The sequence below is a fragment of the Micropterus salmoides genome, unplaced genomic scaffold, assembly GCF_014851395.1.
Source record: "Micropterus salmoides isolate LMB-PRFRI ecotype aquatic unplaced genomic scaffold, ASM1485139v1 Ms_hic_scaffold_15, whole genome shotgun sequence".
NCBI lineage: Eukaryota > Metazoa > Chordata > Actinopteri > Centrarchiformes > Centrarchidae > Micropterus > Micropterus salmoides.
Window position 1 is genome coordinate 18,533,460 of NW_024040596.1, and position 288,358 is coordinate 18,821,817.

The 288,358-nt window shown below is 39.8% G+C and overlaps 11 protein-coding genes and 2 long non-coding RNA genes across 20 annotated transcripts; 6 read left to right on the forward strand and 7 right to left on the reverse strand.

The window, feature by feature from the left end:
- The first annotated feature begins 3,671 nt into the window (after nt 1-3,671).
- jam2b (junctional adhesion molecule 2b) lies at nt 3,672-11,935 on the forward strand. The gene is made up of 10 exons (XM_038720815.1): nt 3,672-3,824; nt 6,836-6,901; nt 7,536-7,646; nt 7,789-7,938; nt 8,794-8,975; nt 9,139-9,247; nt 9,341-9,448; nt 10,490-10,508; nt 10,596-10,638; nt 10,774-11,935. The coding sequence occupies exons 1-10, from the start codon at nt 3,779-3,781 to the stop codon at nt 10,810-10,812; spliced, it is 873 nt and encodes a 290-aa protein (XP_038576743.1). The 5' UTR covers nt 3,672-3,778; the 3' UTR covers nt 10,813-11,935.
- A 41,465-nt stretch (nt 11,936-53,400) lies between these two features.
- LOC119904276 (beta-galactoside alpha-2,6-sialyltransferase 2-like) lies at nt 53,401-99,516 on the forward strand. Of its 6 annotated transcripts, none has more exons than XM_038720817.1 (7): nt 53,401-53,594; nt 72,837-72,893; nt 72,982-74,062; nt 84,255-84,352; nt 85,453-85,554; nt 88,877-89,051; nt 95,556-99,516. In XM_038720817.1, exons 3-7 carry the CDS (start codon nt 73,072-73,074, stop codon nt 95,801-95,803), a joined length of 1,614 nt encoding a protein of 537 aa, XP_038576745.1. In that variant the 5' UTR covers nt 53,401-53,594; nt 72,837-72,893; nt 72,982-73,071; the 3' UTR covers nt 95,804-99,516. The 6 variants fall into 6 exon arrangements, with proteins under 6 accessions (XP_038576745.1, XP_038576747.1, XP_038576750.1 ...); XM_038720819.1 differs by lacking the exon at nt 53,401-53,594 and adding an exon at nt 55,926-57,737; XM_038720822.1 differs by lacking the exon at nt 53,401-53,594 and adding an exon at nt 55,929-57,737 and having other exon boundaries at nt 73,216-74,062.
- tmtops2b (teleost multiple tissue opsin 2b) lies at nt 90,520-130,074 on the reverse strand. Its single transcript, XM_038720823.1, has 4 exons — nt 129,708-130,074; nt 113,893-114,218; nt 99,566-99,799; nt 90,520-91,899 (listed from the first exon to the last, which is right to left on the reverse strand). The coding sequence occupies exons 1-4, from the start codon at nt 130,072-130,074 to the stop codon at nt 91,678-91,680; spliced, it is 1,149 nt and encodes a 382-aa protein (XP_038576751.1). The 3' UTR covers nt 90,520-91,677.
- Nucleotides 118,361-118,942, forward strand: LOC119904278. The gene is made up of 2 exons (XR_005444678.1): nt 118,361-118,421; nt 118,721-118,942. It is a non-coding gene; the product is annotated as an uncharacterized LOC119904278 (long non-coding RNA).
- Nucleotides 130,075-142,701: 12,627 nt separating the features above from the next.
- On the forward strand, nt 142,702-180,709 carry uxs1 (UDP-glucuronate decarboxylase 1). The gene is made up of 15 exons (XM_038720825.1): nt 142,702-143,528; nt 144,306-144,333; nt 147,828-147,876; nt 156,921-156,964; nt 160,479-160,539; nt 161,592-161,772; nt 168,009-168,113; nt 168,788-168,847; nt 170,238-170,359; nt 174,485-174,604; nt 175,169-175,212; nt 178,125-178,185; nt 178,317-178,374; nt 179,056-179,159; nt 179,967-180,709. The coding sequence occupies exons 1-15, from the start codon at nt 143,438-143,440 to the stop codon at nt 180,096-180,098; spliced, it is 1,260 nt and encodes a 419-aa protein (XP_038576753.1). The 5' UTR covers nt 142,702-143,437; the 3' UTR covers nt 180,099-180,709.
- A 167-nt stretch (nt 180,710-180,876) lies between these two features.
- ecrg4a (ECRG4 augurin precursor a) lies at nt 180,877-185,126 on the reverse strand. Its single transcript, XM_038720826.1, has 4 exons — nt 184,933-185,126; nt 183,059-183,106; nt 182,790-182,953; nt 180,877-181,332 (listed from the first exon to the last, which is right to left on the reverse strand). The coding sequence occupies exons 1-4, from the start codon at nt 185,000-185,002 to the stop codon at nt 181,183-181,185; spliced, it is 432 nt and encodes a 143-aa protein (XP_038576754.1). The 5' UTR covers nt 185,003-185,126; the 3' UTR covers nt 180,877-181,182.
- A 3,445-nt stretch (nt 185,127-188,571) lies between these two features.
- On the forward strand, nt 188,572-191,366 carry LOC119903601. Its single transcript, XR_005444547.1, has 2 exons — nt 188,572-188,676; nt 190,402-191,366. It is a non-coding gene; the product is annotated as an uncharacterized LOC119903601 (long non-coding RNA).
- On the reverse strand, nt 190,239-191,127 carry otos2 (otospiralin 2). The gene is made up of 3 exons (XM_038719843.1): nt 191,063-191,127; nt 190,734-190,808; nt 190,239-190,617 (listed from the first exon to the last, which is right to left on the reverse strand). Exons 2-3 carry the CDS (start codon nt 190,804-190,806, stop codon nt 190,391-190,393), a joined length of 300 nt encoding a protein of 99 aa, XP_038575771.1. The 5' UTR covers nt 190,807-190,808; nt 191,063-191,127; the 3' UTR covers nt 190,239-190,390.
- A 4,347-nt stretch (nt 191,367-195,713) lies between the features above and the next one.
- LOC119904281 (cytoplasmic protein NCK2-like) lies at nt 195,714-242,812 on the reverse strand. 2 transcript variants are annotated; one of them, XM_038720828.1, is made up of 4 exons: nt 242,569-242,812; nt 207,877-208,118; nt 199,120-199,898; nt 195,714-197,898 (listed from the first exon to the last, which is right to left on the reverse strand). In XM_038720828.1, the coding sequence occupies exons 2-4, from the start codon at nt 208,100-208,102 to the stop codon at nt 197,731-197,733; spliced, it is 1,173 nt and encodes a 390-aa protein (XP_038576756.1). In that variant the 5' UTR covers nt 208,103-208,118; nt 242,569-242,812; the 3' UTR covers nt 195,714-197,730. The 2 variants fall into 2 exon arrangements, with proteins under 2 accessions (XP_038576756.1, XP_038576755.1); XM_038720827.1 differs by having other exon boundaries at nt 195,717-197,925; nt 242,569-242,810.
- A 12,472-nt stretch (nt 242,813-255,284) lies between these two features.
- Nucleotides 255,285-260,409, forward strand: LOC119904282 (four and a half LIM domains protein 2). The gene is made up of 6 exons (XM_038720829.1): nt 255,285-255,376; nt 257,933-258,108; nt 258,365-258,539; nt 259,200-259,369; nt 259,500-259,686; nt 259,792-260,409. Exons 2-6 carry the CDS (start codon nt 257,953-257,955, stop codon nt 259,941-259,943), a joined length of 840 nt encoding a protein of 279 aa, XP_038576757.1. The 5' UTR covers nt 255,285-255,376; nt 257,933-257,952; the 3' UTR covers nt 259,944-260,409.
- Nucleotides 260,410-260,728: 319 nt separating this feature from the next.
- Nucleotides 260,729-263,398, reverse strand: cunh2orf49 (chromosome unknown C2orf49 homolog). Its single transcript, XM_038720830.1, has 4 exons — nt 263,245-263,398; nt 262,875-263,035; nt 262,423-262,687; nt 260,729-261,926 (listed from the first exon to the last, which is right to left on the reverse strand). Exons 1-4 carry the CDS (start codon nt 263,353-263,355, stop codon nt 261,873-261,875), a joined length of 591 nt encoding a protein of 196 aa, XP_038576758.1. The 5' UTR covers nt 263,356-263,398; the 3' UTR covers nt 260,729-261,872.
- Nucleotides 263,399-269,285: 5,887 nt separating this feature from the next.
- On the reverse strand, nt 269,286-274,604 carry gpr45 (G protein-coupled receptor 45). 2 transcript variants are annotated; one of them, XM_038719524.1, is made up of 4 exons: nt 274,430-274,604; nt 273,849-273,982; nt 272,727-272,948; nt 269,286-272,165 (listed from the first exon to the last, which is right to left on the reverse strand). In XM_038719524.1, exon 4 carries the CDS (start codon nt 272,056-272,058, stop codon nt 270,898-270,900), a length of 1,161 nt encoding a protein of 386 aa, XP_038575452.1. In that variant the 5' UTR covers nt 272,059-272,165; nt 272,727-272,948; nt 273,849-273,982; nt 274,430-274,604; the 3' UTR covers nt 269,286-270,897. The 2 variants fall into 2 exon arrangements, with proteins under 2 accessions (XP_038575452.1, XP_038575451.1); XM_038719523.1 differs by lacking the exon at nt 273,849-273,982.
- A 4,821-nt stretch (nt 274,605-279,425) lies between these two features.
- On the reverse strand, nt 279,426-281,906 carry pou3f3a (POU class 3 homeobox 3a). The gene has a single exon (XM_038719839.1). The coding sequence runs from the start codon at nt 281,438-281,440 to the stop codon at nt 280,172-280,174; it is 1,269 nt and encodes a 422-aa protein (XP_038575767.1). The 5' UTR covers nt 281,441-281,906; the 3' UTR covers nt 279,426-280,171.
- Between the last annotated feature and the right edge of the window lie 6,452 nt (nt 281,907-288,358).

Here is a 288,358-nt window from a genome sequence, read left to right on the forward strand (position 1 = left end):
TACAACTATTGCAGATTGTTAGTATAGATATAAATTAGAGAAAGTTAATCTGTAATTTCACGTTCATCTGTGTGCAAAATACCGAAAGTTTAGGAGATGCTTATTGATTGGTTTTTGAATGGAAATTGGGTAAATATTGGCACCAAAACAAAAAAAAATACACCATGTAGACATTTTAGCTAATAAACTAGCCACAAAGTTGACTTCCAAAAGAAGTAAAAGACATATGCATAATAGAAAAACAATAGAAAACAACCTTCCACTTACTCAGATATTCTAGATCTGGACTCTGACCTGTTAGATTACAGAGAATAATTAACCAAATTTCAGCAGTATTGTTTGTAATCAATTTAATCTTTGACATGACTGGTGAACTCCCAAAACTGTATTTTTTAATTTTCTGTCTCTCTTGGGATGCCCCAAAATGCTGCTGTAAATAAAATGTGGAAAGGGCAGACCATGGCCAAGGAGGAAATGCACCTGCTCAGTAAAACTCTCAAATCATGAGCATAAATATTAATGGGTTTATTGTGTTTGTCAAAAGATTTCCTCACACCAGAATGTCCCAATACAAACCAGTTTTCACTGAATCAGGATTGTTTCCTCAATTTAGTAATCCAGTTTCCTTTTGATCTTGCTGGATACCCACTGGCAAATTCCTTTTTGAGATGCCTGAGAAAATCCCTGATGTGTTCTGAGCTGTGATTTGATGCCAAATCTCTAAACTCTCTTGTGGAAGAGGATTGCTGCCCACTGATGGTGGGTTACGCCAATAAAAATGTATGGTAACCAGAAATGGCTACATCTGATTTAAATGTGCTGCCTATGCAAAACTTGCTCAAGCTCGGTTTATGGAGAGGTGGTGCTGAATAGCTAATAGGGAATTGCTAGGTTGTGCATATGAAGGTATGTATACTGTAAATAAATGTGGCTGCTTGATCACTGAGATTTTGTTAGTCATCATTTGATATATACCTTTTTCACAGCCGACATTTTGAAAGAAAAATCGCAGTCTTCGCAGATTAATTATAGTCACATTCCATTTAGTTTAGCCAGTTCCAGAGCTCTTGCATGGTGCCTCAAAGGCAGAGCCATTGTGTGTTTTGTTGCTATGATAAGTCAAAATGTCTGCTGTGAAGAAGGGCTATTGCAGTGGAGAGGCAGACAGGAAATATGACACCCCTGGCCCATGGTAGTTTGTGTGGGTCACAAGTTTGTTACTACATGGATGTTTTGGTTTGGGGGACATCAACAAAACAAAATTGACATCAACTATTTACATTTAAAATTGGGTGTTACACAAATTTAATTAAACCTGTGTTTTGTAAAACTTTGAATTAAATCAATGCCATTTCATAGTACCATTGCTGATGCATGCTGAAGCAGCTACGTCTAAATAAAGACATCCATACTAGGGTCACAATAGCACTGCTAGAGAGGAAGATAGCTTATGTCCTTTCATTAAACCTTAAGAAGTTATATGAAAATTTAAAAGTTTTTGAGTTCTATCCTTATTTTGTTTTAGAAGGCACTTGTTCATTATACAAAATCTCACCAGTTTTAAGGATAGGGTTAGTTCAAAGTGAATTTAAAGGGAACTCCACCAATTTTACACATTAAACTTTTGAAGTGTCAAAGCTAAGCTTTAAAATTAGATCCTGTTTAGTCTAGTTGGCACAGACCTGCTACAGAATGTTGTTGAGCTGTGTGCAGTGAAGTGCAAAGAGGACAGCGGTGTAAATGATGTCACCGCATCATGTTTGTGTGGCTCATATAAGAATCACTATGTGGGAGAAATTGTTGATGTAAAACATGTTTGTGTAACATGAGCAGTGGTCACTGAGCTGTGTTGTTGTGGATGTGTGTGTGTGGTGTGTAACATGACATCAGTGTGTCCTGATCACAGCGGAGCAGCTGGGGTTGTTGATTGTGAACAGGTGCTGCGGGAGAAATTCTGTGACTTCGATTTCTTTCTTTCTCTCTCTGTGTGTTCATGCGCACGTGTCTGCATGTATGGCTTCTGTGTGTTGATCTTTGTGTGCGCATATGGCCACAAATGTAAGCATGTGTGCACATTAACCAGAACGAACGACAATGTGCTGTTGTGCGAGCGCTGGTGGTGAGAAACCTAATAGCCAAGGACGCCGTAGCTCAGCCAGCAGCTGTCCTATCTCTGCACCTCCTATGACACTTGTCTCTGTAGACATGTGGAAAACTCACAACTACCATGATGGTTTTCATCTTTTAAAATTTGATGGAGGTTGCTGAAATTATGTCAGAAATTCTAAATGCAAAAGGTAGTTAAGATTAAAGTGGGACAGTATTCATTTGTTCCTAAAAGGCCGACTAATTTTCTTTGTAGATTTCTGAACAAGGAGAAAAATGTGTCATATAATATTTTGATGATGTTTTTTGGGTAAAATATTTATCTGCAAAGTAGCTGTCAGATTAGTGATCTGACAGTGGTGGAGTAGAAGTATGAAGACACTTAAAATGGAACTACTCAAGTAAAGTACAAGTACCTCAAAATTGTACTTAAACCTGCAATAACTGATCTTTTGGCCACTCGTTGTGAACACAACATTTATCTACATATCATCACCTTTTAAGTTGATATAGCAAACAAATTACACATCCAGCAGTTACAGAGCAACATTATCACTAATTTGCAGTCTGGTTTGCGTCCACCTGATGAATGTAAGTCGAATATTCCAGCCTGGTCTCATTCTAGGGTGTCAAATATTGACGCTTTGGGAAAGCCTGACAAAGCATCAGTATTTGACACACAAGGTACCCTTATGAGACGCGCTGGGCTTTCAAGTAATTCCAATGTAACCCATTGAAATAATTTAATGTACTTATTTCAACCAAATTTGTTTGTCCCAAACCTATCAAGTAGTTTTAGTGCCTTAACCTAACCAACCTGCATATTCAAATATTAAAAAGGCGTGGAAGAGTACCTTGTGTGTCAAATACCAACGTTTTTTCAAAGGGTCAGTATTTGATACCTTTGGATGAGAGATGTGTTGAATAAGTTTTTTTTGTTGTTGCTGAAAACAGCTGCCATCTGCGCAGAAAAGTGAGGAGAGCGGTGAGAGTAAATCAAAACAGTTAAAAACTCAAAAATATATTTTTCTTCTTCTTCCTACAGTTCTAATGTTTAAGCTTCACTGTGCAGAATGAGGTGCAGTGTTTGACACTAAGAAGGCTGTCTACTTATGCATCTAGTGAAAGTGGAAACTTTCTCTGTGCTCATTGATAATCTTATTTTAAGGGGTGGGCCTACGAGCATGATTTGTAAAGTCACAAATAATTTGGATGCCAACGTGGCCCAATTTGATGTGGATGTAGAAACTTGAAGATGCAAGTGGGAATATAATTAAGTTAAGTTAATTTCCACCCCTGGTTTAATGCTATCAAAATCCACGTTACAAAGTGCTCCACAAAGGCAGAAAAATAAAACACACAGTAGTAAACCCATTAAGTTTAAAAAGAAAACATACAAACCAAGGCATTAAAATACAACAAAGAACAGACTCATGTTTTTCCCTGCATAGCCTACTCTGCCTGCTGAGGGGGTAGTGATCTCCCTGAAGTTCAGCCTCAAGACAACTGTAGCTCTCCCGCCTGCGCGCGCTCCCCGTCAGTTGTCCAGGATGCATGAGGGCGCGCGCGTGCTGCCGCTGAAACTTGTAGAGGCTGCAGAAAGTTTGGTGTAGCTTAAAACTAATCTCATCCAGACACCCACAGTACGGATCTGAACCCAACGTGACTAAACATGAACACCGCGAGGATGTTGTCTCTTCTCATCACTTTACTGCACAGTGAGTTTTTTCTGGTTTAGAAACTTTATTAAACAATTTGCTAAAGTTAGTATTGACGAAAGAGGATGCTATGATAGGGTTAAACACGCCATAATATTATTGTTAAGAGGAAGAAGTGCGGGGGTAACTTCGAGCCAATATTTCCACAGTCTAGTGTGTTTTTAATAGGATATTCGTATAATGTTCCCCAAGGAATTCTATTGTCTCCGATATTTTATTTCACTTAAAATGCTGATTTATTTCAGTAAAACTTTTAATTTAAGAAAAAATGGGAAAGTTTCTAAAACTGTGCATCCAAGAAACAGAAAAAAGGTCAATACTATATACCAAAGGAGATAGAGACTGTATTAAAACCTTATGTTTCAGTTAAAAAAAAGCAAGACTGTCCACACCTCAGGTCACCATTAATAAAGATAAATAATTTACGCTGGTGTACAACAACAATAATAATATGTTAATAGAATATACATTTTCATTGATTTTAACATTTAAATATGCAAGGGAAAATTTCAATAAAATATAAATCTGGGATGAGAAAAAAATAAACATTTAAGATTATATGATTCAAGTTAAGACTAAAGCTAAATTTTCTTTTTTTCCCCCTAACAAAAAGAAATAAGAAAGAACCCTACCCCTTTTTTGACCCCTTTTTCCTCATCATTTCTGGACAGTCTCTCAGAAATGCAGGATAGTGATATGATTTTTGACTTGATGCATGTTTTTAAGTGGCTGCTTGGTGCACCAGATTAGGTGAGATTTATAACTCATGTGAACCTTATGCTTTTAACATGAAGCAGACTGATTAGTTCATTATAATGTTTCATTGATCATTAGTTTATGGGATTGAGTTGCTGCATGTTAAGCCCACACTTAGGAGAGGAGGTGTGACATGTTCAGGGAATGCAGGGGCTGAGATTGTGCAGGGAGTGGTTGTGGCTGGGCTTCATGTTTACACTGAATCCACTCTGATGCCGTTTGAACCAGAGATCCACAGGCTGATGAGACACAGGACTCTGAGATCCCTCCATTTCAGTTTGAAGATAGCCTCCAACTGACCCTGTTGCTAACTGGACAGAGATGAAAACTTGCACTTACTATCTAGAACGAGTTATTTGAAGTTGCCGTGGGATTTTTACAGCGCAGAGGCTGCTTTCAAATCAATGTGCTTTATGTTGATAATTGCATCTCTGACGTGTGTGTGTGTGTGTGTGTTTTGATCTTTACTGTATTTACTCATGAGGACCAAATGTCCTCACAGAGATTAAACACATTTATCTACCAGCCTTGTCCTAACTGATCCTCAGTTTGGACAAGGCTGGTAGATAAATGTGTTTGGAATATTTTGGGAAAAATACATTTTTCATTAGTGTCCAGTGGTAAGCAACATGGTAATACCATGACATGATTGGTCATATTGAATTTGAGCACTTTGTGATACTTTAAAACACTAAAACTATGCATTTTAATTGATTTGCTATAATGAAAATATGATCAAAATAATAATGGCATTTCAGATCCATTCTGTTTATAACACCAATTATTATGGACACATCATGCTGTAAGTTTATAACATGAACTAGACATCTATTGTTTTCATTTTAAAATACACTGCATGTATGTTCACAAATGTTTCCTGTTTACATACAGCAGATGCAGAGGGTTATGGTTAAAGATTTCAGTCAGTGTAGAGCCTTACAAGAGTGTAATACAGATATGTGTACGTGTTTATGTGTGTGTGTGTGTGTGTTGTGCCAGCTGAGACGCATAGGGTTACTGTCACAAAGATCTGCTTTGTCTGCTTAAGAAAAGCTTTCCATGCATGTGTGCGCCACACACACACACACACACACACACACACACACACACACACACACACACACACGCACACACACACACACACACACACACACACACACACACACACACACACACACACACACACACACACACACACACACACACTCTCTCCCGAATGTTCCCTTAATAATATAATACCAAACAAGATGCAGACATTAATATTTCTCACATAAAAGCTCCTTAAGAGATTCTGCAGTGAGAATTTATGTTGTTACTTATCATTTGCTCCTTATTGTCTTGTTAATAGTTGAAGGTAGTTTACCTTCATATGGAATAACAGCTGAGAACAGCTTGAATGAAGGTTAGTTACAATGGATTTATGGGAAATTTAAGATTTCACAACACAAAAAGCTGTATAACATCAATAGAAATGTTACAATATCTGCAGTAGTCTGCAAGGAAGGCTGCTTTGCCCCACTATCACCCTCCTTGAAGCTTTTTAACTGCTGTGAGAAGGTGTCATTGAAATCCATCACGTCAAGGTTCTTTGTGAAGGAAGGTATAGACATTTTACAGCCAGCATTAAACCTATTTTGATACTCAAAAAGAGTTTGGGCTGGTTATCACTTTCAAAATGTTTTACATTTGTACGTACAGTGTTTGAATACTTTTGTGCATTTTTGTGTGGGAAAGTAGGCTGTTCTGAGTTTGTGTGTGTGTGTGTGTGTGTGTGTGTGTGTGTGTGTGTGTGTGTGTGTGTGTGCTTGCTGAAGGGACAGATAAGTAAAAGAGGTTATCAGGCGGGATTAAGGCAGCTTGTCAGAGAGTCATCCATCACCTGCATTCCTCCACACCACCGCTCCTGGCACCACCAAGATGTTATACACACTCTGTATGTGTGTGTGTGTGCGCGCGCGCAGATGTGGGAAATTAATTAATTTGGATGAATGAATTAATTAGGATCGTGAGAGGTATCTGTAGGCTTTGACTCATTCTCATCAGCTTTTTATCCTGTTTGGGCTTCTGGTCGCTCTGATTGCACTGGAGGCTAGAAAAGCCCCAACATGCCCTCGTTCTAATACCACAGATATACGGTATTTAGCATTTTACATCTAACGAGATGTGACTTGTTCTTGTCAATAATGTGAGCAATTAGAAGTTAGAGTTTTGTAAATTGTGACCTGACTGTCCTCCCACCCCTCTCACCCCCGCAGGTCCTGTCAGTCTGTCAGTGACAGTAAGCAGCAGTAAACCCAAAGTGGAGGTCCACGAGCACACAGGTAAGACTGCACTGCTGCTTTTTTGAATAGAATTTATTAGTCTTTAAGTCGTTTTAGACATTTGTCTTATCTTTAAAGTTTTGTTGATTCGCTTTGATTAAACAACAACTTTACACCACCTCTTAGTTCAAACACGCCCCCCCTTCCCAAATATAAACCATATGACACACACCACCATATAGTTAGCCATTCAATTCCAAATGAATGAAAAACCACTTCTGATGACTTATTTTTTAAATAACAAAAAAACATAGGTGCATCTGATCTGAATATCAGATGACACAGTTTTCAAAATACATACATAATTTCCATGATTCCACCTTAAATGTACAACTTGTATTTCAGAATAATTCATGGGAAATTAAGATAACGGGAAAACGGCAGATATCGCCTTTCATTTTAAAAACAAATTGGGAAATGAGCAAAAACAGCTGTCACTGAACGGTAGAACTGTCCTTTAAACCTTATCAACACACCCAGTGTCACCAGATTTCATAAGCACACAGTTGTGACAAAAAAGCAACACAGTAAGCAACAAGTAATGGGAAAATGACCTGCAATTTCAAACAAGGCCAAAGAAATATTTACTGTGGATTGATTCCTTATTTTGCTGGTCTGTTTTTTGTCCTTCCAGATGCTGTGCTCGCCTGTGAGTTCAGGACAGAGAAAGATCAGAGCCCTCGAATCGAGTGGAAGAAGAAAGGAAAGGGGGTGACATTTGTGTACTTCAATGGCAAATTTACTGGTGAGTGACGACAAACCTTCACTGTATCTGCTGCCTTTGACTTCTCCAAGTCTTTCTTTCCATCACCTTTTCATTATTACCTCTGATATATTTATTTTTTTAGCACTTAGTTGCCCATCCTTTCCATTACCTTCCTCTACAGGGTCTTACGCAGGACGTGCAAAGATAGAGGGAGCGACGCTGACAATACACTCTGTTACTCAGAAAGACTCGGGGGAATACCGCTGCGAGTTGACTGCCAGCGAGGACCACGTCAACCTCGGCGAGGCTACCGTAACCCTCAATGTCCTCGGTATGACGGGAAACCAGCATGTGTTTTTGTGAATATGTACATATGATCCTATGTGATCTTGGCAAAACCTTTTTTTCCCCAGATTTCTTAAGTCATAAACACAACGAGAGAACACTTCAGAAAATGGATCACAAGAATTGTTTTCTCTCTCACTTTACTCAAAGGGCTTCAATGTTATATGTGGGCAGGATTTAGTTATGAGATAAAAATGTCATAATACAAGAACTTAAGGACTCAAAGGCAGACTCGGAACAGTTCGAAGGGGTAACAAAGGGTTTTATTCCCAACGGAAGACTGGGTGGTAGGTTCCAACAGGGCAGAATGGAGAACACGGAGGTTCAGAGTTCCCAGAGGTAGCGCGATCCACATGTGGTTAACTGACAATCTGACAAAGAATGTGAGGAGGACTGGGTTGAAATACTGCAGGAGCTTGATTAGTGGAATGAGGACCAGGTGCGCCGCTGGAGCCAGAGAGTGTAGCCACGCCCAGACAAACACAGACAGGGAGGACAGACAGAAAACACAGGGAAGCAGGGAACAAAAGAACACAAGGTAGTGGGGAGATTCTGTAGTACCACAACAAAAAATCAATCAAATTGTAAATCCTGTAGAGAGATACACGGCGCTGTAAAGGACTGTTCACCTCCACACACACCTCCCTTACGAGGGTTGTTAGACCAAGAGGAGAAGGAATTAAATTAATAAATAACACCTCATCCACATTCTTTGGAAACACACCTGCTACTATGAATATTTCTCTGATAGCTTCCAGCTTCTCAAGTGCAGTTGGAAGGGGTTAACTTGTCACCCATATCACATTTAATTGAAGTCTCTCTAACCTCTCTGCCTCCTTAGTTCCCCCTCATGTGCCGTCCTGCGAGGTGCCGAGCTCTGTGTTTGTGGGCTCAGGCCTGGAGCTCCTCTGTAAGGACAAACTCAGTGTGCCTCCTGCCACCTACCGCTGGTACAAAGACAACAAGGCTCTAATGGCCACTGCAGATTCTCCATACAGCGTTGACACAAACAAGGGCACATTGGTGAGTACACACTAAAATATGCAAATACTCATGTACAACAGGCACACATGCTGAAATGCACCCAGGAGTGCATAAACACAGTCATGCACATACAGTATGCACCACCACATATCTGTTGCTGCTATCTTCAATTCAACTCTCCCCTTTTCTTTATCTGGAGCAGAAGTTTAAGAGTGTGTCCAAAACAGATGCAGGGATGTACCGCTGTGAGTCCTCCAACAGTGCGGGGGCGCCTAAGAGCTGTGTGGCCCAACATCTCAAAGTTATTGAATGTAAGTGGTTTTGGTTCAACTCCTCCTTGTAGTTTAGATGTCATGTTCCACTCACCAAAGACTGAGGAAACACTCTCTTTCCCCTCCTTCTAGATCCTTTGAATATGACGATTTTGATAGCAGGTGCTGCAGGTTTACTGGCGCTCGTCCTTTTCTGCTGCATCTGTGTGTGTGTCTGCCTACGCCGAGGCTGCTGCAAGAGTGAGTAGTGTAGTGAAGCTCTGTGTATGTGTGTGTGGCTGTTTGAATGTGTGCATGTGAGAAAGAGAGAGAGAGGGCCCAGTTTGTGCCTGTCATGCAGTTATTGATTTTACATCTGAGACGTTTGCATTAATGAAAACATTTGATTCAGAGAAATAAAGTTTAAAAATCAATTCATAGATCCTGACAAATAAGGCAACCAGATCAGATTACTACCTCTCCCATCTTTGTTTGGGTCAAGGAACGAAGTGGCATTTTGTGAAACAAAGTTAAAATTTAAACTCATTTTACACCAGAGGGAATATTTTTTAATCTGTGTGATATAATTGCCTTTGAGGATTACGGTCACGTCATTAGTAACCAGTAAACCTGCCCTTGACTTAAACCACCTTTGGATAACTATAACCTGGATGACTGAGAATCTTCACAGACAGTAAACTTGCTAGATTTTTCAACTAGCCTATATTTATTTCTCAGTGAAAGCAGTGGCTTATGTATTTGACTGAATTGTAATCTTCAGTGCAAAAGTCTAAAATATAAAACCGTGATTAAGTGAGCAAGTAAAGGTCTTAACATTAAAAATATTGCTGAAGTAAAAGTGTCATCTGCAAAATGTGCTGGCAATGTGTCTAAAGGTGTCTATTACTATCCTACCGTTTTGCTTCAGTCTAACTGCTTTTATCAGCTTTGTTTCCAACCGCAACAGGCAGTTTTGAAAAAGGTCTAAAAACCCACTGTACATTACCTTCCCAGCACCAAACAGCAGACAGATAAAGTTAGCGACTAGCTTGTGAACATAGTGGAGCATTTAGCAGCTACAGAGACAGATATTAAAGAGAGAGAATATTGGACTTACATTTGTCAGGTGGACAGAAACGTGACTCTTAATGCATAGCTGAGTAAATACTACTACTTTATGCTAATACTAAATACTGTCCACCATGGCCAACCCACAAATGTCCAGCTTCTTTGGCAAGTATGGTAATGATATTGAAATACATTTAATATTAACCTTTTCTTCTTTGTTGTTTCTTTGAACAGAGGATAAGAAAACAAAAAGGTGAGGGTTTCACTTTTCAGACTCGTGTAGCTGTGTGTTATTGACCAGTAATGAGCTCAGACTGAACTGCCACCCTTTGTCTTTCAGCACCAAGTCCTACAACCCTCCTCCTCCTCCTCCCATCCGCAATGTGAGTTATCAGAGGGATTGTTATCGTGTCAGGGCTTATTTTGCACACTGCCAATTCTGTTAAGAAGTTGCTGATAACACTGGTCCCTAGGTAATTGCAGGAAATGATTCATTTATGTCTCTCTGCTCTCTACAGCTCAAGCACTACAAACAAACTCAGTCCTTCATGATCTGAGGGTGAAACACTCTCACTTTGACTTCAAACCACCCAAACGTAGTGTAAACGTACTGCGCAACAGACTGGAAAGTTCCTCAACCGATGCCTTGCTTTTGGACAGCTGCTCAATGCCTTCTGGGACGGACACAGACAGACAGATCTTCAAAAACAAAGCGTTAATCAAGATTTTGCAAAAACCTTGTTGCTTTCTAAACAATTGAAAGTGTTGACAGTTTGCAAGATGGTTCCTATTATCAAATATTCTACAAAATTACATACTTGGCTGTAAATTCAAGGTTTAACTCGGCTCTTTCCAATGCCAAAATGTTGCGTTATCATATAATACTTGAGTGTGTCAAGATGTTAAAAAAATTTTTTTTTAACAACTTTTTTAAAAACTCCTCCCAGACTCAAGGGGTCAAGTCCACCGCTTCACTTTAGGTTTTAGCTCTCTTGTGCCACCTATAGACAATTAAGTGTTATTCATCCACACTGATTATGGCAAATATTGTATAAAGTGTATCCTTGTTATTGCCTTTCATTTATATTTAGATGCAGCTAGATATTCTTTTATATAGGTATTTTTTCTCTTTGTCATTTTTAAATATTTTTTAAAAACAAGTTTGTGCGTTGATCTTATAGTTGTTCTTCGCCTGTATAAATTCAAATAATGTGAACTGAGCGACAAAAGAACAGGTGTCTGCACACACTGAATGGTGCTCTGGAAGCTTTTAAAATCCTTGATTCTTGATCAGGTTGCCATTGTAAATGAGAAATTGTTCTCAATCGGCTTGCCTGGTTAAATAAAGGTTAAATAAAATTAAAAAAAATTTTGGTTGACAAGTCTGTCTCTTGATCAATAAAGAAAGAAGCTTTTTTTTTTTTAGCACATTGGAAATCAACCTGCAGGGTTTATTGGCTTATTGGAGGTATTGATCAATGTCGTGTGTAAATGCATCTATATGTATTTAAACAATCTTCCAAAAGATATATTTTACAATGGATCACAACATTTTGTAGCCAGGCTAGCAACATGGCTGAAATATGTTAACAACTATTTAATGGACTACTATGACATTTTGTATGGATGTCCATGTTTCCCTCAGGATGAACTGTAATAAACTTTTTAATGTGTCCAATATTTTGGTTTAGGACTAAATGCCTAGCTAGGTGCACCCCGTACATAAGCATCCACGGCTATTTGTTGTAATATCTTTGTGGGCCCTCCTTACATGAGGGCCCTGTATACTCAGTCCTACGCCCCTGTACCTAGCTACAAAACTAATGACATCCCCATTGGACTTAACTCTGCTTTGGGTTTTGGGTTCTGTGCTAATTAGCAAATGTTAGGATCCAAACAAACGTGAAACTACGATAATAAACACTGTAAACATCTGGATGTTAGCATTGTCAACATGAGCCATGGGTGTATTATGAGATAATACATTCATATATTAGTTATATCCTCATAGAACTGTTAGCATTGGCTGTACACTCTCAGAGTCTAACTCACTTATTTGTATTACATTTATTTAAAAAGTTCGTAATTTTTGTATAGTTGGTTTAACATTTTCACAATGTCGTCACTCTTTTCCCTCCAAAGGACAAACAATTGCTATGTGCCAAAAGATAGTTCCTATGTATTTATAGGAAACATGTTCTGTACAAAGTAATAAACTGGTGCCATCACCAGCGATGGAAGAAGTACTTAGAGATATTTCCTTAAGTATAAGTAGAAATACCACAGTGTAAAAATATAAGTCCTGCATAAATCTTTCTTAAGTAAAAATACATATATAGATAGCCTACTTAGAGTACTAAAAGTAAAAGCACTCATGCAGAATGGCCCATTTCCAAATAATATATAACTGAATTATACATTTTAGGCTATTGCGGGGTATCTTAATCCATAATAATATTTCATAATTTCTTATATGATTAATGTTTTATCTTAATAATCTAAATATGTAAAGTAACTAGTTAGCCTAGTTTAAATTGTCAAAAATATTGTGGAGTAAAAAGTACAATATTTCCTTCCAAAATGAGTAGAAGTATAGCTTCAAATTTGTACTTTGCACCACTACTTATTACTGGACATTGTGAACAAGCTACAGTGAAGTATTAATGTAGTACTGTAGTAGCAAGTGTACAGAATCAGTTACAGGTGGCCATGTTGGACAAGATAAACTTTATTAGATGATGATGATTTTGCCTTGGTTTCAATTTTACTATTTCTTTCTGTCAAGCAGATTCTTGGATGTACACACAGTCTACTTCCTTTGACCAGACAACAGTTTCATAGGCTGTGATCAACATTTTTCTTTTGATCACAAGATGGCACCACAGCACTGACTGTATCTTTTCACACCAGCACAGACTGCAGGCCTGGGCTACATGATGCCATCTTTTGTGTACCTGAACAGTAGCACTATTGTTCTACTCCTTTTGTACTGGCTGTTCTACTTCTTGTGCTGCCCATAAATTTAACGTTCTGTAAAGCACTGATTTCCTGAAGCTTCACTTTCATGTGATTTTAAAGACAATGCATCATGATTTAAATATTTGACTTATGTTCACGTTAATAACTACACATTTTGGATATCTTTATATCTGGTGTGTGCATGATCTGTAACTGCTACAATAGAGACAGTGTCAGGAACCAGTAACAGGGATCTATTCTTGTACATGGTCATAATAACCTTCGCAAATGATTACATTAAGTGGCTCATATTGATCCACTCATATGGCCGTTATGTAGCCGAAACCTTTCTGATCAACCACTCGGCCTGCAAAAAAAAAAAAAAGAACATTAGCCGAGCACTAAAATATGCAAATGTTGTTCCACAGTCTGTCACTTGTGTGTGAAAATTGTACCCTCAATGGGTACTGTATTTTTTGCATAATGGCAATGCTTTTTGAATTTATAGCATGTTTTTGGGAGTTATTCCCTCACTCACTATATAATATGTAGTTAGCAAAATGAAAAACAAACCTATGGGAAGATTATCGGGTCATGTCTTTCATGCATTGCGCAGAAAATTTTTTTTTCCCTCTGGTGCATTGCATGATAGTAGCTCTCACACAGTGACCCTCAGCTGTATACTACATTACTTCTTGTTCATTGTATAGGGTGTAAAGTAAATTGTAACTTGACACTTGGACAACACTAGAAAATAGCAAACACACCAGTGTCACTACCATGGGGAGGCACAGAGGGGGCAAGCCCACCAAAAGAGACAGTTTTGCCCCCTCCACAGTATTACTGTATTCACCTCTACTGTATTTTTGCATTCTGTTGGCTAATGTCCTGTTTGCTCTGGTGTTCTGTGTAAAGCAGAAGTGTATTAAACACTCTTATGTATACCTGTTGTAAACTAAACATATTGTTTAATTGTGCCGAAGTGCATACAGTACTCTTCTGCTTTACTTTTGTCAAAGTAACATTATCAAATATTCTACTTACTGTACACACGCCCATAAACAAGTACTTATGAAGTATCAAAAGTATGAAGAATGTTCAATCTATTACATTAATGAATTATTATTATTCATGTGATAAAAATAAAGTCTATTCTAAACAGTTAGTGTAGCTCAGAGACGCTGCACAGTGCACAGCCAGGATCCACCCCCACAGGTATTTTCTATTATTTTGCCTAAAACCTTTTCAGTAGTAGTAGCATCAAGTAAAGTATCACACATTGGAAATACTCAAGTAAAATACAACTACTTAAAAATTATACGCAAGTAAATTACCAGAGTAAGTGTTATTAGTGACTTTCCAGCGAAATCCTGATGATGATAGTGGACTGTACTGACAGTAAAGGAAATGGTTGGTTAAAATGACCAGTGTTGTTTAGGTTGGAGGACTAGTTGTAGACACAGTGTTGGATTTTCCCTCAGCCTATTTAGATTGCAAAATTTAAGAGGAAATAATGTATCACATGCTGATCAGCAAACTTGACTTCCTGATGGTATTTTGCAATGGTTGTGTCAGCATACAGAGACAAAGAGCTCCATGGAATAGATGACGTCTGATACTGGAAATAACCAAATGATGTAGCTCCAACCACACGCACACACGCATCCTGGTTAATCGCACTGCTCGACTGCCAGCTACAGTCATTTTTTTGTGGTTGCCTTTGACCATCTGAACACACCTTCTTTATGCATGCTCACCCTGGATTACAGCTCAAGAGGGCTGTTACATCACATTTTTCAGATAGCGACAGAGGAGAGAGAGTGTGAAAATAAGTGAGAGAGAGAGAGAGAGAGAGAGAGAGTGTGTGTGAGTAGGCGGTGGCTGTCAAATGAAATCTATGTCAGTACCACTGTTTTCTTAGATGTTAAATTAAACCTCAAACCAGGTTTCCACCAAGACATCTCCTTCCTCTGCATCCTGGTACAACATTCGCAGCACCGGAGCCTTTCCCATATGGCAACACTGAGATTAAGTTGTTTTTTTCCCCTTTTCTGGAAAAAAATATTTGCACGTTTGTACAGCATTAGCAGCTCCTGGGTTGTGCAAAGCTTACATCATACAGACATTGATGTATTTATGCTTTGGGGAAACTGTTGTGGCAAATGAGCAGGAAGAAGACCAATGACACAGGGATTACCACAGGAAACTCTCTCTTCCCACTGTAGCAGTAAGAAATAGCAACATTTAAACATTTAAACCCCACCAGATGACAACCCGGCAGTTTCATTAAATCTTTACACTGAGGTTCTCTTACAATGCTCAGAGTATTGCAGAGTGTGTGTATGTGTGCTTGTGCGTGAAGCCGAGACAGGCAGCAGAGAGAAGTTTGCTATTTGTGTTCTCTGTTTTCTGTCTATCTGTTATTTAGCATCGTTCCCTAACAAGACTGTTATGTGTAATTACAATAGTTGGAGGATGGAAATGGTCTTGCCACTACACACACACACACACACACACACACACACACACACACACACACACACACACACACACACACACACACACACACACACACACACACACACACACACACACACACACACACACACACACACACACACACACACACACACACACACACACACACACACACACACACACACACACACACACACACACACACACAGCATCCTGACCTCCTGCACAAGCAATCATTCAGGGCATAAACTCCCACAGCAGCTCTGTGCTTCTGGAGCTCAAATAGGAACAATGTAGGCAGAGTGTTGTACAGATGAAATGTTTGTCTGTGTGTGTGTGTGTGTGTGTGTGTGTGTGTGTGTGTGTGTAATTTCAAAGCATTATACGAGTCTATGTCCTGAATGCCAAGTAGCTAGTTGTATGAAAAAACATAGCGTAATTAACAAATTGCTTAAGAAATCTAAAAACGGATCAGACAACGGATCCGATTTTTATCAGAACCCCAAATCAAAAGATGTTTAAACTTACACAAGTCTCTGAGAGAAATTGAGGGCACTATTGACTAGAGGTGCAACTAATGATTATTTTCAATTGAGCAGTTGTTTTTTCTCAATTAATCTACAACCAACAGTCCAAACTCCAAAGAAATTCAGTTTAATATGATAAAGACTAATGAAACAATCAAATATTAACACGTCAGAGGCTGGAATCATGATCAGCTAATTGATCAACAAACCAACTAATCATTTCAGGTCTACCACTGATGCCAGGGAAATCATTCATGCACCATGTATAATTATGATGTGCATTTTGTCATTTACACATTGCTGATACTTTTCATTATTGATACATTGAAGTTAATGCAATCAAATTCACAAACCTGTTTAAAGCTGTAAGAAGCTGGTTTTAACCCCTAAGGAGCAGAAAGGTTGCAAAACAAACACATGAATACTGAGATCTGATATACATTTATCAGTCCAGTATCTAATTGTGTTACATGATTTTGCTGCACTAACCTGGCTCCAGGCCTCAGAATTGCCTCTTACAGTTGTTCTGTGATTTAACGATAATGAATGAAGTGAAATGAAATGGCAGTTCAGTGTAATAATCTAACTACTGATTTACATCCTATGTGACCTTTATGTTGCCAGGCAGAAGAATAAGTCAATTTATGTGCAACCAGAGAACCACTGCTAAAAGCTTTGCAGAGCTGCAGATTTCTGTAGGTTTAAGCTCTATGAGTCGCATTTTATCAGTACAGTCACTTAATTTAATGTTAACGTGAAAATATCTTAAAGCAGGTTTACATTTTAAAGAATTTGCTTGCAAAAATCTTCTCTATATTCTGCAGTGTTGCCTCAAATGCATAGTGGAGAATACATTTAATTATTATTATTATTTTGAATATCCTGACACCAAAAGTATAACCAAGTCAATCTTTGGTTGGATTTAAATGGAACATGTATTGCATAAAATATGCAGACTTGTCAGATGTCTGCTCTGCTTCTCACTGCCCATCAGTACCTAAGATCCTGTGCTGCAGCGTGCTATTTGATAAGACTGTTTAGCATTCAAGAGGAATCCTCAGCACTCAAGTACTCCCAGTATTATGCTTTTAACTCATTCCCCCCAGAGGAGCAGAGGGATAGAGAGAGAGAGAGAGAGAGAGAGAGAGAGAGAGAGAGAGAAGAAGGAGTGGAAAGGAAGGCAGAAACAGAAGGATCCTTATGGGAAGAGTGAAATTTCACAGGACAAAAGCCCGTTATTGAATTCCTGTCATGACTCTTTGGATAATAACCTCCACTATCCAGCCCCCAAGACACATTTAAAGGCTTTCACAATCCCACTCCCATCTGATTTCACAGACTGGAAGTGTGTTACTGCATACAAGCTGCTGCACTGTCCCACCACTTTCTGGATGCTACTTAACACTTCTGTATTAGATTAGACTTTCCATCCCTTGAGCAGACCTTAGAAAATATCACAAGGCATGACTTTACCCAGCTAATGGCTGGGTAAAGTCATGTCCTGTTAAAAAAGGAAGTGAGATGTACCTGAGTGTGAAGCCTGCACAGATCGTCTGGCCAAAGGAGCCATGATGAGGCCTGATTGCTGTGTGATTTGAGCATCCTCAGACCCACAGCTCATCATTATCCCTCACAACTCAGCTCTGTCACACACTGCACTGCAGCAGGACACAGGCATCAGAGAGATGAATATTTATCAATGCCATAAAAAGGAGCAGGAAACAATCTTGTCCTGACAGAAAACAGGCAGAGGCCAATATTCTCCTGGACACATTTTCAAAACAATCCTGTAATTCTAACACAGGACCTGCCAGGAAATTGTAACGACATGAAGTAATTTGTGCACTTCCTTGTAGGACACACATTTACCATATGCTGTAGCCAAATGGTGAATGAAAAGAGCATCAGGTTTAGTTGACTGTCCCCTGGATTAGAATAATTGTCTTAGCTAATAATTAAAATAGTCTGATTATGGGGTGAAGAGTGAGAGAGCAGAATGAGTTGGTGCCCTGCAGAATGTTCCCCAAAATGCAAACAAACATGAGGAAGACAGTCTGATTTTATCCTCCCTTAGTCCATCCTCACCCTGCCTTCAGACACAACTCATCTCCTCCCTCTTTTCTTGCTCAGCCCAGTGAACTGGCTGAAGACAGGATGGAGGAAAACACCCCCCTCAGCTTATTAAAACCCGCAGTCTACAGAAAGAATCTTTCATGCGGAAAAGATTTACGTAAGGAGGAGAATTTACTCAATTCTGTCCTCATTTCCGTATGCTGTACACACCAAATCCCCTTCTTTATACAGCATATTTGGGTCTGGCTTTCCACAGTATTGTTCTGGCATCAACCAACTTCTCTCTGTATTTCTTCGCTCTGATTAACTGAGAGGGCGTTTTTGCAACAGGCCATGTTTGATGTTCTGGCCCTGATTAGAACATGTTAAAAATACCACCACCGTGCATCCCTCTATTCTCAATCCTGCCTTCTGTCTCTGTTTTCTGTCCACCTCTCCCACTCTGTCTGTACTCTCTGTTTTTCTTTTAATTTCTCATCCATATACTTTCCCTTTGTCCCTTTCTCCCTGTATGATTAAAGGTTTTACTTCAGATGTATTTTTTTTATCAAATTCCTTACTATGTTTTTTTCTTTTCTTTTGTCACACTTTGTCTGTTTTCAGCCAGAGGTCTATGTTTGATTATAGCTTCACTCTCTCTGATTACAACCTCTTATCTCGGTGAGCGGTATTGTCTTCCTGGCACTCCGCCCTCCCATCAGCCAGAGTGACCTTGGCAGAATAACAGAGCCAGGGATAGTAACAAATTCGACAAAGTCTTATCTGGTTGCATTTGAAAACAGTAGAAGGCTCAAAAGTACTGGTAAAAACATTATATTTATTGTGATTTTTTGGTAACACTATAATAAGGGAACAAAACATATGCTAAGTACTAATGATGGTTTAATGCAGAATCTATCACAAATTGTTGCTCACAATTAGGAAATTATAAAGTCACAGAGTTTATGTCCCTCATTAGTCCCAAAACATATATACCGGTCTATCTCCACTAGACTTTCCAGCACTTATTCCCTGATTCCATATACAACTGGCCAACCTCGGCTTAATTTTCTCTACTTTGATTCTCTGTTTGATTCCCATGGACTCTGATTCTCTGCCTGATCCCTGCCGGTAGAGTTAGCCTGTTTTTGATTGATCTCCCAGTTCTGAACCTTGCTTGTTTTTTGGAATAAATATTGTATACTTGGATAGTTACCCTGATTGTTTCCGTGTCACACTTGTGGATTCTTAACCAGCTCGGAGTCAATGAGCTTAATAAGAACAATACCAGAAAAATACTTTTTTTTCAAACATTTGATTAAATTAATGCATGGACTAATTGTGAGTTAATAATCATTAAACGATGAGCCATTAAGTGTTAACTAACCATATAAACACATAGAATCTGAACATTTCTTCATGGTGAGCAAGAAGAACTTATGAAACAGCCTGCATTTATTCATGCATTAGCTCTTCAAGAATCATTAGCATTAATCAAGCTATGCATTACTTTATCAAGTGTTTTGTTTTTTCAAGTCAAAATACTACTTGACCTTACATATACAATATGAGACTTAAGATTTCTATATTCTTTTTGTGGGGCTCGTGCTCCCTGGTTTGTTCACTGCTTTTAATATTATTTTCAGCTTGTCATGCATGCTTGTAGACTTTAACCCCCCTCATAATATACGAGCATACGGGTAGAGAATAGATAGGTAGCCCTTGAGCAGAGCATTTGACACTATGTTCAGTAATATCAGTGAGATTTGGTGCCTTTCTTCCCCCATATCTCCTGCTGATTGAACTTCCAGGCTTATGATTCCTCTGTGCAGGCAGAAATCCATTGAAACAAGGACGATATTAGAACTGTGTGTTATAGCTACAAACCATGTTACAGGAGGGAAGGAGAGAGAGAAAATGTATGTTTGCCCAGAGGAATTACATTCTTTCCCTCTTGCTGTGCCTGCTATTCATCCGGAGAAGAAAAAAAATGAATATGACTCTGGGTGCATGATGTTATCTGCTGCATGGTGAAGTCTGCAAGCTGCTGATGAACGGCGACCACATTTCATTCAGAAACCTCCAGAACCACAATCACTGCATGAGTGAATATATTACAGAAATATAACAGGATATGATACTGAGAAAAAGAGGCAGTGAGAGTAGTATAGGGTGTACAGTGTGTCTTCAGGTTATAAAGGTTCCATTGTGTCTCAGTGAGCAGGTGCACTCTGCAGGTCAGAGCAAAGAAGGCTGAAAAAGATGGAGGTAAAGAAAATTTAGGGTTGGTTGCTGAAAAGCTATGTTTTTGAGTGAGTGGAAAGGAATGCAAACATTGATCATTGATTGGTTGTTTTCTTGATTATCCCTCAAACAACAACAACAGCCTTATGAGTGTAGACCTCACCATTTAGAACGAATGTACTATTTCTGATTATTAGACCCTTGCAAAGAATGTGGACATCACATTTTTACATACATTTATTATTGTTAGACTACCAAACTCTGAAGATTTGGAGACTCCATATTTGGTATGTTCTGTATACTCTGTAGTGCAATTTACCTTTATGGATTACTCTTACAACAGAATTCCTTTTGAGAATGACCACAAAGACAAAAGTCTAACCTATCAACACATATACAGTCTATTATCATATGACTTTAAATAACTACAAGTCTATCAAAGATCTACACAGGTGTACATTGGATATGGTTAAAGAACAATTTCATATTTTGTAAAATATGCTTATTCTTGCCGCTGCTTTCATACAGCAATCCTACAATAAGCGTGGACAGAATAGCCTGGCTTTGTGCACAGGTAATCAGAACTGTAGCACCTCTCAAACTCACTAATTAACAGGTTATATCTCATTTGTTTAATTCATACTGCATATCAATGGTACCAAAATGCCTATCGACATCTATAGGTCTGCCTAACATTGTCATAGGGGGTTGTCGTCTTGTGTGTGTCTGTTTTATTCACTTTAGTCAACCAACTCTATGAACAAGCTTGCTAGCTAGCTAGCTAACTAACTTAAGGACTATGGAAATAAAATTTTATAAAACCTCATCCACAATCCACAGAAAGTGGTTCAGCAGCAGCAGCAGCAGCAGCCGGGGAATTGTGTTTCAGGTGTGTGAATCAGCAGCTGTAGCACTTGTAGCAGTCACGGACTGTATAAAAGAAGTAGACGTTGTCACCGTGATGTCACCCAGTGGTTTCTGGACTGCCAAAGCTTTTCAAGTTTGGCAATATGGCCGCCGCCATGTTGATTTTTTGACTTCTTTTTGCAACCAGAGGAGTCGCCCCCTGCTGACTGTTAGACAGAATGTAGGTTTTAGTTACTTCCACATGGCTTAAATTTTCAGACTCGGAGGTTCCCACTTGGTAGCAGTGAGATGGTAAGGTGACTAGCCTAAGATGTATTACTGGCTAGCTAGCTAACATTAGCTGCAGTTCACTTGCTAGTAGAATTTGTATCAAATTAGGAATATCACGTGAAAGAGAAGAATAATAGAGATATGGCGATGTGCATTAAAAAGACATAATCATAAGTAAGAGGAAATTTCCTCCTGGTACCAAGTAATAATGTAATAATAATAAGTAATCTATTAATCACTCTCCAATCACTTTGCGACTCATATGGACCCATATGAAATGTCATAAATATCACCCATTAAGTTTAAAAACATAAGCCCGCAGTGACACTCAGACTAAACCAGGCCTACGCCAAAACAAAATGTGTAAGCAACAATACGTTATCAAGGCTTTTGCCCAATAATATCTGTATTTAATGCAGCATATCTGAACAAAAGTATACAGGTTAGAGCAGCCCAGATTATTATGGGATGGATTCAGATGTAGCAGATTTGTCAACACAAATTTATTCTGTGAATTTTATGCCAGCATAGTATACAAATAAGCTTCAAGATTAGCAATGCTGCTTATGACACATACTTGCCCTACATATGTTATGTAACTTATAAATAATAACATCAGACAATTGCCTCTTTTTAGGACTGCACTGTAAAAAACCCTGTTATTTTACAGTTTTATTCCTTTTTATTTCACGGATTTTTCCTATATTTTTGAAATACATGAAAATATTAAAAGAAATTACAGAAATAAACTGTGAATGTACATATCTAATGTAAAATAACATCAAAAACCTTTAGATGTGAATAACCATATAATTTCAGGAATTTACCATATTTTCACAAATATTATTTTTCTTATTTAAAAGAAAAAAATGTTAATTTATGTTTAATACTGTAAAAACATTTCTAAAACTTGGTACAACAGTTAACAGTAACAAACATATGTTTTGTACTTTGACATAGATTTGCTTATTAATTGACAAATATCTCCTTTAATTACGGATATTTGGAAAATAAAAACATTGAATAAATGTTATTTTAATCAGTGTATAATGACTATAAACATTAGTAAACTGTCAAAACACAGATTAGATCATTGAAAACAGCCATAATTACTGCAATTTCACAGATGTTGACTTTTATTATAATTCTTAGATTACAAGTTAGATAAATACATAAATTAACAAATGTGGTAAAATACAGAAATGACAGGTGTCAAAACCTTTTACTGGACCTTTTACTAAAGTTAATGCCATTTTTCAGATACTTCGATTGAAGAGTCTTAGCTATAGGTGTATAAGACCTTATGGTTGAGTATGATTGACATGTGATCAGTTTCAAAAGGGAATTCCTGCAGGCACTTGCTTCTCATTGACCACTGCCACCAGATCCACTGCACTTTCCATGCCTCCAACTTATCTTGAAAAGGGAGTACATATTCAGTTTGTGTTGATGTATTTTACAAAACTTTAAGCTATTGATAAAAAAGAAAACTTTGATCACGCATTTGCTCAAAAAAACAAAAACAAATTGAATCCAGTTGTCAGGAAGTTTCCCTAAATAATGGTATGGTGACTGAATTCTGGAAATGTGTTAGTCTATGGGCCTCTCCACAGAATTGGGGAAAAATTCAAGTCAGGTGGCTACCTGGCTGCTAAAATGACAGAGTAGATAACCACTACCCTTCCACATTTTTATTATTGTTATTATCATTTATTTCATTGTGTCGCAAATTCCACACTTCAAGGTGATATTTGTGAGGGGATGATTCTTTGCTTTCATTAATATCGATGGGCAGCTAATGATTTTCACTCCCACAATGCACAAGCATGGTAACACTCAAATCTTGCAAGCTTCCTCTCCTCATACTTAAAAGGACATGTACATGACAAGGGCTATTTTAAAAGCAGTGTAAGTTAGGTCTTTCAAGGAACAGTGCTAATTTGTGTGTAGCAAGAGAGCGAGTGGCAGAAAGTGAGAGAGTGGAGCAGAGGAAAGGATGGTTACCACAGAGGAGCTGAGGTTAGTAATGCAAACTAGTCCTGTTAGCTAATGAGGGGACATTTCTTTTCGATTTTAATGTGCAAATAAAATGCTTGGTAATTAATACAATGTGAGACACATTGGGTTTATGTGTAGGAATGCCGAATTACACATAATATGATCTTAAATTAACAGTTTAAGAACAGTATTTTGACATTTTCTAAAAGGAAAATATAGTATTTTGTGGGTGTTGTATCATTTTTTTTTACATTAAATATTGATTACATAAACAAGATTTTTATGTAAAATTATATAATAAAACTCAACTAATAGCAGCACTCTTCTGCAATTTTAAGCCTGATTAGTTGTATTAAAGCAGTGTTCGACCATATTTATAGGTATTTTATAGGTGTATATGTCCTTCAACAACATTAAAAGCCCCAAAATTACACAATATTTTAGCTAAAATCCAAGTTACAAACTGTATTGTTATTATATTACTGTATTTTTATGGCACCCCAGCTGCCGGAATATTACTGTTTTTTCACTTCTCTTTTTAACAGTGGCAGGAGTGAAAATGACGATTGTTGTGTTATGGCTTCACAATGACAAAGGAAATGGGAGAATAATTAGATACAAAAGAGGATGTAGGCTTTACAGGATGTTTTTTGGGGGGGGGGGGGGCAACGATCCTATTTTTGCCAGATAGGCTTTTTATTATCTCAAACTGCTTGAAAAGTAAATGCTGTGCTTGCCGCCGTAAATGGGAACAAAATCCCACTGGACCCCCTTAGGTTTGGGCAAAGCCCCAAATGTTTACAATGTCAGCCTCCGCCCCTGTTGGCAACCTCACTAAGATGACAAGACTCCAGGAAGTCCCTGCGCTTACCAAAGACATAGTAAACTTTCAACAAGAAAGCAAATAAGCATGTTTCCCAAAATGTGGAAGTACCTTTTTTCATTTACATCAGTCACCAGTCTTTTCTCACTGTTCACAAGCAACCTTAATGTAACGAGAAAATAACAGGAAAATAAAGACAGTGAAATGTTCACTGTGATTCTTTGAATATCTCAAGCTTCATGTCTCTGAAAGATGCCATTTTATACCATGCTCAAATTTATGAAAAACATTATGTAAGTCTGGATTGTACATGGTCTATTTTGGGAAAATGCTTGTCATGCAAAGTAAATCACATTTGTTCTTACTGGGTTAATGTAAAACTACTGTTGTGGTCCTATAACACATTGGAAAAAAGTCAAAGAGAGGCTGAAAAGGATTGATAGAAGGACGGATGGAGATCATGGGAGGACAGAAGATACAGTCATAGAGGTTCAGACGCACAGAGAAGCCATTCAGAAGGAAGTCTTGCTCCCACTGTAAATGGAAGTCATTTGTCATCCTTTCATTTCAGATGGGTCTAAGTTGGGTATGGGTATAAGTTACCAGACATTCTACATTTCTCCTCTCTCCATCTGTCATATCCTTCTCGCTGCATCTATCATCCACTGTCACTGCCTGCTTCGGACTCTACGTATCTGTTGTGCCACTTTTCCTCCACTTTTTAGCGCGAGCTCTTTCTATATTCTCTGTGTTGTTATTGGTACTCATCAGTGAATTCAGTGTTGTTTTCTTGTTCGTTAGAAAAACTTTGATGCGAAGACAGAATATTTATGGATAAATGTGGCCCTTGTCCCCACGCCCAGAATCCCTTGCAGTGATTATTGCCGTAGATTAATGTATTTTTTTTTAATTAATTGATAAACCATTTAGTCTATAAAATGTCAGAAAATAGTGACCAAGACTGTCTACATCCAGCGGCTATGTAAGGCTGTACTTGTGTATTTTGAAAAGTAGTTAGCCGCCAATTCTGATCAGCGGATGACCTGCTCTACTTCCTGACCAATAGTCCATAACTCAGAGTTATTTAATATAACATAAAAGCAGCAAATCATCACATTTGAGAGGCTGGAACCAACAAATATGTGGCATGTTGACAACAATGACAAGATTTGCCACTGACAGGCCTGAAGGATGTGTTTAATTGTAGGGTAAGTCTTTTTTTATTATCCCCTTGCAGACAACCTAACACCCTCGACCACACACACACACACACACACACTCCTAACTTTGTCACCTTACACCCCCCTCTCTCCCCTGTTCCACGTCTCCTTTTGACTGTTCCACCCCCACTTGTCTGACTCATCACTCAACTCAACATTCAGATCTTTCTCTGGCGACCTCTGGCACTTGGTTGTTTTACTTGACCATATATCACAACTTTCCTCTTTCTGTTTTCCCATCTGCTCAGCTTGTCACCCCCCGCCTTCATGGGTGGAAGTCAGGGCAGGTTTGTAACCCTTGTCATCAGTTCTCCAGACAGTCAGGAAGTAGCCTACATTTATAGAACATTTAAACATGAAACTGCAAAGTGATGTTTGAGTTGGCAGAGTTGCCACGAAGGGATCATCAGGGAAATATATTTATCATTATATCTTACAAGGTTGTATAACAAAATGAGCTCAAAAAAACTTCTCAGGTTCTTGTCATATTCAAGTCCTTTTCACATTATTATTACAACATATTACTGACACCAAATCTAAACACAATAATTACACATAGTGAAACAAAATGATAATACAAAGCGGCCATAATGCAACTCAACTCAAAGTCAAGTGGTTTGACTCTTATATAATTTTATGTTATATAATTTATAAATGCTGCCTCTGTAGGCAGATTGGGTCTTTTTTATCGTTTTTTATCGTTTTAACAATATATGAAAGTTTATTGTTATTAGATGTTACAAGAAAAGTTTCTTATTTCAACAAGATACGTTGTTTTTGTGTAATAACAGGAGAAGTTCTTGATATAAGAAGTTTATTGTTGTTCAAACATAACAATTGGTATGCAGTAACAAGATCAGAATCAGAATCAGAAGGAGCTTTATAACCAAGTAGTGTTTTACACATACAAGGAATTTGCTTTGGTGTTAAGGAACTACACGCAGACAGACATACAGCTGACATAGATAGATGTAGAAATATTTAAATATGTAATAAACATAAGCAAGTTCATCCATCCATTCATTGTCAACAGCTTATCCTGTATACAGGGTCGCGGGGGGCTGGAGCCAATCCCAGCTGACATCGGGCGAAAGGCGGGGTACACCCTGGACAGGTTGCCAGTCCATCGCAGGGCCAAATGCAAGTTATAAAAGAATAACAGAAGAATAGAGAAAAATAATACAACTGACAATATAAAAAAATAAAAATAATAATAAAAATAACAATGGAAAAACAACAATTTACAATTAACAACAAATATGTGCAATATGCCAGGTTGGTGCATGATATGACATGAAGTGATATTTACATGTGCAGAGACGATTATATTATTTGAAAGGGGGGGGAGTTTCAGTGGGGCTGTGTTGATGAGTCTAGCTGGAGACGAGTAATTCCACTGATGACGCGAGAAAAGTGGGAAATAAATCCGCTGGAGTTGTTCCCCTGATGATCATGAGCTCTTCTCTGGTGAAAGAGCTCTGGGAATCACAGCAAAAAACTGAGTTAACACACAAAAACAAAACAAAGCGGACCTGACTCCGAGGCAGCTATAGACAGCTATAACATGAGACGTATTTTATTGGGTCTTTTTAAAACAAGAAATAAAATTCTCTTGATAATGACAAATTGAGCAAATCGATTTTGTTCCTGATGGCACAAAAACATTGCTGTGATTTGTGGTTGATTTGAAAAGTTGAGGTCCATATTTCCTCAAAGCACACTCACCCAGAGCCACCTCCCACCCCCACACACACTACAGCAGCTTTTGATGAGCTATGCAGACTTTCAGTTGTTGTCCTATCTGAACAGGAAATTTCATATCTTTTGTTATGAGAAACCCTCTTCCACTCTCAGATTGAGAATGAGCTCCAGCAGGGGAAAATATACTTATGGTGAATTATCATGTAAAGTAACTGAAAAAGTACATGCATATATATGCAAAGGGGGAAAACTCATGTAGGGGGAGGGAGAATGACCAAAAGGAAATGTTTTAGAGTTAAAGCACACGCAGGCAGCAGTGCCCTGACTTGCGGTTTGGTGGGGTCACTGTTGCAGATGAGCTGGACCTTCAGGTCATGTTTTTTACCATGCTAAAATGCTTATTCAGCTTTCTCCCTGTGGTGAATCTGTAGGAGTATCAGAAACAGCAGCCAGGCCTTGAGGGAATGTTCATTTCATCCAGCTGCTCTTTCATGTGACTGAACTCATCTCAGCAGCTACACTCTCTGAATCCCCACAGAGCTCTACTGTTTTTATCAAGGTTAAAGACCACAAAAATAAGTGCAGCTGAGTATCCAGGTCTGGATTGTTTCAGTTATGTAGCATATTAGTCCAAGGAAACCCTGGGGAGCACTTGGTGTTCTGATCTACGCCATCGTGTGAGAGCATATATATCGCATCAAGTGAAATTTGGTACTGCTGTATCACAACTAGAAAAGAGTAGAATTATGCGTTTAGTTGCTTGTGTGGTCTGTAAGTTTTGTATCCAGACATCTCAGGAGAGAGAGTCTGAGAGAAAACTGAGCAGGAGTTTCTTGAAGTGAACAGCATATGTGGTTTTTCCAATTTACAACCTCACCAACACTTGTAGTCACATTTGCAAACTCATTCACAAACCACAAGCCTCTTGGATATTTTTGCAAACAAAAGTGAAGGGAAGTGAAAAAAGTGAAGTGATGCAGCAAAAGATTCTCCGAAGTAAGTGTGCTATAAAAACATTTCCCTTAGTTCTATGACTACTTTTTTGTTTCTCACAAGTCTGAAGTTTATGTAACACTGCTTTAAACAAGGACTCATCTGGTGCTTACAGCTCACAGGTGGTCACAGATGGTTCTACACAGTTTTGCTTTTTGCTTAAATGTAACACTGTCACTTAAATTAAACTCTTTTTAAGGTTTATTTCATCTCAAGTCACTTGAGTGCACTTCAATTCAGCCCTCCTTTATATGGATGCATGCTATCTTCCCTGAGAGAAACCCAACATTGACTAGTCTGCTGCCCATTTATCTTTGAACCCTTGTTTCTTTCTCTAAATGCTGTGTAAATGGGTGCATGAATTATTTATAATGTAGTTAATAACTGTAACGTTCTTATTTAATTTATTTTACCACATAACACACAGCTCCCCCTTTCTGCTTCCCTTTAAGAAACTACTGTGTGTGTGTGTGTGTGTGTGTGTGTGTATAATCGTCCATATGAACACATATTTCACCAAGATTCAACCAGATGTCTTTATTTTCTTTGGAATCTTTAGGATCTCCACAAGACTTTAAAAATAGGTTTGGTGGGTTTGAACAGTGTTTGGCAGCACAGCATGAATTTGTAATGACTGACCAACTGGCAGGCTGCTGCCTACCCTGATTAATATGAAGTGTGGTATTCACGTCAATTTGTCCCCATCAAAGTGTCTTAGAAAGTGTCCTGACAATTAGATACATCTGTGACTGGGTTTTTCTTCGGCCCAGAAACCTAATCTTGACAGTAAGGTCCTGAGTAATTGAAGACCAACATCAAACCTTTTATATTTAGCAGTCCATTAATGTTAATGGTTAATGTTATGGTTCATTGTAAAGCTGCCATGGTTTAAAGCACTTTTAATTCAACATGGTTCCCACATAGAGGACAGTTGTTTTTTTACACGACACCCAACTTTATATTTCTCTGTACAACCAATCAATGTTTAAGTATTAACCTTCTAAAGCTGAGACAGAAATACATTTGCCTGGCTTAGAGGCCATTCATTACCAACTAATCTTGGTTCTCCTGCTCCCCAGATCAAATAAAATTATAAATCTTGAGTGTTATCTTATGATTGAGGTTTCAGCCCACACATCGACAGAGTGACCAAAAAACCCTTTTTCAAACAGGAAAATATTGGTACAGACTTTCCTGTGATATCAGTAATTCATGTCTTCATGCCTCCTTATCTTACTCCCTTCTTCCTAAAAATGTAGACAATCCAATCAATCGTGTGCTGATAGACTCCTGACCAAAACCTAAACACTGAAAGGAGAGAGCACACGCCTGTTTTCTCCGTTGCTTGCAACAGCCACTATTCTGCCTTTAATGCGAGGTCTCCGGGTCGGATTCAGCCCTGTGCGCGCTCCCGAGCCTCTCTCAGACTACAGCGACAACACGGCAGCTCACGACATGCAGTCCACTAACACCATGAAACAACCGGCTCACAGCAAAACACAGGCTCCACGTAAGGATCCAAAACAACAATAAAGGTTTATGTGCTGAAGCCCATCAGACCAAACAGGTTCAGATGATGTCGAGTAAGAAAAAGTGAGCATTAGTAAAACTGGAGAAACACAGAGAAAGTCAAGTTAGCTCGCCGGCTAACGCCGAGAAGTTGAAATGTTATCCGGTGTAAAGTTGTATAACGTTAGCTTTCCACATTACTTCACCAACTAACGCGACCCATGTTACTATCATGTGTGCCACTGTTGATTTAACCTGCAGAGAGGATGTAACGGTAAAAAGCAAATGTGGAGCGATGTGTTTACTAAAGGTAGCTTATAGTGATGCACCCAGGAGCAGCCAGCTAACGCTACAGTAGCTCGGACCTGCCGCTGTTTTCTTCGTAACATTCAGTTTATGTTTATTGTGGTTTTACCGATACTCAGGTACATAGCTTCTCCACCTCTCAGTCGCTGTAACTTACGTGACCCACATAACATAAAACACTGTAACAAAACGGTCACAACAACCCAGAGGAAGGAAGAGCCATCCACTATCACTAGTTACAGTAAAGTTGCTTACTGCGGTCTAACTGTTATAAAGTGTGACACAGTGTCGTTATAATATTCCGTCCAGCTCACTAACCGTTTCATTATCAACCAATACATGTAGCTGTGCTGACATTGCTGAGCCTCCGGAGACAGATTCACAGATAGTAAAGATAGTTACTGAAGCAGCAGGCGAGCTAACGCTGTAGCACGTCGGCTAAATGCAGTAAATGTACTGTGATCATGTAACAAGCATGGATTAGTTCAACCTGCAGCTGATAAAACTATTACTGTAACATTGCAATAGGGGTTCTCCAGAATTTCCAGCATATTGTGTGAAGCTGTCTCCCTGCCTGTCTGTAGCTGCTATCACACTTTTTCCGGGAGTACTGTGCCGATATGCGACTTGCTGCGCTGAATGAAGTAACGTTACGGAGCCGGTGTCGATCCGCCTCTGAGATGGGAACGTTTAAATAACTGAGCCTGAACATGTCTGAGTGAAAAGCCACAGCCTGCTGGTGTTTCTGCGTTTATTGCAGGATTTCTGTATGACAGTGGTTGTGTTTTGGATTATGCTCGCTCATGACTTCAAGCGAGTACGCGTACGAGCACACGCCTGGTTGCAGTCTTAGAACCGCACCGCTAGTGGCCGCTGGAATCTACATAATGCCCCTTTAAGAAGTTGTTATGGTGAACAGTTGCCTATTTACACACCAAGTACATACAGAGCAACACTGACAATCATTCGGAGTTGTTATTCTGGCCACCTGGTTTTAAACACCATATTAACTGACTCCTGATGGAAATATCTGGCTAATCAGCTGCTAAACGTTACACTATGTCCACATAGTGTAACGTTTTAATTGGAAACTTAATGTTGTGGCCGGATGGGTTGATGAGAGCAGTGAGAGTGAACCAAAAGAGTAAAGCTGTGGGCCATAAAACCAAAACAACGGGTTGAAAGACGTTAAAACGCAGAGAGAGAGCTGAGGGGGACAATTCTCTGTATGCTTCTCCCCACGAGTGTAAATATAAAAATACTGATTAGAGCAGATTTAACTGTTCACTTGCTCCTGTGTGTCTTGTTTCCTCATTGTAAAGAACTTTTGGACTACATTCTTTCCATTAAGAGCGCCATGAGAAAAACAACAATCATAATAATTATTATCATCATCATCAATATGTGACTGCCTACACTGTATTTGTTTGTTTTTATAATCCTTATCCCTTTGTTTGAATTCACGATGGACTGATCTCAACACAAGGGGTGAAATATTGGATTAAAAGGTAAATCTCTAATTAGGCCTAATCTTAGCCAAACACCTCATTTATCTCTGAAGTAATCTGGCCAAACACACAGTCTCCAAAGCAAACACTTTAGCAGTGAAATAAACAACACCCCACAGTGAGAATGACTCAACATCTGATTTAAACAGTGACAGTGGTTCTGTCTGTCATTACACTCTGCTTTACTTGTACTTACCCTGGAGCCTCTCCCAACCTAACCCCTGTTTTGTTGCTGCCTTCTTTTTGCATCCAAAGTACTCCAGCCAAGCATGAGGTGGTTGTATAAATGTTATCTCATGTACTGGTGACCTTTTAGAGGCATCATGCCAGGCAAACACTCCAGCTGAAAGCCCTGAATGGATCTGTGATGATCCATGTGTCCCCCCCACCCCAACCAGCTGTCACACTTGGATGAGTGTGCAGAAAGACCTTCTCATCCCAGGCTCTGAATTAATGGCTGCCTCTGGGCAGCCCAAACAGCAGGAGGTCCCAGAGATGCTGGAGAAGAAATAGGTAAAAGCAAGCCATAGCTTTACTGTAGCTGTGATTTTGGGAATATATTTCCACATTGTCAGTTTTCCACACTGCACAGTGTGTGTGACTGCAAAGCCTGAAATCAGTCCTGAGAGAAAATGAGAATTCCAGGTAGCCACAGAAAACTCCTACATGGGTAAAAAATATAATGGTATACATAGGTAACATGATTTGGGGAAGGAATGTCAGTAAGCTATGATAGAGTTGAATTATAAAACAGAAATAGTTGAGTTAAATGAGTTAAAATAGATGTACAGCATTTTTAGTATTAGTAGAAAGTTGCAGAGGAAAATTCTTTTCTTATTTTTTCACAGCCATTTCAATTAAAAAAAGAATAAAAACGTTAAAGGAAACTATACACAGGACAGAAATAAACATGGTTTGGTAAAATACCTAAATACCTTAAAGAGTAAGGCTGCTGCATTTAATATTTTTTGCCATAAAAAAACAATAATGAAATGATCCCACTTATAAGGTCATGTGCATGTTCATGCAGATATGTTCATGAAGACACCAATGTCGTCTGTCATAATGTTTCTCCTGCTGGTTAACCCTGCTACACAATGCATTTCTGGCTGCTGCTTCACCAACTCAGCCTCCTCCTGTTCTGGTTTCTTATTGCAATAGTTCTCTATGGCTTTCCTTCTGTTGTACATTTCATGCATCCCATTTTAGTGACAAGAGTCTGTTGGGTACTATTCTGTATAGCTGTGGGAGACTCATCACGCTCCCAGTTGAATCCACTTCTGCTGTTGGAATATCTTGTGGAGCAGTACCAATTTTACTATAATAAAATGTATGCAAGAAGTGATGCAGTGTATATATATATATATATATATATATGTTACCATTGAATTGTGCCATCAGCAGGTCAACATTTTCAATTATCCAATGAAATAAGTTAACATCTCCTGGATGGACTGGCACAATATTTGGTACAGAAATCCTTGACAGAATCCCAGACAACATTTTTGGTCAACAGTCAAATGACTTGATATGAGAATCTGGAGGGTTATATGAGCGAATATTATTGAATATGGTTAACATTTGCTATTTGTTATTTAATTTTCAAATTTGTAGTACTCACCTCAAGGTCATGACATTGGTTTAAAAGGTTGTGTGTGTGTGTGTGTGTGTGTGTGTGTGTGTGTGTGTGTGTGTGTGTGTGTGTAGAGGAGGACAATAAAGCGATACATAAATAAATTTTTTTAACCCATCACATGCTGTCACAGCTTGCTCTTCAGTCCCTCTCTTTAGCCACACTATCACATTCCCCGCCCTCTGCATTGATCTCTGTCCCTGGCTGTAACTCCCCAGGCCTGAGCTGCCCACCAGATGCCTACCGGTATTTCCCACTGGAAATCTCTGTCTTCCAACCTCAAAGTGTTCCAGGTGCATAACGCCAAAGGTAAACAGGGACAATTGCACAGACAATTTGGTGGGCAGGGGCTCAAGTTTAAAAAAAGGGCATTTTTTTAAACAAGACAAATATATTAACTCAACAACATTTTTACTTTTCTACAAAATACTTTTTTGACTGGTCCCAGCCAAAAAAGGAGAAGAACAGAAAACAACTCCACATCCCTGACCTAAACTCTACACATGTGGACAGACCAGAGAATAATAATAAAAGGAACAGGTTAAAGATTAAACAATGTATAAGACATAATAATAATAGAGAAATAGCACTCTTATAAGTACTTACATAAAAGTAAGTCATAATTCCTTCACAATTAGCATGCAAACATGCTAAACCAAGATGGTGACCACATTATACCTGCTCAGCCTAACAGAGCTGCTAGCATGCCTGTACGCATTGACACATTACTGATCAGAGTACATTATCTGAGCAAAGAAAAGAATATGCAGTGCATTTAAAGGCATGCTTTTACAACTTAATACAAACCACAATCATGGATGTCTGTGAGGTGGGAGGTCACATCGGTAGCTCTCATGTGAGCATCATGCATTGAGAATCAATGTGTTAAGAGGCAAGCAGACCGTGCGATGCAATCTATAATTCACACTTTACTAATTAGCGTGTCAGCAGGAGAATAAATTAGCTGTCGAAAACTATACATTCACATGGGCATCTTATGAGGCTTTGCGTCATGAGCATGTGGTCAGGGTCTTTGTCATGCTAATGATGATGGAACAAGCATGAAATATAGAAAGTTAGTGTGAAGCAGTGTGCCTGTTAAAAGTATATGCTAACTAACTATCAAATCTTAATGTTCTATGTGTTGTTCTGCAGAGTAATCTCATAATGTTGTACATTTCTGTAGGGAGGAACGTGCTAGTATTTTGCTCTGGTAGGCTATAAATAGATGTCATGGATGTTGAGCTAAACTCTGAATTCACTCCATTCCTTTTCCTGGGCACCACAGCTAAATATATGACTGCCATGTAAATGTGTCCTATTACTGTCGACCAATCTCTAATTCTGCTGTGCTAAATCAGTCTCTCTGTCTCTTTTACTAGCAGGGAGTCTTACGCATTACCATTTCAAACCTCTAGTTTGGCATCCATGTCCCCTCATTATATCTGATGGGGATTCTGGCCAGTTTTTGGAAAAAAGGAAACAGGCACTCAAACCCTATACAGAGCTGAAGTGAAATTACACGGTGCTGCTCAAAACCACACACTCACAAAGCAACAGTAGTGACTATCGTGGTCAACATGGTGACACGGACCATGTTTACAGATGCTTGTGCGAGCGTCTTTTTGTGTTTTCTGCATGTAGTTTATATGTTGCATGGATGCAGTGGATGCTAAACAAGCTGTCTCACTGCAAAATCATTACTACTGTACGCTCCAGCAACAGTCAGCCACACCATCAATGAATTATGTATTACTTACACTGGCTAGCAATCACACTGCACAAATCTGCTGCCTGACCTGTTGTGCTTTTCATACTAGTATAAGAAAATCAGCTCTGAAATGATGCAGAAGGATATGGCAACTTCATTCAGTCCTCCACTTCATCTTAATAGCCTTTCATGATATTTGTTTTGTCATAAAATCCTCATTGCCCAAAAACTTCTTGATGGATAACAGCACACTGCCACATTATTCCAAGTAGGCTTCATGTATTATAATACTGATAGGCCTACAAGGGGATGTACAAATAGAAACATACCTTGACTTCAGGTGAGTAAAATGTACACTAAAAAAATTAAATTCTTTTTGTCTTTAAAGTTTAATTTGGATTTAGCAAGAATATAGTATCATGTTGCATAAAAAAGAGATTCCTTTACAGCTTGTGGCTGTGGGGGTCCTGCTCTTCTTGTGAATTGATAACCAAGGCATATGGTGTCTGTGACCTGCAGGTGTTGAGTCGCAGGCGTGCTGAGACTCCAACAGGATGGGAATCACACTGTCAAACATACGTTCGCTCCTGTGCTGGATAATTACAGTTGGTTCAGCTGTAGTCTCTTTTGATGAAGCCGTTGTTGTTAAAAAAAAAAAAAAAGACTGAATAACCTGAGTAGAAAATAAGCGATAATTACAATTTGGTATTCATGCACTGTGCTGTGACAGTGGGAAGATATAGGGGAAAGAAGTGAAAAATCTCATCCTACTCACACAGTACTCCTTTAAAGAGGGCTTTGCTGCCTCTCACTGCCAAACACTTTGATATATCCCTTTTGAAAATAGCTGGAACAGAGTGATTTTGAGGGGATTCAAGAAGAGAGATATTTGCAGTTTTTCGACATTCCTTTTCAGCATGGAAAAAAGAAATAATCCATTTTAGAGGTTATGAAACTTCATGAAAAAGGAAATTGCTCAGAGCAACTACTGATGACAGTGTTCATCAGTGCTCTTTAAGCGATAACTATAGATGTGTTGGAGGGAAGTATTTAGATGATTTACTTATGTAAAAGTAGCAATACTGCAATATAAAAGTACTTAATTACAAGTAAAGGTCCTGCATTGAAATGCCACTTGAGTAAGAGTACATAGTATGTAACTAAAGGTATCATTATCTATATGTAATAAGTAACAATAAATATAAAACAGAAAAATGGCCCCTGTGAATGTTACGGTATTATAGGCTGTATAATAATATATTATTGGATTATTACTGATGCATTAATGTGTAAGTAGCATTTAGCTGTTGTAGTTGGTCAAGGTGGAGCAAATTTTAACTATTTCATGTACTGTGTAGTTTAACCTATAACAGTGAATCATATTTTACAGTACTTGAGTAAAAGTACTTAGCTACACTAAGCATAGCTAGAGGGGATCTACATTAGGTCTTACTCAGTGATAACGTTAGTACATGAATATGTATAACCATACTGCAAAAAAGAGACCCACAAACAAAACAGGTTGCCATGCTTGAATCTGCAAGCTTTATTTGTTTATTTTCTGTGTGCCGTTTCATATGATGAGACGTCAGAGACCAAAAATTCTTTTGTGTCTGTATGTACTGTACTGTGGGCGTGTAGGATTGGCTGTAAAAACAATTATGTAGGCGTTTGTACATAAAAGTAGACGTGCGGGGTATGAATGCAAGTGTTTCATTTCTACAGTAGCTTGACAGTGAAAGCACCACAGTGCATGTACTGTATTTATATGTGTTTGCACTGCAGATATATTGTGTAGAGATGTAGACATGCTAAATCCTTAGCATCCTGTTTGGACGACAGTAGAGGGTGGAAGCTCTCACTGCGGACCAGCCATCATACACAGACCTGTCCATCAAATACTTGGTCGCCATGGAAACAACCTAGTTACAAGCTTGCACAAGGCGGATGCAGTGATATAATGGAGGACGAGACAGAGCCGTGCCTGCCTGGGGATGTGTTGCTTTTAAAGCGACCACCCTCATCCTTGTCTTTTCCAGTTAGACAAAATGAGACTGGGGGAGAGAGAGTGTGAAACAGTATCTGGCTACAGTACCCAAAACATACACTAGAAAACAAGCTGATGTCTCTACAACATTTTTATCATTTTTTTTATTGAAATAAATACTTCTTTCACGGTTTCTCTGGAAATGACGTTGTAGGTTTAGTGAGGTGTAAACAAGAGTTTCAAAAAGCTCAAGAAGGCTTATCTTATCAACAACATGTGATCATTAAAGGTATTACATACAGCTTACATCAGTCACATAACAGGCAGATCACAAGCAGAGCCGGAAAATGAAAGAGAGAAATGGAGAACAGGAGAAAAGGAAAGACAAAGTAAGAGAAAGATGGAGCCATCTTTCCAAGTCACTGTTAAAATAGAACATCAAAAAGAAACCGGCAGACTTGGTATGGGTGTCATGGGATGACAGTAGAATTCCTAATAAACTGCAGAAGTGTGACATCAAACTGAAATCTTATCAGTGCAGTGATGATTGTGACCTCACACTGTCAGACATGTAGAAAGGACTAATTGCTATTTCAAAAGTGTGAAACCTGTGCAGGAAATACAGTGAGGAGGAACTAATTAGAGGGAAACAAGCCCAAAGCCCGAGAGAGAGAGAGAGTGAGAGAGAGAGAGAGAGAGAGAGAGAGAGAGAGTGAGTAAGTGAGAGAGAGAGAGAGAGAGAGAGAGAGAGCGCTAAAAGTGACAAAAATGGCATTGAGTCTGCCGTATGGTGAGGCTGTGGGAACGGGCTGCCATCTCCCAGGAAGTAAAAGGTACAGTGTGAAGAAATCTCAGGGAAACCTCATGGGGTCTAACACTGGTGTTTTCACAGCAGTCACAAATGAATAAGGCTGCAACTGGCAGGATCCAAAAACACTCAAGTGTGGATAATCGTTTAAGTGTTGAGCATAAAGGCCAAACATTCGCTGGTTGAAGGTTCTCCAATCTGAAGATTTACTTTACTGCTTTTCTCTATTGTATATGAATGTAAATTGAGTATCTTTGGGTTTTGGACTTGGTTGGTTGAGCAGAACAAGACATTTGAAAATGACCACAGGAAATTATGGAAGGTTGTTTTTCCAGGTAACACTTGAACCCATTTTTAAGTGTGCAAACATTTAATAAATGGTTTATAACACATTATAGTTCCAAGCAGCTGAAGTTGTTCATTAATGTATTTGTGAAGAACTGTAACTCCTCCTCTTGGCACCAATAAATTAAGGCTGGTGGTATAAACAGATAAATGTCCTCATAGAGAAAGTTATAATTGGTGACAAATACTAAATAAACACTTAAAAATGTTCTGATGGCTGCTGAAAACTACATTACAGTGTGTTATAAACAATGTATTAGATATTAATATAGCTCTGGCAATACTGTTCTATTAACATTCTTGTCAATAAAGCAAATTTGAATTGGATAGTGCTTATGAATGCTAAATAGGGTGACTTACAGTGGGTACGGAAAGTATTCAGACCCCTTTAAATTTTTCACTCTTTGTTTCATTGCAGCCATTTTCCAAAAATCAAAAAAAGTTCATTTTATTTCTCAGTAATGTACACTCAGCACCCCATCTTGACAGAAAAAAACAGAAATGTAGAAATTTTAGCAAATTTATTAAAAAGAAAAACTGAAATATCACATGGTCATAAGTATTCAGACCCTTTGCCGTGACACTCATATTTAACTCAGGTGCTGTCTATTTCTTCTGATCATCCTTGAGATGGTTCTACACCTTCATTTGAGTCCAGCTGTGTTTGATTATACTGATTGGACTTGATTAGGAAAGCCACACACCTGTCTATATAAGACCTTACAGCTCACAGTGCATGTCAGAGCAAATGAGAATCATGAGGTCAAAGGAACTGCCTGAAGAGCTCAGAGACAGAATTGTGGCAAGGCACAGATCTGGCCAAGGTTACAAAAAAATTCTGCTGCACTTAAGGTTCCTAAGAGCACAGTGGCCTCCATAATCCTCAAATGGAAGACGTTTGGGACGACCAGAACCCTTCCTAGAGCTGGCCGTCCGGCCAAACTGAGCTATCGGGGGAGAAGAGCCTTGGTGAGAGAGGTAAAGAAGAACCCAAAGGTCACTGTGGCTGAGCTCCAGAAATGCAGTCGGGAGATGGGAGAAAGTTGTTGTAAGTCAACCATCACTGCAGCAATCCACCAGTCGGGCTTTATGGCAGAGTGGCCCGACGGAAGCCTCTCCTCAGTGCAAGACACATGAAAGCCCGCATGGAGTTTGCTAAAAACACCTGAAGGACTCCAAGATGGTGATAAATAAGATCCTCTGGTCTGATGAGACCAAGATAGAACTTTTTGGCCTTAATTCTAAGCGGTATGTGTGGAGAAAACCAGCACTGCTCATCACCTGTCCAATACAGTCTCAACAGTGAAGCATGGTGGTGGCAGCATCATGCTGTGGGGTGTTTTTCAGCTGCAGGGACAGGACGACTGGTTGCAATCGAGGGAAAGATGAATGCGGCCAAGTACAGGGATATCCTGGACGAAAACCTTTTCCAGAGTGCTCTGGACCTCAGACTGGGCCGAAGGTTTACCTTCCAACAAGACAATGACCCTAAGCACACCGCTAAAATAACGAAGGAGTGGCTTCACAACACTCCGTGGCTGTTCTTGAATGGCCCAGCCAGAGCCCTGACTTAAACCCAATTGAGCATCTCTGGAGAGACCTGAAAATGGCTGTCCACCAACGTTTACCATCCAACCTGACAGAACTGGAGAGGATCTGCAAGGAGGAATGGCAGAGGATACCCAAATCCAGATGTGAAAAATCTTTCCCAAAACGACTCATGGCTGTATTAGATCAAAAGGGTGCTTCTACTAAATACTGAGCAAAGGGTCTGAATACTTATGACCATGTGATATTTCAGTTTTTCTTTTTTAATAATTTGCAAAAATTTTTTTTTCTGTCAAGATGGGGTGCTGAGTGTACATTACTGAGAAATAAATGAACTTTTTTGATTTTTGGAAAATGGCTGCAATGAAACAAAGAGTGAAAAATTTAAAGGGGTCTGAATACTTTCCGTACCCACTGTATAATAAAGTGACATTTTGAAGACCAAACAATTGAAATTGAAGGGGGAAAAGTGACAAATGTATCGAGAAGGAATTTAATGGTTAACTGAGTGAAAAACAAAAGATTGAAGATTAATTCTTGACTTTGGAAACAGTAAATAATCTGTCTAGAAGGTCCATTAGTATCTGTTCTGGAGCTTTTCATCTTATCACATGAACCTCATGAACCTGGAGTTTGCCCGGTAGTCATAAAATTGTGGATTTCACTCACTCACTTTAAGGACTTTTCTTCCATATTGGCATCACAGTCAAAATGAGTGGGACAGATACAGCCCTCTTGCACTGCTGAGCCTCAGTTAAACCTCAATTATGTCTCCTACTGTTTTCTATCATCACCTACTGTATACTGTGCAGATAAGTTTAAAGTGTTCATTAAATGAGTGTTATTATCATTAAGTCATCTGACAAAATCACCATAAATACAGTTTATGACTGTCTCTGTATTGTGTGATTTGCTGCTGACACTTAAAGCGGTAAGAGGCTACAGTAAGTTGGCTTCTGAGCCTTACTTCCACAAAACCCAGACCATGCTTACATTCCAGGTAAGGATAGTGAGCTAGGCAGGCGACAGAGAGCTGGCGAGACTCTGAATGCCGCAGGTAGGCTGAGATCTCTAACAGGGGAAAGAAGCTGAAGCATAAGCAAAAACAATGCCAGGCAAAAAGTCAATCAACACAAGGAAAAGATACTAGAGTTTGGCTGCAGCCGAAGTACCATGACCAAGTCCAAGTCCTGCCTGGCTTTTGGGTGATATTTTATTTTGTTAGTATAAATGTATAAAACACATACCAATTAGCACAGCCCGAACCATGCACCTGAGGATGTATACTTACGACGTTGCCAGACTGGCTGTCAGACTGTAGGACTACAGCCTCAGGGTCAAGTTACAAATATGATACAGTATTTTCTATGGGCACCATATCACTGACTTCTTATCTATTATTCATATTGATTAAACAAGTACACTATTTTCACATAAAATTGACATACCTCCAGCCTCTCTGCCAAGGCCTACTAGCCTATATACTTTTTGAAAGCATTTGTTAAAAATGTTGCTTGCAATGAAAAATGTTAAATAGTTGAAAATGCTTTAAAGGTTTGTTTGCACAATAAGAAAACATGTAATGCAATGTAAACATAGAAGGAAAAAAAAGTAACAAAAGCTAAAGCAACAAGCTTTTTTTATTTGTATATTTGAATGGTCACCTGCAACCTCAATTGTGTTTCCATCCATTGTCAACCGCTTATCCTGCGTACAGGGTCGCCTCATCAGGCGAAGGCGGGGTACACCCTGGACAGGTCACCAGTCCATCGCAGGGCCACACATAGACAAACAACCACTCACGCTCACACCTAAGGACAATCAACCTAGCCTGCATGTCTTTGGATGGTGGGAGCACCCAGAGAGAATATGCAAACTCCACACAGAAAGGCCGAGGCAACTGGGGTTTGAACCCATGACCTTCTTGCGGTGAGGCGACAGTGCTAACCACTGCACCACCGTGCCGCCCCTAAATTGTGTTTCCTTTTCTATAAATAAAGACATTTCCACAGAGTATGCAGAGTATTTCTCTTGAAGTCAGGAAATTAAGTGTTTAATGCTCAAAAATATCTGGGAGAGGACCCCCAGACTCCCCACTCAGATATTTCAGCATTGAATATTACTTCAAAATAGTGTTCTTGTGAACACAGAATTGTGCATACCCATAATCTGAGCCCTTATGACACCATTTTCAACACAAAATTACTTGATAGATAGATAGATATACAATACAAGGAGAACTTGTTGTGAATTGGAGCTATAAAATTGGTAACGTTATAAATATCAGTTTCAGTATTTTTTCAGCTACATACTTATTCAGTCAGTCCCCTGTTTGCCACACCTTTTCTCGCTGTTTTAATACTTCAGCCGTCTTTCTTTCTTTCTTTTTTTTAATATTATGTGCATTTTTCATCTTAAACCTTTATGCGCTGTTACTCACGGTGTGTAAAGTATGCTGCACACGTCTTTTCCATTTCAGCACCAATAAATCTGTGATCGACCGTGTGGTCTCTTGAAGAAAACTGTTGATGCATATTTATCTGAATTACTTACACCTGGCTTGACATAGTAGCTCCTACTGAGCCTGGTTTGGCCTTTGTGAAACTGATAGCCAGGATGCGCTATTGCCGCATTCGAGACCGGTCAGAACTGGGATATTTCCCAGTTGAAACTTCCGACTTCCAGGTGCATGGTGGTGCATGACGACGAAAGTGAACGAAAACCATGGCTGACCGTGACAAAGTGTACACACAGTTGCATCCTCAGCAGTGTTTTAGGTGTTACTTCAAAGGATGGCAGTTTGACTGCAACAACTGACATAAATAGCCTATACATTACTAGTTAACTGTGTACCCCTCTAGCTACATCAGTTGGTAACCCTCAAGTCAGTCAGTGTTGTAGATTACTCTTCCTAATGTTTTGGCATTTTTAACAATAACTTTTATGCAGAGGAGATGACTTTATGAGATTCTTTACTGTAGCCAGCTACCTAATACATATTTCTACATCAATGTACATGCAGAACAGGTTTTACTATATGATCGTATGTATTATTTCAATTTAAATACATGCAAATATACTTTTTGTTGCCTTTTAGTTTATGGTTGACCATTTACAGAGTGTGCATCCATGGGAGCTGCCATTGTTTTGTAACGTAATTCAGTTGCTACTCGTGACGTCAATGTACATATTTTTTCTCCGAGTTCACAAGTAGGAAATCTGACTTCAAGTGGCGTTCCAGGATAGTTTTTGTAGTTGGAGGTTGGAAATTTCCCAGTTCAGAGTTGCCTGGAATGCAGCATTACCACACTAGGTCAAGCCTAGCTTTTTCTGTTATCCTGGATTTCTAAATACTGCTTTTGTGAAAAAGCCCTCGGGGTGCCACGACCAGATAACACAAACACTGAGAGCACAGGCAGGAGACTGACAAGAAACACAGGGGAGGGGGAAAACAGTGGAAAAACTAGGAAATGAGGAGGTGGCACAGCCAGACATATGTTTATTCGTACAAACATGGTGAATCTGCATTTACATCCAAATCATTTTCAAGCATTTATTACAATTTATGAGCTCAAAGCTTGTGCAGTGTGTCACAACTCGGCTATAAAAAAAATCCAGTGATTTGAGTAAGGGTCGTAAATGAGTGATTCAGTTGTTTCAGGCGGCTGAGTGACTGGTTGAAGTTGGTTTATAACACACGACTGGGCCAGCAGTATGATCCACTGGCCACACTGGAAAAAATGTGGTTTTCTAACATCATAAAGGCGGCTATTGTCAGGAGATCTGGAGCAAAGGGTCAAAATGTGGGATAATGCTTCTTGGAAAGCACCATGTATGTCTTTGTTACATGTAGAGAACACGTGGAGGTGTAAACAGTCCACTCTAGGGCTCCTACATCTCCCCCTCTCGAGTCGTTGAGTTCATCCAGTGGTGTGGAGCAACGAAGGAAATGAGGAAAAAAACAGATGTAGCCTGTATCTCATCACATCCATCATCCACTGGCCCTCCTAATGCACATGTAATATTTAGGTGGAACAAAGTACATCGGGGAACAAAAGAAGTGAATGTAATGTGACAGCCAGCCAGCCTACCTAACCTTTGGACTGAATTAATCTAAGAAAGCTTTTTCTGCTTGTCTATTCCTGCCTTTTTGATGAGTTGCAGTGGCATTATCTCAGTAATGTGTTCTAGTGGTGACATTTCAGGTTTGTCTTGAGCAATTTTATCCATGATCCTGATATGGTGCATTGTTCTAGTAAGCCCTGTGGTTTTGGTACTGGTATGAAAGGAACAGTGTCAACGAATAAATTAAAACAGCAGAGGCAGATGAAGTGGTTGTATCACATTGGAATTTAAGTCATTTTGTGTTTTGAGGTTTATACCCTCATCCATAGTAAATAATTCATACTTGCTTTGGACTTTGTTTGGATTAATTCAGTGTGGTATCTGTCATGGTACCTGTGATGGCCGCACTAGCAGGCCACAAAGTTTTCATGTTCTTTTCTTTGCTAGTTATACTTTGTTGTTATAATTAGTTGGTGGATTTACCCTTAATTCATATTAGGTTGCACTGGCTTAACATTTGTTGAATCTATTGCTGTTTGTTTATATATTATGCGTTTGTCTACCCTCTTTGCGTCAGAATGGCCTGATCAGCCACTATAGAAGTTTCCCCATGTCTCATTCTTGTTAGGTCTGTTTAGTTAGTCCAGGTCTGTTTTGTTCAGCTTATGTTGAGGTTATGTTACCTGATTTAAGTTCTGTTTAGCTGACCTCTTTTATGGGCCCAGAACATTCTATTTTGTTTCATAAATAAGTTTTTTTTGTGTTTGTTTTGTAAATAAAAATATCTATTTTTTGGAAACCTACTTTCTGACTCTTCATGCCTGACAGCTTGGTCCCTCACAGTACCTCATGGAGCCTTCAGCCTAAGGCTCAACTGTCACCATTTTATATGTCTCTTGGATGTGTTTGTGGGGTTTGGGAAGGTTAAGTGGTTCATGTGGACTCACTTTCTGTTATGCTTTGATTTACCATCTACAGTGCTCCTTTAGTTCCTCTTTGAGTTTGTGTTAGTTTTGTGTAATGGTTGTGGAACAAGAAAAACGAAAAACAAAAGCGTGTGCAGCTAAACTAAATATTTTGTCTTCTCTATTAAAGGGTAATTTTGGTATATTTAAACCTGGGCTCTATTTTCACATATTTTGGGGTCGAAATAACTAGTGTCGTTTCAAAAGTTTTAGAACCCATGAAGTAGATGGCTTCACCAGGAGGCCACAAACTAGCTGCAGTGGCTACAATGGATTCCTTTTTGTCAATTGTTACCATCAAAATTACATCCACATAAATTTATTTTTTCCACCAACAGGCTCAAACTGTTTTACCAGGGGTCTAACAACATCATGGAAAGGATCCCTATGAGTTACGCCTGATAACACCCTTTGTATTTAACCAGAAACAGGACAAGTCTTGCTCTGAAACCTTGAGAGAAGAGCTCCAGGAAGACGCCGGTAGAAAGGAGGTGAGTCAGAGCTGTAGAAAGGAGTTTGTTGTGTACATAGAGTACATGAATTATTTATGGTGACAGGACCTGCTTCACACACAGTGACGTTAAAAAACAGAATCATGGGATTCTAAAATGATCTGGAGAGAAACTCCCTCCCACTACAGCAGTGTTTTGTGGCAGATGAGATAGAACTTGAACAGGTGTCACAGGTGTAGCACGTCCACTGAGTGTGGAGCAAATACAACCTGCTAAATCACAAGTCTCCAACCCTACCTGCCTCATTGCATAGACTGTTTCTTCTGACTAGACCACTCCTCCAAGATTATATAACTGGATCCTTTGTGAAATGTGCACCACATCAGAAGTTCTTTGAGCCAAGACCATCACAAAGACAGCTTTTTCATAACCATTTAAAAATAAAAAACTGATTATTTACTGTCCCTATTCTCAGGCCAACAAGAGAGGCTTTCCCTTGATTATTTTTTACAAGTTCTTTGCAAGTATGATGCTTGATAAAAAATGTCGTAATTAAGTTGTGCATCATTCATAAAACTGCTTTTCAAATCATACCACCATTTCAGTCCAAACTCCTTCCTCCTTGTCCTGATTTTCTATGTTGTCACAGTCAAACAATACCTGTATTTGTTTTTAGCAACAGGGCATGGCTCCAGGGATGGCAACGTTGGTTGGTTGGTCTGTCTACCAATTTAGTTCATACTGAATTTTCTTGAAAGTTGTTGGATGCATTGTCATGAAATCTTATACCGAAATCCCTAGTGCCCAAAGGATGAATTTTGGTGATCCCCTGATGTTGGTAGCTCTACCAGCAATTTATCCCACTTTGGGTCATGACAAATTCCCTGTTTTGGAAAGAGTTCCAAGGAGAAAGGTTAACCTTGACCTCTTTTGCTGAAGGCGGGGTAAGCAATTTAAGTCCAATACATGTGGTTTTGTCAAATTCAGCGAATATCTCCTTGCTGTCCGCTTGCTGTCAGTTCTGTTTGTGCACTGAAAAACTATCTAGTTTTTCTGCACAGCCAGGCTCTGTCAATTTGGAAACAAACACTACTCCAGCAATTCCAGCCATGATTTGTGTGTCAGGTAACGTTAAATGATTTGCCCACAGACATTAAGTTTACTTTCCAGTTTGCCAAGACATGCAGTTGTTATGATGTTAGCTATAGCAGCAGAAAAGTTGTAAGCATCCCTATCTGGAGCTGGTGTGCTGGCTCTGGGACCAACAGTTTGCTAACCCACAACTTAGCTAACATTAGTTGCATTACTTGCTGTGTTGTTGTTTGCTCTATATCATGGTTTTTCATTGGATTTCTCCTGCATTGCTTAGCCCACCTTTAAAGCTAGGGCAGGCAATTTATAAAGCATATTGTTATATTTGTTGAAATTCTCTTTACATCCCGACATCAATCAGTATTTTACACTGTAGTACTGCTACTTTTACGTAAAGATAGGGTAGTTTAATGTTGGATAAAGAAAGATCTAGATATTGAAAGTATCCAACAGGAAAAAACACACCCTCCCTTCAAAACACATTTTCATGCCCATTGAGTGAACAGGCAGAGTGCCTGCAGGAATGCAGTTAGGTAGGTAGTAGACAGGCAGGTAGGCCAGCTAAAGTCCAGTGATAGAAATAGATAATGCTCTCACACACAAAAGAAAATCCATTAATGTGTACTCTGCCCATGAAAATAATTCAGGTGTGGCATTCAGCGATGTGCATGGTTTTTGACTTTGAAGCATGGTGTGTAATCATGTAGACTGACTTTGGTTGAAAGTTTATTGTTGAATAGTTGTTTATTTTTTGTTATGAGAATAAATGGATTGACATATCCACCTTTAAGTTCAACCTTTTGAAAGTTTATTATTTTACCTTATTTTTTATTTTAAGTCACAAGGAAACAGCACGCCAGCAACACGCATGATAAACGACCACATGGTGCGCCAACAAGATGTCTCTTGCTAGTTTCTCCAACTGGTAGGTAGGAAGATTTATTTAGTCACAATACAACAGGTTATGCAGTGAAATTGAGTTTGTAACTCCCTTCTAGGTAGCAGACAATATACACGTTAAACAGAAATAATTTTTTCAATGGAGCAGTTCTGAGGGTGAATTTGAGTTGAAAAGTCTGATAGTTTATGCTTCGTTCAGACTACAAGACTTTCAGCTTCGGCCGATGGCCGTGCTGTTCACACTACACAACTTGCTGTCTTGTGACTGGAGTCTTGAAGTCGCTGTGGTGTTCACACTACGTAACTGATCGGTGTCAGGGGGTCATACACTACGGGAGCTGATCACTCTGTCACCCGACGCTGGTCTCCAAACCACGTTTTGTCAAGAAAAGCTACAGAGAGAGCTGGAGGTGAGTAAAAAGTTTGTGGTGAAAAGTAGCTCCCTGCTCTTGTTGGCTGGATGTGGATGTTGAGTCCGCCGGCTCTTCCAGATATTTGGCATACCAATGCCAAAGTATTTACCGACACTCAGGTACACAGCCTCTCTACTGTGTCAGTCACTGTAAATTATGTGACCCACTGTCAGGATTTGTGTGGTGAAGCAGGTAGGTAAGAGGACCCAAGTGCAGGACACGGATAGTGCAGGTACAGTTCAAAAGATTTATTGAGACAAACAGAAGGCGAGCACACTTATGGGCAGAGTGGCTGATAAAACAGAGTCCAAAACAAGGTAACCCAGCAGAAATCCAAAACAGGGTGACAAGACAAGCAAGGCAAGCAAACAGCACAACATACTGCAGAACACTGGAACACACCACAATGACTGGACAAACGCTAAACAGAAACACCAGGTATATATACACACACAGGGACTAATGAGCAGGGCGGGAGCAACACAGGTGACAGACATGAGACTAACGAGACACAGGCAGGCAGATAGAGAGCAGAGGGGAAAACAGAGAGACTGACATGCAGAGGGATTACTGGGGTGACAGACACAAGCAGACAGATCACAACAAACTAACACCAACAGGGGAAAACAGACTGAGGATGGGATAAAACAGAACTCATAGCAGACATGGGTAGAACACAGAAGCACACAGACTAACTATATAACAGATACTGGACACAGGGCAATAGACAGGACAGAACACATGTAACAAAATACCAGACAAGAATCTAACTTCAGACAATAACAGAAACCCATGCAAACAGACAAACACTGACCAACTATAACACAGGGATCATAACAGACAGAACCTAAATGAGAACACAGAATACAGAGCAGACAAGGAACTAGAAGTAAATACTAAAACATAACTAAGGCACAGGACTGGGAACAAAGACATGGAACCAAAACAGAGTAAATAACAGATACTGAACCGACAAAACAATAAACTCAGAGAAACTCAGGACAGGATCGTAACACCCACATACCATAAAACTACAAGACTGAAATAAGCTACTATGAAACAGTTTATTTATTTCAAACAGTATGAATATTGCTTTTTTTTTATTATCAAATAATATCAAAAGTCATCCATATGATCTAGCTCCGACAGACGGCTTATGTGCTTTTATTTTTTAGGCAACAACGTAACAAAAACAACAACTGGGTGCAAGATGAGAAAAGTGTGGCAGAAGTTAGCAGACAGAGAGCGATGGACTTCAATGACAGCATTCACAACTTGGATAAATTTTTATGAAAAGCTGTTTTGAATCTTTTGATCGGTGGACCTTTACAGACTAAAGGAATATAAATAATCAAGGAACTTTCATACTTAACAAGCGCTTTAGAGGTAACAGGAGTCTGCACTTTTCCCCCCTTTTGTACCATGCAGGTTACACTGATAAATCTAGAAGAATTAGACTTTGGGGCTTGTAGTTTCCGTTAAATGAACTGAATGATTGAATTGTGGAGAATCTAACTGATCTAACAGTGTGTAGTATGTTCATATTGACATATTGATATTGATGATTAATATTTCTATATCTATCTCTACGATCTAAGCAGCTTAGAAGCAGCTAAAGCACACGTACGAGCACACACCTGGTTGCAATCTTTAAACTGCACTGCTACTGGCCGCTGAAAGCTACATATTGCCCCTAAATGTATGTTTCCAAAAATAACAGAATGTGGTAATTCACAATCATTACCAGCAGATCATTTGCTTCTCTTTTCTATACCGGTGCACACCACAGAGATGAGCTCATCAGACCCTTAAAATGGGCTATAGCCACCTGATAAAACAAATTTTGTTCAGTCTGTCAAGCTAATTTCACAATTATGGTGTACTTCACTCTGTAGTGTGTGAGGATTTAATATGAACTTAATAAAATGCTCTCAGAAGTCTCATCCTTAAATCTGTCAACCCTTCATCAAACACCACCACCAGCATTTTGTTGACGTGAACAAGCTCATTAAGTCAGCAAGCTTCTGTGATGTGTTGACTCTCATAATTTCCAAATCAGTCGAGATATTGCGATCAGGGGAAACAGATGGCATGAAATGACCAGGATATTTAAGGCTTGAAACACCCGAGCACATCCTTGTATTGCCATGGAAACCGTCACGCTCTTGCAGGATTCTAATGGGCACAATTAGTTGAGAGGAACAACAAAGTGGGGTAGATCAGACTGATGGCCAGATGTTTGGATGTGATTTTAGCGGTGGCAGAAAGCTTTGACTGCTCTCTGATTCATCTCAATCACACAGTTTTGAGTCCCAGTGATGATTACGCAGGTAGCTATGATGAGGGAAGTGCTGGTGGTGGTGTTTTGAGCACAGATAAAAAAAGCCTACAGTACATGAACACAGAGGAAGAGATGTCAGTGCTGGCTTTACCCACTTTTTTTTATAGCATTATAACCTTTATTCTCATAAAAGGACAGGTTTAGCTATGTGCACACAACAACTAAAACACAAGTACACAAGTACTTTATATCTTTAGTGAGAGGAGTCACATGAAGGCATGGTGTGTCTGAAGGAAAAGCATTAGAAAACATAGTTAATTGTTCACATAAACTCCTCCCTCTAACAGCAGTTGTTCATTTCAGTTTAATCTCAACTGCACACCTGTAAGCTCTCATGACTTTATCTTGAACTGTTTTAACCCGTCTACAGGCCATAATGACACACACACGGACTCAAACAATACCAGTCAAGCTGTCACGGCTGGTAACAAGGCTGCTGTTCAAAAATCAACTAATACATTTATTAATCAGAGCACTCACATAAATATTTGTTGAATTTATGAATGATTCTCTGTCAGCTCAGCAGGGGCAGGTGCATAGAAACAGCTGTTTGTGGCTTGGCTCTCTTATACCATTTCAGGAAGGTGGCAGCCCTAACACACACTGCACTCTTCTGTCATGATTTACATGCACACACTTCTCACGCACCTGGAGAAAGACGATAAGCACCTGACTCAGGTGTACAACAAAGGGCCCCTGACCTGCTTGGGGGCTGTTGAGATGACTGTATGAGACATTTCAGTACATGGGTCTTAACATATGGCTCTGGGAAAGAAACGCACTTCCCACAGCCCACTCACAATCTCCAGTTTTCAGTCACAGTCTCTGAGCCCACCCGTGAGTTTGTGTGAATCATCTGCCTCCAAATGCCCTGTTATTAAGCATGACTTTGAAGAGAACAGCATGTGTGCAATCGAGCCAATGCCTCTTGTTGCGTTATTTTGAGAATCGCTTACGTTGAGAGTGCACTTTCAGCAAGATGTGGACCAGTGTGAGCATCAATGCAAATGTTTGTGGTTATTTTGCCTTCATGAGGTTGGTGCCTGGGGCTAGGTTTACAGCCTACTTGTATACAACACAATGATCATTCGTGTGATCTGTTTATTACAGATCACATCATAGATACCATGTTTACAAAACTTTACAGCCATCTTCAAACATTATGTGGTTGTTTGTAAGGATATTTTTTTTCACAACATTTATACATTTATTTTGCTAATGCTTTTTTCCAGAGAAACTTACTATTTGTTCAATATACATATTTATATAGTCCACATAGACCGTGTGAACATCCTACTGTAAATGCTATGCAAGTTTACTTTCTAGTTGGTCTCATGGTTCAAAGACAGCTGGTTAGATCTCTTTTGTGTTGTGATTTATTATTCATTGGCACATTTGGCCATGCAGCAGTAATTGCAGCATGCAGCAGCAGCGCCTGCATCTGATGGAGTACAAATGAATAAATAAATCTAGATGGCGGAGCCATTTGAACGTTTGACATTTACTGATGAGGCAATTAGGAGAGCACTGCACAACCCGCACTACACTGGCTAATCCTCGCACAGCACAATAACACAAACTATCTTCTCTCTGGCACACACACACACACACACACACACACACACACACACACACACACACACACACATGCTATGCAGAAAAACATTTACACTTTACAACATGTGTGTTTCAGTTTCTTTGCTCCACCTATAGGCCTTAACAATGTTTAGTCAAGCAGTGACAGTGTCTAAACTGTCTTGCTCCACTGCTTTTTTCTCTGTTTACTGTAACACACAAAGGCACAAAAGGAAAAAACAAAAGGCAGCTTCCGCACCAAAATTCAAAATACAAGATTGGAATCACTTCCAAAATCATGAGGACTAACAGCAGATAACAAAATCTAGGTTATTAATTTATTTTATTCTTGATCTTGGACACAGTTGACAAAACAAAACCACCTCAAAGTCCATTAAGTATCTATTTTGGATCTACTAAATTGGTGAAATCACATGATCTTCTTTATCAGATGGAGTTTGCTCAATTGTCATGGAATTGTAGATTTGTAGATTTCCATTTCCTAAAGCTTTTAACAAGACCAATGGGACCATATTACCCCACTACTTGCAAACTGTCTTTGGCTCCCTGTCAGTTGAAAGTAAAGTCTTGATATTTGCTTATAGGACCATGTAGTCTAAAAACTGCATATTTCAGGTTTCACTTTCTCAGTAGCTGCCCCACAGTTATGAAACCGTCCTGTTTGATAATCTTAACCAACTGATGACTTACAGTTGGAAACAACATTAAAGCAACATTATGTAAGATTCTCATCTGAGGAGATCTCAGTTCTGGCTGACTTGTGGGAAATCCCAGCCATTTAACCTCTGTGGGGTGATGATGGCGCAATGGATAAGATACCTGCCTTTGACAGACATATATATAGCAACTGTAAGTCGCTTAGCATAAAAGCGTCAGCAAAATGAATAAATGTAATGTTGTCAAGGTGATGTTGTAAAGACAGTCGTTGTGGTCACTGAAGTCACCTGAGGCCAAGTCTGAACGACTGTCGTCAATTCACTGCAGGAGAAGAGGGCGCAATGAGATGACATAATTAAAAGAGCATCAGTCAAATGTTAGAAAACATAGCGGACAAATGGCATTGGCCTAATGTTTGTTTCATGTATTAATTTGAGGAAAGTCACAGTTTCGTCATCGCTCCACACAGATCTGATGTTTTTGTCCGCCGCTACCTTTTGTCACTTCAGTGGCCGTTTAAGTCACAATCTTCATGCTTTATTTTCCAAGTCTTTTTCCATTACACTTTGTCGCATATTGTGTTAAGAGGTCACAAGCCAAAATAGGTAGGGAATCACTGGTTTAAACCGCTGAACAAATAAAGGAAAGTTATCTTGACTTGACTTTCTTTCCCTAAAAGCATTAGTATGCCATTTTGAGAAGTAGGGTAAAGTTGTTTACTTTATTGTCTAGTTAGAGGACGAGATGGAAATCACTTTCATATTTATTAGGCAGACTAAATATAGACTAGGCTAAGACTTCACCCACAAACCAATTAGCTAATTAGACCAGTCACACTGGCTTTGTCCAAACAAAATAACAGAATCCACCTATCAACACCTGTAATCATCTCTAATTAACCAGTTAGATCTTCTTTGTTAAAGCCTTACAAAAACAACAAAATGTAAAAGCAACATATAGCTCTTTTACAGTAGGTTATTTTCAAACTAATTGGCTACATGTAGGCTATTTCCCTTTGAAATGGACAGACCTGCAGGGAAGTTATCAATAGGCCTAGCCTTCCTTCCTCCCTTTCCTTTCTCCCTTTCCTCCTTTCCTTTCCTCCAGGCCGGCAAGCCACCTCGTTGCCTCGCTGGGAAAAAAAATCAGACCTCTCTGACTCCGCCCCTCAAAAATCAGATGTGGATACGAGAAAAAAGGCCAGCAACAGTGTAACGGACAACACAGCTCCTCCGCCCCGCGCAGTGTCTCCCTGTGCACGGAGAGACCAGCTAACCGAGCCCGCGTGCTCGCTGTGCAACAAGGCGAACAGGAGGAAAAATGGACCGCCGGGCAGCAGCAGCATCCAGCGAGGACCGACACAGATTTTAAGGTAAGGCTTTGTTCGCCTTCCGCAGCATTTCTATACAGATCTGCATTTGCTGCTTCAGAGCGCTTTGTGTAGGACGCGGGGCTGCATGCACGGTGTTTGATTCAAACGTTACAGTATTTTGGATTCTTTTACATAAAACGCGCGGATGAAGATGAAGCCCAGTAGAAAACCCTTTGTTTGCGTCACTTAACCGGATCACGGAGATCATAACGGGAAGCTCATTTAACTGCAGCTCATTTATTCTCGGCTCTTTAAGGTTCTCTCACACACACACACACACACACACACGGTTTAATAAACATGAGGAGCATTAGCCTATTGAAACACTCAGCAGAGTTCACTGTGTACCAGCCAGTGATGATGATGATGTTGATGATGATGGAGCTCTCCTGCATGGTGCCTTTGAGTCCTTTTTAAAAAAAAAGAGAGAAAAACAAGAGACAAAATCAGGTCTCTCCTCACAGAAGAAACGGAGTTCATTCACAGCTCACACAGAAGCCAGGCCTGAGCGCTGCTTACAACTTGAAGAGAACATTTAGAGGTTTATTGTTCCCTCAACACTCAGTTATTGTTGAACAGCTTCATGCAAAACAGGAAACTCAGACCAAGAAAAGCGCTCCAGGGGGAGATGTCCAAGCTATTAATAATATATATGTTCTTTCTTCACTGAGAAATAATATAAATTCCTGCATTAGTGTTTGACATGTCTGTGTTCCTCATTCATCATGATTGAAATAACCCGCTCTTGTGCTCAAAAAGTGCGTTTTATAAAGATTGACAGGCTACTACTTGAAATGTGTTTATTTACCTATACCCTATCCTACTCACAGCTGCACTGCTTCTCAACTGTAGCAAGCCTTTGTTTGGAGCCATTTAATTAGTGACAGCCAGATACCATCTCCGCTTTTCGGACCAAGTGCTTTAAATTAAACACAAAAGTTAGATGTTCCTAATCGGACTTCACATCACACGAGTGAGGGGAGTTAAAGTATTTAAAAGCCGAGGGAAAACGTACAAGTGTCAAGGCAAGTGTTTTTCTTTTTGTGCGTGGGGTTTTGGTGTTTGTTGCCTTTTTTGAAGTCCTGCGAGTTGTCTGTTATTAGTAACAGGAAGTGGGGTGGTTTTTCAGTCTGAGCAGCTGATTTAAATGTCACCGAAATGCATGATCACGTCACCTTCAAGAACAGCAGAGGTTGCAACATTGAAACTCATTAAAATAAGAATACCCACACACATTCACACTTAACTGTAGTCCACTGGAATCAAAGGCACCAGTCTGTTCTTTGTATTTCCCTTCCTGAGCAGCATAAACAGGACAGGGAAGAAAATACAAAGCCTCTTTCCAGGTTATAGTGACATTGCGTCAGAAAAGTGTCATTTTGATTGTGTGTGCAGCTGCTGAATAATTATGTGCTCTCTGGATTTCAAAGCCTTTGAGAGGTTGTGACAAGGACAAAAGTCAAATAGAGTGGACTATGTTTTTAACCCTCAGAACTGAAAAGACATGTATTATGTAAAACTAAAGCTAAATTATTTATTTTTTACTTGCCAGAACATTTTCTTTTAAAGTAAGTGAACAATAGATGTTACTATCCACTCAAACAATGCATTAGAACTGTGCTGATGGAAACCTGATTTACACACCCAACACTACTGTGTGAAAGGGTCGCAACTCTCACGAAACATCTGCATTATTGCTTTTACACATAGCTGTCTAATTAAACCTAAAAACTGACTGGCAACTCTTTGTCTCTGCCCCCTGCAGACAGAGTACAGGTGTGACGGAGAGCTGCTTTCTTTGTATGCACTAACAATACTCCACTTTTATCCTACCATGGTGAAACAGCATTCAGCAGACCAGCCATTTTCTATACAGACTACATTTTCTCATGTTTTTCCACCAGATCTATAATTTATGAAGAAAATCTAAGAGTTGCATCACTATAGCAATATATCTCTGTCTGATGGGATGATCATGTTTTGTGTCACATTAATACTCACACTGATATTAAATAGTGTGTGTTAGTGTTTAATTGTGTAGTGCCTTTTCAAAAAATCAGTTTATCCATTGCTTGAATGCTGATATTCTAGTACTAGTACTACTAGTAATAGTAAAAACCCAGTTACCTAGTTAGGCAAACATTGACTGCTCTGAGTGGTTTCGAACCAGATGAAGTCTGAGAAGAGAAAAGATTTACGTGCAAGAGGTGAAGAGACAGTTCAACATAAATCCCAGTAAGGTTAATTCATTTAAAAAGCAAAGCAACAAATATGGAATATGCGATTATTTTCTGAAGAATCACAGATCATTGTGATCCTGTGTTAGTGTTTAGATGTTGAGTGTGTGTGACTGCTTGATCTTACAGCAGAAAAAAAGAAAATAGATTCCAGGACAAAAGAGGCAGGAGTTATGCTTCAAGGATGTTTCATTTCTTTACTTTATGCACAGACTATCTGTCTGTGAAAAACAGATGTGCAATGGGGGATCATTTCACCAGCAGTTTAATGTGGCACTATTGCAGTTTCGAGGCTGCTGAGAACAGATCAGCTTCATTGATTAAACCATAGGCTGAAATTGCTTATTATAAGAATGAGGTTAGAATTTGACAACTTCAAATTATAGTTTTAAATGTCTCTAAATCAATTATTATTGATTGGTAAAAATAGAGGTTAAATATGTTTGAACCTGTATGTTTAAACCTGCAACCTTGTGGAATCACCTTTTAAGTTGACATGGTGAACTTGTTAACAAACTTGCTTATTTACACATCCAGCAGATAGGGAGCAATATTATCTTTCATCTGGAGTCATGCTTATGATGTAAATCCAATATTCACTCTCTTTTTGCTGTTTTTAGTCTCCACTAACTGCTGGGGGAAATATCTAGCTCCTTTAGCTGCTCCACCATGCTCACCGGCTAGTCACTAACTCTGCCTGTATGGTATTTGGTGCTGAGCCGGTAGTGTACAGTGGGTTTTTAAAGCCTCTTCACTGAAAATGGCGCTATGACAGAGGAGAGCGTAAACCAAAACACTTAAGATGCAGGCTGGACAGCTAAACTGTTAGCTAAATCTTGCTATAAAGCTCCTGCAAATTAGTCCCCTATAAGTTCAGGTGACCCCTTTGACATTGTCATTTGATCCATTGTTGGTATAAAAGTATTGATTGTGTAGCCTCTTTAAACATACATTTTCCCCCCTCCTCTTACTGTATATCAAAATTCAGTGCTCAGTAAATGCTCGGAAAATGTCAATGCCGAACTTACAGGTCGACACTTCACCTTCTTTGTAGTTACTCATAATATTCTCATAATTTAACTGTCGGCTGAAGCTAGGGTTTCATTTCTGATCTCTTCCAGACTGTATATGTGGAGATATAGAGGAGTGGAGGGACTGCATGGGCAGGGCACTCAGGGAAGGTGGAGGTGTAATTTCAGATGTGCACTAACCGACCAGAACAGCAGTTATCTGAGCTCAGCCTTCAAAAGCAGCAGCGCTGGAGTCATCAAGACCAGCTGTGCCCCTCATTCCTGGCTGAGTGTCTGAGCGCTCCGAGGACAGGGCTCTCCATGAGAAACGCATAGACATCCGGGGTTATTAACAGTCTTCACAAGATTATAAACTTCCTGAGAGGAGTTGTTTAGGCACTCGTTTCTGTGTGTTGATGTATGGCGCTCTACTCCTTGTGTTGAGTCTTCTTAAACAGAAACATGGGATTTTTGAGCAGCTTATTGTGGTATAGCTTTTGTAGTTCTGCAATAAGTCTCTGATAGGCTGCTAATCTCAGTCTGTGTTTAGAAGTAAGTGTCCAGAGTTCAGGCAGATTATAGAGAGGTTAAGCTGTCTAAAAAATGGCTGTGCAGCTGTTTAGATTAGTGAGCTTGTTCTCTGGGCAGTCAAACATGATCCCCACCCCCAAAAAAACAAACAAATCCTGTCAGCATATTTTTGCATTAGCTTTGTTAACCTGTAAATCCTGTTCTTATTTGTTGTTGGTTTCAGCTCTCGGGAGGAGCTTCCTAAGCCTCACTTCCATCTTCGTCTCTTTTGTCCCAAACATGGATGAGCAAGCGAAATTAAACTCTAGTGAATCTGTTCCAGGTTCAGAAACAAACGGAGTGAGGGTCACTGTAGGTGTAAGAGGGTGAGTAGTCATACAGCCTGATGGTACAAGTATTATGTCCATTCAGCCTCCGCAAGAAGGGGAACAGACAAATGAGCTTTAAGTGGACTTTCCCTACTTTCTCACATAGCCATCCGCTGTGGGCATCTGCGCTCCCAGCTGCATTTGTGGGCCATAATGTGAGCTGCATTTCCTTCATAGGACCTTGCTGTTGGCAGGCTGTATTTAATAGGGCACTGTGCACCGAGAAAACCTGTCATCAGGAACCACTGCCCTGTGTGATTTATCAGAATAGGATGTGCTTATAAGGTCAAAATGATTCACCGCTTCCTGGTCCCGTGTTTGCGTAAGATGTCCTTTCTTCTTAAAGTGTAGGTTACTCAACATTCGTGTCAATCTGTTTTATTGTTTATTTTTTTTGTGTGTGACTGTGACTTGTGAAGTGGTCTAAGCACAGTATTAGATTTAAACTTTTAAGTCTGCCAGAGGATGGCTGATGACTTTCTCCTGTCCGTTACTCAGTCTGAATGAGTCTGAGGCTTGTTTTCTCTCAAGGGCTGTGTCAGTAGTGTTGGTTTTAAATGAAACACGTCCCCTGCTCTGGTAATTACAAGGTGCATGAACGCTTTACATGGTGCTCTGATAGAAAGAGAGGGGCTAATTGGAAGTGCTGTGTCCTTGTCCAGGTGTCAGCTAAGTATTATGGTATGGATATCTGCACTGCTTTCTACAGAATGAGGGTTCCTTGTGTGCACATAGATGCTGCATGTAGACCGTGTCGTCTCCTCTCTGCAGTGTGGATCAGGTGTGAATTTTCTACAGCAGATGGACGGTGACAGGTGTATGTGAGAGACTTCCGCCTCCCTGCACCTCTTAGCCATTATTAGGTTAGTCTCTTCTTCAGAGCAAGATTAATGAGTGTCTAAGCACGCCTTTGCAAAAATAGACATTTTTATGCTCTGCTGATATTATCGGTGTTGTGGTTGAAGGAGGATAGCAGGTGACGGACAGACTGAATCTGCCTCAGCAGGATCAGTCTTTAATGGAGTTAGCACTCTCTGGGCTGACCTTGCTGCACTTGGGATGAGCAGCATGAAGGCATCCTCCATGAGAGAAACGGGATGAAAGACGTCTTACTTGTTTGTCGTTGATCATTTCATAAAACAAAGAGCAAGATGTTCCTGTATTTTTGTATGTGGATCACATAGAGGGAAGCGGGCATCCTTTTTTGATTTTAAACATAAAACATATTTTATCTCTGTTTACTATGGAGGCAGTTAAGGAGTGTGAAAAACTGACACAAATTGCTGAAAAGCAGCTGTATGATGTTTTAAGGTGAACCAGTGGCGTCTTGAGTCTGCCACAAACCAAACTATCAAAAATCAGATGTATCTAACTACAGAAGTCATTGCTCCAAAGATCCAAAAGCAAACTTAAAGCTGCCCTAATCCACATTTTTATACTAACAATAAGTCAAATGCCTATGTGTAATGTAAAAGGGCATATAAATGAGCCCTTTTTTAAAAGCCCACTTTTTAAAAGCCCATTTAGCCCTTTTAATAATATGTTGGGGGTCAACAGCGCGGCATTATCGCATTTTTCATCAATGAAGTAATTTGGTGCCATATAGCAGAGTAAGAGTGTCTGTGTCGCTAGCAGCAGCTTTATGGTCTGAGCAAGCTAGCTGCTGAGTGCTAGTCAACAACATTGTTAAGAAAACTCCTTTTTGTAGTTTGACTGTCTTTTTCACACGTAGCTATATCATTACCTTCAGGGCATGTCTATCAACTCAATTTACATAGCACACACGCGCCGGAATGGCTGTCAACTAACCACTGCACTGTAGTAACATTATAACTTACTTTCCACAGAAAGCAACATGAAAAACAGCTGCAGACATCCGACACACTATGCTCCTTGGTTAGTGAGCTTCAAATGAGGCTTACTGTCCACAGTTTCTTTGGACTGTTCCTCAGGATCACAACGTTAGTCCAACATCGCCAAGCGTGCCAGCCACATTAGCAACGCAATATGCTAACGCCAGATTAGTTAACCTTTAAAATAAACAATAAAACAACACAAAACAAGGCAACACTTGCAGCCTCAGAGTTTGAAGTCGGGTCATGTACAGCCCATGGCGATCCATCCTTGAACCGTTAAATTTTGCGTTTATCGCGACAGCCCTAGATCGGCCCACAGAAAATTACCACGTCTGCAGTTCCCCTCAGCTCTATGCAGTGTTGTTGTGTCTTTCCCCCATTGTTTTGTTTATATGGCCTGAAATGTCATTGTTGTGTTTCACTCTTGCTACTCACATAAGCCTCGTTTAGGGCTTATGTGTTGTTTTCAGTGAAAATACTTTGTTAAACCCACGATACACTACCTGTCCAGCACCAGACAGCAAACAGACCAGCAAGTTAGTGACATAAAGCAGCTAAAGAGCCAGATATTTAAATTTGCTGGGATATCTAAACTGCAGATATGTCAGTATCTAGTATGAAAAAGTGCTTTCAGACAGCAAGCGGTTGCCGCTCGGCCATGTCGGTATTTTCTGCTTTGAATCTCCCAGCTACCTCCAAACCTACCTGCCCGTACACCACAGGCTGCTGCTATCTACCTAGCTCATTATACAAATGAATAGAGCAGGTTGGAACGAAAAATTCAGGAGATGGTAACCAACATGACTGAATATCATATGCATGCAGTATCGTAAATGTTTTTCCAGACCGCATATTTAGATGCTGACGTTCCTCCAAAACCACAGGTGCCGCCCACATTGGTGGCACATCTGCCTCGTTGTTTATGTTGAAAATAGAACAGTGTCACCACTACACAGAGAGCACTGGCAGGTTTGTTTTTTTAACTCTAAAAGAACCTGTTCAGCACACATTAAAGTAACAATAAAAAATTAAATTATAATTTAGGGGATTTTCCAAAGATTACTTATACTTTCAATTATTGATGAAGGTATCAGCCTCCAAGACCCAGCTTTGGCTGAGCTATGTTGTGAACAGTCAGTGGTGTCTGGGAAGCTGCGGCTGACTTGGTGTTTCCTTCAGTAAGCTAGGGATACTGCCCCTAATGGGCCACAAGTGAACTACAGCAGTCAGCATAACTGAATAATTTTATTTAGAGCTGTAACTACCTGATTGATCAAGAAAATATTAAGTGAATAAGTAAATGTTTGGTCTATAAAGTGTCAGATAATAGTGAAAAATATCACAATTTCCAAGAGCACAGTTTTGCATGTTCAGACAGTTTGTTTTGTCTTATAGTCCTAAACCAAAGGTATTCAGTATAGTCTCATAGACAGCAGAAACCAGCAGATATGCACATTTGTAAAGTTGCAACCAGGGAAGTTTTGAAATGTTTGCTTAAACCTTTCTATTTAAAAATAAACTTTTTTTGTTTTGGTTTGTTCTTTTTTTGTGGAAGGTTTGACATTACTTAGTGTGTTTGTCAAAGCTCAGTTTGATCTATTATTTAACTGACTGAAGGGTTTATGTTTATAATGAACAAGCAAAAAGGACTAAGCACTGCCATCGTACCAGTGGCGAGTAACAACCTGCATAACATTCAAGTCCCTGCAAGTTGATATGAAGTCAGGTAAAACTAGGCATGCCTGGATTTTTTTTTTAAAAACATAAGTGGCCTGCTCTTTGTCTCTTTAGCCTTCTTTATGAGAATGCAGTGACATGTAAGTTTTGTTTCACTCTAGTCTAGTAGTGCTAGGTTTCATAGCTGGTCTGTACCTATAGCTGTGCAATTGTATGCATGCATGCAATCATGCGATGACAATGGTATGTGATTGGCAGGCAGTTGGGTGGCTGGAATGAGCTGTATTTTCTGCAGTGTGTTCTCAGCTCCACATGCTAGGTCCTGTTTGAGCTGGTGGAGCTACTGCTGGGATTAAGTCCACACAAAGACTGAAAGACTTGGCCACAGTACAGTAACTACATACATTCATTTGCTCACGCAGACAGAGATGCAGTAGTGGATGCAATATTAATTCAGTTCCTTGAGTGGGTAAGGCAGCATAACATTAAAATGACTTTAGAACAAATTATTATTATTTTTTTTTTTTCCCAGATCAGATTTTTTTTGTTTGACAGTTCACATTATTGCTCAAATGTGGCCCATATCAGACTTCGTTGTGAATTGTCTGCGGCCTGAAAGTGACCCGCATGCGCAGAAGAGCAACATGACATCACACGCAGCAGTATGCTGTTGTACACAAGTAAACAGGGCAACGGAGGTTAGCTCTTACTTGCTAACCCTCCCATGTGACTTGCCCTGTTCACACTGTTTTAAAAAGATCAGATCTGAGTCACATATGAGCAAAAAATCGAATTTGGGTCACTTTAGCCTGCAGTCTGAACGTAGCCAAACAGTCAGTGGAGTGGTGTCTGCAGTTGTCTGCATGCACAGCACCATGGTTAAATGTAGGTCACAGAATAAGGCAGATATACTTTTGCATTTGAAGTATAAAGTAATAGTTTTTCCATCAGAGAATACAAAGATACAAGTAAACAAAGATACTGTGCAGAATAACATCAGCCCTGTCTTGTTCTCCTCTCCTCTGGCCTGGAAACTATGCCACAGGATTAGCAACAATAGCAGACGTGAAACACAGAGAAAGTTGAATAATACAGTTCTCCTTGATTGTTTTACACATAAGACAGTGCTTTGACTTCAACATCGCCCTGTCTGCAGTTGCTCATTTATACGGGCTTAGGTAGCCAGCCATTCAGTCTACAAGCTATTCTTAACAGCTGCACTTTGGGGTTTCAAGATGTGATGAAGTGCAGTGGACCCTTTGGAGAGCTTGGACGCTGGCAATATAATTACACAGGGTGAAGCCTGATGTCCTACACGGTAATAAACTCATTGCATCCTGAGGCTAAAGCAGGGAGGACCTGTAGCTGTGGGTTCATTAAGTGAGGAGAGAGAAGTTCATTTAGTCTGCGCATATGCCTCTACTTTGACTCAATATTGTTTTTCAGTATAATCTTTCATGTCCAATCTGCACACACACGCATCCACACACAGTTCCATCTTTGCATGAAATGAGGAAGTACATCAGAATGTGTTGCACAATGAAATATTATGCCTTGTTTGGACGGTTCATATGACAGCAGCCCCTAAAAATGGTAGCAAATCAATACCTGTATAAGTGCCTCTGCGTTAATGTTTTGTAAACGGAATACCATTTGTGAAAGAGAATAGGATTAAAGTCAGTAAGCAGTTTATTTTATCTGAAAGACAAAATTTTCAGATGCAGCCCAAAAGTCTGAGGCATACAGACTTTTGTCTTGCTCTAAATCAAAATTTAGTGTGTAAGAATGATGTTAATAAAGGTGGTCCATATCCATCTGTGTGATCTCTGCAGAAAGTTAAAGTTGGAATTCACTCGTTTGTGGACTAGAAGTAGGCAAGGAGTACAGCGCTCCACTTTGAACTGGATTATGTGAACACAGTGTAAAAAGGAGGCCTTCATTTTCAATATCTGCACTTCTTCACGTTTCAGTTCAGGCAACTAAAACAATTTTTAAAGGTTAGGGAAGTCATTTAGTCAGGTAGAGTTAAGGGTCAGTATGCTTGAAACGCAGTTGTACGAAGTGTGTCTGAGAGGCCACAATCAAAGGTGGGGTGAAAAGCTTGCAATCATAGCTTCCTCCTGACTGTGTCACACTACATGATCTTTAATTTAATAATGCACCATTCTCCACCCTTACAATACCAATGCGCCAAGGAACAAGCACACCTGTCTTTTAAAGGGAATAGGAGATGACACTCTGGTTCTGGATTGCATGTTACACCCAAAACACACCCATGACTAATTCACAAACTACAAACTGGAGTTGGACATGGCCCAAACGCAACTGCGCCACACGCTTCACACTGTGCGCTTAGATTGTTAAAATAGGGCCCCTGGGTTCACCAGTTCTAGAGGAGTGGCAGACTGTCAGATATTGTGAAGGGAATGTCCTGGTGACACAAACCCCACAGCACGTCAATATTCTTCAAGCAAATGAAAAGCTGATTTTTATATTTAACTTCCCCATACGTTGCGTTCGGGTAATGAACTACTTTGTGTCATGTGATCATACATTTAGTTGATTGGCTAACGCAGTGCTTTTTCAGATGACGTCCTACTGCATTGCAGCAAAAGTAAACTTTTTCACTGGAGCCCCCTGCGTAGGTACCCCCGCTGCTCAGATGGACTTCCTCAATTCAAATGGAAGAGAGGGCTACGGCCTTGGGCCCTTAGAGTACGAATTGGTTGTGTTAACCCAAAAAAGACTCCACTCAAGCCTGAGTTCATAAATAACACTGGGCCCCAGGAGTGAAAGTGCATACACCCACCCAGCACCCACTACCATTCCAAAGTACAGCCTGTGTCTAATTCTGTCTCCCTCATATAATACCTTACTGTAAAATCTGTTTTTTGTCACTTTTCATACATGGAGCACATACTGTATTTGCATTTATTTCATGTTCTGTTCACATTATCCTGGGAAACTTGGCCTGGAATTGTAGATAAGTTCACAAATTAATTCTGAAATTTAAAATGTCTCTTGACCACACACTTCTTTATTTGTGGCTCCACACATGCTTAGCGGCAGTCTTGTTGCCTTTTTTTAACCACTCAGTGATGTATTTCGTTTGTAGCTGCTTGAACTGCTGCAAAGTGAATATTAAAGGAAAACAGCTTTTTATTTTTAGATGGAGAACAACTCCGCTCTTAAGGGCTCAATATTTTATGAGGAACAAGCCAGGTCAGTGTTGTATTTGAGAAGACGCGCACACTTGCATTCTACTGCGATGCAGTGTGCAGAATAGAGAAAGACAGCATGTTCTCTTGCAGAACCAGCCTGGGGACTAAATACATCAGTCATTGACTTCCTTCTTATAAGAGGTTTATTGTTTCTTATTTGTATGTTGATGATTATTAACCTAATCAGAGTCTACCCACTCAGTGTTAATTAAGATCAATTACGTACTTAAATGTAGCCAAGCATTGACGACCAGTTCCTGTGAGGCAACATCTGCATTTACTTTGTATTTCTGTAAAGTTCATGTAGCCTTCCCTTTCTACAGAAAGTTGAAATGATTAAAGTATTCATAACACGGCCTCACCACCCTGGTTTCTCAGCAGGCCATAGTAAAGTGGACTGAACAATTTTCAGTGAGATGCTGTGCAGCGGTATTCCCCCAAGTGCTGTCCAATCACTTACCTGACAGTCAAATAGTGGCTGGAGTTCAGTACAGTCACCTCTGGAAACGCCTGTACTGCAGACACATTGGGAGCAGCAGGGCATGCTGGGACTGAAGGAATATGATTACACACACAAAAAAGAAATGAATATTTTCTCTATTCTGAACTTTTTTTTGCTGCTCCTATTTTAGCAGCATTTGGCTGCCCTAAAGAGATGCAGACTATTTTTGTTTTTGGCACCTTGGATTGGACAGATATTTTCAGGTTAATGATTTTAGTTATTTCAGTTTTGTTACTTTTAGTATAGTTTTCCTTATTGAAATTTTTGCCTCATTTTTTAAAAACATTTTGACGCTACAACTGTTGCTATCTTAGAGTACGGTCTAGACCTGCTGTATATGAAAAGTGACAACTTTTGTTGTGAATTGCCGCCATATAAATAAAATGTACAGCAACTATGGTTACATGGGTCATTCTCGTCTCTATCATGAGGGTAACAAAAAAGGCACAGCAAATTGAAACTGCTGAAACCTCATTGTCACTTTGCTCTGCAGTAATGTAACAGACTGACTCTGCTCAGTAAGTCAATCATGTCCACAGTGACTGAGCAGAACAGATCTCTGTTGTTCTGTTGTAGCATTAGCATTAGGCTACCGCAGCTACTTGTTCCCTCCACTACAGGACAGTGAATCATTTAGAAGCTAGATTAAAAAATTTGTTTACTAGTTTTTAGCTTGACAGGGGAAGCTAAAACGTCAAATAACATGGTGATATTTCTTTAGCAAACGATTTAGATGGTTGTCCATCAATATTAATTCTAGAACTTGCTGACTGAAGGTAATGTAAATTTTACATCCACATCCACAGCCTTGATAATGTTACATTAGCTTACATACACACTGCATGTTTTTGTGTAGTTTGTTCCAGGGGTTTTGTTGCTTCTTGTATAATTCTCAGTGGATTGGAGATTAATTTGTTCATAAATCTGTTTTTTTGTGACAACCGGTAACGTCAGATAACATTACTAACAGTAGCCATGTTTCCATCTAATTGTCATGTGAATTTTAAGCGAACTTTTGAAATGTCGCAAAAAAGAGAAAAGTGTAGTTACATCAGTAGTTGATGTTAAACATGGCTGTAATAAACAAGACGTATGGATTCCAAACCAGCAACAAAACCAGTCGCATGGACCTGATGGCCAGTGATCTTCAGAAATGTGTTTGAAGCAGGCTAGTTGCTACCAGCCATGTCTCGTATGTTATGGGAATTTCCGGTGTTATGTGAGTTTTGCATGCACCTCCAAATAATGCATTTAAATGCTATAATATCCTTTGTGGGGTTCATCAATGGTGATAAATGATTCGAAGTATATATTTTATGAACATTTAGAGTCGTTAATATTTTATTACACTCAGAAGTAGCATTCATTGAGATTCAGCAAAAATATGTGGTGATAACCCCGTTTGATCAGTGTGCAGAGCAAAGTATCTGAAAAGGACCTTTTAAGAGGTGAATTCATAATTCGGCAGAACAGATGATGAACACTACCTGCCGAGATTTGCCTCCACCTCTTTTCTCAGCACAAATGACCGTGCAGAGCTCTACACAACTGGGCAAGACGCCGACAGCAGAAACAGTTGATCCGTTGTGAGTTACAAGTCGCTACGTCAGAACTTATTCTGAAAGTGTTCCCATCTCCCATTTAGCGCATTTACTCTTTTATTTGACAAAGGCAAAAACCACCTCAAATGAGCGAAAAAACTTTTTTGCAGAATTAAGGAATTTTATTTTAATTTTACCCTTTCCATTAACCTTTTCTAATACGATAGTTCAAAAAGTGCATTAAAAAACGGTGGAAACGTTGGAAACACGGCTAGTGACAGAACGTTACTGAAAGCTAGATGCTATTTAACAAGAATGCTATATGGCAAGTGGCAAGACTCCTGAACAGAAGATATTTAAAGCTGGCGGAGGATACTGTTTTACTGATCAAGGGCTACAGGTTACATTGTGTGATTCCACATATGTGCAAGTCATGAAATAGGACATTATAACAGTAGACTAATTAGTTCTTTTGGCCATTCATCTTTCACATTACTCTTTAGTTTTCATTTGACAAAAATGTAATATTTTGTAGTAGTTCTTTCTACAATTTTTTTTATGAAATTAACACTGATTTCAGGTAGTAGCTATTGTAGTGAACAACAATGTGGATTTGTGCATTTTATATTGAATGAATGTGGAGCTACCCTAAATTCATTTCTCCTCCCCAGAGAAGATGGGGAGGGGTCAAAGTTGCTTTCTCTAAGTGCTAGCCCGACCATAAAACTGGCACCAAGCTGATAACGCGGGGCCTGACTGTTAAACTGACAAAGGGACACGAGCCAGCCATTGGCATCTCCCTGAACAGCCTATCAAAACTTACCCCACCACACACGTTTCCGTGGAAACTGACCTTATTCTTTGTTTTATTACCACATCAAAAGGATACTCCTTGTCTCACCTCAAGTGTGACATGTTCCAGACACTGAACTTTGGATGACAAAGGACTGCAGTCTCCAAAATACTCAAAGCATTTAATTAAGTTAATTAAATCTTTAGTTGCCTGAATACATTTGCCTCTATTTGAGCAGTTATGTTAACTGTTGTTGCTATCTGTTGTTGATATTAGTGCTGAAAAGAAGTTACTTGTGCAGTGTTTTTATTTTCAGCAAGACACTCCTTCATCTAATGTAATCTATGCTTGTTCATAATACTTTCTTACAAAATCCCTTTAGAAATGATGACAAAGAAATATTTTACTATACTCTTAATCGCCAGCTTGAATTTAAGGATGAATCAACAATATTCCCCGGTTCCTAAGGAGAGACGATCTTTGATTTAATCCAAGCTTTCCTCATGTAACCTGAGCTCCCCCAAGTGGACGAAATAAGTATTACATGCCCTCGTCGGAAATGCGGTTAAATGTATAAAAATCCTGACCAATAATGTGACAATTTACCAAATGCTTAGAACAGTACAACCGTTCAACCATTGAGGTTCGATTGTGGAAAATATTTGATTATAATACGTGCAAATAGATTTCTTTTCTTTAGACATTAAGTTTAGAAAGGCAGTTCCTGGGGAAACCTGAGACGCCCCCTGGGGAACCACGCCCCAGGCAACAAAAGAGCGACACGCGACCTGCTCGCCAGTCTCTTCCCTCTTCTCGCTCTTCCACTCTGCCCTCTGGATGCTTCGGCACGCGCGTGGCGTGCCTCGCCAGGCAACACGCCCAGACTCGGCCAGCGAAACAAACAGGCCTTTGTTCGCCTGAAGCTACACACCTGAAGTGCCGAGACATCGATCTGCCTTCAGTTTGTTTTATTTTCTTTATTTCTTTTGTTTGTTAAAGTTATCAGTCCGTTAAGTTACACTGGACTAATTCAGGAACGACCAAGTTCCATTTTAAGCCTTTTTCGTCAAGCCAACTTCACCGAGGTCAGACCAAGCCACGTGGTCTCGCCAGCTGTAACAAAGGAAACCTGCAAACAGCCGAATTGCCAGACTGAGGAGGCGTTTTCAATCAGACACGGAGAACCCCGGAGAATCCCTAGAAAAAGCCAGGATCGGGCAGCTAGCGTGGGACCCGTGCAACAGGCCAAAAGCAGGCTGTCGACAAGCAGTAAGACTTAACACACGTCCTGTGATCAGATGTCCATTTTAACTCCTAAACTATAGCATTAGTTTACTTTCATTAGTTCTTCTATGCCGTATGAGTCGAATGCTTCCCACAACCGAACCTCCAGGCTCATTGTTCAGCAAATGTTTATGTTCCCTGTATCCAACCATCTTTTTATCACCTTAGTTAGAGAATAAATTCACTGTAATATAATCAAGAGCTGTGTGTGTTGCCTATTTATAGTTCCTGCCAAGAGAATTGACCCTTTAGATATGAGACTGACTGACTTAAGATAATTGAGCGATTATTAACTAACTGATCACTAGTAATAATTGTATAATTATTCAAAACTACCTAGAGGTCCGGAGACTCTAGGATTATAACAACTCCGGTGGTGCCCTTTACGAGGAAATTCTGATTTTATGAATAACAATTCATAATTGGGTATCAATTCTCATAAATTTATTAAAATGCATAACTAATAAATTTAGGTCCACTACACTATTGAAAGAAATTTACATTGGCTTGCTGTTGTATCCTGACTGAGAAGATAGACGACAGACATAGAGGCATGTCAAATTATATAAGTGCCTGTACTCCGTATTTAAAATCCAATGTGTACAAAATCAAAAATTTGAATCAAGAACTCCTAAAATGGGCAATACAAAAATCCGTCAGGCAGTGAAGTCTAATCATAAAGGTGCTTGGGAGTTATTTAATTTAAACAAATAAAAAATAAGACCACAAACCATGCAGGAAAACCAATGCTTTTCTAGCTTTGTGCTCTTAGATGCTTCCTCTGAACATTTTGAGTTGTTTTTTTTTTTTCTTCTTTTGGTTTATCACCATCATTATAATTGTAACTGTTGTCACAGTCCAAACTGCTCTCAGACGCTGTCTAAGAAAAATTTGCCTTGTATGCACTTTCCCTTGTCTTTTTGGTTGGTTACTTCACTATTTTAGTCTGGATATCTTTAGCTGCATTTACATATTTTCTCGTTCCTCTGTCAATTCACATGTCCGGCCATTTTATCAACTATCTATCCAGAGTCTTCCTTATATAATATGACTAATCCAATTGCTTTCACCAGAGAATTATTTAGGCTGATCATTTCAACTGGTACCACACCAACAATCCATTGTCTATTTTACACATGTTGCTAATATTTTATTCACATCAAACCTTGAACTGAACACTGTGACATTGTAAGAGGATGAAAACAAATATTTGCCCATCTAACAGTTGAAAATAAATTGTACAATATTTAACTATAACAAGTGATGGAAGTCCCTCTTCAGAGGACTTCCTCTTGAAAGGTTGTACAAACACTGTTCAATCTGCTTCCTACACTGTAAAGGAAAAGTGTCTGCTGGCAGGTTGTTTTAGAGCTCAATTAGCAGCCACATTTTTACTTATTGGCGGATGGTATCTGATGATTCATTGTACAACACCGAGTCAAGGTACAGCGTAAGATGCAAAGTTTAGAAAATCTCGTTCTATCACATCGTGATAATATCACAAATGCAATTAATCGTTCAACCCTAGATTAAACAAATTAGTTACAACATTAGTGAGCCTTAGAGGTGGCAGATTTTGTTATCTTTGGACAGAGTCAGGCTTCCTGATTCCCCATTTTGCCTTTATGCTAAGCTAAGCTAATCGGCTGCTGGTTCTAGCTTTTTTACCGTACAGATGTGAGTGTTATCAAGTTTAAATTTTTTCATCTAACTCTGGGAAAGATAGCCAATAAGAGTATTTCCCAACACAATAACATACGGTTGTTTAATGAGATGCTAGTTCACTTTAAGCTACTTTCAAAAAACAAACATTAGCCTAGCTTTTTCTTTGTCTTGTGGGATTAAACAATTCATTGTTTTTGGACTGTTGGTTGGACAAAACAACTACTTTTGAATGTGATGCTGTTGGCTTTAGAAAACTTGATTATTTTCTGACATTTTATACACATAACTATAAATCAGTCTGTCACAGTTTAAACTACAATCCCCTGGTCTCTCTGTCGTGTCTCTCACGCAGTGTTCTGTCCTTCAACTCTCAAGCTGTCCACCAGATGCTTTTCCCTCATTTCCCTATCACTGACTGCCCTGCCCATCTACACACCTGTTCCTACTTCTCTCATCAGCCCTGCAGTTACCTGGCCTACTCTGCCCACTCCTCACCTGCAACGCATTCCCTCATCAGCCACTCACCATATTTACTTGTTGATTGTTAGTACATCCTAAATACTTTGTTGGATTTTGCTTTACCTGAACATGCCTGCCTATTGGTACTCATTCGCCATCACAAGACTAGCTCCGTCCTCCACCCCGCCTCTCCATCTGTGCCACGCATTTATGTTGTGTCACTGCACTGAAGCACACATCCTGATTGCTGCCAGGTGAGACAAACTAGGTTCGCACTCACATGCAGGACATGCTTCGGGACACACGTATGTGTTGATATTGATGGCATTTGATTGTTAACAGTCGGGTATCTGTGTGTTTTAATGCTTGTGTTTTGTGCGACAGGCCTGCTGTTATTTCGAGGTGTTAAATGGCATATTTTCCACTTTGTAACTTGATGCCTGCATGGTAGATACATCGAAACTGCTACATTGGAATTTCTGTCTGACACCTACCCAACCTGTCTGTGCCCTTAAATGGAGCATGCCGCATGTTCTCAGAAAGAACTCTATCTGATGTGATTTTTGTGCAGATGTGTTTGCTTGTGTCAGTTGCTAGTCTTTGCTATTATTTTCTTTCTCCCATACTGCTTCAGCTCTCTGTAGTCCAATTGCTCCCTGCAGTTTTCCTCCTGCTAGACCGGGGTCAGTGGATGAGCTTTGCCCTCCTGTGTGGCCCCGGGGTAGGAGGCCTGGATGTCGGGGTTAATGGCGGCGGGGGGGGGGGGGATCACTCTGCAGGACCCGGCAGCTACAGAGACGGAAAGCTGTAATTAGGACTAGAGGAGGCTTAACACTCAGGAGCATTTTTTTCTCCTGCCACTCCCTGGAGAGAAATGCTTCCACATTAAGAGACCGAAGCTCATAATTACGTGTGGTTGAGAGGATTGTAGCCCTCTGATGTGAGGCAATTTAATGCTTCATTTATTTACCTTCACTGCTGTGTATTTCACTCTGTAAGTTATCAGTGAACCTTACATATTGTGCCTTAGAGTACTGGAGGAAGTCAAGCTGATTTAATGATTGTGGGTGTATCTAATGTAATGTTGAAGTTCAGGTTTGTAGTTGTGTCATAATCACAGTGCATTTAAGTGGAGCACTGAACAGCGGTGACATTTTGTAGATTAACAATTAATCAATGATTCATAAAAAATATATTGTCAATTAATCAATAATGGAAATAAGTCCTTTTACCAATTAATTTTCTAAAGTCCAAGAAGATGTCACTAAATTACTTGTTTTGTCAGTCTTAAGATCTCCTGTTTATCAGGTGAGGCAAAGAAAAGCAACATATCTTTACAACAGAGTAATCGGAATAAGGGAATGATTCGCATTTTGTTTTGAAAAATGACAGAAATAATTAATTTATCACCAAAAAGCTATTTCTTAGTAATTGATTGATCTGTAACATTTTATTTTAACCCCTCCTGAGGCAATCTAAATTGGGAAGGTTAAAGTAAAATGTTACATTTTAATCTGCTAATTGTTTCTCCTGTTTGTACTTTTGAGTTTTTACATGTTGAGAAAGGGAAAGACAAATGTCCTAATCAGTTACAATCAAGTGCTGATGTGTGAAGGAAAAAAAAACAACCCTGTACACTGCACGTCAGCCAGAAGTTACATATGCACACACTTTACATTTACTCATTTTTGGCAGAAATACAGAGTCAACATCAAATTAAATTTGGTATTGTGCTTGGGGAAAACTGTGGAATATATTTGCTAATTTACTCTTTAAATGATTCATGTTTTGTGCGATCTTTTGTTGTCCAAGAACACATTTAAACTTAGCTGATGTAGAGCAGTCTTTAGTTCTTGTTGTGACTGAAATGCTGAGGATTTGATGAGGGAAGCTGTAAATTTGATTCCAATTAATAGATGGTCCTAGTCTTTAAAAATGTCTCCTTTTATTGTTATGAGTGGAAAGCCGCCAAGTTCTGCCCTGCAGGAGGCGTTTTCCTGTGGTGTGTCTGTGTGAGCCATGGGTTTCCATGCACACACAGACTCATATACGCATGTGCACTCTCGACCCCACTAATTTGTACCACTCCTCTTCTCAGGGTCCTGTTATATGCTGGAGGACACATGGATATGAAGAAATAGAAGCATCAGTTGAGGTGAGTGTCTCAAACCGTTTTGCTTTGCTAGCCTACATGTTTCTTTTCTCCCCTGAGCAGTTTCATTCTAAGCTTTCTTCTTATACAGGCCCTCCAGCTGACCTCTGGGCTAAGTCCTGTCTGTGGGGCTTTGTTGTTGGTGGGCCAGCTGAACTGGCGTGTGTGTGAGTTAGAGGTAATGAAGTCCAGTATGAGGCAGTGGCGGAGGCTGGTGCTGGTGGGAATGCTGGCCTGGGTTCTTCTCTTCCTTGCCCTCCTCTCTTACTTCCTGGATGCTCGCGTGACTGAGCCCCTGACCTCTGTTGGTTCTTTACTCTCCCAGCACCCAGACACCCGTCGCCTGGCCTCTATACAAGCCCCTAATCAACAGCATGCCAACCTGGGCCTCCGACCTGAACTGGCTTCCCCCTTAACTACAACCTACCCCAGAGTTGAGCTGGAGCCTTCTGCCAGCTCCACCACCCCAGAGCCCAGCCTGGACATGAGCCTCAGCCCCAACAGTGCTCCCTACGCCATTTATGTTAGCCAGGAGGCCAGCCACCAGGACTACCTGGACCAACAGAGCCTGGCTGCCTGGTCCTCCTTTGGTACAGAAAATGTGGGTTCTCACTCAGACCCTGTAGTCCAGAGTCGAGAGAGAACTTCCCAGATCACAGAGGACCAGAACCACGTCAGCACCACACGCTACCACGGTGGGGAAGAGGAAGACGATGATAGGGAAAATGAAGAACTAGGAAACAGAATGAGGACTACAGCAGACAGGAGGGCTGGTGATGACTCCTCTGATCTGGAGCAATATTACTTCTCCAAGTCGTTGTCTGTGGTGCAGCGGCTGTGGCAGGGCCGTGTGTCTGCCAGCATGCTGAGTCCTCGGCTGCAGCGAGCTATGAAGGACTACATGAGTGCCAACAAACACCACGTTTCCTACAAGGGGCATCGCAGGGTCGCCCGCAGTGCTAAGGAGCTGCTTTGTCAAATTAAAGCCCAGGCACAGCTGAGCACAGTGGACGGGTCGGAGAAGCCCTTCTCCTCACTCGGTTGGGCTGGTCTTGTGCCGTCGCTTCCTCTGGAGCAACTGTTTAGGCAGCAGGACCAGAGCAGCTTCAAGAATTGTGCGGTGGTCACCTCGGCTGGTGCCATCCTGCGTTCAGGCCTGGGCAAAGAGATTGGTGAGTAGAGAGAACAAAGATTTTTAGTCGGGGCATCAAGGGGCCACAGGGCTATGTACCAAACCTTAACCTTTTTGGTACCGACCGAAAGTGTCTGGCATCCTTGCTCAAATATGTGCTTCAGCTTAGGTAGCATTTCACATTGTGAGTAAATTAGTAGCATATTCCTCAAAGAAAGATATGGAAAAAGTATTGTTGGAACCAAAATTCTGGCACTTTATTGATGCATTTGTGTCAAACCTTAAAATAATACCCCTAGCCCTACAGTTGGCAAAAGAAAAGATGAGAAGACCACAAACTGCAGCCAACATTTTGTTATGCTGTTGGTGCTCAGACCACTGGCAAATTACAGGTCTGCAATACATTACTTAGCTGAAATATTTATTACAACCAACAAGTGTTGGACAAAACAAACATACTGATGATCCTGGCTTTTAAGGCTAAGATATAAAATAAGTGTTCCTGTCATGAATGTAAATGCCTTTCCATTCATCTGTTTTTACTGTATTTACATTTTCAATTTGCACATAGAAAGGGAGAGAGAGAGATAGAGGGGGGGAGAGAGAGAGAGATTCAAATACATTTTCTTGTGCTGATTCTGAAGTTAGTGGAAAGCTCAGATGGTCTAAAATAGAAAGTGCTCATCCTCCAGTGGGCATGAATGTACTCTAACATGGCATGAGATTTGGAAATTTGTTGTGGAAGTTTTGGATGAAAATGATTGAGGCTTTTGAGGCAAGCAAAAGATCTAGTCAATTTCATGGAAATCTGACAGTTGGTGACATCCTTTTGTCATGGCCAAAACTGTTATCTGTCACTAAATTATAATTCTGTTTCAAAGTGGAATTGCCAGCTGAGAAATGGTTGGAGACAAATGCCTTAATTTGCCCAGTTTCCTGGTTTTGTGTGTTTGCTTTTTTTGTTGTTTGGTCAGTTAACACAAACACTCTTCAGTCTCTTTCAAATTCAAACAGCTAGTGACTAAACTACATATACTGTCTGTCAACATATGTATTCTAACTCAAAGCTTGATCTTTGAGCACAGTGGCCTGCTAAGATTTAATTAACAAATATTTTTAGTCGAAATAATTGCACCTGCAACGATTTGCATTGGCTCCTAATTTTTGCATAGTAGTTTGCTGATGAACTTGTCAAGCTGACTGCAAGCAGGGTTGAGTGTGTGCCTACTAGGCTATATGTCTTTGTGTTTGAATATGTGCTCTTGGTTTAGAGATGTTGGCAGCTCTTTGGTTAATGGGGAGAGTGTGAAGTCACTGACAGATGGCACACCAGAAAAAAGCAGCACCCCCTCTGGTAACCAATCAGGCTCTTTCCCATCACGTATAACTTCCTTGTATTTCCTCGTGAATTCAGCTGCTCAGAGCAAGCAAAAGCTTTAATATGAAGAGCTGCGGCTTTATGCATTATGTTTGTATATGTCTATATACTGACAGCATTCGATAGACACCAGCTGTCCAAAGATAAATGCTTCCACAAAGAGATGCAGACCAAACAACTTGTACAGAAAATCAAATGCTTGCAAAGTGATTGAAACCTACATCTGCACTTTACATTGTGGTTACTGTGGTGTAACTTCTGGTTCCGGTTAAGACAGTGCTGCAATCACCATCTATGCCTCCAATCGCTGCTCTGGTGTAAAACAGGTATGTGGCAAAGTAGAATAATTACAGACAAGTACTCAAGTACCTCTACCAGTGAGTGTGTGTCTCCCCGCTTGTATGGTTTAGCTTATTGACGAATATTAGTGTTATACAGGTTACTGTGTACATACTGAGAATGAAGAGTGAAATTCTTTAAGTAGCAAAGAAAAGAGAGTGAGTCTTCAGTTTTGGGCACCAGGCCTAGGACCTATAGGTGCTGGTCATATAATTAGAATATCATCAAAGTTGATTTATTTCAGTAATTCCATTCAAAAAGTGAAACTTGTATAATGTATACATTCATTACACACAGACTGATATATTTCAAATGTTTTTCATTTAATTGTGATGATTAAAACTGACAACTAATGAAAATCCCAAATTCAGTATCTCCAAAAATTAGAATATTAAGACCAATACAAAAACAGGATTTTTAGAAATGTTGGCCAACTGAAAAGTATGAGCATGTACAGCACTCAATACTTAGTTGGGGCTCCTTTTGCCTGAATTACTGCAGCAATGCGACGTGGCATGGAGTCGATCAGTCTGTGGCACTGCTCAGGTGTTATGAGAGCCCAGGTTGCTCTGATAGTGGCCTTCTGCTCTTCTGCATTGGGTCTGGCGTATCGCATCTTCCTCTTCACAATACCCCATAGATTTTCTATGGGGTTAAGGTCAGGCGAGTTTGCTGGCCATTTAAGAACAGGGATACCATGGTCCTTAAACCAGGTACTGGTAGCTTTGGCACTGTGTGCAGGGCCAAGTCCTGTTGGAAAATGAAATCTGCATCTCCATAAAGTTGGTCAGCAGCAGGAAGCATGAAGAGCTCTAAAACTTCCTGGTAGACGGCTGCGTTGACCTTGGACCTCAGAAAACACAGTGGACCAACACCAGCAGATGACATGGCACCCCAAACTATCACAGACTGTGGAAACTTTACACTGGACTTCAAGCAATGTGGATTCTGTGCCTCTCCTCTCTTCTTCCAGACTCTGGGGCCTTGATTTCCAAAGGAAATGCAAAATTTACTTTCATCAGAGAACATAACTTTGGACCACTCAGCAGCAGTCCAGTCCTTTTTGTCTTTACCCCAGGCGAGACGCTTCTGACGCTGTGGCTTGACACAAGGAATGCGACAGCTGAAACCCATGTCTTGCATACGTCTGTGCGTGGTGGTTCTTGAAGCACTGACTTTCCACTCTTTGTGAATCTCCCCCACATTTTTGAATGGGTTTTGTTTCACAATCCTCTCCAGGGTGCGGTTATCCCTATTGCTTGTACACTTTTTTTCTACCACATCTTTTCCTTCCCTTCGCCTCTCTATTAATGTGCTTGGACACAGAGCTCTGTGAACAGCCAGCCTCTTTAGCAATGACCTTTTGTGTCTTGCCCTCCTTGTGCAAGGTGTCAATGGTCGTCTTTTGGACAGCTGTCAAGTCAGCTGTCTTCCCCATGATTGTGTAGCCTACAGAACTAGACTGAGACCATTTAAAGGCCTTTGCAGGTGTTTTGAGTTATTTAGCTGATTAGAGTGTGGCACCAGGTGTCTTCAATATTAAACCTTTTCACAATATTCTAATTTTCTGAGATACTGATTTTGGAGTTTTCATTAGTTGTCAGTTATAATCATCAAAATTAAAAGGAATGAACACTTGAAATATATCAGTCTGTGTGGAATGAATGTATACAAGTTTCACTTTTTGAATGGAATTACTGAAATCAACTTTTTGATATTCTAATTATATGACCAGCACCTGTAAGCTTCTAAATCTATGTTGATGTATCATCACCCCCCCCCCCCCCCCATGTTTGTTATTGGTTTCCATCCAATAATATGACCCATATGCACATGCCATTTACAAAAGGAAGTGAACGTGTCTTTTCAGCACCATACTTGCATCATTGTTATCAGTGTTTTTAACATGCATACCTTGTAAAAAGTAATTCAAGCCTCAGATATGCCACCAGAAAGTGATTAAGTGAATTATGAAGTTGTCAAATCATTTTAAAAAAACAACATTCATGATCATTTCTTCTTCTGAGGGCAATCTCATACATCTTTGTGTCAAACAGCAGTGAGTTGGTTCAGTGTGCCGTCATCGTTGTGGTAATCAGTTCCTAAAAAAAGACATTTTGCTTGATAGGTGGAACGTAGTGACTTGACGAGCCAAATGTAAATTACTGAACAGCCTCAGTGTTGGAAAAGCTTGACTTTGTTACATTTGTTGTCAGACTGTGCCTCAACAGGAAATCAAACTGCACTCTTGTCCTGCTGTCCCTCCCAAAAGGCAGCACTGCATCAAACCCCAACATTATGCAGCTTTGAATTATGACAAATCACCGAAAGAAATGGGAAAATCAGACTCTTATGTCACTGACAGTTTGACTGACATTTAGATCGTCTGGTTTGATTTAATCAAACATTTTGTAATGTATGGCTGCCATCATGTGGAAAACAGGATAAACTGCATCCCCAGTACAACCTAGGATGGAGAAAATAACAGGAACATATTACAGCATTATTCAACTAAATGCACTGCAACAGATATTTTCTTTGAAGTTTATAGTGTTTGTTAATACTATAAGATTTTGAGTCAACACTCTGGGAATTTATTTGGATCATAGTTTGTGGTACTTTAGTAAATATCCTGTTAGGGATCCCTCAGTCTGTGGTGGTGATACTCGGATATAAATGGTTAAAAGCAGCACACAGACTTCACCAATTTTTTCACTGGGAGTGCTGTGAAAGCAATTTGATGAGAAGATCTGAAGAATGTTCTCATCTAACTGCCAGATAGAAAAATGTACATTAGGCTGCATCTAAAGTCACTATCAACTGATCTGTCTATTTAGTTTTTGACAAATTGGTTCATTGTTCAGTATGCAACATGTCAGAAAATAGTGAATAATACTCAAACACAAGGTGACACCGTGTATTAATTTGTCCAAATTCTTGTCTGGAAAATGGCTTGAATGGTTACTTAAGAATTGACCATCTGCTGATGTTGGAGGACTCTCAGGCATAACGTGGATTAACAGGTTGGTAATGTAATTGAAACAATACCAGTTAATACCCTTTTTCTATTCTTTTTTAAAGATGAAGCCAATGCAAGGTACCCTGCAGAGAGGAAATGTGTAATAACTGGAGCATTAGTGCATTATAGTAGTTGTGAAAAAGTATTAGCATATGACAAAAGTGACCTATTTTACAAACATTTATGATGGACAATGCATGACAAGACTGGCTGCCTCTCCCAGGTTTAATTTATCAGGTATTTACAATTAAAGAAATACAATAATTGCTTTTAGCAATTAATATTAACAACTCTCAGCTTTTAAACATGCTGATCTGTCTGTAATGCAGTAAAAACAGTCACCAGGAAAATAGAAACGGCTGGTCTTCGTCATAAACACTAAAACACAGGAGAAGCGCACTCACTTGAGATCATGTATACAGTACAGATGTAATTAATAAACTGTCAATTAAATGTATTGCAAGATGATATTGCCACTGAACCACGGTGTTAATGAAACCATTCTTTACCTTTTTGTTTTCTTCTTTAAGTCAAAATCTTCTCATTAAGCTTTGTTTTAAAGCCAATTCAATAATAATTTAAAAGAGGCATTTCTTCTTGAAAAGTTCAGTCTATATCAGCTATATATGGCTACGGATATACTATTGACTTCATATGCTAGTTGGTATGTTTAATACTTTGAGTTGATGTCAAGTGGGGTTCACTCATTAGAAATGAGTGATAAGAAAATAAGATAATCACAAAAACAAGGTGGAATATTGATCCTGGTCAGGCTGAGGTTAAACCAAACCAGTGATCAAGTGTAGCGGGAAATGGTGGGTACATGCTGCAGACTCAACAGGTCTTAAGAAGTGATTTTAAGCTTTGAGAAATCAGGGTCAAAGGTCAGCCACATGAGGGCCAAACTGTTCTGTTCTTTTAGAAGCAAAAATCTTAAATAATGAGAATAGCTACAAACTGCAATACTCAGGATCAGAGTAGTTTGAACAGTGCTATAAAAACATTATTTTGTTAGTGTCCTATAGGTGCTGGTCATATAATTAGAATATCATCAAAAAGTTGATTTATTTCAGTAATTCCATCCAAAAAGTGAAACTTGTATAATGTATACATTCATTCCACACAGACTGATATATTTCAAGTGTTCATTCCTTTTAATTTTGATGATTATAACTGACAACTAATGAAAACCCCAAAATCAGTATCTCAGAAAATTAGAATATTGTGAAAAGGTTCAATATTGAAGACACCTGGTGCCACACTCTAATCAGCTAATTAACTCAAAACACCTGCAAAGGCCTTTAAATGATCTCAGTCTAGTTCTGCAGGCTACACAATCATGGGGAAGACAGCTGACTTGACAGCTGTCCAAAAGACGACCATTGACACCTTGCACAAGGAGGGCAAGACACAAAAGGTCATTGCTAAAGAGGCTGGCTGTTCACAGAGCTCTGTGTCCAAGCATATTAATAGAGAGGCAAAGGGTAGGAAAAGATGTGGTAGAAAAAAAGTGTACAAGCAATAGGGATAACCGCACCCTGGAGAGGATTGTGAAACAAAACCTATTCAAAAATGTGGGGGAGATTCACAAAGAGTGGACTGCAGCTGGAGTCAGTGCTTCAAGAACCACCACGCACAGACGTATGCAAGACATGGGTTTCAGCTGTTGCATTCCTTGTGTCAAGCCACTCTTGAACAAGACACAGCATCAGAAGCGTCTCGCCTGGGGTAAAGACAAAAGACTGGATTGCTGCTGAGTGGTCCAAAGTTATGTTCTCTGATGAAAGGAAATTTTGCATTTCCTTTGGAAATCAAGGCCCCAGAGTCTGGAGGAAGAGAGGAGAGGCACAAAATCCACATTGCTTGAAGTCCAGTGTAAAGTTTCCACAGTCAGTGATGGTTTGGGGTGCCATGTCATCTGCTGGTGTTGGTCCACTGAGATGAGATCCAAGGTCAATGCAGCCATCTACCAGGAAGTTTTAGAGCACTTCATGTTTCTGCTGCTTTTGTATTGGTCTTAAGTAATATTCTAATTTTCAGAGATACTGAATTTGGGATTATAAATAAACATTTGAAATATCAGTCTGTGTGGAATGAATGACTATAATATCAAAGTTTCACTTTTTGAATGGAATTACTGAAATCAACTTTTTGATGATATTCTAATTATATGACCGGCACCTGTACATGTGTTCACCATGTGATTTTCTGAATGCAGGACAGAAAACACAAATAGCCCAAATGTGATGTTATATCAGAAGATAATTACTGTTAATGCTGTTAAAAAAACAACTAAATAGCCACTCTTCTAGATCTGCATGTAATCCTTATTTCTTTTGTCAGTTGATCTCAGTTTAGTTTTTGACAAATCGTTTAGTAGACTGCGTGTCAAAAAAGAGAATAACACCCATCACATTTTTCTCCTGCACTTTCAAGCAAACTAAATGGCATGAATCTAGACTGGTTCTCAAACTGGGAGTCACGTAATACCTTTAGTCATTCGTTAAATTCTCTAAGAAATAATTGTTGTTTTTACAATTTACTATTCATCTTTGGGTATGTGTTCGGAATTTGTCTTGAAGTACCTGGCCGTTTTAAACCTCTAGGGCTCTTCTGATTAGGTATCAAAAGAAAATAGATTTTTTTTATTAAACTGCTCACTATTCTGCACCCTGTAAAGTGAGTCATGAGAAAGGCATCACTTCATTTTAAAATGTTAGTCAGACAAGATTGAGAATCACTGGCTACTGAAAAAAGTTAGTAGTGATGGCTTATCTCCAGATAATCAATAGTATCTAGTGCATCAAAACACCATTAAAAAAACATAAAATAATGAATAAATGAATAACACAGGAATGTAAAAATTAAAGTATATTGATAATTGATTGAAAATAACCTAGACATTTAAAAATATACATCCAAAAATTATACAAAGTAAATAGAAATTAGAAAAAGTGTAAAAGGATAAAACCGCAGAAAATTTGTGCAAGCAACAATATATCTGAATTCAAGCATACAGTTTGCCCAGAAGCAGACCAAAAGTGCAAGCGGGGGCTGTTTGAGTGCGAGGCCAGCATTTTAGAATAAAGTATTAGAATATCTGAACGTGAAATCAGTAAGTCATTCTCTCAAATGGAAAGACCCCGCCCTTGAATAAAGATAGGAAAATAATCCCATATTTCCTCTTCAGTAAAACTAACCTCAGATTATTTTGCTTTATCAGCAACATGCTTTTCTGCTGGAAGAACGATCCCTGCTTTAAGAAAACCTTGAAAATCCATCGGACAGTGTTTCCTCTAGGATTTTTTTTCAGAAGCGGGGGCAGAACAAACCCCCCCCAATAAACTTCAGTGTTTCCCCTAGGATGGAGGTGTAGCAGTGGAGGTGAAGCAACATTTTTGTCTGAATATAAAACCCCAACACATGTTTCAGCAACATTGCTCTTGTGTCCATGAGCATGCGATGCACCTTAGAATAGCTTAAAACTGCAGTGTTTTCCCGGTTTAATATGAGCTTTAGATGAATGTATGTAAATTGTATGTTTTCCAATGAAAAATATGTAACTTCACATCATATTGGGACATTATTTTCACCATATCTCTGAACAAATAGTTGGAAAAGCTATAGCAGATAATAAATAAACACCCAAAGATCAGTCTACTGGAGGAACATTTAGATCTGCAGAAAGTGATTTGGTTGGTTCTGTTGCTCCACAGTGATTTTACATTGATGGCACAGCATGTTTTGGGCATCACCCCTAAGACTTAACGGCAGGAAAACCCTGTTAATATGACCTCAGAATCATTATAGATAGGACTGTTCATGTTTGCCTTTTGTGTCTTCATTTTACAGCTTCTGACATTTGTAGACATTAATATAAAAAATAGGAAACATGAGAAACCGCCTTCCTTCTGAGGTGCATTTTATTTGCACATTAAAATCCAAAAAGAAACGTCTCCTCATTAGCTTAAAATGACTAGTTTGCATCACTAATTAGCTTTACTAACCTCAGCTCCTCCATGAAAAATAATTGAATCAGTCTGTACAGGACAGAGCTGCAGGCTGTGTCAGTTTAGTCCAAGTTTGTACCTGATGTTCTCAACATTGGACAAGTAGGCAGTAATAAAATACAGCTTCCAGTTACTTTCTATAAATTGAGCTAATGTTAAGTTACATAGCAGCTGTGTAGCTGCTGTAGAAGCTTTCCTGCTAACAAACACCGTACAGTTACTGCCAGAATATTTTCCTCCATTCGCGTTCACCGTCACTTTCTGCCGCTCGGACAATCAAACACTCGCTACACACCTCCTGATTCAGAGTTATGCTGCTCTTATTGAAAAGTCATTGAATTATTGTTGACTGGGAGATTGAACACCATCTGTCATGTATGTTCTACATAGAAAGAGGAGAGGAAGTGAGCAGAGCATTGAGTGCTGCCGTGCTCGCACAGTGTGCGAGTGAAAATATTTGTAGCGCATAGTTTAAAGATCGTGGGAAATTGTAGTAGTGGCGGTCGTGATTCAGCAGCGGCGCACCGCCACTTCTGAATGAATATAGGGGAAACACTGGGTGTCTAGTAGCTCTGGAGGGAACAGACATGCCATCCCTGAGTGTGTGCAGTTGGTTGTGTTGTGAGTCAGTGCTGTAACATTGGACTGGTGGCAGTGATTAAGGAGTATCGCATCATAGGCTGGACGATCATCCATTCTGTTGTCAGGTCAATGCAGGAGGAGGCTTTGTGGAACTGACGGATCGATTTGCTGACAGGCAGACATTACATGTTTCTAATTATTACTACAATCATCCATCAAGCTGAGGATTTCGTGTTTGTGTGTAAACTATGAAGGACACTATATGGACAAAGCAAAAGGTGGACAGAATGAGTGAAACGAATATCTTTCTAATAAAGCTCTTTACATAAGTGGTGCTGCATCAGTTACAACAGCTGACCACTAGAGAGCACTTTGGAGACGTCTGTGAAGCTGCCAGACGTTAACAGTCAGTGTGATAATCAGTGCTGTCACTGTGTTGTAAAAGTGACTTCTGCCAGAAACGCTTTGATGGTCGTGGGCAATTGATGTAACTGTCTACAAAATTATGTTTTGTGTACATGAGTTGGAAGTCATTCTCAGTGAGCTACATTGTCCCTTTTATGTAGTTTTTCTTTTCGAAGTTGTCTCCAGGAAATAAGACTAGCAATTCTGAAGGACAGTGACAAGACATCTCTGTTTGTCCTAGTTTGCATTTATCTGAAGAACTCTGTGGTTGGATGTCAAACTTCAAATACCAAAAATATATTGCTTGATTTCAATTAACATTTACTGTAAATATGTTTGTGTATCATACTGAACTCTTATCTTATTGGAATAATATTTAAAGAAAAACACACCCAGCTTTAGTTTTAATATATTCCTGTGTGTTGTCTTAATTAGTGGTTGCCTCAAGATCCGTTCATTACCTGCTTCAAGTAGCTTGCTCTGTGGTTTGCTTTTTCAGATACTCATGATGCAGTTTTGCGGTTCAACGCTGCACCTACAGAGCGGTACGAGAGAGACGTGGGGAGCAAAACCACTATCCGCATCATCAACTCACAGGTGAGTGAGTCTGTCCTTGTATAGTGAATCATTAATAGATGTATATCTTCTGAGAGCTGTGTCACTCGCACTGAAACAAATATATAACACGTGGAGTGGTGCATGATGAAAATTGAAATGAGTTATCACTTCGAACCCCCCTTATTTTTATTTATTTTTTATTAAATACATGCAGTGAATGTTGTGTTATTGATGGCTGGTTAGTATTATAGGATTCTCTCTATTATATAATATGCTTTAGAACAAATATGCTTATTTGAGGATAGTTTGTTTCTGACCTTAATGATACTTGTAGTGCACTCTAGAACTAGATCAGAGCTTGATCTAGACAAGAACTAAAATCAGAGCTTAAGAATTAGGGCTGAATGGTTTTGAAAAAAATATCTTAAGTGCAATTATCATGACTGATATTGCAATTACCATATGATTTGCAATTTTTTCTTAAGTCCGTGTAATATGATGTGTAGGCCAAGACATCTCAGCAGAATGACGATGCTTTATTTACAAATCCTATTTTGACACATCATGCCTTAACAAATATCGCACCTCCTGCAAATTGAAAATTGCTCGAGGTCATAGTTGTTGTGTTGGAGTTCAGACTCTTCAAAGACAGTAAATGACCTTCTGTTTTAATACACAAAACTAGGAAAATGTCTCATCTGTCAGCCCAAAGCTGAAATATCGTTGTTAAATTAATTCTTTTGCAGGTGCTCAAATATTATCAAATATATATTTTTGTGTTTACAACTGATGAAATTATTGTGTAATGTGAAAGGTGTTGCTTGTAGTGACAAAGCCAGAAATAATTATCACCTGAGTCCAAAGTTCTCCTCAGCTCTGGAAACAGTTAGCCTGTGTTTATTGGTGAGCCAAGCTAGCCCTTTCCCCTGTTTCCAGTCTTTATGCTAACCTAAGCTAATTGAGTGATGCAGGCAGTGGGAAGCGCATTTCCCTCAAATGTTGAACTAATTCTTTAAAGTGATTTTGGCTTTGATGCGCTGATTCAGATTGGTAAAGTAATTGCTAATGCACTGTTTGGCTTGAGGCTCAAATGCATACAATTTTGTTTTAATTTTCCACTGCATTATTTACCTTTACAGATTTTGGCCAATCCTCAGCATCGATTCAACACAAGCTCAATCTACAAGAATATCACTCTGGTGGCCTGGGACCCTGCACCTTACACTGTCGACTTACAAGAGGTAGGTTTTTTGTATCAATTGTCCTTTTGCTCACAGGAACCATATAACCAATTCATTAAGCTGTCTGTAGCCTGCCACTGTTGTTACCTCTGTTGACTTTAAAAGACAATTAAACAGTTTCAATGAATCCACAATGAATGGACAGAAAACATTAATAGATCTAATTATGTACATGTAGCCAGAAATATGCATAGAAATTCATGTTAGCACATGTTTCCGAAAGCATGTTTTTATTGTGACCTCCTCTCTTCACCCTTTCTTCTTTGTGTTACCTTTTTATAATTGACATTCAGGGAATTGTCTGCTGCCACAATCAATACTATCCTAGACTTCTGTGAGAGCTAAAGTGTTCAGGTTAATAACCTAAGAAACATACTTTGCTATTAAAATTGATTTGCATGCTACATGCATCTTTTGTTTTCACAGGCTAATAACAACCCATGTCCTTCCAAATGAACAGTGACTAGTTTTCAGGGTTTAACCTTTAGTTCTCTGTAGGGAGCAATGGTTGTCACTGAATGATGTGACAAGGCTACACTAACATTTTCCAGGGTGCTCACACAAAGTAATGCTGCTAGGTGGAGGTGAATCTTTTATTTTGCATTACTGAAGCAGCTAATTTAAGAAACAAAAGGCAGCTTCTTTACCACAGCTAAAAGGGACACAAAAAAGTAAAGGTAAGGCTCACTGAAAGACAGTGATGGGATTTTTATAAAGGACATGGTGTGCTTTACTGACACCTGACCTGTTCTATACAATCCAGTTACCTATTTTTCCTACAACTAATGCCAGTAAGTATCCTGAGTAAATGCCAACAAAATACTGATTGTAGTGCACTGTCTCTTACAGCCTGTGGTGCCTCATGGTCAGTCTCTGGAAGCTTTACTTCCAATTTTCATATCGTCACCATCCCATTAGTTTGTGTTTATTGGCCAAATGATTAAAAAGTACCCAAATGAAAATGTATGTTTTACTGTTGCTGACAGCATTTGTTATTTCAATAAAGGGAAACGGAAAATATGTGTTTTATATTTCAAATAAATATCTGGTCAATTTCAGTACAGTATACTGTTTACAGGTTGCATTTCTGGGCATGAAACAATTCATCAATTAATCAAATAGTTGACTGACAGAAAATTAACGGCAGCATTCTTCCAGGATCTCAAACTTCGTGCTTTTCTTTGTTTTCTATGATAGTAATCTGAATATTGTATTGCTGGTCAGATAAAACAAGCAATTTTAATACCTCCTCTAGTGTTATGTGAGATTGTAATGGCCATTTCCCACAGTTTTCTGATAATTGTGATCTAACATATTATATGCGGAAAGTGTACTAAATTAATCATAGTGGAGTATTTAGTGCATGATGTATGTATTTGGTATCATAACGTATTGTAGGTAATTGGTGCTTAATTTTTAGTCATAATTTGAGTCAGTTATTAGGGATCTGTGGAAAAGCCCAGCACTTCATCAGGCTCTCTTTGCTTAATGAAAAAGCTATTACATCATTGTGCATGTAGTTTGATCCATTGTACTGAACAAGACAAAGCTATAGAATAAAATAAACTTGATTATGAAGACGGTGGACACAACACAGTAAAAGTGTTCATTATGCCCTTCTTGAACATCATCGCGGTTTTCGCAAATTCATAATAGACGTGGTGTTCAGTGTCATTAATGATAGACAGAGCTTCTCTGTTTAGAGCAGCTGCTTCTGCAATTGTAGCCTACTTGTTATTTATTTGCCACAGTCAGGTTCTCACATCAGACTGACATGTTAAACAAAACGATGCTCTGTCACGCTGATACAATCTTTCCTAAATATTTTGATGGACTCCCTCTTGCATAATAAGTCAAACAAAATTATATGTGGTAATTACAACTAACTAAAACACAGTTAATGCAATATACCAAAACAATGTTGGTTGTTTTGGTATATTGCATTTAGTTCTATATTTTTTCTAATGCATACCATGTATATTCCACATTATTTATCTCACAGTGTAACACAAAAAACAAGAGAAAAGTTTAAATAAAACATTACTCCCAACTGAACAAATAAACTGAACCACATGTAGGGCAGAGCCACATGTACTGCACAACCACACAGCCTAAAGTGGTGGTGAGAAATGTTCTACCTAGACTGGAGGCTTTTTATGGCTCTCTTTGAAGAGAAGTCACTTCAAGATATGTTCATATTCAGTAGCCATAATAGCATCCTGCGTCTGTCTGTCTGTCCGTCTGTCATGTGTTTTCAATACTTAACCTTTGCAAAAAGGAACATTCTACATATCGGTTACTGACAGGAAGTTCTCAAAGACAATGCACATCTTGACTGTTGTTTTGTTTTTTTTCTGATGAAAGCATGCTTGCTCAGTCAGGTCTGAGGATAGATCTGAAGAGTAGCACTTCTTTATAAAGATGAAAGAAAGATGTTTTTCAGAATCAGAGGGAGAGTAGAAGGAGTGTTTTCTGTCAATTAAAACACCATTTCTAGCTTGCATTTTTAACCCCTTTTTTTCTCTTTACATTTACTTTGCCAATGTGATGACTGTGTCATCACAGTGAACCTTTTGTTGTGTCCCAGCAAGCGACTGGCTAGATAACAAAATGCCTGAATAAGCACATAATTATACTACATTTGTATTTACATGTAGGCCCCATATAAACATCATTTAACACACCAACCACTTAAAAATATCTGAAAGATCCCCTCCAGGCATGTTTTAAGATGTATAAAATAATCTGCTTTGAATAATAATTGGTTTTGGAAATGGTATTTCAACAAAAAAATACATTTCTTAAAATTACATCTGCTCCTACTCCCTCTTTTGGGGGGGAAAAAAAAATCCAAAGTATGACTTTGCCAATATCTCCTGGACAAAAGATGTCTCCTACTTTACTGAAATGTCCCTAAACTGGGCGTTTTCAGGTTTTTACATCACACTTTGCAGTTGCACTGAACCATGATTAGTTTCCGAACCATTTATAATGTCAGAATTTCTTGTACGTACACATCTTATGTACCTACCTACCTTATACTTAGATTTTAGGTGAGCACAGAGTAACTTTCCCTCCTGCAGCAGATGAATGGACAGACTTCTAGTGTCAAACTCTGCAAATACATAATTCTGCACAGTGACGGGCAAACATCAAAGTGACGTAATGAGAAGCAAAACACATTTTTAAGTGGGCGCACACCCCATTCCCACAGCCTTTGTGGCAATGTGTTGTGAAGGTGATGTGGAGAGGGATCTAAACCTGACAAACATATTGATCTTGCCATTTGAAACTGTAACCCTGTAACTCCTTTCTTTGTCAGTGGTATGATACTCCGGACTACAACCTTTTTGGTCCGTACGTGGAGCACCGCAAGCTCCATCCTGACCAGCCCTTCTACATCCTTCACCCCAGCTATGTGTGGCGACTTTGGGATGTGATTCAGAGCAACACTCAGGAGAATATCCAGCCTAATCCTCCCTCATCTGGCTTCATAGGCAAGTACACACACGTACTGTACATGGATATATTAAGCTGGTATGCATGCAGTGTATGCAGCTGCCTCTTTATCGGTACATTTCCTCGCCTCCTCCTGGAGCACATATAGGTGCAAAGACACGCACGCTAAGATATTAAATTCTTATCTTCGCAGTGACATTACCAGCCTGCATATCTGTGCAGGGGTTGGCGGGGATGTAACAACTATAAGCACTCCAGCATGTCAGTATGCCCTTCATGTCTGTTTCTTCCTCTCTAATTTTCAGACACTTAATTATGCTTTTCCCTCCATACAGCCGTAGTTCATAAAAATACAATTATGGCAAGATTTGTTTTCCTTTGAGCGACAGAAAATTGTTCTTATGGTCGATACTCAGTATCTAGTGATATTTTCACTGCTGATATTGAATGTCCTCTGGAATCACTGTTCATTGTCTTGGAGCAATGCTAGGTTGTCAGTATAAGTGGAGTAGTACAAGCGAAGTAAGCCTTTGAGTTTTAGTTTCTGTATTCCTTTCACTTGTTCTTAAATAAAAGTGTCAACAAACAAAAAAACCTATTGAATCGTAAGGTGTCACTGCCTGCATCTTGAATAATTAAATTGTAAGCATGTTCCTTGCAGAGTCTTTAATCAAGCACAAACTTAATTAATATATATGTGAGACCATCTTTTTTATTGTTAATTGCATAATCTGCTTAATCAAAATAATTAGCTTCTATCTCACCCATATCTGAGTTATAAAGGAGTGCAAATGTACATTCACCCGCCAATGCTAGATTTTTTTCTTTCGGAGGAAATGAAAAAGAAAAAATGCAAGTGGGTGTGAATTACTCCTTCTTTTCAGGTGACATGGCTACGTATTAAATGGAGGTTGCTATGTAAAAGCAATCATTATGGCTGTACGAGGGAGGAGATGCACTGTTGGTACGCCAGGGAGGGTTTTTTCTTCTTTCCAAAAGAGGAGTGAATTCTGGCACTATCACAAATTGAGCTTTGTCTACCAAAACACATCATTTGACTTGAAGATTAGTGTCACATTTTAAATGATGTTACATATAAATAGATGTGCAGTTAATGGTGATATGCTACATTCTTTATAAAAATAAATCTTACATAGTGAGTAATTCATCCTTTTCAGTATGAACAAAAAATGATGGATGCACAGTTGCACGCCGTTTTATAACATGTCACGTGCATTTTTTCAAACATCTCATGAATTAATTGTTGTCCAAGTTCAATCTCAGCATTTCTTCAGCATCACTTAAAAGAAAGACAAGTGCAGCTGTTCATGATGATGATCTGAAAAGGGTCAGAAATCCATTGACAGTAATATCATATCGTATCCGAGCCTCACATAACACTTTTAGAAAATTGCCTTTTTTTCCTGTTTATTTTGTTTTCATACGATTTTCGCAAGAACCTTTAGCCTCTTTTGAAACATGACAATACAATGATTCTCTTCCTCAGCAATGATATTTAATTAAAACCAACAATAAGTACAATAGTACAAACGAGCCATTTGGCATCCCGTATTCCATTCCATGAGCTCCCCTTCTCTTAACTTGTCAGGGGTGTAATCACCACAACTCAATGTGGCTCCTAGTTAGACCAGTTACTCCTAGATGGGGGTTGAGCTCTTTAATTTAATGCAGGTGTAAGTAACTCTTTGTCTGTCCATGATTTGTGATAAATGTGAAATTTAATTTATAAAGCAGCATGCAAAAATCATGCAATAACATAAGTAACTATATCAAAAAGGATCACTAACACAGAAATGAATAAAAATAAATGCCTACCATGCAGACCAAAATTAATTATTATTATTATTATTATTATTATACAAGTTGAAATTTAAATTTAAGATAGGATTTGTTAGATTCTGCAACATTTACAGTCAGAGCAGCGCAGATGCTCAAAGAGGAGGAAAATACAGAATACATCGATCCACTTAGACACTGATAGATGAAGCACAAATATATGACTGACTAGCTTTAACGTTTACAGCAGCACAATGACAAACTGACTGAACGGCAACAGAAAAGAGGCACCAGGATTTAGTTTTGTAGAAAAGAGCCTAAATTTTAAAAAGGAATTCAGCCAACAAATAACATGTAATATGAGACAGTTTTCTAAAAAAAACTATTTCAACCTGATTCCAATGTAATTAAGATAGATGGATTAAGATAATGTGCTTTGTAGAGATGATAACATTTCCTGTACATATAAATATACATATAGCACATATAAAACAAGGGTTAAGTACACACTACATGGCCAAAAGTAGATCTCCTCATGTTGTGTATTTTTGTGCTCCTCATTTCCAGTTAAGGGAGACCCCACATTGTGGCCGAAGGAGAGAAATTGCTTGCTAGCAGGTTCCAAAACTTTCTGGAAAGCCTGAAACCAGAAAAGTGTTTAAATGCTCACCAATCACACATGGGTGTAACGTTCAGGAGTCCGTAGACCTTTGGCCATGTAGTGTTTCTTAAACACTTCTACTGCACAAAAAAAAGACTCCTTTCTGCACACGCAAGGTCACACATAAACTACATTTACTTTAGTTCACATTGAGCTGCTACATCATGACTGTGTTTCCTGTCTGGTTATGTTGAGAATATCCAGGCTCAGGTTGTGACCCCGGTGGGGGGGAGAGTTGTGTGCCTCGTGGCTGGGGTGCTGCAGCACTGGTTGAGAGCATCAGTGGAGATCTGGGCGGTGCAGGCCACTGTGTTGTTGTGGACTCTACGGTTCAGCTGGATTACCGTGGTCTTGGAGGGCATTGAGATGTTGCCATTCTCCGCTGACCAGTGATCACAGTGAAACAGAATCAGGAAACACCTGTAGAACTGAGAAAAAGATGGAGGGAAAGATAATGGATTGCGCAACATACCAGCTCAAATGGAGAATTCCTGGAATCCTCAGGTGGATTGACCTTAGTTTCATGCTCTCAGAGAGACTCTCTGTACGGTCTGTTCAGAGTATCATAAGAAATCATGCTTTAGTGCACTTTCATGTCCTCACAGTCAACAGGTACATGCTGTGTGTGCTGCTTGAGTGGAGGAAATGGTTCTGTAATGAATTTTTGTGCTGGCAGAGAAGGTGGCGTCTAACACTCGTGGGTAGTTTGAACTTTGAGGTCATTCAACACTTTAGTTGGAAAGGTCTGGGAGCTACTCTTTGAAATTTAAGTGCTTGCTCTGTGTTTCCTGAATACTGCGAGGGAATGAGTCATGATTGCTGTACAACTCAAGCCATTGCTTGCACACTTTTTGATGCTTAGCCTACTTGGCCATCATTTTAGCACTATTGTGCTGATTGTGATTGTCTATATAATTGTACATTTGTAGAAAGCAGTGTAAAATAAGTAGAAAATTCTTCAAATTGTGCAAATGAAGTGAAATTTATTAGTAGAAACATGTCTTGACTGCCATTTTAATGAAAAAACATGTTTCTGTTGGTTTTGTAGGTCTGTGTTGTAAAGGCTAATAAAACTTACCATAAACTGGTCTAATGCAGCTGATGAGATTTTATTTACAATTAATTGGTATGTTGATAATTCTGAGAAAATAAGGTCAAAAAAGGACAATGTAGACGGTCAAACTTCTGGATCTTAAGAAAACAATACAAAGCCAAGTGGCTTACAAACATATTATAGAGAAAAGGCTGTACAGTAAAGTAATTCAACACTTATGCTTACATATTGTGTAGGAAGGATTTGGTTGATTATTTGAGGTGATTGTGATTGTGGTGGAGAGCAGCAAAGGAGGAAGAGGTTGCGAGCAGAATAACAATCATCACAGTGAAAATGATAAACAGAAATCGGCAGCAGTCTACAAAGCAAGGTTGAGTGAAAAACGACAAAAAGTAATGCATGTGGGAGCTGACTGCTCTTTGTGTTGCCAACATCTCAGTGTATGACAGATACCAGACTGCGCATGCTGAGGCAGGCAAACTTACTGTCTTCATATATTATGTATTTATTTCTGTATCTAAAGGAGCGTTTTGCTGTGCACCATGCTTTTTTTCAGCACAGCTGAAGAGTAACTTTTATATTTTTTAACCTGGACCGTATTTCCCATGTTTTTGTGTCTGTGTGACAAATTGAGACAATTTTTAAAATTGGTCGTGTTTTGAGCAAGCGTGCTGCAGTCGGCAGCAGCAAGACAGGGCTACAACATAATCTTTGCACGTCGTCACAGTACGTCCACTAAAGTGCTTGTTTTTATCAATGACAGGGTGAGATAGTTGACTGTCTGACAACATAATGAAAAGGACCTTTTTTTTAAAAAAAAAAGTAAAATTCTTTGTGTTTAGCTTGAGACAGTCGCTATATTGCTTTTGTCAAAGTCACTAGAGTCCCTTGACAAAAATAGTAATTTTACCTCCCTGGTCTACAACTGTCTTTAAGGTTAGTTTGTGTTATTGCGTGACTTTGGTGTTTTTAACCCTTTAAAACACAAATGTTGCACAATAACACAAAAAAAAACAACAAAGTCAGACAATAACACAAAGAAACTGACCAGAATCTCCTGTGTTCTGCAAGGTAAAATTACTATTTTCATTAATGGAGTCTGGTGGCTTTGGGTCCAGGTTCAGAAGTTAGCCTTTAAATGCAGTGCTCGATTTGTGACACTGTAGAAATTTTATGATAAATGCTTTTCCCAAAGGAGCACGTGCATTGGATTACTTTTTTATGACCACACCTATTCAGATTTCCCCAACTGAGAGTGCATATTAGTATCAGTTAATACTACCCTGTATGAGTGTTAAGTGTGAAGGAAATTCTTGTGAGCTAGTCAACTCTTAAGGAAGGTTTCAGGATGTCTTAAGCAGAAGTATTTATTGAAGCCCAGCCAGGGAAACTGAGTCTAGATGTATTGCATACAGGGTCATTCTCTACTAACCTAAATATGTGTAGCCCCCCTACTGGATGTTAGACTCCAATGCATTAACCAAGTCCTGTTTGAGGTTACATGTATTGCATTCTAAGTGCATACAGTCAGTCTGTAAATTGTAAGACAGTACACCATATCTCCTTTCCAAGGCTGCTTAGATGACGACTCATTCCTAATCTTACCAGCTTTCATCATTCACTCACTCACTCTCTCACACACACACAGAAAGATGTGTAACGTGTATGGCCCATACCTTACCCTCTATCCACATAGAGCTCCGTATGGAAAATTTCCTCACAGTAAGGTATGTGCATGTACAGTTAGCTGAAAAACAAATTTATACTTTGCAAGATCGTACCGTGCTAAATTAATTGACGTAAATTGGGGAAAAAAGTGTGTTGCCAATGCAGTACCTTAAAATAGACCAGGATCAGCTCAGAAAAAAAGTCAGCTGGGATTGACTCCAGCCCCCCGTGACCCTGTGAACAGTATAAGCGGTTGACGATGGATGGATGGATGAATATCCTTGAAGCTCTGGCAATATTGTTCTTCTGAAGTTAATGCCAATAATGCAAATTGGATTGATAGATTGACTGTTTTTCTAATTGGGGAAAATGGGCGTCAATGGTCACCACATCAGACAAGTTTGAATCGATGCACAGATATGGACAGCAATGTAGAAGTCTGGGACCAGGCTACAGATTCCTGTTCAGGCTGTAAGATTATTGCTAGTTTGTTCTGTGGTAATTCATATCTGTCTGTCAAATACAATGCTACAGTCAGCAGCCTCTTAGCTTACAGGGGAAAAGCCAGCATGGCTCTTGCTGAAGGTAACCAGCACCAGCCTACCAGTACCTCTGAAGCTCATTAATTTCTAAAGACTAGATGATGTTGCCCGGCAACCAGAAATCACTGTGCCCTAGAAATAGTTTTGTTCTAACCCCTCGTTAAACTGCTACTTGTTTTTACACTTGAGTTTTATATGTTAAACAGAGATGATACAACATGTTATTTAGTGAGCTTTTTAGAGTTGCAGGGAGGTGGATTTTGTTACCTTTGGACAGAGTCAGGCTAGTAGTTTCCCCCTGTTTTCAGTCTACGCTATCCAGCTGCTGGCTGTAGCTTCGAAGGCGGATATGAGAATGTTTTTGACCTTCTCATCTAATTCTCGCCAAGAAAACAAAACAGCGCATTTCCCAAAATTAAACCACGGTTATGCTGCGCGATCATGCGCAGTAGACGCTGGTGCCAACAGGAAGTAGCCCTGTAGTAGTATTTTACTGGTCCAAAACTGGCTTCACCTTTGTCCAGTAATACACTGTCTATGCTTAAGGGCACATAAACACACACTTGTGTCGGAAAAATGACTTCACAACACAGCAAATGGGACCATCCAAGGAGCATGTGAATGCACTGTGAGCCACTGGTTGCAATTTGCAACCCTCACCACTAGATGCCACTAAAACGTACACACTGAACCTTTAAAGTAATTTAGAATACATTTTTAAATAAGAATACCTGAATGAATCTCTCTCTCTCTCTCTCTCTCTCTCTCTCTCTCTCTCTCTCTCTCTCTCTCTCTCTCTCTCTCTCTCGCGCCATTGCAGGCATCCTCCTGATGATGGCGCTGTGCGAGAAGGTGCATGTATATGAGTACATCCCCTCCATGAGGCAGACAGACCTGTGCCACTACCATGAGCGTTATTACGATGCTGCCTGTACACTGGGTGCTTACCATCCCCTGCTGTATGAGAAGAGCCTGATCCAGCGGCTCAACGTGGGACTCGAGAGGGACCTCAGAAGGAAGGGACGGGTCACTATTCCAGGCTTCAGCACCGTCGACTGTGACATTTGAGATATGAAGACTGACCCTCAGAGCCCGAACATACACACACGCTGCGGCCGTTTCTGGCTGACTAAGGGAGAGGTGCAATAAAGCCACAGGAGACAAGGAGGCTGGAGCTTACATGTTTCAAATTAGATCCATGAAGAACCTAAGCCATAGCCCTCCAGGGAGGGCTTAACATGGAGGCTTCTGAAATAACTTGTCTTCATTAATATGGTTTACTAGACCAGAGACTGGCAGGAAGAGTCTCCAAGATATAGAAAAGACATTTCTCTCTGCTTTAGCTGAGCCATGTTAGCTATGGAGCTAACTAGGGTAGCAACAATGTTTTTAGGTAGACAAGTGAATTTTCAATAACTCTGTGTATTTCAGTGTTGTAAACTCTGTGTTTTTCAATAGTATGGGTGGTTCTCCACTTATAGGAAATGCCACTGTTTATAACGGTGGATATCTCGGATTTTGTTTTTTACTAGGTAAAAGGGTTGTGAATAAGCAAAGAAGTCATCCACGCTGAATGTCATAAATGCAGCATATACACAAATTCACACAAACGCATAGAGCAGCGGTGTGAAAAACCATTTTGATTGAGCTGTCACAGCAGTCACATTACTGTACATGTCCTTGCTTTGCAGCAGGCATTCCAGTTCGACATTCCTCTATCTTCTTGTGAAACCAGAAGTTGTGCTTTGTGTTGCCATGAGGAGTTTATTTCACACAACTGATGTTGTTAAGCTTGATACTCTTCTGTGCATGCCAACTTGTGAGCTCACGACCACCAGTTTGTCGCACCTTGTTCACACGTTTAGAATGATTCCTCATTTAGTGTCAAGAAGCCTGTCTCTCATTTAAGAGCCCACAGGAAGGAAGGCGCACCGGTGGTCCTTTTTGGATTCATCTTACCTATAGTAAACTATTTTACGGATGGTGTAATTAAATCAAAGTAAATGGGGCCAAAATGGATCTTCAGAACAAACCGGTGCTCAGAACAGCCGTAACCCTGTGCCTGGTGGTCGACTGAACACTTCCCTTGGGTTGCCTTGTGACTGTTCAGGTACATGCAGTACATACTGCGGCAGGACTGCAGTAACGTGGAGTTAAAATTGTCGTGAGAGTTGTGGAGCAATTGATATTGCTAAAGTGAGCCGTATCAGGGGATTCTCAGCCCAGCCTTCACCAGACCCTGTTTTTAACGGTCAGCTTACTCTTTATTGAATGTAATTTTACCACTGCGTGTAACGGCCAAATCCTCCCTTGAACTCACAATTGCAGTATGGTCTGCATATGTGCAGGGTTATTTCTTTGTCATGTAACAGCATGAAGCTCATTTCCTACTATTATTTCCAACTATAAATATTTCCTGAATCCTCTGGTTTGTTGGTCTATACCCTAAGATGGGGGACTATTATAAAGGTATTTGAACCGGTAATCATCATACTTGCTTTGTCTCCAGCTAGGGTGATTTTTTTATGTTTACAGTCAGTCAGTGCCACATCTGCAGCTCTGGAGGTTTTTGTTCAGTGTCTAGAGGAGGATCGGTTGTGATTTTTGCTGCTGACATTCAGTCATATGACAGATGTTTATTGGTACGTGTGGTATTCTACGAAATGTTCTTGTGCCATTGGTTGTGGTATAAGATGTGAAAACTTTTTTTTGTTGAATTAGATGGCTCTGTATTAGTAGTGGTAGTATGTTTAAAAAAAAATAAAAAAAAATCTGGGGCTAAGCATTACTTGTTGAGTAGGGCTGGGTATCATCTAAAATGTGTCAGTACTATTGCAAACATGCACTGTGCTGATAACAAAACGATACATTTTTTAAAACCCTTTTTTTTTTTTTTTGCAAAACAAAAAATGTTTTATAGCTCAGGCAATACCTGATCTAATGAAAGAAACATGCATCGGACCAAGAATTTGGTGCCCATTTTCAATACTTGAGTCGGGGTGGGCGATATAGATCAAATTTGCTGTTTTATATTGCAAAACTCGTATATTCGCGATACAGTAAATTTTCTCGAAATTCTGTTGAGAATCTACACTCAGTTGCCAGTTTATTAGGTAAACTTTGTTAAAGCCCTGCAATAAATTCATTCAAATAAATGGTAGTGGACAAAATATTAGAAACTTAGATGAATGCAGCACCACACACTGCAGCCAGCAAAATGATCATACAGTTGAATCAACATCTCTCTAAAACAGTTACCTCAAAAACAGACCACTCTAACCGTTATGAAGTTGTGATTTACTGCTCTTGCATTAGACTGCATTACTTTTAGCTAAGTGGTCCTAATAAGGTGGCAACTGAGTGTGTGTATAGTTGAAATAACCAGATGGGAAAGAATAATTCAGTGAATTACATACATGACAAAGGTACTTCATCACATTGATGCAAAATTCTGTAAATCTAATATTACCACAATGTAGTTCTCATTGATTTGCAAGCTCTCTCGGTATAAATTGTATAGAAATATCTCTTAACATTTGACAAATCGTCTCACATTATATGTATAGTTATATCGCCCAGCCCTACTACACTGTTTTTGAGATGCTATGGATGTGTTTAGCTTGGAATGAAAAAGAAAGTGAGGTTTGATACCCAGGTGGATTGTTTGGCATGTCATTAGAAGATTATTGGAACAAGGAACCCAGTAAAGTCAGAGGACTGCAATCAAGGTTAAAAAAAAAAGAAGAAGAAAGGAAGCGTTTTCTAAAACTTTGGAGATTATATCATTATTCATTTTAAATCATACAGGTTCTCAACTCTGCTGTCATGTTTTTAGATAATTATAAAATGTTTTATTGCTTGTGATTGTAACACACTGAAGGTGCAAAAACCCTGAACATTGTACATGTAAATTTTAATACCTTTTTGATTACTTTACAGTGCACAAAGCATGCAAATCAGGATCAGGGCTAAGAGTCTTTAAAGTGTCTGTGCTGTACTGTGCTGCAAGTAGACACCATTGTCATTAATGTTGTGAGAGGCGATTGTGCTATAATTCTTTTTTTTTTTTTTTTTTTTTTTTTGCTGTGTTCTGCAGATTGTAGTGCATGCTTATGGACAGGGAAAATCACATCCAGCTGCGGTGCAGTTATTAGTAGTTCCCTGGGAGCACTTAATCAAGTGCCAAATTCCATTTTTTCTTATGTCTTAGCAGGGTTGGGTTGAGCACGGGATGAGAGAGTCAGAGTAATAGCAGGACTTTAAGGCGCTATTGCTTTTCTCTGGAATGCTTAAGGTGGAATTTAATTTAATGTTTAATCCTCTTCAAGACAACAATTTTATTGCCAGAATTAAATACAGGACATTGTGCCGACACGTTATTGTTGACCAGGGGTGAGATGAGAAAACATGTTTGAAGACATATTTATTTTACTTTCCCAGTCTGCCTCTTTCCCTCCTCTCTTTACTCTCGAGGCCTATTTTTCATGTCTTGTTTTTACTCTGTATTGTGGGAATTGCTGCACCACACTGCCTCTTAAGGATTGTTCAACATTTAAGTTTTTTTTATTACATTTCCCTCCTGTTGGATTCCTAAAAAGAGGAAGAGAAAAAGAAGCATCCATGACTGAACCTAATAAGAGTTCCTGTTTTCACTCCCGACAACCTTAGGGTGTTCTTCATGACTTTAATTTGTCATTAAATTCTCTTCTTGATATTTGTAGGATTTTGGTTGTAATTTGTCTTTTTCTTACTGTGTAAATAAAGCTGTTGTACCTGTCAAATTGTGCTTGTCATTTTCAAATGAGTCAACCACCCACGTTGCTCACTCACCTGTTTATTCATAAGTATGTAGATGAGAGGGTTAATGACAGTGCTGCTCTTAGCCAGTAGTGAGGGCACAACGCTGGCCACAGGACTAATGATGTTGGGCGGGCCGAATGTTGCCATCATTGCCACGACACCGTAAGGCATCCAGCACAATAGGTAGCAGGCCGCTGTGGTCAGAACCATGAACAGTATGTGGTACTCCCTCCTCCGGGCTGCTGTCTTTCTGATCTTACCCACCTGTGGATGAGATTCAGAGAGGGTGGATGAAGCAAGAGCAAAATCAAGAATTTTGTCGAAGCACCACAGCTTTGATTAATCTCTAACTTTCTAGGCAGCTGGTCATTCTTTCATTTCACTGCAGTGTGAAAATCAACTTGCGGAGTCTTGCCTCTCAAAACTTCACAAAGAAATAACATGTTTACAAAATCTAAATTGTAAACTATCCATGTTTTGTGAATTCAATGATGCTCTGACATCCAGTACTCACCGATTGAGCAAGCTATTGCCAAAAAAAGCTATAATGAATTTGTCATCTTTGAAGACCATCAATAATGAATAGCATTCATTAGTCCCATGCTTTTCACTGCTCTATCATGCAATAACAAATGTGATGAAGGCAATGACAATTATTGTGATATACTTAAGCATTCAAATACAGTACACAACCCACTGAGCCCAGTGCTTTCTCACAACTTTATATGGGACTCCCGCATTTTAAGCCAAATGTTTTAACTTGCGGATTTAACTGGGCTAGTGCCAGCTGAAGCTCAGGTCTGCTCGTGGATGTGATAACTTCAGTAGCATGAGATAGTTCACTCATGCTGGAGAAGCCCAATGCACTCCTATTCAAAGAGGAAGTTGAACATAATTCCACCCTTTCTCTTGTAACATGAATGCTTAATGGTGAAATGTCATCATATTGTCCCTTGTTCGCTTCAACAACAGATGATCGCCACTGGTTTGTTGAGAGTCAGGGTTGTTGAGGGAGCCTGTTGCTGCATGCCTTTGCAAATAAACTGAGCATTATGACAGTCCCATTGATGTATTACATGAACTGGATATTTGATGTCAAAATGGTGCTGTGATACATTGATACCACTTCCCAAACACATGAGCCCACATGAGTGCCATCAGTGACTCGATGACCGGCTGCCTGGCTACCATGGCTAGTAACACCCTCATCATATTCATACAGTTGCACACAGAAGCCTTTAAACCTGACACGTTTCATTATTACTCAGCTGATTATGCTGTTTGCTGCTGCATCTCTCTCCACCACCCCAACCTCCTGCGTGTGTGCTGAGTTTATGTTAAGATCTAATGTTCATGCATGTATTTGCTAAAGGGGGGATTAGTGCTCCCAGTTGCCATTGCAGCTTAGATTCTTAGAGAGAGCTCCCTCAAAGAGCAAGCCTTTTTGGCTAAATCAAACTGTATAACCATGTGCTCGAAACTCCTCCTTGTTTTGGGCCGAACAAGCCACAGCTTAATTTCAGTACTTCTTATTTTGCTGCTACACTCTGTTGCACAATGTTAATGTATGTACAAGGTAATGTATTACCTTGAGTAAAAATGACTTCCACAAGCATGCAACAAACTGGAGAGTTGAAGCATCAGTACTTTCAAAACACTGCAGCTTTAGAAGATACCTACTTGATCTGTCTAACTCCTGACTACTGTCACCTTAAAATTAGTTTTGATGAACTTTAGAATGCATTTTTGCACAAAAAAAGGGCTGAGGATTTTGCTACCCATTGCTTACATCAAAATCGCCCAAATGAAAGGATGTCTCTGTGGCCAGTATAGACAGAAGAAACAATCTCATCAAACAAAAACACTGCCAGTGTACTTATGTCATCTGAGTATCATTTTAAGACACACTTGAAATAAAGTGAACCTATTCCGTGTCAGAGGACGTGGCTGAGGCTGTAGCAAAAACAGCCTCAGCAGCAAGGCTAGACTGGATCTCCTTGACAGAGATAAATCTCTATGTAACAATCATTAAATGTGTACAGGAATGTAAAGTATATGACCTCATATATATATATGTGTGTGTGTATGTGTGTGTGTGTATACACACAGTGCCTTGCGAAAGTATTCGGCCCCCTTGAACTTTTCAACCTTTTGCCACATTGCAGGCTTCAAACATAAAGATATAAAACTGTAATTTTTTGTGAAGAACCAACAACAAGTGGGACACAATCATGAAGTGGAACGAAATTTATTGGATATTTCAAACTTTAACAAATAAAAAACTGAAAAATTGGGCGTGCAAAATTATTCAGCCCCCTTTAAGTTAATACTTTGTAGCGCCACCTTTTGCTGCGATTACAGCTGTAAGTCGCTTGGGGTACGTCTCCATCAGTTTTACACATCGAGAGACTGAAATTTTTGCCCATTCCTCCTTGCAAAACAGCTCGAGCTCAGCGAGGTTGGATGGAGAGCGTTTGTGAACAGCAGTTTTCAGTTCTTTCCACAGATTCTCGAATGGATTCAGGTCTGGACTTTGACTTGGCCATTCTAACACCTGGATATGTTTATTTGGGAACCATTCCAGTGTAGATTTTGCTTTGTTTTGGATCATTGTCTTGTTGGAAGACAAATCTCCGTCCCAGTCTCAGGTCTTTTGCAGACGCCATCAGGTTTTCTTCCAGAATGGTCCTGTATTTGGCTCCATCCATCTTCCCATCAATTTTAACCATCTTCCCTGTCCCTGCTGAAGAAAAGCAGGCCCAAACCATGATGCTGCCACCATGTTTGACAGTGGGGATGGTGTGTTCAGGGTGATGAGCTGTGTTGCTTTTACGCCAAACATAACGTTTTGCATTGTTGCCAAAAAGTTCGATTTTGGTTTCATATGACCAGAGCACCTTCTTCCACATGTTTGGTGTGTCTCCCAGGTGGCTTGTGGCAAACTTTAAACAAGACTTTTTATGGATATCTTTAACAAATGGCTTTCTTCTTGCCACTCTTCCATAAAGGCCAGATTTGTGCAGTATACGACTAATTGTTGTCCTATGGACAGAGTCTCCAACCTCAGCTGTAGATCTCTGCAGTTCATCCAGAGTGATCATGGGCCTCTTGGCTGCATCTCTGATCAGTCTTCTCCTTGTATGAGCTGAAAGTTTAGAGGGACGGCCGGGTTTTCGTAGATTTGCAGTGGTCTGATACTCCTTCCATTTCAATATTATCGCTTGCACAGTGCTCCTTGGGATGTTTAAAGCTTGGGAAATCTTTTTGTATCCAAATCCAGCTTTAAACTTCTCCACAACAGTATCTCAGACCTGCCTGGTGTGTTCCTTGTTCTTCATGATGCTCTCTGCGCTTTAAACGGACCTCTGAGACTATCACAGAGCAGGTGCATTTATACGGAGACTTGATTTCACACAGGTGGATTCTATTTATCGTCATTAGTCATTTAGGTCAACATTGGATCATTCAGAGATCCTCACTGAACTTCTGAAGAGAGTTTGCTGCACTGAAAGTAAAGGGGCTGAATAATTTTTTCACGCCCAATTTTTAAGTTTTTTATTTGTTAAAAAGGTTTGAAATATCCAATAAATTTCGTTCCACTTCATAATTGTGTCCCACTTGTTGTTGATTCTTCACAAAAAATTACAGTTTTATATCTTTATGTTTGAAGCCTGAAATGAGGCAAAAGGTCGAAAAGGGGGGCCGAATACTTTCGCAAGGCACTGTACATATAGGGAAGCCCCATAGTATTAAATATGGTGTTGTGCATGTACTGAATCATTTTAATTGCCTATACCTAATTAGATTATAGGTATTTTCAAATATTTGTGATACTTTCTCTACCGCCTTTCAGTGATTATTTTTTACCTGTCGATACAGATCCTATTGTATCTCATAATGACCGCCAACATACCTGCTTTATTAAAAGGTAAGACTACAGTGATTTTTATTTTTGTATTGATGAAAATACATTCTGTGAGCCTACATGACATGAACATTTTAGGTCTGAATACATACTTCTGATGAGGAAGGGTTAGTGTGTTAAATGACAGGGTTGAGACTGAACAGGTACATGGTTCAAAAAGTGACTAAACAAAGGTAATGAAGCCGAACTGAAACTAGTTCCACTAATGTGACCCTGAGCAGAGGTAATTACAAGTGAAGCTGCTTATTGTTACAAGAAGCATTATGGACAGAATAATTACAAAAAGGGAATATGATTTGTTAAGGAAAGAGCAATCCAGCAATCAGAGGAGGAGACTGACCATGGGAGGAAACTCCACATTCTGGTTAAAGAAACATCCTTGAGATACAAGATGTGCTCCTGTGGAGCTCAACAGCAGTGCCAAGAGTCCTGCAACAGTTTCTCCTCCCTTCTTTGTGGCCAGAGGCTGTTTATTGTCTTTCTGTATTTGTGCACTGTGCAATCATCTTTTGATAATCTTTATTTGGACTGCACATCGAAAACTGAGGTTCAAAGCACTTTACAAATACATTTGATTAAAACGACTAAAGAAATAAGAAGATTTTGAAGTGGCTTTAGGCTTTGTCACAGCAGCTAATCTTTCTGAGGTGTAATGCTGTGATAATACGTTGCCCCTCTGCTCTTAAGAATAAATAATCTAAATCACTGGGAGTGCAAAAGATAGAACTTACTTAAAGCAGGCTCAACAAAAGTCAGTGTACCACTCACTGCTATGGATACTTTAAATATACATGACAGGGATTGGTAAAAAGATGTACATTGTTTGGCATGTCATAAACATTACATTGTTATGACGAAGATCAGTTTGTTGTGTTCAGGGAAGAGTTATTTTGTGAGGACATGATAGTTTAGAGGGAAACATAGGTCAACGTGCATAGGGTGTTTTTTTTCTGCCAGGTAACAGGCTGAAATAATGTCCCATGGGGTTTATTTTTAACCCTTTATTATACCTAAGTCAGACTGAACCCGAAACTGAGAGAGACCAGTGAGTACATTTTTCCATACAAATCTGGCCCAAGGAATTCAGTTAAATGGTTATTGTTGGGATTCAAACACATCTTGACTCAACTTTAGATAAGAATCAACAAAAAAAATTCAGAAAAAGTAAGAAATCTGATCGTCTTTTAAAGTATTGTCAAGGAAATGGCAAGTGTAAGATAGGTTTTGGGCTCAAACGCAAGACATTAACATGGCTGAAATCTGTTCTCTTGATATATAAACAAAACTCAAAATGTCAAAATTAAAAAAAAACAAAAATGGTAATGGTAAATGTTCTGTATTTATATAGTACCTTCCTAGGCTTTGCGACCACTCAAAGTGTATTACATTACTTCACATTCACCCATTTACACCCATTCATAAATTGATGGCAGAGGCCAAGGTGCTACAAATTATATTCATTCACATTCACATGCTGATGGCATGGCCACCGGGAGCAATTTGGGGTTCCAAACAGAAAATTCTCCCACAGAAACTAAAAACAAATGTCCTAAACGACTCAGGAAGGGGAAAAAGGTCCAGGGATGGAGGAACCAGGGATGACTGCTGCAGTTTAGTAACAGGGTATGCAGGTTACTGCCACTCAGCAGTCATGGTGTTGTTGCAGTAGCTCAGCAGGGGGCTGTGGCAGCAAAACTGAGTCAAAGGGCTCCTGTAGCCCAGCAGAGTCAGCATGTAGCAACTGAATCAGTAATGACCGGACATGTCTGATGCACCTCAGGGTCAGGAGGTTGCTACTGCTTTGGACTGGGGAATGCTGCAGTTCTGGCCCCAAGATCTGTTGTTGCACAGGTGCCCAAGACAATAGTAGCACTAGAAAAAAAGCTTGTTGCATTTTAGGAGGGGCCAGAAGAAAGTGCAGCTCAGGGGAAACCAAAGTTCCCTGCCTTTCAGCAGAGTCAGGGGTTTGTTGCTGTCTTAAGGGTGCTAGTTGACAGAGTTTCAGGAGCACCGATCAACTGTCTCTTGAATGCTGGATAGCTGAATCTTTAGTGGGTTGGAAAGCAATGTCACTGGAAAGCTGGCTAGTTCAGTCTCTGAAGATCCAGCAAATAGAGTCTTTGAAGAGCTAGACAGCAGCATCTCAGTGACACAGGGTGACAAAGTAAAGGACAAAGTTGGCTGAGTCTCTGAATTACTGAGCTGCTACGGCTATGTGACGCAGGGCAGCACTGTCTCTGCGAATGCTGGGCAGTGAGACCTCCGCAGCACTGGACAGTGGTGAGAACGAGGAGTTGGGCAGTGATGAGAATAATGAATGCCTTTATAACAAGAGAATGGACGATGAGGGCTGCAGTGTGGAGCTGCTCTATCTTCTGCAGGCCCTCATTGCAGTCTGCTGACTTCTCTGCCCTCTCCCTCCTGCGCACATGGGTTTGGTACTCAGTGTTGAAGGTGTTCCTGCAGAATGGATATTGGCAGGCTGTGTAAAATGTAAATACAAACAGAATGTGACATGATGTGCAAAACATTGATACCCCATATTTAATTGAACATGACAACTTAATAAATGTTGAAGATTGAACACTTTATTGTCTTTTGAAAAGTTTAAGCCCATTTTGAATTTGATGCACCTTTCAAAAAAGTTGGGACAATGACAACAAAAGACTGGAGAAATTGTGAAATGCTGCTAGCATAGACCTGGTGGATCTTAACAAGGTTAACTGGAAACAGGTTTGTAACATGATTGGGTGTAAAAAAAAAAAATTTTTAAAAAAGCATTCCAGAGAATGTAGTAACTGAAGTAAAGATGGGAAGGGGTTCACCACTCTGTGAAAAAATGCGCTGGCAAATAGTGCAGTCATTTAAAAATAATGTTTCTCAATGTAATGTTGCTAAGTATCTGGAGATTTCATTGTCAACAGTACATCATATCATTAAGATCTAGAGAAACAGAAATGTACTCAAGGGACAAGGCTGAAAACCAATAGGCTATTGGACGGCCGGGGGCTTTGAGACAGCAGCTAAGACGGCACTGCATCAAAACCAGACAGGGTTCTGTGGTGGACATTATTACATGGGCTGAGGAACACTTCCAAAAACCATTGTCTGTGAAAGCTGTCTGTCACTGCATCCGCAAATGCAAGCTGGAACTCTACCAAGCAAAGGGAAAACTGTAAATGAACCAGAACCAGAAATGCTGCTGCCTTCTGTGGGCCCAAGCTCATTTAAGATGGACTGAAGTGAAGTGGAAAACGTACTCTGGACTAAAGAGAAGAGGGCCATCCAGCTTGTTATCAGTGGCCAGTGTAAAAGGCAGCATCCGTGATGGTGTGGTTTGCATTAGTGCACATGGCATGTGTAACCTGCACATCTATGGAGGCACCATTAATGCTGAATGATATATACAGATGTTGGAGCTACATATACTGCCAAATAGAAGGTGTCTTTTCTAGCTAATTTCAGCAAGACAATGCCAAACCACACTCTGCACGTCTTACAACAGCATGGCTCCATAGTAAAAGAGTCCGGGTGCCAAACTAGCCTGCCTGCAATCCCGACTTGTCACCCAATGAAAATGTTTGGCGCATTATGTAAAATATGACAAGGAGACCCTGAACTGTTGAGCAGCTGAAATCCTAGATCAGGCAGGAAGGGAAAACATTCCACTTTCCACGTTACAGCAGTTGGTCTCCTCAGTTCAAAGATGCTTACAGAGTGTTGTTAAAAGAAGAGGTGATGTAACGGAGTGGTAAACATGACCCTGTCCCAACTTTTCTGAAAAGTTTTGCTGGCATCAAATTTGAACATTTGATGTTTGATGTTTAACAATAACATTTCTCAGTTTCAACATTTAAGTTGTCTTTGTGCCATTTTCAATTAGATATGGGGTTTCAATGTTTGCACATTATTACATTTAGTTTCTATTTACATTTTACACAGCATGCCAACGCTCCGGCTTCCTCCCACCATCCAAAGACATGCAGGCTAGGTTAATTGTTGTCTTTAAAATTGTCCTTAGGTGTGAATGTGAGTGTAAGTGGTTGTTTGCAAATGTGTAGCCCTGGGACGGACTGGCAACCTGTCCATGGTGTACCCCGCCTTTCACCCCATGTCAGCTGGGATTGGTTCCAGCCCTTGCAACACAGGATAAGCGTATGACGATGGATGGATAGATGGACAGCAACTTTTTTGGAAACAGGGTTGTACTTTGCTTCTATAGCAAAAAAGTATTTGGTATTCACCTTGCGGTACAGAGCCTCTTTTTCAATTCCCTTGCCCTAGTCTTGATGACTATCCAGGCTGGTTCTTCGTGTTTCCAGCTCTGAAACTTCATAAGACTTTAAGAGTTTTGCCCTTGACTTTTGTTTCTATCTTGTCACAGACGAGAAGGTATAGTACCTTCAGATCAAACTTTCTGAGATGTGTGCTTGTATTTGTGCAGATGTAGGGAGTCCTTTATCATCATGATGATGATTCACCAACATAGAAGCCTTTGATGCTTGTAAATGATCCAAGTTTGAATTTTTTGACAGTTTTGATGAAGCCAGTTGTATCCATAGGCAAGCCATATGGTATCTCACCACAAATATCCTTCATACGATAGTGTGAAGTGACTGCTTGCTTTGCTCCCCCTGCATTTTACGCTATGGTGCACTGTGCAGCCATATCATTAAAGAAAAAATATGCAAATATGCTAATTAATTTGAAAATGCATTAGATTAAAGTCTGTATTGGCACCAGACACTTGCACACATAAAAAGGGGCTTCAGGACCTGCCCTTTTCCATTCTCAAGAGAAAGTGTTTTCTGGGGCTTTTTTTTTTTAAATAAATGAATATACAGTATATTTATTCCTGTTTGCGCACAGCTTCCCTGTCAAACAAATATATTTATTGTATAAAAAAATCTAAATAGGCTATCAGGTCCTCTCTCTCTCACTCCGCGTCTCCCCACCACAGCACAAACAAGGAGGGTAGCAGGCTTAAAACAAACACCATCTAAAGGTGTATTCTTGAAGTTTTCTTTGGAAAAAAAACTGTGGTGAAAAAAAAAGCCATCCAATGCACGTGGACCTATGTTTCCATCTAAACTATGATGCATGTTGTTACTTTCCTTTCATGTATTTGAAAAATCTCAAAATTGATCTCTACATGAAGGAAGTGCCTTAAACAGTAACTTCATAATTTTGATGGTAGACTAGAAAGGCGCTATACAAGTACGGAGCATTTACATTTACATTTGCTTATAGATCTTTACATGATACAGACAGCCCTACCTCAAATGTGAAACTAAGTCCTTATCACCAAGTATTTAAATAATAATAATAATAATTTAATTATGCCAGCAGCCCAATGCCACAGTTTAGTGTGAAGATGTTGATTTTGAATTGTTATGTCATCCAATAACACCAATAGAATTAAAACGATTTATTGCCTTGTGAAAAATTAACAAATTATTGATGAAACTATGCCATTTATTCTAAATATATACTTGAAACTTGTAGCATAGAAAACATGCACATTGTGGCATGGTTTCTTTTGCTGTTGCCTGCTCCTGTGATAAACCTAATGAATACTAAAGAAGACGGTGGTCTCTGTGTGAACTGAATATTTTGTAGAAAAGTGGAAATGTTGAGTATTAAACAATTGCGTGAGAGTGAGGGAATTAAAATAAATTGGAAGGAAGTCAGAGTTGTGTTAATATATTTAATGCTTTGTTTTTTCACTTGAGCCCATGCCCACCAAAATGTCTGTGCACGTCCCTGATTGGCACTTAGTACTTGAGGACTTAGATCAGGATTGGTAGTAAAAAAACAGGACTAAGAAATCCTTCAACACACACAGTTTGATGCTTTCCAGGAGTTATTTTGTGATCAGTAGATTTCTGTTGGTGTTTGTCTAGCTCTCCGGTAGCACTGTCATCTCACACCAAGAGCTTGTTGTTAAAGTCCATGTCCAACTTATTGCAATTATTTTTGTCTTGTCCCCCATGACCTTGAGCAGGATAAACATTTATCAAAAATGGAAATTACTTTGCAGAGAAATATTTGAAAAATATTTAGTGCTGTAGAGGCAGAGGAGGGATTTCTGACACAACTTCTCCTACTTCTAAGGTGCATGGAGAAGTGGAAAAGTCTGAGTCTTAGCTTGGAGTGGAGAAAAGGTACTATAGCTGTGACTCTCCTTGATTTATGAATTGTCACCCAAACGTGACATTTACTGTTGATATATTTGGACTAAAAATTCTTCAATCAAACTGCATTATAGCTGTGCTGTAAGTTTCATTGTCACATCATCATATCATGTCATCTGTCACCCTCCCTCAGTTGGATATGTGAGATGTCCGTGATGGATGTGGAAAATCCCAGGATTTTAAAATGATTGGCAGGGAGCCATTCACCTTTCCTGCGTGGCACCAAATTGGGATGGTGGAGAACATTGGGATGGTTTAGCTGCATATGCCATGACAGTATTTATTAGGTGTCATGCAGTCAAACCAAACGTATGGAACAAAACCTACTGTATATTTGGAGTACTTTTGGGATATAGCACCTTCTTTCACTGTGATGTGAGAGACACATCCTCCACTCAGGAGGGAGGGCATGTGGGATGCTCTCTTTGGGAAAGTACAGGAGCTATTTCTGTGGTACTGGCAGAGGACATGGAGACTTTGCTTTTTGCTTCTGGATATTTCTGGTCACTAAGATGACCAGACTCATTACTAAAAATGCCTCTTCCATGGCCTGTATAATCAGTGTCACATGAAAGTGAGGGGCCACATGCGTCAGTGCCCTAGTTGGGTATGTGAAGACGTGGACCACTATGGTGTTATTACCAGTAGGTCAGCAAAGTCTGGTACAGAGATGATCATAACTGTTCATTTGTTTTCTATAAGGTCACCCAATACTATATCTTAATGTTTGCTCTCCGGCAGACATCTGTCGAGCCATGGGTTCTGCACTTGCTGTGTGTCACTGTCAAAACAGAGGAATGCAGGCATCAGAGGTTTCACGGGATGTTTTTCACCTTAAAAACTGGATCCCATTGGAGTTAGTTATAACTGACATGAATTAAAACTAACAACCTACTGTTCTTTGTGATAAACTAAACCACAAACTATTTCACTATTCGCTACTTAAGAAGATTTTGGTGTAGTATCAATTTAAAGATTCAGTGTGTAAGTTCTAGTAACATCTAGTGGTGAGGGCTGCGAATTGCACCCCCCTTCCCCTACCCAAGCGAGCAGTATAGCAACGGGCCTGAGACAGGACAAAAATGTAATCTATGAGATAAAAGTCATCTATGAGATCACATCTAGTGCATCCAGTATGACCACTGACAGATACCAGGACCATTTAAGCCTCACTGTTTCTGCGCCACAGTCCATTATAAACCACATAATACATGACGTTTACAAAGGCATTGGCTGGGGAGGATCAAGGTTCTTTTCGCTTTGCTTAATTAGATAAGCATGTAAATATTACCAAAATGTCTTTTTTAATTTTTTGAAATACAACAGAAACACAAAGTAGTACTGACAGCCATAATTTCAGCTTGTGGTAAAACGGTGCAACGTTCTTAATGGGCATTTAGCATATGGGAAGCAATATCCAATAAGTTTTAATGCAAATTCGGAAAGTATTCATTATTGGTCACTTGATAGGCACACGGTCTTGTTATATATCACCATTAGCAGTAAAAAGAAATACATGTTTTACACCAGGGCAGTAAAATGTGAAGTTTAGTTGCTGATCTGACCTTCCCTGCTGTTACCGTTTCATTAGCAATAATATTCATCAGCTGTTTGTCTCACGAAGGTAACGGTACATTTCTGTCCACTTAACAAAGCCATAACAGAGAGCTGGAGAATAACTACATGAAGTTACGATCCACCTACATATTTTTTTTACCAGCAAAAGTTTAGCTGGCTGATCTGAGCTCCCATGCTGGAAGCTGCTGTTTTATTGTCTATTAGAGATCAGCTGATTGTCTCACGAACGTAACAAAACCAAAAAAGAGCGCTGGAGAGAGAGAGTAACTACATGAAATTTATCCAACTAACATAACACCACAAGCCAAAGCACAGCGCTAGAGAACAAACCAGTCCAACTAACAATAAATGTTTTTCTACCAGTCAGTAAAAGTTTAGCTGGCTGGTGCTTCCATGCTCTAAGGCCCCGTCCACACTACTGCGTTTTTGAATTAAAACGGAGACCTTTTACTACGTTTGCGCCTCCGGTCTAGACTACAACGATGAAAACGAAGACCTAAAACGGAGAAGTTTAGAAACGCTGCCGACCCCGTTTTGCGTTTCAAAACTCCGTAGGGCGTTTTAATGAAGACGGGCCAAAACGGAGGACTTTAGAAATGATGACGCAGCCGCTCACGCTCGGCTATCTGATTGGGTCTTGCAAAGCAGAAAAACAATGCTGCTGACTGGGTTTTTGACATCATATTTTTATTAAAATATTATACTATATATTATTAATAATATACTGTACCGTGCAAATAACACTCATCTGCCTACACTTGTACTGTGCATGTCGCCGTTCACTTTTGTGGTGTCCGAACAATAATGCTGCGATGATGTGTTGAGAAGAAATCCTCTTGACACTTTTCTTGATCATAAAGATTTATTACATCAGGGAGTTCAGCATCAATTACAAGCTCTGCAGCAGCTTGGAGAGTGACCCAGCCCGATGGCCACTCTGTCTCTCTGTACTTCAAACATAGCTTATATAGGATGTGTTTAGGTATCTGTTAGGAACCATAGAGGGGTTTGAGTCTGCAAAATAAAGCTCCAACCCATATAAGGGTACAGTACTATTCTGAGGTAACAAAACAAGGGGTTAGAGGTCAAATTCTATAGAAGGGTTCAGTCCCTACATAACCACCAATCATTACTCTCCCCGTAGAAGGTCACTGACCCTCTGCCCTGCTGCTACAGTGCTATTTTGAACTGTTATGAGTCAAATGCACAAATATTGGATACCACACTTTGCAACAACTCCCAGTCTGTTTTCTGACCCCACACTCCCGTGTTACATTCAGTAACGTTAACAGTCCCAGCTCGTTATTGATCCATGCAACAAAAACGCAGTGGAAACGCTGGTGTGGACGGAGATCGTATTCGTTTTAATTCTCCGTTTGAAGCTAACGTTACGGTTTTATTATATAATAATAAATAATAATAATTGTTTTTATTGCTTATTAACGTTACTGATCAGCTGATTGTCTCGCTAAAGTAACCATAACCAGCAAAGCCAAACCACAGGCTGGAGAATGAGTAGGCACCATGAAATTAATCCATATTTCACACCACTGACAGGGGAAACCTCTCACTGGCCAGCTAATAGCTAAAGCTCTCAACCATCATTTTTCATTTGCATCGGTAAAGTCTGACAAACAAAGTTAATTACCTGTCCAGCAGAAAACAGACAACTTCAGCTCTGCTTTGAAAACATCTGTCCCACATTAACGTTATAGCTTTCCAAAATCCGTGATTTGCTGTCAGCTATCTGTCCCAACTCCGTCAGGCTGTCGGCTCTCGTGCTAAATAACGTGTGCTCCTATAGTTGTCCAAATGTCACTTCTCTTCTTCCTTCTAATAAACCAGAAGACTACTCAGAGACTGTATTTTATTTTTGACAATGGATGGATGGATGGATTAGTCCCTCTTCTTCTTCTTTGTACGTATTCAATGTAGTGACGGGTGTCTACACTACTGGAATTACACAAGCAGAAGAAGAACGCCGTGATGACGAAATGCACTCTGTAGCGCTGTTTGTTTGTTGATGGCTACGGTAGAAACATGACGACAAAATACAGCGACCTCCACAGCAGGGGTTATGTAGATATAAATGTCTCATTCTAAGGTAATAAAAACATAATGGTTCATTATGTAAGGTCTTTACACACCACTGAAAACATAGCTATGGATCTTATATTGTCATTTGTGTCAATAGAGCCTCAGAAATATTACACACTGGACCTTTAAAGGCAGGGTAAATGATTCTGTGCTCACTCAGAAGCTCCGCCCACCAAAGTTTGTGAGAAAAAAAAACTGTTGTTGTTTAAAGCTCTGAGGCTTCTCCAGCATTGAAAAAGTTTTTTTTCATGTTTAAATGTGCTGGTGTACTCTCTGCCACTGATACTGTGCACAAGCACTAATGTGTTGTGGGGAAGGTCCGCACAACTTTCTTTGTTTTCCATTTACAGAGCCAGGGCTGTGTGGCAAAAACTGATTTTCTTTTCCCCAGATCACATACAAAACTGAGAGCTAGCAAAGCAAGAGGAAATACTCGCTGAACTACACAAAAAGTATATTGAATTACAATGACTACGCAATTTGTGGATTTGCCTTCAACATCAGACAGGAAAATACTATAAATAGTAACACACAAACATGCAAAAAAAACAATGTCTATCTACCTGTTTGACTGCCCATAACAGCTTGCTATAGCAGTAGATCATTACCAGGACAGGTATACCCAGGCAGAAAATGAAGAGGCAGATGATGTAGGCGTGCGACTGAGCCGTCTGAACTGTCCAGGACACAGAGCAACTGGTTCCTGCACCCTCTATGCCATAGCTGCTCCAGCCCAGCAATGGGGGCACTGTCCAGAACAAGGAGTATAGCCAAGAGCCCCCGACCGCTAGCAGGGGCTTGCGGTAGTTTGGACCATGCCTGTTGTATACAGTCATAGTGCTGTAGCGGTCGTAGGAGAGGATCACCAGAGAGATCAGCGACACAATACCTGAGAAAGACAGAGAGGTGGAGGCGTGAGAGTAAGTCATCTGGCTCACCAGGATATTAAAAAGATATAGAGCAGAACAAATAGAGCACCATCAAAACAGCCTGAAAAATGATTCTTTAAATTTTCTACAGTAGGTCTTGTGGTTCTGTTTCCAAAGGTTAAACTGCTGATTGCACTTGGAAATATTTTTTTAAACCATCATGTTTGCCAACCTGAGTAAGTCAAGAATGAAAAATAGAAATGTTCCTGGCTTTCATATGTTTCTTGACCGTACAGAAGTTACTCAGCTTCGTTTGGGGTTTCCCCAACTACTTTGCTTCCCATACCAACTCACTGAAATTGACAGAGCTCTGTGACAGTGAATTTCAAAGTGTATTTGTATGTCTGATCTAATGTTGTTGTCAAGACCGCCCAAACCGAGACCAAGTCAAGACCAAGACCAGGGTTTATCGAGACCGAGACAAGACCAAGACTTTTAGGTGCTGTGACCAAGTTAAGTTCAAGACCGATGGAGGGCGAGACCGAGTCGAGACCAAGACCAGTTCCCCACATACATGACACACAGTAAAATGTGAAACCTGATCATAGGTACTTCTCAAATTGATCTGAAAGATCCAGATTCCCATAAAAACGGCCACATACAAACACTAAGAAGCGAAATCAACGTAAGCATCTTTATTCAACACTCCTTTTCCACGTTTACCATCGTGGGGAGAGGGGACAGCCGTTAACGGGAACAACACATGTTTAATTAGGGTTATTTGTTGCATTTAAAGCAATACGTTTTAAATTCAATCAAAGTTAGGATGTTAACAAATAAATCAGACAATGCAAAAGCAATTTATTGATATTCCCAAAGTTATGGTCTTGACTGGTCTTGAAATAAAATCCTGAGTCCTAAATGTCCAAGACCGAGACAAGACTGAGTACAAATGTGGTCGAGTCACAGACAAGACCATCAATATATTGTCTTAAGACCGGTCTCAAGACCAAGACTGGTCTTGAGTACTACAGCACTAGTCTGATCTAAAGTAGAACCTGCAGTCAGTCAGGGTTTAGATGATTGGATTATCACACCAGGTGACAAAAAAAGTTACCCATCTGATTCCTTCGTTTGAAGCACTTTGTTTGCTGCATACTGAGGCCTTTACTGCCACTCTGTTTAATAACTGATCATTGAGTTATTATTCAAATTTGGCTCATCATTGTGAAATGCATGAACGTATCGGCTTTAAGAGTCTATGTCTGAAATCGCTTTGAACACCTAGAAATCATGGAGCCCGAGAAGAAAGCAATAATAATACTTTTTCTGACAACCAGCTCTATTGTCCAGTGGTGTAAATTATCTAAGACAACAACCTGATGGAATCAGAAGAAGACAACCACAAAATGTTCCTTACACTCAGTGATAATAATACCAGTAAAGTCCATGACTGTGTGCTTGCACATGTACCAGGTCTATAGCATTATGATTCTGACTTATAAAGAAAGAAACACCTTCCCTCTAAAGACTTGCAGCATCAATTCTCATTTGGAGCCAAAGAGACAAGAGAACTCTGCTGGCTTGACAGCAAAACTCGGGAAACCACTGGGAATACAAAGCCAGGTCATTTAATGTCAACATTTATTTTTGTCTTAATTCTCAGGGAAACCCATATATCTAACCATTTAAAAGAAAAGCTGGAAAACCTTGATCAGGGTTAGGGGTTAGGATTAATGGTTGTTTGCCTGAGGCTGGTTGTCCTCTTAAGGCTTACATTAGTCAAACCTCTCCATCTCTGAAACAAACTGTGCATTAATGGAGTTATGTAAACTGAGGTTCAGGAACAGGACCATGCCTCCCTCACATATTCTACCACCTGTGCTTCATTCAATTCCTCCAATCAACCACCCGTACTCCACTCATTCCATCCACCTGTGCTTCTCAAATCCAGTCACATGCACTCACATATATAAGCCGTCTAACCCGTCTTCTCTCCCGTTTCTCAGTTCCCATATCCCTCCCACCCAAACCCTGCTTGTTCACCTCTTTTAATGGGCAGCACGGTGGCCCAGTGACCAGCACAGCAGAAGAGTTTAGACCTCGCTCAGCCCAGGCCTCTCTGCACAGAGTTTGCATGTTCTCCCCGCTTTGAGTGGGTGTCCCCCGGGTGCTCCGGCTTCCTCCCACCATGAAAGACATGCACGCTAAAATCCATAATTCTGCCTAGTAATCATTTTGTCTTCTTCTACAACAGGAACCACAGGGGGGTTCATAAGACTAAGCTGCTTATCGAGACGAGCCCCCACCCTGAATCTCCTAGCCGCTCCGGCCACCAAACCCTAAACAACCTGTTCGACCCCTTCATCCCTCTTCTCTTGAACCCTTCATCCCTCTTCTCTCGAACCCTTCATCACTCTTCTCTTGAACCCTTCATCCCTCTTCTCTCGAACCCTTCATCACTCTTCTCTCGAACCCTTCATCCCTCTTCTCTCGAACCCTTCATCACTCTTCTCTCGACCCCCTCATCCCTCTTCTCTTGAACCCCTCATCCCTCTTCTCTCAACCCCTTTTCATCCCTCCCCTCTCGACCCCCTCATCCCTCTTCTCTCGAACCCTTCATCCCTCGACCCCTTCATCCCTCTTCTCTCGACCCCTTTTCATCCCTCCCCTCTCGACCCCCTCATCCCTCTTCTCTCGAACCCTTCATCCCTCGACCCCCTCATCCCTCTTCTCTCGAACCCTTCATCCCTCGACCCCTTCATCCCTCTTCTCTCGAACCCTTCATCCCTCGACCCCTTCATCCCTCTTCTCTCAAACCCTTCATCCCTCTTCTCTCGAACCCTTCATCCCTCGACCCCTTCATCCCTCTTCTCTCGAACCCTTCATCCCTCGACCCCTTCATCCCTCTTCTCTCGAACCCTTCATCCCTCGACCCCTTCATCCCTCTTCTCTCGAACCCTTCATTCCTCTTCTCTCAAACCCTTCATCCCTCTTCTCTCAACCCCTCCTTCCATAACTATTCATCATAATAAACCACTATAAATCTAACATTGGCGTGGTCCTTGTTAGTGAAGTGAGGAGAAAACTGAGAGCTGAAAGGATTTAAACATTTTAGATAAAAGTCATATTAAAAGATAACATTACAACAGAAACAATTTTTGTTATGATTAACAACTCACAATAGTGTTCTATCAATACCAAGTGCTATTTTGTAAAAAAAAAACAAGATCGATGATGTAACAGTTATTAATCCATTAATAATTCAAAAGTCAATAAAAGTCATCACAGGGGAATGTAAAAAGAAGAACAAAATACAATAAAAGTAGAATCAGTTAACATTCTATGTAGATGTATAAATAGATATGCACTATATACAATCAAATACAACAACAATTGTGTCAAGTCTGTCAGTGGAGATGGGATGTATTGGGTGCTGTGGCGTTGTGGAGTGTGATGGCAGATGGCACATATGAGCCTCCTAGGCGCTTTGAGGCACAGGGCTGGATAAGTCTGTGGCTGAAAGGGCTCCTGAGCTGCCTCAGCTCAGCATAGAGAGGATGAGAGTGTGGCTTTTAGCTTCCCTCTCATACTCCTATGAACCACTGTCTCTACACTCTACACGAACCTGAATGCAGGATAAGCGGTTGACGATGGATGGATGGATGGATGTTATGTTATGTTATGTTGTTTTTATTTAAAATGTCTGACATTGTCCTTCTTACTATGTAATTGCAAACATATTATGCTCTTAATCTTACTAAAAATATATTAAATTAAATTAAAAAAACATATGGCCTTAAAATCAATGCAATGCAAACTTCAGGACATATGATCATGACAATGACACATGAAACCATAAACACAACGTGTCATAAAAAAAACTTGTTGATTGATTGAAAACAGCTTCTTCGATAGAACTACACAAAAGTGTGATGTATCCACCAGATTTTTCACGGTTCTGTATTGCTGTTTATGTGCTTATGTAGTTTGACATATCAGACTTGAATGGGCTCTGAGAAAATTGCTGTGTTACTTTCATCCTGTGTTTCATTTGTCCTGGCTCTCCACTGAAATTACAGAAATACGTATTCTATTGCAGTTCACTTTAATGACTTTAAATGTGAACATCAGATTTTTAAACACCTTTCTTTTGTAGCAGGGGAGAAGTCAAACCTCCAGACAGGGGAGGTCACATTGAACATCTGCCATAATAACCTGAGGTCAGTGAATGTTCAAAACCCATCAACCAAGCAGTGTGAATGATCAGCTTTGTCTTAATTTAACATTGTAGACTTTTTTGTTGTCAACCAGAATTGCATATAGGATGATGTGACTGGTTAAATTAATTATTTATATCATTGTCTCCACCAGGTTAACATTGTTGATGAACTGATCAATGATGCCATGATTGGTTAGTTAGACTGATGAACTCTTTGTCCTCACCTATGTGTGGACCTTCATGTTGTGTGACTGTACAATTGTCATTAATGATATTAACGATGACTCTGTTCTATTCAAGTGTCCCAGTAAGCTGTTACAGTGAGCCAGCAGGAACAATACAAGGACATTGAATCTGAAGCTGCAAATTGGAATTTAGCCATCATTGATTTTATTATTTACACATGGGCCTTTCTAACTGTGATGTGTCAAAATGTCATCTGTGAAATAGTCTTGGAAAAAGGTTGTGCATGATGGTCTGAGCAGTGTATTGCAACAGCAATAAAGACATTTTGGGTTTTTTTCAGTGTTTGGTGTACAGAAGGAACAAATTCTTATGCATAACAGTGGTTGAAGTCCTGTAAATATTATTTTAATTTAATTTAACATTTGTGTCACTGTTAGCATTTTATTGTGTTCAGTCTGTTTTCACTGTATAAGTGTTTTTTTCTGATCCATTTAGCGCTTGAATGGGCTAGAAAAATGAGTCAGACGATAATAAAGATTCTGAACCATAGAAACTAATTTACAAATGCGGCCAATGTAATGATAGTGATGTACTTTTTTTAGTATTCATATATTGTAGGGCATCAGATCATATTACCATTACACAGTGTTTCTGCCTTCTTTATTTGTGGCTGACTGGTTATAGAACACCCTCTACATCATGTTACTGGTTTCTAAACAGTGCACACACGCTGCGCGCACAATTATTAGGGAAATTGTATTCCTCAGGATTAATTTTATCATTGAACAAACACAATGATCTCAGTCTATCCAAAATATAATTGAACCTCAAACCTGAATGTTTAACTAAGGAAACATGAGTTTTGTCCTGCTAAGGAGAAAATACAAGTGTGCAGAATTATTGGGCAACAAAATTACAAAATAATTTCGATTAAAATTTCTTGTTTATTCTCAAATTTTTGTGTAACAACACAAAATTATAATTAAATAAACTTTTTGGCCTTTCAAAAATATTTAGCAATATGGCCACCCTTCTTTTCAATAACTGCCTTCCATCCATTGAGTCTGTCAGTTTCTTGACCAGTTCACGCTCAACTTTTAGTGAAGCAGCAACCACAGCCTCCCAAATGCTGTTCAAAGAGGTGTATTGTCTTCCCTGACTGTAAATCTGACATTTGGGAAGGGCCCACAAGTTCTCAATAGAATTCAAGTCAGGTGAGAAAAGGGTGCCATTATTCAGGCATCTTTAAGGCCCTTGTGGCTAGCCTGGCAGTGGGGTACTTGGATGCATGTGTTGGATCATTGTCCTGTATAAAGGGCCTTTTTGAATGCTGAAGGCTTCTTCCTGTAAGAAAGTATCTACCAGAAACTGGCAGTAGGTTTGGGAGGTTTGGAATTTCAGTCCATCTTCAAACCAAATAGGTCCAACTATCTCATTCTTAATGATAGCAGCCCATAATAGTACCCCTGATGGACATCAGTGATCCAGCCACGAGCCCATTCAACTGGTCCATTAAGAGTTAAACCTTTCTTAAATCTGTGTTCTGGTATTTCTTTTCTCAATTTCAATCTTTAACTTGTGAGTTGTGTTTTCTTCTTTAACTGTGTTTTATTCAGTGGTGGCAGTGTTTTAGCCTTCCTCACCTTGGCCATGTCTCTGAGCACCTGGCACCTTGTAGTTGTGGTCACTCCAGATACATTTGCGCCTTTTCTGACTATTCACTACAAAAGGTTTGATTGTCCGGTGGTCTCTCCTCAAAAGTTTAGTTATTTCAAGAGTGTTGCATCCGTGTGACAATTTTTGACTTTGCAGTGTCAGTTAAATCTCTTTTTTACCTGAAGTAATGAATCTGCCTAATAATCATGCACACCTTGATATAAGGTGTGATTCATTTCGCCACACCCTCCCTCATTACACAAATACATATCACCTGAAAATAATTAACTCCAATAAGAATTCAAGTTTATATGGTTTAGAGTTGGAAAATTTGCATAGAAATGATTATTCATTCAGAATACTGACTACTGCCTTGTGCATGCAGTCTACATTGTGAAGGAGATTCTGAACCACGCAACGTCACCGCAGGGTCCTAGCACCAGCCCATTTTATGTGTCTCATGATTCTAAGGTGGATTTGTTGTGTTTTTGCATCATAAATCAGTCAGTGATGATCAAATAGATTATTTAGAGTAGCTGCAGTACTTGTTGGACTTGTTACTTGTAAGTCGCTTTGGATTTAAGCGTCTGCCAAATAAGTAAATGTAAATGTAAAATGTAGGACCAGTGATTCTTGAAATAGTCATGACCTTGGCACTGCCAGATCTTTTCAAAGCCAACCCAATGACCCATCTGCTGTTATAGCTAACTCCCTGGAGCTCTTGGTCTTTCTTATTTTCTCCTTTAGTGGCACGATGCTACCAACTTGCCAGCTATCCATTATAACTCAAGAAAACGGGTAAGGAACCCCCCTTTCAAATACTCCATAATACCATCTGGCATTCAAGGAATGTGGAGAGAATAAATCTTCTATCTCTTGAGAAGAAAAAACATGCCTCACGGACACTAGACAGACAAAGCTGTAGCATAAAAAATAAAATGTTTGAAACTTCTTTTTACTGTTACTTAGAGCTTCAAATATCTTGTGCAGATAAAAAAAGATTTTTTTAGAAAATTACATTACAGTATCTAAAGGACAATCACAGGCTTATTGCTGGGCAGGTCACCAGACTATCACAGCCAAAAAGCATTTACACCTACATAGGCATTTTAGAGGTGCCAGTTCAACTAACCTACATGTCTTTATCATGAGGGGGGAAACCAGAGCATCAAAAGGAAACTCGTGGTGATTTGTACTTTACATACAGCTCACTAACAAGACGGTTTGTGGATCTGTGTAGGAATTTCAAATTTGCAAGGGTAATAAACCTGTGTGTGTGTGTGTGTGTGTGTACGCAGATATCAGATAATCAGACATGGTAGTATCCCATTGTTATGAACTTTTACCTGACAAATCATATTAGATTTCCCTTCTGCAAAGATGGACCTTTCTAAAAACCAATTGCTGTTTTTTTAAAACAGCTGAACAATTACAGAATGCTTACATTCAGTATCAAAACAGGAAACAGGAAACAGGAAACAGCAGCAGTGCGGATGGATGGGTCTACAAAGCAATTGATTTTGATGCTTGAGACTGGAGATTATGGCCAGAGTTATTTAATAGGTTCTCAAAGGCTTTGATTCTGACACTATCCTCTGGCCAGTTTTTACTTTGGCTCCATTGAAAAGTAAAGAAAAAGCCTCGGACCGACAAGAAGGGATGTGTGCAGTGTGTCCTCACTTTGTATTGCTGTTGCCATTCTCCTTGGCCAAGTTTCAATTAATATCTCTGCTTATGACATCCAGAGTTATTTGAAACCTTCTTTATTGCTAAAGTTGACTGTAGCTCACGAAAATGTCCTTCACAACTTTTAAAACTTGTTGTCCACAATCCCCATCAAGCAATGAAAGAATGAACACGGTGAGCATGGTGTTTAAGAGATGCTTGCAGACCTGTAAATGCTTTGCCAATTATTTTTACATGTTTGAGCAATATTAAAAAAGGCCTTGATTCTGGGAAGATTTTACTTTTCCTCCACTGAAAAGCATAAAAAAAACTTTAGACCTCAACTTGTATCCATATTACAGTTTGATTTTCTTGATTACAGCCTTACAGAACAGCTAGCGAGACTTTGGGCTCAGTTCTGAAGTCCACCCTAATGCAATGTTCATGTTATATTGGAGTTATTGTAATTATGAGTTTTCTGACTTATAAACAGCGTTCATGTCAACTTCCATGTCAATATCACGACATTAGGACCTAAAAATACAAAAATGCTTGAACACAAAACAAATATGCATATGTATGTGAACGCAGTCTAAGCCCTAAGCAATGAGCCCACACTAACTTGAACTGACTGATATTTCAGTATGGACCAAAGTGGTGGACTGACTGTGCCATCCCTAAAGCCTGAAAATGACTGTTTGGCCTGTCTGTCTCTCTTGAGGCCATGGATGATATAATTACAATACAATTTAGCAGCACATACATAAACTACATATTACAGTGTCTCATCTTGTCTTAATCCAGGCTATTAGGTTTTTTTACTTGACACAGTTTTTGGATGTTATCAGGTTATTTTTGGTGGTGAATGCATTTCTTCTCTTGTACAAAGAGCTGTGTCTTAAAGGCGGCACATGCTGGTTTCTGGCATTCTGGTTTGCGAAAGGTCAATAGACAGAAAAAGTGATTTACAGAAAAGATGAGAGGTGACACTGATCTGAGCTTTCTATGTCTTCACTGCTCTCTGCAATATGAATGTCATCCTCTGCGAGCCTAAAAAATTGTCCAAGGCAAACTGATCAATCATTATATTATATATGATGTGTGAGTTTAGGCTCAGGCAGTGCCATTTAGAAGCAGCTCATCTGCTATCTCATCTGAAGAAGAGACAACAGGGTGATGAAATGAATATTCTAAGTCAGGCATTAATATGGTTGTTTGCAGATTAACCAAAGCACCCAGCCATCTTCCTACACATTAAAGCACAGTCATGCATCAATGGCCATATGAAACCGATGATGTAATGTTCTTTTAGCACAGCCTGCACTGCTGGGGAGAAAAAGATGTACTATATGATGTGAGTGTGATGGTGTGTGGGAACAACACAAGTAAGAACAACTACAATAACAACAATAAATTTAACATACTGTTTATGCTTCATTGAGCGCTATTATGAAAGACGATGCAGGACTACTTGTGAATGTTTTTGTTTGAAATGTCCAAATGTAAACACAAACTGTAAAGCAGGCCCTGAGCAATTAAGTGTCACTCTCGGCTTGCACCTGCTTGAGTCTTTGTCACATAACACTAAGGTTATGAGATGGATATTCTTTATATTCTTATTCCGTTAATCCAGGCCAAGATTTATATCTCCTCAGTGAGCTATGTTGAGAAGTACAGTAGTGTATTTGTAAAATCTCCTCAAAAATTGTCTCCTCAATGTGCAGCATATTCTCATCATCATACAGATTTTACTTTGCTAAATCCTGCATGAACAATATCCGTAAAACAAGCATGTATATGGCTTCTGGTGTCTGGTAACTGAATCACAGGCCAGCAGCACTCAATGAGATTACCTCTATCTGCAGCATTCGGTACTGAGTCAAGTCTTGTGTACAGGCAAAAACTGACATCGGCACAATATGGGAGCCCAGAGGGGAACAAAGTGTAAATAAACACCTGCTGCTTTCAAAAACACAGTATGAAATATGTTAGCCCTTTCTTCAATAAAATTGAAATTTATCTAAATCAAAATTCCATTTTTTTTCATTGTTGACGCATAACTTCGGCTTTGTACAGAAGCCCAGAGAGGAACAAAGTCTAAATGAACACTTGCTGCAGTATGAAATATATTATCCCTTTCTTCAATAAAATGGAAATTCCACTAAATCAAAAGTCTTTTTTTTTTTTTATCATTGAGGCATAACAAAGCACAGCACGTGAAGCAAAACAAAACATGTATATATTTAGACCTGACCAGTATGAATTAGCTTGAAAATGCAAAAGATACATACGGTATTTCTTAGAATGCAATGGTAAAATGATGTTTAGGCTGATACAGTTTGTTCATGGTTATGTTGCAAAACTCTACCAGTTAGTTACCAATCCTCACAGCTGTCTGGACTCACAGCGCAAGCCATGCAGTTGATTACTATCAGGGTGTACGCCGGTGTGGCAGCAGCTGGAAGCTGATATCAGTAATACATTTGTATTTCACTGTGTGAGAAAATTAATGTGTGGCTTGACAGCATGTGAAAAATGTCAATTGCGTAAGTCTCACGAGACTTTTCACAATTTAATCTCGTCACACAATTCAATTCAATTTAAATCAGCTTTATCGGCATGAATGTATAACGACAATATTGCCAAAGCTACAAAAAACATACATTACATAAGAACAATTCATTTCATAAATTTCATTAATGCACACCCCTAATGCCTACAGATGAGTGCCCTCAGTCCCATCTCTTCTTTCAGCCCTCTCCAACGAGGTAAAGCTACACAGAGGTGTTTGACCTCAAGTTTTTTACTAATTTACTAATTCTTCCTCTGAATGTCTGGAGTTTCTTTTGTTTCTGGATACTTTATAGGTTTTTACAGCCATAGGCTCTGCCACTCCTATGTGCATTAAGTGAATCGTTTGGCAAAGGCTTGAATGTAACGGACGTTAATTTATATGTAAGACTCCCGCACTCAAGCTTTAAATAGTTTCCACCTGTGTGCAATTTAAACTCAATATAAATCCACCAACAGGTGAAGCTGAAGGCCTCAGTGTTCTGGAGATTTACAAAGCGGGGTTAAGTTCAAAATCCCAAGGTTTGAATACCTCACAGAGCACTATTAAATCCATCATTAGAAAATGGAAAGAATATTGCACAATAACAAAAGAGAAGGCTGTCAACCTAAACTGAAGGACAGGGCAAGAAGAGCATTAAGTAGATAAGCAACCATGAGGCCATTGGTAACAAGCTGGAAAGTCCACAGTCTGGGGGAAAATCTGTCAACTGGAACACAAACAATCAACATGCACTCCTCAACTTGGCCTTGGAAAATTGGTTAGACGAAAGCTGTTGCTGTGATAAAAGCAATAATATATCCAGTTTTGAGTTTGCCACAAGCCATATGGGAGATACAACAAACATCATAGAAGAAGGTTCTTTGGTCAGATGAGACCAAAATTGAACTTTTCAGCACTGGTGTTATGTGAGATTGAAACCCAACACTGTAAAGTGAAACGGTGGTGGTGGTGGCAGCATGGGGATGTTTTTCATCAGCAAGTACTGGGAAACTGTACTGTAACTGTAACAGATAGATGGAGCCAAACACAGGGCAAGAAGAAAACATGTTTCAGACTCCAAGTGGAGCGATGAATATTTATTTAAGGTACTGCTTATCAGTCTTTGCCCTCATAGGTGATACTTTTTAGTTAGATACTTTTTCTGGGATTTATTGACAATAAGAAAGATAAAGAATATCCCCAGCTTTATCCTTCAAGTTTGGCAGATGTATCTTGGGTAAAATTCCCTGACTATTCTGTTACCATAAGAGTGGTCTTTGCCCCAAAAGAGAGTTATATCTATAGATCATTCTAAACACCCACTGGCCTTTTTGGTCTTCAGAGATAAGATTAACACTTACCGAAAGCAAAGAAACACATCTACGACAATCAATGAGTTGCTTCTTCTTATCATTTACTTCTAGATGTTAAATGTTATGAGACTATGGAGGACCGAAACTGCCAAATTCAAAATAAATAAATGACTTAATAAATACATTAATATGCTACTAAATGCAACAAAATAATAATATATTTATAATATAATAATATATAAAATGTAGGAATTAATTAATTTATAAAATGTGGCATAAATTGAGATTTCTGTTTGAATTTATTTCTGTATCCTGTTTATTTTTCCTTATTTTCCTACCATTCTGTTTTCCCCTGTGTTTTGCCTACCTCTCTGTGTCTCCACCTCTCCCCTTGCGTGTGCTCTCCCTCTCTCTCTGCCCCTGAGCCCAGCTGACAGTCCACACCCGCACCTCATCAGCCACCTCCTCTGCCCGCCACACATGCCAGCAATCAACTCCATCTCTGCCAGTATATCAACATTGGTTCTTCACACAATCTCTGCTTGATCGTCGTTGCTCCTGACCTGGTGCCACTGTGTTACTCAACCTTCTTAAAATCCTGCAAAATCTCTGTTTCCCCGTTTTCTGTTTCCCTGTGATTAACCTGTCTGTCTGTCTGCCTTTTCCCCAGGTTCACTCACCTCCATCCACCGTCATATCAGCTGGGCTCGCCAACTTGCCCTCTCCCCTCAGGCTTCTTCCACGGTATCCTCTCGACTCCCCTCTCGCTCCTCGCCAGTCTGCCTGCCACCACACTCCTTCTCCCATCCCTCCGGTCAGTTCTCCTGGGCCTCCTCTCCTCCTTGGTCCTCTGTTTCCCTCGTCTCCCTCGCCTCAGCCTCCTCTGCCCCACCTGCTCCTTGGTCCTCCGTGCCCCCGTTCCCCGACGTCCACCTCTCCTTCATCTCCACTGCCTCAGCCCCTTGTCCCTTAATAAAACCTGTTTAATCCTGAGTGTTGCGTTTGGGTCCCTTCTGTCCTAACTCACAACAATTTCCCGTATTTATTTAATTTAAAACTCATATAATTTATAATTTTTTTCATTGTATGAATTATTTTTTTGTATTATTTCTGTATTATTTTCCCTTTGCCTTTTTTAATTCCACTTATTTATTTATTTATTTTTACATTTCTTTATGCATTTCTTCTTCATTATGCAAATGAGGGGGCTGTTATTAAAAGTGTGTCATAGATTGACTTTTACATGCCTTGCTCCCACACAAGCGGCCAGGTTCACGTCACAATACAAATGGTTATATCCAGAGAGATCACTAGATTGAGACGCTTAACTAATCTAGCTAAAAATAATAGTCAGTCAGAACTATTTACTTTTTTGTGTGGAAGTAAATAGAGACCTGTGCGCTTGATGCGGGACTGACAGCTTACACAGATACAGAAGTTAACCCTTTTGTTCTCAGTAATTTGAAGGAAGTGGCACATGGCCTGAACAAGTCCCTATACCTCATAAATAATGCTGGGAGAGCTGGGCGACCTCCTCATATGCTGCCTGCAGAAGCCCTGGAAAGTTTTTTGCTTGCATGTTTGTGTTTCTGTCACAAGGCAAAGCCTTCTGGGGTTGATGAGAGAACAATTCACCGTTGGATGGAAGAGATGGCATACGGTGACATCACTACCAGTTTGCCAGATCAGGATTGTGCTACAGACACTAGATTTAAAAATTCCAGTATATTGCGAGTCATTTGGCAAGGGCTTGAATGTAACAGACATTCATTATTATGTTTTAATTAAGAATGCAATGCAGTTTTTTTTGTTTTTACAGTCTTACACAGTAATAGCTGGATCAACTTCGCCCAGATCTTTTGGCTTAAATTACCCCATCCCTGAAATTTTAACAAACTTGTGTCATCCGGCCGTTTAGAGGTAATGTCATGCTAACAGTAAATCCAAACTGTAACTTCCTAAAGCACTAACACATGAGTGAGATTTGTTCAAACTTGTTTAGAATTGTTTAAACACAAGAATCATGACTCCTTGAACATAACAAATTCACTTTTAATGGCAAATTCTTTTACCTTAAATGTGCCTCTTTCCATCACAGGGTCAGTAAAATGGATAACTCTTCAAAAATATGTGGTCACATGACCAATTTAGTCTACGGGTGCTGATAAACAAGGAGTGGCTCAACTTCCCCACAGACTCAGATCACCCCACTCTCCCCTACATGTGATCTGTTGTGAATGGAGTGAAGGTGGAAATTGGTCTGGTCTGAAGTATTATCCCAATCCAATCCTGTACAAATGTATGTGGGCTAAAAGGGTGCTATATTGCTAAACACTTCCCAACACTTCCAATGTTGTACAGCACATCGTTAAATACAAACGTTGGTAAAATATGCAGTGCACTACGAAGCAATGACAGAAATGTTTAAACAATCTCTGATATCTGTAGATAAATGTTCACCAATCATAACAACATAGCTATTGGCTTACGTTTTGACGGATCATATATTTCAATGTAGCACCACTTGCTATAATTTTCAGTTATTACAGGCAAATACATCCTGTAACTTACCATAACAGCAACATACCCAGACCTCTATGCCATCTGACTTGTTCTTTCACCAGCCACAAAATGTCACAGACAAACTGTACAGAGCAAAAAACTTTCCAGGGCTTCCGCAGGCAGCATATGAGGATGGCAGCCCAACATATTATGTGATATTCGGGCATGTTCAGGCGATGAGCCACTTTCTCCAAATTACTGAATGCAAAAGGGTCAGCTTCTGTGTCCATGTACGCCACTAACTGAAACACACCCATTAACGAAATGCATAAAGAAATGTAAAGTTTCGGGTAGTTTTGGTCCTCCAAAGATTTAGGCATGGAAGTCAATGCATCAAATTTCTGTTACCATTATTACCACACCACCTCCTGGATAGATTGAACAACTTATAACACCACTGAAAAGCCTTGACTTCATAGAAGTATGTGGATGTCGGCGCCCATGTTTGACACATCGTGCTCAAGGGGGTTAATCCATGCGAAGTAAAGGATTTTTACCCACAACCTTCATGTTGTTGCAGTAAAGCAAAACATCTCATGAGGCATGTGAGAGGTCATAAACAGTGCAATGCAGAAATATACAAATCTGACAGCAATCCCTTGTTTTGCATTTGGCTGGAAAATGTCAGAATACAAAATTCAGCTAGACTAGACAGCTAGATCAGCAAGGCCCATAATACTGCAGATATATCGACATATATTTGGCCTTTAAGTTACAAGAAAATGCAGTATAGAAATGCCAAAGGTAATACTGTTCAGTCATTTAACAATATTCCTTCACCTTCAACATTTCATCATGGTACAACCTCCTTACCACCAAACATAAACCAAAACTCTCCCACATAATAACTCACTGCAATAAGATAATCGGCTCTACAAACCCCCTTATCTGAACTGTACAACCGCTCTGTTATCAGGAAAGCCACCATGATCACAGAGGACCCCTCCCACTCCCTCCACCACTCTTTCCAGTTACTACCATCAGACAAATTCATTCCCTCTGCAATAATCACTCAGAACAACAAAAAATAGTCATGGTACAGAGGCTGTTTCTGTATGTTTTAAATGTGGGTTTAAATGTGTATTATTAATGAGGCTTGTTAAAGGAGAATTGTCAAAACAGTGACACCATTACAATGTTTGTCCACCAGAGAGCACTGACAAGATGTTTACAAGTTAGTTTTAACTGTAAAATGTCCCACTTAGTTCATCCCAGTGATCCATTTCACTTGTGTTTATATGGTGTGTGTATGTCCATGACAGTTCAGCAGTCATTTTAAATGTACCAGCAACAACAATCTTTAATGTATTAGCTTGAATACTGGTACTCTCTCCATTAAAAGGAAACTTACCAAAGCAGGAGTTGATAAAGCCGTACCAGCTGCAGCCGCTGCGCCCCAGCAGCCACTTGCCTCGAACACTGGAGGCGAAACTCAGAGGGGTGCCGAACAAACACACCATCATGTCACTGACACTAATGTTCAGCAACAGCATGTTCACTGGTGTTCGCAGCTTCTTGAACTTGCAAAACAGAAGCAGGACAATGAAGTTGTTCAGGAAGCCAAAAGTCATGATGAAGCCCAGCACCACGGACAGCACTACGAAGCCCGTCGGGGAGAGCTTCGCCATGCCCGCCGCCGTGTCCACTAGCTCCTGGCCATCGCTTAGGTTGAAGCTGTAATTCAGACCCACCTGACCAGAAAACATTCTGCTGTCCATTCATCGGAGCTTGTCCTCACTCTGGAGCCGTTTTGATAGTTAGGGTTGGTCAATTTGCTCACCAGGAAAGTTTATGAGAGGCGTCCTTCTCAAGTCTTTCTCCATGCTGTTTTTGTTTCATTTGGCACATAAGACCTGCGCGCTTGATGCGATTTTCTACACGCACATTACATGGAGCCGCCAACTCATTCCTAGAAAACTGACACTGACACAAAGGCTAGAAAATATATTTTAACCATAATGTGCCACCTGTTACCGTAACGCATCGCGTGTCTTCTTCGTATTCAGAACATTCCACTGTGCGCACCAACTTCTATTGACGCCTTAATAGTTTGGTAACGCTATCACGATTAATCACAGTTTACACAAGACTCAGCCCTTTTCTTAATTCTTCTTTTATGTTTGTGAAAGTCTGTCATCTCCAAATCACCACTTTTGGATGAATGTAATCCGCGCTCACAGTGAAGACTCCTCCAGGATGAACAGAGCCGCGTAAAGAGCGCTCAGCTTCGCTAACCAGCATCTTTTAAAGGCGACTCTTACGTCACAAGGCCCGTGTGTGTGTGTGTGTGTGTGTGTGTGTGTGTGTGTGTGTGTGTGTGGCTCTGTGTGTGAGCTCTTTTATTGTCCCTTTATTCAATTTTTATATATTTATGTATTCAGATCTGATACTTAAAAGTACCAATTCAGCGCTGTAAAAATGCTCTGCTACAAGTAAAAGTCCTGCATTGAAAATGTTATTTACCCAGAGTCGTAAGTGACTCCTACTAAATGTTTGTTTTGTCTTAACAATAGTCCAAACCTCAAAATCTTTACAAATAAATTAACATAATTAAAATAATTAAAGGAAACGGAGCAAATCATCTTATTTGTGAAGCTGGAACAATTTTAAATGAACAATGACTGAAACGATTATCAAAATAGTTGCCAACTGATTTTTGATTAATCAACTAATCATTTCAGCTAAAATTTGTGTGTAAAAATCTTAATTTGTAAAGTAACTACAAATTAAAGCTGTCAAATAATGTAATAGTGAAGTAAAAAGTACAATATCTACCTCTAAATGGAGTAAAAGTAAATGTGTAGTGCTTGAATGAATGTACTTAGTTAGATTCCACGACTGGGTATATGTCTTTTTCAGAAATAGCTACAGTCACCTTTATTGTTTGTGTGTTTTTGGCTATGGAAGCTGAAGAAGAACAACAATATTTGAAATAGTAACTAAAAGAGAGAAGTTAAAATAACATGATCAAGAACACAAACTGCATGCTTCGTTTCACAAATGTTTCTCATTTAAGTCATTCTTTGCCAAAACTTGCAGTTTTTGTACACAAAAGACAACAGAGCTCTCGACGGCAAGAACAAAGCAAGCTTCTTCATATTTTGGATTTGACTGATGTGCTAGATGACCATCACCAGTTTCTCTTTTATTTCCTGACAACTGAACTTGTCACACAAGTCCTGGTGGAATTAATAAAATTAATGGTGGTTTTCTTTCTCCACTTCATAATGTTTTAAGTGACTGAAGTTAAAATGTCTGTTGCAGAAAGGGTCTGTTCAGCTTTAATTTCACTACTAACCTGAAACATATAAAGTATATAGTATATACTCTATATTGCGAATGTATGTTTGTTTGTCTAACTGTTTAAGCTTTTTGTTTCTCACTCAATATCTGTCTATTGCTTTCAACAGTATTTACTCATATTGTTCTCTTTATTTGTTTTTGCAGTAGGTATACTAATAGCTACCGAAGACTTATATGTTTAAATATACTTTAAACGTGATTTACCTAATACATAAGATCTTGTCAGTGCAATGTAGCCAACAGACATACAGTGCACACACTGCAGACTTGGGTTACAAAAACACGAGGAACTGTCTTGGGTTGAGCACGTTGCTAGAATTAATGATGAGAAGATGAAAAACTAAGCCCAGTTTGACATGCATGAGTTTACGTATCCTGCGATGGCAGGACCTGTCCAGGGTGTACCCCGCCTTTTGCCCGATGTCAGCTGGGATTGGCTCCAGCCCCCCGCGACCCTGTACACAGGATAAGCGGTTGACGATGGATGCATGGATGGATGGAGTTTATATATCAAAAGCCAAAACATTACAGAGGGGCCTATAATACTCTGAGACATCTTAATAATTTTCTATTCAGTCTTACAATTAACTAATCTCTTTCTATGAGCATTACAGTTCTCATTTGAAACATGCAACTCTTTTATTAAGTTACTATGCAGTGTCATCTCCAGCTCCCAGTTTGATTATTGTGTCTATTTTCATGTCTGCAACCACTTCTTGTCTGTAGGAACTTACCATCTTATCTATTTTCAGGTCTTTGTCTGCCTTCCTGCCTGGTGTGATTACCTGTCCCTGCCCTAAAGTGCTCCACCTGTGCCTCGTTGTCTCCCAGGCCCTAGTTGGATACCCTCTTCCCCTTTGTTTCAGTGCCAATTCGTCTTTATCCCTTGTGCCAGCGGCCTAGTGATTTCTCAGTGTGTGTTCTCTAGTGTGTTTGACCTTAGCTCTCTGTTTTTTACTCCGACTTCTGCTCTGTGTACTACTGCTGAGACTTATAAACTGTTTATTTTGTGAACCACCTTGAGTCGTGCCTGGTGAGTCCATTATCACTGTGTGTTGCCACTGATATGCAGCACTACAACAAATTGAACAAGGTCCAACCAAAAGACAAACAACAGGTTACTTTCTCCAGGCATTCATTTTAGGAATGGGGCAATACTGTGGTATTTAATGTCTAGATAATATCTTGATAGTGACAATGAGCATATTATGGACATATGACAATTTTGTAATAATAACAACCTAATAAAAAGGCACATCTCGATAGGTGGCATAAATAGTCAGAACACCAGCACAACAGGAGTGAAACAAAGTTATCTCTACTAGTAGCAAGCTAACTGCAGCTAATGTTAACTAGCGAGCCAGCAATGTGTATTCGGCTAATCACCTCACCAACTTACCGTTACAGCTGCAGATGTACAAACCTGAAAAAACTCCTGTCCTGTGGTTCACTGGCTGATACTGATGCTGCAAATGAAGTTATTGAATTGAAGTTATATTAAAAACCTAAAAGATTCAGCGATTTTGAGAAAACATTCGGGGATGGAGCCCATAAACAACCCCCTGCTGAGTGCATATGTGAACCATCATAGCAAGCCGTGTCAGCATGCTAACATTTGCTAATTAGCATTAAACACAAAAGTTGACAGGAATGTCATTTTTTGGCAGATACGTGGTCATAAATGTTGACCTGGTGGTGGTGCAGGATGAAAAGTCAGGGGATCACCAAAGTTGCTACAATTCTTCCTGAGGGAACAATAAATATCTTTACAAAATGTCATTACTGGCTCAGGTTTACTAAGCAACATAATCTTCTACCTGGATTCACTTTATCAATCGGTGTGAATACATTTCCAACTGTTCATAAGTGGGTGATGTGAATTATAACCCTCTGCATTGATTCCTGCAGCTCTGGTATTCAGTTGCCAGTGACAGTAACCCAAGCGTTTAAAGATGCAGCAGGGCCACAGATTATGAGACAGAAGCTCTGTGTTGGCTTATAGTTGTCAGATGGTCCATTACTAAACACATGCCCTGCGAGATGGGTTGTTATGAGAGAAGGCCCTGGCTGCAGTCCAAGTGAAGGCTGGGTTCGATGTCTGACCCTAGGACTTCATGGGTTCTGGAAATCATCTCTGAGGGATTTTATCAGCAATGATATAATCACATCAAAACATGCCCCAAAAAACAGACACAAAGCAGATATGGTGTAATGCTTCCTAACAATTGCCTTTGATAAAAAAAAAAGGAAATTGTGTCCCTCTCCTTCGGACATTTGATTTGCATTTAACAGTTCTCTGCTGATAGAGGAATGCTTTTACGATTCACACAGTTTGTAAGGAACTTAACTTGCAATTACACAATCACAAAGATGTGAAACAAAATTGCTTCTGTTTATTAAAGTCAGATCTGGTGAATGTACAAATCCTTTTGATGTCAAATAAATAGTCTTTCTGGTTCTATTAAAAGAACATTTTCAAATAATCATGCTGTGATAATCTAACATTTGAGGCTTAGGCTTAAGTCTAATTTAGTTCAGTTGTGTCTGTCTTACAATAAATGCCATTTTGTGAGTACTTTTTATGTTCTTGAAAAAAAGAGTCAACTGGAAAGAGTTGTTTACTGAGATAATTGTGCTTTCTTCCAGTTCTGTGATTCAAAGTGGACAGCTGCTCGCCTGGAGAAAATTATTACTGAGCTGTGGCATTCAAGACATGAACAAGTGGATTACCCCCAGCTGAGTTCTAATATCAGTACTGTACCTTAAGTCTATCTTCCAGGAAATAAATTGAGCTGGTTGCACTGTGACTCTTCACTGCCCATATGTATCAGAATATCCTAGATGCATATAGCCTCTATGTGTGGACCTACTTACAACTGCGTGCACATATACCGTATACTTAACTCAGCTGTCAGGCAGGTGATTACAGCACAGTATGTAATGTCACTTAGTTGAGATCAGAATCAGAAATACTTTATTGATCCCCAAGGGGACTGTCTCTCCCTGCTCATTGGTTGTGAAAAAAATAGAGGCTGAGAAGAATTATGACAGTACTGAGGTGAAGCAACTGGGTGCTAGATTTACTGTGGTTCTTAATAAATGTATGTAAGGTTGTAACTTGAAATAATGTTTATGTTTAGATAGTGAAGAAAGATACCTTTATAATAAGGTGTCTGAATATTGCATTTGTTTGTTACATCCACAGGGTTGAGGGATTTATTTCTAGACAAGACCAGTGTTACTATTGTGCTGTTAACAGAATGACCCTTATTCTTACATCGTTGTTTCTCATCTGTTACATTTAAATGTGTAATGCTCTAGTTTCTGTCTCCGTCTCTGAGAGTTTGCTGTCACCTCAATACAATGGAGGTTAAAGGAATTTGTTTGTGGTGCTCACAGTACTGAAGAATTAGACTAAGAGTCTGCAGCAGTGCTAGAAGTACTTAGTCCACCGGCCAAGCCAGAATTTAGTACCACCTAAGGTGGTAAAATTTCTTTAAAACATGTATTAACATGTAACCATTTCAAATGAGTAGCTTTACTAATTTTTTGGGACCATCAGTTTTTTCCATTTTCATCCAACAGTATCTACACAGTAAGTTTGTTTAAAGTTTATTGTAAGAGGTAACCATATCTGCTAAATGTTGATTTTTTCAGGGCTATCCAGATCTGCCATCATTTGAAGTGTTATTACTTGTATACATTTTATATTAGCCTTCAAGGGGCATTATGTAGTTTTCAGCGGCCACTAGCGGTGCAGTTTTAAGATTGCAACCAGGCATGTGCTCGTACGCGTGCTCGCTTTAACTCATGAGCGAGCATAATCCGAAACACAACCACTTTCATACAGAAATCCTGCAATAAATGCAGAAACACCAGCATGCAGGCTGTAGCTTTTCACTCAGACATGTTCAGGCTCTGTTACTTCAACGTTCCCATCTCAGAGGCAGATCAACACCAGCTCTGTAACGTTACTTCATTCAGCGCAGCAAGTCGCATATCGGCACAGTGTGACAGCAGCTATAAACAGGCAGGGAGACAGCTTCACACAATATGCTGGAAATTCTGGTAAACCCCTATTGAATGTTACAGTAATAGTTTTATCAGGTGCAGGTTGAACTAATCCATGCTCGTTACATGATCACAGTACATTTACTGCATTTAGCCAACGTGCTACAGCGTTAGCTCGCCTGATGCTTTCAGTAACTATCTTTACTATCTGTGTATCTTTCACCGGAGGCTCAGCAATGTCAGCACAGCTAAATGTACTGGATGATAAGGACCCATGTCCACCAAAGCGTTTTTTACCAGCTGAAAACGGCACCTGCTGTTCTGAAAACGCCTAGCTGGGAGCGCTAGGGTGCGTTTTGGAGGGGCAGTGTTTTTTTTCGAGAGGCTGTGGTTGCTATGATACATAATTTCCGTGGAGGTGATGTGTTGCAAGTAGGGTAGCCTACTTAATTTTAGTGAATGTAAAAATGTCACCATAAAGTATGTAGGACTACTTGCTCTGGCCTTTGCTCTGCATGAAGAGAAGGCTGAAACATGAGAGCACAGACATGTACGCAGGTTCATGAGATTTTGCGGGCGAGGACACACCTTGGCGAGTAGGCACATCGCTTCGTTCAAAATCGGATGTGCTTGGTGCAGTGTTTGTCCCGCCCCTCCTGCACTGTGATTGAACGGCTGGGTAAAAAGTGACAGTGACGAGCGCAGTGGTTTTCCCAGTTGAAAATTTTTCAACTCTCGGCGACCGGAAAAAAATGCTCAGCGCACAGCGCGGAAAAGACGATCAGCGCCTCGTCACCCTCCTGGCGTTTTTACCAGCTAGTAAAAACGTGGCGCTCCCATTGGAATGAATTGAAAAAAGACGCTGGCGTCAGAAAAAAATGCTTTGGTGGACACAGGCCCCAACGAAACGGGTAGTGAGCTGGACTGAATATTATATATAACGACATTGTGTCACTCACACAGTCAGACCGCATTAAGTAACTTTACTATAGTGTTAGTGGATGGCTCTTCCTCTGTGTCGTATATGTGGGTCAGGTACAGAAGCGGTGTACCTGAGTATTGGTAAAAACACCTAAACTGAACGTTACGTACCGTAGCGTTACCTGGCTGCTCCTGGCTGCATCACTATAGGCTAACTTTAGTAAACAAATTGCTCCACATTTGCTTTTTACCGTTACATCCTTTCTTGAAAGCTAAATCAACAGTGGTACATAGGATAGTAATATGGGTCGCGTTAGCTGGTGAAGTAATATGGGCTCAAGCGGGAAGCTTCCGGTCTTGAAGCCGGTGCGGAAGTCCCTGAAACCTGCATTCTATTGAAAATCCAGCAGGGGGCAACTCTTCTGGTTGCAAAAAGAAGTCCGGGTCCATTAGAAATAATGGGAAAATGACCCTACTTCTCAGCTGAATAATTACCCCAGTAAACACTTTCCTGATGAGTTTATGGTCTCAGTCACTAGTTTCAGGTTTTCTGCAATATAAAATGATGTTCATTTAGTAAATTATGGTCCCATTTATTTTAAAATAGACCACAAAGCAGAGTATGTTTCAGGGTGGGATTGTCTATGATTGACAAGTCGTTACCATGGCAACCTGTCAATCAGGCTAGAGCCGACTCGTACCCATCGGCACTGTGTAAATTTAACCAGCACCATTGAAAAAGCTTATTAGGAGTCGGCTGTTCACTTTCTCTGGTGAGTACATTTAGTTTTAAGACTGTTGTTTGCTAGACAAAGTTATCAGCCCAGTTAAAATGACAGTTAACGTGAGTTGCAGTTGCACCTAGCTAAGCAAGCAATCTAGCTCCGCACACGGCTGTTAGCTCCGCTGTATCGTCTATCTGATGTTTAGACTCCAATGTTTTGTCATATTGGAATCTCTCACTTTCCATATGTTGTGCTCTAATCTGTGGAGCCAGTGAGTTCTTGTAAGACTCAACCTTGTAAGATTCCCAGAAAACACTGATATCTGCTAACCTGACGCCTGAACTGCTGTCTCTTAACTAATCAGTCTATTGTTGTCTTCCTGACAAGGACAAGTACATTTGAGAAATACCTAAAGCTATAATGTCAAACACTTATGGGATCAGTTAAATTACTCTAAGCTAGACCTGTCTTACCTTTCCCTGTTACATCAATTAAGACACCTACGAAATATTCTTAACATACTGTATATGAAATGCACTGCTCAAAAGAAATTATTGCTAGTGTCCTTGTCACTACTGGTAGCATGGGGTGATACCTGCAGCCCATTCAGGTTGCACAAGTAGTCAAGCTCAACCAGGATGGCACATCCATACATGCTGTCGCAAGAAGGTTTGCTGTGTCTCCCAGCCCAGCTGTCAAGAGCATGGAGGAGATATCAGGAGAGGGGCCATTACACAAGGAGAGCTGGAAAGGGCCGGAGAAGGGCATCAACCCAGCAGCCGGACCAGTATCTGCTCCTTTGTGCGAGGAGGAATAGGAGGAGCACTGCCACTGCCTCCAGCGGGCTACTAGTGTGTGTGCTTCTGACCAAACTGTCAGAAATAGACTCCATGAGGGTGGCATGAGGGCCCAACGTCCTCTAGTGGGATCAGTGCCCACAGCCTAGCACCGTGCAAATCGATTGTCATTCACAAGAGAACACCAGAACTGGCAAGTCTGCCATTGGTGCCCCGTTCTCTTCACAGACGAGAGCAGGTTCACACTGAGCACAAGTGACAGACATGAAAAAGTCTGGAAATACCGTGGTGAAATTTATGCTGCCTGCAACATCATCCAGCCTAACCGGTTTGGCGGTGGGTCAGTGATGGTCTGAAAAGGCATATCCTTGGAGGACAGATCTCGCCATGCTAGCCAACGGTACCCTGTTAGGTATCGGGATGAAATCCTCAGACCCGACAATGCCCGGCCTCATGAATGAGAGAGTGTGAAGGCAGTTCCTGGGTGATGAGGGCACTGATGCCATTGACCGTGCCCTCACGTTTTGCAGACCTGAATCCAATCGCGAGCCTCTGGGACGTTATGGATTGTGGATCCAACAAGCCAAGTAGCGCAACAGACTGTCCAGGAGCTCACTGATGCCCAGATAAGGAGTCTGGAAGGAGATCCCTCAGGACACCATCTGCCGTCTCATCAGAAACATGCCAAGATGTTGTCAGGAGTGCATGAGCTTTATGAAGACACAGTGGTGCTTGAAGCAGCTGTTTCTTTGTTATTGTGTATGGTGAAAAGTCTGGTACTTGCGTGTCATGTGACTAGCAATTTTGACTATTACTGCACAGTCTTGCAGCTATTCTCACCTATTCTATATTCATTATAAATTTGAAGAGAGTGGAATTAATTAAATGGCCTATTGTATTTACTTGCTTCCTCCAGGTGTGGTCTGTGGATTATAGCAATGTTTGAACATCACACCAATCTCACATACAGAAAATCTTAGGGCTTTATATTGTTTGTGTTGACCAAGTCACCAACTGGTGCATCCTCAATAAAGTGGGAGTTCAAGTGACAGGATGTTTACACAGTATGTTGCCTGTCTTTACATTTATTTATTTTTCATTGTGCTGTCCTACATCAGATATTACAAGTGAACAAGTAAACAGTGGAGGAGCATTGATGTGGTACCTGACAGTTCAGAAAAACTAGCTTCCCCTTCCAAAACTTCACATAACACTTACTAAAGTCAGATGATGAAGCAAAGAAGTCAGAAAATGTTGCTATATTTTCTACTTTGATTTGTTAGCAGAACCCATATAATAATTTTCAAGATGGCCATACTTCTTTATCATTCGTTATAGAGCTCATTATTTCCATGCAGTGCTGTTAAGAAGTTAACTCGGAAGCCTCAGAAGTCACCTTTGAATCTAATTATTGTATTATTTTATTGGCTCTTGATAAAAAGGACACCTCTGCTTTAGAGGGTAATTTAAAGTTAAACCCACAGTTTACCTGTAGTTTATTAGTGTAGCTCAGGATGTGGTCAGTCACTATAATAAACAGAGCGTAATCATCTGGAAGGCTGGGTGTCATCTGTTAAAAGCAAAACGTATCAGTATGGACCATATGAATAGTTCTGTGCAAATAAAATTGGTAACCTTCTCAGCCTTGTTTATCTTTCAGTCAGAGCTGGTGTGTGTAAGAAGTATGCCTGTTCAGAGGATATGTGTGGATAATTATTAAGGCACAAGATCAATCATAGATGTGAAGACGACTAGGATGTTACTTCTTGTGGCCAGTGTAAGACACACCTTTGCAATACCCATGCTGTCTAATCAGCTGCGAGGTGGATGGATTATCTCGGCAAATGAGACACAGATTTTGACAGATTTGTGAACAATATTTGAGAGAAATAGGCCTTTTGTGTATAAAGAAAAGTCTTAGATCTTTGAGTTCAGCTCTTGATGAATGGGGGCAAAAACAAAAGTGTTGCGTTCATAATTTTGTTCAGTGTATATTTCATTTGAGGTCCAATCCACTGTTGTCAAATGAAATATATAGAGCTATTAACAATTTTATGGAAACACTGATATCCATTTAAACAATTATTGAATTTAGAAAGACTAACATACACATTTTATAACGACCACTGTAAGTCAGTGGGAACCTAACACCACACAGGTGTTTGAAGTTGAAACACCTGTTGGGATTCGAACCTGTCTCTGATTCATAAGAACTGGTTGGGAAAGCAACACTCTAACTAAGTGAGCTATACAGGCTTTGCAGCAGGGGAGGAGTTTCCTTTTTAAGTTTTTTAAGTTTTCCAACTTATCCTGTGGGCCTAACCTCCTCGGGAGGTTAGAAATAGCATCAGTTGCCGGAGTTACTGATCTAGGGTTTATCTGATCTTGCTCTCTGAAAAAGAAAACCCAGGCGAGTTTCCCTCATCACAGGCCTTTAACACATAGGCGTGGCTAGACCCTTTTTTACTGGGGCACGTGCCCCTGTATCCATGTGCTGTGCCCCAGTAAAATTGTCAAGTCCCCATGGCGTCGTTTTTGGACGTGTAGGGCTCTGCGGTCAAGTTAGCAATAATGTATATGCAACGTCTGGTTAAACTTTCAAAATAAACTACTGGTTAATGTGAAGTGAAACACTAAGCGCAACTAGGTCTGTCTGTGTCTTAGTAGCTTGCCAGATTGTGACTGTATACTGTATTGTGACAATATTAGAGTGAAATACAACTATTTATCAAGATTGATAAACGCCGAGAGGCAACTTTTAAGTTCAATAAATATTCAATAAATGTTTGATCTCATTCATTTGAATCATGAACAAATTAGCACTTACTTTTTCTATTAAGATATTTATTTTATTGAGAAAAAAGGGACTCAAAAAAGATTTAACTTTATTTTACTCAAGCATATTTGTTAAAAACAGATTTTATCAAAATAGTTCTGAATGTTCTGCCTCAGATTTGTGAAGCGATCCACTGACCATGAACAAAAGTTTAAAACCACAATTAACCATCTGGTTTCTTCAACTTTCACTAACTATCAAAAATCAGCCTTTAAACTAGAAATAATGAAGTAATGATTTGACATTTATCCTGATCATTTTCGATATCAAATGATATGAATTTTTTTATCATAAAAACATTTTTTGTCCCAGCCCTAGTATAAATAGTATTTTAGCTTTAAAAATGTTAAAGGAGACAGGGGGAGCCATTTTGAATGGGCCTGATGCAGCTGATAACAATAATATCTAGCAATTATTGATATATATTGTTTACAGGGGCTATGCTTAAATTTGTCAGTAAAGTAGATCCTGGATAATAAGCCAGTAATAGCACAGTTTATCTAATTATTATTATTCCACGTGCCATGGTCATGATCACATAAAAGATTAGTTAGTACTTTAACACATCCTTAAGTTTTAAATGTCAAAGTTTTACAGTTTAGAAGCTAGTAAAGTTTAAACGTCAAGAGTCACTGTCTGGACGATTGAAACAGGTGTTTCATTTGTCCCGAAACGCAGCCATTCTACCTTATTTAGATACAGCGGGAGGGGAGCAGAGTCCACTAGGCTGCAGGCTGGACCACCAGGATGCTCACAGCCAAATAACAGGATCTTCACAGTAGACCAGGAAAACAGTCTGCATATGTACATAAAAAGGGCAGCCGATATCTGATCCAAATGTGCATTTAGTGCAGTTAGATTTTCTAGTTAGCTAGCTAAGTTGTATTTATACTATTATTTATTAAGAAAAAGAACATAATTAGTTTGCAATTACATATTAAGAAGGGTAGTGTCAAGCTTTCTAAATAAAAACAAGAATAACTTAAACTATTTAAATGTATGTCGTTGTGTTTCATCCGTCCCGCACAGTAGGGACGAATGAAACAATGCGCACCTTTCCTTCAAAGTGATCTTATACTGAAGTCGTTCCACATTTTAAAAACGATAACACCTGGTATTGATAGAACACACATGTGAGTTGTTGATGACAACAACAAATGATTTCTGTCTGTAACGTTATATTTTAAAATGACGTATATCTGAAAAGTGTTTCATTCGTCCCGGCTCTCCCCTACATGCTAACACATTTCAGACACTTCAATCAAAAATAAATCAAAAATGTACATGGGGGTTGAGGGGGTCTGTGACCCATAGAGCTTTATGACTAGCAATGCCCCTGGCTTAATTTCCACTAACCCCGCTTTCTGAAACGGATCCCAGAGGTAAACACTAAAACATGAACTAAGGAACAGGACTAAGAATTAAGGCACATAACTAAAACGCAGGACTACATACTGCTTGCCACACAAAAAGCTTACAGCGCCAAACAGGTTACAGTGGTTGAAATGGGGAAATCAACAAGGTATTCAACATCAACAAGGTTAGTGTGGAAAGTTTTGGTCATGGAATGAATGGGCCGTTGTGTCAGTGTTAAAAAAAAAAAGGATTCGCCGTCATAAATAATGATGTCTGGTACAATATTATACTATTGCTATACACATGGAAACAGCCGTAGTAAGCTCACACAAATAAAACAGAACGAGTATTATAGTATTTTATTATTAGAGGCTCGCCAAGTCAAATGAACGTCACACGGTCTCTGCGGGAAAAGTCAGCCTGCTAAATCGAGCAATGCCTAATCGCTCATCCGCTATTCCTCGGCCCAACTGAGTGGAGCAAACTACAATATGTGTGCATTTGTGCGCCGTTAAAAATAACTGTTGTTTTATTTACCCGTTACTTACCTGGATATAAAAGTGCGGCCGGATTCGGGTCTGTTGTTTTTTAGCGGCAGCTATCCACGGAAGAAAAATACGCTGTTAGTTTAGTAGCCTGCTAGCTAGCCGTAGCTAATTTTTAATGTGGTGCTAACGGCTAACGATTTGGCTTCAGTGTTAGATGTTGCGTTTGTAAATGTTTCTTTAAGATATCCGTTTACGTATGAAATGGCCATGTGTTGCAGCTAATATAATTGTTTGCTTAGTCGCAGGACGAATGGCGCTGATAAAGGATGTTATATTTAGTTGTGAATGTTGACACTCCACAGTGTAGCTTGCCACCTGATACTGTTACCTGAGTGTAACTTACTCCGCTAGCCACGTAAACTGCTCCTGCTACGTCAACACCAAGCAGGAGCAGCTAGCTTGCCTGTGCTGTCAGGCTAGTTACATTTCATGTAAACTGGGGTTACCAAGTCGTTGACAGCCTGCCTAATAAACCAAGACACCCTCAAGACCAATGACATGAACAATCGGGACTCAAAATGCTATAGCTGGACTTGAACGTGTTGCCCGTTCCTTTCCTGGTCCTGTCCTGGTCCCTTGAGCGGATGATGAAGCGGGTCATCTGGCTGATATCAGGATTAAACCGAAGAATGATGAAGCTACTATTTGCTCTCGCTTTGATCGCCTACATTGCCTGTAAGTACACTAATGTGCGTAATTGGCTGTATCTCACCTGCTTTACTCAATTATGTGACTGTTTATTTTCAAAAATGACAACCAAACTGTAAACTCGTGTGAGAAGTTTAAACTGACACAACACACTGTTTAGTGGCCAAGCCCCCCACATTGTACCCTGCAAGAACTGGAAGAATGAGAAACAACTGTTGCCTCAACATACAGTTCAAATCAGTTATATTTCAGGATGGTTTCTGGGCCGGGTTTTTAAGTTCAGAACTCCCTGAGATGTACCATTTCATTTTCTTAAGGGAGACAGTATTATGTGGTGCAGTGGTAAGAAGGATTTAAATTTACATCTGAAGGTAACCATTAAAGTCACTGTTTTCAGAAGGTTAAAGCAATAGGATTTAGTATTAAAACAATGAAGTTGATAAATCGATTAGTCACTCAACAAAGTCACATATTTTGAAAAAATACTGGACATGGTCAAGACCAAGGCCCATAAAAGGTGAGACCAATAAAAAGATCTTTATTGATCTATTGGTTAGTTTGAAGATTAAATGTAAGAAATCCCCTGATTTGGGAGACATGATATTACCTAGTTGAATTGTCTTACTAATCAATTTGAAAATAGTCAGATTTTGTACGCCTCAGTAGGAAAATGTCAATGATTTACAGCTCAGGGATTTGCAATCCACTTCCTGCTCGAGCTTCTTTTCCTCACCGTCATAGTAGTTTTTCTCTTTGGCTGACCTCTGACATTTTTGTGACAACTTTTCTCTTTCTTTCTTCCAGCTGTCTGGGGAACATATACGAACATGAGGTATACTAATTGATTTCTCTCTTACCGAACTACTTAAAATATTTGCCTGTACTCCATGGTAACCAAAGTTGTTTTTTTATGTATAGGTTTTTTTACCTTTTGATGATGATAATGATGATTATTTCATTTGATTTGTGTTACATTTGATTCATCAAACATATAAACAACTCAAACAGCCCTTTCCGACTGCTGTGTCAAATATATAAAGTTGGAAAAATAATACATTTGTCATCACTTAAATAAGAGTATCAAAGCGCAAAACTCCCTATTCAGAATTCAAGTAATATTATGTAGGATGAGTGGGGAGTCCAACGGTGACATTTACTGAACATGCTGAAGAAGAGTTTAAACCACAATTAACCATCAGGTTTCTTCAAATATCACTCAGGAGCAAAAATCAGCCTTTAAACTCGATAGAAGTAATGATTTGACATTTATCCTGATCATTTTCGATACTCATTGTGTTAATTATCGATATCGAAAGATATGAAACTTTTTATCGTGATAACATTTTTGGCCATATCGTCCAGCCCTAATTAATATAATACATTTATATCTAATTATATATAATTCACTATGACAAATGCTTCCCACTGTGCACTAGGGTCGGGCCAATAGACAATCCATCGGCGATGGCTGACAGTCACGATGTCGAGCCAGCATTGTGAGTGTAAAACCCAGCTGCTGCTGATTTATAAAGTCACCTAAAATACTGAGAACTCGTCTTTTTTCCGTATATTTCCACCCGGGATCCGTTATAACGGCAGCAGGTGAGCCGCACGTCAACTTATTAATGATGTAGCCTATCAAATAACTGAAACCAACATCTGCACCCTGTGTGTTCACTGTTGCTGGACCTGGTCCCTGCGTAAAATATACACACGACTTGTAACGTAAGTTAATAGTCTACCAATTTTTTTTACTGAGTGAAATCTGCGAGAACACATGCACATAAGACGACTGCTGCCCCTATGCCCAATAACATTGTCCAGCCCTCTGGCGCTGTGATAAGTAGGCAGAAAACTTTGAGCATTAAATAATTCATTTCCTACATTCTGGTGAAATTTTTGGCACCAATTTATGGTAGAAATGTCTTTATTTATGTAAAGGTAAACACAACATTTAGGCAGCAATTGACACTTCAAAATATAATAGCATGCAGTAAGACTCTCAGGCATTCTGTATTGCTTTTAAATAAGTATTCTCCTCTAGATAAACTTTTCTCATTTAATGTCATCCCTGCCCCGCCTTTCGCCCAATGTCAGCTGGGATTGGCTCCAGCCCCCCGCGACCCTGTACTTAGGATAAGCAGTTGACGATGGATGGATGGATGTCATCAAGGGCTGGACGATATGGGCAAAAATGTTATCACAATAAAAAGTTTCATATCTTTCGATATCGATAATTATCATAAGTATCAAATCATGAGCTGATTTTTGCCCTTGAGTGAAAGTTGAAGAAACCAGATGGTTATTGTGGTTTTAGACTCTTCTTTATAGTCATCACTTGAGGCCAAACAGTAGATCACTTCACAAGTCCGAGGTAGAACATTCATAACAGTTATGATAAAATCTTTGTCAACAAATATGTGTGAGTAAAATTAAGGAAAAGCTTTTAACAGTCCTTTTTCCTAAACAAAATAAAAATCTTAATAAAAAAGTCCTAATTAGTGTATGATTCAAGTGAATAAAATCAAACATTTATTGAATATTTCTTGAAAAAAATTATATTGCAATTGTTATTGTTTTATTGTCCAGCCCTAATGTCATCCCTGCTGAGTCAGATCACATGCAGGCATGATTTAGTCTTCACTCCTCCTTTTGTTTGAGAAAGTACCCTCTTTAAATGTTTATGTGGCATCTTTTTCAAGAAAGGGATAAATTAATTTATTTTAATTCAGTTATAAACTCCTTTACTTAAATGGCTCCTGTATTTCAGCAATTTTTTTCCTTATCATAAAAACTTTCTGCACATTCAAAACACTTATCTTTGTTCTCTGACATGTTGAGTGATAATTTTATGAGAATTCATAATATCTTTTAAAAGTATGCCTGTACCATACTCTGTGCATTAGCCTGCAGTTTTGCTTTACTGATATGGTAGTATTCCTATCAGACCGTCTGACAGACGCAGAACAAGATAAGACAAAGAGGTGGAAATCGAACGGATTTCAACACTTCCGATCAGGCAGAAGTCTAACCACAAATCCACACAAATGTTACCTTTAGCACCTCCTCCTGTTACCGGTGCTCCCTTTGCACCCTATTGGCTAGGCTTGGGCGATCTTCTCTATTTTTCATATTGTATGATCATGGCTACTTGAGATCACCGTTTGGCAATCTGATCGCCAGGGGGCAGTGTTAAGTTGCAGCATGTCAGTGAAATGCCAGCATGGAAGAAAAAGGCTTATTAGCTTTAATAGAAATCACCCCAAACCTCTGTAAATGCTCAGTACTGTGTTTTCCACAGAACCGTGTAACAGTGGAGCCACGCACGCAAGGGGGTGCAATCGATAGCAACTATGTAAAGCATGCTAACCTCGACGGCCCAGTTGTATTCTAACGTTAACATAACTATCCTTATTAGCTAGGCTCCTTACATGCTTGCTTATAACTTATTTGAAGGTGTGTCTCCAAGATAGACAGCATTGTGTTAAGAAAATAGATAGATTAACTTCTCAGAGTTAACTTGAATGTATTAGTTTATTAATAACGTTAAAGGGTTAGCCAACTCCACAATGAATTATGATTTTACTCATCTTAAATAGTATATGAGGCAGTCAGCGTTGATATTGTGGCATGTCGTGATGCCACAAATATATCAGTTAATGGGAAACACTGCAGTGTGGTGCAGATTCTACAGACTGTTTTTATGTCATCTTAGTTCTGATAGTTAGTTATTTAAAATAATTTTTTAATATTGGCACATGAAAAACCAAATGCTGATCATCCCTTCAGTCGTCGATAGCCGATCCAATCGCCAATTGGAACAAGCCTACTATAGGCAATCACCTATGTCGCCTATACCTCAGGCCACCTCTGATTACACAGCACCACACAGCTTTAGAGGTAGCAGAGCTATGTCCCCCACAGTGTAGCTGAAATATTGAAAATAGTAGAGTTGAAAATTGTGTTGATCCTGTTCAAAGATGACAGCTGCACTGACTGTTTATTTAAGCTTCTAAATATTGTCAAGAGAAATGTGTAATATCTCACTCTAAATGTGAGAGGTAAACATACCGTGTCCACGCTAGATATGTAAATAAATCCATCTGATGTTTTTCATGTAATTAAAGTTTTGTTCTGTCTAAGATAGCAGCTCTCTCTTTTCTCTTTGCTTTGAAATGCTGTGAGAATTCATACAGTGATTGTGCTGATTAGGTGTTGCTGCCCAACAGTGTGCTACAAGTCAAGAGCCATTTTCTCTGGCCTCGTGTTCATGGCTACCTTCATCTCATCCCCCCTCTCCCTGTCTTTGTCTCTCTCTCAATGCAGATCATTACAAGAACACGGAGAAATGAAGATAGAACAGAGAATTGATGAAGTGAGTTCCGTTCAGAAAACTGTTTTCACCCTCTTGTTATGTTTATTTTTACAGGTCCAAGGACCTCTAGTATTGTGTAGGTAGGTTTATTGTCACAATATAACAAATTATAGAGTGAAATTGAGTTTGTATCTCCCTTCTGCTACATAGCAGACAATATACATTAATAAAGAATCAATTATGAATAATGGTCAACAAAAATAAACTGAAGTAGTGCTGAGGAGGAATTTGAGTTTAAGAACCTGACAGCTGGGGGAAAAAGCTGCTCTGCAGTCTGGTGGTGTGGCAGCAGAAAATTCTATATCTGTTCCCAGAAGGCAGCAGGGTGAACAGGCTGTGGCTGGGTGGGTACTGTCCTTTAGTATCCTTTGGGCTCTGCGCAGGCACCTCACCTCATTGACGCTCGGGAGATGGGCACCAATGATCTTCTGAGCAGTTTTAATCACCCGCTGCAGAGCCCTGCGGTCCTGAGCCGTACACATCTCATGCCAGTTAGTGATGTTTGCAGTCAGGATGCTTTCTATTGCTCCTCTGTAAAAGCTGACAAGAACTTAGCTCGGGAATTTGGCCTCAAGAAATACAGTCGTTTCTGAGCTTTCTTCACCAGTGTGGAGATGTGAGATGACCATGATGATGACTCTTTCTCATGCACATATAATTACACATTTACTAAATTACACCCTTACAAAGACATACATGTGAGGACATTTTATTGATTTACATTAGTTCACAACCTCTAACTACAACAGCCTGACCCAGACCAGTCCCAATTCTGACAAAAACCTGACTTTTTAAGATGGCTATGTTATAAGCTGTGGAAAAATCCACTTCACAATTTTTATACCTTTGATTTTCACTCTGCCAACACACATTTAACAAAGCACATATCAGGACATTGCTAACAAGACAAGGATACAGTATGTCTTTCAAATCAAGGACTTACAGTAGACTGAAGTTAAATTAATAGAAGGCTTTGAGTTAGCGGGTATGTTTCTATTTCTAGTAGGTTATTTCTTCTTTCATAATTTTAATTCTACTTCATTCTCCACCTTATTTTAGTTTTTCTCACTACTTGAATTTGCCCCCCTAATTGTGCAGCTGTGTCCGTTAACGCTCACTCAAATCTTCAGAATCGTCAAAACACTGTTTGACAAATTGACATGGAATAACGGAATTTGAACATATTCGGAAGCATTTCATCCGTATTCTTGTTGTGCTTGCGCTATAGTTCGTTCGTTTACAGTGTAATGTGCTCATTCCAGTGGCAAATTTAACTTTTGTTTAAATTAGTTGTTCTGATAACATAAATATATTATAAACATTATCTAGACATTAGCCTCCTGACAGATGATGCAAGAACAAAGCATGGTACTATTAAAGGTATTTAATACAAACAAAATGTTCATTTAAGAATGTGTTATAATATCAACATTGCTGAAATGGTAATGTTTGAGGTGCAGAACTGAATGTTTGGGAAAGTACACACATGCAGGAATCTCATCTCGTAAAACAATCGGATCTAAGATGACAAGCATTGTAAAATAACATCACAAGACAATATAGGCTAGTAAATTGACATATTTTCTCTTAGACAAGACAAATTTGCGTAGCCAAACTGCTTCATACATCCTAATATAGCTAATTATCGCACTCCAACACTAATCCACAATTTGATGCACTAGTCAGGTACTTCAAATGAGAAATTATAAAGGTGGAAGGAAGTGTAGTCTTAATATCAACATTGATATGGCTTGTTAATTACAAAGTGCACAATGTTTTCAGTTTGTAAAAAGGAACTATGCACAAGGGAAGGGGTAAAGCTGAGAACTAAGTGCTTTGCGTGAGTGATGATTGAAGTCAGTGAGTGGCGAGTGGCTCAGGCTTTTTTGAGGGGAGGAGGGGCACCCTGCCAAGCTGCCTACAACTAATCATGGTACCTGAGCATTGGGTAGCCCTTGTTAAAGCCTCTCCTCTCTTTGGTTTTGGAATGATATCCTGGTAGCATGTCTGTAATAAGTGTGTAGCTGTATTAAAGTATGGCACAATAAAACTATTCTTATTTGAATTACTAATTCATTGAAGATTGTTTCTATTTAGACAAAGTATCTACATATTTTGAACCATTTGTAACTTACTGCTGATGTTCCTACCATGTGTACAGCGTTCTGCAGTAAAGGCTGCATGAAATTCAGAGAATGTGGGGCTCTAAAGGGAAAGAAGATATTCTAGAAGATATTTACAGTCTGGTGTCTTAAAGAAGTAATGAATGGTGTCACTACACAATACAGCTAAATTATTTGGGCCCAAACACCAGGAGCTGTGTTTTGCGATTATTAAGCGGGAGGGTCACTTTGTTGAAGGTTATTGGGCCTAATTTTGTTGTCTGAGATGAATGTAATAATGTAAGTTGTAACTTCAACATGTCTTTCTTTTTCGATTCACATGATGGCAGCTCATGATGTGGTCTCAGGGGGCGAAGGAACTAAAGAAACAGTTGCTGTAACAAATTATACATTTGTCACCTACAAAAAGAAGAAGCAATGAGATAGTGATGATGATACGGTTTTCATCTTCTTCACCAAAATGTTTGACATTTGGGAAACGGTATGCATTGACTTTGACTGCATTTGAGCACCAGGCATTATCGATGGAACCACAGTGTCCGCCTCGTCTTATCTTGCCGGAGTATCGCGTTCTGTCAGTTGCGAACTAGATCCGCCCTCCGAGTGCTTTATCCAGGATGTTGATGGAGCAGGTCTCTGTAAAGATCATCCAGACCAGACCTTTAGTAGCAGCCTTAAGTGCAAGCTGGGGCATCAATCTTATCCCAGTTCTCTTTCTTCTCCTTTGGGATGATCACAGCACCTGCTGTGGTGCCTGGTCCGTTGGATCTGGCTGGGTGGATTGTCTCAAGGCCCCTTGCTCTTTAATACAAACCCTGGCTTCCTTTTCAGATGACTATATTTCTGTCACGTGTTTCAGCAATAAAAAAAGAAAAAAGAAAAGAAAAAATTGCGTCACTGTTATGGGGACCGCAATGTTTGATCAGCAGCCATCGGTCATGTGTCTCCCGCCTACACATCATGTGCTCAGAATTTAGGAAAAATGGGAGTGGAGCAATAACAGAAACATACTTACTCCAAATTTATCACTACCTACATGTAAAAACAGCTCAATTGATAATTACCTTAAACACTATCTGTTGTCCCGTTTGTTGTCTGACATTGTTTGACATTTACCCTCCATGTCACCAGAGTTGCCTTTAAATGACCCCCTTTGTGTAGAGGGAGGTAGCCAGTTCTACAAAAGAGAAAAGAAAATTCGACCCATCAATTATGTTTTCCAAGAAATATTGACGATCGGGTGTCTGCGATATTGAGGAAAAAATGATACTTCGAAATGCTTGGATTTTATCAATAACGACACAGCTAAAAAAGAATTACCTATGCTTGATATTGTGTGTAGTGGTTAGTTGTTGATCTTTAACAGCAAAAGCTTTTTGACATAGTTTTCCAATTGACGTCTTTTGAGCAACATCCGTCTTTTCAAAGCCAAACCACCTCCATGCGAAAGAGGTTGATCCACGTCTAACAACGTAGATTGCAAAGCTGGTGGTGTCAGTGTTTTATGTCCTGGTGCTGTTTGTTCACTCATTTTTATCTTTTGTCATAGCACACTTGTACTTCATGTAGGGTTGGGCCGACAGACGACCATCGGCAATGGCTGACAGACATCACGACGTAGAGCCAGCTTTGTAAATTTTCATTATACCACCCTGTGAAAGCAGGTTTTAATGACCACGAACATTCTTATTATTGTTTTTGAGTATGCTTTGCACCTGCCTTGGAATTCTCTTCTCCCCACATACACACACACACACCTACACCTCAGGTAAACACCCTGGTTTGCCCCGCCTCTATCTGTCTCTCTCCCCAGCCTGCTCCATTTTGTCCATCAGCAGGATGTTTTATAAAGTCGCCTTAAAGACTGAGAACTCGTCTTTTTTCCGTATATTTCAAAGCGATCCATTATCACTGCAGCAGGTGAGCCACGCGTCGGCTTATTAATGACGTAGCCTGTCAAACAACTGAAATCAACAGCTGCACTTTGTGTGTTCACTGCTGCTTTAGCTGGTCCGTGCGTAAAATATCCACCGAAATGTAAGTTAATAGTCTACCAATTTTTTTTTTTTTTTACCGAGTTAAGTTTGTGCGAGAACACATGTACAGGTAATCTTTTTTATATTACTGCGACGGAAAGGCAACAGTAGTAACACCACCTGGATTCAGTCTACGTGGTACCAAACATGCAACTTGACAAAGAGCCAGGCTCGTTGGCATCGCAGTCACAGCGCATACTCAACCGTAGTGACGGAGGTCTGTCACAATTACAAATACACTAATAATGACAGGGCCAACATGAACTGATTTTACTGTGCTGTAGCCAACGTTATTGTCTTCCATGTTTGCTGAAAAGCCAAAGAAAACAAAACTGACATTAACTAGTTAGCACTCAACGATATTCACGATTTTAGCCACATCTGCAAAAGGGCTGTTTTGTTGTTTGGGCTGGAATAATTTATCTCAATAATCAGTGATTAGCAAGCTAGTTAACTAACAAAATCACTCATAAGAACATAACAACATAGTCTTGAAGTTTCTTTTTTTGTTTCCCCAGATATTGGTGTTTTTAAATTTAAAGTAAGAAAGCTTTGAGTTTAATAACTCAGAAATGGTTAACTTACAATGGTTTACAAAGGATATCTATCATTTAACTCAGTTTCCTCAACAACAAAAAAAGGCCATAGAAGGTATTTAAAAGCCTTGAAAAAAAACATCAGTGGGTTTGTTGTGACAGGAGGCTATTCAATATTTTATTGTGGAGTTTCAGTCAGCAAACACTGCCACCTACAGTAGATAGGAAGCCATCGTCTCATAGTGGGAAAGTGTTGATTCCAGCAACTTAAAGCTGGGGTAGGCATTTTATTTTGGAAACACTTGTTTGTTATATTTGTTGGGATTCCCTTTAAGTTCTGACAGCAATCAATTATTCAAATGCTCTGACACAAAAATTAAAAATATCTGTGGATTGATTAAGCACGCCCAATCATTGTATTTGAATGAAATGATTGGCTACCTGCCTGTGCACTCATTGCCTATGAAAATTTGTTGTGGGGGAGTGGCTTTGGACGGTGGTGCGGTGGTTAGCACTGTCGCCTCACAGCAAGAAGGTCGTGGATTCAAACCCTGGTTGCCCCGGCCTTTCTGTGCATGTTCTCCCGTGTCTGCTCTCTTCTTCTCTCTCTCTCCGGGTACTCCGGCTTCCTCCCACCATCCAAAGACATGCAGTCTAGGTTAATTGGCGACCCTAAATTGTCCTTAGGTGTGAGCGTGAGTGGTTGTTCGTCTATATGTGGCCCTGCGATGGACTGGCGACCTGTCCAGGGTGTACCCCGCCTTGCGTCAGATGTCAGATGGGATTGGCTCCAGCCCCCCCGCGACCCTGTATGCAGGATAAGCCGTTGACGATGGATGGATTGAGTGGCTTTGGAGGGAGCCCTAAAGGGAGGGTGTGGGATTTTTTTGATTGGATTCTTTTAAAATCTGGCTGTCTGTTACTAGTTCTCCAGCTTTTAATCAACTCAAGTTAGTTAATACATGTTTAATTGGTTAATCTATCCATACTTTGGCAGGTATTAAATTGCATTATATGCAATATAGAGAAGAGGTCCTAAAAAGTCTTCAGTTTAACCTGCAGGAACTCTGTTTTCAACATGTTGCTTACTTCCTTACTTTATACATGACAAATATAACATATAGTAGACTGTATTTGTTATAGTCTCCATCGTGCTACACAAAATGACAAATGAAGCCTATGACCAGTGTCCTTTTCCTTTCATTGTTCATCCAGGAAATTCTAGCATAACTACCTGTTTTAAGCGGTTCTGACTCCACTTTTTTCCATGATACTTTGGCATTGCTTGCAGGCTGTCATCTGTTTATTTCTAAAGTGTGTGTGGGAGGCTGAGATCTTTGTAACGTAATGTATGTAACTGCCTGTGACAAAGGGATATTTGACAGGAGTATAAAGAGGACCTGAGAGGTTGTTATTTGGATCACCATTTCATTTGCAGAGATCAGGGCTAACCTGTTGCATAGGCCAAGAGGGACAGGGGGTTCCTAGAATGTGGCAAAAATATTCTGTACATAAATGACAGCTGTGAAACTAGATCGCAGGGTATCTGAGAGAACCCCAACAACTGGGGTCTCATTTGTAAATGGTGTGTATGCACAAAAGAAGGCGTACGCCACTGAAATTGCAAAAACAGATAAGTGTTCTTAAATGAACAGACACCCATTTGATTGTTTTTCCCTAGCAATGAAAAACATGATTTAACAGGGTGTCCACGGGGTCTTTAAAAAGTCTTAAAAGGTGATAAATCAATTCAAGGCTAATAAAAAGTATTAAAAAGTCTTAATCGCCATTTAACAAGGTATTACATTTTGAAGATATTTTTTTCAATGTGAAAATCCTGTTCATCCAAAAGTTTGTTTGCTAAAAGTGTAGATGAACATATTTATTTATAATGCATAGCCAAAAATACTTGAATAGGCAGAGAGTAGCGACTGTGTGATTCGTTTCTGTAATATTAGGCACAGGGATCTGCCGAGTGCCTATTTCACTCCCAAAAATAGATCCGTGTGAAGCGGAAAATGATTTACGAGTACAACCGACCGTAATCTCCCACCCCGTTGGACCCTCAATGCTAATTGTCCAGAACATAGTCGGGTTGGCAAACAGGAGTAACGGAATTAACCCGACTGGCCGGTCGCTCTGTGGCCACTTGAACAGCTACGTTCCTGAAAAACAAGAGCGAGATGCGCCGGGAAAGTTCAAGGAGTGTGGGTTTGGCTAACGTTAGCTAAATTGATGCATATTATTGAAACACGTTCAACTTTTCATAAAGCCGATGCTCTCGTCAATGTCACTTTTTCTGAACAAATCAATCACAGCCTGGATAGAGCGGGATTTTAAAAAGTTTGATGTGCTGCAACAAACTATAAATGTTGAACTCTGCATAAACAGTTATGATTATTGACGAGTTAGTAGCCTGGCCAAAATCAAGGTTGGAGACTATCATGTAGCCTCCTAGAGCATTTTGCTTGCACATAGTTAATGAATAAAAAAGAACCCCGAACTGAGACAGCTGGAATTTGAATGAATATTATAGCCCACTAGTGGTAAGTTATGTACTATTATATGAAATTATATTGAATATAGTAACATAATGAATATATTATCAAACTTACAGTTTACTATTAAATTAACAATATACTTTTAATATTATACTAATACAGTCATTTAGACTAGTTCCTCCTCCAGATTTTATCTGTGCTACACCGCCTACACTACTTACGTTACTCATCACTCAGTTTATTCTCTTCATCTTTGTTCCCTCCTGCCCTATTTGAATTTTGTTGAATTGATTAAGTGGACGGTGAAAGTTATCACACATATCATTGCAGGCAAGCTCACATTATCTAGTTTAAACCAACTGAAACACAAAATTACACTGTGTTTCACATGATTTGCTTTAATGTTGCGTACCTAAACGTCATAGCCTATGTAAGACAGTTGCTTTTCCCAGGAAATCTGACCAGTCCTTCACATAGAAAACTGTTGGCTCTTACAGGCTGTTATAGGCAACTGAGAAAGTTGGTGAATGCCTCAATTTTTACAACCTGATGACATATAGGCAATAAATATGTTATAACTATATTTAAATTCCTTTTAAAAACTCAAAAATGTCCATTTTAAAGTTGTGTGGCTGATTTAATCGGTTAGCTCTAAGTGGCATGGCAGTCTTGAAATATGTTGAAAAGTCTTGAAAAGGTCTTAAAGGTATTACATTTTTTCTTCAAGATTCCTGTATATATCCTGTTTAAGATCATTTATTAAAAATTAGACATCTTATACTGTTTGTTTGATCCTCCCTGGATTGCACAGAGAAAGAACCATGATTTAGGATAAAAAACAACTGTTTTTGCAAAAGAACTGATTGGCAGCCTTGTTAATTGACTGGAGCGTTTTTGTAAATAAATGTTTATTAACAACTTCAATGCATTTGGTTTACTTTACCAAATTATGTAACTGGATCATCCAGTGCTTCTTGCATATCCGTGTCCCCCACCTCTGTCACTACTCAGGAGGGAGATGCCTATCTGCAACTCACTCATTAAGGGGGTTGAGCTTCGGTTCCCCTTCCACTCTGGTGCTCAAACATTGTGTGTGCGCGCTCATTTTGCCCACCAAACAGAATCATCTGTCTTGCTTCAACCTCCACAACAAGAACTTCAGTGTCACGCTGGGTGAAATTTCTTTCTTTAGCTTTTCTGTCGGTGATTGACATGGTCTTTTTCCTGCAGTTGGTATGAATTAATATTTATTAGGGGTGTTTTGTCTTATAAAGCAGAACATTTTTGTGCACACGTTCTTCCTGTGTTTTGTCCGTACAAACCTTTAATAGTGTTACCTACGCACAGTTTTATAAATGAGACCCCATGTCTTCCCAAATATTCCTGTTTTTGTTCCTATTTCCTATTGTTGACAGGTTATTCTGTGTCATAGAGTTCAGTTATTCTTATTCATAGGTTGAATGTTATCCAAGGAAGGTTAAAATCAAGGACAACTGGACTTGATTTTAACCTTCCTTGGATGACTATAACCTAAATGACTGGGAACCTTCACTGATAGGTTTAATGTTGTTGCTTCTTATATAACCCCACTTTGTTCTATTTGAAGGAGGATTAGTTTGATTATAGAGGGATCGTTTTCCCCATGAAATTTATACATGTTTGTGGTGAAGAGGTACATTCCTAAATGACCATGGACATGAAAATGACATGAACTTAACCGTACCCTTACATTAACATGCTGTTGTGCTAACATGACCTATAAGACATACTGTAGGATCAATTTAATAATTACTAAGCATTGACTTGTGTTCTCATTTCACATATGTCTCACTTTTCGTCACACTTTAGGCTGTGGCTCCTCTTAGAGAGAAGATTCGTAATCTGGAACAAAGGTTTGTACCCCTTTTTTATGCACAAATGTCAACACACATATACACATGCTCAGAATTAGTTAGAGAAAAGTGTTTCAATACTTATCTGCAGACTTGAGGACACTGACAATTTGTATCTCTTCTTACTATCAATACAAGCAAATTTTTTATAATGTAATACCAACTACAGATGGGTGACAAATTAAAGGGAAAACCAACATAAAGTGTTGGGCCACCACATCCCACCAGAACAACTTTAATGCTCCTTAGTGTTGATTGTACTGTTTCTGGAACTCTAGTGGAGGGATGAACACCCTTCTTCCAAAAGATATTCTCTCATTTTGTGGTTTGATGATTGTGATTGAGGGCAATGTCTAACACGTCTCTCTTAGCCTCTCATAGTTGTTTAATTGGGTTTAGATCTGGACACTGCGAAGGCCATAGCATATGACAAATATCATTTTCATACTCATCGAACCATTCGGTGACCCCTCAAGCCCTACATGGATGGGGGGCATTGTCATCCTGGAAGAGAACACTCCCATCAGGATAGAGAGTTTTCATCATAAGGTAAAGGTGTTCACCTTGAACAACAGTGACCCTTCCCTCTAAGGGGACAAGTGGACCCAAACAATGCCTGCAAAATGCCCCCAAAAGCAAAACAGTGCCATTGGATCCCCTCACTGTGCGGGTGTTGGTGCATTCACGCCTGTACTGTTCTCTTGGTGTATGCCACACATTTACTCGGTTCCTTCTTAAGATTATGGTGAAGGAAGACTCATCTGATCAGATCGTTTTTTCCCCCACATCTCAGTAGCCCAGTGTCTGTGGTTTTCTACTACTAAACTCTCAAATGTGCATTCAACTTTATTATAAAGATACTACTCTACCCTAATATCTAGGACTGGGTACCAAATTTAATATTTTAATGTGCAGACCATCTTGCTTCGATACTAATGAGTATCCAAGAATGCTTTGTCATTTGGTACCAAATTTTGATACCTCATTAGCGTCAGTGAGCCAATTAGCATGCAGCACGTTTGTACCAAGATACGATAATGGTGGTGATTGGCTGACGCTACATGTCTTGCTGCTTATTAGATAGCCACTGCAGCTTACCTGTATGCTCGTCAGAAGTTGGGATGAAAGCCCTGGCACCTCCTCTCCTCGCCACCATGCATTTAGATTACCTGGAGCCGAGGCAGAGAGCATTTCTGCAGGCAAATATGGTGTTGCTTAGAAGGACAGGAAAATAACAGGAAAACTCCAGAAGTAGACATGGTGGATGGTTGTCAGACCTGGGCTAGCTGCTTTTTAGCATAAAGAAAGTAAGAGGTCTCACTCTGCCAGTATTTCCCAGTACCACAAACGTCACACACAGACTAGATGCTACAATAGTACATTGCTACCAAAGTCGCATATTTTTTTCTGACACAAGCGTCCGATTTTTCCCGGTTGCCGAGAGTTGAAAAATGTTCAACTTTGGGAAAAACGCTGTGCTCGTCACTGTCACTTTTTACTCAGCTGTCCAATCACAGTAGAGGGGAGGGGCAGGACAAATACCACACCGTAGCAACGGTTACTATCCTGGAACTGGGCTTCGTCCAACCTCAGCTCTTGACCCAAGGCTCGTCAGACAGAACGCAGTTATTGTAGCTTTTTAAAAAAACTGTATTCTATTGTCAGTGAGTGTTCTGCGCGCTGTTTATGCACCCTTGGTGCCTGCGGCACCTTGTGTTTTCGAAGGAGCGCTCTGAGCGTACGGAGTTGAAAAAAATTCAACTCTCAACGTCATACACATTTTTTTCCATTGTCCAATCTAATGAATGGAGAGACAGGTCCTCAGTTGTGGTGAAGGAACTTTACAGTTGCTTTTATTGTCCGGAGAGCAATAAACTGTCCCCAACTCACCTAAAATAAGCCTTGAACCAGCCATCATTAAGATGAAGCTACTAGACCAGCTGGTGGTACTACCAGCAGTTTCTCCCCTTTCTGAGGATCTCATGTACCCACACGGATCTCCGTTTTCCTGTCTCCTGCGTGTTTGTAGCCTACACCTCTCACCCTCATACAATGCCAGAGCAAGCGCCCTCCGTTTGTCTGTTTTTTTTTAAAGCAGATGTTTTTAGCAACAAAAGAGTTGTGATCAAGTTTCTGCTAATATGACAGTTATTACTTGCAAACCAAACATTTCTTTCCCACAGATCTAAATGCATCACTGTTCCTGTTGAAACACGAGCCAGTTGAAAAGTCGTCGTAACTGAAGCTCCTACCATCTGTGCCCCAACAATGAACCCTCTTTTAATGTCACTTACATCTTTTCCTCTTGCCATCTTAATACAAAATCAGAATCAACTGGGCTTGCTCAGCATTTGTATACATGCCATGGAGCATGATTGGTGTGGTAGCATCTGCATTCATTTATTCAGTTTTTTTAATTTGTCACCAGTCTGTAAAAGCTCAGTGAAAGGTTAATGGTCTATTTATTACAATTAAGACCCAGTATTATATGGATGTTTTAATTACTTTTAATTGCTCATTTTCATTCATAGCAAAACTATAACACATAGAGTACACCTGCACCATTAAACATTTATCAGTTATGTGTGCTATGTTAGAGCAGTTTGAAGTCCATGGAAGAGCTGCATGCTGTGCTGATTTGCTACATACAACAGATTTGCAGCTGCCAAATGCAGAAAAAGACGGCTCTCAAAAAACTGTGTGAATGCACAAGTTAACAGGCTTATAATATCACTTCCCCATCATTAGGGCACAAGTAGATCTGACTAATTACATTTGTCTGTCCCATTATATGAATGTGTTGCTTAGATGTATTCTTATGGCGTGTATAACAGTTATAGCCTTTCGACATTAAAAAGCCATGGGCACTGAATCAGTGGGTCGTTCCAACTCACTTTCAAGATCTTCTCGTCACTTTAAAAGTCAGATTCATTCGTTTAACTTACTCAAAAGTGTTACAAACATTGTTTTTAATTTACTTCATAAAGCAACAAAATGAAAAATCCATTCATGCCGTAAGAAGTGCTCAAATAGGATCAAAAGACTATATCTCAACCACGGCTTCAGTTCCCAACATATACTAAAAACTCAGGCATTACCTGAGTTATATAATAGCAAAAGGTGGGGCGGTACATGACAAGTCTCTATTACGTAAGAAACAAATGCAACCTAAAGTTAGAATAAACAAATTCATATTAAACTTAACTTTAATACCAAAATAAATGCTCATAAAATACGAAAACTGCCGTTGTAGGAAAACCCAGGGTTAAATCTGAAGTTATCTCGCTAACATCAATACTCATCACACATCATTACATTAATGGCAGGGCAAGTCAATTCAGTTAGGGTGCATGTTCAGCAGAGCTTTCAGAAAAATGCAGTGAAATCCCATTTATTAATTATTCAAGAACTGGATTTACATTTAGCTCATAGATATTGTTCTGTTTTGTGTGCTTCTTTTTTGAGTTTTTCTTCCAGATGTTCATCACTAAGGAGTTTGTCTTCTCTTTCCCAGTTTTTCTCAGAAATACCCACCTGTGAAATTCCTCTCAGAAAAGGATCGGAAGAGAATTTTGGTATGCGAAAAACACACAATTTCAAATGACAGTGACATTTACAATAGCAATTATTACATTGAGGTCATAACCCTGAGATGTGCTATTTTAGCAGCACTTTTTCACTGGCTAAGGGCCCGTGTCCATCAAAGCATTTTTTTTCTGACGCCAGAGTCTTTTTTCAATTCATTGCAATGGGAGCGCCATGTTTTTAGCAGCTGTTAAAAACGGCAGCAGCGTGACAAGGCGCTGAGCGATTTTTCCAGTCGCCAAGAGATGAAAAATGTTCAACTTTGGGAAAAACACTGCGCTCGTCACTGTCACTTTTTACTCAGCTGTCCAATCATAGTAGAGGAGGTACGGGACAAATACTACACTGTAGCAACAGTTACTATCCTGGAACCAGGCTTTGTCGAACCTCAATTCTTGGACTAAATGGTGGTACTCGCCGAGATGGGCGTTTTCAGAAGAGCAGCTGGAGTTTTCTGCTGGCAAATACAACTTTTTTGTGGACACGGGCCCTAAATGTCTGCCACTTCAAACTGAAATATCTTAACATCTATTTGATGGATTACATGCTTACATGGTAAACTTAGATGGTGAACATTGTAAGCATTACCTGCCAAAGCAGAGCTGATGTTTTAGAGCAAACGTTTCACGAGCGCATAGAAGCAGCCTGAGCAAGCACACACAGTTTGAGCAGAAGCAGTGCAAATTCTTTTTGTGGAGCTTTTTCGTTCATAGTGGCTCCGTCTGCAGCAGGACTGTGACAACAGCTGCTCTAGAGTGACGTCAAAGTCGCATCAATTCCGACCTGAGTGTCCAGACTTCTAAAAAGAACCGATCTGAATAGGATTTAGACCAAACATGAAAGTGGCCCAAATCTGAATTGGAAAAGATCAGATTCCATGTGACTTGGCCTGTTCACACTGTTCAGATCTGAGTCACATATGAGCAAAAATATCGGATTTGGGTCACATTGGCCTGCAGTCTGAATGTAGCCTTAGAAGGGCAAATGTTACTGATAAAATATCCTTTGCTGATGTTATCGTACATGTGTATTCTTCCACTAGATTACTGGTGGGGCTGGTTTTGTGGGTTCCCACCTGACTGACAAGCTGATGATGGATGGCCATGAGGTGACTGTGGTGGACAACTTTTTCACAGGAAGAAAAAGGAATGTGGAGCACTGGATTGGCCACGAAAACTTTGAGCTCATTAATCATGATGTGGTGGAGCCTCTCTATATTGAGGGTGAGTGAGAGTAAATGTGGGACGTGATCAATTGTTTTTTTACATACAGTTGACCAGAGCTAACTAAAACAGCTCAGGTTATGGGGGAGCCAGGGAGGGCTCCTCCATAATTTTAGCACTAATTTTTCTACTATTGTTACGTCCTCATGTGGCTCAAGCCTAGAGAAAGAAGAGGAGCAACAATATCAAATGAAAACCAGGCTAATAGAAACAGGAGATTAATGTGCAAACAAATTAAAGATAATTAAAATAAACAAAACACTCCTCCTACATCTAAAAACAACTTTCTGAAAAGAGGAAGTGAATCGATTGAATAAATGAAATTGTTGCACGTTTTAAAATCAATACAGCCTCATGTTGTGTCAATCATGTTTACACACCGACTTTCGTCTGTCATTAAACATTTTCAGAACAGGTTCGATTTTCAGCATTTTTTCCCATTTGTCAAAAGCACAGTATCTTTTAATTTCAGATGACACACAGGAGAAATACGGACTTAGTCCAACATTAAATTAACAGTTACTTAGCATGTTATATTAGCAAAACATGAGCCTCAGACAGCTAGTGTTGTGGCTAGCTTTGTAAACAGTACCTTTCACCATTGCAGCCCCTTCCCTTTTGAAATCCTTACCCATACACATCCAAGAATGTAGCGACCAGGGGCCAAATTATAGATACTTCCTAACCTGCAGATCCTATCTTAACTGCATGGTAATAAGGGTTAGAAACTGATTTAGGAATAAGGCCATTACAGATTAAAGGCATTTTCACACTGTAAGCGATTTACGCACCTTGTAATTCATTTTCAATGACAGGCGAGTGTGTAGGAAGTGAGACGCGGGCATTCTGACAGGTGTTCCCGTGAAACTGTCGCGGTCGTGGTCGTCTCACACACACGGCCGTCTGGAACTTTTTGTACGCGACACTCAGCACAAATCATTGGAAGAAAGACTGATCCTTGCTGTTTGTGAGTTTCCAGAAATCTATTACTGGGGCCGTATTACAGAAAGTTCCTATCTTAAGTCATAAGTTAAGATAGGAAGAGTCTAAGATAGGATTTTTCTCAATTTGGTATTACAGAAGCAAATCCTAACTAACTTTAGGAATCCTATCTTATCTCAGGTTAGGAAATCCTAAATACTCAATCCAACATCGGTTATCAACTTTTATGTCTGTTACCTAGCAACCAATGCCACTTTTCTCATTTCGCCGAGCTAAATAGCTTTTAATCGCTGTTTTTGGTAGTTTTTTTTATATGTGGTGGTGACTGTGTCCTCTATTTTTGCTCACTCTCATCTTTGATCTCTCCAGGTAAGCGTTACGTGAATTTGGAATTCTCAACGGAGGTTACCAACATCTCTAAGTCATCTGACTTGAAGTTCAATAATAGTTGTTGTTGTTTCTGCTCCATTTTCAGTTTGTTTCATTAAAAAATAAAAAAAATAAAAAACAGCGATTAAAAGCTGTTTAGCTCCTGAGATGAGAAAATTGGCATTGGTTGCTAGGTAACCGATGTTGGATTGAGTATTTAGGATTTCCTAACCTGAGATAAGATAGGATGAAGTTTGATAAGATAGGATTCCTAAAGTTAGTTCTGTGATACCAAATTGGAAAAAATCCTATCTCAGACTCTTCCTATCTTAAGACTTAAGATAGGAACTTTGTATAATACGGCTGGACTCATTCAAATCACTTATCAAAACCCTCCTCTTTAGACTAGCTTTCAAACTAAAATAATATTACGCTTCACCTGCTGCTATTTGATATTTAAATTGTCCCCCTATTCTTTTATGCATTTTGTATTTTATGTTTTTTACCTTTTGTTTATGTATTTTCTATTTATGTATCTTATCTATTTTTATGTATATGTCTAATTACTGGTTTTATTTTTTTATTGTTATTCTGGTTAAGTTTAAGTTGTTCATGGAAAAACCTAAATTCTACTAAATCACAAATAAGCAATCACAAACAGCTATACAGAAACCTACAGCCCTACAGACAATTCGTCAACAAGGATATTTGGTGAGAAGAGAAAAGATTCCGAGAGAGAGAGAGAGAGAGAGAGAGAGAGAGAGAGAGAGAGAGAGAGATACATACACACACACACACACACACACACACGTTGGAGGATAATAGTGTATCTAAAGCTATGCCAGTACTGGCTGCTACTAACAACACAACACCCAACTGCAGGTGGCTTAAGATGATGAGGTGTTTTTTTTTTTTTTTTGCATTACAGTGATAGACATCAATTTATCTTGGACTGAAAACCTCTATAGCAACCTTTGTAACCTTTCAGCCTTTAAGAAAGATAAATAAAAAAGAAATCACACTGAGTGCTGAAATCTAGTGGAACAGAAGCAAACAAAAAAGTTGGTTGGGATTTTGGCTTTACATTCAAACTTACTTACACTGCTGAAAAAAATAAAGGGAACACTAAAATAACACATCCTAGATCTGAATGAATGAAATAATCTCATTAAAAACTCCTTTCTTTACATAGTTGAATGTGCTGACAACAAAATCACACAAAAATGATCAATGGAAATCGAATTTATCAACCCATGGAGGATTTGGAGTCACACTCAAAATCAAAGTGGAAAACCACACTACTGTGTGGCCTCCACGTGCCTGTATGACCTCCCTACAACACCTGGGCATGCTCCTGATGAGGTGGCGGATGGTCTCCTGAGGGATCTCCTCCCAGACCTGGACTAAAGCATCCGCCAACTCCTGGACAGTCTGTGGTGTAACGTGGCGTTGGTGGATGGAGCGAGACATGATGTCCCAGATGTGCTCAATTGGATTCAGGTCAGGGGAACGGGCGGGCCAGTCCATAGCATCAATGCCTTCCTCTTGCAGGAACTGCTGACACACTCCACATGAGGTCTAGCATTGTGTTGCATTAGGAGGAACACAGGGCCAACCGCACCAGCATATGGTCTCACAAGGGGTGAGACCTAATGGCAGTCAGGCTACCTCTGGCGAGCACATGGAGGGCTGTGTGGCCCCCCAAAGAAATGCCACCCCACACCATTACTGACCCACCGCCAAACCGGTCATGCTGGAGGATGTTGCAGGCAGCAGAACGTTCTCCATGGCGTCTCCAGACTCTGTCGCGTCTGTCGCATGTGCTCAGTGTGAACCTGCTTTCATCTGTGAAGAGCACAGGGTGCCAGTGGCGAATTTGTCAGTCTTGGTGTTCTCTGGCAAATGGCAAACGTCCTGCACGGTGTTGGGCTGTAAGCACAACCCCCACCCTCATACCACCCTCATGGAGTCTGTTTCTGACCGTTTGAGCAGACACATGCACATTTGTGGCCTGCTGGAGGTCATTTTGCAGGGCTCTGGCAGTGCTCCTCCTGCTCCTCCTTGCACAAAGGCAGAGGTAGTGGTCCTGCTGCTGGGTTGTTGTCCTCCTACGGCCTCCTCTACGTCTCGTGATGTACTGGCTTGTCTCCTGGTAGCGCCTCCATGCTCTGGACACTACGCTGACAGACACAGCAAACCTTCTTGCCACAGCTCGCATTGATGTGCCATCCTGGATGAGCTGCACTACCTGAGCCACTTGTGTGGGTTGTAGACTCCGTCTCATGCTACCACTAGAGTGAAAACACCGCCAGCATTCAAAAGTGACCAAAACATCAGCCAGGAAGCATAGGAACTGAGAAGTGGTCTGTGGTCACCACCTGCAGAACCACTCCTTTAATGGGGGGGTCTTGCTAATTGCTCAGATAACACCAACCAACTGCAATGGGTGCAATGTGTAGCTGGCTGTATGTTGCAGTGCACTTTGGTTGTCTCCTTTGAACTAGCTCACAGGCTTTGCTCCAGTTTATGGCAAGACGACCTTGGACTGCGCCATCCATTAGAATGATATAATGCATCCACAATACTAGTGATGCATTGATTTGATAAGATAGATTGGTATCACCTAGACGTGTACGATTTACATTGAATATAGTCACTGTTATTGTAAAAGACTGTTCACGGAGTCTGCCATGCCAGCTGCATAACAATTAGACTAGCTAATGACACAACAGTCAGTTCAGTTCAGTGTGCTTTATTGGCATGAATGTTTCATTTTAACAATGTTGCGAAAGCAGTTTCAAAATCAAAAGTTTACATTTAATTATGACAAGATTAATCTAATCAAAACTATTCAATTTAGCAGTTATAAATTGCAGAGAACAAAAATAACAAATACAGATACAGCATAAACAAATCCATGAATCTAGTAAACACAACAACATAATGTACCTTTTATCACTGTATATTTGACAACATCAAGCAAGTGCAACAACAGAAGACATAGCAAGCTTGCTAATAAGTTACTACTTACTGGTCCAACAGGAAGACGGCCAGCTCGGAATCTGTCCTGCATCCTTTCCACTCTTTTAACTCACACCAATGACTAAAAGCCATTGGAGTAAATGTAAAAGGTATTTAATTTTCAATGTTTTATTATGAAAGTAAGAAAGAAAGAAATTAATTAATTTCCATTAAAGAAAATTTAGAGATGTTTGTGTATGCTGTCAATTATAGGTCTTAGAAAGAAAGAAAATCGGACTCGGCTGAAATCACATTCTGCAAGTCAGACCATTAAAAAATTGGAAATAAGAGTTTGCCAGGAAAATTGTAATTGGTGCATCTCTAGTCTGCAGTGTAGTTCATACTCTAAACTACAGAACGGTGGCATCATGATCACGTCTACACTTCTGTCTGTACTCTCACTCTTTCTAGCCCGTCCCCTTGAGCTCTCTTACTTGACACTGATGAGCGTATTGACTTTATGAAAAGCTTAACAAATTTCAGCAAAGTGCTCCTGATATTGGCTAGCTAAATAGCCAGCCAGCCAAATCCAAACCTCGCTTATTTTATTATCTCTCGCTCTTGTGTCGAACTATCGTAATAAATAGCCTGGTATATCTGTGGTTCATACCAGGCTTGAAATCCAACCCACTGTGTGTGCTGCGTTTCACTTGATGTTGAATCTTAATAAAAAACACTAGTGTCTAAAAACCGTATTGACAAGAACGAGGCAGAGGATAAAACTAGGAAATCATCTGGGGCAGTGTGGGTGGGCCATCAAGGCCACTGTTGCCAAGGGACACTTAACTTTTTGAGGGGCATATGGTCAGACTGAGGGGAGAAGTTCTTGCCCTAGTGGAAGGGCTGGACGATTAATTGAGAAGTAATCGAAACCAAAATTCAGAGCCTCTAACCGACGCAATTTCACCATGTCTGTTTTTTTAATCCTATTAATATTTCCCCACTGTGTGTGTTCATGTAGTTTCCCCTTAAAAAAATACAACTGCGTATGTGGTCATGTGACACCCCGTCCAGTTTTGCTCAGCTTCCAAACCGGAGTCTAAAGCACAGGGAGATGTTCGCTAGCGCTAAGTGCCTTTACTTTCCAGCAGTTGGGAAGCAAAAGGCATTTGTTGACATGCGTTTTTTTAACGGACACACTGTCACCCGACTGACAACTTAGAACTCGCTCGCTTTTACCGCCACTTTCTGCTGCTCTCTCTCTCTCACATTCGCTCGCCCACACACTTGCTGCACACATGCTTACACGACATAACTTGGCTGTTCTTATAACCTCAGCTGTCAGGCAGATAGATGTCCTTTGGTGAATGAGGAGACGCTGCTTACCAAACGTTGAGTGTTGCCGTACTCACGCAGTGTGCAAGTGAAAATCATTGGTAGCGCATTTATATCAATTATTGTGTGAAATTTTAGAAGCAGTTCGTTAATTAATTGTAATCAAGGTAAAATACTCAATTAATCGTGATTTTGATTTTAGGCCAAATCGACCAGCCCTACCTAGTAGTCAGAAATTTAAATTCACTCAATACTGATAAAGTAGTGAGAGTATACATGTTTGTTTTGTTAATTGTGCCATGTGTCAAGAGAAAATATTCAAATTGTGCTCTGAGCCACATCAAAATATAGAAAGTTCTCACTAGTGAACATTAGATGCAACTGACAGACACATTTTTCTCTGACTTATACGCTCCTTCAGGTTAAATCTATTATTCAGCAGCTGCTTCCCCAGATAGGTTTTTTTGTACTCCATATATGGTCCCCTTATGCTTCACCGTAGACCTCCAAGGCCGGCTGTCAGTTAAGGTATCACGGTCAAAGTTCCAAAAGCCGCAGAACAAAACATTGGAAATAAATAGAGGTGCTTTTCAAGGTGAGATGATGTATGTTTCTCCTGCTCTTTACAGTCGACCAGATCTATCACCTGGCGTCTCCAGCCTCTCCTCCCAACTACATGTACAATCCCATCAAAACACTCAAGACTAACACCATCGGCACTCTTAACATGCTTGGTGAGTACATTCAGCTAAGGGCAGGCTACTGATAGAGTTTATGTAAGGTCCAAAAACAAGGCTTTATATAAGACTTTTTTCTAATAACATCTTTTGTCGTCAATTATTGAAGTCTATCACAAATGTGCTTTTTGTTCCACATTCTTAAGAGCACTGTAATACATTTGTCATTTATTATTTGTAATCCAGCAAGAAATTTTAATCTGTGTAATAAGGCACAAAATACAGTGAATGTGTTTTATTTTAAGATCACTTCAGATCTTGGACATTCAGACTATGAAAATCAAATTTCATTTGTTTTCTTCCGTTTTACAGTACAGGGCAAAAGAGTGACACGGTTAGACAGACAAGATTCCCCTTTTACGAACAATGGTGGATTTTTGAAAGACATTTTAGAACAACTTCTGTGGATGAAAAATTTAATCTGTATCACAGGAACCAAAATAAACACACTTTATTGGTAATACTTTATTCAGATATAGTATTGTCAGGCAGTGAAAGAATATTAACAAACTTGTTCAGGACATTGTAATAGACCAGTCACAGAGTATTTTTTAAAAGATACCTTTTGCAGATGGGCTGCCTTGGCAGTGGTGAAATATGTAGGACAGGGTTTGGTCTCCTTTGTTTCTTGCAAAAAAAAGACTGTTCTCACTGTTTTGTTTGTCTTCAAGGTCTGGCCAAACGTGTGGGTGCCAGACTTCTCCTTGCTTCTACTTCCGAGGTTTATGGAGGTAAGAAAGATAGCTTACAGTCATCCACATCTAGTTCTCTTTGTGATCGATTATTGGGGTTATTGTAGTCAGTCAATCAATCAATTTAAGGCTAATAAAAAGTCACAATAAAAATGTGAAAATCCTGTTCATCCAAAAGTTTGTTTGTTAAAAGTGTAGATGAACATATTTATTTATAATGCATAGCCAAAAATACTAGACAGGCAGAGAGTAGCAACTATGTGATTCGTTTCTGTAACGTTAGGCGCAGGGATCTGCCGAGCGCCTATTTCTCTCTTAAACGCTCCCTGAAATAGATCTGTGCGAAGCGGAAAATTATTTATGAGTACAACCGACTGTAATCTCCCACCCCGTCGGACCCTCAGTGCTAATTGTCCAAAACATAGTCGGAGTGGCGAACAGGAGTAACAGAATTAACCCAATTGGCCGGTCACTCTGTGGCCCCGTTCCTGAAAACAGCGAGATGCCTGGATAGAGCGGGATTTAAAAAAAGTTTGATGTGCTGCAACAAACTTTATAAATGTTGAACTCTGCATAAATGGGTATGATTATTGACGAGTTAGTAGCCTGCCCAAAATCAAGCTTGGAGACTATCATGTAGCCTCCTAGAGCATTTTTCTTGCACAAAGTTTATGAATAAAAAAACAACCCCTAACTGAAACAGCTGTAATTTGAATGAATATTATACTAGTGGTAAGTTATGTACTATTATATGAAATTATATTGAATATAGTAACATAATGAATATATTATCAAACTTACAGTTTACTATTAAATTAACAATATACTTTCTAATGTTATACTAATTCAGTCATTTAGACTAGTTCCTCCTCCAGGTTTTATCTGTGCTACACCGCCTACACTACTTACGTTATCCATCACTCAGTTTATTCTCTTCATCTTTGTTCTCTCCTGCCCTATTTGAATTTTGTTTAATCGATCAAGTGGACGGTGAAAGTTATCACACACATCATTGCAGGCAAGCTCACATTATCTAGTTTAAACCAACTGAAACACAAAATTACACTGTGTTTCACATCCTGCGTACAGGGTGACCTCGGGCGAAAGGCAGGGTACACTCTGGACAGGTCGCCAGTCCATCGCAGGGCCACACATAGACAAACTCTCACACCTAAGGACAATTTAGGAACCCACGCAGACACGGGGAGAACATGCAAACTCCACACAGAAAGGCCGGGGTAACCAGGGTTTGAACCCACGCCCTTCTTGCTGTGAGGCGATAGTGCTAACCACTGCACCACCAAAGTTCTATGAATATGTCAATCTGCAAGATGGGAAGCATGCTATTCTAAATCACCCCTGTTTCATTCTCTGTGCAGAAAACTGAATACCCACATTTAAAAATGTTTCTAAAATGTTTGTCTTTCAGATCCAGAGGTACACCCACAAAATGAGGAGTACTGGGGGCATGTGAATCCAATTGGTCCTCGAGCGTGCTACGATGAGGGGAAACGTGTAGCAGAGACCATGTGTTATGCCTACATGAAACAGGTATCATCACTGGCACTCAATACAATAGGCTTTTGATTGACGGTCATTGTAGTCCCTGTGACTTTTATCAGTAAATTACTTTGGAACAACACAGGGTAAACAGTGTGTATTTTGAGGCTGGTTTTGGGTTAATTGGCTACTGGTAAACTGTCACTGCTTTGTTGCCACTATCCACAGGTGGGAATTAATCAGTTACATTTACTTTGTTGCATGTAGTCATGTAATTTTTTGAGTCAGTTGTCAATTTGAGTTTTCTGCAGCATACTTTTTACTCTCACTTAAGTAGATGTTTAGAGAAAAATCCTTACTTTTACTCTGTTACATTTGGATACATTCATCGTGCTACTTTTATTTACATGTTTTATGCATTCATAAGGGGCAGGTGGTCAGTTGGTCCCAGTTCTGTAGGCATTTTGTCATCCTACCGCAGCCTCGCCTCCACATGACTATTCAGAGCAGAACAATGGCTGAAGCTACAGCAGAAGAATGGATTTCAAATAACGCCAGCAGCTAATATTAAAGACAACGCACAGTGCAGTGGGCTCCGGTTGTCAACGCTGGTCTACTTCAGATAATAGTGCTGATAGAGAGCAGAAGTGTTTGTTGTGTTAATGCTAAGAAGTCAAATAATATATATGAATATATATAGCGCTATATCATGCTTCAAAACTACCACTAATCCTGCTTTTTGCCAAAATGTAAATATTCAAGTAGTTGGTTTGTGAGCGTTGTGCATTTAACTAGTCCCGCTCATTGGTGTATCCTGATGAAGAGAGACAGAAGTGTACCAAATTATGCATAGATGATTTATAAGGTAAGCTATAACTTTATTAATCCCCTACGAGGGATTAAAGTTATTTAAAGTTATAATATATCTTTAATTTTGGTCGACATAGCAGCACAAAGGAATATAAAAGAACAGATGCAGTATTATAGAAGTAATAACACACTATTTACACTGTACAATCAATAATAATTATTTACAACCATTTACAACCTGATAAATGTCTGAAATATGATCAGGAAAATCCGTCAGTTTGGTTCTGTGATGTTGTGGAGCCTGATGGCTGATGGCACAAATGAGCCTCTAAAGCGCTTTGAGGCTCGGGATTGGATGAGTCTGTGGCTGAAGGTGCTCCTGAGCTGTCAATGAGCCATCAGTGAATCATGTGTTGATCACTGAGTCTGGGATTAATGAAGAAAAATTCACAACATACTTTAACCACAATATCAATAAAATTTCATGCATGTTTTCTTAGATCCAAATGATGTCGATGAAAAATCCTTTCTGTTATGACTTGATTGACGCCAGCCTTTGATGATCAGATATGATTGACTTGTCTTGCCTTTCCTCCAGGCAGGTGATATTTATTTATCTGCCTCGTCTCCTGCTGCTCCTCAGCTGCTCATTATTTTTTTCACACTTACTGGGGGAATTTTTGGAAATGGTCAGCTTTTAATATCCACCTGTCAGTCGTTTGTGCACTGTGACAGGAATATCACACATTACATCTATTTCCCAGTTATATAATCAAAATTAATTAACATTTATAAACTGATGTGTACGTGGGTTATGCAGTGAATGAAAAGGCATGTTTCACCTGCTCCTCAGACAGAGGGCAAGCATTATTAAGATGGAAAATTGTGTAACCCCCATTACTAGAACTTGCCTATGCATCTTACTATGTGAATAATTTAACCTTTTAACCCTTTTTAACCTTAACCTTTAAATAGCAGGAAAATAACCGATCAGCCATAACATAATGACCACTAATAGGTGAAGTGAATAACGCAGATTATCTCGTTACCATGGCACGTGTCAGTGGATGGGATATATTAGACAGAAAGTGAACACCATGTCCTCATAGTTGATATGTTAGAAGCCACTTTGACAAGGGCCAAATTGTGATGGCTAGACGACTGGGTCAGAGCATCTCCAAAACACTCTGCAGTGGTCAGTACATATCAAAAGTGCTCCAAGGGAGGAAAAGCTATAAACCTACGATGGAGTCATGGGTGGGCAAGGCTCATTGATGCACGTGTGAAGTGAAGGCTGGCCCGCATGGTCCGATACAACAGACAAGCTGCTGTAGGTCAAAAAGTTGATGCTGGTTCTGTGTCAGTGCAACACACAGGCAGTCCATGCCTCGACAGGTCAGTTCTGTTTTGGTGGCAAAAGGTAGACCTACAGTCAGGTCCATATATATTTGGACACTGACACAAGTTTTGCTATTTTGGCTCTTTACCAAAACATATTTAAGTTATAGTTAAATAATGAATATGGGCTTAAAGTGCAGTCTCACAGCTTTGATTTGAGGGTATTCACATCCACATTGGAAAAAGGGTTTAGGATGACAGAAAATTATTACACAGTGAACAAATTAATCTCTGGAGTCCAGTGGTACCTACAATTAAGTGCCATGACTGTGACAAAAATACTGAAACAACCTGCCCAGGTATGTGTGTAAGTATATACCTCTGCACCCACCATCTTTTACATTGACAGTGGGGTAACACACACACTGTCCATGACCTCTTCATCATGTTGTCCTCATTGTGTCTTAGTCTTTACCATACTCAACATTTCTGCAGACCGTGAGCATTGAATTTCAATCTTTCACATTTTCAAGAACAATTTACATAATATTCATGTTTTTATTCATGTTATATGACTCCGAAAGTGTCCACATCCCATCTAAAGAAGTATGCACTGATGGGTGAGGCTGACTTACTGTATGAAGGCCATGGGAGAGTTTTCTACAACTGCGCCATCAAAGTGTCCATGATGTAGTTGGGCTCATTTATTCATCATCTTGCCATACTCGTCTGGAGAATATTTTGACAACAGAGGTCAAATTTCCTCTGTTACACTTTAACATAATGCAGTTAATTCTGCTTCCCATGCAAATACATTGCATTCAAATTAGCTCATATTATTGGAAAATTATATCAACATCTTAAGACTGTGATATGTTGTGTGAGTGCATAATTAGCTATTTAAATCTAGCAATCAGGTTAAAGAACAGATTTTAATAAAATAGTAGAGGGTTTTGTTCAGAAATTGGTGTGGAAGAGGCATCAGGGTTATGGTAAAGGGCTCACTCTGTTACTGAGTGCAAACGCTTTGTCAAGCTCCATAAATAATGCTTTGCTGTTCAAGATATGTTTTATCAGCCATTTAGAGTGACTTGGTTGACAGCTGCTAGTTTTATTCAAATTTTGATCGGTGAGGATGATTGATGAGTGATGATGACTGGTTGCATCATACTTAAAAGCTGAAAAGATAAATAAATATATATTACTTTGATATTACAAGGATCTATTATTATAAGGGACATATGCCACTAAACAAATGACACATGTGTTGGTCTGGTATACTTTGAAGGCAAGCTGCAAGAATTTAATATATATTAATAATAGCAGATAGGGACTGTCTTTACAGAGACCGGCTCCATCAACATCCCGGATCAAACATTCGACGGGCGGACAAAGTTCCGAGCTGACAGAGTGCAAGACTCTGGCAAGATGAGAGGAGGCGGACTGTGTGTTTTACATCATTTATGCTTGGTGCTTCAACACAGTCAAGATGGACTCTGCTTCCCAAATGTCTGTCATTGTGTTTTTTATGTGAAGATGAAACCATATTATCATCTTGTTGCTGCTGTTTACATTCACCCCAGATGCAAATTCAAAAAATGCACTGCGGTATGTTCTGGGTGAATATGTGTATGTTTATATGTATATAAGTAACTAGTATATATTATTTTATTTTAGTTATTTTATGTTACCATATTTTAATTAATTATCTGTTCTGGTGTGCGTAGCATGGAGGCCTGTATGCTGTGTTGCTATGTGGAACTGCTATGTAAGAATCAGCTGAAATAATTTTTTTCTTAAAAGCAACAAAATCTTGAGATACCAGTAGTTTTGGGTGATCTACCACCCCCTTGAAAAAATCGTAGGGGAAACACTGCATTTTTATGGAATTTTGTTGGAATTTTTGTTTTGAGTGAAATGCAGAATAATGAAACAAGTCATCAAAATAAAGATAAACATTAAAATCAAGGAATAACGATCACAAAGTTCATAAATGAGCCGCCCACTTTTTTGTTTCTTTGCTCACAGGAAGGAGTAGAGGTGAGGGTGGCAAGAATCTTCAATACCTTTGGCTCCCGAATGCACATGAACGATGGACGTGTCGTCAGCAACTTCATCCTGCAAGCACTACAGGGAGAACCTCTTACTGTACGCATTTTAAACCTTCTACTGATTCACCTTATCTATTATGTGCTCGAGACAAGCCTCTATTAGGCTCTTTTGTCATTGCTAGTAGTCAGAGGATATACACCCTGATTTAGTCTCTGTGAGATGGTGATTGATGATGTATACAACATCAATCAAATAAAATCACATGAAAATAGCTGGCAATCTTCTTTGACACTTCAGTCTTCCTCATCTGGATGCAGGTCTGTTTCAATATTATGAGGTATATGAAATATTTAAAATATGGTTTAATAGCAGTTGATTTTGATGCACAAAACTGAAAATAGTGTGACCGAAAAACATTTCCAGTAGTGCTGTACATGACAAGTTACCAGTTTTTATTTAGATTTGGGTAAAAGTTAAATCCTTAATTTACAATGAGCTTTTGAGTTCTAATAATTTGAACATCATCATGGCAAAAATAATTTATTTTCCTTTTCTAATAATAAAAAAAAATGCAAGATGCTCATAATTTAAGTATGCGGAGTAGAAATGTATGTATGTATGACACATTTAACACACATTAGCCTTCAATATGTGTTCTAGGTATATGGTACTGGATCCCAAACAAGAGCCTTTCAGTATGTAAGGTAAGACTGCCAAATTAAACCATATTTGTTCATTCTTCTCTTCTGTACTTAAATATTTGTCATGTAAAATATTTGGCTTTGTTGTCTACCCACCTATTAGAAAGTAATATAACGCTTTGTTTTATTTTTCAAAAGTATCTGTTGATGACGTTGATGCTTTCATGGACTAGTGAATTTCGGATAAGGCAGAAGAGTAGTGATGTAAATTGGACCTTGAAGTTTATTATTAAATACCAACATGTGTGTGTGTTTCTGCCTGGCTGTGCAGATACGGCATGTGACAGGTTAAAGGAGTATTTAGCAGTTTGTGTGCAGGTGATTAGATTAATTTGACCAGTTTGAAGAAGAGAGATCAGAGACACAGAGCATTTGAAGCTTCCCTATCTCCTCAAAGCATTCACCTGATGCCCTGTGTGGCTTTCATGTTGTGTGAACAGTGAAAAGGTCTAAAAACCCTAAAGATACGAAAGCCTTCCCTCGGTCATATCTGCTCTTTTGCACACTGTGCCTATAAACTGTATTGTGTCACACATGGACATAATTTTTGATATAATTAGAAGTGAATTTTCTTCTCACTGATCAACAGTAAAAAAAAAAAAAATAAAATAAAGTCAAAATAAATCTTTGCAAATTAATTAACTACAAATATAAAACGTGCAGAACCAACTGACCTATTAGCAGTACAGATAAACGGTCTTCACCCTGCTGGCTGAAATCAGAACTTCAATGGCAATAAAAAAACATTTTGTTTTTATGTATTGATTAATTAGTCATATTTCTGATGTCCAACGTAGCTCAAAAAGTCTATACAGCAGTGAAATTGGGGGTCTTGATCTATTATGAGGGCCTAGTCTTATGTCTCTTAGGGTGAATTGTGCTTCCTCAAACTTTTTCAAAGTATAACATATAGGCTAGATACATCTGTTTGATGTAAAAGGTGTTGTATAGCTTCACTAAGGGCACCAGAGGAAGAAAAATATTCACTGTGCATTAAATAATGTGGGTGGGTGTCGCGTCTTGCTATGAAAACGCTTCAGAAATGCCTGGATTGTTCTTTAGACAGAGAGCTGGAAGGAGTACTTGTTGCTTCCCTGGATCTTTGTGTCTCATATTTTACACTTAACTAAATCACTAGTTTCTAGCAGAGTTATAATATTGTGAAGGTTTCTATTGCAATATGCTATAGTGGTTCAAGATTTCACAAAGCGTATTTCTAGAAAATGAGAAGAGCCATGGCTTTTCAGGAAAATTAGCCCAGCCCACACAAAGGATTTGGAAAGGAGAGGACTAAGACAAATCATTAGCCTACAGAATGAAAGGACATTGAAATGATGCGATATGAAACCTTGATTTTGAGTCCAGACACAATAATACTTGCATAAGATAATTTACTGCCTGTGACAGATGGCAGGGAGGCGAGGGATGGAAGTATAGAGCTGAAATAGCACACAAGTCCCACACACTGCCACAAGCTGGGGAAAGGTTAAATGCTTTGCTTATTCTGCTGCACCATCTTATTCTTTAAAGCCGTTCAGTGATAGTCTATATGTCATGAACTTATTCAACTTATGAACTTATTAACTATGTAGTAGTGTTCAGTGAGTTCATATTTCTACTCATGGTGACACCGTGTGCATTATCTACTTTTGAGACTAGTTTAAATAAGAAATCTTTATTTGGATACCTACTGTTGCAAGGATATGTGGTACTACGAGTCTTGAAATACACACGTTCTCGGAGTCTCATGTTAAATCACATCCAGGAAGTAGCTGCACTTTGTGTGAAGGTAAATTACATAAATGAACTTCTTACATTTCTGATTCTGGTAAATCTCTTCCCCATTCAAAGTATTTATTTTTCTCACTTCTTCAGTGCAGCTGTTCTGCAGCTTGTGTGAGTCATGCTGGGAGAAGTAGAGTAATAATACGACAGGAAGAGCAACATGGTTTCAGGACAGTAGTGTTTTCATATTGAATCGAGCAAACAAGAATGTCAATAAATCTGCTTAGCAAATGTTTTATGATGAATGAAAAGGCTCTCATTACATTTGTTGGACATTAAGGATACACACGGTGGGTTTAGTGAAAAACATTGAATGTTCACATTTTCCACTTGCATACACATGCCTAGATACAGTCTAATACAACAACCCTGCAATAAATCCTACCTTTATGACTGTCATAATGTTCAATTTTTGTTTTTCATAGAGGTGTCAACGTTATGGTAGTTTTGGAGGCAGTAGTTTGTTGTGCTGTTGAACTGCTTTGCATTATACAGAGAGGTGTCTCTGTTATTTGGCATTCCCTCATTGATGTAAATGGGATAGACAAAATATATATCTCTCAGTATGTATATGCGTGAATGCAAATTTGACATTTGGAAAAAATAAAGCTAGCTGAGGTGGATATGGTGCAGTGTTGGAGATTAGAAATTTTTTGTAAACCTGCATCTACTGTTCCCCGACCTGTGGTAGGTGAGGTTGCCCGTCATGTCGTTTTCTGTGTTTGCACATGCCTTCTAATGCCAGTGTGTCCGAAAAAAAAAGAGGACATACGGTCACCCTAGTACAGACTGAAAGAAGAATTAAGTGGATTTATGTTGTGCATGATGTGCTCGAGGAAATGAAAAACGAAGAGAGTTCATGCTGAAGCCGCCGTGTCTCCCCTGGCCTTGGAACTCTTTGTTCCACTATGATGATGTGCTAAATAGAAAAGTAATATTAAAAGAATGATTGGTCTCTTTCAGCTGATATTTGTATCATGTTACACGTACGAATATAATGTTGTCATAAACAAACTCTGCATGGAAATTTCAACCTCATGCAGTGTCCCTCATACAAAGCAAAGCTGCAGAGTGGGTTTTAAAACAAGAGAATCAATTTTAATATCTTCTTTGTGTGAATTGTTCTCCAGCGATCTGGTGAACGGCCTGGTGTTGTTGATGAACAGTAACATCAGCAGTCCAGTCAATCTGGTGAGTTCATCCCACTGTGTTTCACAAATTGAAATAGAAAATTAATACAGCATAAGCAATGTATACAGCTGTTTATGTGTCACTCTGTAGTTGGCACTGATGTGATAGACATTTATGAAATCCATTTGCAGGGGAACCCAGAGGAACACACTATATTGGAGTTTGCTCGTCTTATCAAAAGTCTTGTCGGTAAGGCATCTGATCGATAGTTTTCATTCTGTGCGTCTCTGCAAACTCTTACCTTTCGACATCTCAGTCGCTCTCCTCGACATCTCAGTCCCTCTCCAGTCAAGCCTCGCTTGCTTTTCTGCTAGTCTCTTAATGTTCTTCTCCCTCCTTACTTACTGTTTTGTCTTAACCGTTTTTTCATAAGGTGAACTTCTGTGTCACAGTGCTCTTGGCATGGAAACTGATTTAGTTCTGTGTAGGATTTAACCCCTTTTTATTCTTGTAGCAATGGAAGAGTCTTCTATTATCAGGCTGTATCTTGCAGTCATTATGCTGCAGACACAAAGTAATCATATTTACATTCTCCCATTCACTGTGATAGAGAGCGACAATGATTGCAAGGACGTTTGCTCGGAAATGGCCTTGCTAGATAACTAAATATAAATTTGTCTAGTAGCACTAAAATAGATAAGATTAAAGAGGAGGAGGTGTGTTACTGCACCTACGCATGAAGCCACCCCTGCACTCTGACGCAGAAGCATCTATCTGCCATGACTCATAATTGTCTAGATAATGATAATATTATGATCATCAGCAGGATTTAAAGTAAGGAGACAAATAACAATATGTCCTTCTTTCTGTACATTTGTGACTCCATGAACGCACTCTCATGCAAACACACACACTCTAACAAACATACAGTGAGCCGAAGTCAGATCCAGTTCCTTCCAGAGGCCCAGGACGACCCACAGAGGAGAAGACCTGACATCAGAAAAGCCAAGATGATGCTCGGCTGGGAGCCGGTGGTATGTGTGACACGACAGACTCAGACACTCAGCAAGACTTTTCTCAAAATGCTCACATGTTCATGCTACTTTCCTGCAAACATACTGGAGGCATGCTGTCAAACACAACTTTTTCATCCTCAAACAAGACAATTTGGCTCCTGTCTCTTTAAGGTCTCCCTCTCTAAAAGCCCACTTTCATCTGATTGGCAAACTTCTCGGAGCCTGCTGAGGGGCTTGTGAGCCACTGTAACCTATCCAGTTGATAGGTTACAGTGGCTATCATTCTGATATTTTAAAATAACTTTTACAATTTCTCCAAAACTGCTCAATCTTACTCAGAAGTGCTCCAGGACATTTTTTTTGTACAAAAAAACAAATCTAACTGAAAATGAATTGCAGTATAACATGGCTCAGTGTTTACCACAGAATGACAGGATGGAGGGGGTTATATTTGCATATTTTTTGTTTATTTTTGAAAATACATGAGATACATTACCCTATTTCTAGTAGGTTATTTTCTATGTTGGCACTATTTTAATTCTGCTTAATTCTCCACCTTATTTTTGTGTTTACTCACAAACTACTTTAATCTTCTCACCTTGCTTTTCCCTTCAGACATGCAATTACATGTTGTTCCACTGTGTTTGGAGACCAACCTCCATCAATATCAATAATAGCCTCATCAAATGATTTTCCAACACATTAACTGATCAGTGTATCAATATATTAATATAGCTGCAATACTTATAGTGGCATTTTCTTTTTGTTTGTTTTTACTCAGTGGCAGTATTAATATGTTGTATGTGTTGTGTCTCGTGTTGACAGGTGCCCCTGGAGGAAGGCTTGAACAAAACTATCCAGTACTTCAGTAGGGAACTTGAGCACCAGGCCAACAATCAGTACATCCCTAAACCTAAAGCCGCCCGCATGAAGAAAGGAAGACCCAGACACAACTGATCCCGGACGGGTTTCCCACCACAGACTCTCCCAAAACACAGAAAGGTGTACAGACTCCTCAGAGGACCCTTGAAGAGCAACTCTCTGAAAAACACTGTTGAGTAGAGTACTCTGTGACGATGTGTCTTTTTTGAGAAGCAGAGACAACTTTCTCTTTAAAGTCTCTTAAAAAAGAGTTGGAGCTGCAGCTGGTAAGGGCTTCCTTACAATTGGATGGCAAGCCTAATTAAAAAACAGATATTTGGGCATCTGAAACCCAGCCTACCTTTTTTTGTGAATTTGTGCTTTTGCTATTTAAATCGCAGACATGAGAAGCTTGCAAGCAGCGCATACTGTGCATCAGTGCTTCGTGTTTATTTTATCATGGTGTTTTTTCTCCGGAGATGAGCTGTTTTGTTTTTCCACTGGATGTTATGTCCTCTTATCAGTGGCGTGCCAGCACCCTGTTGGCTGTTCATGCAGCACACCGCAGGGCTGGGCACATCTTCTTGAAAGACTGTTACAGCATCATCACATGTTGCATCGTTGCATTCTACTTTGTGAAATCTCATATCAGGATGTGCATTATCAATTTCAGATAAAGATGCTATTTTAATAAAATATTTCCAATATTTTGTGTATGATATAATTAGGAAGGAAAATAACTGTGTCGGTGGGAACTGATTTGAATGTACACTAACTGATGGGAATTACCGTGAGGTCCCCACAGGTAGAGACTGCTTTTTGAGGCGTGTGTGTCTACAAATGGTAGTGAAAGTGAAAAAGCAGGGGTCTTTGGTAGTACGAAGCCACCTTTATTTATGACAATCTAGCAAAAATAAAAGCCAAGACATCAGTTTTGTTCATTCATCCGCCTAATAACTTTTTTAAATTTTGTGTTAAACTAATATGTAGGGATAGAGGCAAATATGAGTCGGTTACAGTGGTGGGAGTAAACATCAAAAGTCAGAGCAGATTGACAGCTGCAAGTAGGTTTGTAACTTACTATCACAGGTTCTCTGAAAGAGAAGGCAGGAGTCAAAGAAACAAACCCTTTGACCATTCACACTAGCAGTGGCCTTGAATTGTGTGTCTGTGACTGGAGTCAATAATAGTCATAGTTGACATCAGCGCCATGTCTGTAAGAACTGGGGTCACGCGGTCCAATGGGGGAGTTTTCATCATAGTGGTGCTGACGCCCTTGATCACTGGCACGAGCGTGGTCCATCCAGTACGCCAGGTCGGTCTCGAGCCTCTGAAGAGTAAAAACAAACAAACACCACAGTCGTGATTCGTTTAGAAACTCACCCTCAACAAATCTCAAGTTAATGGATACAAAGGCAGATGATAAGCTGCTACAGCTGTGGCAAATGGATGTACGTGACAGGCAACCGTTTAAAAGGCCAATGCTTTCACACGTTTTTTCCATTTTACGAAGCAACAGCAAATGGCATGTATTTGTATGAGAAATAACGCTACTCTGGCTGAAACAGAAATGCTGTCAGCTGTCAAAAATAGTGGCAGTAGGGGGTTAATTTCTGTACTCTGCTCCATTTTTATCTATTGCATTCCCTCTGTTGCTTACTGTCCCTGGTGAATTCTACATGACAATCACCTGAGAAAAACTGAAACTGGACTGTATATTTGTTTGTGAGAGAGAGAATTTATGTGTTGTCATATATTCAGTTCAGGTCGTACAGCAACATCTTGAGGATAACCTTTTGATAAGGATATCTTGTAGACGTCAGACCAGTCTTCACTTTAAACTATACCTTTGTCACCACACATTTTTGTCCTCCACATTTCAGAAATATGTAAAGATCCAAATGACTAAAGTTTTTACTGTCTGTTTTATCTGTGTGTGCGTTTCTCATTCTTATTTTAATGTTTTTTGCATGGTTTATCTTCTTAGCCAAGTTTGAAGCCCCTGAAAATCCAGGTGTTTCTCAATAAAATGAAATATTTATTACTAAATAAGCAACTGTCAAAACTTTGGGGGAAAAAAACATCCTCAGGTAATATTGGTGATTGGTACACAGAAGAACTCCAAACCAGTGAGAAGAGCACAGAGAGAACATCAGAGATAAGTATCAACTTTAGCAGAAAATACCTCGTTTTTGTTTTACACAGGGGGAAATTGCTGTATGTCTCCTGTGGCTCTAGAGAAATCAGATAATATTACTTAGACAGACAGAAGCATTACAAACTGGGGACATAGTCCAACGAACGATGTGCATTACCATTAGTATATTTGGAGCTTGACCCATACTACGTAAAAAGTCTGAAATTCTCTGGCTCTGCTGTTTCGATTTTCACATTTCTTTTTAAATGAATCTCTCCCTCAACTTATGGAAGTAAAACAATAGATTGCTTGTGGGTTTGTAACATAACATAAGAGTGAACCCTGTCACATTAGCACGTGGAAATATAATAAACTGCACATCATTTGAAGAATATCCTGTCAGTCTGCTGTTGAAAGAAGGCAAACTAAACATGAGGCAGTGGTGAGAGAAATCTTTTGTTTCTGTTTTGTGTCCTTTGTTCCTCAAACCTTGTGTCTAGAGCCATTTCTCAAAAGGTGGTAAATCTGTGATCTGGTTTTGTTATGTGGATCAGTTTTGTTTTTCAGGTCCCCTGTCATGTCGACAACTTCACTGGAGAGGGATTTCTGGTTCAGAGGAAACCTGAATTCTCCTGGAACAGACAACCCACCTGCTCGTCATATCCCATGTACATAAACTGCATGATCCACTGCTGTACGTCTGGTCTGCTGCGATCCCAAATGTTCCTCTTCGTTCTGCTCAGTCTTGCCAGGAACTCTTGAGCCTTGGAAGAAGGGAGGGCAACAGAGGACTTTGCGGGGCCATTACCAACTCCTGCCACAGGGTGGAAGCACAATAGGGCAAAAAGAATGAAAGGGCATTTCACTGGAGGTGATATTTGCATCAGCACTATGATAATACTGTTATGTAAAATGTTACCATCTCTTTTCCTTAAGATCTTGTGCATGATACTGTCACTGGATACATCTGTTAAGGAGAGTGGACAGAGAGCTAATGAGCTGCAGTATGAAACACCATTCTTCATAACAGGTAAGTTAGACTCTTGATTAATAATAGAACACAGTTTAATCAGTCACACTATGGTTATGTGCAGTGTAAATTGTAGGATTTTGCCAGTTGCAGGTGGAGAACTTTAATGGCCAGTCTTTGAGACCAACTCTATACTTGTTTAGACGTTTAAGGCTACTCATGCAGATATAGTTTGTCAAAGCTACATCAAAATGGCACATTTTCCTGATTATTCTGCTTGCACCGCAGCAGATTTTCTGATTAGCTTCAGTGGTTTTACGCATCACTTTTTCCCCCTTTCACTTAATTGATTTTATGGATTGAAATGAGTGAGTGAGTGAACACGTTTGTTCTCAGTTTTCATTATAGATGCAAATGTCAAAGTGGACCATGGAGGTTAAAGGAGAAATTGCCAACACAAATCCAGTGAAATTAGTTATTGGCCAATTTGCATGTAAATATATTCACTTCAGCGATGCCCTTCCTGCTGCTCTTCAGTCCCACTGGAGCTGTACTGTGTGTGGCGGATGTTCATATAAACAAAGTGTGCACTAATCTGGTATCTTGTACCTCGCTGCACACAGCCAGTTCAGTCAGATGACCCTTTGCAATACTTGTAGTGGCAGCTGACTGTTCTCCCAGAGGACTGACATCCCTCTGGGACACGTTCCCTTTAGTCTCAGAGGGTTTAATTAATTGTTTTTTCTGAAAAGCTAAAACATGAAACAGAGGTTTTTCTAAGCTATCTCCCCTTTAGAATCCATGTACCTAAGAATATGCACAGAAATCCAGTCCATATTTTCTGGTGGACTCTGTCTTGGCTGTGCAGTTAGATGTGGAGGGATACAGTTGGAGAAAATTGTTTGCATGTGGGTTTTTTTTTTCTAGTTTGTGTTGCAATATGAGCTAGCAGCAATTCCTGCAGAACTGACTATATCAGACTGTCCATAACATGTACCATATGAGTCATTCTTTCCAGAGCTTTTTATGGGCTGATTTTTAATCTTTAGAAGTTAGCAAACCTCTTGCTGTCTGTAATAGTCCATTAATCGGCTTATCTGCATTTTTATGCATGCAATACATATATTCATAATAACAGTAATAATAACAGTAAAAAGAAAAAATGGCACTTCTCAAAAGGTAAAATCAAACAAATGTCAGTGGGCAGAACAACACTGTAAAATGTTAAGGACTCAAAATGTGCATTTAAGACCTCTCTCTGAGAAAGTACACAGTTATAGTTCACTTTTTTTGAGCCACTCCATCTTGAGGGATGGCAATGTGAGTCAGTCCAGACTGAACTTGTTGGATGGATTCATGGATTCATAGTCCCCAGATGACATTTTCTACTGACTTTGGTGAACCCCTAACTTTTCTTGTGCCACACCATGAGGTTCACATTTGTGGTTTTGAATGAATTGTCTCAACAAGTATTTGATGGATTGCTGTGAAATGTGGAACAGACATCTATGAATTGTAATATCTTTGGTGATCTCTTAACTTTGTCTATTCATAAATCTCGAAACATTTTCTATAAAGGCTTTTTCCTTTCCTTGCCTCCATGTGATCTCAGAATGTACCCTCTCTCAAGAAATATTCCACATACACCGACATGCACTAATTTATCTTTGTAACTGCTAGTGCTGTGAGAAACCCAACTATCACAAAAATCTAGAAATAAGTACAAGGTGAGATGGTGAAGGACAGATTGGTGTGGACAAAGAAAAAGCAAATCGTAAGTACAACAGAAGAAAAGCCAAAAAGAAGAACAGGATTGAGCTCACCTCTAAGAGCCAACATTGTCAGCAAGACAGCCAACCCCATTAACCTCAAATAGAGCTGCTGGGATGCCATCTTCTAGCCGCTCAGAGTCTTTTCAGAGCTGCTTAATGGCAACAACTGTGCATAAACGGCTGCACAACCAGGGGGAAGAGTGGGCGGCAACCCAGACTTTTCAAGTGGAAACTGGTCTCTGGCGCTGGAATGTCGCTTACCTCCTTGCCTACAGAAACAAGATCTTAAATGAATTTGCATGTGCGTCCCAGGTACTTTTCCATCTCCCACACACGACACATGAGCAGCAGTGAGAAGGAAGAATAAGCAGTTCCACTGCACCTGAATGTGGTTTGTCAGGCAGGTTTACGGAGTGAAAAGATTCTCTGAATTTCAAAATATGTATAATATCATTTCTGATGCAGGTTGCTGCAGTACAGATGTGTTTTACTTTCACAAGAAAGTTTCAGACTGTCGCAATTTCTTGTAACCAAGTGTAAACTGTGCACAGTAATGAAAACTCGCAAAAAAAAGGAAGGTTGACAGTGTCTCTGTAATATTTATTACAGCAGCTGTTTCTGACACTTGTTGCGTCCCAGCTCACTAGGCAAAAGGGAACGTACGCATGAACCAGAGGAACTTGGTATGGTGGTATAAGTTATTTATTCACACAAGAGTTTTTACAAGGTTTAAACAACAAAAGTTGGGCAAGTGGGTGCTGCAAAACCAGAAACACCAGATAACAAAAAGAGCTCCCTCCAAAACAGGGATTACTAACTAACTCGAAAACCAAAATGAAAACAAAACCTCTCTATTGTGGGTGTCTCAAAACAAAACACAGGGAGCGCAGCACCCTTAAACCTAATGGGCTAAACAAAGGAAATATCCTGAACGTGTAGAGTGGATTATCAGTATTTACACTAAAACCTAGCCCAACTCTGCAGACACACGGTTAAACACAACCCACTCAAGTGTGCTACTTAACAAAATGAACACTTACTGACTCTCAGTAAGGTAATACTGCTGCAACAGGGTTACAGAGTCTTTAGCTAAACAGCTAACACAAAGACTATTAGCAGCAGATCACAAACACAAGCAGGCCATGGAAGTGATGGCTGCTGGAACGAGCACACAATATACATCAGGCTCAATACACACACTGATGGGCACAGAGGCAAAACACTAAATGACAGACAGCCCTTTTTGCACGGCAGTATGACAGCTTTTAAGGCAGCAGGCGCCAAACACAGCTTGCAGATTGGTGGACGGTCTTAGGGCTGCTCCAATCAGGGCCATGGATGTCGGCGGGAGCGGACAGGTCTTTAAGGGACAGTAACCAAAAACAGTGGCCGTAACACACTACACTAAAATAACAGGGGATAAATCTAATTTCATTTCAGTAGTAATCACAGGTGAAGCCCCAAAAATCTGTTTGAGGTTAAAACATCAAATTATTTAGAAACTGACTGCATGAGAGGCAGAAATGTAATTATAAGCCAAGAATGTAAAAAAGATCAGTTTTAGGTCACTATAAAGTGTGATGCTGCAAATTAAATTAGCTGCAGCATGAAAATAAATATTTAAATATTTCTATTTCTGTTTGCATGTATGGTTTTACAATTTAAGCTCCAGCTAAACCTCCCCCTTAGTTTATATATTAACCTTAAGCCTAGGGAGATACCTCCATTATCCACTTCCTCCAGTGCTTCAGTTCAATGTACAAGGTGTGCACTTTATCTAACCTTGATTATCTTTAGGACTGGGGTGTTCACATTTTGACTCTGTTCTCAGATAGTTCACCCAGTCACTTGAATGAAAATTGCTTTCAATTGCGTAACTGCTGTACGTCTGGTCTGCTGCAATCCCAAATGTTCCTCTTGGTTCTGCTCAGTCTTGCCAGGAACTCTTGAGCCTTGGAAGAAGGGAAATTAAGAAATAAGTACAATGGCAGATGGTGAAGGACTGAATGATGTGGACAAAGAAAAAGCAAATTGTAAGTACAACAGAAGAAAAGCCAAAGAGAAGAACAGGATTGAGCTCACCTCTAAGAGCTGTTTCTGTTTGCATGTATGGTTTTACAATTTAAGCTCCAGCTAAACCTCCCCCTTGGTTTATGTATTAACCTTAAGCCCAGGGAGATACCACCATTATCCACTCCCTCCAGTGCTTCAGTTCAACGTACACAGTGTGCACTTTATCTAACCTTGATCATCTTTAGGACTGGGGTGTTCACATTTTGACTCTGTTCTCAGATAGTTCACCCAGTCACTTGAATGAAAATTGCTTTGTCATGCGAATAAACCCAAAAATGTTTTCCAGCTTCCATGTTGTGTGACCCACTGCACATGGACATTAGTGTTTCCCCCGCTGCCCTCTGCTCACTCTTTCCCGCTCAGCCTATAGTTGCAAATCCAGTGAGTGCATTAAACTGAGCAAGAGTGCATTTAATTTCTTATGAACTCAACTTTTTATTTATGAGTGTATTTATTTTGGGGTGGTGCGGTGGTGCGGTGGAGCAGTGGTTAGTGCTGTGGCTTCACAGCAAGAAGGTCTTGGCTTCAAACCCCGGTTGCCCTGGCCTTTTTGTGTGGAGCATGTTATCCCCATGTGGATTTGAGTGTGAGTGGTTGTCTGTCTATATGTGGCCCTGTGATGGACTGTGACATGTTCTGGGTGTACCCCGCCTTTTGCCCGATGTCAGCTAGGATTGGCTCCAGCCCCCCGCGACCCTGTACGCAGGATAAGCGGTTGACGATGAATGGACATTGTGTTATTGTTTATCAGAAGTTACATACTCTCTCTTTAATGATTGCTGACTGACATGACTGTGTTTATAAGTTAGCAGTTCCCTGCAAAGCAACAGTGCATACAGTAATCACAGCTTTTCTGACAGCAGGTTGAATGATGAACTGTTACTTTATAGAGGTTTCATTCTGAAATTCTCACTCAACTGGGCTTGAACTTGTAATACGATGTGTGTGTGTATGTGTGTGTGTGTGTGTGTGTGTGTGTGTGTGTGTGTGTGTCAGAGAGGGAAAGCGAGAGTCTCTCCGTTTGTCACAGGTAGAGCTGGAATGCAGGAAACCCGAAAGCTGGCAGGCTATTACATTACTTTGATGATGGATTTGGAAAGAAGGGGAAGTGAGTGACAAAACAGAAGGAGGAGATGCACGGTAGAAGAATACAGTTAAAGAACAGAGTGATGAATGCATTTTTGAGCTCTTGCTTTCCTTATTTCGTTCAGCTGGACTAAAAGTAGCTACAACTTCTTTATGAGGCTTGAATTTGGCCAGCTGTGTGAATTCAACAGCACACTTACACTGGGCATCAGAACAAAAAGAGGTCAGCACATTCTGAACTGAACTGAATAGTCTGAGTCTTGGCTGGTATGAAAGGCACAAGCCTCTGCTCTGCAGGCATGTCCATAGACAGGATTTTTTAAAATACATATCAGATCCATCTGAGAAGGATCAGCCTGAGTCGTTGGCTTCTACTTTTGAAACACAAAAATATTAAGGGGAAATCAGATTTGTGACACACAAATACAGATTTTCTGAGTTTGAGATTCAAAAAGTTAGCTTGGAATCCAAAAAACAAACACACTGTGGAAACAGACACACACTGATGATTCATGTTTCCTTCAGGTGCCATTTGTAATTCGAACGAGGGATGAAAGACATGAGGGTTGGAGAGAACATGTCCCTTCTGACAGGATGAAGAATTTCATAGCTGACACAATACCTGAGATGATTCAGGTATGTGGACTTCTTTTCATTTGCTCACAAAACCGTATAGTGAGCATTTCTGCGTCAGAGCATTCAAGATAAAGCAGAATACGGTAAACCTCTTATATTCTGCCAATGCGTTTTTATTGTCCCGGGGATTAGGGATTGAAACGCTGTAAAATCATGAATACATATTGACCTTTGCTGGGGAAAAAAACAACAATTTCCTCTTTATGTTCCTTCACTGCTGTCTAACGTTTTGTCTATGTTTCCATCTTCCCTTCCACCTTCTCCTCATGCTTGACTTGACTTGAGTGTTGTGACCGGAGTCAGATTTACTTTAGTGTCCCCTCAAAGCTCACACAACAACTAAAACAACAAATTCCAAATTGAAAAACAGAATACAATGAAAACCTTTTATTACCTTAAAGATGTGCATGTGTGAATTTTTCAACTTCAGTTTTCCATTAAACCCTAATGTTCTGTTCAAGAGCCCGAGCTCTCTTTAACAGCTCAACAAAACAAACGACATTGTTTTATCACCTCAACACTTTTCTTGATTAACTTCGCCAAGGATGGTATGTTTTTGGTGCTGTTTGTTTGTTTGTCTGTGAACATGATTACTGAAAAACCACCAGTCCAGTTTTCCTGAAACATGGTGAAAAGGTATAGCGTGGTCTAAGGAAGAACCCATAAATGTTGGATCGGATCCAAATCATGGAGAGGATACACAAATTCTTTTTCCCTTTCATTAACATTGCATAATCAATTGCTGAGCTGAGATGATGAGGCTTCAGCTAGTTACAGCCATAATATTGACTTACTGTAATAATAATAGTTTTGGAAATATATCCAGACATAAAGTGTCTGGATATATTTCCAGTGCTCCAGTGCTACAGAAAAGCATGCATTACTTGTGTTTGGATTCAACTTCATGATCATTGTGGTGGAAGTGAAGTACTGCAGCCTCCAAAATGACCATACAATTGATTTAACACCTCTCTAAAACAGGTTCAACAAAAAGTGAACATTATAACCTTCATGAAAGTAGGATTTATTGCAGGACTGTTAGCCTACATTAGACTGCCTTACGTTAAGCTAGGTGGATATACAGTGGATTTTAGTTGGTGTTGAGAGTAGTTTTTACTCTGCATCATCTCCCAAATCCTACATAGGTGTATTTGTCTGTGATACTGGAATTTAACATTTTGTTTATTGGAGGTCTGACAGGGAGAATATATTAGAAAAGACATTCATCCATTCATGTGGACATTTGTTTTTGGCTTCACAGACATACTTACACGTAAAAGTATCCTCTGCTGTCTGCCTGTGACTGACTATTTGGCAAACAAAATGAATATATTATTGTTTATGCATAATCCATAAAAAATGTAAAACATTAAATACTTCGTGTAATTAACAATGTGTAAGGGTCACTTCTAATATTTGTAACCTTCATCAAATGTGCAAGCCTAGGTTTGTGCAAAAGAAAGGCATACCACTTCAATACTTTTCTCCATATTAGATTTTAATAAGTTCGGAAGAAAAAGAAATATTTAATGGATTGTTTTGGTAAATTATTAATTTTATACATACAAAAGCCAACATTAAGATTAACAAAAGGGTTACAATATCTAGTAGTCTCCAAGCTGCTGTTGATTGTCTGAACACATGTTAAAAGGTGACTTCTACTTGCCCTTAGACTCTTTAATCTCTCTTATCCACACCTGGTTTCTCCTCTGCCTCACTCCTCAGGTTGAGGGTCAGACTCGGGACTATCATAGCCCAGATTGCTGCCGATGGGGAAGTGAGCCCAGAAGGTACGAGCCAGGTCCTCCATCCCTTCATGAGCTGCCTGAGCTCGAAGCTCCTCCAACCACCCAAAAAAGTCTGACGACCACAGGCCCCAGTAGGGGAGGCTTCGTTTCTCCCTCTCCTCCCTCCTGCCGGCTGCATCACTTTCCTCTGCTCCTGTCAAAGAAGACAAGATACAGAAAGAAGTGTGAACATTATTTCACACCTTGTCCGTCATGTCAGCATTACTGTATATTGCAGTGTGGAATGGCGTATATGAGCTCCTGACATACCTGTAGGAGGCAGGGAGCCGAGCAGAAGGGCACAGAGCAGCACAGACACATACAGAGCATGTATGCTTTCCATAACTGAAAGACAGACCACAAAAGGCTTGATCTGAAAAATAATAACCCTGTTCATCAGTTTCTGCAAGAGAAATGTGTGTGTGAATTCATGAGCATAGAGAGCATCTTATCAACACCAGAATGTAAAGAACAGGGTGTAGTGGTGAAATGGAAAACTGCTTGTTCTTTAAAAACCATGCAGGCTACAACATAAAGAAGAAGAAAATCTCCCAAGACCATCTTTGCTTCATCAAATATCATCTTCAGTCTTGTCTTACCTGATCAACAGGAGATTATGCTCGTGGTCTAGTCCCTTGCCCTTCTTTCTCAGACTGATCTCAGGATGACGGCTGCGTCTCTATTTGAGCATGATGACATGTTTGTTTTTCACATTTTGAAAATTTTTTCCACCTGCCTGTCTCCAAAAACGACGTCAGAGATCCTCTTTCACACCTCTCTGTAGAGAAACATAACCTCACATTGTCTAGTGTAATAATGTCCTGTGTTGATAAAATGTTTTTAGGTAAGGTCAAATTAAATGAGAGGTCATATCTGGATCCCGCCGCTGGCCCTCCTCTCATATTGATGCCTCTCAGATTATTTTTACTGCAGTATATAACTATGTTGTTGTCACAACCATTAGGGGCTCGGTGAAAGATTTTTTGCCTTGAGCTGCTTGGATTAATCAGATTTTTTTTTTTACAAGGTGAAAAGTGCAGATGGAACTGATGAAAAGAAACATGTACCAGACAGTTTTCACGCCTGCTATCCAGACAGACTGTACCAACATTCAGCCACAGGGTGGAAAGTTATTTTCTTTTTTTGGCTATCCATTTAGCTGTTCTTGAGATGTTAGTTTGTCTCTGAGGACACTGGCAAAGAGAGTGGAGAGGTCATGATTGAATCCGTCCCGTGTCTTTCTGTTGTTCATCAGAGGAAAAATTGCAGTAGTTAGACCTCACAGACTTAGTTACTGTCAGCTACTACACCAAGCACAGGTGATCTTTGCTGTCGAAAGTTTAGAGGAGAAAGTTGGTGTTATTCTATTTTTTTCTCAGGGCCATAATTGTAGTATATATATTAATTAGGGGGACATCACCCCAATATATATTATGCTCAACAACCCCTCTACCCCCACCTTTATCTTGAGATAAAAATATAAATAATCTTTGTTTTTGCTCTGCTACATTCTGCTGCATCGCTGTCTGAAATAACCTTTAGCAAATGTAATTATAATTATGATTAAACTTAACAAATTGCCATTATTACTACAAGTGTTACAGTGGACTGCATTTCTACATGTGGCTTGTCCAAGTGGTGTTGCCATACCCCAGCAGAAGCCACAGAGGGTGGGTACCACGAATGTACACTGCTCAAAAAAATAAAGGGAACACTTAAACAACACAATGTAACTCCAAGTCAGTCACACTCCTGTGAAATCAAACTGTCCACTTAGGAAGCAACACTGATTGACAATCAATTTCACATGCTGTTGTACAAATGGAATAGACAACAGGTGGAAATTATAGGCAATTAGCAAGACCCCCCCCCATTAAAGGAGTGGTTCTGCAGTTGGTTCTCAGATCCTATGCTTCCTGGCCACGTTGCACCACAGACTGTCCAGGAATAGGCGGATGCTTTAGTCCAGGTCGGGGAGGAGATCCCTCAGGAGACCATCCGCCACCTCATCAGGAGCATGCCCAGGCATTGTAGGGAGGTCATACAGGCACGTGGAGGCCACACACACTACTGAGCCTCATTTTGACTTGTTTTAAGGACATTACATCAAAGTTGGATCGGCCTGTAGTGTGGTTTTCCACTTTGATTTTGAGTGTGACTCCAAATCCAGACCTCCATTGGTTGATAAATTTGATTTCCATTTATCATTTTTGTGTGATTTTGTTGTCAGCACATTCAACTATGTAAAGAAAGGAGTATTTAATGAGATTATTTCATTCATTCAGATCTAGGATGTGTTATTTTAGTGTTCCCTTATTTTTTTGAGCAGTGTATAATAAGATTTGGGAAAGAACAGGGTTCAGCACCGACAAAAAGTAGCAAAACGTTCAGCGCCTTGAATACCTAGTGGCAAGCGCACTGCGCTTTCCTGCTTTTTATTATGGCTGTGATTATGTACAAGTCATCGCTGATTGAGTAACACCTCTGACATACCCACCAAACAAGAGAAAACGTACCTCAAACTGGACACCTCCTGTATCCAGTTAAAATAAAACATCTATTGTAGCTACCATTGATTAGTGTCCAGTCTATGGTGGCTACAGTCAGTGACTGTTGTTACTTTCAAATGTATTAAAAATTGGAAAACTAGAATGTAATATGAGTGTTGCATAGGCTATATCACTGTCCATTTGTTTTTTTAAAGTGTTATGAAAACGATCATTTTATGAAAGGTTATCATCTCGCAATCCTATGCTACATTCCTTTTGATAATTGATTAATCGTGATTTTTTAAGCAAAAATATCAAATGTTTGATGGTTCCAGGTTGTCAAATGTGACAATTAGCTACTGTTCTTGGTATTACTTAATAGTAGATTTAATATATTGTGGCGTTGGAGTGTTGGTTGGACAAAACAAGACATTTTAAGACATCACCTGTGTAAACTAGAATACAGGGATTTTTTCTCTGTTTTCTGATGTTTTCTAGACATAAAGATTAATTGATTAATGGCAAAAATAATTGATTGATGATGAAAAGAATCATTAGTTGCAGCCCTACAGAGGAATACGCTTTGAAATAGTTGAATGTTAAATTAATTTTCAGGAGATTTGTTCACAGAACATCACCAACCTTATCTTCAAAGAAAGAACACATCTGGGGTTGAGAGTAGCTGAAGTGTGTATTAATCATGGGTATTAATAAGGAAAACACAAGATAAAAGCATTTTCATCAGTGTCAGATGTAGGAGCCTATCGATGTGAATGTGTGATGCAGCTGAGCCTTTAACCGGTCCTGTAAAATGGGACAGTAATAGTAACTGAATAAGGTGGAGAGTTCTGAGTACAAGAAATAGAAAGAGCAAGATGGAGGGTGAGGAGCCATTAACCTCAATACATCCCCAGGTTTGAGGTTAATGTTGTTTCTGGGCTGTCTCTCTCTTTTGGCTCCCAGCTTACTTCTCAAATGACCTCCTTTGTTTTGTTGCACTACAAGACACCACGCTGTCACTCACGCACAGTTAAACACTATTGGCATTTGCCCTTGCTACATGCTTCTGTGTGGCTTTTCATTTCGCTACCAGCCTTGAGCCAGGTGGTGAGAAATTGCCCCAATATTTAAGATGATGATACACAGAGCAACTTTTAGAGCAATCGTGCAGGTCAACGCTGCCGTCAATGGTAATTAGTAAAGATTACTACCGTTATCCCCTTCCCCTTGTGGCAAAGTGAAGGCTTGTCCATTAGTTTGTTGGCATTTGGTGTTGGTTAAATCTGCTTATGTATGTATATATTTCTTTTTAAAATCTAATTTAAACACCTAATCTCACTGCCCCTTCATGCAATTGAATTCACTGGTAATCAACCAAACCGATGCTGTGCTTTTTTCTGTTGAAGGTTTAAAGAGCTGTCAGGTGACAATGCAAGAAGCTCAATACTGCCACCATGTGGAAATATAAAGGCACTGCACTCAACCTTTCAGTAACAGTTTGTAAAGTCAGATGTTCTTTTCTCTGTTGTTGAATATTTTTAAAGATTACCATAAAAAATATATTGCTATCCTGTAATAATGTTACTGTGACAGTTGGACATCCCTTTGTAAATTATATTTATCCAAAACCACAGTACTGTATGGTGGTTCTGCAGAGATGTTTCTGTTATCACTAACAGAGATGTGAAATCCCAACTGCTGGCAAATCTGTGCCATGAACGCTGAGGCAGATGGTGGTTAAATTGTGACTGACACAGACACAAACACTCCTCTCAGGTGACCTCCATCCATCAGCCAGCCTCTGGGTACACTAGCTGATGGATACAGTGTGTAGGAGATGACAATTTGCCAGACAGGACTTGAACGCCCTTAAGGGAGCTTTGATGACTGTCAGTTTGTAAACAGTGGTTCAGCAAATTCTCATCTCATTCCCTTAATTAAAAACACAGCAATGCTCTGAAATGTTCACAGCAATATTTAGTAGCAATAATAATTTTAAAGGCAGCCACCTTGTAACTCTATTATGCATGTGTAAATAGTATTTTGTGTAAGTTTGTCATTGTTCATTCATCAAAACCATATTCTGCAAAGTAACTAATCACTGGTAAGCCATGTGATATACAGTAAAAGCACAAATTACAAGCATCCAATCAAAATACACTAAAGCTGTGGCTTAATTTTGTGTTTCTCATCTGATCACAATTCAAAGAATAAGCCTATTTTAATTTAACATTAAGGATGTAAAGATAGAAAATAGAATACATAATAACTTCACTTAAATTCAACATTTCCAGTCCTGTTTGTAATTTTGGTGGTCGAGTAACCCTTTTTATGCATGTTGGATACAGATTAAGAAGACAGATTGTGCCACTGTAGCTCAGGTGGTGGAGTGTGTCAGCTATTAGACGTAGGGTTGATTATTCAATCTGTGGCTCCTCCTGCCCACTTGGAGAGAGAGACTGAACCCCAAACTAATGTGTTCTGGGTAAAAATGTAACACTTATGACAAAAGAATCTTCTAAATGAAAGAAATGTAAACACGGTGGCTTTATTTTTTTTTTTTTTTTACTGTTAATGTATTATATCTTCATGAGTTGAGCCTTATGGAGCTTAGGCTTTGGTTGGAGTTTGGGTCTACCAGTCCAGGTATGAATTCGGCACAGACAGGCTCAGCTTAGGGAGCAGAGCCCCAACTTATTTAACCAGAGATGAAGCCTTTTCAAGTCATTTAAACAATAACCAGGCACATTAATTTCACATGTAATTTTAGAATTCTTCAAAAAAATTTATTGAACAAAAGTATTTCAATTCTCATCACGTCGGTGATACAGTACCATAGTTTAATCTTCATGATTCATATATGCACCTCATCTTATTTTGAATATATACATACAGTGGAGACAAGAATTAAATAACAATGCTCAATAACATTCAGATATATCATATAAAAGCTGAGGACCCCATGATCAACAACACTTCCATTGGTAAACAAATGCACATAGCAGAAGGAAATAAACATGGAAAATGTTTGGTGAAACTAGAATATAATTTTTTCATTATAAACCGGATGACAGTACATTTGGTTTCTTGACAGTAAAAGACGACTTATTATAAACTGACCATTAAGCTCCATCCCACTTAGTTACAGTTGCTATGTCTGTTTGATAAAGATGGCCGCTTAGCACGCAAAATTGTCAGCAACTTACCTGTTGCTTGAAGGATTTTTTTAGCTGTAACTTGGCAAATTAATTAAGGATGTGCTGTTTGGCCCTGTAAGAGACGCTTGGTTACTACTGTAGGTAGTAAGCTAGTTAGCTGGGCACGCTAAAGATTGCATTAGAGAAGATAAACACACCGTTTAATCCATTCCTTACGCTTTTACTCAAGCTTTTGGTTTTGGAAAGGCTGGAGAGAAAAAATGACTCTTCCTCCAAACTCCGTTCAAGGACTAGTAGACAGACCTGGTTTCATGAATTAGTAACAAGTATTTCCAAATCATTTGATGAGCTATGAATGATGATTCAAAGTGTAGAGCTTAGAGTCACATCCTAGTTAAATTTAGTATTTGGGGTCTCAGTCAACAATTTAAAATATTGTATAGTTTTCTGTGTATGACACTTTCCCTGTAAGATTCAATCACAAGATACACAAAGATATTCTCATCTTTGACAAATACTACCTACTATCTAAAAGAGGTACTGCATTAACGTGTATGAGCTGGAGCAGATCAAGTGTAACTACTCAAGTGTTAATAAAAAGGTTTTTATTATTCTTCAGTCAGTATCCTCACGTGGCAACAGATACATACTGGAGAACAGAAGTGGAACATGTTCAGTGTGATGCATATAAAGCATGAGCACAGAGCTACAAATCAAAGTATAGTGAGTGCAGTGCAGACCTGGAGCCAGTAGTATGGGTACAGGGTGGCACATTTGGTTACGTTGATAAACATTCAAACTCTACAGGAAATTGGAGGTCTCCCCTATTGCATTAATGCTCCCCCACTGCCTTCTAGAAAGATTACAGGAAGAATGTATCCAGATTTTCAATAACATCACTATGACTGAGTCTGTGCAGACAAGGAAGAAGACAAATCATGTAGAGGAATGATGAAAATTAGGAGAAAAAAGGCAAGAGAGTGATTCTGGTCACTTTGTGAAGTCACTGTATGAAAGATGCAATGATTCAAACCTCCAGAGAGGAATTTAAATTTGCTTTAAAAAAACAAAACGTTAACTCAGGAACAAGCATTTCTTTTAAAAATAAATGAACAAACTAAAACTATGGCAAGCAAATTGACAGGAAAACACCAAAGTAAGGTCCCTCAGATGTTCGAGTCCTTCTTTGAACTGTTAAACGTCTGTCCTCATGTGTGGATTAAGAGCAATGGTGTAACCTACAAATTGCGTGGTAGTAAATGGACATTAAGTATGACATCAGAAGGAGAGCTCAACCCCCAAACAAGGCCTCAGGCGTTCCGTTAGCAGCACATCCAAGAGACAGAGGCTTATTATGCACTGGGCTTTACATGAAGGATGTAGTTGAGTATTTCTTGCACAGTGCTCACCATCTTGGGGTTAACTACTGGGTTGTTTCACCCCATCACCACTGGAGGGCGACAGACTTACAAACTTGGAGGAGTGACTGAGGATCTGGATGTAGCACAGATGCCACAGCAAGAGGGTCCAGAGCTAAGGCTTGAGTTAAGACAGTTAGGGAGTGGCATTAGTATTATGTGTGTGTGTGTGAGCTCCAGTGTAGGTGTGAGGATGTGTGAATCACAGCATCGCTTTGACCAGGTACAGCTTCTCTCCATGCTCACTGGTGAAGATGGGGGCTTTCTTGTAGTGCTCCACCAGCTCATCCATGGAGCCAAACTTGCGTTGGCCGATACAGTACACCCCGTCCGCCTGCTGCACTTTAAAGTGCTTATTCTTACCGGATGCCTTCAGAGACACAGAGAAATCATTGGGCTGAAAAATGAAGAGGGAGACAGTTGTTGATATGGTTAGACATACCAGAGTGTGACAGAAAAACACATGCAATGAAATTTAAAGACGGACTGCTTTACTCCATAAGGTGGCAGTGCATCCTCACATTTAATGCTTTGAGCTCACATTTATCAAACTGCTACATGTGAAACTTTTGGACTTTTATACAATTTCCAAGCAGCTGTTTTTTTGTTTGTTTTTTAAGTTTTGGAGAAGGAACAGTTAAAAGTTTTTAACAATTATCTTTTAAATTAAAAAATACTAGTTTTAGAGGCCTCAGGCGTCTCCTAAAGGTTCCCTGTGGAGTTTCAGACATCTGGTAGAGCTGTTTTTTCGATGAGTAAGTCCTTGTCCTGAACAACAGGCGGTGGGAACACGCCAACATATGCAGCAGTATGCCAACAAACCTGGTGAAGAAGCTGGCCAGTAAATATCGATGAAAACTACGCTTGGCACACAGAATGCATTTTGAAGCACAGGGACAGAGGTAAGCACCTTCTGTGTGTATGTTTTTGAATGCCTTAACAATTTAAATCTGTTAACCAAAAAAAAATCTGTTATCTGGAGCAACATGTATCATTCAGAATAGCATACTTTGCATAGTTATAATTTTCAGCTGCTGCTTTCTTGTAAACTGTAAAAAGACATTAGATAGGCTGTTATACTACTTTTTTGTTCATTGTGATTGATTTTGTTTGCAGTCACTATCCATGCAACTTTATTGTTTGCACTTATTTTCCTTATTATGTGTGTTTCTCTGATGCATCTACTGTACCAGCAGCAGATTTTCCTTCCTGGTTCAGTTTAATTTTCTTTTTGTTTCCATTTATTCTTCTATTATTTCATCACAATTTATATAGTAGATTGTTGTTTCTTTCACATGTTAATTTCTAGTGGTGACATACGAATATAAAGAAATATATATGTTTTTGCAGAATAGAATCACAAAGAAAATGTAAGGATTTTTTAAAACAGAGTAATCAATAGGTTTAATTCCTATGCTGACTCTTCCTGGCCTGAGCATATATGCAAATAATCATTTAAAGGCTTCACTTTCTACATTTCTACTCCTAAGGGTTCGGTGCAGGAACTATTCACATTTATTAAATCTCCTCTTCTAATATGAATTTCTCCAAGCCTTCCTAATGCAATCATGACTTCACCCCAATGGCTCACCGATGACTCGCTGTCCCGTATAAGGAAGTCGCCCTCCTCTCCTCTCTCGTTGAGTATGCACTCGGCCTGTTGTCTGGTGATGTTGCCGTAGTACCAATCCCTCCCAGCGAACTTCCCTGAGCGTGCCGGTGCCACAGAGCGGTTCTGTGGGGAGCTCTGCGTGGCGAAGGACAGGCCCGGCCGCTCGTCCAGCACCGTCACATAGTTTTTAGGTACCAGGCCCACCATGCCACGTGAGTTCTTACACCTCCACCACTCCGGGTCGTTCTCAGGCTTCTCCAACACCTTCATGACCTCTCCCTTTTCAAAGTTCAGCTCCTCATCTGTCACAGAGCTGAAGGGGTAGAGTGTTTGAACCAAGTGGAGCACTTCATCACGGACGCCTGCACGCCCATTGGCCAACAAAGTACCCTGGGAGCCTCCATGGTAGCCCTGTGAGGAGTCTCCCTCCCCTCTGTCATCCACCCCTCCGAGCTCCTCCTGGACATAATTGGAGGGAAACCAGCCCACGCGGCCCGCCTGACTGCCCCGCCACCAGCCGTCACTACACTTCTCCATCACGACGACCCTGGAGCCTTTCACCAGGGTCAGCTCGTCATCCCTCTCTGCTGTGTAGGCAAATTTGACCACAGCGGGGACGTTGAGGTCGTAGATTCTTTCAGCAGCTCCTCCTCCTCCCACCACGCCACCCCCGCTGCCATTGGAGGGGTACTCTGTGTCTGAGCTTGGTGTTGGGGAAGTATCACGGGCACTTGTCTTCCTCTTAGTTTTTCCCAAACCTGCAGTATAAACAGAAATAAAAAAATCAGAAAACCAGATTAATTTTAAACCCACATTAATTGTTTTTTTTGGCCACAACTGTAAACATAACATTGATATATTTTCGTTTTATAAAGTTGATATGGTTAACCTGTTGCCAAACAGTTGCTTATTTACATACCCAGCAGACATGGAGCAACATAAGCACTTATTTGGAACCGTGTTTGTGTCCAAATGTAAATTTCATATTCGTCCTCTTTTCAGCTGTTTTGGTCTCCTAAATGCTAACTTTGTCTGTATTTTGGTGTTGGGCAGGATGCAAGAAGTGGGTTTATCTGAGCTTTGTCACTAAAAACAGCTGCCTGCTGTGTCTGTAAACAGCTCTGATGAATATAGTGAGAGTGAACCAACACAGTTATGTTAAAATAAAAATGAATCAAAATATGCTAAAATGCAAAGTAGCACTGTGCGGAGCTACAGAGTCAGGTAATCATTCTCTGTGGGTTTGTCCCTACAAGTGACCTGTTTCACAAGCAGTCATTTCATCCATTGTTAATATGAAAATACTGAGCTTATATACAGCAGAGAATATACGGCTTTAAGCTTTAAATGTAATCCAAAATTAGAGCAGTGGTGAGAAGCTGTGAAGAATGAAGGTGGGGAAAGTCCTGAGCTCCACGGGTAGGAGAAGGCAGTTTAGGTCAGCAGGAAACTAATTGAGGTTGCAAGTTGCACCAATGGGCCCTCAGAAGCAAATCTGATTTAAAAATAGAGGATACAGGATATCCTATGAGAAACCTCAACACTGAAGGACAGATTAATACTCCTGATATTAGAATTAACACAGAAGTGAATGTATCTCACAGTTTGCACAGAGCGCCCCACATGTCCTTTTACTCATACCCAATGACATGAAAGCTCTTAATCTACTTGGTATTCTGTCGACACGCCGTATACACATCTATACTAATCAAAAGTCTGAGAATATGTAGTGTAGACAGGGACTGAAAAGTGGAGCAGGCACCATGGGCTTGATAATGACAGGCATATCCAGGATCAAAGTCAGCTCCTGTCTTACCTGTCTCTGACTTTTCCATTCATGTACTCTCAAAAAAGGGCTTTAAACGTGTGTTTGCGCACTTCAATGAGACCTTAAGTTTCTAAAGTGTCTCAGCTGAACATAACCAGGGAGGGTCTCCTCTACAGATTCATGTTAAAATAGTAATGATACACTATGTGGTTGACAACATTTAAACTATTCACTTGACAGTTGAGGCTGGTGTCAGCATGTGCTCCCGTGTGCCACAACTAACTGAAGTGAGTTTCATGACAGCTAATCACCCAGTTGCCCCCACACACAGCCTGCTGGAATGCCACAGAAATGTCATTGCTGAATAGAACATTTACATTGTTTGGAAAACTGCTGGGTTCACACAGAGTAGCATGAAACTTGTTGGCAGAGAGAAGAGGAGGAGAGCTGAGGAAAAAGACGAGGGGTCCCTTGGCAGCTGTTTCTCTCACACACACACACACACACACACACACACGACACACACACACACACACACGACACACATCTGAGGCCACAGCTGACAAAAACGCAAACAAGAAGGATGAGACAGGAATAACAAGCGGATCATGTTTATGGATAGCAGTATGTATCCTGCTATCTGTGTGTGTCTGTATCTCCTAACTGTAAGCCAGAGACAAAGGTTGACTCTTAGGCCTACTTCAGGTTATCCCTTAGGAAAAATGAAATAGACCGTCGCTGCCATGGAGCACAGAGCAGAGACCCACAAGAAGGTAGTGGACACACACTCTCTTTGAGCTAAGGGAAAACACTTTAAAGGCACGTACGCGCGCGCGCGCGCACACACACACACACACACACACACACACACGCTTCACTCATTTCCACTTCAAGGTAATGGCCTGCTGGTTAGAGCAGCAGCAGGCTATATTCCCTCCTCCCACACATTTCCTTCCAATCTTCACCTAGCTCTTCATCTTGAGAAAGGAGACTAGTTTTTTCAAGCACAGAGGACTTCAACTCAGAGGAAAGAGAGTTGATGAAATCCTTGATGACTGCATGTTGCAGCATATTGCTTCACTCTGTAGCTTACAGTGGAGCGCGGTGTGGAAGATACTGTAATAAATGAGGCCACACCACCCACCAGACACATTTAAGTGTGTGCAGTAATGAAAAAGCACAACCTGGCCCTAAATGAAGCATTAGCACTGTGTCAGCGAGGGCTGTGATTTAAAAGCCTACTTTGAGTGAATCACAGATGAGCAGTGTGCCCTTTAGATAATTCTTGTGTTGCTCAATATTCCACAAGTGCCACAGGATCTAACGGCATTACCGTGTGTAAAAGCAGTAAAACCTGCCAAAAGACTCGAGGTGACAAATGAAAATAAATTGCAATGCTTAAAGTGGAATAAGAAGCAGCATTTGGCGGTAAGAATTATGCGCAAGATTTAGACATTTAAAGGTTGAAATTACTAAGTTTTTTGCCTTCATTAAATTGTTTACAGGGGAGATGCAGATGAGCAAGGCTAAGGCTCGTAGCATGTTTCTTGCGGTGAGCATTTTTTTTTTTTTTTTATTGACAAAAAGTTCAGGTTACTCAAGATATTACAATTCATCCCAGGTGGGGACATGAATGTGACCAAATTTCATGGGAATCTGTCCAACAGTTGTTTGACATTTCACTCTAAAACCACTGTCATGGAACACACCAACATCTCTAGAGCCATGGTGATAGCATGGCTGAAAACATGATGATAATCAACTTTTTTGGCCACATACAATTTATACACTCTGCAATCTCTCAGGGCTTAAAGCAAGAAATGTTTCTGTGCCTGAAATGTGTTCGGGGTTTACAACAAAGATGGAGGGTAGGGGGCAAGACCGTAACTTTGTGTTGAAAACTGACGGGGACATAGGGACTGAGATTAGGGGTTTGACATACACTTAGCTTGCGAAAGATGAAGAAATACAATTCTGGGTTCACAAGAAGAAGACGAGAAGATAATTGTACACTGGTTTGATAAAACGTTCAATGTGGAAATATATGAAGTGGGGTCTGGGGATCCTCCCCCAGAATATTTTTAGCATTAAACAGTTCATTCCCAGCATTCTGGTAACATTTTCTGCCACCGCATACTGAAAATATAGGTGCTGAGCAATATGGCCGAAAATGTTATCACGATAAAACATCACATCATTCAATATCGATTATTCTTGTAATAAATGTCAAATCATTATAAGGCAGAATTTTGCTCCCAAGTGAAAGTTGAGGAAACCAGATGGTTAATTGTGGTTTTAAACTATTTTTATGGTCAGAACAAATACTTAATGCCGAACAGTGGATCCAGTGTTTCCCATACATTCATTTATTTGTGGCCACAATATCAACGCTGACCGCCACATATTGATTTGCGATTATTTTTTACTAGGCCTATTTAAAATCGTATTTGATTGCAGAGAGCTGTAGCGCATTTGTAGCGCAAATCCTCTCGCTCATCCCCCCCCCCCCCCTCTGCTCTCGTTCGCTCGTCTCTCTCTCTCCCCCATGAACACCGCTGCACAAATCTGTCCAACACTGTTGGACACCCAGCTTCGAAAAAGTTATTAGCAAGCATGTAAGGAGCCTAGCTAATAAGAAAAGCTAAGTTAACATTAGAATACAGCTGGGTTGTCGAAGTTAGCACGTTGTTTATAGCTGGTGCCACAGTTACACTGTCATTTTGTGGGATCACTTAACAAATCTGAGGTAAAACATTCAAAAACAATTATGATAATGTAAATTTCAATTTACTCATTCCGACAAAAATGGCCTTGTTATGTTGGTAAAGGTCCAGACGATCCTATACGAATACAAAAGCGGCACAGCGCCGGAGAACTTTAAGCCCTGAATCTCTGCATTTAACCCATCCTAATTAGGAGCATCGGTCAGCCGTAGTGCAGCACCAGGAGAGCAGTTAGTGGTTTAGGGCGCAACCCTCCGGTTCCCGCGGACTGCGCTAATGTCGCCCCAAAAGAAGAAGGAAACATCTGTGATGGCCTGGAATCAAACCTGGGTCAACTGCTTGGAAGGCAGCTATGCTCACCACTATACCGCCATTGCTGGGAAGGGGTATGATGTGCAACAAGGGTCACATGCTAGAATCAAAGAGGGGATGTGTGGTTGTACATCCTGTATTTGTCTTAGACCCAAGCGGGAAGCTTCCGGTCAGCGATCTGATGCGAACGCGGATGTCCCTGAAACAAACAGCCAGCAGGGGGCGACTCTTCTGGTTGCAAAAAGAAGTCCAGCTTACCTCAGTAAAAAACTTTCCTGATGAGTTTATGATCTCAGTCGCTAGTTTCAAGTCTTCTGCAATACAACATGATGTTGTTTCTGTAAATTATCAAATTTATTTTAAAATAGACCACAAAGCAGAGTATGTTTCAGGGCGGGATTATCTATGATTGACAAGTCGTTACCATGGCAACCTGTCAATCAGGCTAGAGCCGACTCGTACCCATCGGCACTGTGTAAATTTAACCAGTGCCGTTGAAAAAGGAGTTGGCTGTTCACTTTCCCCGGTGAGTACATTTAGTTTTAAGACTGTTGTTCGCTAGACAAAGTTATCAGCCCTGTTAAAATGACAGTTAACATGAGTTACAGTTGCACCTAGCTAAGCAAGCTAGCTAGCTCCGCACACCGTTAGTTCCACTGTATCGTCACTTCCGGGCACTTCCTGGTTGCAAAAAGTCAACATGGCGGTGGCCTATCGGCCAAACTCGAGGCTTCAAAACGGCAGTCCACAAACCAACGGGTGACGTCACGATGACTACGTCAACTTCTTATATACAGTCTATGCTTAGACCTCTAGGCCAAAAGAACACTTCACAAATCTCAAAGTCTTAACCCAAAACATGAATTGTAATTAATGTGCACAAAAGATTTAAAAAAAAAACTGTACCCCTGACACCTGCCAGGCTCTGTTTAGACCATTTATAGACAATGATTTTGGAGGCTCTAGTGAATATCAAACCAAATTTGAGTGCTTTCTGACAAAACTACTGTAAACCTGGTTTTTAAAGTGATGTCCAGGGGTCCTTGAGGGGCGGTCCCCAGCAAAAAGGGAAATCATTTATTTTCACTATAATTCCATCCAGGAGTAACACAATGACAAAATGTATGACTATTTGGTCTAAGGTTTTATACACTTTCTGTAATAAATCACCTTAAATATCCTATCTGATGGGGCACTCTGTGACAAAATCTTATCAAATGGGGTTCCATGGTCTACCTTTGTGTCAGTTTAGGGGTCCTTGACGTGAAAAGGTTTGACAACCACTGCTGTAGACATAATGTGCTTTACACAGCTGCACATTCACAGCTTGTTTGAGCGGAAAATGGGGCTATTTCGCTCAACGCTTTTGATAACTATGTTCATTAGAAAGTGCAGAGTGAAATGGACTTCAGGTATATAAAGCTTTTTGGCCTGAGCACAGAACAAAGTGCTTTTACGCCTCACATTCACCCACGCACACACACCGATGGCAGCGGAGGCAGCAAAACTCAGGAGGACAGAAATCTAAACTTGCCAGTTCATTGTACTGGTGAGTATTGGCCCAGTTTTACCAATGAGTAGGACCTCGGCTGAATTATTTCACCCATTACTGTTTTTATTTCCTGCGAGAGGAAATGGGGGCACAAAGCAGCATGCAGCCATTTACAATTCAATTCTGCCTGGATGAATGTCAATGATACAACCACATTAAAGCACAGTAAATGAGTAGGAAAGGCTGGAGATAACAGTACAGACCATCAGCAAGGTCCATGATCACAATGTGGAATACTGCAGGGCCGAAAAAAACGAGAAAAAGAGCCAGAGACTCAGAGATTATAGATGGGATGAAGTAATCAAACTCTCAGCCAATCAGATTCTCTCTTCAAGAGTGTGAGTACCATTAGCCCCTGACCTAACCTACTGCGCATCACCTCATCGTGAAAATGTTCTTGCCTATTGGATTTGCTCAGGCTTTTAACACTAAAGAGCTACTGGCTGGAAGCAAACTACTTAAGACTGAAATGGAACTGGCCATAATGTTGTAGTCGATCTGTAACATAGTCGAGGACAGAGGAATCCATCATTGCAGCATGTAACCATTAAGCTGCTGATTTCTCCACTAATCAATCTACTGATCATAAAAAAGCAGAGACCTACAGTGACAGAGAAAGGGGCTGATGGGGACAGTATTGAAGAGGGGGGTGTGAGTGAGGGGGAGATGCATGTTGTCTCTGCACACAATGAACCCTGGTTAGGGTGACAGTGGCAGGCTGTGCCACGCTGGCCCACATAAAGCTGCAGAGTTTCCCTGAGGTGATCCACAGAGCCAAGAGGAATCAACACACGAGACCAGACTGCCCTCATCTCTTTCTGTTCTCTCCTCACCCCCCCCCCCCCCAACTCTAAATATGGCTGCCTTTCAGGGCCACGCAGTTACTATTTTTATAATGATTGCACTTCTTGATCATTCTGTCTTGTTAGAAACCACGTTTCTCCGTCTCCCTGTACCGTCCCAACAAAAATTGGTAATTGGATGCTAAGACTGTCAAAACAGATGAATATCTGTGCAGTGCTCCATCCAGCTCTTTTCCCGCTAAAAGAAAGTAGAGCAAGCTGGTCATATTTATCTTAATTCTTTCATTCTTGACTTGAACTATATAACAACAGACCCGGGTTTAGCGCACATCTTTAACTGATGCCATCTCATTCTGTAAAGACTGCTTTCTGTCCGTCACATCTGTACTCTATGGGTGATTAGCTGCTTCAGTAGCCCCAGTAATGCTGTGCCCTTACCACCAAATTCAAAATAATATAAATTAAATCATATGTTGTTGGGAAGCCTGATATCTATTACAAACTGGTTATAAGCCAATTTCATGATGCCTGAGTAACAGAAACGAAAGATGTTCTGTCAGTTTAGGGGTCCTTGATGTGACTGCTGTAGACTACATAATGTGCTTTAAATCGCTGCACATTCACAGCTTGTTTGAGTGGAAAATGGGGCTATTTCATTCAATATCTATGTTCATTGGAAAGTGCAGAGTGAAATGGACTTCAGGTATATAAAGCTTTTTGGCCTGAGCACAGAACAAAGTGCTTTTACGCCTAAGATTCACCCAAACGCACACAAACGCGCACACACACACACACCCCAACATTAGTATTAGTTCATTTGATCATCAGTTATAAGCCATCTCATGACGCCTGATCAACATAAAGAGATGTTGTGAAGCTGTGGCTGAAGGCAGACAGTCCGGCTCTACGGTATAAAATACTTTTATGTGATAAGTTGTGTAATTATGTATTTGTTTAAAAGACATTTTTAAAAATGCATCACATGAGTATTCTGTGTTTCTCTGAAATAACATGCTAGTCCTGTTTTACTGTTCAGTGGTGGTGGGGGAACGAAAGCTTTGACAGAAAGACGGTTTGTTGTCCTTTGTGTACTTAAATGGCAAAATGAGATGAGGAACTATAAATAACACTATATGAATATGAAAGCGACCTCTGTCATGTAACCATTTAATTTTCTTAGATCCCAGTAGTTTTTTTTTTTTTTTTTTATAGCTGGCTATAAAAGAACCTTCATTTTTTGAGTGGCTTATAAATAGCCTACTTGTTTTTGTCTTGCCAAGATATGTATTAATAACTCTTGAGCTATAGCCACTCATACTATATACACATATATACACTCATAAGCTGGCAGCTACATCCACAGTCTAAAGGATTCAAGTCATGACCGGGGGACTGAGAGACAGTGTGCTGACAGCTGAGAGCAACGGCCAACTCAACAGGATCCCTGGAGTGCACAGTGACAGCGCCCAGCTAGGACAGAGACACAGGGAGAGCAATAATTTTTCTCCTGAGGAGACTCAGGCTAACACACTCATGCATGCACACATACTGACCAATATGAAACTGAATTCTTCTTACCCAGCGTGTCTTTGATGTTCTTCACCAGTGAGCCTTTCTTCAGGCTGTTCTTGCGCTCGACATAGTTCGACGGCACGTACCCCGTTTGGTTGCCGGCATTGCGGACACGCCACCAGGTCTTTGAGTCGTCCAAGAGGTAGAGACGCTCGTTTTTACGGATGTCAAGTTCCTGGTCCTGCTGGGCTGTGTAGTCCCACTTGGCTACAACAATCACCTCCTCTGTCATCTTTCATGGAGTCCCCCTGTGGAGAAGAGGAGGACTGGGGTGAGCCGACGAGTAACACGACTTATAAATGGAGTGATATATGCTGGTTCAGACAGCCACTTGTCACATTGCCTGCCACACCTTCAAAAAGCGACTGGGGGAAGAAAGGTGTGTTTAATAAGTTAATGATTAATTATTAAGAAATACTACAAAATTAAGAAACCCATTAGGCGATTTACATTTTAAAAAGACAACATGACGGGCATCATTGAAACAAGACTGCATAACATACCTATCATATGACCTTCACTTGTCTGTAAATGCATTATTATATCTAATGTAGAGTCTACTTGTGTGTGTGTGAGGCTCAGTTGTACTGTGACAAGTGAAAAGTCATTACAAATTAATCCATATCCATCCCTGCACAGAATTTTTAAACCTCTTATCCCAGCTCACACTGGGCATTAGAGAGGACACACAGTGGACAGATTGCCAGTCTATCAACGAGGCTAAATTACATATCCAGGCTACATATGAGTTTAATGTCCGTGGTAATATTCAGTGCCTACACTGGCGCTAAAAATGATAATTCCTTGGACAAAGATTATGGCTAAATATCAAACTGCTGACCACGTGATCACCGCACCTCTGTGTAACAATTACAAAACACAGAGGAGTCACATCCACAGCCTGCACCGGAAGAAAACAGTAAAACAAACATGATGAGGCCCATGGGCTTCAGCCAAAGTACTCTCAACCTCTACTACTCAAAACCTCTGAAAAGGGCTTCTTCGGTAGAGGGCAGCACAATCAGAAAAACTTTAAAACGCACAAAATCAAAACACACACAAAATCAATTTATGTGCTCATTCTGCATGCTTTCTCTCTCTTAAACGCACATACACACGCAAAGACAGAAAGCGATTATATGCTCTATTTCATCGGGCTTTAGGGGAGGTGATTTGACCTTAACCGAGAAATTACATGCATCTGCTCAGAAGACAGCCAAAATGGGAAATTGTCTGTTTGGGTATATGTGTGGAGGGACTGAGAAAGTTTGACGTAATTCAGTTTATTCCTGTTCTGTGAAAACCTTTTCTGAGAAAAAAAAAAAAGCGTCTCATGGTATGAGAACCATCTGAGCAATCCAGTTTATATTTAGCTTGCTGCAAAGTTAACAGTCTGTGGCTGGAAACTGGAATCACTGGAATAAATAAAGGAAGTAAAAATGATGCAGATGAAAAGTAGCTCTCTGAAGATGAGGGTGAATTCAAAAGATACAGAATTTATAGTCATGTTGTAAACAATGTGTGTGTGTCAAATGTCTATTTTCATATCTGATGTAAAGCTGTCAGTAGCGTTTGTGGGGTGTGTTGATTTATGGCACCAACACCCTTCAGGAGTAGAAACAATAAACATCCTGTACAACACAATTACATATTAACAGAGCTGTTAACAGAGCTTATTAATGCTGCTATGTGAATTAATTTATAACCAATACTGTTATTCCAAATATATACCCCTGCTGAGTCAAACACAGTTAGATGGAAACAGTATTGATCCATTTGTGTGCTAGAAAGCCTGTGGGTTAGTCAGGCATATTCAGTATACGTGTAAAACAATATAGAGTTTTCCAGAAACTAGATGCAAGGAAGAAAAATGCGGCAGCACACATTTAAGATGCAGGTGGATTGTAAATTCCCTTACCCCTATCGTCACTTACATTTTATCCGTTAATGAGAGGGCAGAGCACATAAAGTGAAACCACGAAACAGAATTATGACTCATGAGATGTGTAGCTGCACAAATTAGACCATATAAAAAAAGGATTCCATTACTGGTGGAAAGACTGGTATCTTCTGTGGAGGCTACATTTTATGAAATGCAAATGGGAGCACTCTAAAGTGCTGGCTGTTTTTTTTCCAACCAAAGATATTCAATTCCACTTCAATTAGGCCACAACCACAGACACAGCGGAGGCTTTACTGAATACATTCTTACCGTTACAGTCACAACCGAAAGCAGGGTTGTGTGTCACTGCATGAGTGTGTCTAGTGTCTAGCTTAGCTGCGTCTCTACAAGCAGTTAAAAAATACAAACAGTTTGTATTATAGAGCGTTGCACTTGTGAATGTGCCTCTTCTTGCCGTCACTAAAGCTGTCAAACAGGATTGCTTTGCAGGCTGGGACAGGGACAGGAGAAAAGGCAAGGGATGTGGGAGTTGTGCAACACAGCACTAGGAGAGTTTATGTTAAGGTCACCACAAGTTACGTTACTCAACTTTCCAGAACTTTTATGGCAGCAAAGGCAGCAGGAGGAAGATGGTGGAGGGGTCAGTTCAACATAGAGGATGAGAGAAAAATGGTGGCAGCTGTGATTCTTTGGAGAGCGCAGGAAATAAAAGTGGAACGGCAGATTTATGACGAGATGAGGGATGGTGATGTCAGCTCTTCCAGGAGACAGGAGGTATGCGAGCGAGCTGTGGCCTCTATCCACCTCAGGCTATAGCTGCTGGATTAGACCAAGCTACTACTTTCCTTTCGTTTTATTGCATTTATTCCTCCTGGCTTGGACAGTTGGATGAGCAAACCGGACGACATCTGCTGGGAAAATGCTCCACGGTATTTCGCTGTCACTAGGTTTGAGATATTGAAATACAAAGCAGATCAGATGTGTTCAGTGGTATTTATACCTGGCTTTGTTTGGGATTCTCTACTTTTTCCATTTTCCTCCTCTAAATAGCAAAAGATGCATAAGATGTCATTGGAGACCTGAGCATAGGCCTTCCAGGTCTATGGGGACAGACTCGCTTTTGGAGCCAGACTCAGGTGGCCATTCAGTTCACTGCATTTTTCAGCCCCGGTGGTTGCCGTTTGGTTTACACTGCCTTTTTACAAACAAACCAAAAGCTGTAGACATGAAGTCATCTGGCTTTGTAACTCACTTATTTGACGGTTTCAGTGATTTCTTCCTGCATCATTAGCACTAAACACATGGGAAAATTTTATTGTGGTGACTGAACTTTCATTTATTTTAAATAAATATAAATATCTGAATATTTCTTTTCTGGTGACAACACTGAAGAAATGACACTTTGCTAAAAGAGTGAGTGTACAGTTAGTATAACTGTGTAAATTTGCAAGGTATCTGTTAAGAAACATTACTATCACTTGATATATCGTTAGCAGATTTTTTAAAACTCCTGGTCAGGGTATAATTGTCAGTGTGTGGTCCATACGTTTGACTTACTTTTTAAATCAGAAACACACTCAACACACTCTGTTTTAAGTCCTTTTCACCTTGAATTGATCAAGGAAAATTTCATTTTTACAAAAATGAAATGGTCAGATTTGCATTAATATACGTCACAAGTTCGACAATCATTCTACCTTAGTGTCATTTCTTTCCACCTAATGTAAATTAGCAGAATAACACGTGATATTCTCCCCTCCTCACATGAGTACTTCGCCTCCCTTTGCCTCCATAATACCAATTTCTCTATCTCCTTGACATCCTTGCTCATTAGGCAGAGTGATGGGAATGCCACTCCTAATCAGGACCATCCTCCTCTATGGGCAATCATGTATGTCAGAGTGGCAGCCATACCATTGCTCATTCTGATGCCCTCTTGAAGGGACAATGAAATCCATGAGGACAGCTTATACAGAAATCAATCTGAAAGTCAGGTTTTAAACCATTTGGGCTTAAGTCAACTGGGGGTGAAAACTGGATTCAATAAACAGAAAAGATTATTATACATTTGTCATTTAATCAGAGCCACTAGCTCATTTTCCTTGATATGGTTCACAGACAGACAGGTGGTTGAATAAAAACCGCTTCTCCTGGGAGAAAGCGTACAAGTACATACACAAAAGAAAACAAACAGATTTGGGAGAGATTGGGATTAAAAAAGAAAAACGCTTGAGAGCTCATGACCCCCCATTCCTCCGCTGAGAGAGTAAAAAGAGGAAAGATGAGCGACAGACTGCTGAGCTGGGCTTCACTAGCACTTCACAACTCCCTTCACTAAGGGAGGAAGGCTCAGAGGCTCATTCAACACCACACAAAGAGAAAAGGAAAGTAAAAGAGGATTATTAAAAAAAAAAAAAAAAAGAGGGGATGTTTAAAAGGAGAAAAAAAAAACTACTGGCAGGGCTTTCTGTGTTTGGCATTCAGGTCAAAGGCAGGCAGCATTCAGCGAATGGGAGATATTTCCTCCCCCCATCCCTTCCACACTGTTTGCAGTAGTTGCTACTCACAGGAAGGAGGACTGCTTACTGCTTTACTACCTACTGGCAATCAGTGGCTGAAGCATTTGGACTGTAGTGAACAGGCTGAAACATGAGGAAGCCAGACTCACTCTTCGAGCTACTGTGGACAAGGCGCTGTGATTTCTTCACAGAAGGATTTGTCTCAAACAACAAAACCAGGCCATGGCAGAATTAGATGCCTTTCAATGCAGTCACTGTTAACAATGACAACCACATGTACAGCAGCTGCTGCCACGATTCCCTGTTGTTAATAAAGAAAAACAAAAACAAACACAAAACAACAAAAGATTAAGTGACAGCTATATTGTGAAATAATTTACAACCCCAACAAGCTACAGTAAATTTTCTATCTCACACACTCACAGGCCCTAAACTAAGGGTATGGTATGATGAGCTTATCTGACGCTCTGTGGTGAGGTTGGTGGTTGCTCTTTTTCAGCTCCAGGGGAGTGCCATCAAAATGTCAAAATGTTTTGTTTTTTTTTTAATCACAAAACTCGAACCATAGAAGGACTTCTCAAATACAACACTGAGAGGGTTTCTCTCTGTTGGCTCAAAATAGGACTGAGAGGAAGGCACGCTAAGACCACAAAAACAGAGCTGCTATCCCCACACCATATGACTGCATTTGAAGACAGAAGAGGCTTCTTTGTCAAACTCATCTGTCCCAAAACTGTGGTAAGAAGCACAATCTAAAACCATAGTGCAAACGCCCAAAAATCCCTAAAAAGTCCAGTTCCTTAATGTGATCATTAGTTAGGCTGAACGATTAATTGCATTTGCGATATTATCACGATATGATAAAACAAGATTTTCGCAAAGGCTGCGATTACACTCTGGTCACATGACACCCAAGAGTAAAGCAGTCTGCAGACGAAGCATCAACTTTGCACGTTATGCTGTACCTTGACTTGTTGTTGTGCAATAGCCTTAAGCTTGACAGAAGCTGACACTACAGAAACTTTAGTGTCACACAGGGAAAATAGCACCCGCGGTAACGTGGTGGTGTTGGTTGGCGATATCGTTGAGCCATCTGCCGCTTTGGCGGACAGGAAAAAACAAAAAAAACACGTGTAGTAAGGTAAGCGTATTGTGGCAATCGGTATCGCAAGCCAAAGTACACATGGCAACCAGTCAGCTCAGGAAATATCTGTGAAACGGCATTTCAAACCAAATTCACAAGTCTGTCACCAGCCTGTCCCCAGTTACAGCCTGGTTACAGCCAGTGTGCTGCTTACCAGCATCTGAGGCTGTGGAGGTGGGGGACTACGGTGTTGTCGGAGAATTACTAAGCTTGTCTATTAAACACAAGAGGCGTCACTTGGTTTTATTTTCGTTGGCCAACTTTTGAATTGAACCTCAAACTGAGTATTTGAGTTTTTTTAGATAACGTTAGACTCAGTAATTGGTCGTTGAACTGTGGGTTTTGTATCGAGCGCTTACTGGATATCACACTGTGGTGAACTTTATTTTTCTTGTGGTCTGTATGTAACGTTAGGCCTACCTGATGATATAATAGCATATTATTTAATGCCATGAAATGGACGTAGTCATTGTGATGTCACCTGTTGGTTTGTGGACTGCTGTTTTGAAGCCTTGAGTTTGGCCGATAGGCCGTGACCATATTTGAACGAGACGGTTGAGCTAACGGCTGCGTGCGTAGCTAGCTAGCTTGCTTAGCTAGGTGCACCTGTAATTTACGTTAACTGTCATTTAAACAGGGCTGACAATTTTGTCTAGCAAACAACAGGCTTAAAACTAAACGTACTCACCAGAGAAAGTGAACAGCCGACTCCTAATAAGCTTTTTCAATGGCACTCTAGCCTGATTGACAGGTCGCCATGGTAATGACTTCAATCAGACAATCCCGCCCTGATACATACTCTGCTTTTTGGTCTATTTTAAAATAAATGGGACCATTATTTACTAAATGAACATAATTTTGTATTGAAGAAGACATGAAACTAGCGATTGAGACCATAAACTCATCAGGAAAGTGTTTACTGAAGTAATTATTCAGGTGAGAAGTAGGCAACTTTTGCCATTATTTCTAATGGAGCCGGACTTCTTTTTGCAACGAGAAGAGTCGCCCCCTGCTGGCTGTTCATGCCTGGGCTGTGTTAGGTGAGGGATTCCCAAGAAGGTAAAAGTAAACATTACCACAGTCAAGCGGCGGCAGGGACCTGCCGTTTTTTTTTTAATGGTAGAAATGCGGCAGCGGATTCGTTATGTGGATCGGATATGCCAAACACTTGCAGTTTGTGTTCATATTTTCTTTTTTTTCCCCTTGTAAGTTGAAAGGTGATCCAAATAAAATTTGACTGCTTTTGCGGCGTCTCTACGGGGGACTTGCGGTGTGAGCCGCTATGTTGGTCTGTTGTTTTGCCCTCCAGGTCACAGCGCATGTCACGTGACTGAAAACACTGATTTATTGCTCGACTGTTTTAAATAATACAGAAGGTAAAGAGCTTAAAATCGTAATTGCAATATTGGTAATATATATATATATATATATATATATATATATATATATATATATATATATATATATATAATATATATATATATATATATAATATATCTATTTTATTTTAGTCATTAAATGTGTCTGTCTCCTTGGCTGATGCTGAACAGGTAGTGAACAGTGTTTTGTTTTTAAGTTTTTCCACTTAAAACAGCTGCTTGCTGTAGCCAAAGACAACGTAATAAGAGCGGTAAGAGTGAACCCGAACATTAAAGTTGTAGATCGGACAGCTAAACAAAACTCGCTATAAAGCTCACTAAAGGCGAGGGGAGCTGCAGATTGAGGGGATAAATCTCTGTGGGTTCATCACTCCGAGCGACCCCTTTAACATTGTTTTCACATGGTCATTTGATTTCTAGTCTTCCAACCACTCAAAGTGCTTTCACTGCCAACATCAATGCCAACTGCTCACCAGAAACAGGAACTAATTATTCACACACACTCGCACACCAAGGACACTTCGACATGCGACAGCCAATCTTCCAATTAGTGGACAACCCGCTCTACCTCCAAGCCACAGCCGCCAATTTTGATACATTGGTTTTCTTAAAATGTCAACGCTACCATGCTGCTTTCCCTATTAAGATGCACCCCTCCACCTCAAAACATAAAGAATGTAGTTTTATTTTAGTTAGTTAAGTTTTATTTTAGCCTCAGTTTCATTCTTGCGTCTGTAGCACAAAACAACATGATTGTTCTCATGAGTCTCTTCTGCTGAGCTGCAATCAGCACACAGATGGCAATGACTTCTCAAGGCACCAAATATATCTGGCATGTTTATTCATTATAACAAGCTTAAAGTGTGGATATGAGTTTGTTTAGATCAGAATCATTAATATTTTATTGAACCCAGAGGGGAAATTCTTTCATTACAATTGCTCACTTGCACATCAAGGTATTAGGAATAAAATAATAACAGAAAGTTAAAGTAGAAAATATAAAGAAAAATAATATATAAATGAGTGTGGATATGCACAGTATTAGATTATATCATAGATTAAATTAAGGCTGAATGATTTGGGGGAAAAAAATCTAATTGCCATTTTTGTGCCAGATTATGCGATTTCAATATTCTCTGTGTAACAGATAAAACATGTCATGGAGCATTACAACATGAGACACCATCAAAACAGTGATGATTGGAAAACGATTAATCATTCAGCCCTAGATTAAATTATAGATTAGTTTTGATTAATTAATTTTTCAAGCAAAAAATGCCAAACACACTCCTCTTCCAATTTATTAATTATGACAATTTCTTTTCTTTATTGTTTGTACTGTTGGTTTGACAAAACAATCATTTTTAAAACGTCACCTTGGGCTTTAGGCAAATGAATCGATAATGAAAATAATCATTGCAGCCCTAATGCAGGCAACTGTATCAGTTTCATCTGTTGTTTATACAATAAAGTATATTGAGAAATGAAGAGGTAGAGTTACTAGTTCACTCGTGTTGGCGACTGAGGCTTCAGTGTTGCACTTTCACACACTACACAAAAATACCTTAAATCTTATCTTTCCTAAAAAGGATAATGACAGAAATGCCGGACCATCCTTCCCCCCAACCTCTCTTTACAAGCAATCTTTCACATGTCACTTTCATTTTCTCTCATTGCTTCAGCCGTCCTCTTCAGAGTAGAACTAACATTGTTGAGTGAGTCTCCATGACAAAAGCCGCTGGGTGGTCCCATTTCACTGAGGGGGGTGATCCCCAAAGACTTTTCCCCCCTTCACTCTTCGATTTTCGATATCTCTTTACAAGGATCAGCTTTCTTTCTACACATATGGATATCAATGTAACCTCTCCCACAGAGGTGACGGTTAAACAAAGCTTTTATTTTCCCCCATTAAAAGTCAAAAGAGAAAACGGAGAGTGCTAGAGAGACAGATTAGAGAGCACTACATCTCCAGGAGTAGAGCAGGACTAACTATTTTGATAATCGATAAATTATTTATAATTCTCTGATTTTAGCTTCTTAAATGTGAATATTTTCTGGTTTATTTTGTCCTCTATGACAGTTAACTGAATATCTTTGGGTTGTGGGCACAACAAAACATTTGAGCATGTCACCTTGAGCTTTGGGAAATACCGATCGACATTTTTCACCATTTTCTCATCTTCAATTTATAGACCAACAATCAATTAATTGAGAAAATAATCAACAGATTAATTGACAATGAAAATAGTCGTTAGTTGCAGCCTATCCTGGAGCAGGGATGTTATCACGGAAAAAATTCGATATCAATAATTTTCGCAATAAATGTCAAATCATTATTTCTTTCAAGTTTAAAGGCTGAGTTTTGCTCCTGAGTGAAAGGAAGAAAAAAAAAAAAAAGATTGTTAATGTGGTTTTAAACTGTTCTTTATGGTCAGAATATGACACTTAATATCAAACAGTGGATCACTTAAGACATGAGGTATGAGTAAATTTGAGTGAAATCTTTTTTCATTCCCTTTCCATCAACAAAATAAATATCTTGATAAAAAAATTAAGTGCTTATTTATCTGTGATCCAAATGATGGAAAATGTAAACATTTGTTATATTGTTATTGAGGAAAATTATATTGTGTTAATTATCATTATTGTTTTACTGCCCAGCCCTATCCAGGAGAAGTGCCCCCAAAACCCCTCTGGGTATGATGGCGATATAATTTTTAAAAAAGGTGTCTGGTTAATTGGTGGCCAATTCTGAACCCTGTGTGTTGCATGTTAAAATGACACGAGAATACGTATTTAACACCCTATTTTGACAGCAGAATTACTGCAACAGGGAATGCTTGTGCATCACTAGTGTTATTTAATCCCTGCATCACACATAATCTGTGCAGAGAGATGGTTAGTATTGATGTTTTTTCTACTGAAGTATCAACCTCTGGTGATCCCTAATTTGTTAGAGATCACATTATGTGTGCTATATCTGCTTGTGTATGTGTATACAGTATCTGCTTGTTTAAGCCCAGAGCGGTGCATCATGTTAATTTGATATTATTATTCAATCATAATGACTGCACCGAAAGATAAACAACGATGAATCTCTACTGCATTGAGTTCTTACTGTATTCCTCTTCTCCTCTACTTCTCTTCTCTTCTTCTCTACAGCCATAAAGTTTACTTTAAACTTGGGTTGTTTTCTCTACTGCTTGATGCCCACTTTACCTCCTTCCATAACAGTGCACTGCTTGTTCACTTTGCACACCTCCCTGAACTCCATACACATTAAGAGATGTCTTCTCTTCTGAGCAGCTTGTTCTGTGTAAGGTTTATAACACAATCCTCTCTACACAGCCTCCCTGTGATGCAAACCTCACATATTAGCATAGTTTTCCTTGTGTCTTTTTTATATTGTTTTTGCAGCTCTGGTTCAAATGGGATGGACTGCCTCTATTTTTAACTTTGTATGTGACAATCTGGTACTCATGTCCTTTGGCACAACAACAAAAGGCAAGCACTGTAAAGCACAGCGGGGCAAATGTAGTGAACACAGCTTTGATGTACAATGCTGCTTGTTTTGATTCGAGGGCAGGAGACAGAAAATCCTGAGGTGATGGTGTGTTTCTCCTTTGAACAGAGAGCGGTAAAGAGAGAAATAAAGTATGTGTGAAAAATGGATCAATTCCACTTCAAATAACAAAAATGTAGAGGATTTAAGCTACAGTATTGTTTTCAAATTAACTGTACTACACTCTGTAAATTTTAATCTACTTTTCTAGAGCCACATCAAAAAGCATGTCCCCAGAACCTTCTCTCTGAGTCCCTTCCGCTTTAAACTGTATGTTGATTTTGTCAGATGAGTTTGTGATCATACAGTACTGATCTGATCAACATCTCAACACAGCAATCCAGGAAATACTGTTCACCTCATCAATAGGTCGTATTTATTAACAGTCATCAAATCACTATTCCATGCTAGTTCAGTTGTCAGAACAGAAATTAAAAAAATGTGTAAATGAGAGCAACTTGCATTAAAGTCACAGTCACGGAGCGCAGGAGGGGACAGAATGAAGGTTTACCCAGCCACAAGGCTGTGTCCGCCCCAATCCTTAGCATCTGGTGACTGTAATGTACAGTTTAGATTTTTTTCCTCACCAAGAAAGATGGACAAAAACAGATTTTGCCGTTTTTCTATTGTGCAAACAATGTGTGTGTAAATATATAGTATAAGTGCAGACAGACATCTTTATGACGAACTCAAAACATTGTTATAGGAAAACATTTTGTCACTCACCAAGCCCTTTCCTGTCAAAATATGGAGAGAAACACAAAAGTTAGTTGCTGGTTTTCATTACAACTCTCTGTAGCAGGGTCGAATTTTTCAAGATCTTCCCAAAAAAAATTTTTTAATAAAAATAAAATTGCTGCAGGATATGCAGAGAACAAGAGATGCTCTATGCCATTTTGAGCATTCTGAGACTGGAGGCAAGAAACATTTCCACACTGCAGTGTCTTATTGGCTTGGAAACTTTGATGAACTGTTGAATATGAGCAGCTCGTGGAAACAAATAGGAAAAATGCCCTGAGCAAAAGCAAGCACTGCCTTTCAGCTTTTCCTATTCCCCATATAATCATTATAGTCAATTAGCAATCCAGAGACACTCTAACAGGAGCACTCAGCAGTAAGAAAATACAATTGCTATTAATGTAAGGAGTGATCAGATATCATTAACATCCAGAGTAGAAAGATGCCGCATGCTCTTCATGAATGAATGGCCATGAGAGTCGAGCAAGTGAGGAGCGATTAGACTCATTTTACATCTGGAAGAGGTTATGAAGGGACATACAATGATATCATGTTTTTTTTGTCAAGTTCCACTCCACAAAAAGCACAACCGGGTGCTTCTCTACAGCTGCCCAAACCACTTCTTGATGAGCCTGACAACAGCAGCAGTGGTCATACCATTTTTACATGTAAAAAAAGTCACTATAATTTATTGTTCATTTAGTTTGTTTTCCACTGGAGACTGAATTATGAAGTGATCACATGAAATTAGCAACAGATAATTAGACACGATTTACACTGTCAATTATGCAACACCACAGTCACACTGCTGGGATGAAGCTAAAGCAGGGCTGGTTTTAAAACTTGACTGCATTTGAGAAAAGGGTTTGTACTGGTACTAAAACTCATGTATCCTATTGGTTCAGTCGCCTTGACATGTCATCTTTACAATCTTTAGAGGTCTAGATTTAGCCAAATTCTCAACAAAGGGTTATGTATGTATGGCAGATGCTATATGGGAGCCTTCCACCCAAACAGCAGCAGCAGTCACACCTGATGGCGCGTTCAGCCCTGACAAAATGTAGCAAGACGCTTATTTAAATGGTGAAACACCCTGTTGTGTTATGCAAGCACACTACAGTAGCTTTATAATAGGGCAGTGTTTACATGTCACTGCTGATTGGTTAATCCTTCTGACACACCCACCAAACGAGAGAAAACGTACCTCAAAGACTGTTTCGAGGAAATGTCGCTCAACCCGGAAAACAGCAAACCAGTGCGCACCGTTCTCCGATTGAACGTTCCCATGGTTGGGATGAACCATTTCCTGTTTACTCAGTTTGGAATCTTTTAATCCAGGGTGCAGATTTGCACGACTTTCATATAAGACTGGATGTGCAGACAATTGCCCTCCTCTATCTTAAGACTTGTACACCATTCCTGCTGTTATCAGTCAAAATATCCACCATGTTTGACCGCATCTGAGTGTAAAGCATTTATCTTTGGCAGCAATCAAACATAGTATGCAACAAACACACAGGTTATGCAAGATTAGAGAAATCATTATCAAATCACTTCACCTTCAACTCATCATGATGTTGCCTCATTAAAAGGAAATAAAGAAATAATGTGGTTTCTTAATTCCGAGAAAGCTGGGCCCCTGTTTTGATTTACAATTGACTGGATGTAGTAATAAAGCTGGTTAGTTAGTTTAGTAACACATATTTTGAAATGTTTCAGTTGTTTTACAGACAAGTCATCTATGATATCAGTACAAGTGTGTAGAACCTTTTAATAGTATTAGTAAACACCTAAACAACTGCAATGTCAGATTCAACAAACCGTCACTTCTTAATATACTAATAATAATATATATATGTGATAACTGTGAATACCTGATGACAACTGTCCTGTACAGTTTCGTCTCTTGCAAACAGTCCCCAGTCCGTTGTAGGGCAGCACAGTATGTCTGCCCTGCACTTTCCTAAAGAGGGGGTCTGTCAAAGCAAAGTCTGAGTACACATAACTTATCATTTCACTTTTCATGGAAACAGTGAGCCAATTAAAGATTTTGTGCTTCTGTTCATGAACTGGTGTGCTGGTAACTATTCCCATCCGGGGATGCAAGAAGCAGCAGCGTTGGCGTGTTACTTTTAAATTATCTTGTACTCCTATGAGCCTCCCATTACTCTTCTCTCTTCACGGGCCTGACAGCTCCTTTCCTAAATGATGGATCCTGCATTTTAGTGAAAAGCAAACACAAAGAGTGTAACATGTAAACCACAAAAAGTCACCCTGATTATATTTAAGGGTCAGTTCAACCTAACCACAAAAAAAATATTTTCCCTGACTATGCCTTGTGGTATCTGGCCATGCAGAAAGGTTTAGTTGTATTTGTTCAGGTTTACAGATTTCTGCCACATCCACAATAAAATGGAGGCAATTGAATAACATTTAGTTTGTGGTGCTCACAGCAGTCAAAAATTACATTTAAAAAACTCAACAGCAATGTCTCTTCCCAAAAACGATGCCCCAGTTACTTTGGATAATCCACAGACCTCAGTGTGGATCTTTTTTTGGGAACGGGTATGTGCATGGATTAAAAGGGGGACTGAAATAGGAAAAACAAGGCATTAGTATTCACTTTGTGCTTCATATGTGATGAGTTTGCAAGCAGTACCATCACTGATGACCCTATGCTATATGAGGAAATAAACTCGCAATCACCTAATGGGCTGCCAACATCATTTTAAAACCACCTCTCTGGACAAGTTGTGAAAGAAGATGTTGTAAAATGAGGTTGCCTCATGTGGAAACGCAATGCAGAAGTAGTCATCCAAAACTCTCTTACCCTCTTTCCCTGTGTAACACAAACCACTGTTGACTCTATCCCAGCTTGAGCTTTACCTTCTCTTTTTACCTTCTGCTCCACCTGAATTATTCTCTTTGATCAGGTGCTACCTCGAGGCTCCCATGAGAGAACCGACTGATCTAGCAAGGGTTAGCAACATCTAGCAATGCAGAAAGACTGGTGCAACGCAATGCAGACCTGTTGAACGCCTGATACAGCCATCTCCCGAGTACAGATGTGGATAATTCTCTCAAACAATGGTAGAGGCAGAGATATTAAACAACTTATAAGTTGCTAAGAAACAATGTGTCACAGTCAGGGCTGCAAATAACATTTATTTTCTTTAAATAATAATAATTTATTAACTGATTAACTGTTTTGCCTATAAAATGTTTGAAAATTGAGAAAAATGCCCATTGTAATTAATTTCCCAGAGCTCAAATGATGAAATTATATTGCTAGTTTTTCCAACCAATAGTCCAAAACTAAAAGATATTTTGTTTTTTGTTTATCAAATCATATCAAAGAGAAGCATCAAATCTTCATATCTGAGAGCCTGGAAACTGCCGAATGTTTGGCAGTTCAGCAATCAAAAATAAGCTAAACATTTAATTGAAATAAAAACAGTTGCTCGTTAATTGTCTGTGGGTTGATGGGTTGGACCAGAATATTAAAATATTTGCTTGTTGGGTAGGTATTCGATTTTCAATTTGACATTCGAATATTTATTGTTGTTTTTTTAAATTGCACGCCTAATTGCAGAAGACCTCAGCTTTAAATTGAGTGGTAACAAGGCATTGAGGCAGTTATTAGGTTTATTCATTTTACAGTTGCTTTATTTCATTACTGATCAGTCCAATATTCCACATTTTAAAATTAATCAGTAAACTGTAGGCTACAACAAACAAAAAACACATTTAAATTAAAGCTGCAAGCAGCGTTGGGCGGGCCCTCGCACTTGTAGTACGTCCGCGCGTGACTCGTCCAAGTTGCATATTCTGGAGCTCTGCCGGTGCGGCTGTGAATTTGCTATGCGGTTGTGACGCCGCATGAAGGTGTTATATGTCACTTCCTGTGTCCCCTATGTGGAGCTACATAGCACTTGCCGCTATGAATATAAATCGGTATTGACGTGTAGATGTCTGCGGGGTGGGAGAGTTATCAAGCACGTAAAGTTTGTTTCAGATGTGAGCATGTACACTGAACAATAATGTACCCAAACAATAAAATAAATTCCTTTTATATTTCCCTGCCTTGTTGCTTATGTGTACATACAGAGGAAGAATGTGAGAACAGCACACATTTCATCGTTACTGTGTGTTAGAGCATGGGAGAACAGTGGATACTTTTAATACAGCCCACACCCCTAATACTGTGTAACTATAACAAGTAGAGAACAGAAGAAAAAGATGTTCTTTCTTTACAACTGTCTGCATAGCTTATTCATATTGTGTAATGAATGAAAATAAATAGGCCTACTAGGCTCCTCTCCACTTTGACATTTAAGATTAGCTTGTTTGATCCACCTTCATACACATGTGACATTACTGTACAACTTGAGAAAGGTGAGTTGTTTTCTGCTCCAGCCTGCCTAAAAGAAAAGCGTTTTTGGGATTAAATGGACTTTATTAGCTGCTGCAGTGCAGGATGAACTCAGAACAGACTCATTTCTCACCTTATTATTCTAAACCATGCAACGAAGAAGAAGAAATGCATAATAAATCCTGGGACAAAATCTGTCCACAAATACTGTACAGCATGTAGTCTGATGAACAAGACTTGTGTTATAGCTGACTTGTGAAATGTTTAATTTTTTAAATTCATGTGGTCATAGTTGTCCACAACTCAAATCAGAATATATGAAGAAATGTTTTATACCACCTCAAGAAGGCTTCCTATCAGAAAGGTAGGAAGGTATTTCAAATGTACAACTGCAGTCCTGAAATCTAAGTAAAGTAATTTCCCTGACATTTTTGTGTTACTTTACTTTTAATAGACGCATGTAACAGGTTTTATACTTCCTGTGAGTATAATCCAATCAATCTTATTTTCATACTGTATATCCGATGTGTAATTTGATAAATTGTGTTGTATGTCGTGCTCGCATCTCAGAGAAGACTCTGACTGCAACATGCGTCTTTGTAAAGAGAGAAACGGACAGAAAAAGTCTCTAACTCTGCCTGTCAGCTCGCTCTGCTCCGTTAAAACTGAATTTACCATACAGAATTGAATACGAGTGCACTCCAGATTTAGCTGCAGCCAGCTGACCGTGTGCTTCTCCCTATACCGCAGTTCTGTGTCCATGCATGCAGCAAACTGAAAGCACTGTCTGTCGGAGCGTCTACGTGAAAAGAGAAGGAATACATTGCTGGTAGTATTGTCTTCAGAGTTGTTAAAACACCTCAGTGCACTGAAGGAAGCCATCTGACTGTGTGAGGGGCAAGATCGTTGATGTCTGCAGGCAGAGTAGGAGCTCTCCTGTCTGACTGGTCCACCAATAGCAGAGAAGATGACCCCTTGAGTTATCAAGCACGTAAAGTTTGGTTCAGATGTGAGCATGTACACGTAAGTTACAACAACTTCCTGTGTCATGGCGAAGACTTGATCTCTGACGCCACACCACGGACACACCCATTGACGAAAACTCGCAAATAGCACAACTTTTAATCTTCAATGCCTTTAGAAGGCACAGCACAAATTTGAAGTCGGTCGGACTAAATCCCTAGGAGGAGTTCGTTAAAGTACGAAGTGTGTAAATCATCCAAAATTTGACGTAAAATTCAAAATGGCCGACTTCCTGTTGATTTTAGGGCATCGCTCCAAGAGGCTTTTTTGTGCGTCTGGACAAGATACACGTACCACAGAAAATTCGTGCACATAGGTGAAACGTGCAGCGGGGGCTGCTTTGTTAAAAGTCACTTCCTGTTGCCAGCAGGTGGCGCTATGACTGTGGGTGAATGTCGGCATGTACATGTGTTCAGGGCGGGACTCTCATCCTACATGTACAGTTTGGTGCAGATGGGAGCATGTACACTGAAGTTACAACAATTTCCTGTTTCATAGCGAATCATAGACGCCACGGACACGCCCATTGATGAAAACTTGCAAATAGCACAACTTTTCATCTTCAATGCCTTTAGAAGGCACAGCAGAAATTTGAAGTCGGTCGGACTAAATCCCTAGGAGGAGTTCGTTAAAGTACGAAGTGTGTAAATCATCCAAAATTTGACGTAAAATTCAAAATGGCCGACTTCCTGTTGACTTTAGGCTATGGGTTCTTGAGGCTTTTTTGTGCGTCTTGACATGATACATGTCCCCAGAAAATTTCGTACATGTAGGTTGAACGTGAACGAGGGGCTAATCTTTTCCAATTTTCTAGGTGGCGCTAGCGAGTCATTTTGCCACGACCATGTGCGAAACTTGTAGAATACCAAAATTTTCACCTGTTCTGACATGTTTGCAAATTTTGGTGAGTTTTTCGAGTATGTTTAGGCCATGTCAGTTGGGCCTACTTCGCAGAAAAAAAAAAAAAAATCCGAGCAAATTCAATAGGGACCTCGCACGGTCGTGCTCGGGCCCTAATAATTCTGTAAGTTAAAAGCCAATTTTGCATAATAGTGTGTTGTTTTAGTTACGCTACTAGAAATAGGGCTCATCCCTTCTGCTGTCCCTGAACCCTGCTCCGGTAAACTATTCCCCAGATTCTGCTCTCACTCAGCTTCCCGTAGTCTGAACTCTGCTCTGCACAGCAGCCACCAAACCAGTTCTACATGCATCTAGCCTTCCACTCTGCCTCGCTCTTATCCAGCTCAATATCCCATCCCTTCAAACCTGCAATAAATATCCCTACTTTATCCATCTCCTCACCTCTACTCCTGCACTTGGGTCTACTAGCCTAGCCAAAGTTAAAAACAGAGTTTTAGTTAAAAACTTGTTGTATTAGTTAGCCTATGCTGGGGAAATAAAAAAACAGCTCTCTCTCTCTCTCACACACACTCATGACCACCATTATCTCTCCCCTATCCGATTCTCCCTCACTCTATTCATTGCCACAATGTCTTGGGCATTCATCCTTCTTCTGCTACAATCTATCTATTATCATATCTATCTATCAAATACATAGCTCTACCTTGTGATATGACAGCCTGCTTATCAACAGACATCTAAACAATAATATTCGGGCAAGCCCTGGTGCAGTGGTCAGCAATAGGCGGCCCGTGGGCCAAAGCTGGCCAGTTACTTTGATAGCGGCAAAAAATAAATTAAAAAAAGAATTATAGCGGCTGGTGCTGAAACAGATCTCAATCATGACAGCAAAAGTTACTCACATAATGAGTTACTCTTAAGTGATTGTGCCTACAGAATAAAAGCGCAAGAACTTTTTTGCAGCAGTACTTTATGTTGTGTTTAATTGAGAACTTTTACTTTGAAAAGTTCTGAAGGAACTCTGGCTTGCTTGACACACCTGCCATCAGAAAACGTGAGATTGCAGATTCCCCTGAATGAGAAATGCAGGAATTTCCTCTGCCTGGAGATACTGGGGACACGAAAATAAGCGTCTATAGGTTGATGTGGACTAATCGGCGAGATGTACACACTCCTGCATATGCAGGAATGTGTAATACTATCTCTTAACAATCAATTTGTTGAAAAAGGAAAAAAAATACTAGCAGCAAGTAAGGATTGAACACACAAACCTCGGGACTCCTGTGTTCTACTGACTGAGCTAATCGCACAAACAGTAGTCTAAATATAAACAAACAGTCAATTGACAATGTTGAATGACTGACTTGAAAAAAATTTGGCCCGATGCCAGACTTATTTGCCGACCCCTGCGACTAGAGGATTGACTAATGAAAGAAACAACTAACTGTTCAGAAGATAAGGTCATCACCAAAATGTAATGGATGTAAAGGGGGCAACCATTCCTATTTGTGTTTTTTTTTTATGTTGCCAAAGTCTAAAGTGAGCCCATTAGTGTTTAAAAAAAAACAAAAAACAAAAAAACAACAACTTCAGGAACCACAGTAGCATGACGATCAGACTGCCTTGTTTTCAGCAATGGGGGAATGTGAAAATTTCTCTACTATTTTCAGGGAAGAGCAACATTTTCTGGGATATTTCCCCATGCTATTTATTTCCCATGAGTGACTGTTATTTTCCATGACTGACTCAAAACACTGACTCTAAATTTATCCAGGTTTTCCAAGACACATGGGAACTCTTTCTCAGGAGCATGAGCAGAGAGTTGGTATTTTGCTAGTCTTTTCTTGCGTATGTTTGTTTATGTTACATAACCTTGTGCTGATGTCAGCGCCCATGTGCCCATGGAGAGGGAGAGAAATGGAAACGGCATAAGGAAAGGCTACATCTCTTCTCCATGTATACACGAACCACATACTGTACATATCATGATGTGGAAGCCATGTTTCAACATCAGCCGAACAAGACATGGCATAAAATCACTGTATGTCTCAACTGTTTCACAGCATCAGAACCGGCTTTGCCAAACTTCCGGAGAAGACATTGACCTCTGTAATGACATTCTGCACAGTTATAAGAATGAGTGTAGGAAACAACAACTCAAATAGAATGAGGGGAAGATTGTTATTCTTTACTTTCTATACTGCCCTCTCCACCTCTTGTTAGAAGCATATTTTAAATTCAGGCATGTTTGATGGCTTTGGTGAATCGATACACAGATATGAAATAATCAACAGTTTTTTCATGTTCTTCAGTAAGAAAATAAACAAAATGCTTTTAAAGGATTGGAGTTATACGAGATGATTGATACTACTCTCACATCTGTACGGTGAATATGAAGCTACAGCCAGCAGCCAAATAGCTTAGCTAAACTATAGACTGGAATCAGGGGAAAAAGCTAACCTGGCAAAAAATATAACTCAATATTAGATTTAAGTTCTGTGTGTCATGTTATTATTGACCGTTGGCAAGAGTGAACATTATGGCTACTATGGCTGTAGCCAACGATGATTTTAGTATTCAAAGCTTCAATAGATTATTTCAACAATTCATCGATGTGTCGTTTAAGAGGTAGTCTAGCTGCCGTGTATCTATTTTCCATACCTTCATACCTAACTGACATTTCACTGGAGTATGGTATATGATGGTGACAGTCACTGTAGTGTGCTGGAGTGTTTCTATTTTAAATGGTGCAGCTTTTTACAGCACTGGTTTAGCGGCCCAGAATCATCTCGTGTGACGCTACTCAGCCAATTAAATGTGTGTCCTGTATCTCATGAGTGACACTCACACACAACCTGTGTAACACACACAGGAGAGACAAAAGGACAACTTTTATTTCAATATTTAATCAAGAATGGACAGAGTCTTACATTGGCATTCTTCCCACATGCAGACTGTAGTGATTATTAAAATCAAACAATGTGATTTGTTATTGTTACACAATATTAAATTAGAGATTTTTTTTACTTACATTTATATTCCTTCTTTTGTTCACTTCCACTTTCCAAAACCAGAAACCCACAAAGACACGCCTAGCATACTGCAAAATAAATTTAACAGTTGCATACCACTATGAAGAGCAGTAAGCATTAGTAGAAGGCTACATGCTGCATAGAGCTAACAGTTGCTTATTTACACATCCAGCAATTGCAGAGCAATATTATAGCTAATTTGGAATCATGTTTGTGTCCACTTGATGAATGTACGTCCAATATTCACTTTTTTAGTTTTTGGTCTCTACTAACTCCTCAGTGAAATATCTGGATCTTGAGCTGCTAAATGCTCCACTATGTTCACAAGTTAGTTGCTAACTGTGTGTGCTTGCAGTTTACAGTGAGTTTTTAAAGCTTTTTCTCTGAAAACAGCTGCCTCCTACTGAGGCCAAAAACACTATGAGAGCAGTGAGAGTAAACCAAACAGTCAGGTTGCTGGACAGACAGCTAAACAATGAGCGGAAACTTTCAGTGTTTCAAATGTTGAATATTTGTCACCAATTGAGCCACTAGCGTTAAATGCCAATATTCAAACAGCAAGTCCAACACAAAGAAGGTAACACCTGACGAATCGTTCCCTACTATAGACAAGAACAATTTTTCCTGACACCTCTAAATCATATCAACGACTCTGGTCTCTTTTTTGCCCTTCAGCTGAGGCCCAAAAATAGCTTGCAGATGATGTTATCTCCATGCCATCATGTTCATCTCTGTTCACTGCTTTGGCTGATAATTTAAACAGTTTAAATACTTCTTCTCTCCCTCGGCAACTGTTTCAATAATTAATTAAATCAATCTAAGTTATTCTTTCATGAAAGATAAATTTGATTCCAGCTTCTTAAAGGTGGGGTAGGCAGTTCATTTCAGAAGCATTTTTAAAATATTTGTGGCATTTGTGCTCTGACACAAAAATGAAAACAATATGGCTGTAGCTGGACTCACGTTGCCTACCCCAGCTTTGACTGTGAATATTTTCTGGTTTCATTGCTCCTCTAATACAGTAAGCACAATATCGTTGAGTTGTGGACAAAACAAGACATTTGAGGACTCAATCTTGGGCTTTGGGAAACAATGAACTACATTTTTCACCCTTTTCTGACATTTGATGAATGAGAATAATTGTTGGTTTCAGCCCTACTTTCCTGTTCCCATGATGGTTTTCTGCATCGTAGGATTTCATAACATGACATTTTACAATACACTCAAATGCGGCTATAGAGAGTTAGCGTGGCCTGAGCATGGGATGGCATTTCTGTTTCTCTGACATGCAGATGATATCACTCCTTCCACTGAACTGCTGCCATATAAAACACGAATGAAGAACACATTCAACACCACAAGTATCTGCCGGCAGCTCTCAATGCACTGGCGAGGAAGACCGAGGTCACGCTCAAACAACTCTGTTTCTGCCAAGCCAAAACAGCAGAAAGGGTAAATAGATGCCCTGCAGTAGGTGTATATGGCGGTGTGTAGAAAGAAGAAAGGAGAGACTCCACAGGCCAAATACTGTGTGCGCAGTCTTGAATTCTCTGGAGAACCCCGTGGCACTCTCAGCTATACATCTCATAAATAAAGCAACTTCCTTCAACTGCAGCCATTTGTATGTATGTGTGTGAGTGAAAGAGAGAATAAAGCCACAAATGGATTCAAGGCCTATCATATTGCTTATTCAGCACCCGAATCAACTCCCAAACACGCACCAGGAGCACATATCAGGACAAATGAATTAAGACATTATATATTTATAGCCTATGTTAAAAGAAATTACATGAACTGATAATTCCACTCGATAAAATGTCCTTAAAATATTAAAAGCAGAGATATCAAAATTGAGCTGTTGTTTCCAAAGCATTAAGCTGTCTTCATACAGATTTAATGAGCACTGAATTATCAGCCATGATTAGCCAGACTGTTGTCCCGTTGTTTGATCCAAGTGATTTTGACTGAAGTCACATGACCTTTGCTTGTTGGTGAGTAATCTATGCCGTTTATGTGGCTCTTTCATACACCACACTAAGATGTGATAGGAGCCAGAATATTTTGCACAATGATAATACCATGGTTGTTTCAAATTTTATTTAAAATATTATTTGACATTTGTTGGGGTCTGTACCAAACAAACATTTGGAGAAGACTTGTAGGTCGGGGCATCTCTGCAGCGCTATAGTACTTCATTATGATGCTGTTTTGTCACAGATTTTAACTTAATCAAAAAATTGCAGCTTCTGTGATTTATACATTGCACACCTGTGCGAATATATCAGCAATCGCAGGTAGGGATGTCATGAGAACTGAAACTTTGGTACCAATGCCACATTTCTTAAAAACATGACGATACATGTTATTTAGGTACCGTAGGTACCGGGGATCAAACACGTGGAAGATGGCGACAACTTTAGCTGCAGCGACAGCTCCGCCATCATGCGATATTACCTTCAATAGCTCAGAGTCAAAGCCTCGATTTCCCCCAGTTCTGTGTTATGTTGGAGATCTAATTTAGCCAGACCTTTCACAACTTAGATCAACTCAAAATCACCAAAGATGACGATGCAGTTTGCAGCACAAAGAACTGAATGTCTGTCTGACACTAAAGGCGGAGTTAGGGACCATCTTAAAAGTGCTTTACAACCCATTTCAAACTTTGTTTTCAACACAGAAAACTCAAACCATTCTCAATATATACAGTGACCACCTTTAAACATTTTACACTTGTCAGTTTACTTGTCAGTAAAAAATAAGTAAAGAAAATTTATTAATTAATTAAGCACCTTGCAAGGTTGTCATTTAATTTACTTGCTCATTTATTAATATATTGACATCAAACCACCTCTCATCTGTCCTGGACATCCTCTCACAACTTTCACAGCTGTTAGTTGTTCTTTGTAATGTTCAAATGTGTATGTTGAAGTACATGGGATTTATTGTTTTGTTTTTTTTACTGTGGTATCAAATTGGGTTATCAAGAAACGTGAAATTTCACTGGTATTGGTATCGACTACTACATTTCTGATATTGTGACATCCCTTATAGTATGACACAGGATTTTACAATTCTGGAAAGTTACTACTGTGACAATTACTTTGTCTTTTGTTTTGTTTGACTGCATGTTTAACAGTAGAAATACTGAGTAGTTAGTCCTGCACGCAGAGCAGAAAAGTGACAGAAGGCTTGGCAGTTCAGAGCCCTGTGCACACTACCGGTTGTCCGTGTTTTGTCTTGTCTTGCTCATTGTGTAATTTTGACAACATTGTGTAGCTTCTGCATTGTTGAAGCAACAGAGCTGGTGGCAGGTTTTCACGAGAGTTGAATTCCATCCATATAATCCCTCCCATAGTGCATGTCCCAGCAAACACACATGCTATTGATATGCCTAGAGAAGCTCTCACTTTTTATTCTCTGTGTGTGGTGTGGGCACTTGCCTTAATCAGAGATTTCTCAATTATCTTGAGGGAAATTACTTGGAAACACATTCCTAACTCTCTCTGCAGGATTAAGCCACATGACTCATCAATGTGTTTGCTCTCGAGGGATTGTCACAATGATGAAAATACAATACTTTTAATTTAAGATAAGAAACTGGCCATCCAAGGCATTCTTATAGATCCTGTAACCCAGAGGTTTTGACACCATGAGGCAAAGAGAGCGGAGTGTGCGCATTATTTTAAATCCAACAAATTGCAAAACAAGTTTATTTCACTGATCCATGGCTGGTTGAAGGTGTACTCATGAAACTAGCAGCTGAAAAAGTGCACACCACCAACAATAGCACAGTCACACAGATATAACTTTAGATCACTTAAACTCAAGTCAGTGGACCTCTTACACACTTCAAAGCTGAAGATGCTACAAAGCTGCTAAATTGTTTACACCATTGTCAAACCATACCGCTGTGGTAGTCACTGCTAAAAACACTACCATTAAAGACGCTCTTTAACACTACAAGAACGCACCTCTATTTGATTATTTGAAAAGGGTTTCATGGTAGTGCATGTAAAGTTGGGGTTTAATGGCAGTAGTTTGAGGTTTTGACTGAATAATAATCACCCACTGTGACCCACCCACCAATGTGTCCCTGAGCAAGACACTTAACCCCTCGTTGCTCCAGAGGCGTGCAACCTCTGACATGTATAGCAATTGTAAGTCGCTTTGGATAAAAGCGTCAGCTAAATTAATAAATGTAAATGTAAATAACGAAGCTGTGGCTTCGATCTAAAAATGTGCTGCACAAAATATGTAATGTTGATTAAATATGTATCTGACACATTGAAAGAACACGTGTAGCCCACTTGGTGCACACTTTACTTTTCAATTACTATCTGCCTCTTAATATCTGGCTATACTGGAGACACTGATTCAGAAATATTAAGTTGATAAGCTTAAAATACTGAAACATGAATGTAAGTTTGATGAAACTGATACAATGCAAATACCAAGGTAATTTCAAATATATTAAAATCATGATGTGGCATTTATTGGGGTCTGTACCAAACAAACATGTAGTCTTATATGTGGAGATATTTGTAACAATATTTGTAGGCCGGGGCATCTCTGCAGCACTGCTGTACTAAAAATTGCAGTTTTTTGGTTTTGGATAATATTTCAATTAAAAAGGTGGGGTAAGCGATTATAATCCACAACACATCTTTTTTGTCAAATTCAGGAAATATCTCCTCACAGTCCGCTAGCTGTTCGCTGTATGTGTGTGCTGATAAAAAAAAAATCTGGTGCTTGTACACAGCCCTGGCTCTGTAAATGGGGAAACAAACAAAGTGGCCCGCACCCCACCACACAACACTATTCCAGCCGTCCCAGCCATGGTGTATGTGTCAGTAATGTTACAATAACGTTGCATTGCTTGCTGTGTCGTCGTTTGCCCTGTATCACAGTATTTGTCATGGTGTTGGATTTCTCAAGAATCGCTTCTCCACCTTTAATTGTGCAGCCCTACTACAGAGTGATGTATATTTTGGGATGAATATGTGGATGAGTAGGGGCACCAACTTAAAGCACATTAATCAGACACTCAAAATTTCCATCTTGGCTAGTCGTCAAGTTACTTTTGGGTGTTAATAAGATACAGCGGATCTACAACTTGCTGCCAGAAATGTTATTTGAGAAACGGCTGCTACACTAGCAAATCCTACAATGTGGTTAGGGAACCGGTGCACTGGGGATGGAACTGGGGGAATACTTCTTGGTGATGTTTATTGCTGGCAGGTAAAAAGAACAGCTGGAAACACATGGAGAAGGTGTCTGTGTGCAGCCTTCTCCAGGCCAAAAGCATTTGAAATTCGTAAGTAAAAAGAGAAAGAAAATATAATTAGGCTAGACAAAAAGAATTTACATTTTTTACAGAATTCTTTAGGGAGGGTAGAATGAGCTCCATTTCCAGGGGCACGCGATTCGTTTTGATAGATATGAACATTCAAATAAACGCAACTGAAGTGGCAAGGTTGGCGAACATTAAGAAAATCAAGAAAACCAAAGTATGTCTGCCCATCACAAAATGTGACCAGTGTTTGGAACAATACTTCATCGCTCATAAGGGAAAACCCTTAGAAAATGTGAATCATAATGTTTACTCGAGTGTTGGTGCCTTTCCGAGCGTCAGGAGGAATAGTGAGAGATCGTTAATGAGGCTGAACCTCGGAGGGATGAGTCTAACGTAGGGTGGGTGATGCTCTAAGGGGAACTTGGAACGTGGATAATTCTGTGGAATACAGATAAGCAAAGCCTTTGCTCTCCGGGTGAGATAACTCAATGTTTGTCTGCATACTGCCGGTTTGTGCATCAACACAGCCAAAGGGGAAAACGTCCACTTAATTAAATCAATTAGAGCATGAAGGGCCTGCTGAAGCCTCCGCTGAAAACAACATAAATTCAGACAATACATTAACTCTTTGTGAGTCACATAAAGTCCAATATATGAGCTACATCCATCTCTTCATTTCACAACTTACATATTAGACAATGCAAGCCATCTAAACTTTGTTAATAAACCAAAGACTTCCTAAGCAGGCATGTGAGGGGTACAGGTTATGTCTTATCTGTCTTATTTATGAAGGATGCAACTAACAATTCTTTTCATTTTTTATTAATCTGTTAACTATTTTCTAGGACTGCACCTGATCTGATCTTAATCAAACAGGTCAGGTTCACTGATCCACATTAAATCCAGTTTTCTTTTTCACTCCTTTTGTTTACAGTGGTAAGCTTATGTGCGTAAAGTTATCAACGCTTCATCACCACCGCATTTTCTTCACAATAAATGCAATTTACTGTGAAACCATAAGTGTTGACTTCTGCAGTTGGAGAACAGTTTAACAGTACAAATCTTTTGTCCAGATGTTTTGAAACTTTGCATGGGCAGAATAATTTAATTAAATACATTTTATTACATGTTTAACAAAGCCTGATTTAACATCTCATTAACTTAGCAGGTTGGTTTTGACCTGTGAAAAAAAGATGTAGCCACGCACAAGTGAAGTGATTTGGTGAGCACGTAATCATGCTGAGGGAAGCCATTTCTGAGCACAGCAAGTGCAGCATCGGCTCTAATCGTCATTTATCACAGCAGCTGTCAGCTCTTTATCAGTACAACTGCTGCACAAACTGTGTGTGTTACATGTATTCGACAGAAACAATGTGTGGTTATAAGGCTGAAGCGCAGTAATGTCACAATTTTGTAAATCTCACATTAGCAATTAGATAAGTCTTTATTGACCCCCCATAAGGGAAATAGAAAAATGCTTGCAATTAGTTTGACGCAGAGCAACCCTGTCTCCTGTGTCTCCTAAATTATGTTTGTTTTTCCAATTACTATGTGGTGACAAAGAAATCGCTGCTTGGATAATGTTCAGACAATGTTTTTTTGAGTGAGTGAAGTGTTACGTTTATGTACTTAACTGTCATGGTCAGGGTGGAGTGCAGGACGTTATATCAGAAACCTAATTTGCATGCAGACTGCTGTCTGTGGTTATGTTTGGGCAACAACAGCACTCCAGTTAAGGTTAGCGAAATATCATGGTTTTAGTAAAATGCATTGTGTCTCAAGTCACTGCTGAATTTATCTGTATCACCCCAGAACATGATCCTTAGGGTTAGGGTTATTTTCTAGGATGCTATTGGCTAATCGTAAAGATGGCAATCAAAATGTAGGTTAATTATACAGCGCATCTGACCCGTTTTAGACAGTCATGCAGTTACAAATTCATTCCGTTGTCATCCTTGTGTGACAGACTTGCTAACCAATCACAACCGCCATGCGCCTCCTGTTACGGTCCTACTCACCAATCAGAGTGGGCACAGGGCTTGTAAATTTTACAACAACAAACAAAAATAGAGGAAAACGTGTGGGATAGTGGTGTCAGCCGAACAGACACAGGCAGCAGCTGTGCCACAATTTTGTTCGGCATCAACTCACACTTAAGTGTTTCAGCAGCAGGGCATTTAGCCTGCCCTACGCTGTTTACGTGTTGTTAATTTGTCATTCTGTGTGTTTTAACTACCAACAGCTTTCTGTGAGCACAGCTACATCCACATGGAGCATTTCAGAATCAGAGCGTTTTGCCTGCCTGATTTTGCTAACTTGTCTATGTAGTTAATTTAATTTTTTTTCTGTCTGCTTTAACTGTGTGTTTTGTTGATATACGATCAGGAGTGCGCGCAGGTTGTTTTATTTTGACAATCAACCAGATTCTCTATGTCGTTCTGTGTCTGACTTCCTGCCCGGTTCATCTGCTCACTGCAACTTGCAGTGAATTTTGAACTTTAACTAAACTTTTTTTTTAAAAATCACAAATCGAATCGTAGTTGCAATATCTGGCAGATCTATCAGTACTTAGCTGGTACTCTGAGTTTGGGTATCACATTCTGTATTTGGGAAGAAATTGTTGGATAGGTGCATCCATATTATTTTCTTGATTAACTGATCATTTGTTTAACGTGTTTGTAAATCTTGCGTGATAGAGGCTGTAACCAGTCAATGTTTGCTGCTTGGAAAAATCAATCCATAACCAAAATGTTTGTTGATTCATTTTCTGCTAATTTCTGTGTGTGTAGAGCCACCCAAGGCCCCACACTTTTGTTGAGAGTTTATACTCTCCTGCTAAGTGTTGGGTTTCACCCCTCACTTGGTCTCTCTTCATGGCCCAAAGTACCAATTTTCTGCTATCTAATATGAACCCAACACACACTGACGGAAAGTGAGGGGGAGCCTCTGTTCCTTGATTACGATTTAATGAGCAGTTTCAGCAGCTTAAGAGATTGAACTTCACATTTCTCTGCAGAAATTTTCTTCTGTTTTTAATATGTCTGTTACTCCCACATTCTTAGGTTTCCTTCATCATCGTGTTTCAAATTCTTGAACTCCCAAACCTCTGTGATCACCTCCAATGTCATCTCAGGCCTTGACATCATCATGCACCATCCACAGATTAGTCAGTCCACAGCTGAGTGGCTTTGTGGACCAAGTGAGTGTAAGGCTGAGATACTGTACCTCTGCACTATAACCAGCTTTACTCACTCCCAGTTTACTCCCTTCCTCCTGCCCCTTCTCCTCATGGTCTCCCGCTCAGTGTCCCAGAGTAGGATTAGGCCCACTGCCCAGTTGTGACACAAGGACACTGGAGTGGAACACCAGGCTGTTAGTTCAGTTGTTGGGCACGAATTAGGAACTCAAGCCGGGTGTCAGGGAAGGGAGGTGATGATAGAGATGAAGGGCGGGGAGGAGAGAATGGACAAACTAAAGAAACAGACGAGACCGCTCAGGACTGACAACTGAAACAGAAAGTCATGAAACGACTAAATGTGTAAATTACAGGTAAAAGATGATCATGTCTCTAAATCAACTGTGCACTAGCTGCTTTATGAGGCCATACTTGGTCGCAGTGGTGCTTTGAGCTCAATGCTTACAGCATGCTCTCATGCTGCTCACAATGAAAATGTTTAAATGCTGATTCTGCTAAGCAGGTTACCGTGAAACTTTAATCAATAGCCGAGTCCCAAATAGCCGCCTACCTCCTTTACTGGCCTGGTGTGGGAACACATTTTGACAAATAAACGCAGGTCTCCATTAAACGCCTAGTCTGGTTTTTATTCTTTGATTGTATAAAACCTTTTAAACCCTGCCGGGTTGCCCACTTTAGCTGCTTCTAAGTGGCTTAGATCGTTAATACAAACATTAATGTTTAAACGTATGATCAATATGTCGTAAACTTATGAACATACTACACATCGTTAGATCAGTTAGATTCTCCACAATTCAATCGTTCAGTTCATTTAACGGAAACAACAAGCCCCAAAGTCTAATTCTTATACATTTACCAGTGTAACCGGCATGGTTCAAGAGATGAAAAGAATAGGGTTGGGCTGATAGATGATGCCATCTTCCATCGGCGATGGCTGACAGATGGTCGATGGTTTTAACAAACATTATTATTATAATATATAAAATTAAATATGCTTCGCACCTTCCTCAGAATACTCTTCTCCCCACACTCAGACACACAAGAGGCCTAGGCTACACCTCAGGTAAACACACCGGCTTGCCCCGCCCCTCTCTATTTGATATTATTGGATCATTTTTATACAAGTAATATTCTGAAAATAAACTGTTTCATAGTAGCCTATTTCAGTTTTGTGCAAGAGGAATTAAAGGCCTGTCCCATATGGACGCCTGTCCCAAATATAGGCAGGGTCAATTCAGTTATTTTAGCAAATAAAAGCCTGGGCTATTAATCAAAGTTTTACAGTATGTTTGCCATGGCCACCAATTTACTTTAGCATGTTAGCATGCTAGCATAAACACAATGACATTGCAATCTATGGATTCTTATGTGGCTGTAAATCTGAACATTTAAGAAATGCATTATTGAGCTGCAGCAACGTGGTGTTAAGGAAATTATCAAAAACGCCAGGAAGTTATATATAGGCTATGTATACACATTCTGAAAATGGTTCAGGGGTCATTGTGTGCTTTCTTAATAGTAGCACAAATCCTCTTTCTCTTCCTAGATCATGGGGTCACAGAAAGGGGGTCCATTGTTACTGTCCGTTTAATGGCTTCCAGTTCTCCAGATTACACGATTACAAAGACAATGGGATGACCTTTATCTCACTACCAACACGATGCTCTTTCTGAATATCGCTCTGTGTTTCCTGCACGCCCATCTGTGCCTGCACTTAATAATTCCTTCTCTACTCCTAGGGAGATTAGGATTCCCTGTGGGAGGCTAACATTACGCTTTCCACAAAGCCAAAATACCAATTTTGACAACAATCTCTATTCTCTATTTCTAAGTGTAGGATAACACACAAAATGTCAAAAGAACTGAACTATTTGATAAACAAAGGGGAAGCAGCTTGTCATATGAAGTGGCATTATTTTGGGATGTCCACAGAAATAAAAAATATGCATCTGAGGGCACAAACATGAAAAAAAATGACTATAAATGTTTACTGTAAGTGTTTGAAAGTGACAAATCTATTTAGAGTTCACTTTACTGGAGAAAATCCGTTCAGTATTGGTCATAAAATGAAAAGGATGATGCAATGAACTTAAAACCTCTTTACTCTCAGCATGCACATTCAAATAAAAATATATTTCATACGTGCCTCAAATAACCATGTTAAATGATTTTAACTATCAATTACATTATTCAAGTATGAATTTGTTATTAATTAATTAATAAGCTCATTCACGTTTCAGTACAACAACACTGTTAAGTTTATTCTACAAAATAGTACCAAAAAAAACAATTTCCTGTTAACGTATTTTTTTTCCTCCAACTCCTACTCAAAACAGTAGATGAACAAAACGTTGTGTGGGCACTGTGTGACATTTAATCACTTACAGTGTGTGAAGACATTTTAGGCCCATTAAGCATCATATCAGAGAGGGAGATGAGCAGAGTAATTAGACTCAGCTCATAACTGTGCAATCAAATATAAAGAAGACAAAGGATTGGGCTTATTCTCTCGTCTGTAAAGATGATGCTAAAATTAAAATTTTGTGTTAAGTGTTTGACTTAGGGAACCAACAAGTGAAAGAAAAGAGATTCAGTTGCAATGTCAGTAAAAACAAAAGCAACTAAAACCAAAACCAGAAATACAGCAGTATTTACACAAATTCAGGACTGTGAGTGAAATTATGAATGATCACTTTCAGTTTTCATGCTTTACTTCTTCATCCACTAAGAAGTAACACAAAACCAAAGCCTGCAATACCAGCATGTTTATCTGCCCATACATACAAGTCAAACTGATAAAATGAGAAACATTTGTGTCCTGATTCAGCCTCCTTCAAAGTCTGTATTTCAAGACCAAATACATCATAACGAGCAGACAATACTGCCATGCATAACTACTCAGCAAGCAGACGAGAAATCCTGTGTTCTCTTGATCAACTTTGTGAGACACCACCAGCCCATCCTCTACATTTTATTTAACTGGTCCACATGGTGTCACTAGTGAATACGTCAACGAATATGCCACTGCAAGGTGTAAATAATTAAAGTCAACCAGTAACCTCGTTTGTTCTTTTTATCAGCCCAGATTTCTTGTTAATCATTACATGAAGGCTGTTGCAATTACTTACACACATTACTGTAGAGAAATTCAGTAACATCAAATTATTTAGCATTATTCTGGGGTGTGGTTTGTCATTTCTCCATTATGTCTCAAAATAAACACCATAACTTGTACAGTAAACTCTGGTGTTATAAGTTTTTATCGGATATTAACTACTTTGACAGCTGTTTGAGGACAACTTCCTGGAGGTTAACTTTCAAGATTTTTGACTTTCTTAATTGATTTCAAGAGCTGGTAAACGGTTTCTGCCTTCACATGTATCTGACTTTCGGGATTCTTAATATTTACAAGTAACTAGTAAATGGTTGACAGCTCAACTTACATGAGACTTTAAGGGCCATGTGCTGAGTCTTGACCTCCTGACAAATACCTTTAATAATACCTTTTTGTGAAGTCAAATTAATACAGTTGAACATTGTAGGACTGCAACTATGGAGAATTTTTAAATTATTGATTAATGTAACAATTACTTTCTCAGTTAATAGGTTAAATGTTTGGTGTGTAAAATGTCAGAAAAAGTAGTTAGCATACGTTCCCAAAGTTGACATTCATTTTGCTTATTTTGTCTGACCAATATTCAGCTTACTATCACAAAGGACTATGAAAACCAGCAAATACTCTTTTTTTAAACTTTTGAGAAGCTGGAAACAGATCGACTAACACAATAGTGCCACTGCACAGTGACACATATGGACCACAAGTAAAACCGGATGTGTGATTTGCTTATAGATCTAGGTTATGGCAGGTATCCGGTAACTACAGCTTGCTCTATTTTTTCCTCAGTATTCACTTAATAATATTTAAACATACTGTACTGCCCTGGAGAGAGAGAATGGTCATAGAAATGGACAGAAGTGGAGACAACAAAAACTGATCATTTGATCATGAAGCCTGATGTAACTATAAACTACACAACAGACTTGAGTCTCTGTTACCAGCTGTTACTCTGTTAGCATTAGTTCAGTGTTCCTGTAGTTGCTTCCAGGTGTATGTTGGCATTCATGTTTGCTGTGTGCTTGTGAAAAACTCTAAATTGTTAGATATAATATATAGACCGGCATTAGATGTAAATGATCCTGCCCATTCAAATTAATGCAAAAACCGTGAATGTCGCACAGCATCTTGTACGTCATTAAATTGATTTTCTGATTGACTTCCAGCGTCCCTGATCATAACTGCTGCTGATTAATATTCTGCCAACTAATCAGGGTGTAACTGAGTGGAGCTCAGCATCAAATCTACTTTATCACGCAGTGGTGGAGGAAGCACTCATAAAAAAAAGAAAACTTACCAAGTGAAATGCATTCAAATTCAGCTGTCACATAACAATAGTGGAGTAAAAAGTACAATATTTCCCTCTAAAATGTAGTGGAGAAGTAGTATTAAATACAGTAATTGAGTAAATATACTTAGTTAGTTTCCACCACTGATATCGTGCATTGCTTTTTATTCCTTCTTATCCCATGAGTAGTAACCCTTTCAGTTTTGGTCTGGTTTCAAAACAAAAGCTTTTAGAGTAACATTTCCTTGGCCTTGGGGGTTCTACACTTCTGATGCAAGATACAACGTTTCCTTAGTACAGGCAGGGCAGTCTATTATTGCCTTCCACATACCCGTCATTGCTGAGTGAACCTTGTCCTGTGTTACCATAGTGTCCTTAACAGAGGGTGTGTCTGCAGAGTAGGTGTGCCATGAAAGTGTACCTGCACCAACAACTGTGCCATAAAGTGGCCTGAATCATTACCTTACCAACACAGTGCATGTGGCAAAGAAATACATTTCTCCCCAACTCTTCAAGAAATAAACAAGAAAACGTCTCACTGTTTGGACAATTAGTGTGCAACTACTCCAGACAGGCACGGAAGACAATGCACCATATCAGTCCCAATATATACTGGGAGGATCTGTGGTGCAGTTCCCATGAAGAGCCACTAGACACATTGACAAGCTCGGCATGTGGCACCAATCGCCAATCTATGGTGTTTTGGCAAATGGGGGTTATTGTGTAAGCTATTGCGTCTTTAACTGGAGCCCGGACACACGCCATGCACTCTAGTAACGCACAAATGGCTAAATGTGTTTTTAAAGCAAAGAAATGTTGAAAATAAGTGAAACAAAACAAGATGTCTTGGAGAACAGAGATGTCTGCTTGTGTATTTTTCTACAGCAGCCTCAGCTCACAGGCCTTTAAGAAGTGGCCCAGTGCAAATATTGCAAAAGTGGTGAGTAGATCCATTTAAACTACCGGTTTTAGTTGTGAGAATGGAAAGATGAGCCATACAGAGTGTGCCATTTCACCGTACCAAGCACAAACGCGAGGGTCTAGCGCAACGTCTAGTTAAACCACATCTGACTGGACAAAGACCCAGCGTCAAACCTAGAAAGTGAGACGGGCAAGCTGCTTTTTCTGTCCCAACTTTTACCACTGTTTGGGATTTAAATTCTCGTGAGAAAATAAATCGAAAGAAAAATACGCTTAAACAGCGCTTGAGAGGGCAAAGTAGCCTGTCCAACTGCACCAACTTAACACAGTTCATTTGCGGTTCCAGGCTTACCTTAGTGTTCACTCCAGTGAGAATGGGCAAGCGGCGACACACTCAGCACGCCAAAACGAGACCCCGCGTACCAAACAATAAGTAACTAAGCCCGCGTAAAAGCGGCAGAAATGACGTTTAAATCCACCTATCCTTGGGTTTCACAATATTTCTTTCTTTTAAAACATGGACTGGTCGTGTACTGCCCGACCTATCCTCGCTTGTTTTTCTGTCGCAGGCTGACTGCCTCCACATCGATCACCCGTGTCAAGCCCGTCCTAATGAACTATCAACTTCCGTTCTCAATTTTCAAATTAAAACAGCACTTGGGTAACAGCAGCCGTCGGTCAGTATGTTAATCAAAACGTTTCAGTGGTGTCACCACAGATGTCATTTACACTGGGGAAGCTTTGGACATGTTGGTCCTGTTCTGAAAAAAAAGCTTGCAGCAAGAAATGCAGGCTACAAGAAAAATAACACATTGGGCTAGCATTAAAAAAAAAAGTAATTTTATGTTATATTTATAGATTATTATTACAGAGGCATAAAAAGTATAACAAGTATAAACAGTATCTACGTGTTGCTATCATAGACTGTAGGTTGCTATACTGTTGGTTAGTTTAGTTTTTTATCCAGTTTTCCATAAAAAATGTGAGCAGTATTTAAAGACCATTAAATCTCACACTAAAGCTGTAATGACTGTAAATTTAATTTGTTGTCTTTTACTTATCCTCTATTATTTTGTATTAATTTACTATTGTTAGTTAATATTTGTTCCTACTTATTGAAACATTCTTTATTTCTCCCTCCTGCCATTTTCTTCCATTCAACAGCGTTGCAGAAGCAAAAAAAAACTTTATTTTGAAGGAATATCGCTTAATTTCCGGTGTAATCCTGCTCTCTTCGGTTAGCTTGATCGCCGGTCCCGGCGTTGGTGACGTCACCAACGCCGGGACCACAGGACAACGCCAAAGTAAAAGGGACACACTCTGCGGAACTACATCGCCGCTTGCTGATGACAATGGGAAGTTTGTTTTGCAGTCTTTTTTTCTATCTTCTTCAACATTTTTAAAATACAAGTAATTTCTAAAGAGTCTTGCCAACGCATAAAGCCAGTCCCGCGTCGCTTTGAGTCAACACTTTCCATTCAGCAGTTGAACAGGGCCTAATGTGAATTTATATAGGCTACAGATTAGGGAGATAAAATCAGAATGTTATGAGCTGGTATCTACTACAACAAGGAGCATGGAGAAAGAAAATTAAGGTTTTATACACCATACACTATGTATAAGTAATATCAATGAGAAAGTTTTTTTTTTTTTTAAAGAAAATACAATAAATCATTTAAATTTCTCATATCGTGGGTGAAGAGATTTTTTATGCAGATGACATTTAAAAAAAAAAAAAAGGATGCTGTACTTTATATACTAATGTCCCAAAAAAGAGAAAACGTCAACCTCGAGATGTTCAGATAAATGTGTATAGTAGGATTAAGTAATATAGTGAAGACATGTTAGATAAATACAGTGCCTTGCGAAAGTATTCGGCCCCCTTGAACTTTTTGACCTTTTGCCACATTTCAGGCTTCAAACATAAAGATATAAAACTGTAATTTTTTGTAACAACAAGTGGGACACAATTATGAAGTGGAACGAAATTTATTGGATATTTCAAACCTTTTTATCAAATAAAAAACTGAAAAATTGGGCGTGCAAAATTATTCAGCCCCTTTACTTTCAGTGCAGCAAACTCTCTTCAGAAGTTCAGTGAGGATCTCTGAATGATCCAATGTTGACCTAAATGACTAATGATGATAAATAGAATCCACCTGTGTGAAATCAAGTCTCCGTATAAATGCACCTGCTCTGTGATAGTCTCAGAGGTCCGTTTAAAGCGCAGAGAGCATCATGAAGAACAAGGAACACACCAGGCAGGTCTGAGATACTGTTGTGGAGAAGTTTAAAGCTGGATTTGGATACAAAAAGATTTCCCAAGCTTTAAACATCCCAAGGAGCACTGTGCAAGCGATAATATTGAAATGGAAGGAGTATCAGACCACTGCAAATCTACGAAGACCCAGCCATCCTTCTAAACTTTCAGCTCATACAAGGAGAAGACTGATCAGAGATGCAGCCAAGAGGCCCATGATCACTCTGGATGAACTGCAGAGATCTACAGCTGAGGTGGGAGACTCTGTCCATAGGACAACAATCAGTCGTATACTGCACAAATCTGGCCTTTATGGAAGAGTGGCAAGAAGAAAGCCATTTGTTAAAGATATCCATAAAAAGTCTCGTTTAAAGTTTGCCACAAGCCACCTGGGAGACACATCAAACATGTGGAAGAAGGTGCTCTGGTCATATGAAACCAAAATCAAACTTTTTGGTAACAATGCAAAACGTTATGTTTGGCGTAAAAGCAACACAGCTCATCACCCTGAACACACCATCCCCACTGTCAAACATGGTGGCAGCATCATGGTTTGGGCCTGCTTTTCTTCAGCAGGGACAGGGAAGATGGTTAAAATTGATGGGAAGATGGAGGGAGCCAAATACAGGACCATTCTGGAAGAAAACCTGATGGCGTCTGCAAAAGACCTGAGACTGGGACGGAGATTTGTCTTCCAACAAGACAATGATCCAAAACAAAGCAAAATCTACACTGGAATGGTTCACAAATAAACATATCCAGGTGTTCGAATGGCCAAGTCAAAGTCCAGACCTGAATCCAATCGAGAATCTGTGGAAAGAACTGAAAACTGCTGTTCACAAACGCTCTCCATCCAACCTCACTGAGCTCGAGCTGTTTTGCAAGGAGGAATGGGCAAAAATTTCAGTCTCTTACAGCTGTAATCACAGCAAAAGGTGGCGCTACAAAGTATTAACTTAAGGGGGCTGAATAATTTTGCACGCCCAATTGTTCAGTTTTTTATTTGTTAGTTTGAAATATCCAATAAATTTCGTTCCACTTCATGATTGTGTCCCACTTGTTGTTGGTTCTTCATAAAAAATTACAGTTTTATATCTTTGTTTGAAGCCTGCAATGTGGCAAAAGGTTGAAATGTTCAAGGGGGCCGAATACTTTCGCAAGGCACTGTAGGTCTTATATTTCACAATTCTGAGGGTTTACCATCAGAAAGAAATTAATTTTAGCACAAGTGGGATCAGTCCTCCCCTCCTTGTTCTCATTATGTGTCAGTGACATGCAAGCTGAAAGACATTGTAGAATATTATAGTATGATTGATTAGCTCTATGTGTCCTGAAAAGGTGAGTGTTAAATGAGTAAACACTGAACTTGTAGCCAGTGAGTGACTTTTAACCAGCTAACAGGTCACAATTTTTTCAAATTTTCATTTAAAATGAATGTTGACATTTTCTGATAAGATCAAGTTACATCATACTGAAAGTATGTTGACTGATTCAATGAGGTGGTTCTTACCAAGGTATTATGAAAATGTTCCATTAGGTTACCTTTTTGTTCCAGGTTTATTTAATACTCATGCAGTTCTTTTTTTCATCATGCAAAATGAAAAATATCTTAAATGTTGTGTTATTGTTTAAGTCAAACTCAAATGCCAAAAGCTCAACACATTAGTGAGAAGCGGAAAGAATTTAGACAAAGAAGCTGGTGTGAGCTTCTGACTATCTTTTGTTTGCAAGTCTGTGTATATGTATAAATGTTTTTCGTATTTTTTCCTTCAATCAGTATTTTCTAATTCAATTTTTATCATGATGGTTTAATTATCAAATCAAATACATGAAGTAGCAAGTAATTAAAGACACACCAAGAATCAAAACTATGAAAACGGATTCCAGAAAATGTCCTGGGTTATTATTGACTCCATTTCTGCTATTTTTCATGGCATAAAAGTTAGCATGAAATAAAGATTAATGATATATTTGACCTTTAAACTGGAGATCACACAATCCTTACACTATATGCCAGCCTCCTCACCTACATTTTAATTTTACAAACCTGTATAATAAGCTAGTCTAAACAAACTGGATTCAAACATAGCTTAACTTTAATAGCTACATAGCTGCAGCCCACCCTTTTAACTAATATCTCTGGTGTGCAATATTCATCCATATAACAGCTCAGTTAGCACAGGTACACTGATGTGAATTAATTCACTTGTTCAACAGCGCCTCCATGTGTTTAATCTTTATTCCTACATTGGAAAAGGGCGTATTGAAATGTACACATACAAAAAAAAAGTATACTGGTCTGAGACTTTGGGATGTAAACTGAAGGGCAAAACAATACCTTTATTTCTGAAGTTAAATGTGAGTAAAATCATATAAAGTGTTGTATCTCCTATCACAAGGGGGCAGACATGGCAGAAAAGCAAAACACGGTCTCGATCATAATTTGTGCATGTCACACATACCACTCTTTACAGGGTCATTACTATAGTGTCAGGATTTCAAAATAACCAGCCCACTGGTAAACCACCCTCTCCCATCTCCCCACTTCCCTTCAACATCGACAGTGACTTTCACCCCCGAAAAAATCCATTTCATAAGGAAGGTAAGTAGGCGAATAAGTACAAGCACATGCTTATTTCGTGGAGTTTCTCATTAAGCTTGGTTCACAGTAAGCTGACTACTGGATAATTGTAAAGACCTGAGGCACATGTTTACACTACCACATGCACTGTTGGTATTATTAGATTACATGGTTGGATTTCATTTAACATAAACCTTTTAGACATGTGGTGGTTTGGGACTGCTTAACAGAGGACTGCTGTAAAAGTGCAATATTATTGGAATGGTTTGTCTTTCATACCCCTCCTCTCTTAAGCCCAACGAGAGCTTGACTTATTAATCGAGGCTGAGTAACACTTGTCAACACTGTATCGGCCACTGCTATAACCAGGATGTCTTCCATTTTAGATCCACGCCCCTCATGCTCTCACCAGCCACACCAGAATGCCCCACCGAGTGACTGCTGAGAGCCCTGCAGCTGAGCAGAGCTTTAGTTACAACGCTGACGAAACAGTGTTTATTTTGGCAGAAAGGCACCCGTCCTTAAGTCCACCTGATACGAGGTGATGATGTACGTGATGAACCAGTGGCTCCTGTGCAATGTTTGGTATTCTGTGGCCTCCAGGCCCAGTGAAATGTCTATCAACTAAAATGCAGAAGATTTGAATGAAACATATGGTTATATGTGGTTTTTAAATGTGGCTGTGTTATCATGCATGCCATCTCCAAATCATCCTCCAAAAGCCTTGAAATCAATTATTTAGGTTATAATGTTTAGTCTAAACTGCCTTTAACCCTTTACCTGCTCTCTGCATCATGCTTTTTAGTCCTCAGACAATTTACAAGGCTTGTTACAATAGGTCTTTCTCAAAACAGACATTTTATTTAATTGGAAATGGACAGGTGTTATTAACAAATGATGGTTCCTTTCTACTTAATAAGTAGAGACTACTTAGTAAGACACGACAGTGTGACAATGATCCAGCATGCCCAACAGACCCATTTTACGCCAAAACATTTCTCATAGTAGGAAAATCCTGCTTAATAGTGTTAACGATGGCTCAGTTCCATTTAAGTGTACCAATAAGCCATGACATTGAACCAGCACAGGGGACAGGGTCCTGAAATTACCTGTGATTTCCCTGCTATATCATATTATTGAATACCGTCTATACCAGGACCCTGAAACTGAGGCAGCTAAATGGAATTCAGCCACCCCCAGTTGCCCCAACACTGCCGGCCTCGGTCTTCCACCAGCCCCCGGATCTGTTGGATTTGTATTCTGGGACATGGAGCTTGGTACTATCTGCCTCCACGACAGCTGTCCTTGCTTTGCCACAGACAGAATTAGTAAGATAAGCACAGCAAGAGACAGAGGGGCCCAGTTGTTGGACCAATAAGTGAGGTCAGATGAGCCTGCAGCACCCTCTTGGTGAATGGGAACATGAGAGAAACAACTAAGTTATTAAGGCTGGGACTTTTCACTTAAACTAATTTAGAAGAGCGGAATGTGAACCTTTAAAAAAGGAACAAATCCCCAAACTCTTTAACACTGCATATTAATCGCAGAAATGTCACAATAACATTGAGATGATTCCAGATGAAGGGGAATCCTAGCAATTCAGAATGTAGTGGTGTAAGGTTGACTGTTTGTGTGACTGCATATGTGAAAGGCAAAAGGAACAAAGACACAAACTTCAGCATCTAAATAAAGTGTCTGGTGACCGCTGGGGTTGAAATATCCCACCAATCTCTGTAGGGATTTAGCAATCTGGGAACACAACACCAGGCTAAATGACTGACGATTTGCTGTTTCCTATATCTAACCTTCCATTTCTCTCTAAGGTTCTGGAGAAAGCAGTTGCTAAACAGCTGTGTGACTTTCTACAGAGCAATAGTTTATTTGAGGATTTTCAGTCAGGATTTAGAGCTCATCATAGCACAGAGACAGCACTGGTGAAAATTACTAATGACCTTCTTATTGCATCAGACAAAGGACTTGTCTCTGTACTGGTTTTATTAGATCTTAGTGCTGCATTTGATACCATTGACCATCAGATCCTATTACAGAGACTGGAATATTTCATTGGCATTAAAGGAACCGCTCTAAGCTGGTTTAAGTCCTATTTATCAGATCGATTTCAGTTTGTACATGTTAACGATGAGTCCTCCATGCACGCCAAAGTTACTCATGGAGTTCCTCAAGGATCTGTCCTTGGACCAATCCTCTTCACTTTATATATGCTTCCTTTAGGCAATATTATCAGGAAACATTCCATAAGCTTTCATTGTTATGCAGATGATACTCAGTTATATCTATCGATCAAGCCAGATGAAACTCATCAGTTAGCTAAACTTCAAATGTGCCTTCAGGATGTTAAAACCTGGATGAGCTGTAATTTTCTTATGTTAAACTCAGATAAAACTGAAGTTATTGCTCTGGGGCCTAAGCACCTCCGTGACGCATTATCTAAAGATATAGTTTCCCTGGATGGCATCGCCTTGGCCTCCAGCACCACTGTGAGGAATCTTGGAGTTATCTTTGATCAGGACATGTCGTTTAAGTCTCACATTAAGCAAATTTCAAGGACCGCCTTTTTTCACCTACGTAATATTGCGAAAATCAGGAACATCCTGTCTAAAAATGATGCAGAAAAACTAGTCCATGCATTTGTTACTTCTAGGCTGGATTACTGCAATTCCTTATTATCAGGCTGCTTGAAAAAGTCCATTAAGACTCTTCAGCTGATCCAGAATGCTGCAGCACGTGTTCTGACAGGAACCAGGAAAAGAGATCACATTTCTCCTGTTTTAGCTTCTTTGCATTGGCTTCCAGTAAAATCCAGAATAGAATTTAAAATCATTCTTCTTACCTACAAAGCTCTTAATGGTCAGGCACCATCTTATCTTAAAGAGCTCATAGTACCTTACTACCCCACCAGAGCACTGCGCTCCCAGAATGCAGGGTTACTTGTGGTTCCTAGAGTCTCCAAAAGTAGACTAGGAGCCAGAGCGTTCAGCTATCAAGCTCCTCTCCTGTGGAACCAGGTTCCAGTTTGGGTTCAGGAGGCAGACACCATCTCCACATTTAAGAGTAGGCTTAAGACTTTCCTCTTTGATAAAGCTTATAGTTAGGGCTGGCTCAGGTAGTCCTGAACCATCCCTTAGTTATGCTGCTATAGGCCTAGACTGCCGGGGGATTTCCCATGATGCACTGAGCTCCTCTCTCCTCTACTTTCTCTCCCTCTGTATGCAACCTTATCCCATTATTGCATGTTACTAACACAACTTCTCCCCTTTCTGGTAGTCTTGTGCTTTCTCGTCCCTCTCCTCTCTCCTCCTATCACTTCCTGCAGGTTTTCTGGCTCTGGAGCTGTGGAGTCTGGATCTGTGGCTGCGGGTTGCCTGCTGCCCCCGTGTTCCTGCTCGACACCCTCTACTGCAACGACTATTGTTGCTAGTCTTATTGTTATTATTGTTATTATAATCATTAACATTATGATGGTTACCATTAACACTATTATAAATATCTGTACCATTTTTCATTTAGTTTATAGCAACATTACCTTCGCTGTCTGTACCTCTGTGTGTATATTGTGTAGGCTGCCTCCCTCCCCTCTCTCTCTCCTTACATCCCTCTCTCTCTCTCTCTCTCTTTCTCTCTCTCTCTCTCTCTCTCTCTCTTTCACTCTCTTTCTCTCTCTCTCTCTCTCTTTCACTCTCTTTCTCTCTCTCTTTCTCTCTCTCTCTCTCTCTCACCCCAACCGGTCGAGGCAGATGGCCGCCCACCCTGAGCCATGGTTCTGCTCGAGGTTTCTGCCTCTTAAAAGGAAGTTTTTCCTTGCCTCTGTCGCCTAGTGCTTGCTCTTGGTGGGAACTGTTGGGCTTCTGTAAATATCATCACAGAGTACGGTCTAGACCTGCTCTTTTATGAAAAGCGCTGTGAGATAACTGTTGTTGTGATTTGGCGCTATATAAATAAAATTGAATTGAATTGAATTGAATTGAATTGAATATAGACCCACATGCTGAGTGGGTGCTATGGCACTCGGCAATAAAAGAGTGAAAATGAGTACAGGAGGCTTTTAATCATGGTCATAAATGAAATTTTGGGGGACAAAGCAACCACATCAGAGCCAGCCCAGATAAATGTTCAGTTTTAACTCTGAGAACCATTAAAATGTTATTTGGCCATTGTAAGAGTGTAATTACTTTTACATTAAGTTTTAAACAGCTTGTTCTTTCCTGGTTTTGTGACAGACTGGTGGGATGAATTAAGGTATAAACAGGCATGCGTGGCTGGATGAACATTTGCATGAATTAATAAGCACCACCTCTTCTCACTTAGAGAATCTTCAGACAAGCAAACACAACATATTCCCAATGTTTCATCTTTATTAATTGTTTTGCTTTATATCATTTGAAAATAATCAGGTTCGAGTTTCAAATCATCCTGTTGCAGACTGTTTTCTTCTATCTACCACATGATCATACCTCATGCATCCGGTAAATTATTACATCCATTGGCGTAATCTCTCTGATTAAATTCAGTTTACTTGTTTGAGCAGTTACAGGAATCCATAAAAGAGCCACATGCAGGATCATTGGGACTTCATTAGGTGAATTTGATATAAAATGCACAAATCATATTGCACAAATCTTTTGAATAGAAGCAAGTTATAGCAGCAATTTGAGGCTAAGTGAGGCAACACTTTACTCTTGCTAATTTTACTTATACACAATAACCATACACAAAAATCCTGTGTTTAGGATGAAAATTGTTAAGTCTGTAGCTGGAAAATGGACAAGGGAAATCATCTATATTCCCAGTGCTTGAAATACTTTTGCAACCATGTCCCAGTTTGCAGTACACAGGCCAATATTACCTCATACTTCAATACAGTTTGTTAGTGACAAGGCTGTTCTGCTGACAGCAGAATTGGATTACTCAAGAACAATAAAAACATAGACCTTGCAGTAACCGCATATTATGTACTTTAGCAATGACAACGATTACATTAGCAAAATAAATACATTGCTATTCTTCTATTGTAGATATACAGTCTATGTGCTGTATAAATATATTTTACAAAATTAACAATACTACAACATTTTGGGAAGTATGCATATCAATTTTTTTGCAAAAAGTTAGATAAAGACTCTCATATCTGTGCATTAAATATAAGGCTACAGCCAGCTTCTGTTTAGCTTAGCTTAGTACAAAGACTGCAAACATGAGAAACAGCCAGCCTGGCTTTGTCCATCGGTAACATAATTCACCTACCAGCGTCTCTAAAGCTCATGTTTTATTTTGTTTTATTTTGTTGTTTAATCTGTAAAAAAAATCAAGTGTAAAAATTACAAGTTACAGATTTACAGGGGCTTATGTGCAGGACCATTTCTTGGATGGGAGCAGAAACTTCCCAAAGTCTCTCCCTACCAAAAAATAGTCTTTCATAAAACCCCTCATTTTTTATGGATTAAATAAAATATATAATGTGTTAATTAGTGAGCTTTACAGGTGCTGGTAGGTGGATTTTGTGACACACAAAACCAGGTTAGCTATTTCCGCCTGTTTCCAGTCTTTGTGGTAAGCTAAACTAACCAGCTTCTAGCTGTAGCCTCCTATTGGGCAGACATACAGTGAGGGAGGTAACTATCTTCTCATCCAACTCTCAGCAAGAAAGTGAATAAGTATTTCCCAAAAAGTGAAACTATTCCTTTGATGCAGGTAATCTGGTCTAGTCTTTAACGTCAAATCAAGGTTATGGTAGTCTTAAACACATTCCTGCTGCACACTTGCTAAGCTGCAAGTATACCCTATTCCCACAGAGGGACCCCAAAATGACTCTTCATCAGTTCTAATTGCCCATTTGAGACCTTCATTATGACGCTGCATGTTCTTTAAAGTCAGTTGCTGGGATCCATTTCAGCCTGTGTGACAGGCAGTGCAGTGAAGTTCTTCCAGAGGATCATATTGGATCCTGGATGACCCAGAGAAATTCTAGTCCAATTGGTTGCTGTGGCATTAATTATTAACGGCACACTAGTGATGATGGGGTCTGCCTGGCTTGACCTTTCCACATGGCTGTATTTGCAGCAGAAGTAAGCACCAGGCTTTAGCATCACGATAGCCCTGCAGTGCCCAGACAGCTGCACCTTTATCCCCTGGCCTTAGCAGCTGAGTTGGAGGCCTCGATCCAGAGTGTAGAGTGGGGGTGGGGGACAACTGTGTGCCAGCTGAACACAGGCAAGAAGCAAAGGCTGAGGGCTTGGGGGCAAGGGCTGGGGGCATGCTAGGGCAGTCGTGGGCAATGTTTCAGTTAGGCATAAAACAGATTGACCATTGAGGTTAAATAAGATCACATGTCTGAAGTTAAGTGAACTGAATTTAAATCTTTGTCTCCCATGCTTGGGTGAAATACTTAATGTGTTTAATGTTGGCATTATAAGAGGAACATGGTGAACATATGCGGTTTATATCTGTGCTCAAGTGTTTTACTAAAAGAACATTGGATGTATTAATTTAAAGATACCACATGTCTGTTAGACAGAATAATCAAATCAAATCTATTCAGTCTTCTTCTCAGAACTAGCACAACATCTTCTTCTGTCTTCTGTCTGATGAACTGTCATCCGACTTCAATTTTGTTAACAACACTACCACTAATAAGCCAGATTCCTGTTTGTCTGAGCTGCCCGTTTTCAGACGTGTTAGCAATGCTAAGCTAGAAATGGAAAAGTTCCTATATATTTTAATTTCAGTTGGCATTTGGGGCACCTGGCATATAAAACATTGTTTGATATAAAAATAATATCTTTATATCTCCTTTCCACGCTAATTAAACAAGACTAAAAGTCCCCAGCTGTACTAGCTGCTCTGTGAGGCATCGTTCATGCTGATGTTTATCAGGTTTACCGCTGCAGTTTAGCATGTTAGCATGCTGGTATGTCCATATTCGCATTTAACAAAGTGAGGTTGATGGAAATGTCATTAGTAATCGACAAATTAAAACTTTGACCTGCACTTGAAGAAAAGTTAAGGGATCGTCAATTTTCTTACAATTCATCCTCAGGGGAACATGAACTTGTGTATCAAATTTCATGTTAATTCATCCAACGGTTGTTGAGACATTTTACTCAAAACCACAAAAAAAACTGTCAGGGGATCATCAGCATCAACAGGATTCATCCTATGGGGACCGTACAAAATGTCTGTAAAGATTTTCATAGCAGTCCATCTAATGCTTGTTGAGATATTTCAGTCTGGTCCAAAGTGGTAGACCGACTGGTAGCCATGCCACTAGTGTGATGAAAAACAAGTCTTTTTATACACAAATGAACGTAAATGCACACATACACATATAAACAGCACACACACAAACTGATGTGACACTTTGTGAAGCACCAATCTGTTTATGGTGGTCTAAAAATAGAGCACTTGGATCTAGTGACGCATTTTCTCACCGGAGAGGGACAGGGACCACCAGGTCAGGAAAACCTGCTGCAGACAGGGACAGAAAGAAAGAGTTGGGATGAGGAAAGAATTGGGAAGGGTGTGGGGTTGATAGAGGGTGTGAAGCAGTGTGAACAAGGCAGTGTTGGGTTGCAGGAAATAGTGCTACATTTTTCTTAGAAACCATGTGGGTGTCTGTCACTACAAGGCCTGGATATGGTACCCAACACGTTTGGGACTGAATGCGTATTCCCCTGTGGGGAGAAATATAGGAGGTAGAGACAGATGAGACAAATGAGTGGGGACAAATCTCACAGGACAACAATCTTTGACATTTGACCCTTGGCATCCTTTCCATCATGTATCAAAGGCCATTGGAAGCTCATGGCGTTATGAAACTTTGTGCATGTGCGTTTGTGCACATGTGTGTGCAGTGCAATATTATGATAATGATAACCACAGATATGTCTCAAATAAAGAAAACAGCAGTTGAGAAGAATGACTTGCTTTTCTACAGGAAGCAGGATAGGGAGCGATGATATGATCAGGCTGCCATGGGGAGAAACAAAAATATTAGAAAGATCAAGTAAAATTTATGTGAGTGAGTGAGTCACTGAGTGACCTTAAAAGGCCACACGGTGGTCTCGCTGGTGACTGAATGAGCAAGTGAATGGGGGCCTTGGGGTTATCTCTGTGAAGCGCCGCTGTATTTATAGATACTCTCAAAAAAGATTCCCTGTGCCCCCCCCTCACTTGCCCCTCCCCCCTTTCAATTAGCCCCTGATGGGTGGAGTAATGCAATCAGGAGTAACTACAGATCACTCGGAGCCTCCTCTCTCAGTCTGCCCCAGACTCCGCACAGGCACACACTCCTCAAACAGGAAGGTAAGACCCAACTCTGTTCAACTGCTCCGCTATCCATCCATTCACTCGTCCATCTTTCCACCCATTCATCCTTTCACTGGTCTTTATTCACCACATCTTCCATTCTCCGGGACACAGCTGCTCACTGTGCTCTGGCATCCTCCTGTCTGCCTCCCCACCCACTTGCTCATGTTCTCCCTCTTTCCCCCTGCACAGTACCTTCACCATTTAACGGCCACTTCTCTCTCCAAACTTTATGTCCTCCAGTCTGTCTCAGAGACAGCCGGAGTTCCTCTTTTATTAAATAACTCTATCATCTATTTTTGTCCAAACAATGCACAACCTCTGTTTACCCCTGTTAGCGGAGCTCATTTCCACCCTTCTTTCCTCCCTTCTCATCAAGCTCTCACACTTCCCTTCAGCAAAACTGTGTTGATAAAGGTGTCAGCTCCTTTCTTGCTGTTACACAGTTGTGGCTTCCATTTTGGCAAACTTGTTTGCTATTTTGTGGCTTTGCAGCATTTGACACATTTCACAGCATTTTGATGTGTTGCACTTCAGTATAAAATCTTGTAGTCACATTTTCCAAGTGCACAAAAAGTGCCTGTTAATACAATATTACAAAGGGACCTGAAAGGTTCCTGAAAATAACTCATTTTACAGTATGTGAAAGGGGTCAGGTTCAACTGAAATATTTGATTTATACTGCATTTACTTTGAATGTGATCTTGTATCAGGACTGAATAGGAACAACATAATTTAGAGCTCAAGTCAATTTAACATTTAATTTCATTATGCACTTACAGTGCTATGATTACTGGCTGTTGTTTGCACTTATTTAATTAACTGGGAATTTCTTCAGAACTGTTGCTTTGGAAGAGAAGATGTGACTTAAGCGAGCTGTTTAGAGGTCTCACTGTCAGAGAAAGCACTGGTTTACGGTTTTCATTTGCATTCAAGATACGATAGAATTGCTTTTTCAGTTTGACAAAAAAATACAACTCCTTTCAAAAACTGAAAAACAACCCCCCCCTTTTTTTTTTAAATGCCCAGAGAGTTGATTGTCTGGGTGAAAACAGTAGAACTTTCCAGGGATAGACCAGGCTGCACAGTGGTCAAACACTTGTCATTGCACTGCAAGACTCCCAGATGGGCAGCATCAAAGAGACCTCAGAAACTGGGAAACAGCTGCATGGCATGTCTGAATAGCTGAAGGTTCTATTTGTGACAGTTAGATTATCCTTTTTTTATTTTTAGGCATCAGATAAACCCTTATATAAGCTAGGTGAGTCATGGTGAGAGCTACAGACAATGAGGGAATGTGGGAGGGGTTGAGAATAACAGAAAGGACAGGCAGATTAACCCATCTCGCATTCAGCCAGATAAAAGATACTAACGGCTTGAATGGTGGGAACATCACAAATCACTCACAGATCTCATGTTGGACCACTGAGGTGGGATTACACAGAGATCACAAGTCCGGACTGTCCAAGCATAATAAAGCAGCAAGAAAGAGGAAAGCAGCTCAATTAAAAACAGTGATGCAAGATATTAAGAAGCAATGAATGAAACAATGGTTTGGAGGGAATATATGAATTTAGAGTTTTCCAGCGTTTTTTCCTAGCCTCCTTATATGGTCAAAGCTTTGCAGAGGAATCATTGCATATATAGTCAGTGAGTCTGGACTGGAGTATGCGTACGAGTTACAAACAAAAAGCCCGTAAACACTGCATGTACTGGTACACTGAACAACTACACTTTTACTCCCTCTTTTTTTCCTCATATCTTCTCTACGCCACTCACACAGACCCACATACTCACACTCAAATATCGCCCACACTATCCTTGGTCAACAGACAGTAAGAGTATTTAGGCACACAGGTGGGATAACCAGGCGGCTTAACAGGCGGACCACAAACAGCTGCAGCTTGTGAGTAGCCATTATTACGAGTGCCATTCAAACCCACTTATACACACACACACACACACACACACACACACACGTAAGGGATACAGTGATCTGGTGCTGACAGCTGGATGTGAGGTGATGGATGGGTCAGTGTACAGTGGCATGGTGAGTGTTGGTATGCAATGGGGCAAAAGTCGACTGTCTCCAAGCAGGACTGATAGGAGTTATTTATATCCACCTCATCTGTCACCCTCTACTTCTGACATCGAGAACAAAATGAAAGACTGCCGAGAGATGGGAGAGAGAGACGAAAGAAGGAAAATGCAACACGGAAAAACCCTGTAATGTGAAGGATCTTGATTGTGAATGTGTCCTAGAAAACATTTACTGCGTGGAATTTACGATCTCTGAGAAATCGCTCTTTGCTGAGTGTCAGTGTCACTGCAAAGATGTATTTGAACTGAGCAGCAAAAAGAGAAAAAGCTTATTTAGGTGAAAGGATGTGGAAAATCTTATTCAATCATCCAGATAAAGCTGTTTCATATGTGGAATGAACCAGGTGTGGTAGCCAACCTCAGCTTACTATGGCTGTTGGCATAAAAGTCACATAGTTTTGACAGAAAACTCTCTCTCCTCTCACTTCCTATGTCTCTTTCTCTCTCTCTCAGGTGAGTGACCCTGGGTCAAAATGACCGAGCGCTACGACTGCCACTACTGCAAGGAATCCCTGTTTGGCAAGAAGTATGTTCTGAGAGAGGAGAATCCCTACTGTGTGAAATGTTATGAGAGTCTGTACTCCAACACCTGTGAGGAGTGCAAGAAGCCAATTGGCTGCAACACCAGGGTAAAGAGATGTCACTAAATACATGGTTCATATGAGCCCTAACACGCTCTTTATGTGGGTTCCTGTCTTGAACAGTAATTATCATCAGTCGGCCTAGCTCTAACTGCCCATGTTATATTATTATTATATTTTAATATAGGCCTACACTTAATATGTTGTGTGTGTAGCATGAATGAACTACAAAATTTGTTTTGTTATGCAGCCTTGTGCTGTATAATGACTAATAAACTACCTTGTACCTTGAATGTTCTTCTAGGATCTGTCATACAAGGACCGTCACTGGCACGAGGACTGTTTCATGTGCTTCCAGTGCAAGCGCTCGCTGGTGGACAAGCCCTTCTCCACCAAGGATGAACAGCTCCTATGTACAGAGTGCTACTCCAATGAGTATTCCTCCAAGTGCCATGAGTGCAAGAAAACCATCATGCCAGGTAGGAAGAAAGCCACAAAGAGAGCAGCAGAAACCAAATTTTTACCAACCAAAAATCCTATTTCTGAAATAACAAAGCTTCTCACGTGTCACTCAAATTTATTGACAGTTTTTGTGAGTGAAAACCCCAAGTTAGACTGTTATCACATATATTAATACAATTGTTGGTAAAAATGTCTGCGCTTCACCAAGCAAAATATGCAATACATGTAAGTTGAAGTAAAACAACTACAATTTCAAACCATAACATCATGAGATGGAATCAGCTAAAGTCTAAGCAGATCTAGAGTAAGTGTCAGAATGGTGCATGTATGAATGGTTTATATATGATTGTCTCAAATCTAAATGCGCCAAATTACATTTTATGCACAACAAATCAGTGAAATTATGTTAAGGTCGGGTTAGTGTCAACTACTAAAGGACCAATATGGACTCAACATTTAGGAAATCCTAACATTTCTGCACATTTTACTAAAGAACAATAAAGTTAAGCTTAAGTATTTCCATAAAGTTGACTGACTGTTCTAAATGTAAACTTTTCTCACAAAAAAACTAAATAAATAATTGAATGTAAATTGCACATTTTCTATTTTCTTATTGCTGTTCTCTTTGCATCCGTTTACTAACTCCATTCATTCCCTTACTTTCTGTTTCTCTGAAGGCTCCAGAAAGATGGAGCACAAGGGGAACAGTTGGCATGAGACCTGTTTCACCTGCCAGAGATGCCAGCAGCCCATTGGCACCAAGAGCTTCATCCCTAAGGACAACCATAACTTCTGTGTGCCCTGCTATGAGAAGCAGTTTGCCATGCAGTGTGTGCACTGCAAGAAGGTAGGACACCCAATTGTACATATCATAAACTCTGAAGTGTAACTCATTTTTATAGTCGTACTTATTCTTCATTTTAACTCAAAGAACTGTGATTACACCCGTCTTTGTCACTCTTGTTCACTCTTATCAGCCCATCACCACTGGCGGGGTGACCTACCATGATCAGCCCTGGCACAAGGACTGCTTCCTGTGCACTAGCTGCAAGCAGCAGCTGTCCGGCCAGAGGTTTACCTCTAGAGATGACTTTGCCTACTGTCTCAACTGCTTCTGCAACCTTTATGCCAAGAAGTGTGCCTCCTGCACCACCCCCATTAGCGGTAATCACAATTTATCTCTCCCTGATATGTCCCTAACTCTAAAAAAGTTTTGTTCATCAAATGTTTCTCAGTTGTTTTGACTTGGGACTCATTCTTCTCTTTCAGGCCTTGGAGGCAGCAAGTACATTTCCTTTGAGGAACGCCAGTGGCACAATGACTGCTTCAACTGCAAAAAGTGCTCCGTGTCCCTGGTTGGCCGTGGCTTCCTAACTGAACGTGACGATATCCTGTGCCCAGAGTGCGGCAAGGACATCTAATTCGGTCTGAGGGACGATGGATACAATGATTAGATGACCATGTTATGATAGAGAAATGACATAGATACAAAAAATACTATCAGAGCTCAGCATCCATAGCATATTTACAACCTAGCATTAACTATGAATGTGTATTGTTTGATTTGAAGAAATACAAACTACTAACAGTGTTATTTGAATTTATAAATTTTATTTAAGTTAAATGTTCACTCTTTGAGAAAAGGTCTATACTAATAAAATAACTGTTGTCGGTTATGTGAAAGACCTTTGCTTATGAAACAGCAGCATGTTTGGATTTAGACACGGTCTATGGCATTTTGAAATAAATCTACAATATTTATGTAGACTATCCACTTTGAAGTGTAATGATTACTGCTTTGTGCATGAACTAGCTTGATGCTGTAAGAAGTAGAGGTTTTGTGAATTAATTCTGCTATTACCAATTAAATATATTGAAACTGTGTTACTTTTTGCTCTTATAATTGGAATGCATAAATCTAGCAATTGTGCATGAAATCACATGAATTTCCGGGGGGGGGGGGCAAAGGGTTCAAAATGTTTCTATTAAGCAACCGTGAGAGCAGAAACTGTACACACATTAAATACAAAAGTTAGTAAAGATTGGTGAGTCTAGGATAAATTTAGATTTCCTTTATTATTTTTTACCACAATGTTAGTTTAGACTGTAGAATGTTTTAAGTGCTGTATGTTACAATACTGTCATATAATGTGGGCCACAAAGCTGCTAACATTTCTACTGTAATTAAATCAACAAAAGTGATTCATCGTATTGAGACAATTTATTTAGAAAACTGTTGGTACAAACATGACACCAAATTGAAAAAATGGATTCAAATTTGTAATGCTGATTTACTCTACATCCATTTCAAACATACTAACTGCAAAGTCAATTTATCCACAATTCCAAATAAATATATTTCACAAAGTCAATATTCTTGGTTAAGTCCATAATCCTTTTTTTGTCTGAATTATTAAAAGGTGATATTCAGGTGTTATCTGCTTCCTCTGTGTCAAAACGGCTATTTAGTAGTGGATTATGATCCAGCTGTAGAGGAAAATCATTCATCTCAATGTCATGTGCAACGTATGCACAATAACTGCTTGACACTAATATTTAAAAACCTGAACCTGAACAACTTGTGAAACAGTACAGGTTTGAACAAAGCCGAACATCAGAGGAATGGAGTTCATTGAGAACAAAAATGACACCTACTACTGGCACAAAATGTTAAGTGTACACCCACACTTGAAAGGTTATGCTCAGCATAATCTGTGGTTTGTATTCTTTTAAAAAGGTACACCAGATAGAAAAAAAATTAAGCACTGCCTCATTATGCATTCACAATGTCCCTTAAATATGTCCATCATTTTGACAGTCACAATCTCATACTACCTAACCCTAACCCATTCCAGTTATGGAATTAACGGTTACAACATTTTAAACAAAATTTAAGCAAGAAACTCAAACCGGTACTGCAGGCCCTCTTACCAAAACCACAGAAACAGAACATCAACAATCATAACTTCTATAAATGGCTTTTCAAAAAACAAAAGTCATGTTGCATGTTCTGTCCTCTAGAAAGTCCATGTGTGGGACCTGAGGAGAGTTTCTCGTCATTGCTGGTAAGGGCACTTGAGGTTGTGGAGAGCAACAAGGAAGCATGTGACTTCAAAAGCAGGTTTGTCTTCAGGGCAAAACCCAATCCTCTAAGCTCTCAGAACTGAACAAGAGCTGCAAGGTGGCCTTAACGCACAGGTAAAAGGGTTTTCATCCCTTTGATGCCATGGGATGACTGTGATGGTGGTTAGAGTGCACAGGTAGTGGGCAATAACATTTGGTGGGAGGGGGAGTGATCTGTTCTCCAGGGCCTGAGCTCCCATCAGGTCTGTGTGAGTAGGGACCAGAGGTCAGGGCCATGTCACATGCTGGATCTTTTTCTTCTCCGGAGACTTCACTGCACCCTGAAGAGATGACACATCAACAGGTTGGACCAATAATTAATGCAACATATAATGTACTGCAATCTGTTACTGACCAATTGGCATACCATTATCAGTGATTTGACATATGAAAGATGACTGAAAAGATTTGAATTACAAAGACATAGTTTTTCTTTGTGATAGTTAAAGCTCTGTTGCATGAATTACATGAACATTATAAAGCAGTAAATAATCATTACATTGAGACCAATTCCCACTTTGATATTTTAGGGGTATGTTTTTGTCTTTATTTACACATCGATTGTAGTCTTTTCAATACATTGTATATCGAAGAATCACCTCTATTGTGAAAGTATTGTATCAGCATTTGTCATATACTGTATGTTTTCCACCCAGAATTACAAGACAAACATTTAAATACAAGAAACACAAAACAATATTAATAATTATGCACATTCTCCTTGAATCACACAGTACATTTGGGTGTAACGCATAACTGAGGACAAAAAGTTCCTACCGAGCTGTTTGCTTCTTGTTTGAGGTTTGCGGTGTCAGTGCTGTGGTGAACGGATGAGGAACAGGAAGAAGAAGAGGACGATGTGTTTCCAGAGAGCCTGCGGATGGGGTTCAACAGGTTTGCAGCAGGGGGAGGTTTTAACCTGTCGGTGATTCCCGATGATACAGTGGTTCCCTCTAGTTTCTTAACTTTTAGTGGGCCAGATTGAGAGGAACTGCCATCAAACACAATCAGATGCCTTTTCCTATTGTGGTCGTTACTTGAACTGGAAATGACCAGACAACAATGACAACAATAATCAATAGTTTATATTCACATGGATTAAAGCCATGTTGATAGTAAGGGCTCTATTTTGGAGCAGGTGCACAGGAGGCACACAAATTGTATTCCCTCGCCTGTACCAGTTTGGGATTTTGGTGACTTGTTGTGCGTCACAGTGGGAGGGTCGTTACCTGTCTGACATGTTAGTCGCTGTCTGTCTCCCTCGGCTCTTCTCCATCCTCTTGCCCCAGCGACTGGTGGGTAAAGTCCTCTGTGGCAGCGGGATGACATGCCGGAGGTAAAGCTCTGTGAGCCGGTCCCGACTCTCACCGTCTCTGGTACCAACATTTTTCTGATTCAGACAGAAGACCTGTTAGCTAACATTGCCCTGTATGAAAAACATTAATCAACGTCTGATGCTAAGAAACCCGCTACTAATGAATCAGCCAATATAGCAGACAGCTATGATGACTGTTAGCCGGTATGCTAACATTATGGTGTCGTTCTTTTACCTCCACATTAAGTGACAATTTCCACCTTTCTCTCTAAACATTAACTCACCTCACTTAAGATGAGCTGCATAAACTCTTGAGACAACAGCTCAGGGTGCAGTAATAGATCCACATCTGTGGTACAAACAGACTTTACATCTTGTCCTGTGGAAGTCGCCATATTTGATGATCGTGTCTTCCCGACATGCACCGCGTCACAACAATACAGCATGGCAGACTGCAACTTGGCTCTGAAACATTCTGATGTGTGAACGTTTATATGCCTATTATTAAAATGTCAACGCGATCATTTTTATCAGGAATTAAAGTGTGTACCGCAGACTTCACGAATAGAAGACATGCTCAGAGGAAATGCTCAAATTACTCCAGTAACTATTACAGCAGATTTGCCAATTAAAGTATTTTTTTTATTTGAGGGAAAATTTGCATCTATTTACTTATTTGTTCAAGGCTATTTCTAAAATACTTTAGTATACTCAATCTGTGCAGTTTCAAAGTGAAATCAAAGATGATTCAACTGAATGGTGTTAAATGTCTTAGAATTCAGATATTTTACTTAAAGGTTCAGTGTGTAAGTTTTAGTGTATCTGATCTAGTGGTGAGGGTTGAGCCTTGTTGAACCTTCATCAAATGACTCAATTCAATTGCTCCTGGGACAAAATAAGTACTTTATAATAAATGTAATAATACTAATGGCAATTATAAAGTTAGCAGTAAAAAAACTAAATTTGTACTTTTTTCCATGAGGTTCTGCATGTACAATCTAATTTCTTAATCCAACAAAAAGGCTTTGAAAACTGTCAACATGTGGTCCTCTTTTAATATCTGTATAATATAGACTACCCCTGGCAAAGTTTTTACTGTTTGTGTCGTCCTATATACAGTATTTGACTGTATAGACTGTTCTGTATACTTCTTTATGTCCCATGTACACTTTAGTCCTCTTTTTGCAATAAAGATTTAAGGAGAAAAATAATCTCATTATTCAGACACTACATGAATGCACCATCCATCACTGCTCACCCCTCCCTTTGCAAGCGTGCAGGAGAAGCTAGGTGTCCGATACGTTCTATATGGCAATCTATAAGCTCTTATGCGCTCTTGTGCTAAATAATGCGTGTGGTCCTCTATTTGTCCAAATTTCACTTCTCCTACTACTACAACTTCTTCTTTGTCTTGTATGTATTCGAAATAGTGACAAAACACGCTCTGTAGAGTAGTTTGTTCGTTCAAGCTACTGTTAGAGTGACCATATTTTAGTTTTCAAAAAAGAGGACAGTGGGGGAAGGAGGCAGATGGATACTCGCAGTGGGTGAAAGGTTGGGACTGGGGGGATTCAGGTAATTGATGGCAATGTGTATGGGAGGAGTCTATCTTATTGAAGTTTAATACTGTTTTGACACTGACACGTACATACCAGCTTTTATCATGGTAGGTTGTTTTCTTTCAATAAATCCTTGATTAGTCTCTAATGCTAAGCGCTAACCTGTAGCACCATGTCATCCTTTTTTTAATGTCCCACCCCATCCAGGCTGTGATTGGTCGGTTCACAAAAAGTGACATTAGTGAGCAACTTTATGGACATGCTTGGATAAAAAAAGCACCCAATCTTCTCCCTACTCCATCTCCGCTGGTGGAGAAAGCAGACAAGATTACCGCCAGCTTGTGAGTAGTGCCGGTTCTGGAAGAAAAAGTCCTGGTATGCCAAAGAGTAAAATGTAATAATGACGGTACTGCTCAAAACAATGCAAAAATGCACACAATGAATGACGGCTGTAGAAAGCATTTTGGGCGATTTAGTAATCCAGGCCGGACACATTTTTTGGGAAAAAAGAGGACATGTCTGGGAAATCGAGGATTTATGGTCACCCTAGCTACTGTAGTAACATGGCGTCGCAACATGGCGACGTCCATGTAAGAGGTCCCACTGTGTATGTAGCAGCAGAAGACATTAGTCAAAATTTAGCTAATTTTAACTATTTTTTATACTGTTGGGTTGTTTAATCTATAAAAAGTAATATATAGGCCAAATGCACTATATTTTATAAAGTGAGCATATATTTTGTATTTAAAACCTTGAGTAAGTAACTAGTAACTATAGTGGAGTAACAAGTACAATATTTACCTCTGATTGTAGTGGAATAGAAGTATAAAGTGACATAAAAGGGAAATACTCAAGTTACGTGCAAGTACCTTAAAATTATACTTGAGTAAATGTACTTTGTTACTTTCCACCACTGTATTCAGGTACACCTGTATGCCTATAAAATACTGCACAGAACAGCTGAAAAGATGAAAATCTAAGCTATACCAAAGGGTTTTTTTTTTTTAAAAAAGGGGGGGGGGATCACGACCACTACAAGAGGTCCTTGCACGTATAGTCATAAATGTGCACAAAAAAGATTTTGAGATTAGCTGTCAGCAGATACAAACACACACACACGACCAAACACGTGATCCCCTCCAGACTTATGACTGGCGGAGATAATAAACAAAAGCAGAATTATCCATAACATCATGCCAGGTTGTTGTTTTCTGGTTGGTAAACACTGAGTACATTTGGTGATAGTTCTGTATTACACTGCTCAAAAAAATAAAGGGAACACTAAAATAACACATCCTAGATCTGAATGAATGAAATAATCTCATTAAATACTCCTTTCTTTACATAGTTGAATGTGCTGACAACAAAATCACACAAAAACTATCAATGGAAATCAAATTTATCAACCCATGGAGGTCTGGATTTGGAGTCACACTCAAAATCAAAGTGGAAAACCACACTACAGGCCGATTGTCCTTAAAACAAGTCAAAATGAGGCTCAGTAGTGTGTGTGGCCTCCACGTGCCTGTATGACCTCCCTACAACACCTGGGCATGCTCCTGATGAGGTGGCGGATGGTCTCCTGAGGGATCTCCTCCCAGACCTGGACTAAAGCATCCGCCAACTCCTGGACAGTCTGTGGTGCAACGTGGCGTTGGTGGATGGAGCGAGACATGATGTCCCAGATGTGCTCAATTGGATTCAGGTCTGGGGAACGGGCGGGCCAGTCCATAGCATCAGTGCCTTCCTGTTGCAGGAACTGCTGACACACTCCAGCCACATGAGATCTAGCATTGTGTTGCATTAGGAGGAACCCAGGGCCAACCGCACCAGCATATGGTCTCACAAGGGGTCTGAGGATCTCATCTCGGTACCTAATGGCAGTCAGGCTACCTCTGGCGAGCACATGGAGGGCTGTGCGGCCCCCCAAAGAATGCCACCCCACATCATTACTGACCCGCCGCCAAACCGGTCATGCTGGAGGATGTTGCAGGCAGCAGAACGTTCTCCATGGCGTCTCCAGACTCTGTCGCGTCTGTCACATGTGCTCAGTGTGAACCTGCTTTCACCTGTGAAGAGCACAGGGCGCCAGTGGCGAATTCGCCAATCTTGGTGTTCTCTGGCAAATGCCAAACGTCCTGCATGGTGCTGGGCTGTAAGCACAACCCCCACCCTCATACCACCCCCATGGAGTCCGTTTCTGACCGTTTGAGCAGACACATGCACATTTGTGGCCTGCTGGAGGTCATTTTGCAGGGCTCTGGCAGTGCTCCTCCTGCTCCTCCTTGCACAAAGGCATAAGTAGCGGTCCTGCTGCTGGGTTGTTGTCCTCCTACGGCCTCCTCTACGTCTCGTGATGTACTGGCTTGTCTCCTGGTAGCGCCTCCATGCTCTGGACACTACGCTGACAGACACAGCAAACCTTCTTGCCACAGCTCGCATTGATGTGCCATCCTGGATGAGCTGCACTACCTGAGCCACTTGTGTGGGTTGTAGACTCCGTCTCATGCTACCACTAGAGTGAAAGCACTAACAGCATTCAAAAGTGACCAAAACATCAGCCAGGAAGCATAGGAACTGAGAAGTGGTCTGTGGTCACCACCTGCAGAACCACTCCTTTAATGGGGGGGTCTTGCTAATTGCCTATAATTTCCACCTGTTGTCTTTTCCATTTGCACAACAGCATGTGAAATTGATTGTCAATCAGTGTTGCTTCCTAAGTGGACAGTTTGATTTCACAGGAGTGTGATTGACTTGGAGTTACATTGTGTTGTTTAAGTGTTCCCTTTATTTTTTTTGAGCAGTGTAGTTGGAGTCATGCCTCAGCAGTTTGAAATTAAACTCAATGATTTTAGAGCAGCTAAATTAATAAGCAACCCTTAAGTTTTTAAAGACTCACTCATTTCCTTTTAGTGACTGAGAACAAGAAGACCATGTTCTCAGTCATCTGCTGATTTGAGCATTGGCCCTTCTACTTGGCGTTGCCACCTCATGGAGATAAATATCCGTAATATTCATCACAGCAGTTAAAACTGAAGAAGCCTTTCAGATGAATGACAACGTCTTCAATCAAAACTCATGTCCAGTAATTAGGATCTAACTTTCTCCAGACAAGAGCACTCCAAACTTGGATTGGGGCTGGATGCAAAACAACTTGGATCCACATCCTCATTGGAAGGAAATTAGGACATATTGATTATTATCAATAACATTATTTAAGTATTTTAATCAATACTATGCCTGATTTGTCTTTACAGTAAACGAATAATGTGTTTCACAACTGAAAATCAATGTCACTCAACTGTGGGACATTAAATCACAACACAGAGTTTCCAAATTCATATGAAAGCTTTTTTCAAACCAAAAGCATGTCCCTGAGCTTTTTCCGGTTGAGCCTGTTGTTGGAGCAAAAATGTCCCTACTTCTGACGTCTTTGCAGTTAAATATCTTATTAGCTCCAGCTCTAAGTGAAGTGATTAAATTCAGACAGCAATGTGACGTAGAAGCAACCATGAGATCTAAATTAAGATGGAGAGACCATGCAGTGGATGTCACATGTAGGCGCATGAGTAGACGCCTCAGGTTTAAAATCACGTTTTGTAGTGTTTGATTCTTCAGCCTCTTTAACATAGAGAAAACGTGACACATGGAAAGTGGTTTTGGTTTTCTACTGCAAATTGTTTTCTCCCTACATTTCAGAAGTTACGAAAGCAGTCAAAAGAGAAAATAATTAAATGGTTTAAACATTCCCGAATCATGTGCTTGAGGTCAAAAGCATTAAACAGTACTTAGTGCAATGGTTTAAAACATTAATATAACGATTAGAGCTAAAATGATTGATTAATAAAAAAATTAATGCTCTATTTTGTCAATTTTTCAAGCAAAACATTACGATTATTATTATGAAATATTATGATTATTATGCCTCTAAGTTATGAGACTTTGCTGTTTTTCTTTCTTATTTGATAGTAAATGTATATACACTGAACAAAATTATAAACACAACCCTTTAGTTTTTGCCCCCATTCATCATGAGCTGAACTCAAAGATCTAAGACTTTATCTATGTACATAAAAGGCCTGTTTCTCTCAAATACTGTTCACAAATCTCAGAATCTGTGTTAGTGAGCACTTCTCCTTTGCTGAGATAATCCATCCACCTCACAGGTGCGGCATATCAAGATGCTGATCAGACAGCATGGGTATTGCACAGGTGTGCCTTAGGTTGGCCACAATAAAAGGCCACTCGAAAATGTGCAGTTCCATCACAGCACAATGCCACAGATGTTGCAAGTTTTGAGGGAGTGTGAAATTGGCATGCTGACTGCAGGAATGTCCACCAGAGCAGTTGAATTGAATGTTCATTTCTCTACCATAAGCCGTCTCCAAAGGTCCAACTGGCTTCACAACCGCAGACCACCTGTAACCACACTAGCCCAGGACCTCCACATCCAGCATCTTCACCTCCAAGATCGACCAGCCACCCGGACAGCTGCTGCAACAATTGGTTTGCATAACCAAAGAATTTCTGCACAAACTGTCAAGAACCGTCTCAGGGAAGCTCATCTGCATGCTCGTCTTCCTCATCAGGGTCTCGACCTGGCTGCAACTTCGCACAGCCATTGAAGAGGAGTGGACCAACATTCCTCAGGCCACAATCAACAACCTGGTCAACTCTATGCGAAGGATATGTGTTGCACTGTGTGAGGCAAATGGTGGTCACACCAGATACTGACTGGTTTCTGAACCCCCACAGATATCCCCACAATACAGTGAAACTGCACATTTTCCAAAGTGTTGCCTTTATAATTTTGTTCAGTGTATTTGCCTTTTGGACTGCTTTCACTATTTTTAAATCATCAACTGAGAAGCTAGCTGCCAATATTCATCGAATTGGTTGAGCAAGCTCCGTGATCCCTTGCTTATTTTTGACATTAGCAGTTTTGCTAATATCTTAAAAATTAAGACTTAATTTCCCATCCAACCCTTTTATTTTTGTCAAAAAGATGTTGTGGTTACTAAAGTTCATTAAACTCGCTCCAGACCTCTAGATCAAAGCCAACACCTCTGATTTGTAACTTAATTTGCAATGCAAGAACAGCACCATCCTCCTGCGTTTTGCTGTACAACACTATCTCTATTTGGTTGGCTGAGACTGCCAGTGTTATTGATGAGGGTCTTTCAGCTTTATAGCATTTATGCAGATATCTCAAAATGAATGCAGTAACAATTTATCAACATTAAAATGCCACACAGTTGAATCAAAACCACAATGCATTCACTTCATTTGTTCATTCAGCATTTCCTTGGAGAACAATTAGTAACACTTTTTGTGCAGGCCTCACTCTTCCAATAGGATTACTGAAGCAGATAGAATTCAATACACAAACCGCTCTGCATGTTGTCTTCAGTGCAGCAGATATGTATCCACTCACGATGAATAGATGTCTTTAGTATCCCTGCAACTCTATTTCCCTATGTACAGAAATGTACATTGTAAAAACAGCTGGCTAGAATGTGTTTTTCATCCAAATGCTCCGGTCTGTCAACGCAACCTCTTTTAAAAACTATATTTATTCACCTGGTTTGGTCATTCATGAAACGATAATACATTCAAGTAAACATTCACAGCTCAATAATTATTTGTTGACATACTCATGGTTTCAACTCACATAAGGTTGTGTTTCTTCACAAATGTCATTAAAATCTTTTTTTCAAGTCAGTTGAGAGCTTGCAGGCTTCCCTCTGACAACATCACTGGACATTATTACCTTGTATGTTTTTTTGTGAAACCCTTCACATAGTAACTGACAACAGAATTATTATCACCACTACTACTCAAAGACTGAACATTGAGTCTACAGTCTGAAAAAAAGAGTAATGTTGATTAAAAAAAACTTGAGGGACAAATTATGAAACAAAAATAAATTGACATTGGAGGATGGTGAAATTGTTTGAATGGCAGTAAGTTTTAGAAACCATAATGGCCATGAAGCTAAAATTTCTTGAGACTGAAAGTTCATTGCTGAGCTTTGAAGCAGCATACAAAATATTCTCACCAAAAGGTCCATTCAGTAGATTTCCTGGAGCAGTCAACTCTATTACACAACCTTCCTCAGCAGATGCCCAGGTGTCACGTGACTGTTGAAATTTTATTCCTCTGAGCACTTCAAGGGCTTGTTTTAAAAACTGAGATTGAAAAGTTTGTTCTTGTGGTGAGATTATTTTGTCGACAACCAGTATACTCTTTTAAAGGTGAACTTTAGCAGCCTCTGATTGTTTATTAAGAGTGCTGATTGCTAAAGTAAGAGTTAAAAAATTGTTGATAGCACTGTCAGCAGCTGCTGCTTTGTGCATCAACAAACTGGTCCTCCATGTTTCATACAGCTGACTGAGTCTCGCTGCACACATAGATGTTGCTGGGCCTCACTCTCCTACGGCTCCTGCCTGGTACTCTGGGACAAAGTCTGCAGCTCTTGGGAATGAACTCCTGACAGGCCTCCCTGAACTTCCTGATCCTCCAGCAGTAGATGACAGGGTTGAACACTGTCTTCAGGTAGCTGAGCCACAGAGCGCCTATGCTGACTGGGTAGAAGACCGAGCTGTAGTAGAACTGTCGGCTGAACACGGCCAGCAAGCTGACCACCGTGTGCGGCAACCAGCACACAGAGAAGCCGACAAAGAGGATGAGGATGGTGGTGAAGGCTCGGGTCTTGAAGCTCATATCCACCTTGATCTGAGGCGGCCGCTGCAGCCCGGTAAGTCTCATTTTGCTGACTTGGTTGAGCGCTGGCAGGCAGGAATGCTCGCTGGTGTGGTTGTGGATGCGCAGGGTGTTGCGACGCACTGTGTTGAGGATGCACAGGTAAGAGTACAGCATGACAGCAAATGGTACAAAGAATACTGCTACTGCTAACAGCACTGTGTATCCACGGTCTGCCAGAGATTCACTGTATCCCAGCACACACTGCGGCGCCCAGGCACCCCCAATACCTGCTGCACCTGTCCTCCACCCAACTACAGACGGCAGGGACACGCACAGGCTCAGCACCCATGAGCCTGCAATCAACAGTTTAGCTCTGTGCGGGGTCAACTTGTCCTGTCGCTGCACAATGATGAGGAAACGGTCCACACTGATTATGAGGAGTATGGACACCCCCTCCAGGACGAACAGCCAGTACAGCATGATGGATGCTCGGCAGAACCCGCTTCCAAAGCTCCAGTCGGCAGTGGCCACAGTGACTGCAGTGAAAGGCATGCAGAGCAAAGACAGCATTATGTCTGAAAAGGCCAACGTGGCAAGGAGGAGATTGATCGCAGAACGCATGGCAGGTTTTTGGTAAACAATTAGACACACAATCGCATTGCCGAGGAAACCAATAGTAATCATGAAGATCATTATGCCTGCCAGGGTCACGCGCAGAGTGACTGATATGAGGGGAGTTGCCGCTTCTGACGGGAGACTTTCCGCTGCTTCCTCTACATTGTCCGGCTCCATGAAGTCACACTCCTCCAGCAGGCTTTCATTGCAAAAAGCCATCGCAGCTGTTATCAGGGGATATCAGCCCAAAAGAAGGTACATGTTTGAGTACTGCTTCGGTATACACATTAAGTTGTCTTCCAATAGTTGGTCGTCCATGGCAATAACTGAAATAGAAAGACAAAAACATCCACAGACAAGCATTTTTTTACTTTGTGAAACAGTCAAAATACAAAAGAGTTTTTTATCTGACAAGGTGTACAGTATGTTCAATAATTTTATTGGGTGTCGACACGAATTAACAGTGCACTACATTAACCGTGTTGTCGGTCTGCTGCTGTAAACATGACATAGCCACAGAAAACACTGACTGGGTGTCTCATCAGATAGTCAGAGGAGTTCAGCTGCTCTGCGATCTATTACTCAGTGATACTTGTAAATTTGAAACAGTGAGAGGAGGAGTGATGTTCCCATGATGCTGAAGGAGTTATATAAGCCGTAGGACTAACCCACACACACCACATTGAGAGATATAACAGCCACACAGGACAGACATTTGCTGCTCACTGGCTTACGTGAGGTTGATGATTAACAGCTGAGCTGTACAGATTTAAATGGGTGCATATACAAACATTCACACCACCTACTCTCCAACACACACAGTATGTTTAATGGCTCACACATGAATAGAAATACGCACATTTACACAACACGAGTTTAGTACACACCCATGGTGCAGTTGCCTGTCTTCTGTCGGCTTAGCAGAAGCTGATTCTTGGGTAATGCTTCAGACTCTGATGCAACCGGGATAAAAAATAGAGGCATCTTCAGGACACACACACAGAACACGTCTGTTGCTATGGTTTCCACCTCCTGCTCTTGGCGCAAGTGTTAACGTTGTGTTGAGGTCATCCTGGCGTTCAGGTCTCAGATGCTTTCCTCCAGGTGGACTGGCACATAGAGACAAGAAGATCAATTAAGGTTCATAACCTCCATGTTTAATGCTAGTGTTACCAACTAGATTTGATACACCTATTTGCAGCAGATACTTTGACTTGTCATATTAGTAGGTGTTACTAATAACACTGTTCTCGTAAAGTGTCCCGGTAAGCCATTGACAGTGTGACAGTGAGCCAGCATGCACGATACCAGGACCCTGAAACTGAAGCAGCAAAATGGAATTCAGCCATCAATAATTTAATTATTTAGATCTGTGCTTTTCCTCCTGTGACATTTCAAAATGTCTTCTGTGAAAAAGGCCTTCAGTTGCTTTTCTGTGATAGTATACACACTTTGTCACTGCAAGAAATCTACATGTAATATTAAGGTGAGACAACACAGTCAGTGACGGACCCTTTTGAAGGGTGAGGAAAATGACATGGCATATACAATAAACATGTAATTTTGAGAAAACGGCTGTTAAAGATTAGCTAATTCACAAGAAACGCGCTATAAAAATTATTGTTTGTCACATGAACACACATATCTGAATATGTGATGGTTCACCCAGACAGGTAAAAGGAAATCATCCCTTCAGTGATTGTAGCTGCATTTTTGCACAAACCCCAGTTTAGGGCTGCATAGTGTAGCTAGTTGTTGCCAAGGCAACAAGGTCACCAATTCCATGGCAACAAGCAGCCTTCTCTATAATAAAATATTTTCTGCAACTTAGGACTTTTTGCAGGTGATAAACATCAACACGTCTGTCTTAAGGTCTTGTTTCATGTCATTATCTTCTGGTATGATCAATACAGGTATAGGCATAAGGTAGCAAATAAGAAACAATGGGATCATGTGGCCTTCATGACAATAGAATACAATAAAATGGCTTAAAATGTTAATACAATTACCTTTCTAAATGATTAGCTGCAAATTATGTCAAGAAGACAATGGGATGACATGACCTGCAGGGGGCTCCCAGCTGCTTATTTCCACAAAAAACAGGTGGTTTTACTCAGCTCATCTCAAGGACTGATTCAATAGACTATACAAGACAAAATAAATGGATGAAACAATATTCAGATTAAGTACTTTTAGAAGGTTATGGTGCGTCAGTTCCTCCATGCAGGCATATGTTAACTGTTTTCCAGTAGGCTATTACACTATCACAGTGATGTATAATCTATTTTCCCTGTATTGATAACCCATTGCTTAGGTTACAACCAGTAAAATTTATTTTACATAGCGCCACCACTGAGCTTGAACATTGTGTTCTCACATTTCCATATATTTCTATCCCACACCTGCGTTTCTCTGTCCATCACAGGCGGCTCTGCTCTCTCAGCCTGTCTGAATCACTACTGAGGACAACGAGTCAGTGCAAATCTTACTACATTATAGGCATTATAGGCAAAATACCAGTTTTTTTCTCTAAGCAGGGGGATCAACACCAATACATCTTTCAGCATTAACCAGACATAAATGGGCCTACCTTGACGTAACATTTGATTTCAGGTTTTATGCTTGTCTCTCGTCGAGCCAGTCAGCTCTGCGACCGTGTTTCCCTCCCTGTGCATGTCGAGCCTTTCCTAAAATATCCCACTTTGAACATTTTACTGCTGTATCGATCGCCATCGTGCCGCCTGCGGGTGATGCTGACGCCAGAAGAGCAGGTGGTCACTGATTTAAAGGAGCAGTGCGGAGAATACATTGATTTTGATGCCTGAATATTTAAAAAGGTGCGGCGCTCCCAGTATGTTGTTTTCTTATATCTAGCATATTACTAATTAATCAATACCTATTAATCAATCAATATGCCAACATGTCTGCAACTCATACACCCAGCACACCAATATCAAATGTGCTTTCCAAAACCTAACACAACAACAAAAACAACAACAAACAAATCAATGGTCCAGTGTGCCTTGTAGGCCTATGTACCAGATAGCACAATCGGGTTGCTTTTATAGAAGATGCTCAATAAGACGATCTCCTGTACATGGGCTAGATAATTGAAGTTTTTTGGGTATTGAGCTGATTCACCAACAGCAATACAAATGATAATATTTACATCATTTTGACTAAAACAAGCAAGCAAAAGAAATCTCATCTCATGGAATCTTAAACACACACAATGATATGTAACACTATGTATTGGCTCTATGCAAGAAATAAAGTATTACACTGAAAGAGAAGTGAATTAAGTCATTGAGTGTATTGTAGAATAAAGGGGAGCCATTTGAAGGATATACAACATCTAACTTTTATTAAACCCTCATTTCCAAGCTTTTAAATTTCTCATCATCATTTATGCTTACACTGTAGGTCTGTGTGCACATCCCATAATAGTCAATTCTGATGCGGAATCTTCACACAATAATCCTAAAGACAGACTCTCTTCCACTGCCTCAAACAAGGTTCTGGTTGAAATTAGTACAGTGTTTCAAAGGTTATTAAATAGCATTAATCCAACCATCTCAAATTGAGAGGGTTTTGCCATAGGATCAGTGTCTTGCCACCGTAAAAATTCTGAAACATGCGTTCATTATTTTGTCCAGAAGATGGCAGCATTGTACGTTAAATCCATAGACATGTCTGTGTTGGTGTGGTCATGTTTTTATTAGGAATATAATGTTTTAGTTCAAACGTGTTTAAGTTGCAGTACCTCCTTTTACAGCATTACCTGGCCATAATCCTTTCACAGCAGCAGTTTTGACTCAGTATATTGCTAAAATTCTTATGTTGTGTTTTGGAGAGGAGCCTATACCACACACCAGTGATAGAATGCTGACTGAGTCCAGATGTGTAGAATCACATCTGCAGAGACTGATTTTTTTTTAAGGTAATTCAATTGTAATTCATTTAGATTTTTTAAAAACCGATGTATTCTTAATCTTCACACACGGTTACATTCACAGACTTAGCATACAGATTTTTTTTCATGGGCATGCTTGTCTAAATTGGCATCGTGCCCATGTGGTGAACATGCCCATCAAACGAGTTCCACTCCACCGGTCTGGCACATGCATGCTCGTCACGTTCAGTGGCACCCACACAACAAGCTTGCTAGTGACAGAATTAATTTTCCTGTCCATTATTTCCACAAATGTTTGCTTTAATTTCTACCTGATGGAGAGACTTTGGTACTCTGTCATTCACCAAAAAAGCAAACATGGACAAAGTGAAAAATGTTAACCACTAAATCAGAAAACCCTCACAGTACTGACTGAGTCTTGTGCAGACAATTTTGTGATACATTTAGGATAAATATAACAGCTTTGACATTACAGCCATTTAAAATGCACTTTTTGGGTCTTTTATACCTGTTTCCGGCTGCCTCCAGGTAGGAGTTATGTGTGTCATGAGTTTTCACACTGAGTTGGCCACAGTGTGTTAATCAGTGTTAGACTTTAGTGGTTAACCAATCTGTGCAATGTGAAAATAATTAACACTGAACAGTGGGGACTGATAATGTGCAACCCACAGTGAAATAGTTGTAGATTAAAACTTTGCTGTTGTAAAATAATTCTTTGAATAGGTGCAGGATTGTGTCTGTTGTATGTGACTGCACAAACTGTGAGACACAAACAACAAGCACTGAAGAGGGGATTATCATGCAATAATTGCTTTATGTAAAGTACCTCTGAACAAGGCTTTAAGAGCAATTATGAGCAATTATATTAGCAGTTTTTATTGGAGTAGGAAACAACATCCTTAGTGTGTAACTGCAAAAATCCCCTGTTGCACTGATGCAAAAAAAACAATACGCCAGTGGTGAATAATACTAAATTTAAGTAGCGCATAAATACACTGACTACATGTTTTACTATCATCATAAGCGCAAATGCACTTCAGGTGAGCTGAGCCATTTCTGTTGATTGAGGGGTTTTGGTTTCAGGTTACTGTAACATCATCAGCTTGTACCTTCAGATCCCTGCATTAATATTCAGAAGATACCTAGCACATGGGATGACAAAACCCTTTAAAGGGCTTTTTATCCCCCAATTCCAGCCTTATCTCCCATCTTTACATCGCTAGGCTTTAAGGGGATCACACTGCAATCCTGCCAGCTTATATTTTGCCTCCATTTTTATCAGGGAACTTGAGCTTTTGTAGCTAGGTGGGAACACATCATATTAAGGCTTCGGTAGATGATTACAGTGAGCTGTGGTTACCACCTTTCCACCTCTGTGTGATATTCCTGTGGTGGCTGGGAGCATGCAGAAGTTGCAGAAGAACATTGTGTCGACTGCAAGTGGTTTTCATGGCAGAATGTTGTATATGTCTTTGGGCTGTTTTACGTCACTTGGTGCTGACAAGCTCTGTATGCCACTTGATGGCAAGTAATAAGTCACTAAAAGTTTTCAATATTATCATTGTCTGGTGAAAACACTGTTTTTGTTTTTGCAAAATGCCTATTTATCTGCGGCTGAGAAAAACAGCTCAATCTTCAGCATTTTTGAGTTTGACATGGTTTAATCTGCTCACTAACAGCAGAATCTTAGGTTAGGTTTTACAGCAAGTTGCCGGTAAAGTGAAAAACATAAAAACACCAGCAGCGGCCTGTGTTCACAAGGTTTTTATTTAAAAAAACTTTGAAAAACCGGTTCACTCGTGTCTAATGTTTCTGCTTTCTAGTGAATTGGCCTCATAAGCTGGTGAAATAAAATCAACATGTCCTCTGCATGCGTACTCCTCTCCCTTTTGGGTATTAAGGGATTGAAAATTGACCTGGAGTGACGACGGCTGTATAGGCTGACGTGTAAAGACCCAGTTAAACCACACATTCATACAGGCAGACTGCTATTTATCACCCACGAGGCCAGAGTTTCCCATAAATCCTGTCACAAGACACATACACACGCACAAACACACACCTTGCACCCTTTTTGACATATTTTAGTGCCTTTCAACATGTGCATTTTAACAATAGTAAGATTGATTTAGTCTTGACATTCTTAAGACACTTTTGGCCCAAAAGGGAGAGAAATCCATGCAAACAATTTATTCAAAACCACATAAAGAGTGACAGAGTTTCTAAAAATGTGCCTGTCTGTCACTTGTATGTTTTCAGTGTCAATGTGCAAGCTTCTGGAAGATATCCAGTAAAACAAACATCCTCAATTTGCAATTAAAAGTGTAACATTTGCAGTAATGCATTAACTTACAGGCTTATGTTTATTCCTCCGTGCTCTCTTTAGTTCGTCAGCAGCTACTTTATACCAGCAGGCCATTGACCCTCCAAGTATTGCTACAACCACCGCTTCTCCTCTGCTTATTCCACAACTCCCCACCGTTGTCTTTATTGTCAGTGAGATATTTTATTTAAAACGTCAGCTCATGTATGTATAGGCCTATATATTTCTGCTCGCATGTGTTTTTGTCTGTTGTGTTTGTCGTGATCAGAGACAGAGCGAAGACAGGTTGTTTTTTTCACAGCCTGCCTATCTGCCAAACCCATCATTTGTGGCAAATGATCCGCTGCCTCGTGTCCCTCCATCTCGTTGTCACCTTGGCAACCGCTGCCGAGGTGAACTGCCAGCTGGGATAGCCGACCTCTGCTGGCTGCGATCCACAGAGCCGCAGTCCATAGCACTGCCACAGGATGTATGTGGCTGGGCTGACATACAGTGTATCAAATGTAGATGTAAAGTCCAACAACAGACTTACGTGCTGAGTTCAGTCAGTTTCAGATGGGTCAGCTTAACACAACTAAAACTGGAAATGTTGTTGGCTATTGATTTATGTTACAGTATAAATTGTAATGATAACTTAATGAAGCTTCTGGGGCTGCATCTAATGATTGTTTTAATATTGATGAATCTGCCCAGTTAATTTCTTGAATAATCATTTTGTCTTTAAACTGTAAAAAAAAAAAAAAAAAAGCAAAAGAGAGAGAGATTACCAATTATAATTTCCCACAGCGTAAGAACATGCATTCCAATAGTACATATGAAAGTCCAAAACTCAAAGATATTGAGTTTATTATATGGCAAAGAAAGTCATCAAATCCTCATATCCAAGAAGGTGGAACCAGCGAAGATTCGAGTTTGGATTTTTTTCTTGAAAGATTACTGTAATAATTGCTCGATTATCAAACATTTCTGTCAATCAGCCAGTCGGTTTCTCATCTTGATTAATCAACTGTTGCAGCACTAGAAGCTATTAATAAGAAAGCCCAGCATGAACCTTTTAAAAAGTTCCAAACTTTAAAACTTTATAATTAGGCTACTTTTTTCACTTATGTATAACTTATATATATGTAGATTGACTTAAATTCTAATGATTGGTTTATTTGACATCATGTTTAATATTTCACTGTGTGTGTGTGTGTGTGTGTGTGTGTGTGTGTGTGTGTGTGTGTGTGTGTGTGTGTGTGTGTGTCTCAGGAGGAACCTTAATGCCATTTCAGATCTCTTAACACAATTATTTCCTTATGTCAAATTTATTAAATAAGTAGTCTATTCCATGAAAATAAACACAGTGGAAAAAAATAAATAGTCCAAAATTATCACAAGAATACACAGCATACGTTCTTGCACATAAACTTAAGGGAATGTTTTCTATTTTTAAAAAAAAGGAAGTTTCCTATGAAGGAAAACAAACACAATACTGGAATCATTCTTTGACCATCTTAAACTGTGTCACAACATAAATCCACTGACACACAACACAAAAGTGAGAAACACGTTTGAAGGAAGATAAATTATTGCTTATTGAAACAACTTAATGCTGAATAAAGCGCATTATATCAATGTCTTTCATTTAAAAAAGACAAAAGCTTCAGCCTTGTCTAGCCTGTGGGACATCAACATTTGCAGCATAACAAGGGAACGTTTCATTTTTAACATTACAGTCATACAGAAAAACGTTTTCAGTTTGTACTTCTTGGCATCAAATTGATTAATGTTCTTTCTGGCTGCTCTTCTGGTGAACAAACATTGCCTTTAATAGACGATGAATTATTTTCTGTTCAGATTTTATTTACGCTTTTTATTTTCTGTCCCAAAGGCTGATTCCGATGATGCATAAAAGTAGACAGTTGTCCTGCTCTGAAATGAACACACACTGGAAAACATTATTGTTGTGGATCAAAGGACATGGGGATCTGTAAGAAAAGTTGATCAATCCTATCATTTAGGGAAACATGAAATATTTTCTCTAAACGTGTTTTCAAACACTTTCTTTCGCGCGTTCTTCAGATTTCTTGTCCGGCATTCTGTAGCAAGTTATTTCACGTGTCGCTGTACATCCTCTTGCAGTCAATGGAGGGTGACGGTGTGTCAGGACCCATGCTGCCCACCTGTGAATATGCGTCCTCTGGGGTGCGCGGCAGTCCAGGCGGCGTCATGCGCTTCTCTTTCTGCCTGCGGTTGCAGAACCAGACTCTGACCACCTCCTTCTCCAACTGCAGAGTGTCCGCCAGAGAGTTGATCTCCTGCGCGGATGGTTTGGGACACTTGAGGAAGTGGCTCTCCAACGCGCCTTTTACGCTCACTTCGATGGATGTGCGCTTTTTCCTCTTCCTGCCCTGGGTGGCGATTTTATCGATGCTGGTCGGGCTCCCGGTCGTGGAATCGGCCTCCTCCAGCCATTTGTTCAGCAGAGGCTTCAGCTTGCACATGTTCTTAAAGCTGAGCTGGAGCGCTTCAAACCTGCAGATGGTGGTTTGTGAGAACACATTGCCGTATAGGGTGCCCAAAGCTAAGCCCACGTCTGCCTGGGTGAAACCCAGCTTGATCCGCCGCTGTTTGAACTGTTTGGCGAAATGCTCTAAGTCATCAGACGTCGGGGTGTCCTCGTCTGAATGCGGTTCGTGGCTCACCCCGTGATTCTGGTGATGCTGCGTGTGGTGGTTATGGTGGTGGTGATGGTGATGATGGTGGCTGCTGTGGTCCAGCTCCGGGGACTCCCCTCGCACCAGCCCCGGGTGCATAAGGCTCTGCCCCGCGTGCGAGCTTAGCATCCCGTTGACTGTAAACCCTCCGGTCTGGGAATAAATGAGGGACTGCTGCTGCTGCTGCTGCCCCTCGGTGATGCTGATGTGCGCTGCGGAGGAGCCTCCCCAATTTCCCGTGTGCGCCTGATGGGGTCCCAGATGTGGGGACCTGTGGTGCAGAGCGGAACCTGAGTGGAGGTCCTCCCTGCCGGCGTTTCTCTTCACGTCTTGCGGCTGGGAGCTGGGGGGCCACGAAGAGCCGGCCTCGACTGCTGCCACCGCGGCCGCGGCTGCTGCGGCTGCTGCGTGAGGCAACGATGTCACCCACTGGTGGGCATGGCTTAACATATGGCCCCCGTTGCTCGCCACCATGGTTCCCTGCATGAAGTCACTCTGCACCATCTTTGCTGAAGGGTCCCCTCTGTATCCACTAGACACCGTGGTTACAGCTGTGCCGCCCGGCTGCATGCCACCCCTCCGATCAGAGTGAAGGACCGGGCCGGATAAAATCCTGCTGCTGGCTAGGTATGGACTCGAGGTGGCAGCTGCCATCCCCCAAAGCATATATCTTGAAATATACTTCTTCTTCTGATGTTTTGTTAAAGTCCCGGTTTATTCTAATCCATGAATAACTTCAGTCTATCTCAGCACTAGTACTAAAACTTTGCGCGATTGGTAAAAAAGTGCGAAATCACTCCATAGAGGCTCAAATGATATTTTTTAGTTATATAGCAGCTTGTGCGCGTGGAGACGTAACAAAACACACTTTCTTAGCATTCCTGTGCAACAAAACAATCGTCTTCAAAACTTCTCTCTGTCCCGGAAGCTCCTCCGTGCGTAATCCACAGACCTGATGATATAGAAAAACACCTTATTTGATCCGTGCTGAACTGAGGCTCACTTATAGCCCGTTTCTCTGAGAGTAACGTTGAACCGATTCAATGACAACGACAACAAATGTTAAAGCCTCTCCGGTCCTTTCGGTAGTTTCGCTCACTCCATCTGTTCTATCCAGTGCGTCCTCTACTGAGCTTAGGAGACGAGCGTGTGTTTACGTTGTGCCGTGGCTGCGTATTCCTCTCCCATCTCCATCCAATTACAACACAAAGGCTCTGCAGAGCTCCCGCTGATTGGACGCACAGAAGAGTTGTGTCTCGGCCGTACCTCGTGGGGAACGAAGTTCCTGCTTCAGGAAAATAAGCAACAACATGCTAGAAAATTTTTACAAAAGACAAAAAGACAGAGACAAAGAATACTGTGGCTATGTCTTTGTCGACGTGCAAAGTATGCTATGAATCATTTGGAGAAACACAGGGTAGAAATCCTTCAACGAAACAGACTTTCTTCCAAAATATAAAATACATTTAGATATGCCTACATTTACAGATAATATTTTTTATCATTATTATTGCAATTATTAATAAGAAATTCTGGGGTTATAACTAGGGAAGTTATAAATGCCAAACAAAACAGGGTTGTATATGCCTATATGGTTATCTCTTTCAAACACAGGGCAACCAAGGACTGTGTCAAGGATACTCAAGCTGGCTTTAGGTATATAGGAGGTTTGTACTCCTCTTGCATTTCAATGCGCTCTCCTTTTCATATGGTAAAGCAGAGGCCACAGTGGCGTGACGCGCAGCACTGGTGAGCGCTGAAGGTGCACAAAACCAGCCAACAGTTAGATTTTTCCATCCTCAAAAAACAAAAAACAACAAAACGGCTCTGGTGGGATGTTTCCATGCTGGGTCAGTTTATGGATTGCTTGTTAAATAAACGTGTCATGGGGAATAATTTTTTTTCTACCACGGGTTTGCCTCAGATTTAACGGCCTTCAGAGAGTTAAGCATCGACTGAGATGCATGAAGTTTTGTGAGTGGACGAGAGTGCCAGGTGCAGCCCAATAAATGTGCTAATTTATGTTTTTCGGCGGATTTGTCTTGGATCTTATCCAAAAAGTAAAAGATAAATAGTCACAAAAATGTATTTGCCCAACCTACAACATAAACTGAGCCTTTTTTCATAACATTTAAATTCGCCTACCCATCAGTATGTTCAGTTATGATATAGTATTAGAAGTATTAGAAACGTGATTTTAAAAGACGTGTAGCAACAGAAATACAATATATAATTTATCAGCAAAAGTAGATAGGTTGTGTCATATCCCATAATATAATTATCAGGCTTCTGCAGAGTGCTAAAAGGGATAATACAATGCATTGAAGTACTTTAAGGTCACAAAAAAAATAATACAGATTCAGAATAAATGTCAATAAACTGAGGAATTTTAAAAAGAGTAATTTTTATATGACTGTTTTCTTTTCTGTCTTACACTGGTAACATTTCGAAATAACCATAGAAACTGGTCAGGGGATTCTGCAATATCTCTTCAATAAGATGGCCAGGATGGCACTAGGGTTCCACCCTGAGGGAGCACAATGACACACTCATGCAACTCCTGACACTAAAGGTAGCATCAAAGGCTGCATAACAATAAATGACAATGACTGCAGTGAATATTCTGCTATATTTTAAAAGCTGGAAATCGATGTTTTACTCTTTAACCTTTGTAATGTAAGAGGAAATTAATGAGTCATTTAATGTTAGAGACCAACTTGAAGAAAGTTCCACTTTATGATAAGATACTATTTACTGTACATAGGGTTTAAAAGTTGTAAACAACTGGCTTCATTAATGGCTAATAAATGTTTACTGATTCTCTAGAGGTAATTTGAGTTGACAAGTTGTGAAATATCTCTTCTGCTGGTGTATTCCACTCCAGCAGAACACTTGATTATAAATGTTGACAAGTCATTAATATAGGATTCTTACAATAATCCCAGTATGTAGTCAGGAATGTTATAATGAATTAATAAATTAATTTTGGTCCAGCTCTGCAGCCCATGTTCACATAGTTTGGAGTCTTTTATAGACGTCTTGTCCATGGATTTAAGAGCTACCTAAAAAGGCAAAGCAGGTTTTCATGCACTACAAAAGCAGAAGGATTTATTTTTACCTGAAACACAAAATGTTTAGTGTAGCATTTAGGTTTTTTTTTTCTTTCACATTCCAGGCTTTATTTCCAACGCATTCTTAGTTACAGGGTCTTGGTTTTAGGAATTACCTTAATCAAAAATTCTAGACAAATGTCAGTAAATAGCAAATGAGAGGAGTGCATCAACATTAGGTTCGTCCAGGAATCTGTATCATAACATAGCTAATATATCACCAGATATCACAATTGTTGTTATGAAAGTAAAGATTTTGGTGTCGCAAGCACTCTCTCCCAGGCCTCCAGCACCTCCTGCCTGATCATTCTGTATTGCCAAAGATAACTCCTTTGTCAATAAATCTGCATGTGAAGTTTTATTGATGGCTTGTAACTGGTCTGTAAGATATGATTTATTAACCATTAATAAAGATGTTGACAACTTATTATAGTAAAAATATAAGTAATTAATTATTCCACAGTCTATATAACCTGTTTATTGTTCATCCATGTTCAGTAAAACAGTTAAAACAGAGAAGCTGTACGAAAACCACAATGTTCCCTGTTTCCAGCCTACGAGCACAGTGTAGAGAAAACCAGACGACTCAGGGAATGCAGTAATGTTTTTCATGTGTTGTGCTGGCTGGTCACAGCACTGGGTCCTCTATTTGTTATTCATGAAGGAAGCTGGGTGAAGAGGCCTTCTTATGATGCACATTTTTCTCTCCGCTCTCTCTCTCTCGCTCTCCATGAAACTGTTTGACAACTAAGCAAATAATCTGTTTTAGTTGTAGTGAATACTGCAATGAATCCAGCATAATAAGCATGACACCATCAGCTAATTGACATTATTGTTTCTTTTATATAATCTTCAAATCATTTATACAGAGACTTTATCGCGCTCTCTCTCTCCCTCTCTTTCTCTTTCTGTCTCCCACTCCTCGCCCTCTGTTGAGTCTTCAATATGCAGATCGGCCATTTCTGCCCCAGGGCTATTTTCTTTGGTAGACTTTTGAAATATGCAAATGCTTCCAACAAAAATTGCAAAGGGAAAAAGGAAAAACCTTCATCTGGGCTCCAGGAGTTTTCCATTCAAAGAAACAGATGATTTTCTCTTGTTCGTGCTCTTGTTCTTATTCCGTTTGCTTTGTCAGTCAAGGGTCTGTCTAATTAAGAAGAGAGAGAGAGAGAAACACAAACAAGGCACACAAAACAAAAATTAAGTTGCGGGGATGCATCTCCACATTTATTAAGTTTATTAATATTCTCCACAGAGGCTATAACAAGATCTCACTCTATGTGGCTTTTGGGCTGTCATCAGGTAATATTGAACACAAATATTGCTCTCTTTTTATTGATGCATTGTATAGGTTTGTATGTCCTGGAAGCTCTAAGACCGGGCAAATCGTCTGTGAGCCGTACAATGTGATGTTTACAGAACTGTACAGAACTGCCTGTCTACTCTAGAAACACTGCTGGGAGAACATAACTTATCATGCCTTTCATCCCTCTACTCTTTATATTCCACCTCTTCAACGTCCTCCTTTGGCTCTGATCATGAGTGTGTTTGACCTTCAACTCTCCCTGAGTCAGAGAGATCCTTCACAGCGTGAGTCTCTACCCACAACCCCCTGCTACGTTGTTTAAATCAGAAGCAGAGGCAGCCACGGAGAAGAGGGAGAGACACAAGGAGAGACAAAGTGTGGTAGTCGTGGTAGAGAGACAGAGTGGGAAACAGAAGCTATGGAGGGGAAATGATCAAAGCATTTCCATTTCCAAAGTCATCATTCACAGAGAAGGAGAAATGTGGGACAAATATGACCAATAATATTCAAGTTTAAAGGCAGATCTGTCTGAGGCTTGGCCATATGTGTGAATGCACTGTGATGTCCCGTTTTAAATGGCTCTCAGTCAATAACTGAGTTTAAGGATGATTCATCAGGCATGAAAAGTTTCCTGGGACAGCCGTCAGTTTCTTAACTGCACTTGATGTGCTGGAATTACTCATCACAGAGGGAGGGTAGAAGGAAAGGAAAAGAAGGACACTGGAACAATAGGCAATTACCAACCCCTGCTGTGACTTAAATGATAACACCCAATGGACAGATGCACTGGTTAAACACTGTTGTGGTTTGGCCCATTACGTATGAATAGGGGGAAAGTAATGTGTGAAAATTACATTCATTAATCCCAGTGGATCATTTGAAAGGGGCCAAAGGGACAAGGAACAGCTTAGAGAATACAGCCGGGAAATCATACAAAGACTGTGTGTGTGTGTGTGTGTGTGTGTGTGTGTGTGTGTGTGTGTGTGTGTGTGTGTGTGTGTGCGTGTGTTTTTGTGTGTGTACACAGGTGCCTGCAGGTGTGTGTATGGCCAGAAATTTGTGTCTGTGTGCATTAACATAATGGTGAAAGATGCTGATGATGGCCTGTTACAAGCAGACGTCTTTGCTGAATATTTATGCTAAACTAAACTAAATGCAGGGACAGAAGAGAAACATCTGGGCCATCACAGAAGAAAAACAGAGGAAATTGAGAAAGGATGAGACTCATGGGGTTTAGTACATTTAGATGAAGTCACAGCCTAAATGAAAAATACAGTGGTGATATGGCTGCAAAAAAGATTTGTAAGTTGGGTTAAAGGAAAGGCAGCAAGTTTTTAATTTCCTTTTAGCTTTTACCAAAGCTCATGAACTGAAATCGAAATATAGAAAATCTACATTGTGACTACATTTGTGGTTGTATTTGTGCCTTCCCATGGCATCTAATGAGTTTTTATCCTATATGTTCTCTCTCTAAAGTTCCCTTGCCGTCTTTCCAATGCCACTGCAAACAGTATGACAGAGAAATTTAGTCAGGAAATACCTGCAGTTCTGCAGCCTGTGGCTACAGACAACTGTAGCCCTGTACCCAGGCCCAGTCCTGAGCCAACTCAAACAGCGGGTGTCCCCGAAGGGCCATTCTGGCTCAGTCTGGCTGCCCTGAGCCTTTCATGAATGGACAGATTTCTCTCTGAAGCTCCCACCGAGGTCCACGTGGTTATAAAGGCTCTCTGTAGTTAAGATGATTTCTCAGGTGGGTTTGGAGGGAAAGAAGGAAGTATCAGACATTGAAATATAAAGTGACTTCTGATACAAGTGGCAGAATGATTTGTGGCTTTTTGATTCATGGCACTGTGCTCCTGCTATACTGCCTGGGTCATACTGTATAGCAGGTATAGTAATTAAAGTGTTTGTAATGCATTAATTATATCACATTCTGCATGACTGCAAATATCGATTTCATTTTATATCTTGTATTATCCTCAGGGACAGTGAACAAAGAGCTGCACAGTGTCTGTAACCTGAGTTCAAGTAAAAGCCAACCTGTGATTATTCACCAGGGTGAGAACAAGTGGCTGAATTTATAATGACTGTTTTATTTCCATTATGTTTGATTTATCTGAGCAATTTGAGAACAGCTCAACAAGAGCTTGAACATCTAGATGTTGTTGTAAAATTATCAGCACAAAGTGGTGCTGCATGGATCAACTGAGACATCAACCAAGACACTTTGCAGTGGAGTCTAGTTAAATAACTGCAATGAAAACCTTTAAACACAGCGGTTAATGACGTCATGCAGCTCTGGTGTTAACACATATTCACTGCACAGTGAGGGGAGTTTCACATTTACACTGCACACTTCAAGAGTTAACTCCTATCACCTACTCCTTACAAGTAATTAGGGAAATAGCTATTTTTATTCTTTTGCAACATTTTCAACATCTTGTTAAAGTGACACATTTAGTGTTTTACTGAAGGACAACAGGCAGACTGATTAGGTTCAGTGTTGATGAAGGTTTGGAATATGAAAGATACTGTCACACTGTGTGTTTCCAGTATGGTCAGCCCAAGTGGCAAATGAACCATTCATTCTGGCATATACTCTCCACTATGCTCAACTGATCATGGTCTTCTTTGTTGTGTTATAGTGTGGCCCCTTTCTAATAAGGCACCCTTTTTAACTATGTCTTTATTAATGTTTTATAAACCATCTTCAAAAACATCAGTAACAATTCTACAGTGCAAGCTGTGGCTCAAGCTTTTTGTAAACAGATCCATTTTCAAACACTGTCCTCTAATAAAGACCATTTTGTATGGTTGAAAGATCTGAGAAAAGGTATAGTAAGTGGACCTTGAGTTGGGTTTGTTTGGTCAACCTTTAGATTGCAAGGTTCTTAAAAAAAACCTGGCAGGCATCATTTTTTTTGTTTCTTGTTTTTTTAATGCTTGTTCTTTAATTCATCATGAGGACCCCTGCACTCAACTGCTTCCCTTCCAGCAAACAGCTGCAGAGCATCCTGACCAAAATACATTTATTAACTGCAACTACAACTCAGATCAGGGGTTTTCCTAATTAAATGGCTAGATAAAGACAAAGCAAGTTGGAGGAGAATGTACATCAGCCAAATTCTGTCACATGGAAATGCTGACAGAGAAAGGAAATCAATGTTA

Bases quoted from the DNA above. Each gene is read 5' to 3' on its own strand.
- jam2b (XM_038720815.1), top strand. From the start codon at position 3,779: ATGAACACCGCGAGGATGTTGTCTCTTCTCATCACTTTACTGCACA. The intron at 7,647-7,788 runs GTGAGTGACGAC...CTTCCTCTACAG, and splicing joins CTTCAATGGCAAATTTACTG to GGTCTTACGCAGGACGTGCA. The intron at 8,976-9,138 runs GTGAGTACACAC...TATCTGGAGCAG, and splicing joins ACACAAACAAGGGCACATTG to AAGTTTAAGAGTGTGTCCAA.
- LOC119904276 (XM_038720817.1), top strand. From the start codon at position 73,072: ATGAAGTCCAGTATGAGGCAGTGGCGGAGGCTGGTGCTGGTGGGAATG. The intron at 84,353-85,452 runs GTGAGTGAGTCT...TTACCTTTACAG, and splicing joins TCCGCATCATCAACTCACAG to ATTTTGGCCAATCCTCAGCA. The intron at 85,555-88,876 runs GTAGGTTTTTTG...TTTCTTTGTCAG, and splicing joins ACACTGTCGACTTACAAGAG to TGGTATGATACTCCGGACTA.
- tmtops2b (XM_038720823.1), bottom strand. From the start codon at position 130,074: ATGGACAGCAGAATGTTTTCTGGTCAGGTGGGTCTGAATTACAGCTTC. The intron at 114,219-129,707 runs GTAAGTTTCCTT...TGTCTTTCTCAG, and splicing joins CTTTATCAACTCCTGCTTTG to GTATTGTGTCGCTGATCTCT. The intron at 99,800-113,892 runs GTAGATAGACAT...TCTCATCCACAG, and splicing joins TGTTATGGGCAGTCAAACAG to GTGGGTAAGATCAGAAAGAC.
- uxs1 (XM_038720825.1), top strand. From the start codon at position 143,438: ATGATGAAGCGGGTCATCTGGCTGATATCAGGATTAAACCGAAGAATG. The intron at 175,213-178,124 runs GTAAGACTGCCA...ATTGTTCTCCAG, and splicing joins AGAGCCTTTCAGTATGTAAG to CGATCTGGTGAACGGCCTGG. The intron at 178,186-178,316 runs GTGAGTTCATCC...ATCCATTTGCAG, and splicing joins TCAGCAGTCCAGTCAATCTG to GGGAACCCAGAGGAACACAC.
- ecrg4a (XM_038720826.1), bottom strand. From the start codon at position 185,002: ATGGCATCCCAGCAGCTCTATTTGAGGTTAATGGGGTTGGCTGTCTTG. The intron at 182,954-183,058 runs GTAACATTTTAC...ACCCTGTGGCAG, and splicing joins GATCTTAAGGAAAAGAGATG to GAGTTGGTAATGGCCCCGCA. The intron at 181,333-182,789 runs GTGGGTTGTCTG...TTTACTCTTCAG, and splicing joins ACATGGGATATGACGAGCAG to AGGCTCGAGACCGACCTGGC.
- otos2 (XM_038719843.1), bottom strand. From the start codon at position 190,806: ATGGAAAGCATACATGCTCTGTATGTGTCTGTGCTGCTCTGTGCCCTT. The intron at 190,618-190,733 runs GTATGTCAGGAG...CTTCTTTGACAG, and splicing joins CGGCTCCCTGCCTCCTACAG to GAGCAGAGGAAAGTGATGCA.
- LOC119904281 (XM_038720827.1), bottom strand. From the start codon at position 208,102: ATGACAGAGGAGGTGATTGTTGTAGCCAAGTGGGACTACACAGCCCAG. The intron at 199,899-207,876 runs GTAAGAAGAATT...TTTATACTGCAG, and splicing joins GAACATCAAAGACACGCTGG to GTTTGGGAAAAACTAAGAGG. The intron at 197,926-199,119 runs GTGAGCCATTGG...TTCATTTTTCAG, and splicing joins TACGGGACAGCGAGTCATCG to CCCAATGATTTCTCTGTGTC.
- LOC119904282 (XM_038720829.1), top strand. From the start codon at position 257,953: ATGACCGAGCGCTACGACTGCCACTACTGCAAGGAATCCCTGTTTGGC. The intron at 259,370-259,499 runs GTAGGACACCCA...CACTCTTATCAG, and splicing joins AGTGTGTGCACTGCAAGAAG to CCCATCACCACTGGCGGGGT. The intron at 259,687-259,791 runs GTAATCACAATT...CTTCTCTTTCAG, and splicing joins CTGCACCACCCCCATTAGCG to GCCTTGGAGGCAGCAAGTAC.
- cunh2orf49 (XM_038720830.1), bottom strand. From the start codon at position 263,355: ATGGCGACTTCCACAGGACAAGATGTAAAGTCTGTTTGTACCACAGAT. The intron at 262,688-262,874 runs GTAACGACCCTC...GGTCATTTCCAG, and splicing joins GCGACTAACATGTCAGACAG to TTCAAGTAACGACCACAATA. The intron at 261,927-262,422 runs GTAGGAACTTTT...TCATCTCTTCAG, and splicing joins AACAAGAAGCAAACAGCTCG to GGTGCAGTGAAGTCTCCGGA.
- gpr45 (XM_038719523.1), bottom strand. From the start codon at position 272,058: ATGGCTTTTTGCAATGAAAGCCTGCTGGAGGAGTGTGACTTCATGGAG.
- pou3f3a (XM_038719839.1), bottom strand. From the start codon at position 281,440: ATGCTTTGGGGGATGGCAGCTGCCACCTCGAGTCCATACCTAGCCAGC.